At 41.8% G+C, this 262,581-nt stretch overlaps 5 protein-coding genes and 1 long non-coding RNA gene across 11 annotated transcripts; 2 read left to right on the forward strand and 4 right to left on the reverse strand.

Moving 5' to 3' along the window:
* Positions 1 to 6,411: 6,411 nt before the first annotated feature.
* Positions 6,412 to 9,562, forward strand: LOC139570668 (pterin-4-alpha-carbinolamine dehydratase-like). Its single transcript, XM_071392742.1, has 4 exons — positions 6,412 to 6,575; positions 8,228 to 8,359; positions 8,673 to 8,753; positions 8,981 to 9,562. Exons 1-4 carry the CDS (start codon positions 6,573 to 6,575, stop codon positions 9,071 to 9,073), a joined length of 309 nt encoding a protein of 102 aa, XP_071248843.1. The 5' UTR covers positions 6,412 to 6,572; the 3' UTR covers positions 9,074 to 9,562.
* A 2,895-nt stretch (positions 9,563 to 12,457) lies between these two features.
* On the reverse strand, positions 12,458 to 29,906 carry LOC139570667 (sphingosine-1-phosphate lyase 1-like). 2 transcript variants are annotated; one of them, XM_071392740.1, is made up of 14 exons: positions 29,765 to 29,906; positions 24,260 to 24,425; positions 22,940 to 23,007; positions 20,474 to 20,621; positions 19,379 to 19,458; positions 19,063 to 19,191; positions 18,841 to 18,929; positions 18,543 to 18,651; positions 18,048 to 18,146; positions 17,311 to 17,457; positions 16,923 to 17,161; positions 16,293 to 16,439; positions 15,973 to 16,093; positions 12,458 to 15,849 (listed from the first exon to the last, which is right to left on the reverse strand). In XM_071392740.1, exons 1-14 carry the CDS (start codon positions 29,774 to 29,776, stop codon positions 15,697 to 15,699), a joined length of 1,707 nt encoding a protein of 568 aa, XP_071248841.1. In that variant the 5' UTR covers positions 29,777 to 29,906; the 3' UTR covers positions 12,458 to 15,696. The 2 variants fall into 2 exon arrangements, with proteins under 2 accessions (XP_071248841.1, XP_071248842.1); XM_071392741.1 differs by lacking the exons at positions 22,940 to 23,007; positions 29,765 to 29,906 and having other exon boundaries at positions 24,260 to 24,396.
* Positions 29,907 to 70,116: 40,210 nt separating this feature from the next.
* LOC139570658 (PDZ and LIM domain protein 1-like) lies at positions 70,117 to 87,993 on the reverse strand. The gene is made up of 7 exons (XM_071392722.1): positions 87,633 to 87,993; positions 84,609 to 84,760; positions 79,596 to 79,680; positions 78,506 to 78,693; positions 77,757 to 77,893; positions 76,289 to 76,403; positions 70,117 to 71,143 (listed from the first exon to the last, which is right to left on the reverse strand). Exons 1-7 carry the CDS (start codon positions 87,723 to 87,725, stop codon positions 70,957 to 70,959), a joined length of 957 nt encoding a protein of 318 aa, XP_071248823.1. The 5' UTR covers positions 87,726 to 87,993; the 3' UTR covers positions 70,117 to 70,956.
* A 14,548-nt stretch (positions 87,994 to 102,541) lies between these two features.
* On the reverse strand, positions 102,542 to 188,884 carry LOC139570669 (sorbin and SH3 domain-containing protein 1-like). 3 transcript variants are annotated; one of them, XM_071392745.1, is made up of 29 exons: positions 188,753 to 188,884; positions 167,487 to 167,604; positions 146,671 to 146,713; positions 145,130 to 145,225; positions 144,293 to 144,409; positions 143,128 to 143,237; positions 142,653 to 142,797; positions 141,797 to 141,951; positions 141,320 to 141,365; positions 140,626 to 140,640; positions 140,395 to 140,472; positions 138,706 to 138,741; positions 138,381 to 138,477; positions 136,961 to 137,075; positions 135,306 to 135,389; positions 126,202 to 126,251; positions 122,829 to 123,004; positions 117,387 to 118,847; positions 115,946 to 116,022; positions 115,486 to 115,659; positions 113,308 to 113,354; positions 112,841 to 112,955; positions 112,258 to 112,383; positions 111,779 to 111,973; positions 110,982 to 111,539; positions 110,078 to 110,176; positions 109,254 to 109,450; positions 108,815 to 108,921; positions 102,542 to 107,463 (listed from the first exon to the last, which is right to left on the reverse strand). In XM_071392745.1, the coding sequence occupies exons 4-29, from the start codon at positions 145,161 to 145,163 to the stop codon at positions 107,396 to 107,398; spliced, it is 4,482 nt and encodes a 1,493-aa protein (XP_071248846.1). In that variant the 5' UTR covers positions 145,164 to 145,225; positions 146,671 to 146,713; positions 167,487 to 167,604; positions 188,753 to 188,884; the 3' UTR covers positions 102,542 to 107,395. The 3 variants fall into 3 exon arrangements, with proteins under 3 accessions (XP_071248846.1, XP_071248845.1, XP_071248844.1); XM_071392744.1 differs by lacking the exons at positions 135,306 to 135,389; positions 141,320 to 141,365; positions 141,797 to 141,951; ... (5 more) ...; positions 167,487 to 167,604; positions 188,753 to 188,884 and having other exon boundaries at positions 140,395 to 141,315; XM_071392743.1 differs by lacking the exons at positions 135,306 to 135,389; positions 136,961 to 137,075; positions 138,381 to 138,477; ... (10 more) ...; positions 167,487 to 167,604; positions 188,753 to 188,884 and having other exon boundaries at positions 109,254 to 109,306; positions 126,202 to 128,544.
* LOC139570670 (uncharacterized) lies at positions 160,583 to 173,093 on the forward strand. The gene is made up of 2 exons (XR_011674138.1): positions 160,583 to 161,213; positions 172,823 to 173,093. It is a non-coding gene; the product is annotated as an uncharacterized lncRNA (long non-coding RNA).
* Positions 188,885 to 191,428: 2,544 nt separating the features above from the next.
* Positions 191,429 to 225,730, reverse strand: LOC139570659 (phosphoinositide 3-kinase adapter protein 1-like). Of its 3 annotated transcripts, none has more exons than XM_071392723.1 (17): positions 225,555 to 225,730; positions 224,262 to 224,687; positions 223,542 to 223,771; positions 211,081 to 211,225; positions 210,716 to 210,858; positions 209,748 to 209,880; positions 206,556 to 206,752; positions 206,174 to 206,360; positions 206,011 to 206,082; positions 203,649 to 203,897; positions 203,479 to 203,541; positions 203,165 to 203,364; positions 202,944 to 203,016; positions 200,884 to 201,051; positions 200,334 to 200,404; positions 198,349 to 198,449; positions 191,429 to 192,478 (listed from the first exon to the last, which is right to left on the reverse strand). In XM_071392723.1, the coding sequence occupies exons 1-17, from the start codon at positions 225,607 to 225,609 to the stop codon at positions 192,364 to 192,366; spliced, it is 2,628 nt and encodes an 875-aa protein (XP_071248824.1). In that variant the 5' UTR covers positions 225,610 to 225,730; the 3' UTR covers positions 191,429 to 192,363. The 3 variants fall into 3 exon arrangements, with proteins under 3 accessions (XP_071248824.1, XP_071248825.1, XP_071248826.1); XM_071392724.1 differs by having other exon boundaries at positions 224,262 to 224,424; positions 225,555 to 225,728; XM_071392725.1 differs by lacking the exon at positions 224,262 to 224,687 and having other exon boundaries at positions 225,555 to 225,728.
* Positions 225,731 to 262,581: the final 36,851 nt, after the last annotated feature.

A 262,581-nucleotide genomic window follows, 5' to 3' on the forward strand; every position in this document is an offset into this window, starting at 1 on the left:
TTAATACTTAATACTTCACAAACCACTCTGGAAGCATTGTTGCTTACATTAACCAGGCAGGTGACTTGTGGTCTGAGGTACTGTATGTGCAACACAAGTCTCCTAGCAACCAATTCCATGAGCTCCTCCTTAAATGTCAATGTTTTGTTAAATTATTTGAGTATATGTGAACAGTTTATTTTAGTGTATTGTTGTGTTCTGCACATCTAGAGGAATCGGAAGATACTTTTATTTTGTGGAAACAGTTTGGAGAGACGTTGAGAGATTGATCGACTTGGTTCTTGCAAGGCTCGTCTACTGAATCATCAGGCAACACAAGGAAGGATTGGGATTGGGGGACTGTAAACCCAACAAGGACAACAAGAAGAATTAGGACATAGATAACCAACAGAGGGAGAAAGAAGGATTTCTGGGGTATTTCTGGAAGATAGTTCAGGCCTTGATAGTGAAACAAGCATTCAGACAAACAAACAAACAAGCAAAAGAGCACTTGGAAAGGAGGTGGGAACATTCTGAACATTGAGAGAGTATCTTATGTGTAATGTGTTGTTTAATTGAAAAACACATTTAATATATTTATTTTGTATTATTCCTAAAAATGTGCATTTATCTATAGGCACATTATTTAAATAAGTGCTTTCATCAGTAGGCACATGCACATCATTCTATAGCAGAGTGCATTGTTTAAATAGGTCACCATGGAGATGGAGATGGATGTATTATCTAAGCATTTTTTTCAGAGACTTTGCCATCACATATCCTGAAAATGTTACAAGTGAGTCAGGAAAAAAGAAATTCAAAAAGAAATTTCTAATAGAATCCCCAGAGACTCTGAGGGCAGACTTCATCCTAAAACAGCTCTCCACAAGACCAACAACTTAAAATGTCAGAAAACAGATCAATGAGGCAACTGTACATTGATAGCACCTCCAAAATGTAACATTAATACTTATAATAACGGCACTGTGATGGTTCAAGGTTCGGGGGCCAGTCTGGATAAATGTTTCCACTACTTTGACCAAATAAAACCTATTGTTGCTGAACTTAAAACCTCTCCATTGTCCACTACCTACAACATCCTCCACTCCCTCCGTGCCCCAGTATGTAGTCCCCAATGTCCCACTCCCTCCCTTGCCTGTAGCAGACACAGTCCTGGGCATGTGTCTCTCACATGTGACACCTGCAGTACCACAGCATCTTATAGCCACCAGCCAGATGGAGGACCTGCAGATGGAGCTACATGAGCTAAGGCAGGAATTTCTCCGTCACCCCCATCCACTCTACAAAGAGTCCCCCCAAAAAACAGGACCAAGCCAACAGCTGAATCAGAACACACCAACCAACCCAACCAACGCGCCAACCCAACCTCCTCCATCCCCATCTCACGGCCTGTAATTCCTCCCATCACTCCACAGACCTGACGAGAAACCAGACATTATATCAATGACGGACTGCAATGGATTAGAATAAACGTTTCTCTAATTAAAAGGTGGCAAAGTTATGGTGCCCCACAACAGAGAGTGCTATGGAGCTCTTGACTGTAGCCCAGCTTGTGTCCCTCAGCCATATCATAATTCACACGGGGACCAATGACCTGCATGCCCTACAGGAGAGGGTGGCCACATCACTAAGGGGACTGATAGAGAGGGCCTCCACCATCATTCCTCTTGCTAAGATTGTAATATCTACCCGTCTCCAGAGATTTCCACCCTGCCACCATCCAGAGGGTAAATGCCAGCCTCTCTCGGGACTGTGTGCTATGGCCCAACGTACACCTGGCCTTTCTGCTTGCATTGTATTCATATTTTGATGTGTATTTTCTGTAATTTATGTAAATCAGGGCTCATGTAAAAGAGATGTTGGTCTCAGTATGACTTCCTGATTAAAAAAAGTTAAATAATAAATTAAATAAATACAGGTAAAATACAGTACTAATAACATTAGAGAGTGGACTTGCATGTTCACTGTAATATTCATGGATTTTATAGATTTTATAGCCCAGGACAGTGTCTATAATACTCTAATATGCTCATTAACTCCAAACTAATTTCCCACTGAGCAAACCATTTCTGTACACAGCATTCATAGAAATTAATTTATATTATGTTTTTGCTTCCTCCGGACCATTTTTGATTTATTGACATTTGTCGAATGCAACTGTTCCTGTCAAATTGTTTTGTGTTCTACTTGTAGCCCTGGTTGTCCTGAAATAAAATAGTAAAACACTTGATTGCGAGGCTAAATATAAGGGCTGGACATGCAGATAAATGAAAGTCAGATAAATGAAAATACAATTTTTGCTGGGGTCTCGAGACTGATAGGGTTAAAGTTAACTTTTAAATTGCAAATGCTAACTCTAACCTGCTCCTGTGCATTTAGCTTCTGCTGATGACCAGCCCATTACTTAAAGCTGTGAGAGCCCTATGGGGCCTGACTATAATCACCAGACAGTGAAGCTAATGGAAGCTCATAATACTGTGAGGGGTGCTGTCACACTGGCCATATATCTGCCAGATAATGGCTACTTGGCCTTAAAAGTCTGATCTACAACATAATCTGAAATATTGTTAAGTAGAGTGTACATTATGGAGAGACGCTTTCAAAATCCCATTACGGCTTAATCCCTCCACGCTCCCTAATGTATAACCCATAATCCCTTTCCTGTGCAGAGTACCATCCAAAACAAACAGAAAAGCTTTTCTTTTATCCGCTTCAAGAAAGACTGTCTTATCTAATCGATACACATCTTGTCCCGTGAGAGGAGAGAGAATTACTTCTCAATAGGAGTGTACAACACGGCTCCTCTTTGCTGACTCAATTAGGAACTGTGAGGATCAAAGTCTCAGGCTTAGCCTTACTCCTAGAAGGATTCACAAGTACTTCAGTACTGTCTACTTTCACTTTTGTTGGCATTTGCCATTATAAAGAGTAATCATCCACTGTGCTAAATGATTGTGATGTCACAAAAAGTACATAAAACGTACATAAAAGTCCATATCTTAAATCATCTTGTCCAGTTGATTGGACATTGTCAGTAAAATGATTTATCTATAGTTATATAAGTATCCAAAGTTTTTTTTAAAGGATGCTGTTCTAAATATTTTGTTTTCAAAATGACAGGAAATTGTTTTTGTTTACACACGCAAATTAGTGTTACTTGGACTGACATGCACAGTATGGTAGCAGGTGACATTGATGGGAGACTACGCCTGTACCAACAACAATGCACGCAATAGTGGGAAGACACAAAGGCAACGAGCGACCAGCTCATCATTACGTTTTTTTCAGTGATCATCAAAAAGCATGCATTTGATTGTCCTTTACATCTGTCACACATTCCCTCGACATTGCTGCAGTACACATTAGTATGAATTTCCCTTAGTGGTAAATGGTCCTTTCTACACCATTCCTCACAGGAATCAGTGTAGCTCGTGGGGGACACCTAGTGTCCATAAGCCAGTAGTGCAGCCTTCAGCTGTATCCTATGTGTCTCCAGTTTCACCCCCCCCCCCAAAAAAAGATGTGCATTACAAGCTCCTATTGATCGACTGGGGGATGACATACTAGCTATCACTTGGAGTGTTTTTTTTAAGGGGAAAGGAAATCGATAGTGGCTCACTCTGGTTAGGGACCTCAGCATTGATCTATAGGAAGTCCAAGACTAGACCTCAACTGAAGAGGAGAAGATAAACCTGCCTTGTCCTGTGAAACCAGATCCCTTGGAGCACGTTTAAGGGTGACCCCCAAATGTCAATGCTCTACCCTGATGTCTTGTAACGCTCTGATTGTTTATAAATACGACCACTGCCGTAACATGCCTTCTGAGGTTTCCACCGGTATCTTCGCAGGCTTAATGGCTCTTTCCATCATTATTGGAGTGTCAGCTCCTATTAACCCCAAAAAGGGCCTCTGATCAATACGTGGCGAGGTGGTTTCAGCAGAAGCATCAGTCAGGCTCAGAAAGCAGGTCAGGATTACACTCCCACCCCAGTAAATAATCTCATGGATTGCAAATGCAATCATCAGAATGCCAAAGCAGTATATTCTGCTCTGTGTCAAGATGTGGGAAGGTTACAGACCTGCAGCCAATCCTTTGAGAGAAGACTTTAATTATCAAAAACACAAGGAACTAGAATGTGTAGTGATTTACTTACAAATCATGATGTTATCTGGAATGTTCAGTGTACTAATTCAAGTCTATGTATATCATGCTTTAAGTCATGCATGTTGCTCATTGATGGCACAATGCCTACGGCAGTTGATATGTTTTGTTTGTGTAGATGTTATGCCAGTCTTATGTTTAATTATGTGCTCAATATCTGTGAATACATTACCTGCAGAGAGTTGTGTCTCCCCCCATTGGTTGTAACAGCAAAGCTGTGACAAACACTGACCAATGGCTGGTACAGACCCTGCATGGAAGAGAAAACAGGTGAAGTAGATTCTAAAAACGCACTGGTTTGTGATGTTTGGGCATGATGTCACCGTTAAACACTGTATGTATGACGTTCTTTGTTTTATACAAATATGCAAGCATGTGCACTCAGAAACAGATTTACTGAGCATTGTTACACCGGTGAACGAAGCTAAAATATGAAACTGTCTTTTTGCATTTTTATCTAACAACATTGTTTACCTCTCTGTAAATCTCTAGTTGACATTTTTACCCTTTTCAACCTTGTAGAGTTTATAGACAGACACTGTACCTTGTAACAGGAATCAGAGATGTCGAGGACATCAACTTTGGTTGGTAGAAGGTTATGGAGCGTAAGCCATGCCTGGTCCATTTACAATGCAGACAGTCCTAAAAACAATGGATTCATAAAAATGTAAATACAGTCATTTACAATTCCATTAAAAAGCTTTATCTGAATCATAAAGATAAAGCAGGTTTAAAACACTGTAAATAGCACGCCTATATAATGAAGGTGATCATGCAGTAAATTAAGTGAAATTAGTCATAACTGACAACAAATGACAGTTTTCAAATTCTCTTTCCTCATTTTAAACTATATTCAATGTAAAATCTACGCATTTCATTGTACTTCAAGATATGGCAAAGCTGTGACAAATTTAAAAAGTTGGTTAAAAAGTGGTACAGTAAATACAGAAAAGTACACTGACACGTCGTTTTATGCTGCCTTGAAAAAAATTATCTAATATGTAAAAACCTCATTTTGGTACCAGTTGATAGAGTGAAGCCACGCTACTGTATATACAGTCACGTGGGTTGAATTTGCCGTTCTACTATGCATACGCAGTCTTATACATTCTCTGTTGGACATCAGAATAAGACCACCTCTAGCGCCCTTACCCCTGAATGAGAACACTCACCTGAATACGACTTTGCATTATGCTTTCATTCGTTTAGCTTGGTTGTAAAGAAGGAGCAAAAATGTGTGTCTGTGGTTAGAATTTTTCTGGGCTCCATTTCCTACTACAAAACAATTCCACTGCCACTCATCTTTATGACAGCCAGATACAAATAGTGTTTAAAGGGCAGTATGCATGTGTGTAGAGTAGTTCCTCTCGTTTGGCTTGGAGTGTCTTTGGGTTCGGATTGAGAAGATAAGACAACATAAACAGTCACATCAGGAGTTATATGTGTGCTTATAATGTATTGTGAAGGGGTTATTCACAGTACATGTTACCTAAAGGTTTTACCCACACATTTGAAACCCATGCAATATGAACATGAATGTGTGCATGGATATTTTGGTATTGCGATTCTATTGGTGTACCATCCCAGGGTCTGTCTTACACCAAAGGATATACAGATGAGAGGGAGCCACATTCTAAGGTGATATCATTTGGGGGAAAGAAGAGAGCTCAAACAACCCCCATTACTCATCTACCTCAAGTTCTAGCCACTCAGTGTATGCACATTAACACATCCTTCGCAGTGCAAATCAAACCAAACCACTGAAGCAGCACACTCATTCAGCCATTTAACATTATCACTTGTCACATCCTCTCCCCCTCGGTTCATTTCATTAACTAGTTAATTTCCCTGAGCGCTCCCTGTGAGGGCTGAGTTCACAGGGGTCATCTCACAGTAGGGCAACTCATTAAACTTTGACCTGCATTGGACCATGACAGTGGAACAAAGGTAACCGTCGACTCGCTCGGACATATGGGTCTTCATTTAGATGAGTCTACGTCTCATCACAGTAACCCATTGAACATTATTATCCAACACTCATGTGAATGACATCAATCAGTGATTTTCGTTTACAGCGAGTGCTGTTGTATATGAGAACATAATGTGTGATCATCCTTTCACAAAGAAAACATAATCCGACATGGATGCCCTTTTCAATTTTCCCTCATAAAGACTGGTTAGAGAAATGGTGTTGTTATGGGCAACGGCAGAGGATTTATTATGATTGCCATGCTGAAGACAAGCTGGGCAGTATAACCAGAAGAGGGCATTTCTCTTCAGGCTTCTGCATGGACAGCTAAAACAGGACCCCCGCTTGCATTCCAGCTGCTAACTGCAATAGCAGATTGACTCACTGCAAGTGAAGCAGCAGAAGCCGAGCCCTCTGTCTCTCTGAGAACAGACAAAAACCATGGTGAGTGAATTGCTTCAATATTATCAGAGGGCGCTGCTTATAGCCAAGTGCCAACTGTATTCTGGCTGACACACTGTATTGTTATGTTGCTGTGTTGTCTTCAATAGATACTGAAGATGAAGCAATAAGATTATTTTTACTGTTGATTGATAATTTGATCGTGCCAAATAGAATATTTGACGAACAGAATACTAACTCAATATTATAACATGAGATGGCACATAAAGTGTATACGTTGTTTTGCAAAGTGGTCCCGTGTGGCTCAGTTGGTAGAGCATGGCGCTTGCAACGCCAGGGTTGTGGGTTCATTCCCCACGGGGGGACCAGGATGAATATGTATGAACTTCCCAATTTGTAAGTCGCTCTGGATAAGAGCGTCTGCTAAATGACTTAAATGTAAATGCAATAAAACATATTATTGTCCTGACAGGAACAGTCTCTATGCAGCCAATCATTGAATGAGATGAGGTTGAAGCCTCAGGTTATTGTATGCCTATGCTCAATGTGCTGTCCCCAAAATCTGTCAGCGTTTCTCAGATAGAACAGATTAGCCTGTTGCTAAGATACCTGTTGACTTCGTTCCACTTTATCAGCAGTATCGACTACTTCATTGTGACATGTTTGCTTTGTGTCCATGTTGGCTCAACACCGTTACGTTCATTTGGGGGCATTGACAAATCCTCTAAAAATATCCCCCTTCATTCATTCAGTTGCATGCCTTTTAATCTATAACACAAATTAGTTGAAGATGAGTGATTTGCTTATTATTGCACTCCATAGTCTGTGCCTTTTCCGCTCACAACTGCAGCTGACATAAGCCTCCTTTTTGATTTACCTGTCAGAATTAACTGAGTTTAAAGCTCATGTGATACCACGTCATGTGTAAAGCGCTGTGGAATTCCCATAGACTTAGACATTGCATCATTATATCTGTCCCATTATGGTGTCTGAGAGCACGGGCAGCGCCTTGATGAAATCTCCATTTTGAAGTAGCCCATTTTCTTCTTCTACTACTTCCTATGAGTTGGCAAACAAACTGAAAGCGTGCACACTGCCAGCTAGAGTGTGTTGTTTGAACAGGTATAAAGACAAGGTTGGCGATTTACTGCCATCTGCAGTTATGGAATGTTTCATCACAAGTATAATTAATTGGCTGATCCCTCCTGGTGACCTGGATGGAATTGTGTGATCCTTCCTTAAACCTTAGGAAGTCCCACCCAGTTGACTACTTCAAAACGTTGAAAGTCCTCGACCCATGCTAAAACGGGCTTTTGGGCACATGAGTCCTCTATCTATCTCTATGGGAATTCTATTGAAGCGATATGGAGAAAGCAATGAAGCCTCCCCCGTTTTGAAAACCAGGGTGTTTGCCGTTAGGGTGAAAGGTTCAGAATGTTGCAGAGATAAATTGTATTAATAAAGCTGACACAATTCCCAATTCTACATAACAGGTAATTGTACATGTCTTGTTCTACAAAACACATTTCTATCTGAACGTTCTGTAACATTGCACCCTTATGAACAGGCCTTGGGAATGCTATGCAACACTCTATTGATTCCAGATGGGCTTCTTTGTAACCAATCACAGTTTGCATTTGTGCAACTGCCCCCTTTACATTGGAATCCGGTGAATGTTTGCTTTGCTCTTCCAGGCCAGTAAAATCCAGGGTTTGAGTGAGGAGGAGAGGGACCACTTACTACCCCTGCTACGGAACGCCCAATGGGTGGAGGTTGTGGGAAGGGACGCCATCTACAAAGAGTTCATCTTCAAAGACTTTAACCAGGTCAGAAAGGCTTGGACAATATACTCAAACTAGGGCTCAGGGCCCATATTCATAAAGTGTCAGTTTTTATCTAAGATCAGGTCCTCTCTGTCCATGCTATCTTATTCATTATGTTCTAAAAGTCTAAACTGATCCTAGATCAGCACTCCTACTCTGAGATACTTTTTGAATACAGGCACAGATTATTTTCTGACAATGTGACATCACCATACAAAATAAGAAACGTGCTAATAAATGGCTGTAGGCAATACAATGCATATTACTTGACTGTGACCATAAGGACTTGGAAGTATAATCTGCTACTTTATCACAGGCCTTTGGCTTCATGTCCAGGGTGGCACTACAAGCTGAGAAGATGGACCATCACCCCGAGTGGTTTAATGTGTACAACAAGGTATTTCAATAAGCCCCTGCCCAAGGCCCACTGCCTGGGGTAAAATATAGACAAACCTATTAGCATCACTAGTTGTAAAAGGTATGTTGTGACTTGACATTTTTTTAATTTAAATGTCCCTCTGTATGTCTCATTCTCACCCATTCCTGTCATTCTGGTTTCCATTTACCATGTCTTTCCTGCTGTCTCTCATCCTTATCCTCACTCCATCTTCTCCTTTCCCCCAGGTCCAAATCACACTCAGCACACATGACTGTGGGGGCCTCTCTCAGAGAGACATCACTTTGGCTACCTTCGTTGACCAAGCATCGGTCCTCTAAACAACTCGTGGCCTGCTGCCATTTCAGTTTATCATTTCAATGGTTGAACCCAGAGCAGAGCCTGCCTATTAATCGGTCTCCATACATTCATTCAGATGACTAACCTTTAACAGGAACAGGAAATTATCAAACAGGAAATTACATCACAGAATCCCAATTAATGTTTACAGGTCACTTTTAATTCCCAAACATTTTGCTGGTGTGGTGTTTGTTGCTAGACTGATGAAGCCAAATATACCTTTAAAAAATTGCTTTGGTGGAAAGTGGATTTATTAGCAAACAGTGATTAGCCAGTAAAAATACCATAGATACTGTATATCAAACATTCCTCTGTCCCCAACTGAGCGGAATCAGGTAATGTAAAATCAAGTGTCTAAAGTACATATTACTCTAGCTTGTACTCTAAACTTTTGAAATCTGGGGAAAATCAGTTTGTTCATTCCAACATATTTGCTATATAAAACACTGACTTTGTTGTCGGTCTGTCTAGTCTGTGTCTGAAATGGTTTTCCTCTGTGTAATGTTTTGTAAGTGACAAATAGTTGTTTGAATAACCAGTAAGTGTCTGTTTATTCATTTGTCCAAAGTGTAGCCTACAGACAAATAGGGTCAGCCTCAAAATATTTCACCCCTCCTAGAAATCATATTATAAACAAGGTTATCACATTGCATGAATTTCTCTAAAAACAACAAATGGAAGAGGTTTATTGAAAATGTTATGGTGCTCAGCTTCCTGCGTACTGAAAGTATTTTGGAATCAATTGTTGTGCTGAAAGGAGTGTAACCATGGCCAACAAATGCTTTCCAAAGGGGTTTTCTCTGGAATAATGAAGGGTAGCAAGAAACTACACAATAGTACAAATAGCTACAAATTCATGCTACTATATTTTTTGATTTTCAAAAACATTTAATGATATTAAAATTAACATTTACATGTACAGTATAAATTAACTTGAACTTACTGAACTTGATGTTGCGAAGCCAAATCCCTAAGGCTGATCGATACATATAAATAGAATCTACATTTTGAGATTCTATACATTGGCATTACCCAACAGCCCTCATTAATCTGGCCTCTGAAGGCATACAGGTGAATGTGATTTATTGCTGTGAAGATTATGCCCTTAGACAATAACATAAGGCATGATCTTTACCCTACCTCCTTGAGGGCAAGGTGCTTTAAGATTTACACTGTACATCTGTAAATTTTACAGATTCTTACTGTACAGTTTAGACTATGGCGGGGTAAGCACTAAGCAGCAATTTCTCAGGTACTAACACAATTTACATTCATGTTTCTATTGCATTTGAATATAATCCTGGCTATAATGTCAACATATTAGTGGTTATTTCCCCATTGATGGCTTCACCTAAAAAAATAGAAACTACCCATTGTCAGATCTTTGACAATTTTGTTCAGTGGTACTGTATGGGTTCCACTAACTACTATATTTACTGTATATTTTCAGGTAATCCAGCGTGTGTCCTCAACTCGTCTGAGGGCCACCCTGTCTATTGGTTTTCATAGTTGCTATATAATCAAGCATTGATTTTGAACTAGAAAACCATTCAAAGAACAAACTAGACACCGCAGCCTTCGAGGACCAGGATTGACCCACAAATTAGTATTTATCCAAAAACACAACCGTTGCAGATAAAAGTCACAGTGATTAATAAGAATAAAAACACAGTGGTCACACAGACAATGCTTAAGAATTATACAACAGGACTGGGATAAAAGTCAATGGTATGATTTAAAAGCCACCGCATCATCATAACATTGTCAGATTATTTCCCTTATGACTCTAGAAGGTAAAACATATACGACATAACTCACAAAACTGGATGGAAACGTGGTTTAAGTAAAAGTTTTTTTTTTTTAAACTGGACGTTTCGGTACAATTTTATAAATACGACAGATCATTTGTTCGTTCGGCATGGTGTGATCTTTTTGTGTCTGTAAAATGTATAATGAGAATTGGCGATGGAAACGCCTTTACGCGCCAAATAGATATATAATAACCATCATATCGAAATAACTTGGAGTCACTCGATGATAGTGTGTGGTCCTCCCACTACGACTTGGAAAACCATACCGTTTATTAAATTAGATTAAATAAATGGTGATGAACATCACAGCGTGGTGAAAGTGCACGGTGATCATAATGCTCCTTTCCATTAAATATCGATGGTCATAGTCTGGTAACATGATAATCGATGCTTGACAAATAAAACATTCATATGCATAATATCGTCATGTAGACTAACCTACCCGCACTTTATCTGTGAGCGGTTGGCCATAGCGGAAGTGCCAAAACCAGAGCCGGCACATTTGCTAATTAACGCAACAGTTTGTGACAAAACTATCAGTAGAGTTGAAAATTGCAATGGAAACACACTGAACTTTAGTTTTTTTTTCTTTCCGGTACATAAACTTCAGCGAAAATGTAAATGTTTTGTGCCCTACGTCATCACGCAATGAGTTTTATCCGCAACAGGTCTGTTTGGTGGAAACATCACTGGTGGGAAAGTGAGCATGCAGTATTTTCTTTGTTAATTGTTTTAATATTCGCATGGAAATCTTGTCAATTGGATAGAAACCTAGCTACAAACATGGAAAGAAAAGTGGATATGCACTTTTGACTGCAAACACATGTGAAAGCACATGGAACATTTTGATGGAAAGATCATTTGAACTGTGTTTTGGGGGGCCTACCAAGTGTACATCCAGTAGTTTATTTTTTATTTTTTTTGCAAACAGTTTTATACCAGTATTGCTTTTATGAGAACACTGCTATTTATCAAATTCCATAAAAGTTTAAATGTTACATATGCAAAACTGAGGCAGGCCTTTCCGGTATTCTTTAGACCTATAATGACTGTAAACAAGCAACACAATTGCATTGAACAGAAACTGAGGTAGATAAAATTAGAAGCCAAATCAATTAATTAGCTACAAGAACACATAACTTAACTGAGATGGAGACTTTACAACTTATAAAGATATTATTTCAGTATGTATTCTGTTCTTTGAGATCAATTCAGGGCTAAACCGTTCAATTAAGGGCTAAACCAGTCTCAAAGAATAGAGGGGGTAATGAATATATGTTGTCAAATCAGAGGATTGCAGTCTCAGATTCTTAACATAGTGGCGGTGTACAGTATACTAGGTAATGTGTTACAGCAACCAGGGTTTCTTGCAGTCTAAATTATTACTGAAAGATGCAATTAGCCACAAACTGACCACAATTAGACATACATGTATATATGCAATATAGTACAAGAGCCTAGGAAGGTAATGTTAAATTCAAAATGGGCTCAAGTCTTAAATGATTCAAGTAAGTTGTCCTTACAAATACATGCAGAGATCATTGCTCCTTCCTGTTCATTGGGTAATTATTTATTTCACTAGGACATTAGTGCTTTTCAGTTAAAACCATTATTTGTTGTAGATGAATCAGAGACTGACAAACACTGTTGTACCTGGAACACTGAGTATTAAAGATGTTCTCTGGCGATTGTTTAAAAAATTGTTTTTAAAAAACTTTTACTGTTAAAGCGATATCCCAAAGTACACACACTAAAGGGTAAAAAAAAGTCATCAGCCTCTCCCTTGCTTGAGGAAAAGTAGAGCAACAATAGAGAAAAATAGGAAAGCCCCCCTTTAGCTATGTCATGATTTACCTGAACCACCTATTGAGGTGTGCTTTTTGTTAAGTAAATCAGGTGTTAAACAAGGCAACAGTGAACATGTCATCCCCCACGAATGATGCAGTGCAGTTGTGTCTGAGATATCGCATGTGACTAATGTACTTACAGTTGATTATTTTAGTGCCTCCCTTGGGCCAATGAGTAATTTTGTAAATGCTAGATCTCTAGGGCAAGACATTTTGATAAAGAGGGAGGTGGCTTTAGCACAGACCTATAGGAAGCCGACGGAACAGGAATTCCCTGTTACGCAGAGATAGCTTTCACCCTACACCCTTAAGAGCCTCCCTATCAGCCAATACAGTGCCTTGCAAAAGTGTTCATCCCCCTTGGCGTTTTTCCTATTTTGTTGCATTACAACCTGTAATTTAAGTGGATTTTTTTTATTTGGATTTCATATAATGGACATGTACAAAATAGTCAAAATTGGTGAAGTGAAATGAAAAAGTTATGCCTTGAAGAATGGGGAAAAATCCCAGCAGCTAGATGTGCCAAGCTAATAGAGATACCCCAAGAGACTTGCAGCTGTAATTGCTGCAAAAGGTGGCTCTACTATTGACTTTGGGGGGGGGTGAATAGTTATGCACGCTAAAGATTTCAGTTTGTCTTATTTCTTGTTTGTTTCACAAGAATTTTTTTTTTGCATCTTCAAAATGGTAGGCATGTTGTTTAAATCAAATTATACAAACACCCCCCCCACCAAAAAAATATATTTTAATTCCAGGTTGTAAGGCAACAAATAGGAAAAATGCCACGGGGGGTGAATACTTTCGCACGCCTGTACAGTCGCACACACAGGATCTGTAGTACACAGAGTGATTATGACAAACAAGCACACGGTCTGGATGAGCACTTCAGACAGCAAGGTAACCCAGAGGAATGGCTGCATGCTGCATGGGACGGTTACAAAAATATGACCCAGGATGACACTCACTCTCAAATCATCCCGCCCCCGACTAACGAGTCCAATTCTTCCTTCAATACTCCCCACTTGACAAACAGTTCAACAATATATATTTTTTTAAATTAAAAAATCCACATCTTGAGCACTGACCCACAACTGGAAAAGAACCCTCCCGGGTAGTCTTCAGACGCGCCTCCAAAAATCAGCCAAATGGTGGTGAGGTCTGATCTTCCACCGTGTGTCACGTAGTACTTTCCTAGACAATGTGCTGGATGGTAATTAAATGTGTCCGATGTATCCAGTGTAATTTCACTAACAAATGCACAATTTTCAATCACCCCATTAAGATTAAGGGTATCATTACCTGTTCTACTAATGTGGTATACCTGATTAAGTGTATTTGTGGTCTATGCTATGTAGGAAAAACGAAACGTTCTCTGAAAACAAGGATAGCAGAACACAGGAGTAATATTAGGTCTCTTGATCAGAGAAACCCTGTGGCTGTGCATTTCATGAAGGCTCGTCACAACATCAGATCTCTGAGATACATTGGTATCGAACATGTTAAGGCTACTAGGAGCGGGGGAGATACTGATAATCTACTACTGAGAAGAGAATTGTATTGGATTCACCGTTTGTCCACCATGTCTCCTAAAGGTTTGAACCAAGAGTTTGATAGCAGACCATTTCTTACATGAATATGTTACGTTCAATGTCTTGCCATCCAGGTCTCCACTTGGTCATTTTGTACATATGTATACATTTGATTTTCTGTAACTACTACATGTGACCATCTCAATGATATCAAATTATTAGAGGTAGGCAAGTTGTTTTTGAAATAGGTCATTGTAATTATATCTACGGCCACCGCACGACCTGCGCGTAATGGTCATATGGTTGGGTATTCCAACAGTTTCCAAAGTAATCTTTTCACTGTTGCCTACGTTTTAATTTGTATGCATGTAATCCTTTATGACTATGAGTACCTCTGGGATTAATTATATGATTGACTATGCGCAAAAGTGAATTGAATTGTTTCCACACCCACCATGCGTCATGTGTGTAATGGTCATGGGAGGTGAAATGTGTATATTTTGCGATGTGAGTGAGCACTCAGTCTGTTTGACTGGATGAAGATCTGTTTTGGATCGAAACCTTGTCAATAAAGCTGCGAATTGGGAGCTTTAACAGTGTGCAGGCTTTCCTGTCTTTTACACGTATTATTTATTAGCCCAGCACCTACGTTTTTAAGGATGTGCGTATGACCACAAACTTTTCTAAAAGACATAATTCCCCCAAGTTTCATCAAAATATTGTGTGGGTTAGCTAGACTCAATAGTGACCATGTTTCAGGTACAAGTCTGTAAAATATTGCGCTGAGAGACCTTTGTTCATAGATGCCACATATTAAGTTTCATGCAGATCGCTCATTCGGTGTCAGAAGAGTAGCAGTAAGTGTTTTTTATCACGGCAGACGCATCATTCACACAAGTTTCGTCAAAATCGGGCCAGTGCTGTCTGAGATATCGCGTGTGACTAATGTATGAATGTACTAATGGACAGAGACAGATCAATAGTCCCATCCCTGATTTCATCGTGGGGGACAATTCATACAACCAGACCAAAACCCCTCAATGGTTTGAGCAACTATTCTATATATTTTTTTACAATAGGTGCTTTCACTTTCTACATATTTGAAGAATTCTCCTCATGATAGCTAAAAACAATGGCTTGTGCTTCAGAACATATCTGAAAAAAGGTGAGTAGATAGATAAAAGGTGGGCAGGATAAGGCAAATGTTGAGTGATGTAGTGGGTGGACCAGAGGTGAGGCAGGCTGGTAACCAGGGCATTGTTCATTAGTCACTGACCTGAAGAAAATGGACTTGAGCTTATCCAGTAAACGCTCCTTTTCATTTTCCGTTGCAAAACGTTTTACAACGCTTACCATTATGTTCCCTAATGAACATGACCCAGGTGTGTGTCCAGGCCACAGCCAGCCTACTCCTGACTCAGTGGGCCTTGCCGTTGCCATTCATATGGGTCTTCTGAGGCTGAGACGACTTGGGCTCCTCTGTGCTGTAGAGGCAGTCCAAGAAGCCTCGGGAGATCTCGGTCACCATGGATCTGTCAGGGATGGACTGGGCCATGCCATAGATTGCTCCCTAGAACATGAACAAATGAATGTAGAGCCATTTATCCAATTTATATGACGTAAAATGAATGGAATAATATGGTGCACTGCTGTGTAGTGTATTCCGGGTAACGGAGTCAGCATTAACAATCACCATTCCAGTGGTCTTCTCATTGGGGTTTTTCAAAATGAGAGCCACCTGCTCTTTGATGTCACTGATGAACTGTTTGGCCACACCTTCATGTGTGTGCAGTACAGTACAACAGATATGGATGCTATGATGGGACAGAGAATTTTGTTTAAAAACACAAAAGTACTTTAAAAAAAATTCTACATGGTGATATCATGCCTGGGGGTCTTTGCTTGCTGGTATTACTTCAAAATAAAGTCCATAGTCAATATTCTATGAAATGTATACATTATCACTAAGTATGACTGAATTTCAAAGATGAGAAAAAGGTGAGGAAAACATACCTGGATGGATATTGTAGCGTGTTGAGATTCCAACCCTTTGAAGTCAGTGCGTTGGATAAACGAAAAATGTCGAAGACGTCAGAGCCTATTGCCACCACGGACACTTCAGGGTCTCCAAACACAAACACCCCATTTATCTTACGGATTCTGTCCGGAAATAAACAAACACAAAATATGTTTATTTCATCCAAAAAATAGTGAGATCACAATGTGCTTGCCAAGAGCTCTTATAAACAGTCAAATTTAACAACATTTTATATATAGGTTGACAGATGGTTTAGAAATCAACAGAAAGAGAATCATTACAGGTAGCCTAGCAGTTAAGAGGGTTGGGCCAGCAACTGAAAGGTCCCTAGTTCGAATCCCTGCCCGACTAAGTGGGGGGGGGGGAAATCTGTCAATGTGCCCTTGTGCAAGGCAATTAACCCTAATTGCTCCTGTAAATCACTCTGAATTAGAGCGTCTGCTAAATTACTAAAATGTTAATATCTTGATGAGAAAAACTACAATAATGTTTCGGATTATACCTATAATAGTCTCGCTTTACCATACATCCAAGTCTTGTTCAGTGAGAAAGCCAGAAATCAAGGTTCTGCCGATAAAGACTACAGTAAAAGATGGGTCTCTTACTCTGTCTTGATGGTACGTGCAGTGTCAATTATCTTCTTGGTGGCCTTTATGTAGCCATCCTCTCCCATGTGCATCATGGTAGCCCAGCACGCTGCGATGATACCGCCTGGCCGAGATCCTGCCACTGATGGGGAAGCATAGATGCCCCCTTGCCAGTCTGGAGCCACAAAGTACTGGTAGTGCCTGTACTTCTTGTCACTATACAGGATCACTGATGAACCTTTGGGGGCGTAGCCATACTGGAGAGTAGAGGTAAATCAAAAAACAATTCTTAGTCAACACCATAACTGGTTAAACGACAAGTCTATGGAACAATGAGCATCTCATGATCGAAAATCAAGAGGGAGAAAATGTTTGGTAAGACAGCCTGGGATCCACACCCTCTTACCTTGTGTGTGTCTGCAGATATACTGGTCACACCCTTTACCCTGAAGTCAAAGGGAGCCAGTGGGTAATTGGCTTTGGCCATGAACACGATGAGAAACCCTCCCAAACAAGCATCCACATGCAGAGGGAGGTTGTACTTTAAAGCCAGCTGAAAAACACCATGTGGGATGGATTAGGTAATATTATGTAAAAGTACTATGCTACAACAATGTTGTTGTGACGGTAGTAATTACAGTGTTACTACAGTACACAGGTATACAAGCAACTTCATGTTAAAGATTCAATGCAGACATTTTTGGTTCAATATCAAATAATTTCTGTGATTGTTTTCAACAACAAAAAAATCTAAAATATATTTATATTTTTTAGCAAAGAGTAATTTCTCAAGCAATAATTTTGCTACAACTATGTGGGAGTAGTCTGAGTGGAAAGTGGAAAACTGAAAATTTGCTGTTATTGCAGAGAGGTTGGGAACTCTAACTAATTTACCATATGGGGATGTCGCCATGGAAGGCCACAAAACTCCATCCCACAAAAATAGGCTGAAATTTCAGGCAGCCCTTTTCACTAAAAAGCCCTTGTCATTATTTTCACAATTTCACAGTATTATTCCAACCTCCTAGTGTGAAAATATATATAAAAACACAGGACACTGGGCCTTAAAGTATTACCACAACAAAAAAAAACTTATTTACTATGACTTTCCTTTTACAAGTACATAACAATGAGACAATTTACCTTTCCTACTTCCTCAATAGGATCAATGATTCCATGCGGGAACTGGGGTGCGGAACATACAAGCATGGCTGTGTTCTTGCTGATAGCTCTCCTCATCGCCTACACAAAACAAGTTGGAGTTATAAGGAGTTGAAGGTGTCACAATATTGCTTTAAGACAAATTATTATGGTGATGATAAGTCTCATCTACACTCACTGAGAACGAGTAATTCTAGTTGTTGCCACCATGTTTTTTGTAACTACTGTGGTCATGTCTGAAATGTTAATCTTGAACAGTCCAAACTGAGGATGTGATCCCCAGTCAGTAACAGAAGTGCCATACATCACACCATATTCTCATTACCTATAGTAAGCTGGGGTCTAGGCTACAGTTCAATTGGGAATTTGTACACCAACAAACGTATATTTACTCTGACCTTTTCAGTGCATGTTGAGCACTGACTGAATTTATTCTTTAGAATAACCATTTGTACAGGAAGTAATAAATATTCACACCTTAACATCCACTTTCATTGTATTTTTGTCCAGGGGGATGTGAACAAGCTTCATTCCAAAGTAGTTTGCTGCTTTGTCAAAGGCTGCATGGACACTGACTGGTGCAATGCTGCAAAATTAGGGGAGGAAATAAAACACAAATTATTCCCAGTACTATATAAAATGTATTTCACAGGTGATATTACCATTTATGAGACAGACAACATCACAACAATGCAAATCAAGCTTGTCCTGAGAGCATCTGGTGTGCCAGTTTAAAGAAAAATAATCTGAGGCTACATTTTCACAGTGAACTTACATTTCAGGATGTTTCACACCACGCTCATAGGCCATGTCTCTGTAGGCCTTGCATGCCATCAATATGCTTTCAGTTCCTCCAGAGGTGACCTGAACAAAGCAGAAACGGGAACAATCAGTGTTCAGAATGTGCCAGTGCATAGGTTTTGATTATTCTCTCAAGTAGAACATTTCCCAAGCCCTGGGTCAGTGAGTCTTGTGGGAGTACTGAAGGTAAACTCACTGTGCCACAAGTGTTGGGCCCACCTTGGAAGAGGGTACACGTCATTCTTACAACCTCTGCCTCCATCTTCCTCACACCAGGAAAGATGTCTGGGTGAAGTGGGTTGCTCCATGCAAAGTCTCCATACACCTAGCGACAAAAGGAAGAATATCAAAGGGAATCAGTAAGATATGGGATTTGTCATACAAACAACAAGGCATATTCTGACTGTAGTATGAGCTCTAAATTCCACGTATTTCGGGAAAACGTATTACTCAGAATACTACGCACAGAAGTTTAACAAGACAAAAACGGTTGATTTGTGGACTAGACATACCTTCACCAAAAGTTTGGTAAGTGTCTCATCTCCCCAGTACACTGCACCTGACACTCGTCCTTTCTCCCAATCCACTTCATCTATGAAGAGCAGACAACAGCAATGCCTCAGCAAACAACTATATACTGTAACTCCAAATCAACTACAAATTTAAAAAATGCTAAAAACACCCTGGCACACATTTGTCACATATTCTAGGATAAAAATAGTCAATACAAAAAAGGCACTGTAGGTTATTGGCTCCATAATATTGTCATTAAATTGCATTATGGCTCCACAGAAGAAGAAGAAAAAGCAGTCTAGAACTTGCCAAAGCAACTTATTAATTAACCAGATTTCCATCCAACCTTTTTATGCGAGTAAAGTACATGTTCTATAAAAAAAATATATGTAATGACAGGCCTGAAAAATGTTGACAAAACAAAATACGCTATAGACAAGGTGGGATCTTTTTGTGTCTGTAAAATGCATTATGCGAAAAAATTTAGGGGAAAATGCTTTTATGCACATATATTGATATAATAACCATCATATCGAAGAAAACTTGGATTCACATTATGACATGTTGTGTAGTCCTCCCACTACCACTCGTTGGGAAAGCATGCAGTTTATTAGGCTACAGACATAATAATGCGATCATTTAGGCTATATGTGCGCTCTAGCTAACAGCGTGAGCACACGTGCCAATACCAGAATGGGCACACTTGCTATATTACGCAACAATTGTGAGAAAACCATCAGTAGAGTTGAAAATGCAATGGACACCCATTTAACTTCAATTTTTAAAAATTGATTTGGTACATGGAAATTTAACCGCAAAAGGTATTTTTAAGTGCACTATGTCATCACGCACAGCCTTTTATCTGCAAACAGGGAATTTGATGGAAACACATCTCTGGTGGGAAAAGATTTTTCAATTATTGTATGAAAATCTGTCACCAATTGGATGGAAACATAGATTATGTTTCATTTTCTAGGATCTAGTCAATACAAAACATATTAGGGCAGTAGGGCACTGTAGGTCATCGGCCCCATTTAGCTACAAAGAAACAAAGCACTCCAGAACATGCCCTGGGACAACTCTCACCCACTTACTCAGTGTTTCGTACTCGCTGATCCTGTCTAGAACTTCAGCTTGTGTTAGCCCTTGTTCAGGCAGCTGTTTGGTGTAGTTCATGCCCTCCTTCAGTGCGCAAAGACTGACAGACATGTCATCCAGGGCCTTGTTCAGCTGGGTCTGGATCTGTCACAAAGACACACTGAGTCAGTCCCATTACACACATCACTGCTCAGACAACACAAACCATTTCCTAGAAGCAGTGACCCATTATGGCGTTGAGAATGTCTAGGCTACAACACTCTGGCGTTGACAACTTATCTAAAATATAGAAAAATCAATGAAAGCAATCAAAACTGGCTAGTTGATTTTGTGAAAGTAGAGGTGATAGCAGTGTTGTGTTCGAAACCACCTAAAGCAAGACCAGTTCCAGACCAAGATCGGTGTAAATCAAGTCTGAGTCAAGACCAAGACCGGAGGGGTAGGCGAGACAGAGTCAAGACCGGGAGGGGGGCAAGGGGTCCGAGACCAGAAAAATGTCAAAATCAAGACCATGATTGTAATTGTCAAATCACCGCCAATAAGAGTCTAAAATGTCCAATATTTCTGTGTTCAAAACTCAGAAGAACATAAGGATTCTTAAGACATTCAGACTGGTGAAAAAAATATACGTTGAAGGACAAGGACATCCCTGTGTTTTTTTATTGGAGCTCGCTTGCAGTTAGCCATATCTTTGAAAATAACTTGTGTGAAACATTGTTGCATTTAAACTTTAGGTCACTGTGTGCTAAACATGAAACATTTTTTTGCAATGCGAAGTAATAGTTGCACATTTAGATTAGGAAACGCTTAGCCTAATGGTTGTGTTTTTGTATTCTTATGATTGGGACCTACTGGCTTATTATGTCCGAGTGAATGGCCAGCTTATCATTGAACATCATGCTGTGTGTGACTGCTGTCTTTCCATCGGCCCTATGCAGTGGTGTAGTGGTGCCTGGAGAAGTGGGTATACTCAAATTGTACACAAAAAAATCCCAAACGCACTGCCAGCGAAGGAACGGCACCCTGTGTGTTTTCCAGTTTTCTTACAAATTAGTTTTCCTATATTTCTTTCCGAGTTGCACTCTCAAAATCCCACCTTTTTTTATGTGACGTCCACAACAATTCTTAAACCACATCAGGAGACTATTTTTCGAGGACTGGGAAAATAATAAATGTATTCTTTTTTTTTGCTCAAGCCTACACCCCTGATGCAAACAGGTCATGATGACTGAATTGCGCAACACAAATAGCCCACTAACCAAGACTTCTGACCAAACTTTTTCAATACCTGGTTTGCATACCCATTGTTGCCTTAGTTAACATTTACTGGTAGATATCATAAATTGAAACGTTTTTCCTACCTACCCTACCGGCTACCTTTATCATTCTTCTGTGAGCTGCTCCATGCCAAAACCAGTTGAGAGCTGTGCGCTCTGCCTGCCTACATATTATATTCTGCTGAAACAAGGCTGCGTGCGGCACACATGTGAATATATTTCACTTGCTGTGCGATTGTGTAGGCTACTTTGTACATGATTTCTCTATTGTACTACATAATTGATAAGTCATATACCTCCACTACACCACTTTGATACGTATCAGTGGGGATTAAAGGAGTATACGCAATGCCCATAAAAAAAGTGGGTATACGGCGTATACCTGCATACCCTCCACTACGCCAATGGCCCTTTGTGTGCACTCACCTACAGGAGTGCGCTGGTATTACCATTGCTGTCCTTTCAGCATCACAAACCTTTCACACACTGAAGGTCTAGGTACAATAGGTTCGCCACTGAGCAAACATGTCTATAATAGATATAAAGACTGCAGGTATTAATGTTTCAAGAAAGGAGTGAATACATTTGACCTGGCAAAGCAGTTTTTCTTTATTATTATTTTTCTTTAACTTTTATTTAACTAGGCAAGTCAGTTAAGAACAAATTCTTATTTACAATGACAGACTACACGCATTTATGCGCTTACTGAATGGAATCTGATAATTATGAGTTTTTTTACTCCGCTGGTCTTGGGAAGAAATAGTCCTCACTGCCCGAGACAGAGTCAAGACCTAGTACAAATGTATCCGACACAAGACCCGAGTACTACAACACTGGGTGATAGCATACCAGGAAGATCTGGGCTAGTATTTGTGGCAAGAGAGCATTTAAAATAAGCTATGCAAAATGAGTTATGTAAATATACCCATCTGATTAAAGTGTAGCCTATTCACACTCTTCAGTTGAATCCAAATACAGTTTAGTCATTCCGTTAGGTTAGACAGTAATGACCAACAGTAACCCAACATTATCACAAGTCCATGATGTAAACTGTGTCAAAGGTCTCACCCCCCTCGCACTCATGCCGACACTCAGTCATTAGTGAGTGACTCATCCCACACTAGACAAGGAAGAGTATGAGCACATCTGTAGAATAGAGGAACAAAATAACCGCTTGAAACTTACTGCCGCGCCAACAAAGGGTATTTTTCTGATGAGTCGAAAGCACTGCTTCTTGATTCGGGATGTCAGGGCTATTAAGCAACAAAGAAAGAGACGATTGTGTTGAAAGAATGCTAGATGAGCACGGGAGAAAACCACAAGCTGAATTCAATGGGGACTTTTTGATTAATAAAACAGCTGATTGGAGATGGCAGACACATCAAAAAGGCCAACAGCTGGCCCACAAGCTAATACTGGAACACCATTTCTTGCCAACAATCCTGCCAAATGAGATTATGTGTACAGCCAGTTAATGCCATCAACAACAAAAAAACAAATCGTAATTTCCCCTGATTTGGAATATGAATATCACTAATCTGTGGAATTCTAGAAAACGCACAAAACATCAGTGGGAACACTAACATGTCTGACATGGCTGTCACTTGTAATAGCTGTAAAACACATGTACTGTACAAAGAGAGCCAAACTGAAGTATGGAGCAAGAAGGAAAATAGCAACTAAAGTTCAAATGTATTTAAAATTGCTGGCCAGCACACGTCTGATTAAACCAAAACCCACTCTCCATAAAGTGATTTAACTAATCACAGAGATTGTTTTGTCAGCTGATCTATGCTCACAATTGTATCAGAAATAAGTATTCGAGGCCATACAGGGATTGACATTAAGGGTTGCTCTATTGCCCTGGACAAGTGATAAGTGCAGTTGTGCAAGTTGAGCCTGCTCTGAGGTTGGGGATTGACATTAAGGGTTGCTCTATTGCCCTGGACAAGTAATCTGAGCAGTTGTACAAGTTGAGCCTGCTCCCATTGAGCAGTGGATTTTTACTGATAACAACCAAAAAGGAAAGAATTCTCAAAGTCTGGTTTTTCTTATTCCTCCCCTGTGTGTACTTCAAACAAGTAGCCATAATCTTCAGGCAACCCCAAAATACTCCTGTGCCTTTCAGACCTTAATGTCAATCCCGGCCATACTTCAATTCCAACTCTGGGTGTTTTAATGCTGACACCTTTCCCCGCGTCTAAATTCTCTACGTTTCTACCAGCCTACACTTTGAGCACTTCACCCAACACATTTTCAAGCATTGGATTGACGTAAGCATGAGCTAGAGAGAGTTTATACCATATTATTACACCAGTCCTTTTAAAATCATGAGAGGAAGTGAACAAGTGCACACTTACTCAGACTGGTAAAGAATCATGAAGCAGCATGTCTGATTAAACCAAAAAACACTCTCCATAATGTAGAACACAAAAACACCCACTCATCACTTTTTATCCATGCATATAATAAACACATGCCTCATTACTGAATCTGAAAACATACTTTCTTGCTGAAACAGGAAGCCTTTGACCCAGACTGCTCCTAAGGTAGATATGAGAGTGGCTCCAATGATCTGCCATGGTTCCAGCGCCTCACAGTTGGTGTTCACAAGCCGCCTGCCTTCCTCCAGGTAGAGCAACAGCATCTCCTTGTACACCTCCAAGGCACTCTAGAAACAAAGAGAGATTACATTGCAAATTAACAAAGGCCTAACAATTGTAGATCCATCCGCACTGCTATGCAACGTGTAAGGATTTTATGGATGATTCCAAGGACTATACATGCATATAGAGAAAACTGCTGAGAAAAATAAAATATGGTCATGGCTAAAAATAGACTTTGATCGTACAAAAAGATCATACAAAAGTAAAGCTTTCATCCTACAGTGTCTTGCTTTGGGTTAAATATTTTCCCCTTATATGATCAAAATAGTACTAGACAGAAACATGTCCCAACATGGACATCAGAGACACTGACTGTCCCCGCACATCATAGTCAATTATTCACATGAGTACTCATAGCAGCTTCACATCCCATGCACAAACTTTTTATGGAAAAGTCACAAAACACAAGATACAATGCAATTTGCCTACCTTGTCATCAATTGACATGTTCATCACACTTTCCATCATATACAGTTCCACACACCATCTGTCAACTAAATATTTTTTTGAAAGTGGGAATACAATGCCCAACAAGCAATAACAAGTCTACTTATGGTTAGATTTCAATTGCTATGTGGAATCGTGACACAATTGCAGTTGTGAAACTTGGTCAGAGAGAGAGAGAACGTGACTAGGACTGACAGATAGCTAATTTGCCTGAACCAGGACCAGGTGAGATGGAGGAATAGGAGTCAGCGGACTAAACTCTGCCCCTATCAACCATTAGACATAACATCTGTAGCCAATGGATAGGAGAAACCTTTCCTCTCCAAACAAATTATAGTACAGAGAAAGTGCAATAACATGCGACTGCAAAAGTTCGTTATCAATTGACTCAAAAGCTCATCGCTATCTGTGAACATTGATAGAAGTGTCACTAATGTATTCCAAATACAAAGTACAGTATGTAAAAGAAACACACTGTTTTAGGTGTGGACTATTGACTAACTGCTCATATCATATTTGCATTTGACAAATGAAGCCTATTTTTAAACCGGAAATAGGCTTAATGTCACTCATTTTATGAAGCAGTAAAAATGAGCCCATCGATTCTCTCTTCACTATTATCCCTAAGATCGCTGGTTTTCACAACACTATGCTTGTCTGCTTGATAACAATAAAGGATTGTATCCATAAAGGTTCACGTAATCATCTAGAGAAAAGCTTAAGGTCCATAGGACCGTGAACTTACATAACCACTATTCATAACCACTGAAACTAACATCACATAATGCTTTGGTGGGGATATATAAGGTACTGGTGATGCATTCCCATGACGTCATGCAAACTAACCATGCTAAACTCTGAGTATTTGTTTGCAATGCAAACACTGAGTTACTTTGTTTGAAACGTAGGCTTTTAATTGACTGAATGACTAATTGCTTAAGTGGAAGCACATCATTCCAGGTCTAGTAAAATCACAGCAAACAAAATAGCAACAGTATGACATAAACAAAAGGTTTACGCAATAAAGAGTACTGACATTTTACAGACGGAGCCTTTGTGTCTTTGCATAAGGATGACAATGACAATACACCCCCTGACGACAGTTGCTCCGTCTACTTGTCTGTGTAACATGTTCTACGACAGGTTTGCCAAGGTTAGACAGAGTCGGGAGAAACGAAAGAACCATACCATGTGACCAGCCACGTTTCAGATGGTCACCTTATCTGAATGCCTTGTCATAAGATTAGGCTTCACTGTCCATCTTAAATAGTGTAGAAAAAAACATTTTGTCAGGACTCAGGACTCTGAAATATGTATGCAAAAGCTGTAGTGCCCTTTGAGTTCAGTGCTTCTGTAGCACAAACAACAGAGCTGAGCATCCAGTGCCAAATCTCAGTTTTCATCTTCCCTAAACTGGAGAGATTACATTTTGTCATCATGCGTCAGGGCAAAAGGCAAGTCCTGATGCAACAGGTACATGAACCATTCGCCACATATACTGAGTGTACGAAACATTAGGAAAACCTGCTCTTTCCTTGACATAGACTTGTGAATACAGGTGAAAGCTATGATCCCTGACTGATGTCACTTGTTTTTTTTTTTTTTTTTTTAAATTTTATCCCCTTTTCTCCCCAATTTTCGTGGTATCCAATCGCTAGTAATTACTATCTTGTCTCATCGCTACAACTCCCGTACGGGCTCGGGAGAGACGAAGGTCGAAAGTCATGCGTCCTCCGAAGCACAACCCAACCAAGCCGCACTGCTTCTTAACACAGCGCGCCTCCAACCCGGAAGCCAGCCGCACCAATGTGTCGGAGGAAACACCGTGCACCCGCCCCCCTCGGTTAGCGCGCACTGCGCCCGGCCCGCCACAGGAGTCGCTGGAGCGCGATGAGACAAGGATATCCCTACCGGCCAAACCCTCCCTAACCCGGACGACGCTAAGCCAATTGTGCGTCGCCCCACGGACCTCCCGGTCGCGGCCGGCTGCGACAGAGCCTGGGCGCGAACCCAGACTCTGGTGGCGCAGCATAGCACTGCGATGCAGTGCTCTAGACCACTGCGCCACCCGGGAGGCCCTGATGTCACTTGTTAAATCCACTTCTATCAGTGTAGATGAAGGGGAGACAGGTTAAAGAAGGACTTTTAAGCCTTGAGACAATTGAGATATGGATTGGAGTATGTGTGCCATTCAGAGGGTGAATGGGCAAGACAAAAGATTTAAGTGCCTTTGAACGGGGTATGGTAATAGGTGTCAGGGTTTTTCATGCTCAACAGTTTCCGATCTGAATCAAGAATGGTCCACCACCCACAGGACATCCAGCCAACTTGACACAACTGTGGGAAGCATTGGAGTCAACATGGGTCAGCATCCCAGTGGAACGCTTGACACCATTTAGATTCCATGCCCCGATGAATTTAGGCTTTTCTGAGGGCAAAAGGGGGTGCAACTCAATATTAGGAAGGCGTTCCTAATGTTTTGTACACTCAGTGTACATGCTCCAAGTTATCCAACACATTTCTTTCTGACATTTTTCAAATAACCTACTTTGCCTGTTACAAAACATTTGTTCCGGCCATCTTTGTATTAGGAGAGCAATGCAATGCTGTAGCCCGGCCTTCACGCCTATTTTGTTCTCCCTATTATTGCGTAAACGCCCATGCCCCTGGTTTCCCAGGCCAGCAGTATTCTGTAAGGAGACCTTTGTTGTCTCCAAGGGGAGGTCATATTTCTCCTGGGAATGTGCTGGGTGTGAGGAGGAGGCTACGGCTATGGAAGACATCAAGGGGAAAATGGTGTGATAACACACACTCAAGAGTTTTTTCTGGATCAAAAAGAGGCTTAGGTGGTGGGCGCGGAAATGTCTGCGGTTGGCCCGTAAGCACAGCTGAACTTAAGAGATATTTTTAGAGGCCCCCATCTTGGCGGTGTAGACATTTTTAAGCCAATTTCCTGCAAATCAATGCATTTTGTCAAGGCTAATGCTGTTCATCAAGGACAACAACCACACCAGCCACTGCTTGTTCACCCCGCTATCATCCAGAAGGCGAGGTCAGTACAGGTGCATCAAAGCAGGGACCGAGAGACTGAAAAACAGCTTCTATCTCAAGGCCATCAGACTGTTAAACAGCCACCACTAACATTTAGCGGCCGCTGCCAACATACTGACTCAACTCCAGCCACTTTAAAAATGGGAATTGATGGAAATTATGTAAAAATGTACCACTAGCCACTTTAAACAATGCCACTTAATATAATGTTTACATACCCTACATTACCCATCTCATATGTATATACTGTACTCTATATCATCTACTGCATCTTGCCATCTTTATGTAATACATGTACCACTAGCCACTTTAAACTATGCCACTTTATGTTTACATACCCTACAGTACTCATCTCATATGTATATACCGTACTCTATACCATCTACTGCATCTGCCATGCCGTTCTGTACCACCACTCATTCATATATCTTTATGTACATATTCTTTATCCCTTTACACTTGTGTGTGTGTGTAAGGTAGTAGTTGTGGAATTGTTAGGTTAGATTACTTGTTGGTTATTACTGCATTGTCGGAACTAGAAGCACAAGCATTTCGCTACACTCGCATTAACATCTGCTAACCATGTGTATGTGACTAATAAAATTTGATTTGATTTGATTTGATTTGTGCTTTTTTGCTCAAACATAATAAAATCAATACTCCTAAATTAATTGTTTTTGGAATGGTTTTCTTCTCCACGACTGTCTAGCTTTTATTTGGTGATTGTTAGTTCTCAAAAATTATATTATAAAAACATATAGATGCCCATTATCTTTTCTACATACTTTTTATTTGGTTTTAGTCGTTTAAGTTTACACTGGAAGCGTTTTTGGACTTATGCGGTCCACCCAATGATTTTAATGACATAAGTATCAACACTGGTTTGGCAAACACATTCTATGAATTCTTAGGTCTGTATCTTATGGAAATTAGACCATATACAAATAATAATGTCAAATACCAACATCTGAGCATGTGCAATACTTAAGCAAATATCCTTTATAAATCAGTAACTTGCATAACATTCCACATTGTACTATGAATTTGATTATGCAGAATCAAAACCTGTCAAGCTACAGCATTAGTGATGGCTATACTCCATAATAAGAACACAGAATTTTCTGACAATTTTGCCCCATTTCTAATGTATTTGGCCAATTATTCACTTGAAAAAAATGTAATAACACCCTACATTATACTGCAAACGCAGGGGTTATAAAATCAAATCCAACCTACAACTAGAAGGCTATGCCTACAAGCATGAATGGTTGTTGAGGCAGTTAAGACAAAATGTTGTTCACAAGAATCAACACCTCTGGAAGAAATCTGCATGGGGGAAAAAATTATGTATTTGATGATGCTTGATGTTTCAATATCAGATTCATTTATATTTGCTGTTATGACACATTATTCTCTCTGAATATATACAAAATAAAACCCTACCCTAAAGAAAATGATCTTCACACTTGAAAAAGGTTCGACCTCAAAATAATGATAAATGCCGGGGGTGTTATTCAACTAGTAAGTCAATAAAAACGTGCTATAGTCACTGTAACAATGCGCGAGCAATGGCAACATTGTAGCGCTCCAGGGCAAGCAATATGATTGTGTAGACAAACTTCTCTCACTCCACGGTTCTAGACACTTTACTAGGCTATAGGTTGCAGCAATACTGTAAACATAATGATTATAATGTAAATAATTTGTCAGGTAGACCTACTGCTCGTATTCTTTTTGACACACGGAGGTAGCAACATGGCTCAAGCTAAAGTTAATTGTACATTTATTCAATACCATGTAGGCTACTTAGAGAAAGAAAATGCATCTGGGTGTATTATTTACTTACCCAATAGTCCATAGTTAGTGTCAAGGCAAGCCTTCAGCAATTGGTTGTCTTCACTTTTTAGTGGTAGCGAAAGTCACTGCAATATCTTTGTATAGTGTGCTTTGTGGTCGAGGAGCTGATTAACATGGCACTATATCACAGACAATCGTAACCTAAATGCAGGAAGCGACAAGCAAGCAAGCAACCGTGTCCCGTCTTAAAGGGGAAGTTCACCAATTGGTATATGTAGGCTCATTTTCACTCCTTCTGTGATTGTAGTTGATCACTAAAACCGTTTTTTAAAACATTTTGTTTCATTACAGAGAAAATTGGCAGACACATTTTGCTGAGTTATCACTTGCCGTTGACTACAATGCATTATGAAAATATGTCTACCAATGTGTTTACCTCTACATAGCGCTTGATCATAACCCAGTTCCATTTTATTTTTCTATTAAACATTTATTTTTAATTATTTAACCGTTATTTAACTAGGCAAGTCAGTTAAGAACAAATTCTTATTTACAATGATGGCCTACCCAGGCCAAACCCGGACGACGCTGGGCCAATTGTGCGCCACCCTTTGGGTGTGCCACCCTACGAACCAGGGACTGCAGTGACGCTTCTTGCACTGAGATGCAGTGCCTTAGACTGCTGCACCTCTCAGGAACCCATTACACATAACATGCTGACCACACCGTGCGCGAGCGTTGCAAAATAAATGTACACATACATGTTATTCAATCATTGCATCCACACAGCTCCCGCGTATGCGTAGCCAGGCACTAAAATAGAACTTGGTTCTATTTGTGAAGCTTGTCCCGCCTCTCCCAGCTCGTCAACAGTTTTTAGGAGCATATACCCACGTGGGTGATTGAAAGATGAACTGAGGTCCAGTCGAGTTGGTGGTGGTAATGCACCTTAAAGTTGGTTGCCAACCACCATATAAAGTCCAAAGAAGAAGAAGAAGCCATCTGGTCATAAAGAGTATAGCATTGAATGTAAGGGAAGCCAGCGATCATTTGGCCTCCCTTGATAAACATTTTTTTTTTTATAATAGCAAATCAGCATTGAGATTGGCCCTTTCCTAAATTAGCCATGGATGAAGATAGGGATTTGGACTTTGGGTTTTACTTAATTTTCCTTACTGACCAATGATTATAATGGCGATTCTGATCCTACCATAAATTCATACATTGTGCCCCTTGCCTGAGAGAGAGGAAGTTCAACATGTAGCTAGATATAATAGGCTAATGTAAACTAGCTGGCCTGGTGCATCGTTCCATGAAAGAAAGAGGAAGTTATGCTAGTGAGCAAGCATTTTAGCCAGGTAGCCTAGGACAACAAAAACTTAAAACGTGTACTGTATGACAGAGTCATAAACCGTTTAGGCAACATGAAAGAGGATGGCATTGGCGATTCTCCACAAATAGGGTGAGTCAACATGTTTTTTCTACTTGCAAGCACGCACACAAGTGCATACACACACATACAGAAATCAGTACCATGGACACCCACATCATATTTAGCTGACATTTATTGGACTAAATCGTTTTTGGCATTTTGTAGTTGTCATTGTATCAGACTAAGCATAGGTGGTTAGATTATGTTAACATTTTGAAGTTGAAATGATGCTGGATTAGTGTTGGCAGCTCTTGTTTTCTTTGCGACTTGTGGTAACTCTCCATTGTTATAAATCAATAGTTGTTTAGTAGTCTAAAAATGTTGGAAACATTAACTTGCTTGACCATGCTGTAGGTCATGTAAGGGTTTATTACATGCAAAATGTTTTGTGGATTTCACCAGACAGATGTTGCTCTCCGGTTTTGTGATGAAACAAAGGTTGTGGTTGAATTTGTTCTGCCACTGTGTCTTCTTATTGTCTCAGCCTTAAGCCTATATATCATGGTGTCAAGGCATATCATTGAACTAACAGGTTATAGAGCAAACAATGCAATTATCACAACACATAGGTTGTAATATGGCTTTTCTCCCCCTGGAATGGCTTCCCCGGGGATTTTACCCACACACCGCTACGGAGTAAGTGCATACTTTGCATTTGTGAAATTATTTTGATGTGACATGAAAGTAAAGGGCTTTACGTTTCTAGAACCGTATCACAATTGAGAATCGATTCACACCAGTCTGCCTCTGAAAATACCACAGAAGTTCCTTGGACATTAAGGAGTAACAGTAGGCTCCTTAAGAGTACATCTTGGGCTAACCTCTACCTAACCCAATAATGGACTAAAGGAGCCTAACTTTAATAATTTTTATAGTAGAAGGATCGTACATGCTTGTCCTGCCTCTCCCATCTCCTCAACAGTTTTTAGGAGCAGATACCCACGTGGGTGATTGAAAGATGAACTGAGGTCCACACTCCAGTCGAGTTGGTGGTGGTAATGCACCTTAAAACCTCTTAAGGATCGGACCCTTTTTTAAAATTGTCCCCTTAAAATGACATACCCAAATCTAACCTCCTGTAGCTCAGGCCCTGAAGCAAGGGTATGCATATTCTTGGTACCATTTGAAAGGAAACACTTTGAAGTTTGTGGAAATGTGAAAGGAATGTAGGAGAATATAACACCTTAGATCTGGTAAAAGATAATACAAAGAAAAAGACAACCGTTCTTTTGTCTTTTGTATTTGGGAACTGCACCCGTTGATTTGGCCTCGTTTTTTGGCTTGCTCCTCAAGAAATGCTGGTGGCCATGACAGAAGCCAAAAGTGAGTTTGCTTGGAGGTGTGGTTTGTTGTGTGCATTTTCTTGGGTGTGTCCTTGCCACCACCAAGACACACCCACTCAATTACAACTAGCCACCTGCAGGTTGAGTTCAATAACAGTCAGGACTCCATCACATTATCTTGCAAGTATCCAAGAGCTGCAAACTTTGAAAGCTCATGCCCATCATCCTGTGTGATATAAAGTCATGAAGTTTGGTACATAGGTCCCTGTCCTCACAAGGAACACATTTGCCTCAAGAACTCATAAGGTCTGCCATGATGGATTTTCCGGCAATTTAGAGTTAGATTGCATCATCTTTGAAATGCAAGAGAAAGTCCCTAATGTATTGTTCCAGCCCAGGCACAATTTAGATTTTGGCGACTAGAGGGCAGCAGTGTATGTGCAACGTTTTAGACTGATCTAATGAACCATTGCATTTCTGTTCAAAATGTTGTATCAAGACTGCCCAAATGTGCCTAATTGGTTAATTAATACATTTTCAAGTTCATAACTGTGCACTCTCCTCAATCAATAACATGGTATTATTTCACTGCAATAGCTACTGTAAATTGGACAGTGCAGTTAGATTAACAATAATGTAAGCTTTTTGCCAATATCAGATATGTCTATGTCCTGGAAAATGTTCTTGTTACTTACAACCTCATGCTAACCGCATTAGCCTATGTTAGCTCAAACGTCCCGCGGGGGACCCACCGATCCTGTAGAGGTTTTAAATGACATCTCTGGAACCACTGGGCCAATCCGGATGAGCATTGACATATGGCATCTATGGTCCAAGGTCTCTCAATGCAATATCTTCCAGACTAGTATGTCAAACAACATAGCTGCCACTGACCAATAAACATTAATGTGGGCATGGTCTGGTACATTAATGCATATAAATCAGACACAGATATTTGTATTGTAACCAAACTTGGTACACATGTTCCAACACTGTCAAGGCTCAACATATGCAAGCATATTTCGAGAACATGTTTATATCTCTTGATCTGTATGACTCAGTGTGATTACATTTGTCTCACATGCTCAGGGATATGACTCTAGCTAATCTGTAAAATATGGTTAAGTTTGGCTGCATGGGGGCATTGTTGGACAGGAAAAATCATACCATTTGCATGGTGCGGCCATATTGCTTGAGCAAGAGTCTTGAAAATGTTGTATGTCCAGCGGTTCTGGAGAAGAAGATATTTAAAGCAGTCAACGTTATAATATGTTTTCCAAAATATGCATATTGCATGATCTGTTTAATTTTGATTTGGCAAACTTGGTAAGGACACATCCTAGGGCGATGTGTCCAATTTGTCCTGATGGTGGCACAGTGGGCCCACAGCTTGAACCCCAACATTGCTGCTGGCAGCTATATTTAATATTGTTCCTGTTCTTCAATCACGGAAAATTAACATGCAAATTCCTCTGAGATGGTAACGTTTAGGAGGGTGTAACTAGGCATGATGTTAAATACCCATAGTCCACACCCTCTCAGGCAATGCCATGCCAATTAGCCACATGGTGGTTCTATAACAAGAAATTGTAGATGCAAGATTTGAAAGCTCATGCCCCTCACCCTGCGTGACCTAGAGTCATGAAATTCGGTACATAGGTCCCTCTCCTCACATGAAAAATATTTGCCTAAAGGACTATAAAGTCTGCCATGATGGAGTTTCCACCATTTTTTATTTTGTGAAAAACACTTAAAACGCTACTCCTCTGGCACCGAATGACCGATCTGCAGGAAACTTGATATATAGCATCTATGGACAAAGGCAACATTTTCCAGGCTGACTTCTCCAACAATATGGCAGCTATTGACCAATAAACATATACATGGGTGTAGTCTGGCACATAAATGCATGTAAATCAGACACGGTTATTCGAATCATAACAAAACTTGAAGTACATGTTCAAAACACTGTACTACATAAAGCCATGACTACATGGAATCTATTCCACATCAAGTAACTCATGCAAGCAATAAATTGAGGTTTAAAAAATTGAGAAAAATACACCTTTAAGGAACAGCGGGGACTGTGAAGCAACACAAACATAGGCACAGACACATGCATACAAACACATGATAACATACGCAATATACACACACGTACACATGGTTTTGTGTTGTAGATATGTGGTAGTAGACTAGGGGCCTGAGGGCACACACCTAATGTGTTGTGAAATCTGTTGTGAATGTATTGTAATGTTGTCCCATCTTCTCCTGCTCCTCCCCTCCGGCGTACAACGTCGCTGGAATACTAACCACCGGTCCTGGGATTCATCATTACGCATAACTGGCACTCGTCATTATGTGCACCTGTTAATCATTATGATTCACACCTGGTCTTCGTTACCTTCATCATTTCCTCCCTTTATACAGTTGAAGTCGGAAGTTTACATACACCTTAGCCAAATACATTTAAACTCAGTTTTTCACCATTCATGACATTTAATCCTAGTAAAAATGCCCTGTCTTAGGTCAGTTAGGATCACCACTTTATTTTAAGAATGTGAAACGTCAGAAAACTAGTAGAGAATGATTTATTTCAGCTTTTATTTCTTTCATCACATTCCCAGTGGGTCAGAAGTTTACATACACTCAATTAGTATTTGGTAGCATTGCCTTTAAATTGTTTAACCTGGGTCAAACATTTCGGGTAGCCTTCCACAAGCTTCCCAAAATACATTGGGTGAATTTTGTCCCATTCCTCCTGACAGAGCTGGTGTAACTGAGTCAGGTTTGTAGGCCTCCTTGCTCACACATGCTTTTTCAGGTCTGCCCACAAATTTTCTATAGGTTTGAGGTCAGGGCTTTGTGATGGCCACTCCAATACCTTGACTTTGTTGTCCTCAAGTCATTTTGCCACAACTTTGGAAGTATGCTTGGGGTCATTGTCCATTTGGAAGACCCATTTGCGACCAAGCTTTAACTTCCCGACTGATGTCTTGAGATGTTGCTTCAATATATCCACTATAATTTTCCTTCCCCATAATGCCATCTATTTTGCGAAGTGCACCAGTCCCTCCTGCAGCAAAGCACCCCCACAACATGATGCTGCCACCCCCATGCTTCACAGTTGGAATGGTGTTCTTTGGCTTGCAAGCCTCCCCATTTTTCCCTCCAAACATAACGATGGTCATTATGGCCAAACAGTTATATTTTTGTTTCATCAGACCAGAGGACATTTCTCCAAAAAGTACAATCTTTGTCCCCATGTGCAGTTGCAAACCATAGTTGTCACGTTCGTTGATGGAAGAATTAGACCAAAGTGCAGCGTGGTAGGCGTACATTTTACTTTTATTTAAATGACACAAAAAAAATACAAAATACAAAAACGAACGTAAAGCTACATGCAATGCAGAAAGCAACTAACCACAAACAACATCCCACAAACTAAAAGTGGAAAAAAGGCTGCCTAAGTATGATCTCCAATCAGAGACAACGATAGACAGCTGCCTCTGATTGGGAACTATACCCGGCCAACAAAGAAATAGAAAAACTAGAATGCCCACCCAAATCACACCCTGACCTAACCAAATAGAGAAATCAAAAGGCTCTCTAAGGTCAGGGCGTGACAATAGTCTGTTTTTTTTATGGTGGTTTTGGAGCAGTGGCTTCTTCCTTGCTGAGCGGCCTTTCAGGTTATGTCGATATAGGACTCGTTTTACTGAGGATATAGATACTTTTGTACTTGTTTCCTCCAGCATCTTCACAATGTCCTTCGCAGTTGTTCTGGGATTCATTTGCACTTTTCGCACCAAAGTACGTTCATCTCTCCGCTTCCTGAGCGGTATGATGGCTGCATGGTCCCATGGTGGTTATACTTGCGTACTACTGTTTGTACAGATGAACGTGGTACCTTCAGGCATTTGGAAATTGCTCCCAAGGATGAACCAGACTTGTGGAGATCTACAATTCTTTTTCTGAGGTCTTGGCTGATTTCTTTTGATTTTCCCATGATGTCAAGCAAAGAGGCACTGAGTTTGAAGGTATGCCTTGAAATACATCCACAGGTACGCCTCCAATTGACTCAAATTATGTCAATTAGCCTATCAGAAGCTTCTAAAGCCACGACAATCATTTTCTGGAATTTTCCAAGCTGTTTAAAGGCACAGCCAACTTAGTGTATGTAAACTTCTGACCCACTGGAATTGACATACAGTGAATTATAAGTGAAATAATCTGTCTGTAAACAATTGTTGGAAAAATTATTTGTGTCATGCACAAAGTAGATGTCCTAACCGACTTGCCAAAACTATATTTTGTTTAACAAGAAATTTGTGGAGTGGTTAAAAAATTGTTTTAATGACTCCAACCTAAGTGTATGTAAACTTCTGACTTCAACTGTATGTCACTCTATTATGTTCACTCACCAGGTGGTATTATTTTTGTGTACCGGCGTGTAGCCACATGCAATTGTCTCAGTCCTGGTTTCATTAAACTTTTCACCTGCACCTGCTTCCAACTCACAGCTCCATTATTATAAATGTTTTAAAAATTGTATAACCGCCTTAATTTTAGATCGACCACATGGTGGCCCTATAATGGGCACATGTTTATATGGGTTGTGCTATAACGGGGACATGTTTATTTCTCTTGATTTGTTTGACTCAGAGTGATGAAATTTGGCACACATGCTCAGGGATGTTAGTCTAGCTAAGCTGTAGAGTTTGATTGTGTTTGACAGGAAAACCATTAATGCATGCTCATTTTCTGATGGCAGCCATATTGTTTGAGCTAGAGTCTTGGAAATAGATGCTATGTAACAAATTTGGTGTCAATCGGTCCAGCACTTCTGGAGAAGAAGACGTTTAAAGTAGTCAACATAATTGAAAACGGTCTAAAATACATCAAAAGCATATTGCATGATCTGTTTGATGTTGAGTTCTGATATCTGGTAAGGGTGGCAAGGACTACAGAAGTAACTAATCCAAATGCAATGTGTCCAAAGCTTGAACCCCGGCATGGCTGCTTGCAGCTATATTTCTGTTGTTGTAAACAGCTTAATTCAAATACGGGGGAAAAAACTAAAGTTTTGTTCAGAGACATCATTCAGCCTTTTAAATGCGTCAGACCAAGGCTCTGCATCTGTCCTCGTGCTCCTACACCTTAGTGCTGATTTTGACACCATCGATCACCACATTCTTTTGGAGAGATTGGAAACCCAAATTGGTCTACACGGACAAGTTCTGGCCTTGTTAAGATCCTATCTGTCGGAAAGATATCAGTTTGTCAACTGTAAGTTTTGGTGTTCCTCAAGATACCGTTTAGGACCACTATTGTTTTCACTTTATATTTTACCTCTTGGTGACATAATGTTAACTTTCACTGCTATGCGGACGATACACAGCTGTACATTTCAAAATTGCCCTACCCGTACACCCGTGTTTCAGACATAAGGAAATGGATGGCGGCAAATGTCTTACTTTTAAACTCGTACAAAACAGAGATGCTAGTTCTAGGTCCCAAGAAAAAAAGAGATCTTCTGTTGGATCTGACAATTAGTCTTGATGGTTGTACAAATAAAACTGTGAGGACCTCAGCGTTACTCTGGACCCCGATCCCTCTTTTGATGAACTTATCAAGACTATTTCAACCACAGCTTTTTTCCATCTTTGTAACATTGCAAAAATTTGAAACTTTCTGTCCAAAAAGAATGCAGAAAAGTTTATCCATGCTTTTGTCACTTCTAGATTAGACTACTGCAATGCTCTACTTTCCGGTTACCCGGATAAAGCACTAAATAAACTTCAGTTAGTGCTAAACATGGTTGCTAGAATCTTGACTAGAACCCAAAAAAATTGATCATATTACTCCAGTGCTAGCCTCTCTACACTGGCTTCCTGTTAAGGCTAGGGTGATTTCAAGGTTTTACTGCTAACCTACAAAGCATTACATGGGCATGCGCCTACCTATCTGTCAGATTTGGTCCTGTTGTACATACCTACACATACACTACGGTCACAAGACGCAGGCCTATTGTTATGCTGCAATAGTTTATGTCGGGGGGCTAGGGTCAGTCTGTTATATCTGGAGTATATCTCCTGTCTTATCTGGTGTGAATTTAAGTACTCTCTCTCTCTCTCTCTCTCTCTCTCTCTCTCTCTCTCTCTCTCTCTCTCTCTCTCTCTCTCTCTCTCTCTCTCTCTCTCTCTCTCTTATTTCTCCTGTCTTATCTGGTGTGAATTTAAGTACTCTCTCTCTCTCTCTCTCTCTCTCTCTCTCTCTCTCTCTCTCTCTCTCTCTCTCTCTCTCTCTCTCTCTCTCTCTCTCTCTCTCTCTCTCTCTCTCTCTCTCTCTCTCTCTCTCTCTCTCTCTCTATTTCTCCTGTCTTATCTGGTGTGAATTTAAGTACTCTCTCTCTCTCTCTCTCTCTCTCTCTCTCTCTCTCTCTCTCTCTCTCTCTCTCTCTCTCTCTCTCTCTCTCTCTCTCTCTCTCTCTCTTATTTCTCCTGTCTTATCTGGTGTGAATTTAAGTACTCTCTCTCTCTCTCTCTCTCTCTCTCTCTCTCTCTCTCTCTCTCTCTCTCTCTCTCTCTCTCTCTCTCTCTCTCTCTCTCTCTCTCTCTCTCTCTCTCTCTCTCTCTCTCTCTCTCTCTCTCTCTTTTTCTCTTTCTCTTTCTCTCGGAGGACCTGAGCCCTAGGACCATGCCTCAGGACTACCTGGCCTGATGACTCCTTGCTGTCCCCAGTCCACCTGGTCATGCTGCTGCTCCAGTTTCAACTATTCTGCCTGCGGCTATGGAACCCTGACCTGACATGCTACCTTGTCCCTGACCTGCTGTTTTCGACTCTCTCTCTCTACCACACCTGCTGTCTCTAACTCTGAATGATCGGCTATGAAAAGCCAACTGACATTTACTCCTGATGTGGTGACCTGTTGCATCCTCTACAACTACTGTGATTATTGTTATTTGACCCTGCTGGTCATCTATGAACGTTTGAACATCTTGGCCATGTACTGTTATAATCTCCACCCGGCACAACCAGAAGAGGACTGGCCACCCCCCAGAGCCTGGTTTCTCTCTAGGTTTCTTCCTAAGTTTCTACCTTTCTAGGAAGTTTATCCTAGCCCCCGTGCTTCTACGTCTGCATTGCTTGCTCTTTGGGGTTTTAGGCTGAGTTTCTGAATAGCACTTTGTGACATCGGCTGATATAAAAAAGGCTTTATAAATAAATTTGATAAATTTGAGATTCTGATGTAATATGAGTTAGTGTGGAGTGTTTTAGAGTGTTTTCTAATATACTTGAGAAATGTTTGCATATTACATCATAGTCAATGGAAAGTGACAACCTATTTTCTGACACTTTTGAATGTGGGTCAAAAGGGAAATGTAATTATTATCTGAATTTCCTTCACTCCTGCCTGCCCTCACCGTCTTTAAACGGTGCCTGACAGGCGGGGGCGAAGGACACTGTCTACTGGTCAACCCCGCCTCCCGTGTGCTAACTAGCTTGCTAGTTAGTGACACCTTGTGCTAGCTTGCTGTGCCCGACAGGCGGGGGCGAAGGACACTGTCTACCGGCCGTCCCTGCTTCCCGCTAGCACAGCAGGCAGAAGGCAGGCAGGGGCACTCCAATACAGTGGGTGGCTTCAATGCGCAATAAAGTTGGTTGCCAGGCGCCTATACCAAGTGTTAACCTAAAAGCTGTCTTGGGTTCAAACATCTTCTATTGTACCGAAAATCAATTGCTTAATCAATTGAGAGCGACAGAATTAGATTACTTCCCAACCAATTATTTTTTTTTTTGTCCCCTTGGACCTCGGCTATAGTTGGTTGTAGCTCTGCCTCTGAATGTCTAAGAAATGAAACAATGATATCCCCATATGCCTTGGAGTCATGTCTTTCCGGGTATTTTACAGCTTGTTTCTAGCATAAAGCATCGCGTACCAAAGCAATGTTATAGATCACTTAATATAATCAGATCAGTTTGATCTTTTTTTTCAAAATCTTAAACTAGCAAGGGGTAGGCCTGTGCTTTTGTCCATTTTCTTTAATAAAAGGTAGGCCTATTGCGTAACCTCACATACCCCCTCAATTCAAGTCCATGTTTTCTTAACTGACATGGAGGCAATCTACTATAAGAGCGCATGTTGAGTGGAGGGATATAGCCTACAAATCTATGGACTTCCTATACATGGCCATGGGAAGATGGGTTTTATATTTTATATTACAGTTTTTCTCAATTGCTAAAACCCTAAAACCCATTGGCTGAACAAAGTTCTCAGCTGCCTGGACTCATTTAGCTAATTATGCAGTCTGTTGTCAATACCTTAAACCATTTCACATGGTAAAACACAATTTGCAGGTCTCACTTAGACTTTTCAGCAAAACTCTAAACACATTCTCGTTCTCAAAACACATTCTGCACTCTAATGCACATGTCATCCATACTGGTAAACACAAGTGGCAACAATCAAATACAAATAGAGAACACATGTCATTGATTGAACACAACCACTAAAAATTTATTTAACCTGTTTCAAATGATGCGACACAACCAATATAAGCCAGTTCAGAGAGCAAACAGGTTGTTGAAGGTCAGAAGGAGAAAGTCTGAGAATGGATAGAAGAAACAATGTGAGAGGACGAGGACGAGTGCGTATGCGAGGTGGGCGACGAGGAGGAAGAGGAGGAGGAGGGCAAGAAAGAGGAAGAGGAGGACGGAGAGGAAGAGGAAGACAAAGAGTGGAAATATCTGATGAAATTCGAGCAACAGTTATAGACCATGTTCTTGTCCATGGACTGACAATGACGGAAGCAGGACTTAGAGTGCAACCCAATTTGAGCTGATTTTCTGTGTCCACCACAGTAAGGACATTCAGAGAAGAGAACAGGTACAGTATACTACTGTATTTTTGTAATTGCAAATTTACTGTACTACACTATATGCAGCTGTTTCAATAGACATTTGTAAAGTTAATCACTGTATGTATTGTACTGCATGAATATGTTTTGTAACTGCACAACTACCTTTTGTAGAATTGCAAGGCTGCCACATGCAGGTGGAAGGACAGCTATATTCACTCGGGAGCAAGAGGCCGTTATAGTTGGCATGGTCCTTCAAGATAATGCAATACGACTCAGAGAAATCCAGGAACGAGTGATACAAGACAACACACACTTCCAGGGAATCGACAGTGTGAGCATTTTCACAATTGACCGTGTCCTCCATCGTAACAGGATGCGAATGAAACAAGTATACAGAGTACCTTTTGAGCGCAACTCACCAAGGGTGAAAGAACTGCGAGCTCAGTATGTGCAAGTAAGTGTACATTCAGAAACATTTACTGTAATCCAGATTGTCTACAGTACTTACACATACTATGTGAATGACATTACTCTTCAGTACATACAATGTATGTGAATCAGAAGCCTAATTGTACTCTACAGTATAGCACTGTCTCTGTACGACTTACAAAATCCTACATACAGTATATTGTGTTTCTACACAGACAATATTTGACTTGGAATCCTTGGACAGACCCCATGAGTTCATCTTTGTCGATGAAGCAGGCTTCAATCTAACAAAGAGGAGAAGGAGAGGCCGAAACATGATTGGACAGTCCCTGGTCAACGAGGTGGCAATGTCACAATCTGTGCTGCTATCAGCAACCATGGTGTTCTACATCACCATGTTACACTCGGGCCATATAACACCCAGCACCTTCTAAGATTTATTGCCAATCTAAGAGATATTTTATTTGAGCAGCAGGTTCAAGAGCAGCAGGGTCGAGAGCTAAATGAGAATCCCATTCCCACCTATGTGATAGTGTGGGACAATGTCAGTTTCCACCGAGCTGCTCAGGTAAGGGAATGGTTTAACATCAATGGGCAGTTTATGAACTTGTACCTCCCTCCATACTCGCCTTTCCTGAATCCGATTGAGGAGTTTTTCTCCTCTTGGAGATGGAAAGTGTATGATAGACAACCCTACACCAGAGTAAATCTGCTGCAAGCCATGGATTTAGCCTGTGGTGATATAGGTGAGGAATCATGTCAGGGCTGGATACGGCACACAAGAGGCTTCTTCCCCCGTTGCCTCAGGAGGGACGATATTCCTTGTGATGTCGACGAAGTGCTCTGGCCTGACCCAGCCCAAAGACAAGAAGAAGCACATTGATCACATGTTTACTCCTTTGATTTTTGTCCCTTTTAATATTGTATACTGTAGTACAGTGCATTGTAGGCTGTATACTGTACAATGGACAAATTGTATGGCCCTGAACATTGTGCTTTCCATTTAGTAACAGTACTGACTGCTCAATAGATTTTGACTGGTTGCAGGTTCATATCAACAAAGAACAAGAATTACAGTATCACAGATACAAAGGACAAGTTTGTGAGATGCAGGGTACAGTACTGTAAAAATAGGGGTACAAGGAGGAGGAAGAACAAAAAACAAAATTGCAATGAGCAAAGCAGAGTAGTAATTTCGGATCAATTTTGAGCTACTATGATAGAACATGTTTTCGTTCATCAAAAGACAATGACAGAAAAATATGAATATTTTTTTAGATTTAAAAATTTACATCTCCCTGAGAATTGTATGTTTTGAACAATGTGTTTTCTATTTTTCGGTGTATTGTTTACTGACTGCTTGAGAGTGTATATCATTTTGATCACTTTGTTTATGATTTGAGAGCAGTGTTTGATTTTGAACACAGGTAAAACTGTTTTGAGGCGAATGTTTCATTTTGCGAGAGGAGTCAGAGGTTATGTAAATAGTGCTTGAAGATGAGGTTTTGTGTTTAATGTTTTCAGGAAATGGAGCAAGGTTTCAGAAATTGTGTTTTAGCAATTGATAAATTGATAAATTGTGATTTATCAGGGGGTGCTGCAGCACCCTCAGAAACCCTACTTCCCGTGGCTATTAGCCAATCACACGAGGTTGGTGGCACCTTAATTTGGGAGGATGGGCTCAAGTGGAATGAGTGGAATGGTATCAAACACATGGCTTCCTTGTGTTTTGTGCCGTTCCTTTTACTCAGTTCCAGCCATTATTACTGTATGGGCCGTCCTCCCCTCAGCAGCCTACTATGGAGCCTATAGCTTAAGTTTGTTTGTCAAACAGGTAGGCCTACCTCTTACTTCTTAAATAGGGAGAAATAAGCTCCAACACAAAGCTATCTTGTTGTTAGTCAAATATAATTAAAATGAAGACGTTGAAATGGATTATTCCTACTCGAAATTAATTACTTTCAGCACTATGAACTGTCCATTTCCAATTGATTGTGCCGCAGCTGCTGTTTCAAGTTTCAGGACCACAAAGTTACTCGAATCTGGTTTATTGTGAGGTCAATAACTCTGATAAATACATAATGGGTAAGATGAAGAAACATGCTGTTTTTATTCAAATCAATTATAGTAGTAGCGAGCTATCAAAGTTAACCTCATCTTTGCGCTCTCCTTCTCAAAGTGAACAGAACATAGGCTATAGGCTAGACCGCGCACAATTTTTGGAATAGGGCCTAATCCCCCCCCCAAAACAATTCGGAAGCTTTTGACTCTCCTCTTGAACAGGTTCTGTAGGCCTACACAGCACAGCATTGGATAGACAGCACACTAAAAAGGTTTTGATCAGCAAGGGCAGAGCAGGCCGGGGCTGAGGGTTGGAATATCCATTTGTTATGGATTTTATGAATAATGACTAAATGATGTATACATTTAACGTAGAACTATAACTAAAACTACCCTGTCATTTTATGATTGTATGAAATTTATTAGAATCATACCTCTATAAATCTGATGTGTGTAGTTTTAGTCAGAATTACGACAAGGACTTTTTGTTCCTTTTTAGTATGTAAGCAGGGTGCAAGTGTGAGACAATGTATGAGATAAGAGGAGCTATCGACAGACAAGCTCTACTACTGTGTTCCTTACAGGACATTCTGTCCCCACCCAGGGAGGGGAGAGACCTTGGTCGTGTTGTAGATTGTATAACAGGTGGCAGACAATGTATGACAGGAAGACTTGTGAACTATGTTGCCATTGCATCTGAGAGGAGGAGGGACATTTATGACAAAATGTGAGGTATATAGACCAATGTACAGGAAATGATAGGCAGCGCGCTCTCGTAAATAAATTATCTGAATATTGTGACTGGGCCTCCGTCTGATTCATTCCAACCAGTTTCCTACAAATTCTGGGTTTCAGGCTGAGTAATTCATTCAATTGGGTTTATTAACACGGAGAACATAATTCTCCTGACACCATTGCAGTGTGTACTGCATCCTAGATTTATTTACACCATCCCAGCAACTACCTTAAGAATCTAACTTTGATCTGTGCTTCTCCAAGCATGCTCTTTGTAGCCTATAGGCTGTGTAAGGGCCGACGCGGGGATGAGAAGCAGGTACGGGGAGTTGACATTTAATTATGAACAGACAAAGAGCAAGACAGCAACAGCGTCAGAACACAGATACACAATGACAAACAATGCAGCAGCGGGGAACAGAGCTGGGGAACTGACAAATATAGGGGAGGTAATAAACAGGTGATTGAGTGAATCCAGGTGAGTCCAATATCGATGAAGCGCGTGACGAGGGAAGGCAGGTGTGCGTAAAGGATGGTGGCAGGAGTGCGGAATGCAGGGCAGCTTGGCGCCTTCGAGCGCCAGGGGGGGAAGAACGGGAGCAGGCGTGACACTATGAATCATTTGATTGACACCACACTAAATAGCCTATAGTCACACTTGATATTGAGGAGAATCAGAGATGGAGCAAATAGCAACTGGTATACCTACAGACCCGCACGCCGCCCTCTGGCTGCCCGCTTACATTACACTCCCAGTATGATAACACAAGGACATAGTGTAACTAATAATTGATATTGTACACTATGAGAGAAACATCTATTTGAGCAAATAGCAAAGACTTTAAAAATTGTGCGTAAAATAATTGGCATACACTGGTAACATTCTAATTTGAGAAAAAGGATGAGTAATGTCCTATTCAATATTCAACGAAATCATTTCCACAACTATTAAGGCTTTCAAAAGTTCATGTTTTTAGAAGTCCAAAAGGATTCATGTAATGCATGGAATCTTTCAATTGTCCTGGGGCACAGTAATTCACTTCATTTACTGCCAATGTGCGGCTGCCTGCTGGAATAATGCAGTAGCCAATTGATTTTGTGGGAATGCTCACAGCACATCAATTGTTACTGCTGCTGGTGTTATGTTAAACTATGCTGGGTTTCATAACATGGGGAGTTATACTATTCCCAGAATAGTATTGGCCTGATAGGAGCATTTATATGACACCATAGAGGCCTACATGACCTTCCAATGTGTGCCATCCCAATGTAGGCTATCTGCCACTGCTCTCTGACGTTGACATCCTGTCTGACCCATGTTAAAGAGGAACAACAATAATGCCACCTACTGGCCTTACTAACACCATTACAGCAACTTGATAGTAAATAGTCTCCCATGACAGTAAACAACCATGCCCGGCCATATTGCTAGAGATGTAGAGAAGTACAGGCTATTGATTCCATAACAAATCATTAGCAATAAAAATATATTCAATTAAATGACATCTATTTGCGTTTTTTTCCTGGTTATTACAATTTGCAGGATTTGGTTACAAAAGCAACAAAAGTGTGGATTTTACAGTCATAATGATTAAGTCCTTTTCACAGTGGCACTTACTCCTAGTTTGATTTGGTAGGCCTACAGCTCAGTCAATTTCAAGGCATATCAAGCATAATCCATAAACATTCCAGATATACAGTACCAGTCAAAAGTTTGGACACCCCTACTCATTCCAGGGTTTTTCTTTATTTTTACTATTTTCTACATTGTAGATTAATAGTGAAGACATCAAAACAATGAAATAACATATTTGGAATCATGTAGTAACCAAAAAAGTGTATGGCAAGAACAGCTCAAATAAGCAAAGAGAAACAACAGTCAATCATTACTTAAGACATGAAGGTCAGTTAATCTGGAAAATGTCAAGAACTTTGAAAGGTTCTTCAAGTGCAGTCTCAAAAACCATCAAGCGCTATGATGAAACTGGCTCTCATGAGGACAGCCACAGGAAAGGAAGACCCAGAGTTACCTCTGCTGCAAAGGATACATTCATTAGAGTTACCAGCCTCAGAAATTGCAGCTCAAATAAATGCTTCTGTAACGACTCTCGTCGTTGGTTGAAGGAGAGGAGGACCAAAGCGCAGCGTGGTATGTATCCATATTTATTTGAATACTCTTAAATACTAACAAAACAATAAACAGAACGAAACCAACGACGCTACAGTCCTGAACTTGAGAACATATAAAACATGAACACACGAACAGGAACAATCACCCACAAACAAACAGTGAAAACAGCCTACCTTAATATGGTTCCCAATCAGAGACAATGACAAACACCTGCCTCTGATTGAGAACCATATTAGGCCAAACAATAAACCCAACATAGAAACACAAAACATAGAATGCCCACCCAGCTCACGTCCTGACCAACTAAACAAAGACTAAACAAAGGAAATAAGGTCAGGAACGTGACAGCTTCACAGAGTTCAAATAACAGACACATCTCAACATCAACTGTTCAGAGGAGACTGCGTGAATCAGGCCTTCATGGTCGAATTGCTGCAAAGAAAACACTACTGAAGGACACCAATAAGAACAAGAGACTTTCTTGGGTCAAGAAACACGAGCAATGGACATTAGACCGGTGGAAATCTGTCCTTTCGTCTGATGAGTCCAAATTTGAGGTTTTTGGTTCCAACTGCCGTGTCTTTGTGGGACGCAGAGTAGGTGAACGGATGTTCTCTGCATGTGTGGTTCCCACCGTGAAGCATGGAGGAAGAGGTGTGATGGTGTGGGGGTGCTTTGCTGGTGACACTGTCATTGATTTATTTAGAATTCAAGGCACACTTAGCCAGCATGGCTACCACAGCATTCTGCAGCGATACGCCATCCCATCTGGTTTGCGCTTAGTGTGACTATTTTTTGTTTTTCAACAGGACAATGACCTAGCACACCTCCAGGCCGTGTAAGGGCAACAGTATTTGATCAAGAAGGAGAGTGATGGAGTGGTGCATCAGATGACCTGGCCTCCACAATCACCTGACCTCAACGCAATTGAGATGGTTTGGGATGAGTTGGACCGCAGAGTGAAGGAAAAGCAGCCAACAAGTGCTCAGCATATGTGGGAACTCCTTCAAGACTGCTGGAAAAGCATTCCAGGTGAAGCTGATTGAGAGAATACCAAGAGTCTGCACAGCTGCCATTAAGGCACAGGGTGGCTACTTTGAAGAATCTAAAATACAAAATATATTTTGATTTGTTTAACACTTTTTTGGTTACTACATAATTCCACATGTGTTATTTCATAGTTTTGATGTCTTCACTATTATTCTACAATGTAGAAACTAGTCAAAATAAAGAAAAACACTTGAATGAGTAGGTGTGTCCAAACTTTTGACTGGTACTGTAAATAGAATAGAGAGACTATTATTACAGCGCAGTATTACAAAGAGTGTTATTAATTCCACTGTAGGACTCCAATACGGACAACAGGTAAGAATATTTTTTATAGGATAAAATATCAAATTTACTGTAATGGAACACTTTTGTTGTATGGAAAGTCTAACAAAATCGTTGTTGTTTTTTCACATTGTATGTTTTTGTCCATCGACTATGGACCAAACACATTGATAAAATCGTAAAGTTAGTTATAATAAAGATGGAAGAAACTTGCAGTTTGCTTGCGTGCTGAGCGAGATCGACCAGTTTTCGTCAAAACACTATTCCATTTAGATTTCAAACCGCAGGGCCTCAAACCTGTACAAGCAGGCAAAATAACTGTATTCATTTGACCCTGAAACCACAAAGAACATGTTCAAGCACGAGTCGGTTTGCTATTCCTCTATAATTGGTGTATTGTCATCAAAAGCTATAGGTATTGGAACACATTAAATAGCATGTTAAAATAAATCTCTAAAGCACATCAAAACCGAATTACTTCTTGCGATAAGTGTGCTCAGGGTCATTCTGGTCAAGATGCGCACAGCTCTCCAAAAGCGCACGCGTCTCCAATGGCGCACATACTACTTTCTAAAGGAGAGACATTGTTAGAATATACACAAAAAGGTGTACATATGGCCTCCGGGTTGTAATTCAATGTTTTTTTAAGTTGTTTTTCTTTCTTAGAAATGTTTCCCTTTTTTCTCTATATGCAGCCCTTTTTCGTGTCTGAACAAGAGGGGACAAATTCAATTGGTTCGCCGCGAGTTTGTACCAAATGGATGGCAACAATCTGGTCAGCGAGTTTTTAGACTTTGATTGCCCTCTCCAAAGGTCCTTCAAACAAAAGCTTAAGACGAAAATAAAGCCCCACCTGGTACTTCTGTTTGCTAAAATAATAATAAATAGATTTCGTTTAATAAATAATTACAACAGATGTAAAGTGAAGTAGTAGAAGTGTTAATCACGAGACTGGTGCAGGTATCACCTGCTCTCGAGCTAGCTTAGTTTATTGTTAAATATTGTTAAATCACTTTCGTACCAACTCTTTCCCGATATCTCCCATTTCCACAGCAACTGGGCTGTCTATGTTTGCCTATACTTTGCATAACAAGCAAGACACTACACAACACTGATAAAAATCAAGGGGGAAGACTGACAGCTCACACCTGTCCATTGTACCCGAATATGGATTTGGCATCAATGATTATTTGTAAAGCGGTAATATTTAGTTTACTTTGGACTTTTCGTGCCTTTTATAACAGCAAGGCAACATCTCCTATCTACTTGGCATATTTGTCCATTTTATTGAAAGCATATGGTTATCAGAGTGCTCCCAAAATACATATTTAGATAGAAAGTTAAGGTTTGCTTTTGTGTTCACTTGTAGGCAATCTAAAATGATAGCCTATACTGTTTGTCTTACAGGGCTACCAAACGCTTTCTCTATATCATTCACAGAATGGGGAACATATATCTTGATAATGAAGATACAATTTAAGTATGTTTTAATTTTAAAATATATTTTATTTTATAAAAATAGAATGCGCTCTTGATTTTCAGGTGATACTGTTTTTTTTGGAGATGTCAAAGCGCACAGAATCACTACCACGTCAAAGCATACACAAAGCTTTTATGGACTAGACAAAGAGATAGAACCTTTGTCTTGTTACCACAGACCAAACGTTTCACTCCTTCAATAATTGTTTGTGACGTGAGCCCCTGCGTAATGTCGCGCAGCACAACACCTTTCCAAGCGCAATCTCTTTCAAAATGTAAATATTCGAAAGCATATTTGTGGATTAATTCTTTGTGGGCACATATCATATAGATTATTGTGAATGTGCATTTTTTTGTAATTTTTGTAAGCGCCAAATTGTTCGAAAAAGAAATCATAACTGCTAGAGGAAAGCTGTTGTTTGTCACGGTTCAACTAAGTGCCAAATAGTTTGGCGCACGGCCCCTACAGTGTCTCCAAGCAAACCCAGTTATCAAGTGTGAAGTTTTAATGATGTTTGAGATTTTTGGGGAATTCTACAAGAAATGAAAGTGAAAATTTGAGAACGGTTGTGCTGTATATTAATGAAACAAATCATTATGAATAAATCACCATATATAGGCCTGTGTAGGCTACCCATCTGTGTCCAATTTATCCAAACTGAATGAAATGATACGGGGTGGTGGATGATATTTGAATAGCAATTATGTTCTGCACTCACAGATAAAAGCACGAAACTGTGCTGAAACTCGAAATGAACGATGGCATAGCAGAGGGAATACTCTTATTTTGCTTTGGTCGTGTGCGTATTGGGAGGAAAAACACATACCATCAGTTTGTATCCAAGTGGAGTAATGAAATATATATCACTTTATTGGTACATACATCATTTCAAATCAAATTGCATTGGTCTCACATACACATATTTAGCAGATGTTATTGCGGGTGTAGCGAAATGCTCGTGTTCCTAGCTCCAACAGTGCAGTACTATCTAACAGTATTTATTGGTTTTAGATTAAGAACCACCCGAAAACGTTGCTAAATAGCTGCTTAAACTCATTTCAGATGTATCATTAGGGAAATGCTTTATACATCTCCAAGCAATGCAAATTAGGCTACTTGGCAAACTTGGCAACTTAGGGTACTTGGAAAATTAGGCACTTGGCAGCTGCTGTTGATCCAGGCGCACTCTATACAGACAGATAAGATAAAGGGGACATAAAATGGCAGAGTTGCGCATCAACTCTCCATTGTCCGCAGCACTTATATAGCCTACAGAAGGTACAGAAGAACCCTGAGATGAGAGAACGGACGCCTGTCACAAATTAATACAGCCAGGCAGTGCATCAACAAAGTGAAGCCAAAAGACACGCGACTCCTTCCCACTCAACCCAAGCTGTATCTGTCATAGGTAAGTGATGTTGTACATCAGGGCACATATACATTTTTTCCTCCATGTATGTTTGTAAAGGGTATTTGGGATTTTGTTTAATGTAGGCCTAATCTCATTATTTTCATGATCTCGTTTCAATGCCATATCATGATTTTATTTTGCAGAATGTCACCCAAATTGCTGTGCGACTCTGTTAAGCGGTGCCTAACTAAAGAAGCAGTGAGGGCTGACGTAAGTTCTCCAGAGGACAAGCCAGAAGAAGAATTCACTGTGGTCAACATCAGTAATTACAGAAAGAAATTGACACATCATGGGGAAAAATGCAAAAATCGAATGAAATCAAAAACAGGGTTAAAACTTCCCAGACAGAGGGTAAATCGTAGGACGAAGGCAAACGACAGGGAAAGGCATCGCATGCACGGTCTCAACTCCGCATTGGATGTTCTGAGAAGCATCCTGCCTGCTCTGCCGGACGATGCCCAACTGACCAAGATTGAAACGTTGCGTCTTGCGCACAACTACATTTGGGCACTGACTGAGACTTTGCGCATGGCTGATCACTTCGGTGAAATTCCTGACTATCTTCACCACCACCATGACTCTTACTTACCCGTATCACAGGTTTGCATGGAACATATGGCGAGTCCAACAAGTGTGAGCTCACCTGAGTGCGATTCAACATCCCCATCGTCCACTTGGCATGGGAATTCAGCGGACACGTGGGTGGATTTCAACCATCGAGAACATAATAAACAATATTGGGATGAGTCAAACGGTTTTTACAAGGAGGAATCCAGCGCTTTTCCTTTTGCATTTTATTTCACAATCAATGATCGATGAAAGACAATGGCATCTTAATCAAACCAAAGCTTGATTTCATCTTTAATTTTAATATTTAAAGCTTGATTTAATTGTAATGATATATATTTGATTAGCACTTAAATTACCAATATTCTTGTACTTGTTAGTGTTAGTCTCTCTTGCACTTAGCAGAGGTAAATTGGTTGTAGCCTAGAAATGAATCTGGACATAAATATTTTATAATGCATGTAAGGCCTAACCTTGGTAAGTAAATACCTTACATAAGATCATTAAAAACCACTACAGGATTGGTGTCCCCCCCACGGGACTGATAAGCTAATGTAGGCTAATGTGATTAGCATGAGGTTGTAAGTAACATGAACATTTCTCAGGACAATTCTTGTTAATCTAACTGCACTGTCCAATTTACAGTAGCTATTACAGTGAAAGAATACCATGCTATTGTTTGAGGAGAGTGCACAATTATGAACTTGAAAATGTACTAATAAACCAATTAGGCACATTTGGGCAGTCTTGATAAATGCAATGGTTCATTGGATCAGTCTAACACAATGTACATACACTGCTGCTATTTAGTGGCCAAAATCTAAATTGGGCCTGGGCTGGAATAATACATTATAGCCTTTCTCTTGCATTTCAAAGATTATGGTATAAAAAACAAACAAAGAAACACATGTTTTTTTCTTTGTATGATCTTTTACCATATCTAATGTGTTATATTATCCAACATTAATTTCACATTTCCACAAACTTGTGTTTTCTTTCAAATGGTATCAAGAATATGCATATCCTTGCTTCTGGTCCTGAGCTACAGGCAGTTAGATTTGGGTATGTTATTTTATGCAAAAATTGGAAAAAAGGGACGGATCAAGGAACTTGTCTGTTGGCCCTGCATTAAAAAACAAAATTGGTTGAAGAAAATTGTGATAAATAAAAAATGTATACCAGTTTCATTTAAGGAACAAACATTTTACAGCTGTGCCATATAGAGTGCAAAATAGTTGGGAAGAGATTTTCGATGTACCGATTACATGGCACATGGTTTATGAACTGATACACAAAACAACGCCGGATTGAAAACTTAGAATTTTCAATTGAAATCATTACACAAAATTCTTGCAACCAATAGAATGTTATATATATGGGGGATACAACCATCCCAGCTCTGCAGATTTTGTTGTGAAGAGCCGGAACCATTAGATCATTTGTTTTGGTACTGTCCATATCAAGCTTGTTTTTGGTCTCAGGTCCAGGAATGGTTGAAGAAGTGCAACATTTACCTGGAGCTAACTCTGCAGATAGCACTACTGGGTGTTTTGAAAAGTCATAGTCAATCGATCAATAATACAATAACACTTTTAGCAAAAAAAAAATATCTTTAATTTACAATCTGTAGAAACTATGAGAATAGAAAGGATCAGAACTTTTGTGAACATCACAGCACAGTTGAAAAATACAGTATATGGCAAATAGAAAATGGATGGGATTAAAACCAACAAGATAACTAATGTAAAATATACCGTGTCAGTAAAATTTATATAGATTCAGAACTTTTGTGAAACAGCATAGTTAAAAATATTTGGAAAAATAGAAATCAAACTGGATGGTCTTCAGAGATAGAAGGGAGGGGTTGATGGTAGCTGAAGGGTGCGATTAAAAACAAACAAAAGATAACTATTGTAAAATACATTGTGTCCATAAACATGATATCGTATGTATAAGCTGGAAGTAGAATCCTAAATGTTGTTGTCCATTAGTTTACTCCAATTAGGGGAGGAGTGGTAGGGTTAGGGGAAAATAATAAAGATATGTATATATATTTAAATGTTGTACTTTTCTTAAATGTAGTTTTGTATCAAGATAATTACGTTTTAAAAAGGTAAAGTTTTTGCTGTGAGCCAATGAGGTAACCTAGGTAACCACATGTTTTTTCTGCACAGGCAGGCATAATGTACATCTAATACTAATGTTCTATCTAATACGGACTGGAACTTGGGGTGAAGCATAAACAAAATGCTCATCCTATTTTAAACATTGGGTGGTGGAAATGATGTAGAATTTATATTTGATTAGACACATTTTATTTGACCTTGTTTCAATGTTGAAAGTAAAATGGTATGTATATATCAACATCATGCCATCTACCTAAATAAAAAGGTAAATTGAAATAAAATGTGAAGCCACCACCTCCTACTGACATATTAGGGGTAATGCACTTCAGTGTAAACAAGTCCACCATCCAGATGCCTACCTCTATGTACCCTGCTTAGCTTTGGAAAAAAGCTGTGTTTGTTTCAGCTGAGCTGTCATGTCAACACTTGTAGATGGTGATCAGTTTTCATACTCATTTGCGTAGACAACCTAAATAACGTTAAACAGTTGAATGTAACTAACTTTTCTTACACAAGCTGTATGTGACAGTAAATTCAGAGTGAGGTTGGGTTTATGTAGGGGACATTAACATCTGATTTGCCCAAAGGACACCATCATTTCAATGTGAAGCTAGGTATACTATCATTCATCCATGTTTGATTGGTTCTTTTGGAAGTAGTTACCATTAGACCTATAAATAGGATGCCTAATTCATGATATTGATAATAAACTTTTATCTTTGGATATTGTCTTTTATATATGTTATTCATAATATACTATATATATATACACAGTGCATTCGGAAACTATTCAGACCGCTTGACTTTTTCTACATTTTGTTACGTTACAGCCTTATTCTAAAATGGATTAAATCATGTTTTTTCCCACAATCTACACACAATACCCCATAATGACAAAGCAAAAACAGTTTAAAAAAAATAAAAAACAGAAATACCTTATTTACATAAGTATTCAGACCTTTTCCTATGAGACTCGAAATTGAGATCAGGTGCATCCTGTTTCCATTGATCATCCTTGAGATGTTTCTACAACTTGATTGGAGTCCACCTGGGGTATATTCAATTGATTGGACATGATTTGGAAAGACACACACCTGCCTATATAAGGTCCCACAGGTGACAGTGCATGTCAGAGCAAAAACCAAGCCATGAGGTCAAAGGAATTGTCGTAGAGCTCCGAGACAGGATTGTGTTAAGGCACAGATCTGGAGAAAGGTACCAAAACATTTCTGCAGCATTGAAGGTCCCCAAGAACACAGTGGCCTCCATCATTCTTAAATGGAAGAAGTTTGGAACCACCAAGACTCTTCCTAGAGCTGGGCGCAGTCCAAACTGAGCAATCGGGGGAGAAGGCCCTTGGTCAGGGAGGTGACCACGAACCTGATGATCACTCTGACAGAGCTCCAGAGTGCCTCTGTGGAGATGGTGGAACCTTCCCGAAGGACAACCATGTCTGCAGCACTCCACCAATCAGGACTTTATGGTAGAGTGGCCAGACGGAAGCCACTCCTCAGTAAAAGGCACAGCCCGCTTGGAGTTTGCCAAAAGGCACCTAAAGGACACTCAGACCATGAGAAACAAGATTCTCTGGTCTGATGAAACCAAGATTGAACTCTTTGGCCTGAATGTCAAGCGTCACATCTGGAGGAAACCTAGCACCATCCCTACGGTGGAGCATGGTGGTGGCAGCATCATGCTGTGGGGATGTTTTTCAGCGGCAGGGACTTGGAGACTAGTCAGAATCGAGGGAAAGATGAACCGAGTGAAGTATAAAGAGATCCTTGATCAAAACCTTCTCCAGAGCGAACAGTACCTCAGACTTGGGTGAAGGGTCACCTTCCAACAGGACAACGACCCTAAGCACACAGCCAAGACAATGCAGGAGTGACTCCCGAGTGGCACAGCAGTCTAAGGCACTGCATCTCAGTGCTAGAGGTATCACTACAGACACCCTGGTTCAAATTCAGGCTGTATCACAACTGGCTGTGATTGGGAGTCTCGTAGGGCGGTGCACAATTGGCCCAGCGTCGTCTGGGTTTGGCCAGTGTAGGCTGTCATTGTAAATAAGAATTTGTTCTTAATGAACTGACTTGCCTAGTTAAATATATGTTCAATTAAAAAAATATATATACAGTGTTGTAACGGTGTGCAAATAGTTAAAGTATAAAATGGAAAATACATAAATAAATATGGGTTCTTGTGGCAACAGGTCACACAATTTTTTTTTTTGTTGTTTTACCCATTTCCCCCCCCCCCCCAATTTTGTGATATCCAATTGCTAGCTTGTCTCATCGCTGCAACTCCCCAATGGGCACAGGAGAGGCAAAGGTTGAGTCATGCATCCTCTGAAACATGACCCGCCAAACTGCGCTTTTTAACACCCACCCGCTTAGCCCGGTAGCCAGCTGCACAAGTGTCAGAGTTCAACAGAGTTCACTGTTCAACTGACGACCAAAGTCAGCCTGCAGGCGCCCGGCCTGCCACAAGGAGTTGCTAGAGGGCAAGGGCCAAGTAAAGCCCCCCCCCCGTCCAAACCCTCACTTAACAACGCTGGGGCAATTGTGCGCCGCCCCATGGGACTCCCAGTCACGGCCAGTTTTGACACAGCCTGGGATTGAACCCGGGTCTGTAGAGGCCTCAAGACCGCTCCACCACTCAGGAGAGGTCACACATCTTACTGCTGTGATGGCACACTGTGGTATTTCACCCAGTAGATATGAGAGTTTCTCAAAATTGGATTTGTTTTACATTTCTTTGTGGGTCTGTGTAATCTGAGGGAAATGTGTCTAATATGGTCATACATTTGGCAGGAGGTTAGGAAGTGCAGCTCAGTTTCCACCTCATTTTGTGGGCAGTGTGCACATAGTCTGTCTTCTGTTGAGAGCCAGGTCTGCTTACGTCAGCCTCTCTCATTAGCAAGGCTATGTTCACTGAGTCTATACATGGTCAAAGCTTTCTTTAATCTTGGGTCAGTCACGGTATTCTGCCACTGTGTACTCTCTGTTTAGGGTCAAATAGCATTCTAGTTTGCTCAGTTTTTTTGTTAATTATTTCCAATCTGTTAAGTAATTATCTTCTTATTTTCTCATGATTGGTTGGGTCTAATTGTGTTGCTGTCCTGGGGCTCTGTGGGGTCTGTTTGTGTTTGTGATCAGAGCCCCAGGACCAGCTTGCTTAGGGGACTCTTCTCCAGGTTCATCTCTCTGAAGGTGATGGCTTTGTTATGGAAGGTTTGGGAATCGCTTCCTTTTAGGTGGTTGTAGAATTTGGATTTTGATAATTAGCGGGTATAGGCCTAATTATACTCTGCATCCATTATTTGGTATTTTACGTTGTGCACAGAAGATATTTTTGCAGAATTCTGCTTGCAGAGTCTCAATTTGATGTTTGTTCCGTTTTGTGAATTCTTGGTTGGTGAGCAGATCCCAGACCTCACAACCATAAAAGGCAATGGGTTCAATAACTGATTTAAGTAATTTTTAGCCAGATCCTAATTGGTATGTCTATTTTGATATTCCTTTTGATGGTGTTAAAGGCCCTTTGTGCCTTGTCTTTCAGATCGTTCACAGCTTTGTGGATGTATAGTTTTTTGTGTGTGTTCTAGGGCAACGGTGTCTAGATGGAATTTGTATTTGTGGTCCTGGCAACTGGACCTTTTTTGGAAGACCATTATTTTTGTCTTACTGAGATTTACTGTCAGGGCCCAGGTTTGACAGAATATGTACAGAACATCTAGGTGCTGCTATAGGACCTCCTTGGTTGGGGACAGAAGCACCAGATCATCAGCAGTAGACATTCGACTTCAGATTGTAGTAAGATGAGGCCATGTGCTGTAGACTGTTCTAGTGCCAATTTGTTGATATATACAGTTGAAGTTGGAAGTTTACATACACTTAGGTTGGAGTCATTAAAACTCGTTTTTCAACCACTCCACAAATTTCTTGTTAACAAACTATAGCTTTGGAAAGTCGGTTAGGACATCTACTTTGTGCATGACACAAGTCATTTTTCCAACAATTGTTTACAGACAGATTATTTCACTGTATCACAATTCCAGTGGGTCAGAAGTTTACATACACTAAGTTGACTGTGCCTTTAAACAGCTTGGAAAATTACAGAAAATGATGTCATGGCTTTAGAAGCTTCTGATAGGCTAATTGACATAATTTGAGTCAATTGGAGGTGTACCTGTGGAACTATTTCAAGGCCTACCTTCAAACTCAGTGCCTCTTTGCTTGACATCATGGGAAAATCAAAAGAAATCAGCTAAGACCTCAGAAAAAAATTTGTAGACCTCCACAAGTCTGGTTCATCCTTGGGAGCAATTTCCAAATACCTGAAGGTACCACGTTCATCTATACAAACAACAGTACGCAAGTATAAACACCATGGGACCATGCAGCTGTCATACCACTCAGGAAGGAGACGCGTTCTGTCTCCTAGAGATGAACGTACTTTGATGCGAAAAGTGCAAATCAATCCCAGAACAACAGCAAAGAACCTTGTGAAGATGCTGGAGGAAACAGGTACAAAAGTATCTATATTCACAGTAAAACGAACCCTATATCGACATAACCTGAAAGGCCGCTCAGCAAGGAAGAAGCCACTGCTCCAAAACTGCCATAAAAAGCCACACGACGGTTTGCAACTGCACATGGGGACAAAGAGCGTACTTTTTGGAGAAATGTCCACTGGTCTGATGAAACAGAAATAGAACTGTTTGGCAATAATGATCATTGTTATGTTTGGAGGGAAAAGCTTGCAAGCCGAAGAACAACATCCCAACCGTGAAGCACGGGGGTGGCAGCATCATGTTGTGGGGGTGCTTTGCTGCAGGAGGGACTGGTGCACTTCACAAAATAGATGGCATCATGAGGAGGAAAATTATGTGGATATAGTGAAGCAACATCTCAAGACATCAATCAGGAAGTTAAAGCTTGGTCACAAATGGGTCTTCCAAATGGACAATGACCCCAAGCATACTTCCAAAGTTGTGGCAAAATGGCTTGAGGACAACAAAGTCAAGGTATTGGAGTGGCCATTACAAAGCCCTGACCTCAATCCTATAGAACATTTGTGGGCAGAACTGAAAAAGCATGTGCGAGCAAGGAGGCCTTACAAACCTGACTCAGTTACACCAGCTCTGTCAGGAGGAATGGGCCAAAATTCAACCAGCTTGTGGAAGGCTACCCGAAACGTTTGGCCCAAGTTAAACAATTTAAAGGCAATGCTACCAAATACTAATTGAGTGTATGTAAACTTCTGACCCACTGGGAATGTGATGAAAGAAATAAAATCTGAAATAAATCATTCTCTCTACTATTATTCTGACATTTCACATTCTTAAAATAAGAGGTGATCCTAACTGACCGAAGACAGGGGATTTTTACTAGGATTAAATGTCTTGAATTGTGAAAAACTTAGTTTAAATGTATTTGGCTAAGGTGTATGTACATTTCCGACTTCAACTGTATGCTGAAGGGGGGAGGGGGGGATCATGCTGCATCCCTGTCTCAACCCATGGCCCTGTGGAAAGAAATGTGTGTCTTTTTTGCCAATTTTAACCGCACACTTGTTGTTTGTGTACATGGATTTAATAATGTTGAATGTTTTTCCCCCAACACCACCTTCCATCAATTTGTGTAGCAGACCCTAATGCCAAATTGAGTCAATTGAAATCAACAAAGCATGAGAAGACTTTGCCTTTGTTTTGGTTTGTTTGTTTGTCAATTAGGGTGTGCAGGGTGAATACGTGGTCTGTCATACAGTCATTTGGTAAAAAGCCAATTTGACATTTGCTAAGTACATTGTTTTCACTGAGGAAATGTACAAGTCTGCTGATAATGATAGTGCAGAGGATTTTCTCAAGGTTGCTGTTGACGCATATCCCATGGTAGTTATTGGGGTCAAATTTGTCTCCACTTTTGTGGATTGGGGTGATCAGTCCTTGGTTCCAAATATTGGGGCAATGCCAGAGCTGAGGATGATGCTAAAGAGTTTAAGAATAGCCAATTGGAATTTGTGATCTGTATATTTTATCATTTCATTTAGGATACCATCAACACCACAGGCCTTTTTGGGTTGGAGGGTTTGTATTTTGTCCTGTAGTTCATTCAATGTAATTAGAGAATCCAGTGGGTTCTAGTCATCTGTAATAGTTGATTCTTAGATTTACATTTGATCATGTATATGTTTTTGCTGTTTGTTCTTTGTTATAGAACCAAAACGATTGGAGAAGTGGTTTATCCATACGTCTCTGTTTTGGATAGATAACTCTTCATGTTGTTTGTTTAGTGTGTTCCAATTTTCCCAGAAGTGGTTAGATTCTATGAATTCTTCAATTACACTGAGCTTATTTCTGATGTGCTGTTCCTTCTTTTTTTTGTAGTGTATTTCTGTATTGTTTTAGAGATTCAACATAGTGAAGACGTAGGCTTAGGTTTTCTGGGTCTCTGTGTTTTTGGTTGAATAGGTTTCCCAATTTCTTTATCAGGTTTTTGCATTCTCCATCAAACCATTTGTCATTGCTGCAAATTTTCTTAGGTTGTCTGCTTGAAGTTGTTTGATTTTATATGAAAGCTGAGAGGTCAAATATACTGTTTAGGTTTTCTACTGCCAATTTAAACCTTCACTATTACAGTGAAACGTTTTGTCCAGGAAGATGTCTAAAAGGGATTGAATTTGTTGTTGCCTAATTGTTCTTTGGTAGGTTTCTACACTACTTTCCTTCCATCTATAGCATTTCTTAATATTAGGCAGTTCCTTTGGATTTGATGCCTCATGATTGAGTATTGCTCTGTTCAAATAGACTGTGATTTTGCTGTGATCTGATAGGGGTGTCAGTGGGCTGACTGTGAACGCTCTGAGAGACTCTGGGTTGAGGTCAGTGATAAAGTAATCTACAGTACTACTGCCAAGGGATGTACTGTAGGTGTACCTACCATAAGAGTCCCCTCAAAGCCTACCATTGACGATGTACAGACCCAGCGTGCGACAGAGCTGCAGGAGTTGTGACCCGTTTTTGTTGGTTGTTTTATCATAGTTGTGTCTAGGGGGGCATATTTGGGAGGGAATGCTGTCACCTCCAGGTAGGTGTTTGTCCCCCTGTGTGCTGAGAGTGTCAGGTTCTTGTCCAGTTCTGGCATTTAGGTCGCCACAGACTAGTACATGTCCCTGGGCCTGGAAATGGTTGATCTCCCCCTCCAGGATGGAGAAGCTGTCATCGTTAAAGTATGAGGATTCTATTGGGGGGGATATAGGTAACACATGAGGACATTTTTCTCTGTTGAGATCATTTCCTTATTCATTTCTAACATTCTAACATGTAAAATGTTCCGGTTTTGACATGTTCCTTTCTATCCAGATGTAAAATGTTCCTGTTTTGACTAATTTAATATAGTGGGTTAGGTCTGCTCTATGCTAAATTAGCATACCCCCTGAGTCTCCTCCCTGTCATATTGAGGTGTCTAGCTATAAGTTAAACCTGATCAATCAAATGGATAGGTGTAAGCAATTATGGTAATTCAAAATGCCCTTAACGAGGTGTCTTCGCTAGACAGACACAAGGGGGGGTATTGATGAAGAGGAGAAGGAGGCCGTGCTGACCGAAATGCATGCTGGCCATTTCGAAGCGCATGATTGCCAAAATGAACCTATGCTTCTTCTGACGGGGAGTTGTCAAGGAGGTAGACAGCTGGACAAGTGAAATTACCTTTTGTTTATCAATCACATTCTATTATATCTGAAATTATTATGATTTCAATTAATGTCATGTCAGAGAGCACACAATGTTTCAATTTGTAAGTTTTTGCTTAAAGGTCAGTACCCTGTCTAGCCTGCCAGAAGTTTGAGATGGCGAAGACTGTGGAGACGGAGTTGAAGCCCATCAAAGTTGTTTCACCATGGCACTTGATCGGTAAGTGTCCCAATTCAAATTTTGCCCTGATAAGTTGTTTTGTAATGGTTTCTTTATTTGACCACAGCAGAGTTCAATATTATAGAATGTGTGTGTGTGTCAGTATCCTTACAAATATGAAAATATGCATACTGTATGACACAGATACGTGTAAGAATAAAGTAATCGTCTCTAACACTTTAAATGTTAGGGGTAGACCTCCTCGGACCCTTCACGAAATCCAGGAACGGCAACAGCTGGTGTCTGACGGCGACCGATCACTTTACCAAGTGGGTGGAGGCAATACCCATTAAGGTCAGTAAAGAAAGAGTATGTGCTTAACTCTCAATTCCCTTCTGAAACCCATTAAAAAGGGTGCTTGGAACCAAAAATAGATTTTCGTTTTGTATGATACCCATCAAGGACGAGACTAGAGAGGCCACCTCCAAGGCGATGGTGGACATCTTCAACACCCACGGTTCTCCTTGAGTGACAGAGGTCAAGGTACGGATGTTATAGGTTATATTCTGCCACCAATGGTTTGTTTTATTTATTTTTTGCAATTATACATTTTTTCTTCCATGGTACATAATCAGACATATTTCAATATCTTACATTGTCAATAGATATCGGTTTCCTACCCCCGAGTACGGACGGGAGCCGCAGCTGTTGACTGAGGTAAACAATGCTATTGTATATACAATTATTGCATACACTGTAGTCTTTCAAATTTGTGATTGACTTAGTGTTGTTTGTCTATTGCTATTTTTGTATGACGTACTTTCAGATCACTGAAACCCCACCTGATGTGGTGAAAGTTGTCGAACCAGATCAGAACGTCTTGGAGTACTACCTTCAGGCATGGACTGAGAAGGATGTGGAGGTTTTTAAAAATGATTGTCCGCTGTTCATTTATTTTCTGGCCCGCCAAGAGATATGTAAGAAATTTATTTGTAATATGAAATATAATTGCATGTATTCCTGTCATCAATCAAGGTGAGACTGAACATGGACAGAGCGCAGGAGAAACAGAAGGAGAGCTACCGGAGCAGAATCAAGAAGGGGATCAAGTGCATCTGACATCTGGGAAAATAACTTGGTTTGGAAGAAGGACAAAAGGAAGGAAACCTCGCTGCTCTTTCGCTCCTAGCTGGGGTCACCATATGTTAAAGTGAATATAAAAAATCTCAGGTAATAACTATTTGCATTTGCGCACAAAATAACCTGAAGCTAGTTTAAGTTTCCCTAACACTGATATTTTTCTCTTTGTCTTCCTAGGGTTACCTCGGTGGAAGCCAACAATCTTCTCCAGTTGGAGCAGTTGGACAGTCGACCACTGGAAGCACTGATGCCTTACACTTCAGTGAAGCCCAATAGACAAAGTATGTTAAGCTTTGGTTGACATTTGAGAAAGCAAGAAATGGGAGTTACCCTAAGGTTATAAAAATGTACCTCTTCAATTTTCCTCTCAAAATGACTTTTGAACCATCGACTGTTCGAGCCCCGCAGGAGGTATCCCGTTCACCAGAACCAGTGAGTTCTGATCAGTCTGATTCTCTGTGCTCTGAGTCGGAGGGGGACCAGCTTGAGGTAGGCTATACCATCCAAAAGGGTTGAAAAGTACATATCTCCCATTTATAACACTGCACTAATCCATCAAATTTTCTCACAGTAAAGTGTGTTTGCTTGTTTACGTCTCTGTCTCCAACCCTGTTCTCTTTAACTCTGCTCCTGTTCTTCAGGACCTAGGGGTTCTGCCCAACACCCAGACGTGGATCCACCTGATGTCCTCCACTCCAAACCATCCTCCAACTTTTCATGACATCATCTACAGCTACTGTTGTTGTCATTGTCTGTTCAGAAAGCTTTCTTGCTCGATCATACTGGGCACATAATATGTGAGACACACAGATGAACTAAAAACACCAGCATTGCAAACCCTCAGAACAAAGAGAGCAGCAGTGCCTGGACTTTGCAGTCTCCTCTTCAAGTCCCCCTTCTGAGACTGGCTGTCTGTTAAGAACAAGTGACAGCCAGAACCTCCCACTCACACAGCAACCACCTCCTCTATATTCCTCACACCATAATTCAGCATTTTAGTCTATGATTGCCATGTGAGTGTACAAAAAATCTATGAAAATAAATTAATGACACAACTGTACCAAAACCTATCAAAGTTTATGTATTAAAATCTTAAATATTGCCAGGTTGGCTTTCACAGCTGTTTCATAAGGTGTTCATTATTGTAAGTTGTAAGGTATCCTTTGAAGGTATTTATTTGTTCCACATTATTCCTTGTTGTATCCTAAGACCTAGAATGGATCCATATATATTCAACCACAAGGGTGTACCAATGAACTCTGCGAGAGAGATTTAAAAAATAATAATAGAGTACTACTGAAATTACAGTATTTCTGTGTAGATAAGGGTTAAAATAAAACATGACAGCCAGACAAGCCAGTGTATGAATCAAACGGATTTGCATATAAATGGAGTGGAAATTAGCTGACTTCCTGATCTGTAAGGTAAGTAACTTTAATGTGTCAAGCAGATAACACATTTTCTTTACCATTTCCCGAAACGTAGCAATGTTTAAGACATGGATTTCATGTTGTAATGTTAACAAGGTACCCAAAAGTAGTTCAAATGAATGTTTTCATTTTATTAGTGAAACAAAAATAGTTTAAACAGCAAAATTGTCGCAGAAATCAGCCTTGTTTGCATAGCGATGATGAAAAGAACGTCATTTAGGCTGTAATAGTTTATCGAATCCGATTGCGATGTGGAGGGGGACATTATTTGGCATGACAGGTCCTGTGCTGTCTGTCCTATTGTGGTATTAAGGTTGTGGTCCGGGTCTGAGGTGGGCTGTTCTGCTGGCTTCTCTGAGGGAGTGTCATGCTTTCTGTCACACCTTAGCTTTCTCACCTCATCCTTCAGCGCTGTTATCTGTGCCATGTGTTCCTCTCCCTCCTACTTCAGTGCTGTTAGCTGGGCTGGGTGTTCCTCTCTCACCTCCTTCAGTGCTGTTAGCTGGGCTGTGTGTTCCTCTCTCTCTTGCTTGATCTCTCTCACCTCAGTCTGGTGTGCAGCCAGCTCTCTCAGACAGCGGTCTATCTCCACCTTCAGCCCTCTGGGTCTTGGTGGGTGGGTGTTGTTGTGCGTGGAATAGTTCTCTGAGCTCCACCATCTCTCTCTCCAGCTCTATGAATTTATCTTTCTCAATAATGGAGGAGCAGTGCAGTTGTGGGACCTGGGTCTGTTCAGTGCTGGGGGGGGGGGTGTGACTCTCCTCTTGGTGCTACCCGTCTGCTGAGCAGTTTGAGGATGAGGTGTTATCAGGATGGGGGGGGGGTCGTCACCAAGAGAAAGCTTTTCCTGCTGAGCTCTCTGCATGAGGATGCCCTGCACGATTACTGTCCCAGACTTGTACACGTTGACAGAGGTTGTTTCAACTTCTAGTGTCTAGTATTCTGAGTTTCCACACTGGGCCAATACCCTCTCTCTTGACATAGGGGTAGTGTGCTCTTATAGTACTGTGCCATGCCAGGGGATGGTCTGTGTGGAAAATTAACTTGCTTACATTCCCCTCTTTGTAGCAGTCAGCAAAAAGTGTCTCTGGATTGTTCTTGAGGAGCATCTTTTTTTACTTATTGCATGCAGTGTTATTTTTTACACTACCGGTCAAAAGTTTTAGAACACTCATTCAAGGGTTTTTATTTATTTTTGCTATTATCTACATAGTAGAATAATAGTGAACACATCAAAACTATGAAATAACACATATGGAATCATGTAGTAACCAAAACAGTGTTAAAACTAAATATATTTTATATTTGAGATTCTTCAAATAGCCACCCTTTGCCTTGATGACGACCGTGACAGACTGTGCGTTTAATAATGTTCTAAATGACACCATTAGAGACAGACTAGTACAGTTGAAGTCAGAAGTTTACATACACCTTAGCCAAATACATTTAAACTCAGTTTTTCCCAATTCCTGACATTTAATCCCAGTAAAGATTCCCTGTCTTCGTCAATTAGGATCAACTCTTTATTTTAAGAATGTGAAATGTCAGAATAATAGTAGAGAGAATGATTTATTTCAGCTTTTATTTCTTTCATCACATTCCCAGTGGGTCAGAAGTTTACATACACTCAATTGGTATTTGGTAGCATTGCCTTTAAATGGTTTAACTTGGGTCAAACGTTTCAGGTAGCCTTCCACAAGCTTCCCACAATAAGTTGAGTGAATTTTGGCCCATTCCTCCTGACAGATCTGGTGTAACTGAGTTAGGTTTGTAGGCCTCCTTGCTCGCACACGCTTTTTCAGTTCTGCCCACAAATGTTCTATAGGATTGAGGTCAGGGCTTTGTGTTGCCCACTCCAATACCTTGACTTTGTTGTCCTTAAGCCATTTTGCCACAACTTTGGAAGTATGCTTGGGGTCATTGTCCATTTGGAAGACCCATTTGCGACCAAGCTTTAACTTCCTGACTGATGTCTTGAGATGCTGCTTCAATATATCCACATAATTTTCCTCCTCATGGTGCCATCTATTTTGTGAAGTGCACCAGTCCCTCCTGCAGCAAAGCACCCTCACAACATGATGCTGCCACCCCTGTGCTTCACGGTTGGGATGGTGTTCTTCGGCTTGCAAGCCTCCCCCTTTTTCCTCCAAACATAATGATGGTCATTATGGCCAAACAGTTCTATTTTTGTTTCATCAGACCAGAGGACATTTCTCCAAAAAGTATGATCTGAAAATCAGAGACAGGGAAATCAAGACATATGCTTCTGCTATGGCAAAGCGGGACACCAGGGTAAGCTGGTGTAAGGACATGGATAGCTTTCACTTCGAAGAAATTGAACAAAGCAGAAAGGAAATACGCACAGATAGAACGAGAAGCCCCAGGCATACTTTTTGTAGTACGTAAGTTTCACAAGTATCTGTATGGGAGGAAGTTCACCCTTCTTACAGATCACCTTCTGCTGACAAGGATCTTTGGATCGTGTACTGGGATTCCGTCACTTTCTGCAAACAGAATGCAAAGGTGAGCTTTGTTGTCAGCACACACCTATGACATCAAGTACTCAAGAACTGCACTGCAACACAGATGGAGTTACCACTACCTGTGGTCAAACCAGAGTCACTCCAAATAGAAAACGCACCAGTCACTTCAAAACAAGTGCGGAGAAACACCAGAAATGACCCAGTGTTATGTGAAGTGATGGACATCATCGTCAAAGGTAGAGCAGAGCTGCAGGGGATGCTCTGGAACTGAAACCTTACCTTTCAAGTATAACTGAGCTGTCAGTACAGTCCAGTTGTCTGCTGTGGGGGAAGAGAGTAATCATTCCGCCTGTTCCTCGTGTCAGAAGATTCGCAACGTACCTCAACGTACCTTTATCTGTGAGATTGGACCGTGAGTGAGTGATCCAGAACTGTTGATGGGTGACACCATGACCCAGTAGTTGTCACCTAGGGGCTCACAGTCCCCTTCTCAGGACTGTTGTTCATAACGAGTACAATTTAAAGGATCCCCCCCTGAAGAAGTTGCCGCCACTATTTCTACGTAATTTCCTGTCCTAGAGATGAAATGCACATTTAGGTTCCACCTCAGAAAAATGACGAAGGCTGCTTATACATATTCACGAATTGGGTGTGGGAATTTCCACGACAAGTTGATAAACATCAACAAATAGGGCACTGACAGCTGTCAGTGTAGCTAGCATGCTAACCTAATCTAACTAGCTATCTTGCTAACCTTATCTAGCTAGCTAATGCTATCTGTTGTTGCTGTTTTTTTTTTTTAACTACACCATATTGAAAAGATTAGCCGGCTGGCTCTATAGCTGGTTCTGGAGATACATAGAGGACTCATCTTTGTATCTGTACCATGGGCAGCGCCATTAAGGCTATCTCCATTTTAAAGTAGTCCATTTTCTTTTTCTTTATTGGCTGATTGCTCCCAACTCATAGGAATCCCCACCCAGTTGGCTACTTTAAAATGGTGGAAGCCCTCAATGGCAACTTTATTGTAAATAAGAATAAAATGTTTCTAAACACTTCTACATTAATGTGGATACCACCATGATTACAGATAATCCTGAATGAATCGTGAATAATGATGAGTGAGAAAGTTAGACGCACAAATATCACACTCCAAAAAAATGCTAACCACTACTGTTATTGTAATGGCGAGAGGTTAGCATGTCTTGGGGGTATGATATTTGTGGATTAATAAACAATACCATGCTGAGGGGTGGTAACATTCAAATAAAATCCAGTCCTGAAACTAAATCTGGGTTGAAAATGTATACATAAAAAAAAAATTGTATATCATAGGAAAAGACACCACATTCACACGGATTTACAGTGGGGAGAACAAGTATTTGATACACTGCCGAATTTGCCGATTTTCCTACTTACAAAGCATGTAGAGGTCTGTAATTTTTATCATAGGTACACTTCAACTGTGAGAGACGGAATCTAAAACAAAAATCCCAAAAATCACATTGTATGATTTTTAAGTAATTAATTAGCATTTTATTGCATGACATAAGTATTTGATACATCAGAAAAGCAGAACTTAATATTTGGTACAGAATCCTTTGTTTGCAATTACAGAGATCATACGTTTCCTGTAGTTCTTGACCAGGTTTGCACACACTGCAGCAGGGATTTTGGCCCACTCCTCCATACAGACCTTCTCCAGATCCTTCAGGTTTCGGGGCTGTCGCTGGGCAATACGGACTTTCAGCTCCCTCCAAAGATTTTCTATTGGGTTCAGGTCTGGAGACTGGCTAGGCCACTCCAGGACCTTGAGATACTTCTTACGGAGCCACTCCTTAGTTGCCCTGACTGTGTGTTTCGGGTCGTTGTCATGCTGGAAGACCCAGCCACGACCCATCATCAATGCTCTTACTGAGGGAAGGAGGTTGTTGGCTAAGATCTCGCAATACATGGCCCCATCCATCCTCCCCTCAATACGGTGCAGTCGTCCTGTCCCCTTTGCAGAAAAGCATCCCCAAAGAATGATGTTTCCACCTCCATGCTTCACGGTTGGGATGGTGTTCTTGGGGTTGTACTCATCCTTCTTTTTCCTCCAAACACGGCGAGTGGAGTTTAGACCAAAAAGCTCTATTTTTGAATCATCAGACCACATGACCTTCTCCCATTCCTCCTCTGGATCATCCAGATGGTCATTGGCAAACTTCAGACGGGCCTGGACATGTGCCTGCTTGAGCAGGGGGACCTTGTGTGCGCTGCAGGATTTTAATCCATGACGGCGTAGTGTGTTACTAATGGTTTTCTTTGAGACTGTGGTCCCAGCTCTCTTCAGGTCATTGACCAGGTCCTGCCGTGTAGTTCTGGGCTGATCCCTCACCTTCCTCATGATCATTGATGCCCCACGAGGTGAAATCTTGCATTGAGCCCCAGACCGAGGGTGATTGACCATCATCTTGAACTTCTTCTATTTTCTTCTATTTTCTAATAATTGCGCCAACAGTTGTTGCCTTCTCACCAAGCTGCTTGCCTATTGTCCTGTAGCCCATCCCAGCCTTGTGCAGGTCTACAATTGTATCCCTGATGTCCTTACACAGCTCTCTGGTCTTGGCCATTGTGGAGAGGTTGGAGTCTGTTTGATTGAGTGTGTGGACAGGTGTCTTTTATACAGGTAACGAGTTCAAACAGGTGCAGTTAATACAGGTAATGAGTGGAGAACAGGAGGGCTTCTTAAAGAAAAACTAACAGGTCTGTGAGAGCCGGAATTCTTACTGGTTGGTAGGTGATCAAATACTTATGTCATGCAATAAAATGCAAATGAATTACTTAAAAATCATACAATGTGATTTTCTGGATTTTTGTTTTAGATTCCGTCTCTCACAGTTGAAGTGTACCTATGATAAAAATGACAGACCTCTACATGCTTTGTAAGTAGGAAAACCTGCAAAATCGGCAGTGTATCAAATACTTGTTCTCCCCACTGTACATGAAGTGGGCAGTTCAGATGTCCCTTCAAGTCCAAATATATCATACTTTGTTTTAGTCAATGACTTGACTTAAATCGTTGTGCAACATCATGGGTAAGCTCTGGCCATCGTCTTTCAAGTCTAAAAAGTGGATATCTACTGGTGTGGGTGTAGGATGGGATATGTGGTGTATTGAGGTTGTGCCGCAGAGCATCATGGGGGTTGTAGGTGTTGAGATGAGCGCGCTCAGATAAATGGTTGAACTAATTCCTGTATCCCATCCATCATTATTGGATTGTTATAAAACCCACGAGACACAAAGGCACAAGCCTGTTGTGACTGTATCACCATGCTTACATCATAGAATGAATGTCCTGTAGCCTGATGTTATAAGTGACTTAACCAATGGGCCAACCGGTTACTGTTATCAATGCAATGTGTGTTTTCATAATAAAAGTCATCAAGTTTTAGGAAATGCAATAAAAACAGAAGTAGTTCTAGCTTATTTTTTTTAGGTTTTATAAATAAATTGTCCCCAAAATATTGTTGGCAAATTGAAATTAAGAGGAACCAGTGTACATATCAAATAAGCTAATATTTGACCAATAATGAAGTCAGCTCTGAAGAACATTGTCCTAAAAACCCAACATTTATGCACACATGATGAACTAAACAAATGTTCACGGTTTGAGAAAAAATATTTATTCAGTCATAAAAATTACATTGATAGGTGCAAAGTAATTTGGAAGACCAATGCAGCATTTTCACTATGAAAAGATGGCGCTCAGCAAAACATTGAGTTTTGTTTATAATTCAGAAAATCCACCCAGAAGCAGGGCTACCAGAAGCCTGGATCCAACCACTATGAATGAGTCAAATCCAAGTACAGTCAGTAGCTACTGTATGTTCCTTGAAATATCCTTGGTCACAGCCTGCTTGAGAAAACAAACCCAAAACATTAGCCTACTGATTAAAATGCAAATGTTTTGGATTCCTTGAATTCAGACAAAACAATGCATGCCACACCAATTCATAGCATGTTTTGGTTCCTAAATGTATACACATGTGCAAATTATTATTTGACGAATAGCAAACCTCGTTAACATTGCATGCCTGGAAGTAACAGTATCCAGGTATAATACAATATAGCATTTTACAGTCTAGATTATAAACTAGGTGGTTTGAGCCATGAATGCTGATTGGCTGACAGCCGTGGTATATCAGACGGTATACCACGGATATGACAAAACATAATTTTTACTGTTCTAATTACATTGGTAACCAGTTTATAATAGCAATAAGGCACGAGGGTATGTGGTATATGTCCAATATGGCCACGTTGCGTCGTGCCCTAGAACAGCTCTTAGCCATGGTATATTGGCCATATACCACACCCCCTCGTGCTTTATTGCTTAAATGCGCCATCTTTAAATGCTGGAATGTCTTAGAATGGTTTTCATGGCATCTTGGAGACACTAATAGGTCATGTGCAGTTTGAGGCAGTGTTCAATGAGCAGCTCTACTTGGGAAAGACAGTGACCACATCATAGCCTTCGGGTGGCGTCACTCGCTCACGTGCGTGTTTCTCACAGTAGATCTGGTCCTCCACGAAAAAGTGTCCCTTCTGTTTCAGGTTGAGGTTGCAATCTGAGCAGGTGTAGCACTCGGGGTGACGGAACTTGTCCCGTAACTTGACTACCATCCCCCTGTGTATGGGAAAGAAGAGATCACATACTAAATGGTTAAGTCAAATAAATCTAAAAAAAAAAATCAGTAAAATTTATGAAAATCCTCTTCATAATAATTCATAATTTACGCAGTTATGCTTCATGAGCATGCTCTATAAAAGTATGACGTAGGCGCTCCTAAATATCTAACATTCATAAAGCATTATGAGAAGGCAGCATAATACCCCATGTAACAAAGTCTTAAAATTAAGCAATAAGGCACAAGAGGGTGTGGTATATACCCAGTATACTATACCACAGCTAAGGGCAGTTCTTAAGCAAGACGCAACGTGGAGTGCCTGTATACAGCCCTTAGTTGTGGTATATTGGCCATATAGCACAAACTGCTGAGGTGCCTTATTGCTATTATAAACTGGTTACCAAGGTAATTAGAGCAGTAAAAAACAATGTTTTCATACCCGTGGTATACGGTCTGATATACCACGGCTGTCAGCCAATCAGCATTCAGGGCTCGAACCACCCAGTTTTAATGCAGTTAAAGCCCATGAAGGTCATTAGCATAGCGAATAAGGAGGTATACATTATGAAGAGGGTTTGAAGTGTTACAGGCTGACTACACCGCTCGCGTCGCGTGTGTGAGTGTTGTAAAATAAATTTAGAAATCTATATTATTCAATTATTGCACCCACACTGCTCGTGCGCGCCAACGAGCGTCTGCGTTGTCAAGGGCTAAAATAGAAGTCAGTTCTATTTGTGATGCAGAACGCGCTGCAAGTCCTGCCTCTTCCATCTCCTGACTGGTTTATAGAAGCAGGCACCCACGTGCCATCTCCTCATTGGTTATACCCACGTGGGTGACTGAAGGACGAACGAGGTCAGTGGCGGTAATGCACCTAATTTATGAAAGTTGCCAATCGCAATATAAAGTCAAGAGAAGAAAAAGCCTAGGAGGAGAGATGACTAGAAACGATTCGGTTGACCGTTTTATGTGTGGATGAATTGTCGGAGTAGAGGCCCTTGTGCATTTCAGGTAAAATAACAACTCAATGTTTATATTCCAGGACAAATGAGCTAGCAACAGCAAGCTAGCTAAATAGGACAAATTAGCTAGCAAGTGCAAGCTAGCTAGCTAGCCTTTTACGGCTAGGGGGTTCCGCTAGCGGAACATTTCGACAACATCCGGTGAAAGCACGAAATTCAAAATAAATTATTCGAAATATTTCATAAAATCACAAGTGCAATACACCAAAATACAGCTTAACTTCTTGTTAATCCAGCCCCCATGTAAGATTTCAAAAAGGCTTTACGGCGAAAGCAAACCATGCTATTATGTGAGGACAACACCCCATCAAACAAACACATGACAATCATATTTCAACCCACCAGGCGCGACACAAAATTCATAAATAACGATATAATTCATGCCTTACCTTTGAAGATCTTCTCCTGTTGGCACTCCAATATGTCCCATAAACATTACAAATGGTCCTTTTGTTCGATTAATTCCGTCGTTATATCCCCAAAATGTCCAATTATTTGGAGCGTTTGATTCAGAAAAACACCGGTTCCAACTCGCCCAACATGAGTACACATTATCTAATAAGTTACCTGTAATCTTGGTCCAAACATTTCAAACAACTTTCCTAATACAACTTTAGGTATTTTAAAACATAAATAATCAATAAAATTTAAGACGGAATAAACCGTGTTCAATAGCGGATAAAATGAAAGTGGAGCGAGCGCTAGGTCGTGCGACCCAAACACAACTGTACACTAGACTCGACACTCATTCTGAACAGCCATACTTCTTCATTACTCAAAAGAAAAACATCAACTAATTTCTAAAGACTGTTGACATCTAGTGGAAGCCCTAGGAACTGCAACCAGATGCCTCCGAAATATAGATTCCCATAGAAAGGCAATTGAAAACTTAGTCACCTCAAAAATAATAATTCCTGGATGGTTTGTCCTCGGGGTTTCGCCTGCCAAATAAGTTCTGTTATACACAGACATAATTTTAACAGTTTTAGAAACTTTAGAGTGTTTTCTATCCAAATCCAATTATATGCATATCCTAGCTTCTGGGCCTGAGTAGCAGGCAGTTTACTTTGGGCACGCTTTTCATCCGGACGTGAAAATACCACCCCCTATCCCAAACAGGCTAGCTAAATTGACTCAATGTGTAATGCTTTTTGACCTGTCCCCAAATTAAAGTAATTGGTTCAGAGTTTGTTTTGATATTTTAACCTGCGTGTCGTGATCGCGTTTGGTGTGGGGGGGACAAAATAAATGTATGCACATTGGCCCACGCGCACAGCCAGTTTGGGTTCGGTGTTATATCTAAATGTAAGACACACAAATGGTCTAAAATACATTAACATGTTCATAGAAGCATGTCCTTTTTTAGCTCAAAATAGTAAGACAAATTGAAACAGAGATGGAGTTTTTCCCTACCACACAGTGACTAACACCATTCCACCTTCTTGGATCATGATAGACAAAACACCTAATCTTGTCACCCAATCCACCTTGAAGGTCACACAGAAGGCATGTCCTAGCACCCTTTAAGCGTCTCTTAAATTAACACTTCATAACCAAGAGTTAACAACCCCTCAAGTGCACAGCTGTTGGCAGCATGCTCACATCATGGCTCTATATCAGCCAATTGAATTTACATATGACAAAACACTTCTGAAGGGACATTCTAGAAGAAACCACAAGGAGGAGACAATTACCAGTAGGGAAAAAGTAAAACGATAAGACTAAGATATTTCATTTTAGGGGGCTGTCATACGTTTCAACCAATCACATTCGTATGTATTCCTCCGAGATCCTAGAACGTAACCCAACTTCACTATATCATTATGGGTGTAGTATATCCTATAGGACACCAAATTTGGTCAGAGAGCGTAGCCTTCATGGCACGCCGATGACACGGGCAGTCTTCACTTGATTGACTAACTTTGTCAAATAAGCAACAATCGGGGTCAAACAAAGCTAACTAGATAGCCAATGAGCTGGGCTTTACGGGAGTATCGGGAAACCCCGTATCTGTTGCAAAATGTAGCTGCTAACCTTGTGCAACAGCAAGCCTTTTCCTTTTAGACAAACATTAGTTATGAACTTATGAAAACTGGTTGTTTTGCAAATGTTGAACTTATAATATGGCCACTAATACTGAAAAAGCTAAATCAAAGTCCAAGTACACAGATTTGACGATATTCTTGCAGAAAAACGTAATATGGAGAAAAATGTCTCCTTCACAATTTGCCCAAATATACCTGGGTGACTTCACACTAAATGTCATATAGTTCGCTCATTCTTCAAGTTATCCGTCTGAAACTTTGCACATACACTGATGCCATCTTGTGGACACAATCCGAATTACAACCAGAGTGATGGCTGGAAGTTGGACATTTCTGTTGCATTTCAAAGATGGTGGTAGAACGTTTTTTTTCTTTGTATTTTCTTCTACCAGATCTACTGTGTTATATTCTCCTACATTCAATTCACATTTCCACAAACTTCAAAGTGTTTCCTTTCAAATGTCACCAAGAATATGCATATCCTTGCTTCTGGGCCTGAGCTACAGGCAGTTAGATTTGGGTATGTCATTTTAGGCAAAAATTTAAAAAAGGGGGTATCCCTATTAACGGCAGGTCATGTGCAAAAAAGCCACTTCAGAGCAACAACAAAAGAAATCAGATCTGAGCATTCAGATTGAGGTAGCATATGAAACGTTGGAATTGCATCAGGATTGAGAACCACATATGAATGTGGAATAAATCAGAACTCAAAAGATCAGATTCCATGTGGTTTTTGCTGTTTACACGTTTGGGGGGGGAAAAATATCAGACATGCCAATAAATCGGAATTGGGCTGCCTGTGTAAACGCAGCCTATGAGACAGGGGGCTCTATTTTAACAAACCTAACAATGGTAAATCTAAGCACTGTCGGTCTAAGTACTGGTGGTAGAGCTATAGGTCCGGGGGTGTGTCAGAAATATTTTAGCTATTTTCACAGCCGGTTTTAGAAGCGCAATAGCTGGCGGTAGAGTGAAAGTGCTGGGTTTTGATGAATAAACAAGTTGTAGGTGTGACAAGGGCTTGGCCACCCACTGGCCAATCAAGGCACTCCATGGCTTAATACTGCATGCGTTCGTCTCAAGTTCTGTAGGTTATTGACAGCCTTTGCACTGTCATCAACTCCAATTCTGCTGGGAGCATGGAATATTCTTGTCCTAGTCCACTGTGGATGATACTACAGTTCATTAAATAGCATAGGCTACATTAACGAGTGATAGCAACAGTAAAAAAAAAAAAAAATCATCCAGTGTTTGTTTGGTGTTGACAGTCAACATTGAAATTGGCTTGAATCAGCCTTCATTAAAGTAGCGTAAGTGTAGCCTACCATCCTTACCTACAGGAAAATAACTTAAATGTTTCTAAATTCGAGTGTCACCAGGGATGTCCACTCACTGTTTTGCTGCTGCCAAACTTGAGCTTTTAATAAAGCGTTGATGATTAAGATTGATTTCAAAGCGGTCTCACAAGCCAAACCCATTATCAACCGTCTTGGTGAATGCATTGGGCAACAGCACTTCTTGAGAAGAGAGGAGGCTTTGCTTGTTTTTTAATCCAATGAAATGGGGACTAAACAGTCATGTTTCTAAATACGAGGTTTACGGGCACTAAATCTCTCTTGTTCCATGTGCATTATGCATCGCTGCTGGATAGGCCGCGCTTCCTCTGTCAAAATCCATGCAATAACCAATTGCGTTACCGCTAAGATCAGCTTTCAGTTGGTCTTAAATATCCCACCAGTGCATACTGAAATTGGCACTTTGGCACACGTTTTTAAGGACACACCTCAGATATGCCCACCACAGCGCAAGTATGTAACACAGGTAAATTACCAATCCTGGCGCTAGCGTTTGTAACTAGAAGAGCGCCGGCTTTAACAGGACAAAATTGCAAAGGAGCCTGTGTTTGACAATTGTGCTGGCTTAACGCCAGCCGAAAATAGAGCCCAGGGCCTGTGTTCATAAAGCATCTTAGAGTGCTGATCTTTGATCTCCTTGTCAAATCACTGTTAGCAAAATGAACAGTTTACAACATTATCATGAGATCACGATTGTTTGACTAATCATATGCTGTACTTACACAATCCCTGATCCACATTTGTCACAGATTGGTAACTTGTCTGCATTTCTCACTGTTGAGCCAATTTTTGTGGCAGGTGCTTTCACACTCTTAAAACCAGAGCTCTTATCAGGATCTGCAATCAAGAGGAGACACACGTTATCATGTTTTGTTAAGCCACAACACTGCCATTAAATATTTGGAAAACCCTGTTTAATATGACAAATGCTCGTTAAGAAAAAATATTCTCTGGTCGGATGAAACCAAGATTGAACTCTTTGGCCTGAATGCCAAGCATCAGATCTGGAGGAAACCAGGCACCGCTCATCACCTGGCCAATACTATCCCTACGGTGCAGCATGGTGGTGGTGGCAGCATCATGCTATGGGGATGAACAGAGCAAAGTAATGACAGATCCTTGAAAACCTGCTCCAAAGTGCTCAGGACCTCAGATTGGGGCAAGGTTCACATTCCAACAGGACAACAACCCTAAGCACACAGCCAAGACAATGCAGGAGTGGCTTCAGAACAAGTCTCTGAATGTCCTTGAGTGGCCCAGCCAGAGCCTGGACTTGAACCAGATCAAACGTCTCTGGAGAGACCTGAAAATAGCTGTGTAGCGACGCTCCCCATCCAACCTGACAGAGCTTGAGAGGATCTGCAGAGAAAATGGGAGATACTCTCCAAATACAGGTGTGACAAGCTTGTAGCGTTATACCCAAGAAGACTTGAGGCTGTATTCGCTGCCGAAGGTGCTTCAACAAACTCCTGAGTAAAGGGTCTGAATACTTATGTGACTTAAGTTTTTTTAGTCATTATGGGGTATTGTGCAATGATTGATTAGGGGGGGGACTTTTTAATCCATTTTAGAATAAGGCTGTAACGTAACCAAATGTGGAATAAGTCAAGGGGTCTGAATACTTTCCAAATGCACAGTATACACTGAGTATACAAAACATTAAGGACACCTTAATATTCATTTGCACCTCCCCCCTTTTCCCTCAGAACAACCTCAACTTGTTTGGGTATGGACTCGACAAGGCATCGAAAGCGTTCCACTGGGATGCCGGACCATGTTGACTCCAATGCTTCCCACAGTTGTGTCAAGTTGGCTGGATGTCCTGTGGGTGGTGGACCATGCTTGATACACACAGGAAACTGTTGAGTGAAAAATCCACCAGCGTTGCAATTCTTGGTGCAAAATGGTGCGCCTGGCACCTACTACCATACCTTGTTTAAAGGCACTTAAATATTTTGTCTTGCCCATTAACCCTCTCTGAATGGCACACAAACTATCCAATGTTTCAAGGCTTAAAAATCCTTCTTTAACCTGTCTTCTCCCCTTCATCTACACTGATTGGTGGATTTAAGTGACATCAATAAGGGATCATAGGATTCACCTGGTCAGTCTGTCATGGAAAGAGCAGGTGTCCTTAATGTTTTGTACACTCAGTGTAAATATCAGCTGCATATGTGTGTGAATAAGTACCGGACTCCAGAATATCCTGCAGCACTTTGAATGAAGCTGACTGTCGAGGAGGCTCATCAGCCTCATGGTTTTCCTGCAGCATTTTGTAGACCTCAGAGTCTGCAACTATTGGTGGCAGAATACCGGAGGGATCTGGGCTGAAAAACAAATAACCACAATCAATACTAGTTTACATACAATGAGTCCAATAGTACACAGGCGTAGTCAAATCAAGGACAAACAAATGATGGTGATGGGGCCTCACACATCGCTATGTTTCCTTGAGCCACAGCTGAAGTTGAGTTTGACTTACTGTAACACATACTGTAAGTACTTAACAAGTGAAAATGCAGTACATTCTGCTACAGTAAGACACATCGTGACTTGAAAAACAATACCCAGCGGGTAAAACCAATAGCTCCCCGAAATATCTGCATTGACCCTTTTCGCACTAATCTCTTTTGACTCATCACATACGTTGCTGTTACGGTTTATTATCTATCCCGTTGCCTAGTCACTTTATCCCTACCTACATATCTACCTCAACTACCTCGTACCCCTGCACATTGACTCTGTAATGGTACCCCGTGTATATAGCCAAGTTATCTTTACTCATTGTGTATTCATTGCTGGTGTTCTCTTTTTTTTCTTCTCTGCATTGTTGGAAGAGCCCATACGTAAGCATTTCACTGTGAGTCTACACCAGTTGTTTACGAAGCATGCGACAAATACAATTGACGTTATTACAACCAGCTGGGATAGATCCTTACATGGTGCTGGGTTCGTTAGCAGCAGTGCTGATGGTTTTCACGTCATCCACGGTCGCGTTGAAGTCCTTGATATTCTCTGAGGAGTACAGACCGGCAGGGTTGTTGTACTGATTGGTTACCACCTTGGGGCCGAACCCAGCGAATGGCAGGGCGCTCCTGTTGTGGGCGGAACCTATGCATTTCACCTCCTGCAAGTTGTAGCCAGGGATACAGAAAACAATTATTATATTCTAAATATAACTTTCAATGCCATATAACACACATGCCTTGATAGAAATAGTATGACAGTTACTTGACTAATTTGTGGATATTAGAGGTAAAGAATAGCATTGTCAAAAGGTTATTTGGGTGCCCCTCATTATCATAATAGCGGTAAACAAGGGGCCGTCCGAGACAAAATACGGTGACATGCAAGCACACCATTACTGTACGCAAAATAGCTTCAAATCTAGCTCATGCTCCATGCATATTTTCACAAAGACATAACAAAAAATGGCAATTTGGCACACACAACAAATAAATGCATCACACTGCTTATCCAATGAAATTATTTAGAGAGGCGAGTTACCCGAAAGCTTTGTAGCACACTAGTGCTTTATTTGCCATGTTTTGCTAATTCACTCACACATCATTACTCTCGCACATCTCAGGGGTGTGTGGCTGGGTTGTCAATAAAGAGAGAAATAAAGTGGCCCATTAGCTTTCTGGAAACTCACCCCAGGTCATTTGTTGAATTCATTAAGTAACAAAAATAACCAAGTGAAACAACATCTAAAACAGCTTGTATGCGTAAAACATTTTCCTATGTATTCTGTGACCAAAACACACTAGGTTTGTGACATCCCTGAAAGCTGTGGAGGACTGACAAAGCACATGCTTCCTACATTAATTCACACTTTGGTCTCAATTTTCCATTCAGTAAGCAGGAACTGAGTCTTGCATCAGAACTTGGCTGATAAAACTATGGTCTCCTAGGAAATAATCTGTTGAGAAGTAAACAATGACAGGGACATACCCATAAGTCAACTTAATGCCTAATTTCCTAATGCTATCTTTGGTCAGAGTGAAGTAGGATGTAAGGCAGACATACCTGCGGCTCAGATGCAAGATTCATCTTGTAAGAGTTGGTCTTTCCTTCCTCAGAAGAGAGCGGTGACCACATTTTCGATTCGGATCTAAAAAGACAGTCAAACACAGTATTCAGACTTGCAATAAACAATATTCAGACATACAACACTAACAATACACTAACAATACTCAGACTTGCAATGAATAGAGATATCCAAAATATAATAAAAATGAGTACGGAGCAGTCCTCAAACGTGTTGATGGGACAACAACCATCTAAATAACCTATTTTAAGAAAGCACCACTGCACAACAGAGTTATGCCATGTTATAAAACTAAGTTTCGTTGATAGCCGTTGGTTATTCACCATAATTAACTCCAAATGCAATGATACCATAATTATATTTCAAGTATCAACTCCCCCAGAAAAAAAAGCATCTTGACATTATTTCCCCATGTTTCTTGCCTAGTATTTTGTTTGGTACAGCGGGGGTTACTATAATCCTCGCTGTGTGCCTATCCAACATGTTTCAGGTTTTATTTGCAATCTCCATGCACATGAACGTGACGAGACTGGCAGCTTCTCTGATCCTGGCAAATGTATTTCTCGGGATCATTATAATGGAAATGAAGGTAAGAAGAAAATGAAACGCACATACTTTGCTATCATTTCAGCTGCTTAATGCGATTGTGTTAGCTTTAGTTGGCTGGCTAGCAAGCAAAGGAGAAGTAATGTTAGTTTAGCTATCCTCCATAAATATTTTATTGATCAGCTGGTTGTTGCCCATTTATAATTAAAGATTTAATAAATCATTTAAGTTCTTGTCTGCCATCATTGAACCTCTACTAGCTAGCTACATGCCAATGATTTGTTTAGCATAGCAATGTGGAATTAATAGAATGAACAACTGGTGGAAGGGAAAATAAAACAAATGTACTCATTCAAATAATGCTAATGAAAACATGTTTTTTTATTATGTTGGCAACCGTTTTAGAAAAGCAATAGATGGGTTAGCTGACAAGTCATGAAAACGATGTGTGCGTTTCCATGGGGCAGATGTCAGCATGTTGTGATTCTGGATGGCCAGATTGCAAGCAAAAATGCCAAGAAACTGATGTGGGGAATCGCCAGTGGCTCATTTCAGCACGTTTCATCTTGTTCTTTATAGCCTGTCTTGTTTTGAGGTGTTTTGACTAATTTCATGTCAATGCTAATATGGCCAAAAAAAGTATTTTATTTGCTAGTTAGCTAACCAACAACTGTAATGATGTATTTGAGAGACGATGCTCATTGTGCAAATGTATATGTTTTCAATAAACATTGGAGACGAAATATAACTAACATGTTGTCAACAATCTAAGCCAACCCAGTCTGTTTTGCCCCATAGTAGCGCACACATCAGTTTTGTTGCTAAACAACCAACCCATCTATAAAGGCATGATAACGTGGGAATTATCGTGTGACTCCCTCCAGGAAGATAGCGCAGACGGAGATGGCAGCATCACAACTATCATTTAGGAATCTTTGCAGTATTTTGTTTTTTTATGTACTATATTTCACATTATTATCTCAGGAAATGTTTTGTGTCATTACATACAGCCGGGAAGAACTATTGGATATTAGAGCAACGGTAACTCACCAGAACTACCAGCATTACTACAAGGAATATGACTTCCCTGGAGAAGATACTTTGTTCACTCTCCCCAGAGAAATGTAACTTATTCCAGAGGCCAACCCCCCCCAAAAAATAGCCAGCGGAGGAGAGGCACTTGAGGTGGCCTGCTGGTTCAGCGCACACCACCCACCGCTTCCAAGTAGATTCCTTGCTAATGTTCAGTCTTTGGATAACAAAGTTGATGAGCTTAGAGCAAGAATATAATTCCAGAGAGACATCGGGGCCTGTAAGATACTTTGTTTCACGGAAACATGGCTCTCTCGGGATACTCTGTCGGAGTCGGTAAAGCCAGCAGGATTCTCGGTACATCTCGCAGACAGGAATAAATATCTCTCCGGGAAGCAGAAGGGCATGTTTCATAATTAACGACTCATGGTGTAATTCTAGGAACATACAGGAACTCAAGTCCTTTTGTTCACCCAACCTAGAACACCTCACAATCAAATGCTGACCATATTATCGCCCAAGAGAATTCTCCTCTGTCATTGCCACGGCCGTTTACATCCCCCCCTCAAGCCGATACCACGACAGCCCTCAAAGAACTTCAGTGGACTTTATGCAAACTGGAAACCACATATCAGGAGGCTGCATTTATTGTAGCTGGGGATTTTAACTAAGCAAATTTGAGGACTAGGCTGCCGAAGTTCTACCAACAGATCGACTGTACTACTCGTGCTGCTAAGACTCGTGACCATTGCTATTCAAACTTCCCAAATGCTTACAAGGCCCTCCCTCGCCCTCCTTTCGGCAAATTTGACCACAACTCCATCTTGCTCATCCCTTCCTATTAGGCCGAAACTCAAACAGGAAGTACCCGTGCTAAGAACTATTCAATACTGGTCGGACCTATCGGAATCCACACTTCAGGATTGTTTTGATCACGTGGACTGGGATATGTTCCAGGGTAATCTAGACGCATACACGGATACAGTGACTGACGTTATAAGGAAGTGTATAGGAGATTTAGTACCCACTGTGACTATTAAAACCTACCCTAACCAGAAACCGTGGATAGATGGTAGCATTCGCGCAAAACTGAAAGCGCGAAACACCGCATTTAACCATGGCAAGGTGACTGGGAATATGGAAGAATATAAACAGTGTAGTTATTCATGCAATCAAACAAACTAAACGTCAGTACAGAGATAAAGTGAAGTCGCAATTCAACAGCTCAGACGCACGACGTATGTGGCAGGGAGTACAGACAATCACCGACTACAAAAGGAAAACCAGCCACGACGCCAAGCCCGACGTCTTGCTTCCGGACAGGCTAAACACATTCTTCGCCCACTTTGAGGATAACACAGTGCCACCAACACAGCCCGCTACCAAGGACTGGGGGCTCTCCTTCTCCGTAGCCGACGTGAGTAAAACATTTATACGCGATAACCCTCGCAGGGCTGCCGGCCCAGACGGCATCCCTATCCGCGTCCTCAGAGCATGCGCAGACCAGCTGGCTGGTGTGTTTACGGGCATATTCAATCTCTCCCTATCCCAGTCTGCTGTCCCCACATGCTTCAAGATGGCCACCATTGTTCCTGTACCCAAGAAGGCAAAGGTAACTGAATTTAATGACTACTGCCCCCGTAGCACTCACCACTGTCATCATGAAATGCTTTGAGACTAGTCAAGGATCTACCTTACCTGCCACCCTAGACCTACTTCAATTTGCTTACCTCAATAGATCCACAGACACCATCACTCTGCCCTAACCCATCTGGACAAGAGGAATACCTATGTAAGAATGCTATTTATTGACTAGAACTCCGCATTCAACACCATAGAACCCTCCAAGCTCATCATTAAGCTCGAGGCCTGGGTCTGAACCCCACCCTGTGTAACTCGGTCCTGGACTTCCTGACGGGCCGCCACCAGGTGGTGAAGGTAGGAAACATCACCTCCACTCCGCTGATCCTCAACACTGGGGCCCCAACAAGGCTGCATGCTCAGCCCCCTCCTGTACTCCCTGTTCACCCATGACTGCGTGGCCAAGCATGCCTCCAACTCAATCAAGTTTGCAGATGACAACAGTAGTAGTGTTGATTACAAACGATGAGACAGCCTACGGGGATGAGGTGAGGGCTCTGGGAGTGTGGTGCCTGGAAAACAACCTCTCACTCAACGTCAACAAAACAAAAGGAGATGATTGTGGACTTCAGGAAACAGAGGGTGCACCCCCCTATCTACATAAACAAAACCATAGTGGAGAAGGTGGAAAGCTTTAAGTTCCTCGGCGTACACATCACTGACAAACTGAAATGGACCACCCACACAGACAGTGTGGTGAAGAAGGCGCAACAGAGCCTCTTCAACCTCAGGAGGCTAAAGAAATTTTGCTTGTCAACCAAAACGCTCAAACTTTTACAGATGCACAATTGAAAGCATCCTGTCGGGCTGTATCGCCGCCTGGTACGGCAACTGCACCGCCCGCAACCACAAGGCTCTCCAGAGGATGGTACGGTCTGCCCAACGCATTACCGGGGGCAAACTACCCGCCCTCCAGGACACCTACAGCACCCGATGTCACAGGAAGGCCAAAAAGATTATCAAGGACATCAACCAGCCGAGCCACTGCCTGTTCAACCCGCTATCATCCAGAATGTGACGTCAGTACAGGTGCATCAAAGCTCGGCCCAATTGACTGAAAAACAACTTCTATCTCAAGGCCATCACTAGCACATTAGAGGCTGCTGCATATAGGCATAGACTAGAAATCACTGGCCACTTTAAGGATTGGAACACTAGTCACTTTAATAATGTTCACATATCTGGCATTACTCATCTCATATGTATATACTGTATTCTATACTATTCTACTGTATCTTAGTCCGTTCCGCTCTGACATCGCTCGTCCATATCTGTATATAGTCTTAAATCATTCCTACTTAGATGTGTGTATTGGGTATATGTTGTGTAATTTGTTAGATTCATTACTTGTTAGATATTACTGCACTGTCGGAGCTAGAAGCCCAAGCATTTCGCTACACCAGAAATAACATCTGCATGTGACCAATAAAATGTGATTTGATTTCCTAACGGCTGTTTCCCGCTTTCGCCTCGGGCTTAAGAACAGCCCTTAGGTGTTAGTTATCACGCGATAATCCCCGGGTTCTCATGCCTTATTGCTTAAACACATACATGAATTTGGTACATCAACATTTAATCTCAGACCTAAACAAATCCAAGATGGACCCTCCTTCCCCCTTTAACAATTTGAACCACACAAATCTGTATCCCTTACATATAACCACATCAGGTGTAAAAGATTCTGTACTTTTGCTGAGTTGGTCCATGACTCAGTGCTTTTTAAACTCATCTGAGTCTATGGAAAACTGCAACACGTCCATGCAACTCCCTACCTGTCAATAGAAAGAACCATTTCCTCTAAGCAGCCCTTGATCTTGTTCTGTGCCTGCAGGTGAGTCATTTTCTCAGTGGGCTCTCCATCTATGGCCAGGATCTGATCCCCGATACACAGATTGGCCTGTGCAGCCCTACTGCCATGAGTGACCTGAAACATACAGTACATCATAATCATCAGCATCAACATACTTAGCAAATTTGGAAATTGAGTAATCTGGGATTAATCTATGACATTTCAGGAGGACAAGGATCCTTTGGCAAAACTTGTGTGTCCCGTGGCAGGTTGTTATGTGGTAAACATGGGTGCAGTCTCAGTTGTTGTCAGAAAGAATTTGTAACACATGATAAGTATGATGGTGACTAAGAATTCAAAAGGATGTCTTTGAGAAATTTAAGAAATAGCAAGAATCTGTTTCACAAACACACCCATGGTTGAGTAGGTTAGGTTATTTTCTAAATGTAATCCGTTACTAGTTTCCTGTCCAAAATAGTACTTTCAGTTACATTTGCATTACTTTTCCTATAAGAGGCATTTGAAGACGACAAAAAGAATCCATCAAACGTGTTTGGTTTTGGCGTTTTTCGTCATGAATCTTGTTCTGGAGGCAGCTCTGCAGTGGTCACTAGCTGGAACAGCCACAAAGTCATAAAATCTGCTTTTAAACCTAACCCCACTGCTAACCCTAACGCATAACCTTAGAATGATACCAAAAAGCTTTTTTTATTTAGCCAATTTTGACTTTCCAACTGACCTATCTGGTGGAAATCGCCCAGTTCTGTCTCAAGAACAAGACTCATCCCAATAAACGTCAACCTGTGCGTCATCATAGTGGACTGATTTGTGGCCAGACTTGCTTGCTCAGGTAGAACAAAAATTACATTTGGGCTATTTTTTCAATACTGAATTGAATGTCATTGAGAAAACAGAAAGGTGTCATAGTGTGAAAACAATGATGACATCTAAATCACAATGACACTGCCTATCTAATTTCTATGTGCAGTGTTCTTAATATCTCTGATAGAGGTGTTCTCCTAGATATTATCTTCAACCTTCTCAACAAAAACTTCCTGCATCAAATTATGGTATTCCACCCATCCGTAACTAACTCATCAACCATGTCCCTAACCTGTTACCTAATCCTGACTCACTAACTTGGCTTTAGCTCGGTCTCCAAGGAGAAGACTGGACAGCAGCCGGTTTCCAGCAGCATCCTGCTGTGTGTGTAAACATGACCGTTTATTGAGAGGCTGATAGTTAACTGTGAATCGGCAGTATTACGTTAGTACCTTCAGTCTAACTGTTTTCAGTCTAACTATTTTTCTGCAAAATTCTTTCAGAATTCAAAAATAATCCAATAAATCAAAAATGTTCAGAAGTATCAATAATCTGATTACAATATGTTTTGCTGGTAAATTAACGATTAAATCATACTTTTTTTGTAATCAGTTACTCCCCAAACCTGAACACACCTAAACATATTGTTTGTGGTCGAAGATAAGAGTTTGCATAGCTGTCGTTCATTTGGTTACATCTACAACACTTCAATGGGTTCATGTCCTTTATACTTAAGCCCTCAATACACCTTGCCAGTGTTTCCTCAATATGTACTTCTGAGACAACCATGTGTGCTAAGCGTTGAGGACAAATATTGACATTTTAGTCATTTATCAGAGAGTGATTTACATGATCAATTATGATTAAGTACCTTGCTCAATGGCACAGTGGCAGATGTATCACCTCGTCTGCCCAGGGATTCGAACCAGCAACCTTAACTGCTAGACTACCTGCCACCCAAATATTATTTAGGTTGGGGAAGACAGAGCAGTTCAGTGCTATGAAAATCTAGGAGAAACACTGCAGTCTCAAGGGGTGTGATGTCTTGCTCTTTGTTGTTCAGAACAACCACAGTTGTTGTGTGGGTGTCAGAGTAGACAATCCATAGGTTAAGGCTGTACATTGCAATATGAATGTCAATATGCACAATAGGCTGGACAGTGAGGTAATTTCCCACAGTCAAAGTATGAGCTACAACGCTAATATTTGTGTAAAACCCATTAAAGTTATGTTCTGTGGGTGTCACTGAGTAGAGTGATACCACATTTCATTCATCCACAATCCATAGGTAAGGGTGTACAGTGAAATAAAGTGTTCCAGAAATGAAATTCTGCAGTCTAATACATCCGCAGTGCAATTTCAAGTAACTAATTAGTATTGTATTATTTATTTAACATTCCAACCTTATTTAGCGTTATCTAGTCCAAATTTGGTATGATTTCATATATGTGCATTACGTTCAGTAACCAGGTTTCCATCCAACCTTTTTATGTTGGATAAAAACATGTCATGACAGGCCCGATGGAAACAGAACATTTTTCGATGAACTTTCCAAATATCAACAAAACAAAATGGACAAGGTGGTATCTTTTTGTGTTGGTAAAATTATTATGACAGAGATGTCGGTGGAAATGTTTTTATGTGCAAATTTTGATATAATAACCATCATATTGAAGTACATTTTCAATCACGGGATGACATGTGGTCCTCCCACTACGACTCTTCGGGAAAGCATGGAGTATATTAAGCTACAGACTAAATAAATGATTAACTTCACAGGGTGGTGAGCTTGATGCTCCTTTCCAATAAATATTGAGGGTCTTATTCTGGTTACATGATAATCAATGCTTAGCTGCCGTTTGACAAATAACATTAATCTCGCTCTTTAGCCCATAATAATACTCTCATTATGTATGTAGGCTATTCGTGCTCTCTAACCAACAGTTTGCAGATAGCACTGTTGTCTAGAGCGCACTTGGCAAAAAACTCGCTATATGATTCAATAACAAAAACATGTGGAGAAAAAAAAACATCAGTAGAGTTAAATGTGATGGAAACACCTTCAAATTATATATATTTTTCGGTACATGAGAATTTAACCGCAAAATGTATGTTTATGCGCCACCGGACAAGGCCAGATGCAGTTACATTGTAACAAAAGTGACAGATTCTCTGAAACACTTACCCGAGAGATAGTCAAGGGTTGTTCAAAATCCTTCCCACCAACTAGACGGAATCCCCAAGGTCCAGGACCTTGCACGACAACTCGTAGAGGCATAGTTTACTTCCAAACTGGCCGAAACCGACTTAAAAAATAACAATTCTTAGACAGCCTGTCCTGCCAGATATGACATTTATTATCAAAATTAACAAACTTCGAGGAGGCTACTTTGTAGCTAGAGGGAAAGGGGCGGTTACTGTGGCAAAGCTGAGCGAATAGTTTTGGATGTTTCCACGCTGATAAGTGCAGATCTCAGTTTGTTCAAGGATGCACCATAACGTCGTCACACTATGCAAGTTTACCATTTATGGTTGAGCCATTTCACAGGATGTGGAATGTGCCACTCCCAAAACTTGAATTCCTGCCATTCGCTCCACTTAGTAGACTACTGCCGACAAACTGAAACATGTCCCCGTGAGTGTAGGCCTATTCTAGACTTTTGCATTGTAAGTCATCAACAATGTGAGAACATCATTATATAGTCTAGGCAATACCTGCCAAATTTAAGGTGATATGTTAACTTTTTTATAAAAGCATGGAACTTGGTACACGTGCTGCTTTTTGACTTTAGTGTTACACTGGAACACTTATATTAGGGATATTTGAGGATTGCTCGAACGGAGAAAATGGAATGGCATCAAACACATAGAAACCGTAGATGTGTTCGAATACTCACACTAACCGCGCCAAAAATACTGTAATGAAACAGCAGGGAGCAGGTCTCGAACCCTCGACCTTCTAGCCCGAGGTCCGGCGCGCTATCGACTATGCCGCAAAAGCATGCTCGTGCGGCAGAGTCGATTTCCGCGCTTATACACCCAGGGTCGTTACAGTACTATTTGTGACATGAATTGAGTATATAGTATGCTTATTGGTCATAGTATGAATATAGTTGGTATGCCAAAACTTCCCGGATGGCGTACTAAATTCACCAAAATACGAAGTATACATGCAGTAGACACTATTTCTGTGCAGTGATGCCAACTTAGCAATTTTGTTGCTAGATTTAGCAACTTTTCAGACTACACTGGCAACTTTTTTTTCAAACAGCACCTAGCAACAAATTTAGCTACTTTTGAAAAGTGACTCAAACGCTAAAATGCACGCAATTTCCCTCTAAATGACACAAAAACGATGTTCTCTGTTCCACACTCAGTCACAACACACGTGCCTGGCTGCAAAAGTGCATTGTGAGTCAGGCCAGCAGCAATTTCAGAAAATTGCAACTCATTGTTGGCTGACTGCAGCAGTTGTAGTACGGGTTCGACGAGCCAAACCCAATGAATATAGTTGCTCACGAATGTTTGATCTTGAACAGAACTTACAACATCAATCAACATGTCTCAATCAAAATTGTACAGAAAAGAGGGGGAGTCTGTACCTGAACAAATGTGAAATCATTTTGTTTGACTAGCTGGCCAGTCAATTTGAGTAACGTTATTGTGTATTCCACGTAATGGCGCAGTTTTACGTTATCACGCAATGACATCACAACGTAATTTAGCAACTTTTAGCAACAAATCAACCTGCCTCTAGCAATTTACCCTGAAAATTAGTTGGCAACACTGTTTCTGTGCTTTTAGGGCCCAAAATGCAATTTTTCAGAAAGTGGGCGTGGCTTCATAACTTTTCCGATATGAAGAAAATGGCGGAAAATATGCAGCCGAAGTCCGACGGGATACAAATTCATTGCTTTAACTAATTATGACAAATGTTAATATATATTTTTTAAATGTAATAAAGTAATGCCTTTTCAAATAAGATTGTTATGTTATCCTTACGAACCGCATAGCATTACAGCAGTATAAACCGGTACGTTAGCCAGTTACCTAACGTTAGTTGGCCACTGATACATCGAACTTGCCAGGCAGTATATTATAAAATAAAAACGTATTTCACTAGGCAAGTACATTGACAGCCTACCCCGGCCAAACCCTTAACCCGGATGACGCTGGGCCAATTGTGCGCCACCCTATGGGACTCCCAATCACGACTGGAATCAAACCAGGGTGTTGGTAGTGATGCCCCTGGCACTGAGATGCAGTGCCGTAGACTGCTGCGCCACTAGGGAGCCCATATTAACTATCTGCTATCTAACTAAATGCCCAATGTTTATTGACTTGATTATTTACATAATTCTTAGCTAAGTGGTAAAGTCATGTGATTCAATGGCTATCTACTCCGATTTAAGAACACTCGCGTGCAGAATAACTCATGAATTTATGAATGCTCAACATCTGTTGAATATGGCCGGTGTCAGTAAACATCGCCAAAGAAAAGCGTAATTAAATTGTTGCCAGCAGCACAGTTACAGTCATCAATGCTCTGGATAACATGAAAACAGCCTAACCAGTTTTGCTAGGGCGAGTAAAATGGTCAGTGTGAGGTGTTCTCTCATTTGTGTCTGGAAGTAGCTTGCCAACGTTAGCCAGTTAGCTTGGGTGCTTGACTGCCGTTGAACGCTCAGATCAACCCTACTCCTCAGCCAGAAACGCTCTGAATTTACTAACGAACAATCTGACAATGCTCTGGATTTACGAACGCCCAGAGCTCACTCTAGCACTCCAGATTGAATTTACGAACACACCCGAAATCGTAAAATGTTAAGCTAGTCATTTGTTTTGCTAAGCTAGCAAGAGGTTGCATAGCAACAGCATCAACTTCCAGTAGACAGGCGAAGCTCTAGTACACTCAACTGAAACGATACCGTTCTTTTACAGTATACTAAAATGAGCTAGTGTGTAGTATATAATGTGTAGTATATACTCATTAACTACAGTTGAAGTCGGAAGTTTACATATACATTAGCTAAATACATTTAAACTTCATTTTTAACAATTCCTGACATTTAATCCTAGTAAAATTTCCCTGTCGAAGGTCAGTTGGGATCACCACTTTATTTTAAGAATGTAAAATGTCAGAATAATAGTAGAGAGAATGATTTATTTCAGCTTTTATTTCTTTCATTACATTCCCAGTGGTTCAGAAGTTTACATACACTCAATTTGTATTTGGTAGCATTGCCTTTAAATTGTTTAACTTGGGTCAAACGTTTCGGGTAGCCTTCCACAAGCTACCCACAATAAGTTGGGTGAATTTTGACCCATTCTTCCCGACAGAGCTGGTGTAACTGAGTCAGGTTTGTAGGCCTGCTTGCTCGCACACGCTTTTTCAGTTCTGCCCACAAATTTTCTATAAGATTGAGGTCAGGGCTATTGTGATGGCCACTCCAATACCTTGACTTTGTTGTCCTTAACCCATTTTGCCACAACTTTGGAAGTATGCTTGGGGTCATTGTCCATTTGGAAGACCCATTTGCGACCAAGCTTTAACTTCCTGACTGATGTCTTGAGATGTTGCTTCAATATATTCACATCCTTTTCATTCCTCATGGTGCCATCTATTTTGTGAAGTGCACCAGTCCCTTCTGCAGCAAAGCACCCCCACAACATGATGCTGCCACCCCTGTGCTTCACGGTTGGGATGGTGTTCTTCGGCTTGCAAGCCTCCCCCTTTTTCCTCCAAACATAATGATGGTCATTATGGCCAAACAGTTCTATTTTTGTTTCATCAGACCAGAGGACATTTCTCCAAAAAGTACGATCTTTGTCCCCATGTGCAGTTGCAAACCGTATTCTGGCTTTTTTATGCCGGATTGGGGCAGAGGCTTCTTCCTTGCTGAGCGACCTTTCAGGCTATGTCGGTATAGGACTTGTTTTACTGTGGCTATAGATACTTTTGTACCTGTTTCCTCCATTATCTTCACAAGGTCCTTTGCTGTTGTTCTGGGACTGATTTGCACTTTTCGCACCAAAGTACGATCATCTCTAGGAGACAGAACGCGTCTCCTTCCTGAGTGGTATGACGGCTGGATGCTGTTTATACTTGCGTACTACTGTTTCAGGCATTTGGAAATTGCTCCCAAGGATGAACCAGACTTGTGGAGTTCTACAAATATTTTCTGAGGTCTTGGCTGATTTCTTTTGATTTTCCCATGATGTCAAGCAAAGAGGCACTGAGTTTGAATGTAGGCCTTGAAATACATCCACAGGTACACCTCCAATTGACTCAAATGATGTAATTTAGCCTATCAGAAGCTTCTAAAGCCATGACATCATTTTCTGGAATTTTCCAAGCTGTTTAAAGGCACAGTCAACTTAGTGTATGTAAACTTCTGACCCATTGGAATTGTGATACAGTGAATTATAAGTGAAACAATTGTAAACAATAGTTTGTTAGCATGAAATTTGTGGAGTGGTTGAAAAACGAGTTTTAATGACTCCAACTTAAGTGTATGTAAACTTCCGACTTCAACTGTATGTAGTATACAGTGTGTTAGTATGGATATTCAAACACAGCACATTTGATGTATTGGATACCATTCCATCCATTCCCGCTCCAGCCATTACCACGAGCCCCTTCTCCACAATTAAGGTGCCACCAATGTGTGGTTTCCATAGGGGTAGATGGGAGGCCAAATGTAAGATCAGAGCCAGAGATCAGAGTCCTGGACTTCCTGATGAGCCACCCCCAGGTGATGAAGGTATGAAACAACACCTCCACTTCACTGATCCTCAACACAGGGGCCCCACAAGGCTGCGTACTCAGCCCCCTCCTGTACTCCCTGTTCACCCATGACTGCGTGGCCACACACGCCTCCAACTCAATCATCAAGTTTGCAGATGACACAGCCATAGTAGGACTGATTACCAACAATGATGAGAGGAGAGAGGAGGTGAGGGCCCTGACGGAGTGGTGCCAGGAAAATAACCTCTCCCTCAATGTCAACAAAACAAAGGTGCTGATTGTGGACTTCAGGAAAAAGCAGAGGGAGCACACCCCTATCCACATTGATGGGACCGCAGTGGACAAGGTGAAAAGCTCCAAGTTCCTCGGCGTACACATCACTGACGATCTGAAATGGTCCACCCACACCTCTTCAAACTCAGGAGGCTGAAGAAATTTGGCTTGGCCCCTAAGACCCTCACAAACTTTTACAGCTGCACAATTGAAAGCATCCTGTCGGGCTGTATCCCAGCCTGGTACGGCAACTGCACCGCCTACAACCGCAGGACTCTTCAGAGGGTGGTGCGGTCTGCCTTCCAGGACACCTACAGCACCCGATGTCACAGGAAGCCCCAAAAAATCATCAAGGACTCAACCACTGAGCCACGGCCTGTTTACCCCGGTATCATCCAGAAGGTGAGGTCAGTAGAGATGCATCAAAGCTGGGACAAAGAGACTGAAAAACAGCTTCTATCTCAAGGCCATTAAACTGTTAAATAGCCATCACTAGCCGGCTACCACCCGGTTAGTCAACCCTGCACCTTAGAGGCTGCTGCGCTATATACAGTGGGGAGAACAAGTATTTGATACACTGCCGATTTTGCAGGTTTTCCTACTTACAAAGCATGTAGAGGTCTGTAATTTTTATCATAGGTACACTTCAACTGTGAGAGACGGAATCTAAAACAAAAATCCAGAAAATCACATTGTATGATTTTTAACTAATTAATTTGCATTTTATTGCATGACATAAGTATTTGATCACCTACCAACCAGTAAGAATTCCGTCTCTCACAGACCTGTTAGTTTTTCTTTAAGAAGCCCTCCTGTTCTCCACTCATTACCTGTATTAACTGCACCTGTTTGAACTCGTTACCTGTATAAAAGACACCTGTCCACACACTCAATCAAACAGATTCCAACCTCTCCACAATGGCCAAGACCAGAGAGCTGTGTAAGGACATCAGGGATAAAATTGTAGACCTGCACAAGGCTGGGATGGGCTACAGGACAATAGGCAAGCAGCTTGGGGAGAAGGCAACAACTGTTGGCGCAATTATTAGAAAATGGAAGAAGTTGAAGATGACGGTCAATCACCCTCGGTCTGGGGCTCCATGCAAGATCTCACCTCGTGGGGCATCAATGATCATGAGGAAGGTGAGGGATCAGCCCAGAACTACCCGGCAGGACCTGGTCAATGACCTGAAGAGAGCTGGGACCACAGTCTCAAAGAAAACCATTAGTAACACACTACGCCGTCATGGATTAAAATCCTGCAGCGTACACAAGGTCCCCCTGCTCAAGCCAGCGCATGTCCAGGCCCGTCTGAAGTTTGCCAATGACCATCTGGATGATCCAGAGGAGGAATGGGAGAAGTTCATGTGGTCTGATGAGACAAAAATAGAGCTTTTTGGTCTAAACTCCACTCGCCGTGTTTGGAAGAAGAAGAAGGATGAGTACAACCTCAAGAACACCATCCCAACCATGAAGCATGGAAGTGGAAACATCATTCTTTGGGGATGCTTTTCTGCAAAGGGGACAGGACGACTGCACCGTATTGAGGGGAGGATGGATGGGGCCATGTATCGCGAGATCTTGGCCAACAACCTCCTTCCCTCAGTAAGAGCATTGAAGATGGGTCGTAGCTGGGTCTTCCAGCATGACAACGACCCGAAACACACAGCCAGGGCAACTAAGGAGTGGCTCCGTAAGAAGCATTTCAAGGTCCTGGAGTGGCCTAGCCAGTCTCCAGATCTGAACCCAATAGAAAATCTTTGGAGGGAGCTGAAAGTCCGTATTGCCCAGCGACAGCCCCGAAACCTGAAGGATCTGGAGAAGGTCTGTATGGAGGAGTGGGCCAAAATCCCTGCTGCAGTGTGTGCAAACCTGGTCAAGAACTACAGGAAACGTATGATCTCTGTAATTGCAAACAAAGGTTTCTGTACCAAATATTAAGTTCTGCTTTTCTGATGTATCAAATACTTATGTCATGGAATAAAATGCAAATTAATTACTTAAAAATCATACAATGTGATTTTCTGGATTTTTGTTTTAGATTCCGTCTCTCACAGTTGAAGTGTACCTATGATCAAAATTACAGACCTCTACATGCTTTGTAAGTAGGAAAACCTGCAAAATCGACAGTGTATCAAATACTTGTTCTCCCCACTGTACATAGACATGGAATCACTAGTCACTTTAAAAATGGAACACTAGTAACTTTAATAATGTTTACATACTGCTTTACTCATTTAATATGTATACTGTATTCGACTCTACTGTATTTTAGTCAATGCCACTCCGATATTACTCGTCCTAATATTTATATATTAAAATAAAATAAATTAAAATAAAATGTTATTTGTCATATGCGCCGAATACAACAGGTGTAGACCTTACAGTGAAATGCTTACTTACAAGCCCTTAATCAACAATGCAGTTTTAAGAAAAATACAAAAAATAAGAAATAAAGTAACAAATAATTAAAGAGCAGCAGTAAAATAACAATAGCGAGGCTATATACAGGGGGTACCGGTACAGAGTAGGAAAAGGCACCGGTTAGTCGAGGTAATTGAGGTAATATATACATGTGGGTAGAGTTATTAAAGGGACTTAAGCATAGATAATAACAGAGAGTAGCAGCAGCGTAAAAGGGGGGGGGCAATACAAGTAGTCTGGGTAGCCATTTGATTAGATGAGGGGGGGTAGAAGCTGTTTAGAAGCCTCTTGGACCTAGACTTGTCGCTCTGGTACGACTTGCCATGCTGTAGCAGAGAGAACAGTCTATGACTAGGGTGCTCGAGTCTTTGACAATTTTTAGGCACTTCCTATTACACCGCCTGGTATAGAGGTCCTGGATGGCAGGAAGCTTGGCCCCAGTGATGTACTGGGCCGTACGCACTACCCTCTGTTGTGCCTTGCGGGGGCCGAGCAGTTGCCATACCGGGCAGTGATGCAACCAGTCAGGATGCTCTCGATGGTTTAGATGTAGAACCTTTTGAGGATCTGAGGACCCATGCCAAATCTTTTCAGTCTCCTGAGGGGGAATAGGTTTTGTCGTGACCTCTTCACGACTATCTTGGTGTGCTTGGACCATGTTAGTTTGTTGTTGTTGATGTGGATACCAAGGAACTTGAAGCTCTCAACCTGCTCCACTATAGCCCCGTCGATGAGAATGGGGGCTTGCTCGGTCCTCCTTTTCCTGTAGTCCACAATCATCTCCTTTGTCTTGATCACGTTGAAGGAGAGGTTGTTGTCCTGGCACCACACGGCCAGGTCTCTGACCTCTTCCCTATATGCTGTCTTGTCGTTTTTGGTAATCAGGCCTACAACTGTTGTGTCATCGGCAAACTTAATGATGGTGTGGGAGTCGTGCCTGGCCGTGCAGTCAGGAGTGAACAGGGTAGGTATAGAGGTCCTGGAGGGGACTGAGCACGAAACCCTGAGGGGCCCCCATGTTAAGGTTCAGCGTGGCGGATGTCTTGTTACCTACCCTTACCACCTGGGGCGGCCTGTCAGGAAGTCTAGGAACCAGTTGCAGAGGGAGGTGTTTAGTCCCAGGGTCCTTAGCTTAGTGATGAGCTTTGAGGGCACTATGGTGTTCAACGCTGAGCTGTAGTCAATGAATAGCATTCTCACATAGGTGTTCCTTTTGTCCAGATGTGAAAGGGCAGTTTGGAGTGCAATAGAGATTGCATCATCTGTGGATCTGTTGGGGCAGTATGCAAATTGGAGCGGGTCTATGGTTTCTGGGATAATGGTGATGATGTGAGCCATGACCAGCCTTTCAAAGTACTTCATGGCTACAGACATGAGTGCTACAGGTCGGTCGTCATTTAGGCAGGTTACCTTAGTGTTCTTGGGCACAGGGACTATGAGGGTCTGTTTGAAACTTGGTATTACAGACTCAGACAGGGAGAGGTTGAAAATGTTTTGCTTTGCCTGTTTGATGGTTTGTCGGAGGGCATAGCGGGATTTCTTATAAGATTCCGGGTTAGAGTCCCGCTCCTTGAAAGCGGCAGCTCTACCCTTTAGCTCAGTGCGGATGTTGCCTGTAATCCATGGCTTCTGGTTGGGGTATGTACGTACAGTCACTGTGGGGACGACGTCATCGATGCACTTATTGATGAAGCCAGTGACTGATGTGGTGCACTCCTCAATGCCATCGGAAGAATACCGGAACATATTCCAGTCTGTGCTAGCAAAACAGTCCTGTAGCTTAGCATCTGCTTCATCTGACCACTTTCTTATTGATCACTGGTGCTTCCGGCTTTAGTTTTTGCTTGTGAGCAGGAATCAGGAGGATAGAATTATGGTCAGATTTGCCAAATGGAGGTCGAGGGAGAGCTTTGTATGCATCTATGTGTGTGGAGTAAAGGTGGTCTCGAGTTTTTTCCCCTCTGGTTGCACATTTAACATGCTGATAGAAATTAGGTAAAACGGATTTAAGTTACCCTGCATTAAAGTCCTCGGCCACTAGGAGCGCCGCCTCTGGATGAGCATTTTCCTGTTTGCTTATGGCGGTATACAGCTCATTGAGTGCGGTCTTAGTGCCAGCATCGGTCTGTGGTGGTATGTAGACAGCTACGAAAAATACAGATGAAAACTCTCTAGGTAAATAGTGTGGTCTACAGCTTATCATGAAATACTCTACCTCAGGCAAACAAAACCTCAAGACTTCCTTGCTGTTCTATCCTGCCGATGCAGTGTATAACCCGCCAGTGTCACGCCCTGACCGTAGAGAGCTTTATATATCTCTATTTTGGTTTGGTCAGGGTGTGATTTGGGTGGGCATTCTGTTCCTTTTTCTATGATTTGTATTTCTGTGTGTTTGGCCGGGTGTGGTTCTCAATCAGAGGCAGCTGTCTATCGTTGTCTCTGATTGAGAACCATACTTAGGTTGCCTTTTCCCACCTGTATTTGTGGGTAGTTGTTTTGTGTTTCTGCACCTGACAGAACTGTTCGTTGTCGTTTTGCTCTTTGTTATTTTGATCAAGTGTTTTTTTGAAAATAAATCATGAACACTTACAACGCTGCGCTTTGGTCCACACCTTCTTCAACAGATGTCCGGTACAGCCAGCTGTATGTTATTCATGTCGTCGTTCAGCCACGGCTCTGTGAAACATAAGATATTACAGTTTTTTATGCCCCGTTGGTGTGATATACATGCTTTTAGCTCATCCAATTTATTTCCCAGCGATTGCACGTTGACCAGTAGTACGGATGGCAAGGGCAGATTAACCACTCGTCGGTGGATCCTCACAAGGCACCCCGATTTCTTTCCGTGATATCTTTTCCATCTCTTCTCCTGCGAATGACGGGGATGAGGACCTGTTCAGGTGTCTGGAGTAAATCCCTCTTGCCCGACTCATTAAAGACAAATTCTCCGTCCAGTTCAAGGTGAGTAATTGCTGTTCTGATTTTCAGATGCTCTTTTCAGTCATAAGAGACAGTAGCAGCAATATTATGTACAAAACAAGTTACAAAAAATACGAAAAAACAAACAAAATAGCACGGTTGGTTAAGAGCTCATGAAACGGCAGCCCTCCTCTCTGACGACATCTTTTTAATTCCATTATTTTCCATTATGTTGGGGTACAGAGATGGGGTAATCATTTAAAAATCATGTCAAACATTATTATTGCACACAGAGTGAGTCCATGCAACTTATGTGACTTGTTAAGCACAGTTTAACTCCTACAATTATTGAATACTTATTGACTAAAGACATTTTAGCTTTTCATTTTTTATTAATTTGTAAACATTTCTAAAAACATAATTACACTTTAACATTATGGGGTATTGTGTGTAGATCAGTGACAAAAAATAATACATTTTAAATTCAGGCTCTAACACAACAAAATGTGGAAAAGGTCAAGGGGTTTGAATTCTTTCTGAAGGCACTGTATGTACCTCAAGTGCTTGTCGGTACCTAATGCCACCCACCACTCCTCAAATTATGTTTCAGAAGACAACATTTCCATTTTGGAGTACTTCACAATTCTCCTATATGCACACACAACATCAGAAACGTCTCCAGGTGGCCATTTTGCTATTACGCCATAATCGGACAATGTATTTTGTGTAATATTGTCACGACTTCCACCGAAGTCGGTCCCTCTCCTTGTTCGGGCGGCGTTTGGCGGTCGACGTCGCCGGCCTGGGAGGGGTACGGTCCGGAGGAGAGATGCTGGGTGCCGGTGGAGGACGTTTTGGACCCTTCATTGCTGCGGGAGTTCCACCGTCTCCATCCGGATCGCCCTGCGCCTCGTCCTCCGGGTTGTCCCCGAGGTCGGTGTCGACGCGTTGCTGGAGCCGCGCGTCAGGGGGGGGATACTGTCACGACTTCCGCCGAAGTCGGTCCCTCTCCTTGTTCGGGCGGCGTTCGGCGGTCAACGTCGCCGGCCTTCTAGCCATCGCCGATCCACTTTTCATTTTCCATTTGTTTTGTCTTTGTTTTACACACCTGGTTTCAATTCCCCAATTCATGTTTATTATTTAACCCTCTGTTTTCCCCATGGTTTTTGTGCGTGTTTGTTTTATGTATTTTGGTCCTTTTGTGTGGGCTTGGTATTCTACATGTTTTTGGTAATTTTGAGTAAAGTTACTTTTATTACTGATCTCTGCAGTCCTGCACCTGACTCCTCTGCACCAGCTACACCCAGACTTTTTACAAATATCTGCTGAACCAAACATGATAACACAGAAAAGATGTCTACCCCCATGTTTTGATGGTCCATTATTAAAAAGGTACCACGTACAACACCAAAAGCAGTTCAGATTTTTATATAATGGTGGACTGCCAAGGTAAACAATGCGAAGAAATCCAATGAAATCACAGTTTCTGACAACGTACGCAAAATAATTGGATCACAAAATAAATGTTTAAAATATGTATTCAGTATAGAAAATAAAAATACAATAACGTGTGTGTTATTAGTTTAAGCACACTATGTTTGTCTATTGTTGTGACTTAGATGAAAATCAGATCAAATTTGATGACCAATTTATGCAGAAATCCAGGTAATTCCAAAGGGTTCACATACGTTTTCTTGTCACTGTATTCTCCCCAGCTGTAAAATCTCTAGACAACGCCATTGTGCATTTTCCCAACACCTCCTACTTGGAGGTCTGAGCAGAACAGCATCAAAACAAATATCCACCTATAACACAACAGCAATGTCAAATCTGTTCTCTTGTATGATTTGGAGTGTTGCTGGGTTGTCTAGAATGACATGAGAGGGATGGAGTCTTTCAGCAATGGATGTCTCAACAGAATCTGCTGCATCTTCTGACCGAATAAAATACCCTACAGTAAGCTATACAAGAAGACAGGTTGCCAAAATGTCACATGGCACATCAAATCAAAGTTTATTTGTCACGTGCATTGAATACAACAGGTGTAGGTAGACCTTACAGTGAAATGCTTACTTACAGGCTCTAACCAATAGTGCAAAAAAGGTGTTAGGTGACCATAGGTAGGTAAAGAAATAAAACAACAGTAAAAAGACAGGCTATATACAGTAGCGAGGCTATAAAAGTAGCGAGGCTACATACAGACACCGGTTAGTCAGGCTGGTTTAGGTAGTATGTACATGTAGATTTGTTTAAAGTGACTATGCATATATGATGAACAGAGAGTAGCAGTAGCGTAAAAGAGGGGTTGGCGGGTGGTGGGTGGGACACAATGCAGATAGCCTGGTTAGCCAATGTGCGGGAGCACTGGTTGGTCGGCCCAATTGAGGTAGTATGTACATGAATGTATAGTTAAAGTGACTATGCATATATGATAAACAGAGAGTAGCAGCAGCGTAAAAAGAGGGGTTGGGGGGGAGCACACAATGCAAATAGTCCGGGTAGCCATTTGATTACCTGTTCAGGAGTCTTATGGCTTGGGGGTAAATACTGTTGAGAAGCCTTTTTGTCCTAGACTTGGCACTCCGGGACCGCTTGCCATGCGGTAGCAGAGAGAACAGTCTATGACTGGGGTGGCTGGGGTTTTTGACCATTTTTAGGGCCTTCCTCTGACACCGCCTGGTGTAGAGGTCCTGGATGGCAGGCAGCTTATCCCCAGTGATGTACTGGGCCGTACGCACTACCCTCTGTAGTGCCTTGCGGTCAGAGGCCGAGCAATTGCCGTACCAGGCAGTGATGGAACCAGTCAGGATGCTCTCGATGTTGCAGCTGTAGAACTTTTTGAGGATCTCAGGACCCATGCCCATCAAGAGACTCCGATGGCTTAGCCACGTCACACAGAAGGCCCAGATATAGACTCATTATGGACTTATGTCCCAATGTGGATGAAGTCGATCTTTGTCGGCATATGTGGACTCTCTGGCTAGAGGGTCTTGTACACTCTCATCTACTATGACCCTGTTGGTCATCCATGCCTTGAATCTTGGTCACGTACTGTATACTAGACCAAACTATTTTGCCTAAATTGACCATTTGTCTGGCCTAGATGGTCATATGCACTCCAACCTTCTACTCGGTACAGCTAAAGGAGGTTCCGTCCATCTTTTCTTTGTTTCTCCTTTGTTGCTGCTTGCTCTTTGGGGGTTTAAGCTGGGTTGTTGTTAACGACTCCATGACAATCGTTGTGAAAAGGGCTATATAAATAACATTTGTATTCATTGATTTTGATGTGCTGCACCAATGCATCATTTGTGGAAGGATTTTCTCCTTGTCTGTTCCTTTCTTCATGATCTCAAAATGAGCTTGATTGATGTTATCTAGACTGTTACTACAATCATAAATGAGAATTGTGAATTGCTCCAAAATGGAAATGTTCTCTTCTGAAATATAATTTGAGGATTGGTGAGTGGCATTTGGCACCCACAAGCTTGAGGTACACTGTACATGCCCATGAAATCACCAAGTCCCTGGGTCCAGACAATTTCAAAGGCCTTTCTGTGTTCCATGAATTTACAGTGTCATGTCACGCAGTATCTACATTCACAGCCAGGGGAAAGACGACAGCAGTAGACAGTTAACTGTATGGCACAGAAATACTATTCTGTTGCGTACGTTTCCCACGGCAGTTCACCATTATATAATCATTGGAACTGTTTATGATGTTGTACATGGCACTGTTGTAATCATTGACCATCAAAATGTAGACATGACATTTTCTATGTTATAATGTTTGGTTCAGGAGATATGATGCAAAATACATTATTTGGTTATGGTGGAAAATGTTTTTGTTTTTTTTGCGATGGCTCCATATTTGAAAATAATCAGGGCCCCAAACTGTGCAAGTGTAACAAGTTTCATGATTTTATGAAAAAGTTTACATTTTCACATATTGGACTATATAGGAGTAAGATAGGAGACAAGCAAATTAATGTAGGCCCTACACAGAAACTGTCCTACTAGGCCTACTGTATTAGGGCCTCTCAGTGCATGATCGAGTAGGCCTAACAAAGCAATATAAATCGTTTGAACTGTATTGATCACTTTCAAATCAGAGGTTCAGTTGGGATGTTGTTGGTGGTGTCGGCCTCACTGTAGCCAAAATGGTTTACTTTTCCATGATCATTTATGTGAAACATACGGCCCACAGATCGGATCCGGCCCACTAAGGGGTCCAATATATTCAATATACTTTATTAGAATGACTAAAACTAAACTGTGTAGGAATGATAATGGACCTACATTTAAACAGTTTCTTGAACGTGTCCAGCTCACTCAAAATAAATATAGACAGTCAGGGAGTATTGAAAATTCCAAAAAAGATGGATAGAGCACTAGTTTCCAAATTTTGACAGCGAGGAAATATAAAAACATTTAAGTGCGGCCCTTCGGACCTTGTGGAAGACCGAATGCAGGCCCCGTGGCAAAATGAGTGTGTGCTGTCTCCTATCTTACACTGATTATATAATCACCGTTATCCATGACATCTCAGGTTCTCTGAAGTATACCTGCGTCTGTGAGTCTGTTCTGTGTACAGTATGGGTTTTTCAGAAAATTATTAGAATAAGCTTAGTCAAACAACATTAAATACAAATAACTGTAAAACAGTTTTTTTTAACCCTTCAGTTGTTTCAAAGTTAGACCCAGTACATGACATTAGACACATGGTACTTCAGGATGCTTTATATAGTTTATTAAATATTGCATAATACCAAAATCACAGCAGTAAATAGTGTTGTCTTCATTTTAATATTGACACTGAAACAGCACCGCAAAAAAAAAAGCTAACAAACAAAACCTGTTGCAGGTTGTGCATCTTGGCAAACTAAAGAACAAAATATATATAGTATTGTCACACACCGGATAGGTGCAGTGAAATGTGTTGTTTTACAGGGTCAACCATAGTAGTACGGCACCGCTGGAGCAAATGAGGGTTAAGTGCCTTGATTTTTTAATAATTTATTTGAAGCAGTGTCACACTTTAGTCAAGGTACTGGTACAGTAGTGGTACTTAGTACATGTATTCTCCCATCAAGGACTAAATCTAATGGTAAAAACAATAGTAATATCCTTAAATATGACATATGGATACATTTCTGTGATAATCAATAAAAGCAAATGAAAATTAGGCACAATTTGTATCTGAAATAAGGCATTACGATCCTCGCAAAATGGCAGCGTAATGTTACTTCATATGCATCAAACTGTCTGTGCTAAATAACTCTTCACTCTGTGCTTTGCCCAAAAAAATCATTCAGGTAAATAAGCCAACTGATAGAGCTTTATGTGACTTTTTCCCATCACTTGGATTCCATACTTCTTTATTATACATATTTACAATCCTTATTGTGCCAGGCTGTTTAATGGTTTACATGTTAATTCAAGCTGAAAGCACTGATCCTTTTTACATTATGTGTGTATACAGTACTCCACAATCATACATTCATACATCCTGTGATGTTTCATGGAGCACTTTATCACATCAACATTCTACACTGACTTGTAAAGGCTATCATACGATACCACAAGAGTGATTGCTTGTTGCCAAACGTCTATCATACAGCCAGTTTGATATGGAACAGACCTTTCCTTATTAAATTGTCCCTGGATCTCATAAGTTTTGTTTTAACTTCGGATGTCTGTGTTGGAGAAGGGTCATATCTATAGTGCAAGTGCTAGCATGGGGGAACCACATCATTAAATAGAACACATTGTGTTACACTGTATCTCTATGTGGTAAACAGCTCACAGCTGAGTCATAATACAACCGCCACTCAGGTTATCCTTCAGAAACATACGTTGTGGCAGTTATGTGCAGCAGACCAAGGGGAAATGTAAATGTAAGAAACGCTACTTACAAACACATGAATGGCCATACAGTCGAACCACATGAGGCTGCTGAGGGGAGGTCGGCTCATAATAATGGTTGGAATGGAGTAAATGGAATGGCGTTAAACACATGAAAAGCACGTGTTTGATGTGTTCGATACGATTCCATTGATTCCGTTCCAGCCGTTACTAGAGCCCGACCTTCCCAATTAAGTTTTCACCGGCCGCCTGTGAGTAGAACACCTCATCTAGGCTCCACTGTTGCCGCAAAATACTTTGTGATAGTCATATGAATGATTTAGAGACAAACTCAGCACAACGTAACTGGTTCGGTAAAAACAACCGTCACACAAGACTATTCTCATCGATGTTGGCTATAAAAAAGCTAGGGATAAACGATGATGAATGTTTTGAGTGTTGTATTGTCTCACGTCAATGACAAACGTTGTAACAGCTTGACAGAATTAAGCTTTCTATTCCTTTCAAGTACAACAGACAAATGAGTAAACAGGGCGAGCTGTACTTCATTGTAGAATAAATATCTCACAAAGGTAACACGATAGGGGGTAGCCACTTAAATAACTCCAAACCATGTCCCAATCTGGTCAATGCTAATCATCACTGCACTACTGTAGCTAACTTCATCAAGTGGATAAATAAAGATATGTAACATATAAATACTCTTAATCGGTATCACTCCAGGAACTAGATTAGTATTACTACTGTAAAAAGGTAATAATACGAGTTAGATGTTGATAGTCTTACTGATATACTCTAATTTCAATTACACTGCCTAGTGTACCTAGACTGTCACTCATGACATTTAGGATTCCGCGGAAGAACACATAGCAGTTAGTCATAAAGAGGAAGAATTTGATATGACCAAGTTAAGAGAGAAGAACGTAGAGCTGCCACAACATAAGGCATCCTTTTTTCAATCTACCAAGTTTTCAGAATATACAGTATTCTGACATGGTGCATGCCTTTTACCAGTTTACAAATCTGATGAAGCGTTCAAATTGGGGACCTCTGTCCTCACAGGAAGACTGCTTCAATACGTTGATATCTGAATTCAAAGCAATCTTCCTTGAGGGAGTAGTCCAGCTCAAAGATAATTAGTCATGTTTTTCTTGTTGTGCCTAGACCTCAAAATAATGATGGCACTAACCTTTTCATGCGAAGAAAGTTACAAGTCGGATAAAATAAAAAATAATTTGTCGCTAAACTTTCCAAAGGTTTTTTTTTGTCTGTCAAATTAATTATGCGAGAAATGGCGGTGGAAATACCTTTAATAAGAAAATATTGATATAATATCATATCAAGTTAACTTAGAGTCATGTGGTCGTCCCACTACAACTCGGGAAAGCATGCAGTTTATTAAGCTATAGATTAAATAAATTATGATGAACTTCACAGGGTGGTGAAAGTGCATGGAGATGAGCTTAATGCTCCATTCCAATAAATATTCTAGTGACATGATAATTGATGCTTGGCTGTTTGACAATTCAAATAATCACATAATGTAGGCTAGCCTACCCGCACTCTATCTGCGAACTTGGGGCTAAAAACGCACGTGCCAAGACCAGAGTGGGCATATTCTCTATATAACACAACATTCTTGTGACAAAACCTTCAGTAGCGTTGAAAATGCGATGGAAACACATTTCACTTTTTGGGGCATGGGAATTTAACTGCAAAAGTTATATTTATGTGCACTACGTCATCCCGTCATCCACAACAAGTCAATTTGATTCAAACACATCTCTGGTGGGAAAATGTGCATATTGTTTTTATGCGGATTGTCGAATATTCACATTCAAATCTATCGCCAATTGGATGGGAACCTAGCTATTGATACAGTTAAGTGCTTTAAAAAAGTGGCATACCATGCCTGTCCTGTGGTTCCACTGGAGCCAGTCTAGTTTAGGCAGCTGTCTGCCACCAGCTACCTCACAGGAATCACAGAAGATCACGCACACTCACTCACTCATTAGCTCATACACACACAAGCTATCTTCATCAGGTACATACATAGCAGAGCCAGTCTTCCTGATTGCATTCATTACTTCATCTGACAGAAAGCTTAGCTAATATGTTTGATCATTGGGATTTCTATCATGCAGATGAACATGCTCGAATTATAGTACAGACCTTGAATAGAAACCAGAGGCAATACTAAAATGGCATTGGAAGCTTTTGGACTACACTGAGGTAAGAGTGTTCTGCTATTTTTTATAAAGACTACAAGCCTACATTGTCACAAACATAGCTTTCTAACTTTTAGTGCATTGTGAGCTAACAAAATCAAGCCATTCCACGATGATACACAATATAGCAGGCCTATAAATTTGTTTCTTTAAGTTCGCTGTCAGGTCAATGGGTTTTTGAAATTTAAACCAAGGAATATGGTCTGTTGGACACTGTCCAAGTAGGTACCATCACATACAGGCTGGTACCTTCATGGTATGTCCAAACAAACACTACATGGGTTTTCCTAGGGGGAAAAAATTGTCTTCTAGACGGCTTAGCAAGTCATGTCAACCTTCAAATATATCTGCATTCAAAGTTAAATAAAACGACTTTTCCCAACATAGGTCCTGAAAGGTAGCTGATGAATAACAGCTCCTATTTCTCTAGTGCATCAACTACACATTTGAGCCCTCCTGATCCATCATGGAGGTTATAAGAACCGCTCTCTTGATCCATAAACTGCTCTGCTACTGCTCCCTCATATAGATAGACATTCATGTGCTTCAAAAATACTTTGTATAGTAGTTAACAAATCACAAGAACACACCGCAAGTACTATACCTACTGTATAAGAATATACAGTGTACAAAACATTAGGAAAACCTGTTCTTTCCATGACAGACTGACCAGGTGAATCCAGGTAAAACCTATGATCCCTTATGACACTTGTTGAATACACTTTAAATCAGTGTAGATGAAGGGGATGAGACAGGTTAAAGAAATATTTTTAAGCCATGAGACAGTTGAGATATGAATTGTGTATGTGTGCTATTACGAGGGCAAGACAAAAGATTTAAGTGCCTTTGAACGGGGTATGGTAGTAGGTGCCAGTCGCACTGGTTTGAGTGTGTCAAGAACTGCAACAATAGTGGGTTTTTCACGCTCAACAGTTTCCCTTGTGTATCAAGAATAGTCCACCACCCAATAGACATCCAGCCAACTGGACACAATTGTGGGAAGCATTGGAGTCAACATGGGCCAGCATTCCTGTGGAATGCTTTTGACACCTCGAGTCCATGCCCCGATGAATTGAGGCTGTTTTGAGGGTAAAGGGGGGTGCAGCTCAATATTAGGAAGGTGTTCCTAAATGTTTTGTACACTCAGTGTATACCGCAGTGTGTGACATTTAATTGTTTTACTAAAAATTCCATTGTCAGAATATCATATGATAAATTCAGCCATGTACTGTGCAGGACGTGGTTAAGGTATGTGTACACCACACTGACGATTGGGCAGAGTGTCAACAGCTAGCTTTCTCCTATTGCCACCTCATGCACATTAACATACCTCAGACCAAACTGATCACTTACATTAGACAAACGTCTTCACTTGACTAAATGACTGTCCTAATTTAAACAGTCAAGAGTAAAAGTAATTATTTCCCAACACTCAACAGGCAACCAAGGGTTAGAGCTAGGTTCTCCTCACACTATACAATGTTTGTTGACAGGTTATAAGTTGACCTCTTTTACGTAATTTCCTGGAAACGTGCCAAACTGTTTTGTCCTCTTCGAGGTACCTGAAAACGAAACAACAACAACATTTGTTAGTCTTTGCAATCAAATGTGCCTACTTATGTGATATAATAGCAAGCACTACCATTGAGTACATAAACACATACGTTTTGAACTCTACGGGCTCTATCTTTGAGCCAAACGCACGCTCTTTGGCAATTCCGAGTTGTTAAAAACCAGCGCTTTGCTATGGCGCCAGGGTTGGTAATTGACCTATCTTATATCAGCTCGCTTGCGCTGAGGTGGAAGGGGTGGAAATATTTGATGTGTGTCATTAAAAACATGTGCTAATTTCAAGTAGCGCTACTGGTGATATTTAAGACTCACTAAAAGCTGGTTTAGCAGTAATCCAATTGGTTATGGCATCGATTTTGTCAGCGGAGGCGCATAGTAGCCTAATCAGTAGCCTATAACCAATGTTTTATTAAACAATATTGAATGTATAGGACAAACATCCATGCCTCCTGCCGAAGAGCCCTTATGCCTACGTGTGCACCAGTGGAGGCTGCTCTGGGGAGGATGGCTCATAATAATGGCTGGAACTGAGCGAATTTAATGGCATCAAACACGTGGAAACATGTAATTGAAGAATTTGATACCGTTCCACCTTTTCCGCTCCGGCCATTACCATGAACCCGTCCTCCCCAATTAAGATGCCTCCTATGGTTGGTTGGTTTGCTTTATGTTCATGGAACATTATACACTGTTTTTTTAGGCCTCATCAATAGCCTAGTGCATTTAATCTTGCTTATTGACTATGTTTGGCATGTCCATGTCCAATTTACAGTAGGCCTAGCCCCTACAGCCCCTACAAAACAATGTATTTCCGTATTGAAGCAATGCAATTAGAACAATGTGGACTGCAAACATATTCAACATATTTAGCAAATACGGGGGAGGCTATTTAACGAACTAGTTGAGTTGATGACAACGCAATACATAAAAGATCGTAAATACACAACTTAAAGTGACCACATATTTAGCCATTGAGCACGTTCTGATTGGCCAGTGAGGTGTCAAGCCGCGACGCATCCACAACTTGTTTATTCATCAAGACCCAGCTACTGCCTGCTACTGCGCCAATAATTCCGGTTGTGAAAATAGCTAAAATATTTTTGACACACCCCAAAACCTATAGCGCTACTGCCAGCGCTAAGATTGACCATTGTGTTAGGTTTGTGAAAATAGAGCCTGATGTGTTTGAACCTCCTCCATATGCGAATTTCCAAGAAACTACCCACATGGCAGTTTTACACTCTGCTGTCACTCTGCTGTCACTCTGCTGTAACCCTATATGGATGAATGTGACTATGACCATATCTTTGGGGAATCCATCCTGAGCCCCCAGGCACATACCAACAAACCAGCCATCATCGCACTTCTCCATGACACTGACAAGATCTCCCTCCTGCAGCTCCAGCTCATCTTCATTCTGTGGCACGTAACTGTACAAAGCCTGGAAACTGTAGGATAACATTACATGAAGTCAGAACTACAACCACAAAAGGACTTGAGAGACATAGAATCAAAAACAAAATATGAGATGTATTTACAAGACCAGGGTAGTGTTCAATAGGCACTAAATGGATTAAAACCAACTGAAACAGGGAGCGACTACTGGGACTCATTTTAGTTTTCTATTGCAAAGCATTTTAAAATATTTTCCGTGGCATGCCCTAATGAACATGACTCGGTTGAACTGGGGCCTTAAGTCAGAGTACAACAGTAAAACAGAAACCAGAGTATCCAGAGCTCAGACTAGATGTAGGGACAGACGTCAGACGGCCATACTCACATTCCACAGCTGAGACGGCTTGGCTCCGGGCTGCTGCTGTGGGACTGGGGTTGCTGGGAAATGATGAGAGATTGTTTACTGGGGTGAAGGGGGGGCAGGAGTCTGTGGAGGACAGAGTCATTGGGGTGGGGGGAGAGGGTGCTGCAGTACCTCACCGAGGTCTCGGCTATATTCATGATCTCATTACACACCGCCTCCTAGTGACAGTGGTCAGGTCAGAGGTCAGAGAGAGAATTCCCAGTCAGCCCAGAAGGAGAGATGAAGGAGTTGGGTAGAGGGGCAGGGAGTTAGAGGGTGCACAGGAAGAAGGAAGGTAGGAGGTCCAGTGAGTAGCAAGGCAGAAAGGGAGGGATCCGTTAGAAACCAGGAAAAACCAGGAAAGTCGTGAAACACCAGAAGAGATGGTGGTGGAGTCCGGCCGAGGGGTAAGCATGGAAGAGCAAGACACTAGAGTGAGTGGCATATAGAATGAACACAGTCACAACGAACTATTAGTTCACGTCTGATACTATTCAAAAGATGATATGCACAATTAGTGGGGAGGAAAAGATGACAGCAAGGTCATGCAATAATGCTGTCATATTAATCTTATTGACTTGTTCTTCACAGAAACTCAAAGTAACAGTCTAAAGCTGAGATGGGGTTTAGGATAAACGATTAGTTAAGTGATGAAGTTCAGTTAAATTAACAGTGACGAGTTAAAGCAAGCGATCATCATAGATCATGATAAATAAATCCCCACCACATATTGCTTGTCCAGAAATACCAGACATATCAATTTTCAAACATTATCGTCGCCCACAAAAGGCAAATCGGCACCTTACCGTGAATGAGTTAGCATTCATGTTGTTGTCCTGGATGTCAAACAACATGACAGGGCTTCTGGAGGTTCTTCCATGGTAGTCGCTATCATTCTTCACCAGCTGTAAGAGGGAACACACACATTAGACTCGATGGTTCACAAATAGGAGTTCCCCACTGGGCACAGATGTCAATTCAACGTCTATTCTACGTTGGTTCCATGTCATTTCATTGAAATGACATGGAAACAACGTTGATTCAACCAGTGTGTACCCAGTGGGTGATGTCTGGAAGGTGCAATTCATTTCCAACAGCGTGCTGTAAACACAATCGTAGTGGAAGTCAATTTACACTGTTTGTTAGAAAAATCCATAGACATATCTCTCAAACAAAAGTTATTTTCTGTAAAAACATTCATACATTTGTTTCAGACTGTTCGCGAACCAGTCTTAATCCTCAAATAGTAATCAAATTGGCTTCTCTATGAGATTATTTTCTAATATGATGGTGTAATTGTGGGGGTCAAGAATCTGCAACCCCTGTGAATCATTCAACACATAAAAAAAATACAAATCATGCACGGTCACATGGTTTTCATTCCAAACACCTGAGATAAATCTTCATATGAAAACCCAATTTAACACTCAAACATGTGCATGTTAGTGGCGCACACACACACACACAAAAAACATGCAGTCCAAAATATGACACAGGAGTCGTGTAAGCTCTGCTGACTGCATTGGAGGAAGGTCAACCTTAGGTCAACATTACAGTTAGTTGTCATTCACTATCTATTGCACAATTATCTATCTAGAGGCAGCAACAACGGAAACATCCTATTATTGTGGCTCATGGAGGGAAGAACTCCAGTTCTAACCACAGTGAACCCGAGATGCAACACTGCACACCATGCAGTTGATCAGATACCTCTGCAGGGCTATTTCGCCAGCTGCCCAGGGCTTCGCGGCCAGTGCCCCTGTCTCCCTCTGCCCCCTCCCCCTCCATCAACTCCCTCTCCAGGATGCTCAAGGGGCTGGCCCCTGTCAACCAGCTCTCCAGGCCCGCCCCTCCACAGGGGCTCAGGCTGCGGGACAGACGAGGAGAGGGAGGGGAGAGGAGGAAGTCCTCCCCCTGGGGCGGGGTGAAGGTGAGGAAAGGGGTGGCCGAGCCAGGGCGGGGCGGGTAGGGTGGGGGCAGGGGGGAGGCGGAGGGGGAGGCCATGGGTGAGATGCAATAGGGGCTGCCGCAGATGGGAGGCACGGGGCTGGCAGACTTGGAGGGGGGCAGGTACTCGCCCCAGCGGTAAGACACGGAGGGGAGAGGGGGTAGAGGAGGGGTGGGGGCAGTGGGGGGGCTGGCACCCCCTATGGTCAGGGAGATCCACTCAGAGGAGATGGCATGGACCTCGGGGGACACAGAGCGGCGGGGGGAGCGGGGGAGGGGCAGGGGGGATGTGGTGAGCCGGTTGTTACGGACACGGTTCAGCTTATAGACCAAAATGACCATCCAGAGAGAGGGGAGGACGAGGGACAGAAACGGGAAGATTAAACATTAGACATGAGTATGAATAAACAAAACACAAATAATAAAGTTAAAATAAATAGCAATACTAGGCCACCAAAGTAAACAAAAAAAACTGAGGCAAACTTGGAGTGTATAGGATTGTTGTATTCCTGGACAGACAGCTATACAAGAGAGTGTGTGTGTGTGGAGCGTGTCATTACCTGAGGGGAAGCATTGAGGCTGCGGTGAGGTGATTGGCCAATGGGGGGGTCTGGGTAATCCAATCCATTCTTTACTCTGGGTCGTTTGTGCACCTCTATGTAGGTGACTGGGAATATACCCTGGCGATTGGTGCCAGAGACTTTGCCCTCGTACCAGTTCTCATCGACCCTGCGAATCAGGATGATCCTCTCTCCCTGTAGACACACATTGGCATCCCGTTAGCTCATACTGTATGATCGCACATTTATATGCATGATATAACAAACCATTATATTAGATAACATAGTATAACATTAAAGCAAGCACAAACTAAACACCATCAGCACACACAAGATTTCTGATAAGCATATTGTATTTCCTGTATCCTGAAACTATGATGGAACTAGGTTGCAATACTTTGTGATTTCCGTCTGTATTACGTAAAAAGAGGAACAAACTGCGCCGAACCTCAATACCCTTAAAACCAAGTTATTTTTACCTTTCTGAAAGACATCTCCACCACCGTGTCCCCTGTAAAGTTGAAGCGTGCAATGGCCTCTCCATACTCCAGCACCTGCACTGGTGCACTCTTCTTTGGCTGGGCCTTCTCCGTGGGGGGAAGGAGCTGGAGAAAACATACACACAAAGGCCAAAATACAAATCGGTCAATGTCAATGCTAGGATCTAGTGTCAAGTTCAGGAGGCAATCAGTCAAAGTCAATGGTAGGTACTGTAACAGTGTCACATTCAAGAGGGCACACTGTAGTAGAACATTTTGCAATAGGAAACAAATATCTGCGTTTTTCCACGGACAAGGTGGTGGTGGCACCTCCCTGTTTCAAAACAGTTTCTTCTTACTGAACACGACTCCAGTGAATATCAATACTCAACAGGGCCTCTTCCACTGTTGAACTTTTCAACTGACTGGTGTCATAACCCTGAAGAATTGACTTGTGTCATAATAACAATAAGGCAATAACTGGTCAATTTGGCACATCAGTCTGTACCGTACTGTAGTGAGTTCCATTAGTAGCAAAAAGGTCAGAGTTAATTTTCAGTTACAATATTGGAACTGTTTGTACCTCAACATAACTCCGTGGGAAGATTCCGACTCTGCCGTGATGCTCCCCTTCAAACCAATTATTATCCACCTGTCGAATGATGTACACAATGTCTCCCTTTTGAAATGGCAACTCCCTGAAAAAGAGAGCAACAACAAACATATAGGTTAGCTATTGGATTCAACAATATGCCAAATTTAAAAAATATGAGCATTATGTCAAAAAGGCATATGGGCAATATGACAAAGGGAGAAATATGACCACATATCAACTACATGGAACATTTCACTATGAGACTCAGAATGAGGTCTGCCCACGTGTAAATTGCTATGTGAGAGTGGAGATGAATATAAACCACCACCAGTCAGTCGGTCACACTAATGCCTATATGGTACAATCACATGATGATTACAACACACCAAGGGTTATATATTTTGTGCATGTTCTTGAAATCACTCATGATATGTGCGTCAATGACTTTTACCCACTTTAGAGTCTCCGCTCTGAAGTCAAACCGAGCCAGGGCTGGAGTTCTCTGTAAAACAAACAAAGCAGGGACTGTTAGAAAATCAGGATGGATAAAGGAGCCTGGACTCCCATGCTCTGTGGCATGTACTGAACATTGGTTATTCCGTTCAGGCTGGCCTTGCATGCCAGGTTGCCACAAAACTATCTTCTAATTTATGTTCACGTGAATTACTGCTGGTGGTTACAGTATATCTTTATACCCTGTAGTAAGACATAATTTATTCATAAAAGTTGAGGCACATGAAAAAAATGTCAGGCTGCAATAAACATTTGTTTTCTTCTCTAAAGCATATAAAGCACTGCAAATTAACAATAATATAATAACATAATATGATTCCACAATGTATAAAAACATTAACATATAATCCAGAGTAACAATTTGTACTGGTCACATACAACAGTAATTAGTTAAAATGCTTAAATGTTTTTGAGTGCTAAATGTAACTTCTGAGCTCATCTGCTTGTTGGTTGTGCCCTTTCAGTGTCCCTGATCCACTGAGAATATTCTAGCAATGACAGGAATGAAACGACTCATGTGACTGTTTCTGTACGGTGGTGGTAAATACTGAGCTACTGTGGGCTGCAGTCAAACAGATGCCAAAAGAGCAGGCAGGCCGATTAAAATGTAGTAAATGTGTGTGTCAGGGAAAACAGAGTGAAAGGCAGATTTATCATGATGATATACAGTATTTTTGGCAGATTTATTTAGCTGGTCCCTGAAAATAGAGTAGAGTAGAGAGCATACTCTTTGTCGTCTGGGTTTGGCCGGAGTAGGCCGCCATTATAAATAAGAATTTGTTCTCAACTGACGTGCCTAGTTAAATAAAACGTTAACAAAAAGAATTAGAAGTGTATGATATTGTAAAAAGGTATGTTGAAACGGTAAATCATAAACATAATGGGTGAACAAAACTGTAGAACCTATATTGTGCTAACCTGTACAAAGCGTTATGTTGAACCTTGGAATGTGTTTATAGCTACAACTACTATCACAATAGCTTCATTCATCCATATTCAGGCAAGCAAGGTCAAATCATGATATATTTAAATATATGTACATATATTATATATGTATATATGTAAATATATTTAAATCGTTGTAGTCAGAGGAGTCATGCCCATAGGGGGCACAGGGGACCCTCAGATTTGTACTGTTTAAAAAAAATTAACTACCCAAAAATATATTGGGTTGTTGTTATTTTTCTGTAATACTACTAGTCACCTAGCAATTTTATGAAGTTGGCTTTAGCTAGCCCAGATAGGTTCCCAATTTCCCAACCTCATAACTACAGAGCCTTCATAAAGTATTCACACCCCTTGACTTTTCCCACATTTTGTAGTTACAGTGGGATTAAAATGGATTAGTCTTTTTTTTTTGTCAACAATCTACACAAAATACTATGTAATGTTAAAGTTGAAGACAAATTCTAACATAGATTAGGGCCTAATTAATTTATTTCAAATGACTGATTTCCTTATATGAACTGTAACTCAGTAAAAACGTTGAAATTGTTGTATGTTGCGTTTACATTTTTGTTCATTATAGCTTGTCTAATTATCTTAGCTGGCATGCCTGCTAGCAAGGCTGGTAGACTTTAAAAAATGACCACCAGTCAGGAGGATACAGACAGCTCATGATGTATGTTTAGATATGCAGAAAAATTTACTTATTTTTTACATAGAATTAAGCATAACTATTATGACTCTAGATTGCAGGAAAAAGCTGTTTCAGGTGTTTGAAAAATATTTTTGGGGTGCACCCTGGTTATAGTCATCAGTGGGTGTTGACCCATGTTGAACGTAATAAGCAGTAAAATGGCAGAACAATGATTCAAGCCAGAGTTACTAATGCCCTAATCACCGTAACACCTGACTCAAATGTACAGCGTTTGCTTCAACCCTTTGAAGTCTGGTCACAGCTGACAAAACCATCTGTGAAAGCAGGAACCCGACTGTCTCTCCTCCCCTCACACACAGTACAGTACAGTACACACACAAGTACAGTACACCCACACACAGACATACACTGGCGGAAGGTGGGGTTCCCCAGGGAGCCATACAAGCTAGATCCGCCCCTGCACACACACACCAAAATAGCTGTCATTTTTCACAATGAGAGGGATGGTACTGTATTGTACCTCTGATCCGGATTTCCTCTTGTCTGCGTCATTGATGTTGATGTTGAGCAGGTCTCCGAAACGTTCGTTAGTGATGAACTGATGGTGGGTGGGAACAATTCCCGTGTGTCGCCTCGATGCCGTGTCGGCCTCCTCCTGCTCCCTCTTCAGCCGCCGTTGCTCTTCCAAAATTTTCTGTCAGGGAAACATACCATTATCTGTCATTTATTTTGCATTTTACTTGTTTTTGCATGCCACATTAATAGTTCTAAGGACCACAGACACTCCAAAATGGAGGATGGAAATGATCAGTAAAGCAATTTGTATATTGTGGAAATATTTCACAGTTTTAGTATACGCTGAACAGTTTTTAGTCATATTTATTGTTCAAAAGGAGAGTGAAGCCCTATCAGATTTTGTTGAGAGAGGACTACAAAAGAAATGTTGCAGAAACAATAAACAAACAATAAAGAAACATTACCTCTTTATCTCCATGGCGTCTCCTGACTACCTCATCCAGGCCGTCACCAAGGTCTCCTTGAGTCAAGGAGTCTGAATCTAATACAAAAAATGTATAAATTATGTCCTGAAATTCTCCAAAGGCATTCAACATTTCCCCATAACAGAGTTCATCAATAGTGCTGCTTTCAATATCTATAATATTTCAATAAAAAAAAGAAATAGCTCTAACCCTATTGCAATACCACAATTCCAATAGATCTATAAAACTTATTTTGACAATGCAAGGGAACACTGTAAAACATAGAACTAGACATGCTCTGAAGAAAAGGTGTCCGTTGCAGTATGATAAAGGAGAGATACACACACTGAAGAAAAAAAACATATTCCCACATGCACAAAACAATAAACACAGTAACACAGTATGACCCTGTTTTTATGAAAAAATACTAGAGGTTGATGGCTATAGAGGAAACAAAACACTGTACAAAAACATTCAGATAAAAACAATTGTGACTTATGATATGGTTGATGTACAATGTAAATGCATATCACCCATCACCAATGAGTCATCTGATTTCCACACTGACATGTTTAATTACTTCATCCCAGTTATCCCTAACTGTATTACAATACTAATTTTGCTTCCCACACAGCCATTAGCAATAGACATTTCACCATTCCTCAAACCAAACACCATAAGAAAACCCCTATAATTACCAACCTCTGAGACATAAATCCGTGTATTATTACACAGAATATATACAGGAAGTACCAATACCAGCTATAAAGAAATAAGAGGGAAGCACATAGTCTCTCTACTTGAAATTCCAGTCTTGTCAGAATGATAAAAATGGAGGATGACAGATGAAAACAGACCCCTGACACAGCACATTTGCTTACGCCAAAGCTGACAAAAACCCGGAAGCACATAGCCTTATAAAAGATATGGTAACGCATTACTTGAGGGTGTATACTGTATGCCATATGCATTGCCATAACAATAGCCTACACCAACATTACATGGCATTTTACATGAAGATCAATACATTTTTATCTAAATGAATCCCTTTTAGCCAATCTACTTTAACACAATTCAGAGAAGTGTCATGTAGGCCTCTGACATTTTTATGTAGCTATGTATAACTCCTTAAGACGTGTCACTGAATAAATACATTACCAAAAGTTGTCAGAATGCACTAAAGTTACAAAAGTGTTTTGTGATGGGTTTATGGAAAAGAATGTTTGTCAGGCAAGAAAATGTAACCAAACACTGCATTGTTACTGTGACACACCACACAGACAAAAAATATGGAAGGTGGTAGCATCACGTTGTGAAAAATACAGATAGAATGCAAAGGAGAAAAGCTTGGAGAAAAAAACACAATGAGTGGCCAGAGAGATCGGCACGGGTGTGTGGGAGAAGGGACACTCAGGTGAAAATATGGAGAGGAGATAGCCACCTCTGCGGTGAGCTGCTAGCGGCTGCAGAAGATTCCCATTGGCGTCCAAGACTCCCCTATTAGTCAGGTTGTTGTCACTGTCGGACGGCGCACCTTCCCCGTTGCCCAGCTTCTCCAGCACCTCCAAGGAAGAGAGGCGCAGTGGAATGAGGGGCCTGGGATCATAGAAATTTGTCTGTGACGTTTGACCTGCCATCACCTTAGTGGCTGAGAGAGTCTTTTTGGCCTGGTGAGACCGGAGAGGCCTCTTCACCCTGAACGGTGCAGGGCCCATGAGGAAGAGGTTCGAGGGGAGAGAGTTCTTTATTTTCTCCTGGGTAGACAGTTTGTCCTGCTGGGCCGTGGCCTGCTGCTGCCTCTCGTGCCGCCGGATAGTGGTGAAGCGGGTATAGGAGGCTGGGCAGGAGCCTTTGCACTTGCTGCTGGGTTTATGGTGGTGGTGGTTGTGGAGGTGGTGGTTGTGTGGGGAAGCGGACGGGATGACTGGTGCTGGGGGACTGTTTGAGGTTCTGGAGATAGTGACCTTTGGGGGTTTCTCTGTTGGTACTGGGGCTTTATCTGTGGGGCCGTGCTGCTCTGTCTCTGACTCAGTCCCAGAGAGGGACTCGGCTCTCAGTGTGTCACTGTACTCAGAGGATCCCACCATCTCGCTGTCTGACAGAAACGCCTTGTCTCGGGCTGCCTTGCCTTCCGTGTCCTCGAGAGGGCAGCCCTCTGTCTGCCCAGTGTGCCCTGGGACAGTGAGCAGCAGCGACTCAGCCGAGACAGCGGACGCCATGAAGAGGTCGGCGGGGCTGTGGTTGTGGGTGAGGCTCTGGCCGGTGGGTAGTGTTGGCATGGAGGAGGAGCGTGTGGGAGACGGGCTGGAGTGCTGGATGATCAGCTCAAACTCTGACACCCGCGACGACACGGCGTCCCGCCCGGGCATGTTCTCCCCTGCCTCATCCCCCTCCCCATCAGTTCCATTGACCCCCACCTTCTCGAACAGGGAGGTCAGGCTACGGACACTCCCGTGGGGGCTGGAGCCCACTGAGCAGGAAGGCCTCTGGATGCTGTGCATGTTCCGGTACAGGGTGGAGAACTCAGATGTGCTCCTTCTAGTCGCAGGGCTGCCATTATTTAAACCAGCCTCAGAGTCAAGGGGGAGACCATTAGAGTTTTTGTTTGAGTTTAGTCCACTCTCCTGGGCCTCTGCGCCTGTGCTCCCTGTGTATATATCCTCACAGCTGTGTGCCTTTGGGTGCCTGGCAGGCGCAGTCCTCCTGTCCTGGCTGTCAACACTAGGGGGTATCAGCTTAGGTTTGAACTTAGAGGGGAGGATTTGGGGTATGCAGGCTTTGGCAGCAGATAAGGGCTTCTTATTCTTACACTGGTAACCTAGGGCATTACTGGCAAGAACTGATCGACTATTTACAGAAGAGCATGGTGAAATTATATAGCCATTCCCACCTTGATAATCCACTGGCAAGCATGCAGGACAACAGAATAAACAGCATATTAGGTTAATGGTCACAAATTCACACACACTGAAAATAACACAGGGTCAACACATTTCTAAAGTAAAGACAATGTCCATCAAAAGTTGATGAGGGAGAAAAGAACGTGATGCATTTCACATCAAGTAACAAATTACTTTGTTACGCTATTAGTAATGCCACTTGTTAAATGCTTTGTTTTAAGTGGAGAAGTGAACATGTTGATTCTGAATAGCGCTAGAAATGCATGTTAAGTGTCGTAATTTTCGTAATTTTCACCGGAGCTGATATGTTGATTCAATCACAATTATTCATAATTAAATGATTAGTGATCGTAAGCAGTAACATAAAAGAAGTGAAACAACAGAAAGGGCAGAGAGCAGGGCAGTATGTCATGCATGAAATGCTATGTGATGCAATGTTGGTACGCTTGCTGTTCGAACATCAAATTAAATAACAGATTACATGTTCAAATATTTCAATAAACATCAGAACAGAATCCACAGTAGCTTTGATATCAGTATAAACTAAAATGATGCAATAAACAGCTCATAAGTTCATAAGAAATACAAACTACACTATAAGCCACCATTACCCATCTACGCACTACTTACGAACTAGGCCTCAGCATTGAGGAATTGGAATGCCCTTAACTTTTTTGCAGCTAACCCAGAAAGCCCTTCCAACTCCAGGGTCCATCACAGGACACAGTCTCAAATAGAACTGTCAAAACAGCAAGGTCATACTGTGAGCGACTACCACATAATATTCTGGGAAGACACACCTGTTGGGATGAGTAGTCATGGTTGACTCTCACCTCTGAGTAAGAGATGTGCTAGTAATGCCACATACTATAATGTGCTAGTCCTACCACAGTAAAGAATGACACAACCCAGTAGGGAATGATGACACACAACCGCCACCAGCTGTTGCGATAACTCTACAGGGATGTTGCCTACAGCAGTAAATGCTCATTTGCATTATGCTAATGAGGCTGTATTTTTGGCTCAGTCATATCTACCCTCAGTATCCTGTTAAAGCAACTCCTCACTGTATAAGTTGAATACTAATGTTATTTCCATGAATAGGACATTATACAGTGGATTGCGAAAGTATTCACCCCCCTTGGCATTTTTCCTATTTTGTTGCCTTACAACCTGGAAATAAAATAGATTTGTGGACCGGTTGTATCATTTGATTTACACAACATGCCTACCAATTTGACGATGCAAAATATTTTTTATTGTGAAACAAACAAGAAATAAGACAAAAAAACAGAAAACTTCAGCGTGCATAACTAACTTTTGCAGCAATTTCAGATGCAAGTCTCTTGGGGTATGTCTCTATAAGCTTGGCACATCTAGCCACTGGGAGTTTTGCCCATTATTCAAGGCAAAACTGCTCCAGCTCCTTCAAGTTGGATGTGTTCCACTGGTGTACAGCAATCTTTAAGTCATACCACAGATGCTCAATTGGATTGAGGTCTGGGCTTTGACTAGGCCATTCCAAGACATTTAAATGTTTCCCCTTAAACCACTCGAGTATTGCTCAGTCCCAGTCTCAAATCTCTTGAAGACTGAAACATGTTTCCCTCAAGAATTTCCCTGTATTTAGCACCATCATTCCTTCAATTCCCACCAGTTTCCCAGTCCCTGTTGATGAAAAACATACCCACAGCATGATTCTGACACCACCATGCGTCACTGTGGGGATGGTGTTCTTGGGGTGATGAGAAGTGTTGGGTTTGTGCCAGATATAGCATTTTTCCTTGATGGCCAAAAAGCTCAATTTTAGTCTCATCTAACCAGAGCACCTTCTTCCATATGTTTGGAAGAAGTCTCCCACATACCTTTTGGCGAACACCAAGCGTGTTTGTTTATTTTCTTTCTTTCAGCAATGTCTTTTTTCTGGCCACTCTTCTGTAAAGCCCAGCTCTGTGGAGTGTACGGCTTAAAGTGGTCCTATGGACAGATACTCCAATCTCTGCTGTGGAGCTTTGCAGCTCCTTCAGGGTTATCTTTGGTCTCTTTGTTGCCTCTGATTAATGCCCTCCTTGCCTGGTCCGTGAGTTTTGGTGGGCGGCCCTCTCTTGGCAGGTTTGTTGTGGTGCCATATTCATTCCATTTTTTAATAATGGATTTAATGGTGCTCCGTGGGATGTTCAAAGTTTCGGGTATTTTTTATAATCCAGCCCTGATTTGTACTTCTCCACAACTTTGTCCCTGACCTGTTTGGAGAGCTCCTTGGTCTTCATGGTGCCGCTTGCTTGGTGGTGCCCCTTGCTTAGTGGTGTTGCAGACTCTGGGACCTTTCAGAACAGGTGTATATATACTGAGATCATGTGACAGATCATGTGACACTTAGATTGAACACAGGTGGACTTTATTTAACAAATGATGTGACTTATGAAGGTAATTGGTTGCACCAGATCTTATTTAGGTGCTTCATCGCAAAGGGGGTGAAAACATACGCACGCACCACTTTTCCTTTTTTTAAATTTAAAACAGGTATTTTTTAACATTTCACTTCACCAATTTGGACTATTTTGTGTATGTCCATTACATGGAATCCAAATAAAAATCAATTTAAATTATAGGTTGTAATGCAACAAAATAGGAAAAATGCCAAGGGAGGCAAATAGTTTTGCAAGGCACTGTAAGGGGACGTTATAATTATAGCCACTAGAAAGGCCTGCAGGAAGCAAAGTTCTGTGACAACAAAGTGTGCCATTATTGTTTTAAAGAGCATGAAGCAGGACCACATGATGAAGCTCTCTCTGCACTTTATCTTGCTCTGTTGTATGTACTGTAACGGAGTGTCCACAGAGCTGAGGTGGTGTGTCTCTGGCAGGCCATAATGAGAGAGCGTGCTAGTCAGTTGACTTTGGCTCAAGATGACTCTGGGCGGAATTCCCTTTATAGCAGTTTCCACATTTTATGGAAAAGTGACTTCAGTCAAGACTTTTATAGGATAGGGACTTGAACTTCAGTCAAGTTATCTGGTATCTTAGTTTCACGATACAGTACTGACAATCTAAAACAATTCTGTAGAGAACAAATATGTATTACTAATTGAGGAGCGCAGACAGCTTACATAAACTAATAATACCTCTACAAAGAATACATTTGTGCATCTGGCAAAAACAAAAACAAACTCTAAACGGACTGGCGCAAAGGTTAATTCTCTTACTTTTAGACTTCAGGACTAGGCCTTGCTTGGCCAGTTGGAATTCTGGTTATGTATTGGGGCAACATTGCCACGCGGTTCCCGATCTGTCCCTTCCTTTCTCCTCCCCTTCCCTCCTTTCCTCTCCCCCCCTCGCATTTCTCTCCCCTGGTCATGTGCGCAGGAATTCCATCCTCTGACCTCCCTTTGACAGCTGACTTCCTCATGCCTAACCACCCTGCTGTGTCCCTCTTGTTTACCTCGCCCCTGTCTGGCCCAGCCTAGAAAACCAGAGCCCTGTTTATCCCCCCCTTTCCTCCCCATTAGTCCCCTCGCCTGGACCTTTGCTCCCTGGCTTTAGAACACTCTGGAGCCCTGCCCCTAAGCCTCTCCAACGAATGCCTGGTCTGCAGAGGCAGATAACTGTAGGATGAGGGCACAACCCAAGGTTAGCTTGATAGCCTCCATTGATTTAGCAGGAAAAGCTTCGACAGCCTAACTCTCGATGGATTTCCAAGCGGATATGGACAGTTTGGTGAAACATCCATGATATCAATGATTTAGAAAATAAACGGCTGAGAAAATATTTATGCTGAAAGATGATTGGCCTCTGGTGTGATAACCTGAAGCAAAAACACATGTGGATTTCAACACAAAGTTAAAAGGAAACACATGTATCCCTAACAGATACTTTCATGATCCAACATCCCCATAAGTCATTTGGTTCCACCTGAGTGGTAAAAACCCCTTTCAGAGTCCCACTGTGAAGCCAGTTCGGTATAGATGTGGAGTGGAATCCTACCTTTGGAGGAGGTGCTGGCATGGCGCTTGTTGATGGCCCGCAGACCTTGCAGGGGAATGTCGCCGCCCTCCAGGACACTCTTGTAAACATGGCGGTCACATTCTGGAGCCGCTGGTTCGCTGCTGGATGATCCTTCGTCCTTCTCCACCTCGCTGTGTCCGGCCTTACACCCGGAGCTAGAGCAAAACATGGAGAAAATATTAACCCTAAAAAGCAGCTTGACTCAGAAAGCCTGATTAGGACAAGACTATATGTTCACACAGCCAGCTAGCTAGAAGAAAGCATGCTGTAATACATGCCAGTGTTGGTAATTAAGTGCAGTTTAATTGAGTAAAACAATTTGAGTAACATGAGATTTATGAAAAGATAAAGCATTTTTATTTTCATTGGCGCAATTTTGTGAGTTGCCATATGGTTAGACTTATCTTACACATTCTGTGGTTGATTACTTGTTGATTCAGCCTTTTTGTTCATTTTATTAGGGGAACATGAGGAGTGTAAAGATTTGGACCTAGACGTAAAATAAAACAGCACTCTACTTGTGCTCACTGCCCTTAACTTTGCATTCCACGGAGGCCAATGGGAGAGATTTCAAATATTATTGTCTGAACATGTTACTCTGCTATGCATCTGTACTTTTTTTAGGGTTACTCTACTTCAAATGCCACTGTCTCAGGAGAGAGTTTGATGCTTCCCTGTCTTTCTATTTATGCTGCCATGCATGAGTGGAGGCCATTAAACTAACAACAATTTCCAGTAACGTAGTAAATCACGTGGGAAAATGTAACAAAGCCTGAAAACAAAGTTTTTGAGCGGAGTAAATTCAGCACAGTGAATTACTCCACCCACCCACAGTATCTCTACAGGGTAACACAACAGTAGTCTGTTTCCCATTGCAGGATATTCCACTTTCCTGTGCTGTAAATTAACAATAAAAAAAACATTTGGAGACACAATAGGCATCTTTGAGACCAGAAGTGGAGTACAGCGAGGCGTGAGGAGAGCAGCAGGTTTTCCCCAAATGAGTTTGGCCCTCTGACATAATGCCTGGTTTAATGACCAGAAGCACCCTCTAGTGGCCTCATGGGTGAAATGTTATTCATATTTTTCATAATTAATCAACATTATATATATTATTTTACAAAATCCAGTGTTTCTATATCAAATGGTTGTTATATTGGGATGCAAACTCAAAATTGAATACATTTCAGCTCTATACTGACATGGTACAGGTGTCTTATTTAAAAAATAAAAAAACAAACATTTACCCATAACCATGTTAAAACTACCATGTTTAAGACCAAGAAACACTCTGTGTGACCCTGATTTAGCCCACTGCAGTAAAACGTTAAGAGGAAGAGCCATGCCTCCTTTTTTGTTTATTTAACCCCCTCAACAAGAACCTTTTTATAGTTCTCAGAATAACCAGCCATTTGGGCTACTGCATTCATACTCAATAAAAACCTGTACTTTATAGGGTACATGCAAGTATTCAAATAAGGTACCCCTTACCAGGCTACAGGGGCTGTATAACGCCTTGGAACCATCTCAGATGGTTTCCTGGGAAGAGTCTATGTGAGGTCATAAGACATCCCATTGCCTGAGAGGGAGCCCGTGGCCCCACAAGTAGGCTATGGAGCAGTTACATAACTTCAGTTATCTGAAGATGTTCTTACCCAATTGCATCTAACCAGCAGGCATCAATGTGATACAAATGTATTGGGGAAGAGAGTTTGATCATTAATGATGGATAATATTGCAAGGTTAAGAATAGTTTGATAGTAGCCTACCCTGTTTGTAAATGGCAATATTGGAAATATAAGCCTACTCCTGATAGACTATTGACATTTGATTGAGATGCTAACAATTGAATACTGTCTGTACACATGTCTGTTGCTAACCTATCTTGAACTCAGCCAAAAATATCTATTTTGGTCCCTTGTTTATACACGTCTGTATACAGTAAGCAATGTGGTGTACAACAATGAGGTAAATGTGTACTAGAAAGTTCTTGAATATAGGCTAGGCCTTTAATTTCAAAGAAACCCCAGTAAACTCTCACCCCCTAAACATGTGTCTCGTAACCCTTTGAGGAAAGCCTGTGGGACTTATGGCTTCATCTCAGGAGTTTACAATTTTAAACAAATTTCTTAAACAGATGACAGGGTTTGTACATAAACTGCTGTGATGCAATACTTGCATCATAAACATTAATAAACATTATCAAATCAAAGCCAGTTTGGTCCAATGAAGCAGTCAGATTTTTTTGTAGAAAAAACATTAAAGTAATGTGCAAATGTGATTGGCTGTTAACCAGAAACAGTTTTAGCATATTTTAAATGCCCATAACAACTTGGTGGCAGATGATGCGACAAGTTACTAAACATATTTCTTAGACTTTTACAAATAAATGTATAAAAAGAAAAGGGAAAAAAGGCTTTAGACTGATTTAATGCTTTCAGAAATCCATCTAGAAATAAGTTAAAAAATGCAGCATTCATAAAAATTATGACATAATATAATAAGTGCACAGACAGATGTATCTGTTAATTAACTCATTCCAATACAGTGCATGGCATTATCAATAACCTGTGTTACTTAATATCCAATGAGCTGGCGACAATGAACGACGTCAAAGATCCTTGAGAAAAATAAACTATTCAAAAGAGTTAGGGAATATCATGCTGTGAAATCCAAATAGAAGTTTCGGGAGAGATGGAAAGTTCCAAACAGAAATGGTGGGAGAACTTTCTGCCATTGGCTAGGGCTAGAATTCCTTAAGTTTAATTCCAGAAACAAAATGAGCGCAAATAAATCTCTGCTGACAAAACAACAAAGAGATCAAAGTCGTAACGCTGCTGGTTTGCTTATTGATTGAACACCCACTTTCATATCAATGTTATTCTCGTTATAAGATACAGGCTGGCTTCACACACCCACTCTGGGGAGATAACGAATAAAATTACGTAGCTGTAGGGTGGAATAGAGCGGAGTTCCCTGTCTCTCTCCACTCACAAATGTCATCCAGGTTTGACTCGGGGGCTGTTTGCTTTCAGCTTTAAATAAATCGCCATATAGTAGCCATGTCCCCAACACCGCTACCTCCCAAAACCTCTCCAGACAGAGGACACACTGTACTGGCAGCTTTTACACTCGTTAATAGGAACCTCTCTCTTTCGCTGTCCCCCCCTCTCAGGAAGCAGCAGGAGTCTCCCCCCTTCCCTAAATGGGGAAATCTCCACAGGGTGTTAAAATGCTTAAAATCCCCTGCTGACAGCACTCCTAAAAACGTGACCTAAACACAGACAAACACACATTTTGGAATGGATAAGCATAAGACAGAAGCATAGAGGTAAGAGAAGCATGGACTTACTACTGCTGTAGTTCGGCGGGTGTTTCCAGGGGGCTAAAAGAGGGGGCACTCTGCAACAGACCAAACAAAGAAGTCATTGATAAATCCACAGGAAGGTCTCTTCCAACTAGAATAGAAGCAGGAGCATTAGCTGTGGTGACTGGCTCTCTTTTCTCTTTCTCGTGTGTCTGTCTGAAGTGTCTCCAAAGCCTGGGATTGTTAGCTCTGCTGAACGAAGCTTTTACATGGAGGAGCAAGCGTGTGTTTTGGCACGCTTGCAAGTTGGAGAAAACAAGCGGCAGTGAGGAGGGGGGTGGGCGTGCATCGGTCAGGGGCGCCCATGCGGGGAGGAGGCTGTCACTAGGCTCAGCCAATGAGCTGGTGAGAGAGGGCCTCTCTTTTGTCTGGTATTGAGTCACTATCATTACCACTGGACCAGACCAGGGGACAGTTAACCAGCTGGTGGTGCAAGCAGGCCAAATTACACACACACACACACACACACAAATATCATCACAGTGTGATGCTGATAACAACAATCCCAAAACACAATAAAAGCCTTGAGAAACACAGTCAGAGGCATTACAATAACACACAAATAAAGTAAAACTGACACAATGCCATGAAGCATAAGCACAGGCCAACATACACAAACAAACAAGGAAAGGGTGAGTGAATACGTTTGTTTATAGGACTTTGCCGTGCGAGCTGACAAAACACATAGTTATCTTATTTGATGTTATTCTGGGGCGGTTACTAAAAGTCAAAAGAGCCATTCGCTGGTGGGGTAGCACCCGCTAGCGCTTTGAATGGTTTAGAGCTGGCTAATTTTAGACCACTGTTTCTGTTGCTTTTCTCCATGCGGACATCACAGAGTGTAAAAATAACAGACATGACAGGCGGGATATGAATAATAGCATAAGTGTTGTTTGCAAATAAGATTACACAATCCCAAGCGCCAGCCTGGCCCTTCTAAAAGCACCTCTCCCCCAACCATACATGTCCACCCCTGCCCCATCCCAAACAGATGACCATACCAGACCAGTAGCATACTGCACAAGCTCATTTCCCACAACATGCCTTCCTTGTGGTTGCTAGGGGAGGAGGATCATTAATAACCTTTCAAAATGAATGCCTATCTTTATAAGATCAGAATTCAGCCTGGCAGGTATATAGACTAATCTATTTATAAAGCCAAATGTTCCACAGGCGCCTTAGCCCTTCTTCGAGAACATGCCACCGCCACTGAATTATCTGTGTCTTTTCACTCTCTTGTCTTCCTATCCCTCTCTGTCGGACAGAACTGGGTTCAAACACTTTTGGAAATCATTTCAAATACTTTAGCTGGGCTCGATTGAGCTTGCCTGGCGCAATGGAGCCAATATAATAGTTGCAAATCTGCAAACCCCACACATCTGGCACTACAAGAAGGCTAAAGTAAACACTAAAAGTATTTGAAAGACTATAAATAATATTTGAACCCAGGTCTGCTGACTGATCTCCCAGTCCCTCTCAACAGGGGATGAAATGGATGGTGTCCCCTGGTACTTGTGAGTAATTGAGCTGACACTACACTGCTCTGATGGAAAATAATCATGAAATAGGAGTGAGAGACTTATGTGAACTAAAGGAAGGGGATCTCATTCTGATTATTTACAAGAGATTTACAAGCCTGGGGATTCCCAGCGATCTTCATTACGTGTATGGATATGTGTTTAGTGTATGGCAGGTGAAATAACAATTACAAGCTGAAAATATGTAATGCAAAGGTTTTTGGGTAGAAAATATGATTTAACCTTCCATGTGAAACATTCCATATAAAGTGGAGTACAAAATAATATTACTAACGATGGAAAGTTCATATGCATGAACAATTGTCACGATCATGCCAAGATCCCCGAAGTCAAACAAGGACTTTAGACAGATATTGCCGAGATCTGATGTCTCTTTGTGTGTAATGTGTGGTTTCACTGGAAATGAAGGGACACAAAAAATATTTAAAGCTGTTTACGAATCTAGGCGGATGAAGGTACTGTGAATTCCTTTCTCTGGACCCGTCAGTGGAACACTGCGTTAACAATGTTTGCACATTTTCCAAACAGGTGTCTGTGATGACTTTGCTGCCAGGTGATATATATAGGCCAACATTGCAGGTTGGGGATCTGGGTACTTTGTTTATTCACATTCCAAAAATAGGAATCATGAGTGTAATGGGAGCCTTTCCTTCCAAAAGTAAATGTTTCGACAAGTTCTTATTAAAAAAATCAGCTCCCCTAGCATGTTGTTACTGTTATAGCTAGAGATAAAGGTTAAGTCTATAACTGAGGTTAAATATGAAAACAATGAGCTGAGGGGATTATGGGTTACGTCCGGTCGAACATTAAAGTCGCGGAGAGGTTCATAATGGGCGCGTCCCAAATGGCACCCTAGTCCCTATATAGCGCACTACTTTTGACCAGGGACCATCGGGCTCTGGCCAAAAGCAGTGCACTATATAGGGACTAGGGTGCCATTTGGGATGCCCAGCCATTCAGTGTATGAATCCGTACAGAGACTGTGGTCAGAGTCCGACACTGTATTAATGACCCCACATGCAGCTGCCCTCTCAGTGACAGCTTACACCAGACAGACTAGTCACTGACGCAGTCACTCAGTCGGGACACAGAAGGCCAAAACTTTCTTCCTAACCATAGATATGTATGGTATTTTGCTTCCGTTTCACCTTGTATGTCCATGGAGCTGTGATTGAATGTGACTGTAATCATATGAATGCCGAGGCCTTTGACTGTGAGCTCATGCATAAGTCGTGACCTTTGTGAGGTATTAATGGTTGATGTGATCAAACCAGAATGTCAGTGCATCGATCTGGTTATGACCATGATTTTGGAGCGACAAGGATTGTGATCATAAGACAATGCACTACAAGTATAACAGGTCAGAAAACCACTTTATCTATTGTTAGATCGATACGCTGTCAAGAAACCATTAAGCTCCTGGGCATAGGCAAAAATAATAATAATAAAAAATAAATATATATATATATATATATATATATATATATACACACACACACACACACACACACACACACACACACACACACACACACACACACACACACACACACACACACACACACACACACACACACACACAGAACCAATCAAAAGTTTGTACACACCTACTCATTCAAGGGTTTTTCTTTATTTGTACAATTCTCTACATTGTAAAATAATAGTGAAGACATCGAAACTATGAAATAACTCATGTGGAATCATGTAGTAACCAAAAAAGTGTTAAACAAATCAAAATATATGTTATATTTGAGATTCTTCAAAGTAGCCACCCGTTGCCTTGATGACAGCTTTGCACACTCTTGGCATTATCTCTAACAGCTTCACCTGGAATGCTTTTCCAACAGTCTTGAAGGAGTTCCCACATATGCTGAGCACTTGTTGGCTGCTTGTCCTTCACTCTGCGGTCCAACTCATCCCAAACCATCTCAATTGGGTTGAGGTCGGGTGATTGTGGAGACCAGGTCATCTGATGCAGCACTCCATCCCTCACCTTCTTGGTCAAATAGCCCTTACACAGGATGTGTGTTGGGCCATTGTCCTGTTGAAAACAAAAGATAGCACATTTGGACTCATAAGACCAAATGACAGATTTCTACCAGTCTAATGTCCGTTGTTCGTGTTTCTTGACCCAAGCAAGTCTCTTCTTATTATTGTTGTCCTTTAGTAGTGGTTTCTTTGCGGCAATTTACCATGAAGGGCTGATTCACGCAGTCTCCTCTGAACAGTTGATTTTGAGATGTGTCTGTTACTTGAATTCTGTGATGCACTTATTTGGGCTGCAATTTCTGAGGCTGGTAACTCTAATGAACTTATCCTCTGCAGCAGAGGTAACTCGGGGTCTTCCTTTCCTGTGACGGTCCTCATGAGAGCCAGTTTGATGGCTTTTGCGACAGCACTTGAAGAAACTTTCAAAGTTCTTGACATTTTCCGTATTGACTGACCTTCATGTCTTAAAGTAATGACAGACTGTCATTTCTCTTTGCTTATTTGAGCTGTTCTTGCCTAAATATGGACTTGGTCTTTTACCAAACAGGGCTGTCTGCTGTATACCACCCCTACCTTGTCACAACACAACTGATTGGCTCAAACGCATTAAGAAGGAAAGAAATTCCACAAGTTAACTTTTAACAAGGCACATCTGTTAATTGAAATGCATTCCAGGTGACTACCTAATGAAGCTGGTTGAGAGAATGCCAAGAGTGTGCAAAGCTGTCATCATGGCAAAGGGTGGCTACTTTGAAGAATCTCAAATATAAAATATATTTTGATTTGTTGAACACTTTTTTGGTTACAACATGATTCCATATGTGTTATTTCATAGTTTTGATGTCATCACTATTATTCTACAATGTATTAAATAGTAAAAATGAAGAAAAGCCTTTGAATGAGTAGGTGTGTACAAACTTTTTGACTGGTACTGTATATATTGTGAAAGAATACTCAGGTTTCCTCCACAGGTTGATTGTCATGTGTTAAATGGACATACATGGAGTCTAGAGTCACTAGACCTTCTAAGAAGGAGTCATCATCCCATGAGCACTCTGAGAACTCATAGAGGTTACAAGCAGCCTGTAGAGTCACCATAACCAAGAAGAGATATGCCAATCAAACCCCAATGTGCCGGCATGTCTAGCCCACCCCTTGAGGGTCAAATACTACACATACCAGGTGTAGCAGGAGCTTTGAGTTAGTCAGACATCAAATTGAGCTCATCTGGAAACCATCCTACTTGGAGGCCAAGTTTTTAGTACTACCCCCTCCTAATCCTAATATAACCAACCAGGAGTTGCAGGACAGGAGTGGCTGGAGTCTGAGTCAGACAATACTTTCCATGGATAACACTGACTTAAAGACAAGGTTGGGAAGATGAGAGATTCTTAAGCCTGCCCTGTGTTCAGCTGACGTGAGAATATGATCTCATGTAGTCAGTGGCTCCGCATCATACGATCCAGGGTGTGGTTTCCAGGCAGACTCCGCTGTGGAGGTTGGTCCTGACTGACTTACAAAGCAGAAGGCAAGGAGACAGAACATCTGTTTGTGGGCAGCCAGTGAGTCTGAATACTTGTCTGGTGTCAACTGGAGCCCAAGGCACGTAGCCTACCGGTATTTGTCAAGCTGCCTACTGTATATCAAACTTATGATTCAACTTTGACAACATGCCCTCACTTGGAAAAGATACTATAGTAAATACAGTGCCTTCAGAAAGTATTGAGACCCCTTGACCTTTTCCACATTTTGTTACGTTACAGCTTTATTATAAAATGTATTAAATTAAATGTTTTCCTCATCAATCTACACACAATACCCCATAATGACAAAGTGAAAACAGGCTTTTAGACATTTTTGCAAATGTATAAAAAAACCCCCACAGAAATACCTTATTTCCATAAGTATTCAGACGCTTTGCTATGAGACTCTAAATTGAGCTCAGGTGCATCCTGTTTACATTGATCATCCTCGAGATGTTTCTACAACTTGATTGGAGTCCACTTGTGGTAAATTCAATTGATTGGACATGAAAGGCACACACCTGTCTATATAAGGTCTCACAGTTGACAGTGCATGTCAGAGCAAAAACCAAGCCATGAGGTCAAATGAATTGTCCGTAGAGCTCAGAGACAGGTGGGGTAGGGTACCAAGAAGGGTACCAAAAAATGAATCAAAGAACACAGCGGCCTCCATCATTCTTAAATGGAAGAAGTTCGTAACCACCAAGACTCTTCCTAGAGCTGGCCGCCCAGCCAAACTGAGCAATCGGGGAGAAGGGCCTTGGTCAGGGAGGTAACCAAGAACCCGCTGGTCACTCTGACAGAGCTCCAGAGAAGCATGGTGGTGGCAGCATCATGCTGTGGGGATGTTTTTCAGCGGCAGGGACTGGGAGACCAGTTAGGATTGAGATGAATGAACGGTGCAAAGTACAGGGATATCCTTGATGAAAACCTGCTCTAGAGCGCTCAGGACCTCAGACTGGGGTGAAGGTTCACCTTCCAACAGGACAATGACCCTAAGCACACAGCCAACACAATGCAGGAGTGGCTTCGGGACAAGTCTCTGAATGTCCTCGAGTAGCCAAGCCAGAGCCCAGACATGAACCCGATCGAACATCCCTGGAGAGACCTGAAAATAGCTGTGCAGCGACGCTCCCCATCCAACCTGACAGAGCTTGAGAGGATCTGCAGAGAAGGAATGGGTGTGCCAAGCTTGTAGCGTCATACCCAAGAATAGTTTTTTAGAATAAGGCTGTAACGTAACAAAATGGGGAAAAGGTCAAGAGGTCTGAATACTTTCCGAATGCACTGTAAACCAGACTAGACAGCACTCCTTGATTCAATAAGGCCTGACATGTAATGATTGTGTGGGCACTGTAATACTCTTTTCACACTCCCGGGTTGAGCCAAGCAGAGCCAAGCTGTATTGTGCTGGCCTGGTTTTATCTACCATAGTTGTCAGAGACTCTACTGGAAAGGACCACGTGATAGGAAAATATCTGAGCCAGCACAATACGGTTCGTGTCAGCATGATTGTGTGAAAAGGGTATAACAGTCTTGAACTAAAGTATTACCCACAGTTGAATCACCTTGCCCAGTCCTCTGGGGTATGCTATGTGTCCTCATTTGCAGGGTGCACATAAATGCAACAAAAAAAAGAGTTCCACATGGGTGCTGAGTTAATGACATGGCACAGGCGGCATGGTGCCAGTGTTGGCATAGCCTTGAGGATCCTGTTGTAAGGGACAAAATACAAAGATGGCCAACTGCACCGACAGCTGTAGCGTTCATCAATTATTCTTTATCATCATATACAGTAGCAGTAGGACACCTAACCCGAATTGGGTATATAATTAGCCTAACATATGGACAATGTTCAAAAATGTAAATCGCCTAATGACCGGACAGGAGACACTTCTGCTGTAGGTCGTCATACAATGCTCAGCTGCCAGCATAGTTGATGTAGCTAAGTTACAATCCAAGCACAGCAAGCCTCACAGATGAAGAGCAGTCACCAAGATATACAGCACGGAAGGGGATTTTTTCTTTATATAAGACAGCACACTTCCAGGGGTTATTGAAGTGGAAAGACACAATTATAGCATAACAAAACAATTATCTGCATTTCTTTGCCACAGACCCACTTCCGACTGATAGTAGAAAGAAAAACATAACAATGTGTTGTATATACTGTACAATGATAGAGCTACAGTGGGGAGAACAAGTATTTGATACACTGCCGATTTTGCAGGTTTTCCTACTTACAAAGCATGTAGAGGTCTGTCATTTTTATCATAGGTACACTTCAACTGTGAGAGACGGAATCTAAAACAAAAATCCAGAAAATCACATTGTATGATTTTTAAGTAATTAATTTGCATTTTATTGCATGACATAAGTATTTGAAAACCTACCAACCAGTAAGAATTCCGGCTCTCACAGACCTGTTAGTTTTTCTTTAAGAAGCCCTCCTGTTCTCCACTCATTACCTGTATTAACTGCACCTGTTTGAACTCGTTACCTGTATAAAAGACACCTGTCCACACACTCAATCAAACAGACTCCAACCTCTCCACAATGGCCAAGACCAGAGAGCTGTGTAAGGACATCAGGGATAAATTGTAGACCTGTACAAGGCTGGGATGGGCTACAGGACAATAGCCAAGCAGCTTGGTGAGAAGGCAACAACTGTTGGCACAATTATTAGAAAATGGAAGAAGTTCAAGATGACGGTCAATCACCCTCGGTCTGGGGCTCCATGCAAGATCTCACCTCGTGGGGCATCAATGATCATGAGGAATGTGAGGGATCAGCCCAGAACTACACGGCAGGACCTGGTCAATGACCTGAAGAGAGCTGGGACCACAGTCTCAAAGAAAACCATTAGTAACACACTACGCCGTCATGGATTAAAATCCTGCAGCGCACGCAAGGTCCCCCTGCTCAAGCCAGCGCATGTCCAGGCCCGTCTGAAGTTTGCCAATGACCATCTGGATGATCCAGAGGAGGAATGGGAGAAGGTCATGTGGTCTGATGAGACAAAAATAGAGCTTTTTGCTCTAAACTCCACTCGCCGTGTTTGGAGGAATAGAAGGATGAGTACAACCCCAAGAACACCATCCCAACCGTGAAGCATGGAGGTGGAAACATCATTCTTTGGGGATGCTTTTCTGCAAAGGGGACAGGACGACTGCACCGTATTGAAGGGAGGATGGATGGGGCCATGTATCGCGAGATCTTGACCAACAACCTCCTTCCCTCAGTAAGAGCATTGAAGATGGGTCGTGGCTGGGTCTTCCAGCATGACAACGACCCGAAACACACAGCCAGGGCAACTAAGGAGTGGCTCCGTAAGAAGCATCTCAAGGTCCTGGAGTGGCCTATCCAGTCTCCAGACCTGAACCCAATAGAAAATCTTTGGAGGGAGCCGAAAGTCCGTATTGCCCAGCGACAGCCCCGAAACCTGAAGGATCTGGAGAAGGTCTGTATGGAGGAGTGGGCCAAAATCCCTGCTGTAGTGTGTGCAAACCTGGTCAAGAACTACAGGAAACGTATGATCTCTGTAATTGCAAACTAAGGTTTCTGTACCAAATATTCAGTTCTGCTTTTCTGATGTATCAAATACTTATGTCATGCAATAAAATGCAAATTAATTAATTAAAAATCATACAATGTAATTTTCTGGATTTTTGTTTTAGATTCCTTCTCTCACAGTTGAAGTGTACCTATGATAAAAATTACAGACCTCTACATGCTTTGTAAGTAGGAAAACCTGCAAAATTGTCAGTGTATCAAATACTTGTTCTCCCCACTGTATATCTAGAGTTGATTGACTACCTAGAGCTGGGAAAAGTGATAGCAGGCAATAACTCAAGGTAAGGCCCCACTACGCGAGTTTTAGGAGGGGATAACGTTTTTGGTTAATGTTGAGTAAAGGTTTGCAAAAGTTGTTGGAGTTGTCGTTACGGACAGACATAGTTTGTTTAGGCATTTAAACATGGATGTTATTATCACATGCATTGTTTAAATACACCGTCACTTTAAGACTGTGACCACTTACCGCTTTATCAAAATCCATCTCTGAAAAGAATCTATACCAAGGCTCATTCTCTAAATGTACATCTTCTGGACTTATGTCCTGAGTCTACAGGGCCATGGCAACAAGGAAAAGAGGAGAAAGACAAAGAGAAGACAGTTCAGACAGCACATCATTTACAGACACAGGCAATGAGGCTATGACACATTCTTGATGTGATCCAGACAACATTCCCGACATAATGAATTTCTAAACAAGAGTTCACAATCAGAAATAATTCCTAAAGATTTGTCTTTATGTGCCGGTGAATTATCCCAGGTGAAAAAAAGAAGGACATTTTGGAATTAGGATCTTATACTGATTTGTTCTCAAATGTATAAAGACATAGAATGCACATAACATGTGACTTCAACAAATAATATGAAGCAGTCATCTGAATCGTACTCAACTGTAGTGTGCGGTGTGTGCATACGTGTAAGAGAAGATAAGCAAGTGTAATACTACATGTTTTCATGGGTCCCATCTGCTTTTGTGTTCTTATTTGTGAAATATTCTTATTGTACTTATTCTAAATGTTAATATAAATAGTTTACTAGCATGTCAATTTGATTTGATTTGTTTATATCAATCATTGAGCCACAATGGCAATGAGAAAGACAAGAATCGACAGAACTACAGCTACAGTATAATAGGCTAAATGAAAGTAAGAGACCGTATAGTCCACCGCTAATGCTGCCAGGAACCTGACACAGAACCACTGACCGTGGTCTGTAATTACAGAGACTGTCACGTCACATGCAGTGTCTGTCTGACAATGATGGACAGCATGAACAAGGCCCTGTTCTCTACTGTTCAGTATGTGGTGCCACTGGGATTGGTCCAAAACCGCATCATAACCCTTAATAGCTTACCATAAAAGACAAACAATGATTGCATTATGATATAATCAAATAACTATTCTACTGTAGAGGAGATGCAACTCTATTCTATTATGTATGAGCCACACAAAGAGGCTGCTAGCTAAACCAACTGTCAGCTTAAACATTTATGCAGCATTTATTTAAAGGCCTACTCCTTAATGACTCTCACGAGGCATTTATAAGTGATACTCTTTAAGAATCAATGGGTGCATGCCATTAAAAATGACTGTAAATATCACAGTGGGCCTTTAATTCCTCTTTGATGGAGTTGATTCTATCATTTCAATTGAAACCTGGTAGTGCACACTGTATTGGGACAATGATCTACCTACCGGTATTCATACTGTCAAAGGTAATGAAAAAAGACACCCCACAAGGACATTGCCTGATGTCACAATATCCATTGCATTATTTATTTTTTACAGGCATTTGTCCAACTCCTTTCCCAACAAATTCAAGCCAATTCAAGCCAATTCAAGCCGTTGGTTGAAACACTGCAAGACAATGGCCATGGCTTGTAAGTGATACCTACACACCGCCAGATAGGTCATCTGTCATTGTAATAGGATCCCCCTTTAGGAATGTTGTACACATGGAAATTCAGTCTATACATACGTTGCCTACTAGAGCTGCCCTAGTTAGTGAAGCAGCCACCCTAAGCTCTTAGAGGGAAACAGCTTACAGAACATGCGTAGTATAGAGACTGCAGAGGCAAACACAGAAACACACACGTGGCACTGGATGCATGGCTGTCGTTACCTTTCTCTCCAGTTTCAGCACCGATGATTTTCCCGGCTCGTACTCGAAGATGCTTTTGGGCTCGGCACGGTACTTCCTGGTGTCTACCTTTTTGTCAGGGGGCTCCCACTCGTTTCTGCAGGAGGGAGGGGAGAGCAAATCCCTATCAAGTCAAGCAGTCTCCATGGCAACCGGCTGGGGCTAGTTCTTTTGGTGACAGCTCTATTATCAACAGCGTTTTCCCATACAGGAAAGCTCGTGCCACCTCCCACTCTCCATCTCTTTTTCCATGTCGTTCTCTCTCTCGCTCTCTCCATCAGAGCTGTCTTATAATTTTTTTTATAAATAATAAAATATACAGTCATGTCAAGGCATGAATCGAGCCATGCTAGCTAAGTAAACTGAACCAAAGACCCTAGCTGCATTTCCTGCATTTCAATGTGATCTGCTTCAGGATATAGAATTCCACTATGGTTCCTTTGGTTCCACCTTGGTTCCACTATGATTCCACTGGGAATAAGCAAAGACTAAAACAATTGTGCCTAGTGTTGCATTGAATATTTTTTACGTAAGTTCGAAACAAATGCTTTCTATTACACCCGTTAGTTACGGATCAAACAGCTTATTGTAGTGGGAAAATCCAGGTATTTCATCAAATGTTACTTGTAAAAACACAAAAGTAATTGTCAAAGAGAAGAGAATAATCCACAAGCGGTCAACAAACACAAATGCGGCCTCAGAAGGTTCAAACGCTAGAGGTACAGTAACTAGAAGAAACATATATACACCAAGGAAGGCGCTAGAGCCAACCAGGCACGCCATCCTCAGCTTCCGTGCGCAACAGTTTATCCTCTATCACCTGTCTTCCTTCATTAATGAATCACTCATTCCTCCCCACGCCTAGGAGAGTGGATGTTCTTTGTCAGCACTAACATTAAGGGGAGAGGTGAGGAGGCTGTTTAGTCACATCTAGCATGACAACAAGCACCTGAGGTAGTAGAGGTCAGGGAGGACCTAACTGGAGGTTACCACGGTTACCGCAATTCAACATCAGAGGTGAGGAACAGATGTACTGCTCTTTGCTCGTCTACTTCTAATTCCTAAAAAAACAAACATCTAATATAAACACAACATTTGAATCCTTAAATCTTTGACAAGCATGTGTTCAAGTGTGCCGGTTACATGTTACGTGGTGTATGTACACTGTACCTCATTAAACATTCACTATCACACCAAACATGAATATAATCGTATACCTCTTACTGCATCTCATTACAGTCCCTCGGGTAAAATTGCTACCAAAAATGCATCGACCTTGTGAACTGCTCTGCAGAGGCAGTGAATGTATTATGAAGAGTGAGTTCAATGGGTTAAGAGGTCTTCGCGGATATACTATACTACTATCCATGTTAAAGGGAAGCGGCAATAGAAAAGGACTTACCTTTTGGAAGGGAAGAGGGAAGAGGACCGGGTTGGCACAGGCATAGACGACCTATGGTCAACTTCAGCTGCACTTTTTGACCGTGGGACCCCTTTCACTGAACATAAACACACAAGAACAACAGACACTGCTGTGAAAGCGGCCTGTAATGTTTAGCTTAAACTGAAATAAACTGACATCTCTTCCCAGTGATGAAAGTGTCTACTGTACAATTTGATTGTACAGTAAAATGTAAACAAAATCCAAAGATCATGCTATTTGAGATCACAATATGGATATCATGTTAATTTCTCAATCTATGAGAATGACAATTGCCAAAACTCACCATCTTCCACACAACCGTAGGGGGAGGGACCATCATCTGAAAGAGAGAGAAAAAACGTTAGTATCTATTGACTATAAACATGTACTTACTAACATACACAAGGTTGATCCACTGGCAGTTCCACTTGTATAGGGTCTAAGCTATGCAATGTTAATCAAGGGTGACCCAATCTATTGTCATTTAAATTAGCTTGTTAAAGTGGTGCTACATTTGTAGACACTCTAACCAGTAGAGGTCACTTTGGTAGCAGCAGTGCCACACTATAATGACTGTACTCTGTGAACTGCTTATTATAGGACCGAGATTGGGAAATCCTGCCTTAACGCATGTTCGAAGTTATATAGAACAGAAGCGTGATTAAGAATAAAAAATTGTATAAAAATAAAAAAAATATTGGGGGGGGATTACAGACCAAAAAGGCACGTTATAGCAATAACATGCATCTGCAACAATAGCTTTCCTGGAGGGGCCATATTTATTATTATAAACATCTAATCACGATTAAAATTAATTCTCAAATTCAAATACATTATGCTGATATATACAGTATGTATTTCAGGTATTTCTGCTGTAACGCAGGGTATAGCCAGAACCTTATATCACATTTAAGGCTATAAGACCCGGTACAGCTCTTCAAAGGGCACAGTAAGCGTCTCCTCCTCTTCTGTAATTGCCCAGTACAGTATGTCCTTTATTCCATTAGTTCAGACGTTATATTTCTTCAAACACACTGTAAATAGAGTGCTATTCATAGGTTGTGTCAGTCAAAACCCTTTGGAAGAAGCATTACTTCTCTAAAGATGGATCCAATCGATTAACATCCTTATGAATAAGTAATGCTGTTCTTGGAAATCTCGGAATAGTCTACACATTTCGTACAAACCTTCTTCGATCAACTGTTTGATTTATTGATCAATTGATTGATCGATTCAGTGAATAACTAGACATATCAGCTTGCCTGGAAGCAGACGTGAGCAGAAACAAAGGGAAAGGAAGTAGATCTATACACAGTACATACTGTACAAAACGGCATGCAATGGCATTTATGATTTAAAAACAACTGTCAACTGTTAGATGGGTAGTACAAATAGTAAACTGTTAGATAGTACAAACAGCTAAAGAACTATTATTTCAGTGGGTCAATACAGAATAACTGAATACACATACACACACAAATACAGCGTTTTTACACCGACTAGACCGATTTAAACTAGTCTAGTGTAAAAAGGCTAACATTATACTGTAGATGGAACACAGGCCGTGTGGTCTACTACTGCCTGGACAGTACATACAAAGCCTCTCTGTCGTGCTTGGTTGTTGTAATCCATGCACTTGAGCATCATCTAGTGGCTCAAATCTAGCTATGTCTGTACATAAATATATATACATTTTAAAACATGAGCAGAGCTTCCAATCCATTGTGTATGGATTAGTTAATGCGAAATGTTATGTTTTGCATTCATGTTAAATATCAAACAGTTCAAGTGAATTCGCAGTGTAGTTTTCTATTAGTCTCACTCTTAGTTTCGCTAAGCAATCAAGTGCTCAATTTACTGACCCATTTTCAATTCTATCAAGGCAATGGTAAGTAACAAAAGGAGAGTCAATGCAGTAATAAGGTCATTATAAAGAAGGAATTATACATGATTAGTAAAGTCAGGAAGTGGAGCCATGATTGCAATTGGGTACCTGTGGTTTTCATCTGTCTAGGATCATAGAATTCAGGGAATATGTAGGTGGGGCGGTATGGGTTTTCCTCAACAGGTTCTGAGCGAGGTGACGGAGACACAAAACACACACAGCGTGACAGCAGTGAACACACTCACAGACTCACAAAGACAACGGCTTGACAGAAACAACTGATATCAAGTCAAACACACACGAGGACAGTGAGTTTGATGTTCATGATGATCCCCTTACCTGGAATTCTGTGTACAGTAATCCCTCGTTTATCGCGGGGGTTACGTTCCGAAAATGACCCGCGATAAGTGAAATCCGCGAAATAGAAAACTTCTTTTTTTTTTACAATTAGCAACTATTACATGTATACAAATACAGTGACTCACGTGTAGGCCGTTTCACTGCTCTTCAGACTGGGCCGCTGCATCCTGACTGCGCTCTGCAGTGTTCTCTTCTTCTGAAGCCCGCGGTGCAGGTGTGTTTGTTCGGGAGAAGAGCATAGTGATAGGCAGCTGTTGTCGCTCTTTTTTCTTCTTTGCAAAAAGATCCTTGTACACCGACATGCCACCATCGATTACGTTGGAGAACTGTAATGAACGGCTCATCAAAGGGTCCCATTCCTCAGCTACTCGCTTAAGTTCAGTGGCCATTCGCACCATGGTTGCTAAGCGACCAAGCGTTAGTCCTTCCTTCCTTCCTGGCCAACTTAATGTAAATTTGCCAAGCTGTTTTATGTACGTACACATAACTGCACGAGACGACAAAATGATAGCACAATTCGTAGCATGTTTTGATACAAGAAGCGGGAGTGAGTTTTTAGCGAATCAGAATGCAGAGCACAATGCACCAAAAAAAAATAAAAAATGCATTATGAAAATCCGCGAAATAGCGAATCCGCGATAAGTGAACCGCGAAGTGGCGAGGGATCACTGTATTTGTTTGAACATGTTCTTGTACCAGTCCTTGGACTTCTCTGTGTTCTGAAAAGAACATAGTCCTGGTTTTTGCCATATCTAAAAATAAACAGGGGTTCTGACAAATATATGGGTAAGAGTGGATTGGCGATTGGCAGTGAGGCATATAGATTTTCAACACTGTACTCCAATAGCTGCAGGAAGTAGGGGTGCTGATAAATCAGAATATATATATATATATTTTTAAATATCACAAAAGTACTATACTGGGCCTTTATTACTCCTGTATGAGCGGACCAAAATAGCTATCAGCAGCATGGGTAGAACCCCCAGCCCTAAACATCTTCCTGTAGCCATGTGTACTCCTCAGCATCAAATAAAAAATGCCCTGTGAAGATTATTTTAAAAAGGCACAAAGTAGATGACAATGTTTTCGGGCCTCATACAATTATGCACGACTCATAACATCTGGACTGTACATAGGTTTGTGTTCTTACCCGTACTGGCAGGTTGGGCTGGTTCAGTGGGCCCAAGACAGGGGATTGTGAGAACCTCATCCTCTTGCCGTCCATATCTGGGTGTTGGCTCTGTTCTCTCTCTGCCCCAACTACAGGTCCTGGATCAGACAATTTGTCCCTCTCTGGGGTGGGATCTGAAAAAGCCAACATTGCTGTGTCAAAGGGAAGAGAAGCCCGACAGTGGGTTCTACTAGTCAAAATGTGTTTCCCTTGATGAGTAGATGACCTGTACTATAGGTCTACATAAATGGTGGGCAACCAATTTACCCCGTATAATCCACAAGCATACTATGCAAATGACATACAGTAATTTCAATGGTGAAACATGATTATGAACAGACAAAAACCACGGCAATGAACATACTTAGCTTGAGATACCAAATGATATGTAAAAGTCATTTATCAATCAGATATCATTGAGTACTCTCCATCCGTGAGATTTAAAAAAATCCAATATCTCAGAGCAGGAGCATGAAAACTTGGCGCATTGGGCCGACATGAGGCTGACGGCAAACATATTCAGCATGCTGTGTCAACTGAAAAACGCATCCCGGACACATGAATGCACAAAAAACAATGCAGCAATATCTGACGACGAAACAGATATTGATAACAAAACTGCTATTGGCACACAAAGTGAAGGACACTGGAGCATTGTTGTACCTGATTGATCTGATGTTCCATACTTTTGATTTACTTAAAAAAAGCTTTCAGTGTCGGAACTTTCCATTTAAACAAATCAATGGAGTCCATACTTCACAGTGTGGTCAACTGTTTGCATGGCAATTTCACCCACAACCCACATACAGTACTACCCAGAATCAGAGGTGCTTACCTCTGTTGTGTTGTAGCAGAACTATGGTTGGGTTGACAGTTTTGGTGGTGGACGGGTAGGCAGAGGGAGCCTTTGTCGATGTAATATGGCTCTGAATGTCAAAGGCAAGAAACTGGTGTTCTTCGGTGCTCACAGGAGAACTTCCCTGGTAATAAGTGAATAAAACTCGTGATGCTGTTTATCTTTATTAATGAAATTGTAAGTGATGCTGTTCCTCTCTTATAGAAGTTTTGGATAATAAAAATAAACTAAGTAAAAGGCCAAGAAGTTGCATATTAATACATTCTGGTTTTGCAAAGAAATAATCACTTCAATTGACTCGCAACAGCAAAAATACACCAAATATAGCTATTTCTATCACAATTAAATCTGGTTTTAATCACATTAAACAAGCATAGCATTATCCAATTTACAGTATTATCCCATAAATAGGGGAAATTCACAAAAGCTTATTCACTGATTAGATAATACATACCTGGGGTTGAGTTCTGTTGACTGTAGGTAAATCAGCTGTGATGTCGTGGAAGCATCCCTCAGCCAATCCTGTTAGAGAGCTGTCTCCATTGATCTGGCCGATCCAACTACCTGAAATGATCCCAAAACAATCTCATTTTGGCCAGCGAATAGCAGTGCAAGACGATCCTCTCAGAAACCTAACAATACTGAAAGATACACAAACTACTGTACTCTTGGCAATGTTTGCCTTTTGGCGATGAACCTGTTTCAGAGATTAACACCAAACTACAAACAGGAAACAATTAATCCTCAATTAAATAAATCACTGGATAATCCTGCAGGGACAAAAAGCTTCCCATAGTGCTTTTCCCGTACATAGATGCTAATATCCCCATGGAGAAATAAAATAATGATTCTCCCGCAATCTGTGAACTTTGTTATCAGAACAAGGCGCCTATTCAGTGGTCTGTAAAGGCTGTTTGTTCCAATGGCCTTTATATTCAGGCTCGCAAATAAAGCATCTCCCCAAAAGCCTTGGCCAGTCTCCAGCTCAGTTCTAACATGCTGAAGGCAACAAACAAGTCCACAGTCAAGGCCCTGGTTCCAAAGTGCAGTGTGGGCCGGTCCGAACAAAAGAGGTCTTTGATGAAACACATGGAAATATGAGCAATCATGGTCAATGATTCTGTGTTGTGCTGGGCAACCAAATATAAATACACTTTGAAATGTGTCAAGTTCTCACTTTAATATCAAAACATACTGAAATATGTGTATAAGTGAGCCCAGCTGAACTTTTGTAGTATATAAAACATTTTAAGACCTCTAAGAACAGAAAAGCTTGTGAATTACGGTGAATTCTTCTCCATATCCATCAAGATCACTATGGAAAACAAATGACTAAATGGTCATTAAAGTTAGTGATTCATACTATGACATAATCAATATATTACAATATCCTATTTTGTTAACGGGAACATTTCCTTCCACTTTGAAATAGTTTGTCTCATCAGCTATTACTCCAGCTAGACATCAGCTCTCTAACCTGACCACTTTCACAGAGCGATGCTAGCGTATCACTCGACTCTGTAATAGAAAGAAAACTCAACATAATATCAGAGATATTAGATATAATGCACATAGATATCTAAGTCTTGAGAGCAGCTGTAGCAATCTGGTTGACTTACCTGGTGCTGTTTCGACGTTGGATTCTTTACTGACGCAGTCCTCGTCGTCTATGTGTACCAGAGTGGCCCTCAGAGTCACGACCCCCTTCCCTTTACACACCCTTGTAGGGTCCAGCTCTATAGACAGATAGACAGGTACATGCAAGGATGTTACCACTAGATTGACTTACATCGGATGCCCCATAGTCACTCATTCTTCAATGCCAAAATGTGTGAGACAACCTCACAATTCTACACTCTGTTTGAATCTATTCTCAGTAAGCTTCAAATCACCACAGCTCTATTGGCTCAGGTCCTGAGGGAATCCATGTTACCTCAATCCCCAAATTATAAAAATAGAATGAAAATGTCCAATCCAGACCAACACTAATAGTCCCCACATCCATATCATTAATTATATGCTAACACCATCAGTCTGTCATTATATCCAATTAGTACAACGGTGGCGCAGCGGTCTAAGGCACTGCATCTCAGTGCTAGAGGCGTCACTACAGACACCCTGGTTCGATTCCAGGCTGTATCACAACCGGCCGTGATTGGGAGTCCCATAGGGCGACGCACAATTGGCACAGCGTCGTCCGGGTTTGGCCGGTGTGGGCCGTCATTGTAAATAAGAATTTGTTCTTAACTGACTTGCCTATTTAAATAAAGGTAAAAAAGAGACACTACAGTAGCTTACTGTTGTTTAAAGTGAATGCACATCGTTAGCAAGTGAGTATTGAAAGGATCCTCCTCGGCATATCCAGTGTGTCAGAGGTGTCCTAGAGCACAGGCTGATGAAAGATAAATGAGACGGAGGATTGGAGGAGTGGAGGAGGAGTTAATGAGTGTGTTCACCTGCAGCCGGAATTAGGTCAGGAGAGCCTTTCATGCTTGTCAGAGGGGTGATTCTGACTGCAGACAAACAGCAAGGACCTGAGGAGACCGGAGGAACTACCAAAACAACAGACAGTGTACAGGTGTAAGCTGGGGACAAATTGTGAAAAGTGAACAGGGGGAATAGTATACAGTTGCATTGGCAGGGAAGGTGTGTTAAGTGTATTAATTGTCAAGATCAAGGTAGCCCTTTCCTGCAGTCAATGACCAAAAGCGCCCTCTTTGGCCTCATGGGTGGAATGTTATTAATATTTTTCATAATTCCATAATTAAAAAATATTATTTCAAAAAACCTAATGAAAATCCGGTGTCTCTGTGTCAAACAGTTTTGTTATATTTCAATTCAATCTTTTGTGATGTATATAAAGTGTAATATTGGGAACTCAAAATATAATACACTTCAACTCGATATCTGACATTGTACTGTACAGGTGTCTTCTGTTTTAAAGCCCATAACCAAATACGTGAGGTGTATACTTTGTTTCAAAGTAGATTTGTTCAAGACTACCAAGAATCACTCTGTGTGACCCTGATTTAGCCCACTGCAGTAAAAGGTTAACAAGAGAGATGCACTATGTATTTTTTGTTAACAAGAGAGATACCATCCCCTCTCATACCCCCTCCATTCGATCCCTGGGTGTAAACAAATGTATTTACCTGAACCTCACCAAGAATGGGGTAAGCCAAATAGTATACCCCTGTCTTTCTGTATTATACAACAGATTTGGGGGAATTTGGGGCTGATGACCACTGCAATACTTAACATTGTAGACATTGTAGACAGTTATTACATACAGAACATCCTCATGAAAGAAAAAAACACACATATTTTGAGACAAATAACATCGAGGTGAAGTGGAGCTGGAAGACATATTGCAGAAAGGAGCTGATAGTGGCAGATCGCTATAACAATGACCTTTGGAAACATAAAGGACAGTGGACCACTGTACTTTTGACTACAGAGAACAGAGCTACAAGTGTACAGTAACAGATGTTACGGACAATTGCTGTTTAACTATTTAAAATGATGTGTATGCTACATCACATACGGAACGGTGATGACATCTTGCATCTTACCATGTGATATTCCCTCTGATGAGTAGACAGCATTTGTGTGTCCCCTTCCCCTAAACTGTCAATGCCTCAAATGCATGCCATCTCTAACTCTGCCCACTCTAACATGTAGCCTACTGTATGTTAGCCCTCCCTCATAAAATAACACTTTTGTTGTTGTTCATTGCTTTTGCTTGTTTCTCAATGCTTAGTTGATTGACTCGAATTTATGGTTAGTGGTGTAACATACGATAGGCATATTTCTGGTGTGATTATGCTGCTTCAATTATCAAAATGAACTTGATCATTTTACACTCTACCAAATGAACAGGCATTGTGATCAAACATAGGATTGAAGACCCTAAACATCACTAAAGCCTTCTGGGACCACAGAACTGAGCTATGCAGTATAATGAGAGACATGAGAAAAATAAGGGGATGAAACTTACTGTAGGATTGTTCAAATCTCACACTGCCCTCTGTTGGTCAGCCCTGGAACAAAAGAAAGTCAGAGGGAGAGTTATTGTAGAGGAAAGCAGATTTGAGCAAAATGCATTAATTTACAGCATAGTAGTTAGTTTCTTTATGGGCCATCATGGGGAGACCAGTAAGTTTGAGCAGCAGTTTGTTTCTAGGCAGGAATAGGCTGGGATATAGTCGAAACTGACAGTAATCAGGGATGTTGGAAAATATTTGTTTTGAGAGGGGGTGTGAGACCACCTATTTGCGCATGCACAATTTATTTATGAGCATAATAGTAAAGGCATGTCAATTAGCTGTAAATGTATTACCTTTTAATATGGTGTGAACACAGCCAGGCATGATGTTTTCATCTGATTGTCAAACAAATCACTTAAAAAAATAGGCTACCTGTGCACGTTTTATCCACTCTATGGTCATGTTACCTTGCTCAGAAGTTGCAAGCATCTGACAGATCGCTAAAACATACTGTATGATGTGGTTAACTGATACGTAAAAATACCTATCCAGGCGTTGTAAGTATCTTGGCATGCGTCAGAGGAAAGGGCAGAGGAAAGCACATTATAATTGACTCGTCCACTGATGTCCGCATGCGTCACGGTCCTGGCCAGTCATCTTTGCCTACTCAGGCTACTGTTACCTCTATTTCTGATATTTTTCTGCATATAATTTCCAACATTTGGTAGGCTATTTGTTAGCCACCTTGTCTATAATTAGATAGGCCTACATGCATCTTCTCTTCTGTCATTACCTGCAGACTTAGTAATTTGGAGGCCACAGGCAGAGGCCAGTCTTCAAAAAAATAGGTTACCTTTGCACGTTCATCCAAAATAATTCCAGCATTCGAACAGCGCACTGTGCACCCGCCAACTTTCCTTCAATTCACAAGTGGCTGAAACTACCTCAACAGAGAAAGCATCCAAGCGGCGAAACAGCGCCCCTCTGTTTTACTAAATGTAGCCCATGTATCTGATGCTGTCTGGAAAAAAAGAGTATGACATGCCACTCTTTTAGGACAGACAGCATCAGATACATGGGCTACACATACACCGCATTCGGAAAGTATTCATACCACTTCACTTTTTCCACATTTTGTTACATTACAGCCTTATTCTAAAATGTATGAAATTAAATGTTTTCCTCATCAATCTACACACAATACCCCGTAATGACAAAGCGAAAACAGTTTTTTAGAAATGTTTACAAAAGTATTTAAAACAGAAATATCACATTTACATAAGTATTCAGACCCTTTCCTCAGTACTTTGTTGAAGCACCTTTGGCAGCGATTACAGCCTCAATTCTTCTTGGGTATGACGCTACAAGCTTGGCACACCTATATTTGGAGAGTTTCTCCAATTTTTCTCTGAAGATCCTCTCAAGCTGTCAGGTTGGATGGGGAGCATCGCTGCACAGCTACTTTCAGGTCTCTCCAGAGATGTTCGATCGGGTTCAAGTCTGGGCTCTGGCTCGGCCATTCAAAGACATTCAGAGACTTGTCCCAAAGCCACTCTTGGCTGTGTGCTTAGAGTCATTGTCCTGTTGAAAGGTGACCCTTCGCCCTAGTCTGAGGTCCTGAGCGCTCTGGAGCAGGTTTTCATCAAGGACCTCTCTGTACTTTGCCCCATTCATCTTTCCCTTGATCCTGACTAGTTTCCTAGTATCTGCCACTGAAAAACATCCCCACAGCATGATGCTACCACCACCATGCTTCAACATAGGGATGGCGCCAGGTGTCCTCCAGACGTGATGCTTGGCATTCAGGCCAAAAAGTTCAACCTTGGTTTCATCAGACTAGAGAATCTTGTTTCTCATGGTCTGAGAGTCCTTTAGGTGCGAGCTGTCATGTGTATTTTACAGAGGAGTGGCTTCCGTCTGGCCACTCTACCATAAAGGCCTGATTGGTGAAGTGCTGCAGAGATGGTTGTCCTTCTGGAAGATTCTCCCATTTCCACAGAGGAACTCTGGAGCTCTGTTAGAGTGACAATCGGGTTCTTGGCCACATCCCTGACCAAGGCCATTCTCCCCTGATTGCTCAGTTTGGCCAGGTGGCCAGTTCTAGGAAAAGTCCTGGTGGTTCCAAACTTCTTCCATTTAAGAATGATGGAGGCCACTGTGTTCTTGGGGACCTTCAATGCTGCAGACATTTTTTGGTACGCTTCCCCAGATCTGTGCCTCGACACAATCCTGTCTCGGAGCTCTACGGACAATTCCTTCAACCTCATGGCTTGGTTTTTGCTCTGACATGCACTGTCAACTGTGAGACCTTATATAGACAGGCGTGTGCCTTTCCAAAACATGTCCAATCAATTGAATCTACCACAAGTGGACTCCAATCAAGTTGTAGAAACATCTCAAGCATCATCAATGGAAACAGGATGCACCTGAGCTCAATTTCGAGTCTCATAGGAAAAGGTCTGAATACTTACGTAAATAAGGTATTTCTGTTTTATTTTTTAAATAAATTTGCAAACATTTCCAAAAAACAGTTTTTTATATATATTTCCAAATGACATACGTTTGAAGGTTTTCAAGGAAATGAAAAGCTGTGAAAACGCTCCAACATGAATCTGAGAAGATTTGGATGCATATTTTATGTGGTAGAAATATATGGTTGAAATACCCTACCGTCAGCTTTTATGTCGCTGACAAAGACAGCACTTTTGCACGGCCCCTAAACATGCATTTGCATTCTCTCAAGATGCCGAATGAAAGAAATCATATTTCTCCACTCCTATTCCTGAGACAAAATTAACATTATTTTACTGCAAGTAATAATATTATATTAGGCTACATGTGAGAGTTATAGGCCTACAGTCAGTGTCTATATTTCAGTTACTACAGTAGGCTAAATCTTGAGTGTCCAAATATGTATTTTTACTTCCGCCGTCTTTGACAGTAATGCACTTGAACATGAAAAAGATGACATTGTATAGGCCTACATGGATGGATCAAGTAATCATATTTGAACTAACATTTTCATGAATCACTTTAACACACTGAACTGTAGTCCTATCTGTGCTGCTGTCACTGATGCATAACATAGCTGCATCCAGCTTATGAAAGAAAGGCCACACCTATGGCTGTGTTACATGCTGAAACAGGATCTAAGACGTCCAGAGTTACTTTAAGTGGAACAAGAGAGACCCAGAACACATCAACTCAAACACATTAACAGAACAAATGAGCAGCCTAGGAAGGTATGTAAGGGTATTCACCTCATTAGTCATTAGTGGTATGATTATGTACACAAACAATACCAGTGTCATGACTCTCGAGATAAATTACTCCCGCTCTCACTCGAGACCCTATTCAGGGCCAGCTCAATGGGCCAGCTCGATCAAGAAACAAGGCCTCAAGCTTTGTCTATAGACTCTGATACAAATGTTGCAAAGCAAAATGCCAAAAACATCGCAATAGCCAATTCCACTCAGACCCCGAATAGTCGATATGACACATCGCGTAGTTGCGAACAACCACTCCACTTTGTGGGGAATATGACCATAAAACGCAACTCAAACAGCCCATACTGTACGAGGCCGCCAGAACAGGAAACAAATCTAGTTGTAAACTTCCCCATGAGAACAAAGAGGAGAGGACAGGCCCCTCAACGTGGATAACCTTAGAATTCATCTGAGATATCACTGAGGTGTACCACACTGGTTGTAAAAGAAGTCCAGTGGACTTTCCACCTCCAAAACAAATGGCAACAATAATCATTACTTGAAATATGTAGTCTCAACTACAATGCAACTAGTAAAATGCTCTAATCATGTATTCCAGTAGGATAACATTTCCCTTTGGGTACCAGTACCAATGCCAGCAACAGTCAGTCCAGCCAAACTCAGTAAGAAGGTTAGAGACCTAACAAGTCAAATTGCCCTTGATAACAGTGACAGAGGAGATAGTAGTCACTCAGGTTGCAACATGTGGAAGGGAATCTCCAGAACACTCTTCTGATGGTTAACACACACGCCACTAATAAATAGAACCCTCCATTCAGGAGAAGTCATGAACCATGATCACACCGGGTACGACTGGTTCAGTGCTTATAGAGTACTTCCGTTGTGAGGTTAGCTCCTCTGTGGATAACATAGCTATGAAATAGACTCCATACCTATCGCCACTGCAATGGTGTAAGACACAGTAACTTGCAGTAAAACATCTACAGGTCCCCTTTGCATATGGTTTGAGGTCGACAACGATTCTTACTGACCTCCAGGCACTAACATGAAAATTATCGGACGATGTCAGACTCATTCTGAACAGGTTGCAGCCTACCAGGATACTTGGTTTTCTTTCCCTTGGAATGTGCGCTTGTGTAAGCATAAACACACTGTACAACGGAACATTTAATGAGGATTTATGCTATGATCACTTAAGGGTCCGAGCAAAATACCAGCCTTGGTAAAGTTGAAAATGTACTCTGAGGCCTTTGACTCTACAGCTACCGTACTCACCAGTTTCTACCCAGAGGCCCATAGGTCATCCCTGTAGATTGTCTGAAGCTGGTGCCTTACAGCTGTAGACTTATCATGTAGTTATCAACTAAGGATAGTGCCCTAAGCAACACACCGCTAAGTAGGAACGCCCTAGATATGACATTAGACACAATGCCATGACAGGGTCATTTAGCCAAGACCATGGACGTATATAGAATACAGTCCAATTAGATGATTAAGGTGTGGTAACTATATTTTGTATATCTTTTGTTTATGCTCTTATTCATTTTTGTTTCATTTTCTTTGACACTTAGGAAGTGATAGAGCCATAAACAAGTTCCCCATACAACCATCAGTTAGTGCCACAACGCCGCTCATTTGGGGAAGAAATGTAATTGTGTTTTTCGTAAGTGTGCATTGTTAACATCTGCTTAAGTTACTTCCTAGATCTACCAGCCTGGACAACCAGATGACGGGACCGCAACGCCGATCCCCAACCAGGACATCCGCAGGCCATTCTTGTGGTGGTATGCAGCTTGCAGAAATCCTACCAAGGTTGAACCCACCAGAGGGGGACTGTTATGACTCTCCTGACAGTGGATCAAAGGACCCATCAGCTAGGCAAATGCTTGAAGATAGCCAGACCCCCTCACTCCCACAGAAGAGGGGAAGGGGGTCCGAGCCGGTCTTAACACCTTAACACTGGGTTGTAAATTTAGAAATAACTTTCTCTTCCTTGCCCTGCAGTATTGAAAGACTGAAACTCCTTTGTTACAGAGACTTTTTCCGCCAAAACCTTTTCTCTCCAAGAGAATGAACTTTAGAACAATATTCCTAAAATAGGAATGTTAAGAATGGGCCGGTGGAGGCGGTCTAAAGAATAATCCTGTCACATTGTTTATTATTTTGTGATGTCATTAAGGATGGTATAACAAAGTAACTGTAAGTTAGGAAGGAAACACATCCTATCTGTCAAGTTTACAGCTAAATGTTGTATAAAATAAATGATTAAGTATGAGAGTATTTTTGAAAAGATAGAAATGTGATTTTAGTTTTCTAATGAGATAATTGTTTTTCATATAAGCTATGCACAGTCAGTAGCCACGCCCAAGTGAGCTCAGAATTTGTGTCAGCATGACGGAACGCCCCTTTGGCCAGAGTGCTTAAAAGGACTCGCTAAGAATTAACATATAGATCAGCCAGACGGCCAGCGTGAGCTGAACATTACGAAATGGTTAAAACTAAAAGACCAAAAAGACGTGAGGCTGTGGTCCACACGTTGAAATGGTTAGAAACTTTGTATTGAGACCAGACAGCGTGGAGCGGTGGCTACACGGCTGAAATGGTTTAAACTCTACAGACCAGCCTGACTTACAGCGTGAGGTGAACGTTATGAAATGGTTTAAACTCCCCAGACCAGAAAACATGGGACGGTAGTCCATACATTTGAAATGGTGAAACTCTGAAACTCTCAATCTCTACAGAAGAAGATAACCTACCTAGGAGACAAGAAACATTCACAGTCTGCAGCTGTGGATGTAAAAAGTGGTCCTAGAACTTTGACTCGGAAGTATCTATTCTAACGAACACTCCAAGACCAGAGAAGCTCTACAACTAAGGACATTGTGACCAGAGCCTTACATCGAGCCAATACCCATAGACGGATCGATTGGTTTCAACAGAAAGACGACAAAGAAAGACAGCTACGCGTAAATATATATTGCATTTCTAATCCGAATGAGCGGTGGTTAGGGTGCTAAGTATTCTGGTATCTGTGAGCGTAGTTTCCAAATGTATGTACGATACGTTGACTCTCTTTGTCACTCCCTCTCTTTATTTTCCCCCAACCCCTTTCCATTGTGTAACAAGCTGTCATATCGTGTCAGTGCACTAGGGACTTTTATCTCATGTTAGTGTATATGTGTATTCTGTGTTATTTTTTAGTTAGTTAGTAAATAAATAATTAAGCCAATTTGTGTATTGCTGATTCATCAATAATGGCTAGGGTTCTTGCGGATCCAAGGATTATGCAACATTCAGAATGAGACTGATGAGGTAATAATTATTAATAAGTGACTGTTATTGATTTAAGAGATATCTATATATCTTTAGAGTTTAAGTCGGGAGATAGTAACTCGTTAAACAACTCTTCCCGTGGTGCCCCAAATTCCTAATGAGTTAATTGATACATGATTGATTTAATCGAGTAACAATTAAACATAGTTTGATTTGATAAATAACAGTCATCAGATTAATGATAATCACATCACGACACCAGAGTGATGCGTATTACTGCTCAATACAGTGCTGCTATTGCTATTCAATGCACAAAGAGTAAGGGAATACATCAGACAGAGTCCTTGTGTGACAGCTAAAAGTGTCCTCCAGGAATGGGACACAGTACACTAAGAAAAGATAGTTCATCAAGGGTTATTTGGGAAGGGTGAAGGTTCTATGTGGAGCCATAATAACTCAAAGAACCCTTTGAGCCCTTCAATAGTTCTTTGCGTTTCAGAAAAGGGTTCTTTCCTCTTTTAGTGAGAATTCAAATGTAGGGGCGGGCTACATTATAATATTTTGGGGCCTGGTTTGCTAACAGCTCTTTTTGTGCAACCGTGAGTGAGAGTGTCATTCAAGTTTATCTGTTATGTTTTGTCATTACATTTTATATAGTTAAATAAATTAAAAATGAAAAAATAATAATATATGACTATGGCTAGTAACAGTGTCTTGTGAAAGACATGTCAGGCCATGTGTCAATTGAGAATGGTTGATTAAATAAGTGGTTCTCAATTCTCTCCTCAGGGACCCCCAGCTGTTCCAGAGCTTTTTCTCTCCTGGAAAAAAGGTGTTACATGTCACTTCTGTCACACTTCTGCGTCGTTGCTGTGCTGTTTGCTGCTACTTAGCTACCTGACTGTCACGATCGTGTGGAGGAGAGACGGACCAAAACGCAGCATGAGGAAAATAAGCCATCTTCTTTTAATTAAACGAACGAAGATGAACATGAAACGAAAACACTATTACAAACAAACAAAACAACAAATGATCGTGAAGCTAAATAACGCAAGTGCCCAGACGAGCAACAAACGTTAAACAAGACAACTACCCACAAAAGCCTACTGCCTATGGCTACCTTAAATATGGCTCCCAATCAGAGACAAATGAATGACAGCTGTCTCTGATTGAGACCCAATCTAGGCAGCCATAGACATAACTAGACAACCTAACAATACTCTATCCCATACACATACAACACCCATAGACTAACCAAAACACACACAACATACAATGCCCACCCCAACTCACGCCCTGACCAACTAAACATAATCAAAATAACATAAAAATAGGTCAGGAACGTGACACTGACAAACTTCGCTTTTTACTTTTAATAACTGTTTAATCGAACTCTGTACTTGATACATTTACCAACGTCTTAGATTTGTTTTCACTCAACTTTTTTCATTCCATTTTTCACCCCCGGACACTTTATCTGGACATGGATCTGCAGGACCTCCAACAGCCGAAAAAACGAAGTAACATTATGGCTTCTAATTTCAGTTGCTATACTCATCATATGCAGGTGAACTATCGCCTTTTGGTGAGGATAGCCGAGTTGCAAGCCCAGCTTCAGACGCAATCGTGAGGCAAGGGCAATTTACGTTTAGGAAAGAATGAAACAGCGTCTGTGCCACCAGTAAGTACAGGTAGTAGTGTTAATCCCCCCGCACAGCCGGATCATTTTCTCACGGCTTCTGGAAAGAAATGCTGTCTGCATGCTCAACCGGTGTCGCTCATTCAGCTGCTAGAAACTTTCAACCAGTTTTACCCACTAAGCAAGGAGTCTGATTCAGAGCTCAACCATTCTTAGGTCTCCCACCATTAGCTCTGACAAATTGAAAACCCTAGTCATTGGCGACTCCATTCCCCGCAATATTAGACTTAAAAATAATCATCCAGCGATCATACATTGTTTACCAGGGGGCAGGGCTAATGACGTAAAGGCAAATCTGAGGATGGTGCTGGCTGAGGCTGTAATTGGACAGTGTAGAGAGTATAGCGATACTGTTAACCATGTCGGCAACAACAATGTTAGGATGAAACAGTTAGAGGTCAGCAAGCACAACATAGCTTCAGCGTGTAAGTTAGCCAGAAAGATGTGTCGGGATATCAAGTAATTGTCTCTGGCCCCCTCCCAGTTAGGGGGAGTGATGAGCTCTACAGCAGACTAGCACAACTCAATCGGTGATTGAATATAGCCCCTCCCAAAATATTGAATTTGGAGATAATTGGCCCTCTTTCTGGGACTCACCCACAAACAAGACCAAGTCTGGCCTGCTGAGGAGTGACAGACTCCATCCTAGCTGGAGGGGTGCTCTCATCTTATCTATCAACATAGACAGGGCTCTAACTCCTCTAGCTCCACAATGAGATAGGGTGCAGGCCAGGCAACAGGCTGTTAGCCAGTATGCCATCTTAGTGGAGTCTGCCCCTAGCACAGACAGTGCAGTCAGCAGAGTAAAACATGGTGGTGTTTGCCTTAGCAATATCACTGGAATAAATACCTCCTCCATTCCTGTCATTTTTTAAAGAGGTTGTGATAATACTTCACATCTCAAAAGAGTACTACTTAATGTTAAATACCTCACTTCCAAGGCAGTCATAGTCAATGTACTAATCACTGATCATAAACTTGATGTGATTGGCCTGACTGAAACATGGTTTAAGCCTGATGAATTTACTGCGTTAAATACGGCCTCTCCTCCTGGCTACACTAGTGACCATATCCCCTGCGCATTCCGCAAAAGGCAGAGGTGTTGCTAACATTTACGATGGCAAATTTCAATTGATGAGTTTTTGTCTTTTGAGGTTCTAGTCATAAAATCTTTGCATCCTACTCAATCACTTTTTATAGTTACTGTTTACAGGCCTCCGGCAAATAATATTTGAATTTTTGGTGACTTCGATATCCACAAGTCCACAGACCCACATTTTAAAAAGGCTTTCGGAGCCATCATCAACCCAGTGGTTTTTGTCCAACATGTCTCTGGACCTAAGCATTGCCACAATCATACCCAGGAATAGATATTGTTGATCTAAATGTTTTTCCTCATAATCCTGGACCATCGGACCACCATCTTATTACCTTAGCAATCGCAACAAATAATTCACTAAGACCCCAACCAATGAACCCAAAGAGTCCTAGATGCCCTTCCAGACTCCCTTCACCTACCCAAGAACATCGGAGTACAAAAATCACCTCACCGAGGGCCTAAACATAACTTTGTGTAATTTTTGCACAGCAAAAAAATTAAATAAATTAAATGGTCACAAGAAACGAGCTCTCAGTAAACAGAAAATACCCGAGCCCTGAAGCAAGCTTCCACAAAATTTGAACAGAATTGGGGCTCCACCAAATTTGAAGTCTTCCGACTACCGTGCAATATCGAAAATCCCTAACTGCTGCTCGATCAGCCTACTTTTCCAACTTGATTGAGAATTAAAACAATCCAAAATGTATTTTTGATACTGTCACAAAGCTAACTAAAAAGCAGCATTCCCCAAGTGAGGATGGCCTTCACATGAGCAGTGATGAATTCATGAACTTCTTAGATGAAAGATAATTTTCACAAATAACGAATTACGGACTCCTCTTTGAACATACATGTATTTCTCCAAAACTTAGTCCTGAGTCTGCACAAAACTGTCAGGACCTCGGATCAATGGAGACACTTACGTTTTTTTAATCTTATATCTCTCGGCACATTCACAAAAATAGTCATGGCCTCTAAATCTTCCAGCTGTCTACTGGACCATATTCCAACTAAACTACGAAGAGCTACTTCCTGTGCTTGGCCCTCCTATGCTGTGGCAGTAATAGTGGCAGTAATAAAGCGGCAGTAATAAAGCCTCTCCTGAAAAAGCCAAACCTTGACACCACTTTTGTTTTCACTATACAGCGCCTTCGGAAAGTATTCATACTCCTTAACTTAATCCACATTTTGTTATGTTACAGCCTTATTCTAAAATCCTCAGCAATCTACACACAATACCCCATAATGACAAAGTGAAAAAAAATAATATTTACATTAGTATTCAGACCTTTTGCTATGAGACTTGAAATTGAGCTCAGGTGCATCCTGTTTCCATTGATCATCCTTGAGCTTTTTCTACAAGTTGATTGGAGTCTACCTGTGGTAAATTCAATTGATTGGACATCATTTGGAAAGGAACACATGTCCATATAAGGTCCCACAGTTGACAGTGCATGTCTGAGCAAAAGCCAAACCATGAAGTCGAAGGAATTGTCCGTAGAGCTCCGAGACAGGATTGTGTCGAGGCACTGATCTGGGGAAGGGTACCAAAACATTTCTGCAGCATTGAAGTTCCCAAGAACACAGTGGCCTCCATCATTCTTAAATGGAAAAAGTTTGGAACCACCAAGACTGTTCCTAGAGCTGTCCGCCCGGCCAAACTGAGCAATCAAGGGAGAAGGGCCTTGGTCAGGGAGGTGACCAAGAACCCAATGGTCACTCTGACAGAACTCTAGCATTCCTCTGTGGACATGGGAGAACCTTCCAAAAGGACAACCATCTCTGCAGCACTCCACCAATCAGGCCTTTATGGTAGAGTGGGCAGACGAAAGTCACTCCTCAGTAAAAGGCACATGACAGCCCGCTTGGAGTATTGAACTCTTTGGCCTGAATGCCAAGCATCACGTCTGTAGGAAACCTGGCAGTGAAGCATGGTGGTGGCAGCATTATGCTGTGGGGTTTGTTTTTCAGCGGCAGGGACTGGCAGGGACTGGGACTGGGAGACTAGTCAGGACTAGTCAGGACTAGCAAAGTTCTGAGAGATCCTTGATGAAAACCTGCTCCAGAGAGCTCAGGACCTCAGACTGGGGCGAAGGTTCCCCTTCCAACAGGACCCTAAGCAGACAGCCAAGACAACGCAGGAGTGGCTTTGGGACAAATCTCTGAATGTCCTTGAGTGGCCCAGCCAGAGCCCAGACTTGGACATGATCAAACATCTCTGGAGACCTGAAAATAGCTGTGCAGCAATGCTCCCCATCTAACCTGACAAAGCTTGAGAGGATCTTCAGAGAAGAATGGGAGAAACTCCCCAAATACAGGTGTGTCAAGCTTGTAGCGTCATAGCCAAGAAAACTCGATGATGTAATCGCTGCCAAAGGTGCTTCAACAAAGTACTGAGTAAAGGGTCTGAATAGTTATGTAAATGTGATAATTAAATTTTTTAAATTATAAATTAGCATTATAAAAAATATCCCATAATTGTCATTATGGGATATTTTGTGTAGATTCATGAGGAAATTAAACAATTTAATCAATTTTAGAATATGACTGTAACGTAATAAAATGTGGAAAAAGTCAAGGGGTCTGAAAACTTTCCGAAGGCACTGTACAGTCGTGGCCAAAGGTTTTGAGAATGACACAAATATTAATTTCCACAAAGTTTGCTGCTTCAGCGTCTTTAGATATTTTTGTCAGATGTTACTATGGAATACTGAAGTATAATTACAAGCATTTCATAAGTGTCAAAGGCTTTAATTGACAATTACATGAAGTTGATGCAAAGAGTCAATATTTGCAGTGTTGACCCTTCTTTTTCAAGAGCTCTGCAATCCGCCCTGGCATGCTGTCAATTATCTTCTGGGCCACATCCTGATTGATGGCAGCCCATTCTTGCATAATCAATGCTTGGAGTTTGTCAGAATTTGTGGGTTTTTGTTTGTCCACCCGCCTCTTGAGGATTGACCACAAGTTCTCAATGGGATTAAGGTCTGGGGAGTTTCCTGGCCATGGACCCAAAATATCGATGTTTTCTTCCCCGAGCCACTTAGTTATCACTTTTGCCTTATGGCAAGGTGCTCCATCATGCTGGAAAAGACATTGTTCATCACCAAACTGTTCCTGGATGGTTGGGAGAAGTTGCTCTCGGAGGATGTGTTGGTACCATTCTTTATTCATGTGTTCTTAGGCAAAATTGTGAGTGAGCCCACTCCCTTGGCTGAGAAGCAACCCCACACATGAATGGTCTCAGTATGCTTTACTGCTGGCATGACACCGGACTGATGGTAGCGCTCACCTTGTCTTCTCCGGACAAGCTTTTTTCCGGATTGGTCCCAGCTCTCTACAGGTCATTCACTAGGTCCCCCCGTGTGGTTCTGGGATTTTTGCTCACCGTTCTTGTGATCATTTTGACCCCACGGGGTGAGATCTTGCGTGGAGCCCCAGATCGAGGGAGATTATCAGTGGTCTTGTATGTCTTCCATTTCCTAATAATTGCTCCCACAGTTGATTTCTTCAAACCAAGCTGCTTACCTATTGCAGATTCAGTCTTCCCAGCCGGGTGCAGGTCTACAATTTTGTTTCTGGTGTCCTTTGACAGCTCTTTGGTCTTGGCCATAGTGGAGTTTGGAGTGTGACTGTTTGAGGTTGTGGACAGGTGTCTTTTATACTGATAACAAGTTCAAACAGGTGCCATTAATACAGGTAATGAGTGGAGGACAGAGGCGCCTCTTAAAGAAGAAGTTACAGGTCTGTGAGAGCCAGAAATCTTGCTTGTTTGTAGGTGACCAAATACTTATTTTCCACCATAATTTGCAAATAAATTCATAAAAAATCCTACAATGTGATTTTCTGGATTTTCTTTTCTCATTTTGTCTGTCATAGTTGAAGTGTACCTATGATGAAAATTACAGGCCTCTCTCATCTTTTTAAGTGGGAGAACTTGCACAATTGGTGGCTGACTAAATACTATTTTGCCCCACTGTATATATAAAAAAGTGTGTAGAAAGAGAGGAGAGGGAGAACAGGACATATGTTAATCTGAGCTGCATCAGTGGAGCATGCAGGAACACGGCCACATAAAAAGAGGCAGTGAAACACTTCCAGGTTGTCCTCCAATGTACATCGCCAAGAGGACTGATTTAAGAAGCACTCAGAACGCTCCCATTTATATTGTCCACTGCAGAAAAGGTTGGAATTGAGTTAAACATTTGCTCTCTTTCTCCCTCTCGCTTGCTCACATGCTTGCATGCGAACCCACGCGCACTGTACACAAACACACACAGACACACACACACAGTTGGGGTTCGATGACATACTCCTGAAATTAGGGTAAGTGTTTTAAAACACTGAATCATAAATCTCCCTTGCAGACAAAAGAGAAGACGTGAGGGCTAACAGTGTACACTACGCTAGGTAAACACATCAGTGCAGAGATCGCTTTAGTCCTTATTAGGAAGAGGGATGCCTCCGAACAGAGAACGTCAGTAGTCCGCTCAGAGAGAGAGAGAGAGAGAGAGAGAGAGAGAGAGCGAGAGAGATAGAGATAGGTATGATGGTAGGGAGAGAGAAAGAGAGTGACATAGCAAGAGAGAGAAATAGAGAAAGATTTGTAGGGAGAGAAACAGAGAGAGAGTGAGAGTAGAGTGAGAGTGTGAGAGAGAGAAATACAGAGACAGGTCGAAGCGCATCTGTGCAGGGACAGCCAGCAGTGCTCATGCCAAGATACACAGGAGACTGAGATAAGCTGTATTCAAGTAAACCTCCAGTACTGAGAATCTCTACTTAAATGTACATTCTCTCGATCTGGACAATTTGAAATGATTTTAGAGCCTATTTAACTTCAACAAATACAGGTACATTTGCCTCAGTGACATGCACACTGAAGAACAAATAGTATACTAAATTGAGTATACTAAATTGAGAAACTCAAAACCCAATTTCCACCCAAATTCATTTTGGCCGTGTGTTTAGATGATAAATGATAGTGCTCTGCTTTCAGATATCTAATGAGAAGTCTGATATAGGTCATTAGCTTAAGAGGCCATGAGGTGGCTTCCTGACAACTGTTTCCCGCCACTCTGTGACATCAGCAAGACCTCTGGACATTGGTCATTCATTAGCTAAACAGGGGGAGGGGGTTGAGTTGGGAGAAAGAGGCTGAAACCTGACAACAGACGAATTGACAAGAATGAATGACAGCGACAGTGCATGGATATTTCTGCTGAAGATATGATGAATCCACTGCCATTCTATAATGAGGTAACTTTCATTGCGGTATGTAATTCCCTGCACCAAAGGGACTTCATCACCAATTACTAACATTTTATTTTTTATTTTATCCAACTCCTACCGCCTCTTGCAGGTAGCCTAGCGGGTAGGAGCGTTGGGCCAGTAACCAAAAAGTTGCTAGATCAAATCCCCAAGCTGACAAGGTTAAAATCTATTGTTCTGCACCTGAGCAAGGCAGTTTAACCCACTGTTCCCCAGACTAGGTATCCCTCTTTCCCTTTCCTCTTGAGAGAGAATGAACACAGAGCTCTGTTTATTAAAAAAAAAACAATTTAGGAAGTCACTAAGTATGGGCAGATTTTTTTTAAATACAGTACCATTTACATTTACATTTAAGTCATTTAGCAGACGCTCTTATCCAGAGCGACTTACAAATTGGTGCATTCACCTTATGATATCCAGTGGAACAACCACTTTACAATAGTGCATCTAACTCTTTTAAGGGGGGGGGGGTTAGAAGGATTACTTTATCCTATCCTAGGTATTCCTTAAAGAGGTGGGGTTTCAGGTGTCTCCGGAAGGTGGTGATTGACTCCGCTGACCTGGCGTCGTGAGGGAGTTTGTTCCACCATTGGGGTGCCAGAGCAGCGAACAGTTTTGACTGGGCTGAGCGGGAACTGTACTTCCTCAGAGGTAGGGAGGCGAGCAGGCCAGAGGTGGATGAACGCAGTGCCCTTGTTTGGGTGTAGGGCCTGATCAGAGCCTGAAGGTACGGAGGTGCCGTTCCCCTCACAGCTCCGTAGGCAAGCACCATGGTCTTGTAGCGGATGCGAGCTTCAACTGGAAGCCAGTGGAGAGAGCGGAGGAGCGGGGTGACGTGAGAGAACTTGGGAAAGTTGAACACCAGACGGGCTGCGGCGTTCTGGATGAGTTGTAGGGGTTTAATGGCACAGGCAGGGAGCCCAGCCAACAGCGAGTTGCAGTAATCCAGACGGGAGATGACAAGTGCCTGGATTAGGACCTGCGCCGCTTCCTGCGTGAGGCAGGGTCGTACTCTGCGAATGTTGTAGAGCATGAACCTACAGGAACGGGTCACCGCCTTGATGTTAGTTGAGAACGACAGGGTGTTGTCCAGGATCACGCCAAGGTTCTTAGCACTCTGGGAGGAGGACACAATGGAGTTGTCAACCGTGATGGCGAGATCATGGAACGGGCAGTCCTTCCCCGGGAGGAAGAGCAGCTCCGTCTTGCCGAGGTTCAGCTTGAGGTGGTGATCCGTCATCCACACTGATATGTCTGCCAGACATGCAGAGATGCGATTCACCACCTGGTTATCAGAGGGGGGAAAGGAGAAGATTAATTGTGTGTCGTCTGCATAGCAATGATAGGAGAGACCATGTGAGGATATGACAGAGCCAAGTGACTTGGTGTATAGCGAGAATAGGAGAGGGCCTAGAACAGAGCCCTGGGGGACACCAGTGGTGAGAGCACGTGGTGCGGAGACAGATTCTCGCCACGCCACCTGGTAGGAGCGACCTGTCAGGTAGGACGCAATCCAAGCGTGGGCCGCGCCGGAGATGCCCAGCTCGGAGAGGGTGGAGAGGAGGATCTGATGGTTCACAGTATCAAAGGCAGCCGATAGGTCTAGAAGGATGAGAGCAGAGGAGAGAGAGTTAGCTTTAGCAGTGCGGAGCGCCTCCGTGACACAGAGAAGAGCAGTCTCAGTTGAATGACTAGTCTTGAAACCTGACTGATTTGGATCAAGAAGGTCATTCTGAGAGAGATAGCAGGAGAGCTGGCCAAGGACGGCACGTTCAAGAGTTTTGGAGAGAAAAGAAAGAAGGGATACTGGTCTGTAGTTGTTGACATCGGAGGGATCGAGTGTAGGTTTTTTCAGAAGGGGTGCAACTCTCGCTCTCTTGAAGACGGAAGGGACGTAGCCAGCGGTCAAGGATGAGTTGATGAGCGAGGTGAGGTAAGGGAGAAGGTCTCCGGAAATGGTCTGGAGAAGAGAGGAGGGGATAGGGTCAAGCGGGCAGGTTGTTGGGTGGCCGGCCATCACAAGACGCGAGATTTCATCTGGAGAGAGAGGGGAGAAAGAGGTCAAAGCACAGGGTAGGGCAGTGTGAGCAGAACCAGCGGTGTCGTTTGACTTAGCAAACGAGGATCGGATGTCGTCGACCTTCTTTTCAAAATGGTTGACGAAGTCATCAGCAGAGAGGGAGGAGGGGGGAGGAGGGGGAGGAGGATTCAGGAGGGAGGAGAAGGTGGCAAAGAGCTTCCTAGGGTTAGAGGCAGATGCTTGGAATTTAGAGTGGTAGAAATTGGCTTTAGCAGCAGAGACAGAAGAGGAGAATGTAGAGAGGAGGGAGTGAAAGGATGCCAGGTCCGCAGGGAGGCGAGTTTTCCTCCATTTCCGCTCGGCTGCCCGGAGCCCTGTTCTGTGAGCTCGCAATGAGTCGTCGAGCCACGGAGCAGGAGGGGAGGACCGAGCCGGCCTGGAGGATAGGGGACATAGAGAGTCAAAGGATGCAGAAAGGGAGGAGAGGAGGGTTGAGGAGGCAGAATCAGGAGATAGGTTGGAGAAGGTTTGAGCAGAGGGAAGAGATGATAGGATGGAAGAGGAGAGAGTAGCGGGGGAGAGAGAGCGAAGGTTGGGACGGCGCGATACCATCCGAGTAGGGGCAGTGTGGGAAGTGTTGGATGAGAGCGAGAGGGAAAAGGATACAAGGTAGTGGTCGGAGACTTGGAGGGGAGTTGCAATGAGATTAGTGGAAGAACAGCATCTAGTAAAGATGAGGTCAAGCGTATTGCCTGCCTTGTGAGTAGGGGGGGAAGGTGAGAGGGTGAGGTCAAAAGAGGAGAGGAGTGGAAAGAAGGAGGCAGAGAGGAATGAGTCAAAGGTAGACGTGGGGAGGTTAAAGTCATCCAGAACTGTGAGAGGTGAGCCATCCTCGGGAAAGGAACTTATCAGGGCGTCAAGCTCATTGATGAACTCTCCAAGGGAACCTGGAGGGCGATAAATGATAAGGATGTTAAGCTTGAAAGGGCTGGTAACTGTGACAGCATGGAATTCAAAGGAGGCGATAGACAGATGAGTCAGGGGAGAAAGAGAGAATGTCCACTTGGGAGAGATGAGGATCCCAGTGCCACCACCCCGCTGACCAGAAGCTCTCGGGGTGTGCGAGAACACGTGGGCAGACGAGGAGAGAGCAGTAGGAGTAGCAGTGTTATCAGTGGTAATCCATGTTTCCGTCAGTGCCAAGAAGTCGAGGGACTGGAGGGAAGCATAGGCTGAGATGAACTCTGCCTTGTTGGCCGCAGATCGGCAGTTCCAGAGGCTGCCTGAGACCTGGAACTCCACGTGGGTCGTGCGCGCTGGGACCACCAGGTTAGAGTAGCAGCGGCCACGCGGTGTGAAGCGTTTGTATGGTCTGTGCAGAGAGGAGAGAACAGGGATAGACAGACACATAGTTGACAGGCTACAGAAGAGGCTACGCTAATGCAAAGGAGATTGGAATGACAAGTGGACTACACGTCTCGAATGTTCAGAAAGTTAAGCTTACGTTGCAAAAAATCTTATTGACTAAAATGATATAGTACTGCTGGCTGGTGAAATAGGCTAGCTAGCAGTGGCTGCGTTGTTGACTTTGTTTGAAAGTGTAACTGGCTAGGTAACCTCTAACTGGCTAGGTAACCTCGACAATTACTCTAGACTACACAATTATCTTGGATACAAAGACGGCTATGTAGCCAGCTAAGATCAAACAAATCAAACTGTTGTACTGTAATGAAATGAAATGTAATACTACCTGTGGAGCAAAGCGGAATGCAACTACTCGCTCCAACCCGGAAGTGCGTATCATAGAGGGAGAGGCAATAGAAGTGTTGTTTCTTGTATTATTGTCTTTTGTGTCTTTAGAGGACTGCTTCACCTTAATGTCCCCTTTCCCTTTTCTTCTGTCCTTATTTTGTCCCACTTTGTCCCTTCTTTGTCCCTTCTTCTCTTCTACCAACTAGACACTCCTTGTTAGCTAGCTAGCTTCTTCCAGGAATGTCCCTAGCAACTGCCTAGCAACAGGTAAACAACTTAGCTAGCTAAGAAAACGGTATAATTTTATGAAAAATTGTTACTTTTCAAAAGCCTTTCTTCTTTGTTTGCTGCTTGTTTGGTCTCCTATTCAGTTTGCAGTTTTCTTTTGATTTTTTTTCGATGTACTTTACTCTAAAAAAAACATTTAAATTTCAATATTTGTAGGAGCTCATCTTTTCAGCTGCTGCTGCTTAATTTGGAACTCCGGAACTCCAGTCAAAAGTTTGGACACACCTACTCATTCAAGGGTTTTTCTTAGTTTTTAACAGTAAAGACATCACAATTATGAAATAACACATATGGAATCATGTAGTAACCAAAAAAAGTGTTACATTTGAGATTCTTCAAAGTTGCCACCCTTTGCCTTGATGACAGCGTTGCACACTCTTGGCATTCTCTCAACCAGCTTCACCTGGAATGCTTGAATGAGCCTTGAAGGACAGCCTTGAAGGAGTTCCCACATATGCTGAGCACTTGTTGGCTGCTTTTCCTTCACTCTGCAGTCCAATTCATCCCAAACCATCTCAATTGGGTTGAGGTCGGGTGATTGTGGAGGCCAGGTCATCTGATGCAACACAAACATCTGGGGCCGTCTTCACAAACTCTCAATGGCAGTGCAGTCCATAGAATCTTAGTCATTATTATTATTATTATTCATTATTATGCACTCCTTCTCTGAAACGCTTTGCTTTATAACATGCATTATGACATCGCATAAATCCATGGCAGCAGATTGACTGATTGCATTATGGGTAATGTAGTCATTATACTGTTTCCAAATTGGCCTACAAATGCATACATCATATGCATTGTGACAGCACTGTTAACTGTAGCAACAGGCATTCTACGGTATTTTTGCCTAAAATGAAGGAAATCGAAGCAAAATTGCAGGAGTAGACCCTATCACAAGTTTGTGGCTTATGGTATTATAATTTAGCAGTGCTGTAAAGTACTTAAGTACTACTTAAGTAGTTTTTGGGGTATCTGTACTTTACTTTACAATTTATATTTTGGACAACTTTTACTTTTACTCCACTACATTCCTGAAGAAAATAATGTACTTTTTACTCTATACATTTTCCCTGACACCCAAAATTACTCGTTACATATTGAATGCTTAGCAGGACAGGAAAATGTTACAATTCACGCACTTATCAAGAGAACATCCCTGGTCATCCCTACTGCCTCTGATCTGGCGGACTCACTAAAATGCTTTGTTTGTAAATTATGTCTGAGTGTTGGAGGGTACCCCTGGCTATCCGTAACTTAAAAAAACAAGAACAATGTGTCATTTGGTTTGCTTAATATAAGGAATTTGAAATCATTTATACTTTTACTTTTGATACTTAAAGTATATTTTTGCAATTACATTTACTTTTGATATTTAAAGTGGAACTAACATTTTATCTACTTTGCAAATATGAAACAAACAGACAGTCATAATATCAGTAAAAAATGTCAAATTCCCAGTTTATGCTACAAAACCAACTTTGAGGTTTAAAAAATAGGTTATATTTGACTTAAAATTCCATGACGTACAGTAAGGCATTGTTGGCAGAAGAGATGGATGCAGTTCAATGCATGATTAATATAATTCACAAATTGTAACACTCTGAGTGTCGGGAGGTGCGAAGTCAGACGCAGGAACAGCAGAGCTTCAATATGTTGAGTCTTTTAATACTCAACTTGCAAACGCAATGTCCAACACGGACGTACTGGGTGTCACACACAACGGTCCAACGACACGATAAACAAACCCAGTCCACAATAATAACATCCACTCCCGAAATCCAAAAGCCACAATGAAACAATCCCGCACAAAGAAGCGTACGGGCTGGCTGACTAATAAAGCCACACTAATTAACAATTAACTGAACACAGGTGATACAAATAAACACATAAGGAGGGGGAGGAAAAAGAGTCAGTGGCAGCTAGTAGGCCAGTGACGACGACCGCCGAGCGCCACCCGAACGGGAAGGAGAGCCTGCCTCGGTTGAAGTCGTGACAGTACCCCCCCTCTGACGCGCGGCTCCCGCAGCGCGCCGACACCGGCCTCGAGGTCGACCCGGAGGACGAGGCGCGGGGCGATCCGGATGGAGGCGATGGAAATCCCTTAACATAGATGGATCCAAAATGTCCTCCACCGGTACCCAGCACCTCTCCTCCGGACCGTACCCCTCCCAGTCCACGAGGTACTGCAGGCCCCTCACCCGGCGTCTCGAGTCCAGAATGGCCCGTATTGTGTACGCCGGGGACCCCTCGATGTCCAGAGGGGGGGGAGGGACCTCCGGTACCTCACCGTCCTGCAGGGGACCAGCTACCACCGGCCTGAGGAGAGACACATGAAACGAGGGGTTAATACGATAATAGGAAGGGAGTTTTAATCGATAACACACCTCGTTTATTCTCCTCAGGACTTTGAAGGGCCCTACACACTGCGGCCTCAGCTTCCGGCAGGGCAAGCGGAGGGGTAGGTTTCGGGTCGAGAGCCAGACCCTTTCCCCCGGTACAAACACGGGAGCCTCACTGCGGTGGCGGTCAGCGCTCCTCTTCTGCCTCCTAGTAGCTTGTTGAAGGGACTCCTGGACGGCCCTCCAGGTCTCTTTGGAGCGCTGTACCCACTCCTCCACCGCAGGAGCCTCGGTCTGGCTCGGATGCCATGGTGCCAGGACCGGCTGGTACCCCAACACACACTGAAAGGGGGACACATTAGTAGAGGAGTGGCGTAGTGAGTTCTGGGCCATCTCGGCCCAGGGAATGTATCTCGCCCACTCCCCTGGCCGGTCCTGGCAATAGGACCGCAGAAACCTACCCACCTCCTGGTTCACTCTCTCCACCTGCCCATTACTCTCGGGGTGAAAACCGGAAGTCAAGCTGACCGTGACCCCCAGACGCTCCATGAACGCCCTCCATACTCGGGACGTGAACTGGGGGCCCCGATCAAAAACGATGTCCTCCGGCACCCCGTAGTGCCGGAAGACGTGAGTGAATAAGGCCTCCGCAGTCTGTAGGGCAGTAGGGATACCGGGCAACGGGAGGAGACGGCAGGACTTAGAAAACCGATCCACAATTACCAGAACCGTAGTGTTTCCCTGAGAAGGGGGAAGATCGGTCAGGAAGTCCACGGACAGATGAGACCATGGCCGTTGTGGAACGGGGAGGGGTTGCAACTTCCCTCTAGGAAGGTGCCTAGGAGCCTTACTCTGAGCGCATACCGAACAGGAGGAGACATAAACCCTAACGTCCCGAGCTAAGGTAGGCCACCAATACCTTCCCCGAAGGCTCCCCACTGTCCTCGTCACCCCAGGGTGACCCGAGGAGGGTAGGACATGAGCCCACCGAATCAGTCGGTCCCGAACACCAAGCGGTACGTACTTACGGCCCGCCGGGCACTGAGGAGGCGCGGGTTCCGCCCGTAACGCCCGCTCGATGTCCGAGTCCACCTCCCATACCACTGGCGCTATCAGCCTCGAGGCGGGGATGATGGGAGTGGGCTCGGTGGTCCTATCCTCCGTGTCGTAAAGGCGAGACAGTGCGTCAGCCTTTACGTTTTGGGAACCGGGTCTGTAGGACAACGTGAACCTAAACCGGGTGAAAAACATGGCCCACCTTGCCTGACGCGGGTTCAGTCTCCGAGCTGCCCGAATATACTCCAGATTCTGGTGGTCGGTCCAGATGAGAAAAGGGTGCTTAGCCCCCTCAAGCCAGTGTCTCCACACCTTCAGAGCCCTGACCACCGCTAACAACTCCCGATCCCCCACATCATAGTTACGCTCCGCTGCACTGAGCTTACTAGAGAAGAAAGCGCAGGGGCGGAGTTTTGGTGGCGTACCCGAGCGCTGTGATAGCACGGCACCCACCCCAGCCTCGGACGCGTCCACCTCCACTATGAATGCTAAAGAGGGATCCGGATGCGCCAACACGGGAGCATCCGTGAACAGAGCCTTCAACCGGTTGAAAGCTCCGTCCGCCGCCGCTGACCACCGCAACCGCACCGGGCCCCCCTTTAGCAGTGAGGTAATGGGAGCCGCTACCTGACCAAAACCCCGGATAAATCTCCGGTAGTAGTTGGCAAAACCCAAAAACCGCTGCACCTCTTTCACCGTGGTTGGAGTCGGCCAATTACGCACGGCCTTTATGCGGTCACTCTCCACCACCACCCCCGAGGTGGAAATGCGATAACCTGGAGATCTATCGCACAATCCCTACCCGGTCGATGTGGTGGTAATTTCGTCGCTTTCTTTTTACAGAAAGCGACTGCCAAATCGGCATACTCGGGGGGAATGCGCACCGTGGAACCCTGGTCTGGACTCTCCACCGACGTGGCACCAATGGAAACTCCCAGACACCTTCCAGAACACTCCTCTGACCACCCCTGGAGAAACCCCTGTCTCCACGAAATACTGGGATTGTGCCGGGCCAACCAGGGAATACCCAGCACCACTGGAAACGCAGGCGAATCAATAATAAAGAGACTGATACGTTCCCTATGATTCCCCTGCGTCACCATGTCCAGGGGAACTGTGGCCTCCCTGACCACCCCTGACCCTAATGGCCGGCTATCTAGGGAGTGCACGGGAAAGGGAGAATCTATCGGCACAAGCGGAACGCCCAACTCTCGGGCGAGTCCGCGATCCATAAAGTTCCCAGCTGCACCTGAATCGACTAGTGCCCTATGCTGGGAAGAGGGGAAAAAATCAAGGAAAAAAATTGAGACAAACATGTGACCGACAGGGGGTTCTGAGTGAGTTTGGTGCTGACTCACCTGGGGTGATCGAGAAGCGTTCCGCCTGACATCTCGACTCCCAGACAGACCCCCCCAGCACCGATCGGCCGTGTGTCCTCTCCGACCACAGCTGGTGCAGGGGAGGCCTCCTCCTCCGATACCCCTAGGCGCGGCCCCTCCCAACTCCATCGGGATGGGAGCCGGGGCGCTGGGTGGTGGAACGCACAGGACCCTCTCCGAACGCCCGCGGGCAGCCAGCAGATTGTCCAGTCGGATGGACATGTCGATAAGCTCATCCAAAGACAGAGCGATGTCCCGACACGCTAGCTCCCTGCGGACGTCCTCCCGGAGACTACACCGGTAGTGGTCAATAAGGGCCCTGTCGTTCCACCCTGATCCCGCGGCCAAGGTCCGGAACTCCAGCGCGAAATCCTGTGCGCTCCTCTTCTCCTGCCTGAGATGAAATAGTCTCTCACCCGCCGCTCGGCCTTCTGGGGGGTGGTCAAACACGGCACGAAAACGACGGGTAAACTCCGGGTAGTGCTCCTTCGCTGAGTCCGGGCCATTCCAGACTGCGTTGGCCCACTCCAGAGCACGACCCGTCAGGCAGGAGACGAGGACACTCACCCTCTCCGCTCCCGAGGGAGTGGGGCGAACAGTGGCCAGGTATAGCTCCAGCTGGAGTAAGAACCCCTGGCACCCTGCCGCCGCTCCATCATAATCCCTCGGGAGCGTAAGACGGAGCGCGCTGGAGCCGGGGGATGGAGAGTCCTGAGGAAGGGGAGCCGAAGGTGGAGAGAGGAGCCCACTCCTCTCCCATCGCTCCATTCTCTCCATCATCTGGTCCATGGCTGATCCGATCCGATGGAGGACGGTGGTGTGGTGGAGAACCCGTTCCTCCATCGATGGGAGAGGGTTGGCTGCTGCTCCTGCTGACTCCATTCAGGGTGCGGGATTCTGTAACGCTCTGAGTGTCGGGAGGTGCGAAGTCAGACGCAGGAACAGCAGAGCTTCAATATGTTGAGTCTTTTAATACTCAACTTGCAAACGCAATGTCCAACACGGACGTACTGGGTGTCACACACAACGGTCCAACGACACGATAAACAAACCCAGTCCACAATAATAACATCCACTCCCGAAATCCAAAAGCCACAATGAAACAATCCCGCACAAAGAAGCGTACGGGCTGGCTGACTAATAAAGCCACACTAATTAACAATTAACTGAACACAGGTGATACAAATAAACACATAAGGAGGGGGAGGAAAAAGAGTCAGTGGCAGCTAGTAGGCCGGTGACGACGACCGCCGAGCGCCACCCGAACGGGAAGGAGAGCCTGCCTCGGTTGAAGTCGTGACACAAATAGATTTCTTGGTAGTCCAAAAAATATTGCTATGAGGTTGTAAATCAACCTGGCCTGGTACATTGTTTGCTGCCTTCACCCATTCGGGATGCACTATTTCAGTTTCAATGACTCAATATTTTGGACAAACAGATGAATGTAACTAAGGCTGGGAATGTCAATAGAATCAATCTAGCAAGGACAATGATCCCAAGTCAGTCATAACGTGGCTAATAGGCTAGCATGTCTATTTCTGTAGCTCTTATTTAGAAAGCTAAAAACACAGAGCCTACCATTAGCTAGCTAGCTGCTGGGAGGATGTTATGTCATTAGAGGAGTGGGTGAGTGACCGACTTTTTCCCCTCATATAGTTTTTTTGTATGGCTACAGCTAGATGCAGGTGTCATTTGGTTACTAAGCAAAAAAATGGAATCGGTTTGCAAGCTAGCTGAACGACTGTTAACCAATTAGCATATCGCTTGCGTTTGTAAATTGACTCTGGCTATCTACTCTGATTTCAGAGCACTCTCATCTGAGTGTGCCAGAGCGCAGAATAACTGATGAATTTACTAACGTACAACACCCACCAAATATGACCGGTGTCAGAGAAAAAAAAGGAACAGTTAGTCACGAAAGCTCGAGAGAACAAGTAAACAGTTGCTACTGCCTGTAAACACACATTCTAGTTCAACGTGAATGATGGCAGGCCCATGTGGCAAATGGATTACTTGCATGAAGGCCTACTGTAGCTCTGATTGGCTATGGCGCACCGGTATGTCTAGACTCCGGTCCTGGACGAGAAAGATGTTCTTATTAGGTTTTATTTGCTGCAGTGTCTATTAATTGTCTATACGCACGGCCGCTTTCCCACTCTATAGTGCTATAGAATTTTCACAAATGCCTTACTATACGTCATTGACAAACATCCTAAGGATTTATGAAAACATGAAAATTACCATATCTAAGTGCTCGCATGTCAGAAAATGTACAAAAAAGTGTCATATTCTTCCTCAAGTAGTATTTTACTGGGTGACTTTCACTTTTACTTGAGAATTTCCTATTAAGATATCTTTACTTTTACTCAAGCAAGACAATTGGGTACTTTTTCCACCACTATCATTTTGATTACATATTTACATTACATTACTTGTGTTAAACAATTTCAGTCCCTACAGGAGTTTGCTGAAATTTGTTGTGATATTTGCGGCAATTCTGTCATTTTACATGGCAATATGCAGATGATTTTGTCCAATTTGTCCCGAAAATGTGCTGATGAGGGAAAAGGTTTGTTAAAGTATGGATTGATTGTGTCATGCACTGATCTGTTTCACCTGTCCTTGTGCTTGTCTCCATCCCCTCCAGATGTCGCTCATCATCCCCGGTGTATTTATCCCTGTGTTTTCTGTCTCTTTGTGCCAGTTCATCTTGTTTGCCAAGTCAACCAGCATTTATCTCCTAGCTTCTATTTTTCCCAGTCTCTGTTTTTCCTAGTCCTCCTGCTTTTGACCCTTGCCTGTCCTGACACCGAACCCGCCTGCCTGACCATTCTTCCTGCCCTGACCTCGAGCCTGCCTAACGCCTTGTACTGTTTGGACTCAGACCTGGTTACTGAACCCCTGCCTGTCCTGACCTCGAGACTGTCTAATGCCATGTACTGTTTGGACTCTGACCTGGTTTATGAACTCTCGCCTGTACCCGACCTGCCTTTTGCCTACCCCTTGTGTTATAATAAATATCGGAGCTCAACCATCTGCCTCCTGTGTCTGCATATGGGTCTCGCCTTGTGCCCTTATAGATTGAACCATATTATGCAGTAAATGTGTCGTGAAATTGTGAGCCATCTTTCTGTACGGCGGTGATGGGTCAGTTTTGTGCGATAATATCACAATGACTTGACTGTTTTATGAGGAAATAGTGCAGTGATTGGGTATAATTTGAAAGCTCTCACATAATATGTGGGAGATTGTTGATTTTTCAAAACATAATTGCAATCGCAGAATCGTGGAGGGACTGCAAATTGACATTTACATTCCATATGTTTATACAGTGGGGTCTGAAGTTATTTACACTCTTGATAAATATGTGGGAAAATGACTGTATAGAAAAAAATATTTTAAAGTATGTGGACACCCCTTCATATTAGTGGATTCGACTATTTCAGCAACACCCATTGCTGACAGGTGTATGACATCGAGCACACAGCCATGCAATCTCCATAGACAAACATTGCCTGTAGAATGGCCCGTACTGAAGAGCTCAGTGACTTTCAACGTGGCACAGTCATAGGATGCCACCTTTCCAACAAGTCAGTTTGTCAAATTTCTGCCCTGCTAGAGCTGCCCCGGGCAACTGTAAGTGCTGTTATTGTGAAGTAGAAACATCTAGAAGCAACAACGGCTCAGCAGTGAAGTGGAAGGCCACACAAGTTGGCATGCCAGCAACAAATGCTGACACTACACATCCAAGTATAGTAACAGGGGCACAAGAAATAAGAAAACCCATCAAATCGAAGGAGACAACAACATTGCACTCCAGAGTTTTTTTAAAGATAGATTACTCTCCATAAATTGTGATTCAGGACTAACAGAGAAAGTCATATTCATTATACAGTAAATATTATCAGCAGAGGTTCCACAGCACAGACAGCTACCCTTCAGCAGAACCTTTTTCAAAACCAAGAATCATCTCAAAGCCGGAGCAAGTTGTGTAGATAGATAAGATGCTTGGAAGATGTCATGTGACAAACTCATCCCTATTATAATATTTAAGGAGCCCAACACAACTGCTTGTGGGGTATTTCTCATTTAAGAGGAGAACATTGTTTGCCAAAGGAGTACATGCCACTGTGTATATATACTTATGGTTATAGAAAAGACATACAGGAAAAACACATCTTCTGCATCACTTCAATTTTTCCATCACTAGATATGTTCTAGGGTGTTTTCAACACTCACTTTAAGTACACACACTTTCCTTAAAACCCTCTCCTAAAAACAGGTATTTCCAAAAGACACAAAATTCTGCAAATACGTCACATTAAGATCACAGCTTACCAACAAGCTTCTTTGCAAACCAGATCAACCAGCCTTGAGTAGGAAGCTCTCTCAGACAGTCACAACAGCCTACAAGACTACAGACAGTCCCTCTTTAAGATCTCTCTCTCTCCTCAGTCTTCTGAGACTAACTGGGTGAGGTGATAGGGACCGGCCCCTGCACCCTCTGCTTTAGGTGCCCAGTTCTGACCTTGAACCAGACCAACAAGGGAGTCTGGGGGTCTGGTTGCTTTCAGCAGAAGGCGTACCCAGATGGACCTGTCATCGCATGCCACCTGGGAATGTGGCACCCACTCAACAGCTGCAACAGATAATTTCAAAACATTTGGCCCCACATCCAAATCAAGTCCATGCAACATAGACTGGACATTACAAGATGTTTGGAATTAGATACTGGACAACCCTTGGGCTTGACTCACAAGCTCCCTTACTGATACACTGGTCAGTCATACTGTGTCATTTCACTAAGTTCATTATCAACATGTGGTCAACATCAACAACTATGGTCTCATTAAACTGTAAAATTGTATGGTGATTAACAGTCGAGAGGAATGTAATACTGGTACAGTATGTACAGTGGCAGAGAAGAAGTACGTGAACCCTTTGGAATTACCTGGATTTCTGCATAAATTGGTCATAAAATTTGATCTGATCTTCATCTAAGTCACAACAATAGACAAACAGTCTGTTTAAACTAATAACACACAAACAATTATACGTTTTCATGTCTTTATCGAACACACCGTGTAAACATTCACAGTGCAGGGTGGGAAAAGTATGTGAACCCTTAGATTTAATAACTGGTTGTCCCTCCCTTGGCAGCAATAACCTCAACCAAACATTTTCTGTAGTTGCGGATCAGACCTGTACAACGGTCAGGAGGAATTTTGGACCATTCCTCTTTACCAAACTGTTTCAGTTCAGAAATATTCTTGGGATGTGAACCGCTCTCTTGAGGTCATGCCACAGCATCTCAATTGGGTTGAGGTCAGGACTCTGAATGGGCCACTCCAGAAGACGTATTTTCTTCTGTTGAATCCATTCTGTTGTTGATTTACTTCTGTGTTTTGGGTCGTTGTCCTGTTGCATCACCCAACTTCTGCTGAGCAATTGGCAGACAGCCTTACATTCGCAAAATGTCCGGTAAACTTGGGAATTCGTTTTTCCGTCGTTGATAGCAAGCTGTCTAGGTCCTGAGGCAGGAAAGCAGCCTTAAACCATGATGCTCCCTCACCATACTTTACAGTTGGGATAAGTTTTTCATGTTGGTGTGCTGTGCCCTTTTTTCTCCACACATAGCGTTGTGTGTTCCTTGCAAACAACTCAACTGTAGTTTCATCTGTCCACAGAATATTTTGCTAGTAGCACTGTAGAAATTCCAGGTGTACTTTTGCAAAAATGTTTTTTTTTGGACACCAGTGGCTTCTTCCATGAACACCATTCTTGTTTAGTGTTTTACGTATCGTAGACTCGTCAACAGAAACTTAACATGTTCCAGAGATTTCTGTAAGTCTTTAGTTGACACTCTAGGATTCTTCTTAACCTCATTGAGCATTCTGCGCTGTGCTCTTGCAGTCATCTTTGCAGGACGGACACTCCTAGGGAGAGTAGTAACAGTGCTGAACTTTCCCCATTTATAGACAATTTGTCTGACCGTGGACTGATGAACATAAAGGCTTTTAGAGATATTTTTGTAACCCTTTCCAACTTTATGCAAGTCAACAATTCTTAATCTTAGGTCTTCTGAGATCTCTTTTGTTCGAGGCATGGTTTACAACAGGCAATGCTTCTTGTGAATAGCAAACTCAAATGTTGTGAGTGTTTTTTATAGGGCAATGCAGCTCTAACCAACATCTCCAATCTTGTCTCATTAATTGGGCTCCAGGATAGCTGACTCCTGACTCCAATTAGCTTTTGGAGAAGTCACTAGCCTAGGGGTTCACATACTTTTTCCAACCTACACTGTGAATGTTTAAATTATGTATTCAATATAGACAAGAAAAAAACAATAATTTGTGTGTTATTAGTTTAAGCACACTGTGTTTGTCTGTTATTGTGACTTAGATGAAGATCAGATCAAATTGTATGACCAATTTATGCAGAAATCCAGGTAATTCCAAAGGGTTCACATACTTTTTCTTGACACTATATATTATTGCAGTAAAATGATCTAATGATCTAACTCCCTGTAAACTCAATGTCACTGCCAGTGACTGTGAACAGCTGTTGTGTGCTGTAGCAATCTTTTAGTCTCTACATGTTTGAGAACTGCTGTTTGCTTTTTAAAAAATAAACAAAAGGAGAGTGCTACCAAGTTGAACTATGATACACCTCACACAGCCCTGCATCCCTACTATATTTCTGAGTTTTCCTTAAATGTGATTAGTGTTCATTTCCAAAATCTCTCGCCACGAGGTCTGGTGTACTACATAGAGAAAGACAGAGAGCTGTTACATCATGTAGTTGACTTTTGCTTTGTCAACAAACGGCAGAGAGGAGAGAAGCTGTCCAGCGCTCAGTGTGGATCTCACCAAACAGCTCCAAACATGGACAGAAAGGCCCGCTCCAGAGCAGCTGCTTAGCCCTCTAATTGAGAGGTCCCCCTCTCTTCCATAAACAGCATCCACACAGGCTGTGAGCCGAGGCTTCTACAAATTCCACACCACAGCCATTGGATGTTCAAGGGCTAGTTTTAAACAACTGCAACCTAAAAGGAAATGTATGCAACTTGTACATATTCTAGTGTTTCTGGGTTTCTCGTTTTTTTAGGAAAGACACTGAGTAATTGTCGAGAGGGAAAATATGTCCAACACATACCTACCGGACTGGAGTATTCTTTTAATCCTACATAATATATTACACGAGAAAATATGGATAAAGTTAAACACAATAGCAATGAAAATAACTGAAATCCACGTAAGCACTGAAGGAGAATAAATATTTGAAAATGATAAGCATCCACTAAAATGTGTGTGATGAAGATGAATAGGGAAAAATAGGGCAGCTTTACAGTATGTTCGAGTGGTGGGGCTAGGTGTCACCCTTTTCGGAGAGGATAAACACCCACCCAGTGAGTTGGTCTGGCCAGTGAAAGGTTATGGCTTCTGAGGTAGGAGGGTAGTTGTTGCTGGTGCTGCGGCAAGCTAGCATGGCCGTGAAAAGGACTGACAGGGAAGGCACTGGCATACCACATGGACACAACGTCTCACATGGACATTTTTAGAGAGGGCACAACCTGACAGCTCAGTTTTTAGAGCCAGTGTAATAAGAATGTCACTAAACTGACAGTTTACCAAGGACGATACGGTTGTTTCACAAGGACTCTAGACTTTCCTCCAAGATCACTTGGTAGAGAATACACAGAGAAGCACAGAGAGAGAGAGGATAAACAATGAGACAATGTGAGGCACCTGGCAAAAAGTACAAAACAATACAAATATGTTTTTTTATATGGGATTATGGGATTTTTTATCTCTCAAAAATTTATTATCAATCTTAAACATAGAATACACTACAATGGAGTACATGATAATACAGATTAGATACCATTTGGCTGACACATAGAGTATTTAATTTGGTAATTCTGTAACTGGAAGACCTCATCTACACTATCACTGCCAGAGGACAAGTCTCACCTTAAGTGTAGGAGGTGGATTCCTATTGGCTTAAACATTGGGGAAACTTAACATGTTTATGGGACTGTTGATGACTGTTCAGGTTATTTCTTGAGAGAGTGTTGAAAATGTCACCTTGTTTCAGGGGGATGTTTTGACTTGGACATGGAATGCAAGCTTACTGTTCAGTGTGTTGCATATTATAACTCCCTGAGTGGCTGTGTGAACAGACTACTTGATTATTTTGTCAAAGGATACAGTAGCTACACATACCTAAAAAGACCAATGTCGTAATCCAGTCATTTCAAGTGCTTTGACAAGGTAGGCTCATATGAAAATAACATCTCTAAAAATGTATCAATATCTGCCTATTTTAAGGGTGCCACCCCCATGTCTGTCTATCCCTTTACCCTGACACAAGCACTAAAGGGCACTAATAGCCTATTAACTGGCAGCTCCAAGAATGATAACTTTATTTATTTGGATAAGCAGGCACTCAGCTTTATCACTACAGCACACTACATACACATGCTTGCCTTTAACATTTTTGTTGGGTATTCTACCATGCCTGGATGACGCTGAGTGGGGCACATAGCAAAACTGGATGCTTTTGTCAAAATGACAACCAACAATGCAGGTAGCCTAGTGGATAGAGCGTCGGGCCAGTAACCAAAACGTGTCTGGATCGAATCCCTGAGCTGACAAGGTCCAAATCTGTCGTTCTGAGCAAAGCAGTTAACCGACTATTCCCCGGGTGCCAAAGATGTGGATGTTGATTAAGGCAGCCCCTGCACCTCTCTGATTCAGATGGATTGGGTTAAATGTGGTAGACACATTCAGTTGACTAGGTATCCCCCTTTCCCAATGGTTTGTTTTCCTTGTTTTTCCATCACCACTTGCAGAGCCAGCGAGAGGGTGACTAGAAATCAATCGCCAAACAATAAATTGTCTATTCACTTTCTTGTTTACTCGCTTGCATTGGTGGGCTTCTCTTTGTGCACACCGACCTTGAAAAGCATAAAGCTTCAAGCAGCACGATCCACTTTGGCCAATGGGAGCAGATGGAGAAAAGGGGGAGGGAGAAGGTTGCTAAGCAACAAGCAGTCACGGGATGGAAACAGAAACCTTTCTGGTGTCTCTGGCAGAAACCGGCTTGCCCAAAGACACATCAGTTATTTAGAATAAACATAATGTTGTGAACTTTTGCTTAGACCATGGTGTTAAACCATTGGTCTAAATTGGTTAGCTGCTAGCTTTTCTCATAGGTAAACCTGGCCAAATTAGCCATGATGCTGAGGATGGCCAGCTGAGCAGGTAATTATATCCGGTAACAAAATAATGAATCACCTGTCAGAGACCTTAAACTGTAGAGCCACCATCCAATCACATTTGGTCAGCAGGTCAATTTGGCCACCAGATGTAGATTGTCAAACCAGCTCAGCGTTCAACACCATAGTGCCCACGAAGCTCATCACTAAGCTAAGTACTCTGGGACTAAACACCTCCCTCTGCAACTGGATCCTGGACTTCCTGACGGGACGCCCCTAGGTGGAAAGAGTAGGCAACAACACGTCTTCCACACTGATCCTCAACACTGGGGCCCCTCAGGGGTGTGTACTTAGTCCCCTCCTGTATTCCCTGTTCACCCATTCAAGACTCCAACACCATCATTAAGTTTGCTGACGACACAACAGTGGTAGGCCTGATCATTGACAACGATGAGACGGCCTATAGGGAGGAGGTCAGAGAACTGGCAGTGTGGTGCCAGGACAACAACCTCTCCCTCAATGTGAGCAAGACAAAGGAGCTGATCGTGGACTACAGGAAAAGGTGGTCCGAACAGGCCCTCATTAACATCGACGGGGCTGTAGTGGAGCGGGTCGAGAGTTTCAAGTTCCTTGGTGTCCACATCACCAACGAACTATCATGGTCCAAACATACCAAGACAGTTGTGAAGAGGGCACGACAAAACCTTTTCTCCCTCAGGAGACTGAAAAGATTTGGCATGGGTCCTGAGATCCTCAAAAGGTTCTACAGCTGCACCATCGAGAGCATCCTGACTGGTTGCATCACCGCCTGATCGTAAGGCGCTACAGAGGGTAGTGCGAACAGCCCAGTACATCACTGGGGCCAAGCTTCCTGCCATCCAGGACCTATATAATAGGCAGTGAGGAAAGCCCATAAAATTGTCAGAGACTCCAGTCACTCAAGTTATAGACTGTATTCTCTGCCATCGCACGGCAAGCGGTACCGGAGTGCCAAGTCTAGGACCAAAAGGCTCCTCGACAGCTTCTACCCCCAAGCCATTAGACTGCTGAACAATTCATAAAAATCGCCACCGGACAATTTACATTGACCCCCCCCCCCCCCCTCTCTTGTACACTGCTGCTACTCGCTGTTTGTTTGTTACCTATGCATAGTCACTTCGCCCCTACCTACATGTACAGATTACCTCAACTAGCCTGTACCCCTGCAAACTGACTCGGTACCAGTGCCCCCTGTATATAGCCTCGTAATTGTTATTCTTATTGTATTACTTTGTATTATTACTTTTTATTTTTGCCTACTTAAATAAATATTTTCTTCTTCTTGAACTGCACTGTTGGTTAAGGGCTTGTAAAGTAAGCATTTCACGGTAAAGTCTACCCTTGTTGTATTCGGCGCATGTGGCAAATAAAGTTTGATTTGATTTAAGATTTCAACTCAGGCTGTTGCTGAGTGAGTGAGTTGTGGGGAGCGCAGGAGGGGTGTGTGTGTTGAGAGAGAAGCATGCAGCTCAGTCCACTATTGGCTGAGTCATGTGAGTGAGCCGAGACAGAGCAGCATGCGCACGCTGTGGCAACTTTTTACCAGTTGTAGGTAGGCTAATTAACTTGTAATTATGCTGGAGTGAACATTTAAAATGGAAGTCGTGTGCTTCTGTTATGGGGAAAAGTCCTCAATGAAACTGACATTAAATGTGGAGAATGATACATTTGCATCTGTTGGCCATCAACTGTATATGCCATTCTAGGCTACAATAAATATGTTGAAATTACAATATCACTGGAGTCATTGAAAATACATTTGTGCCACTTGTGTAGCCTACCTGTAGCTGGCAAACAGATTAAATAAATAGCCTTTAGCCTATAGCCAGTGTATTGTTGTTTTAGCCTTGTGTTATTATGCCATTATTAATGGCCATGTTTAGTTATGTCACGCCCTGACCATAGTTTGCTTTGTATGTTTTATGTTTTGTTTGGTCAGGGTGTGATCTGAGTGGGCATTCTATGTTGTATGTCTGGTTTGTCTATTTCTATGTGTTTGGCCTGATATGGTTCTCAATCAGAGACAGGTGTTTTGCGTTGTCTATGATTGGGAACCATATTTAGGTAGCCTGTTTTGTGTTGTGGGTTATTGTCTATGTGTTAGTTGCTTGTGTCTGCACTATTATTTATAGCGTCACGTTCGTTTTGTTGTTTTGTATTAGTTTGGTTAGTGTTTCTTCTTAAATAAATAGAAGAATGTATTTCACTTCACGCTGCGCCTTGGTCCTCCTCTCTTCCACATTACGACGAACGTGACAAGTTATTTAAATTGCCGATCAGTTGCACGGAGGCAGCGAAAGCCGAGAGGAGGCGGTATGAGGAAGCAGCACGAAAGCGCGGATGGAAGCCCGAGAGGCAGCCCCAAAAATTTCTTGGGTGGGGGCACACGGGGAGTGTGGCTGAGCCAGGTAGGAGACCTGAGCCAACTCCCCGTGCTTACCGTGAGGAGTCGAGGATGGAACCAGAGCCAGTCGGGGTGGAATTGGAGGTGAGCAAGGGGAGTGAAACAGAGACAGTGAAGGAATTAATGGGGAGATTGGAGGAGAGAGAAATTAGGGATTTGCTGTGTTGGTGCATGAGGCATGACATCCGCCCGACGGAGCGTGTTCGGGATTTGATGTTACCTGAGTCAGCTCTCCATACTCGTCCTGAGGTGCGTGCTAACCATCTGGTAATGACAGTGCCAGTCCCACGCACCAGGCCTCCTGTGCGCCTCCCTAGTCCTGCACCTCCTGTGGCAGCCCCACGTACTAGCTCTCCTGTGGCAGCCCCACGCACCAGCTCTCCTGTGGCAGCCCCTCGCACCAGTCCTCCGGTGCCGGTGCCACAAACCAGGCCTCCAGTTCCAGCACCCCGCACTCGCCTTGAGGTACGTGTCCCCAGCCCAGTATCACCAGTGCCAACACCACGCACCAGGCTTCCTGTGCGTCTCCAGAGCCCTGTACGCCCTGTTTCTCCTCCCCGCACTCGCCCTGAGGTGCGTGTCCTCAGCCCGGTACCACCAGTGTCGGTACCACGCACCAGGTATCCAGTGCGTCTCCAGGGTCCAGTACTCCCTGTCCCTGCTCCTCGCACTCGCCCTGAGGTGCGTGTCCCCAGCCCGGTACCACCAGTTCCGGCACCACGCACCAGACTTATAGTGCGCCTCCAGGGTCCAGTATGCCCTGTTCCTGCTCCCGTCTGTACAGCGCCGCCTGAGCTGCCTGTCTGTCCAGCGCCGCCTGAGCTGCCCGTCTGTCCAGCGCCGCCTGAGCTGCCCGTCTGTCCAGGGCCGCATGAACTGTTCGTCTGTCCAGCGCCGCCTGAGCTGCCCGTCCGTCCAGCGCCGCCTGAGCTGCCCGTCCGTCCAGCGCCGCCTGAGCTGCCCGTCCGTCCAACGCCGCCTGAGCCGCCCGTCTGTCCAACGCCGCCTGAGCCGCCCGTCTGTCCTGAGCCGCTAGAACCGTCCGTCAGTCAGGAGCCGCCAGAGCCGCCCGCCAGTCTGGAGCTGCCAGAGCCGCCCGCCAGTCAGGAGCTGCCAGAGCCGCCCGCCAGTCAGGAGCTGCCAGAGCCGTCCGCCAGTCAGGAGCTGCCAGAGCCGCCCGCCAGTCAGGAGCTGCCAGAGCCGCCCGCCAGTCCGGAGCTGCCTTTCAGTCCGGAGCTTCCCCTCAGTCCTGAGTTACCCCTCAGTCCGGAGCTGCCCTTCAGTCCGGAGCTGCCCCTCAGTCCTGAGCCACCCCTCAGTCCTGAGCTGCCCCTCAGTCCGGAGCTGCCCCTCAGTCCGGAGCTACCCCTCAGTCCGGAGCTGCCCCTCAGTCCTGAGCTACCCCTCAGTCCTGAGCTGCCCCTCAGTCCGGAGCTGCCCCTCAGTCCGGAGCTGCCCCTTAGTCCGGAGCTGCCCCTCCGTCCAGTGGCGCCCTCTACGATGGTCTTCAGTCCGGGACTCGCTGCAAGGGTCCCCGCTCCAGAGGCGCCACCAAAGCGGGTTATGACTATGGTGGAGTGGGGTCCACGTCCCGCGCCGGAGCCGCCACCGCGGACAGATGCCCACCCAGACCCTCCCCTAAAGGTTTAGGTTTGCGGCCGGAGTCCGCACCTTGATGGGGGGGTACTGTCACGCCCTGACCATAGTTTGCTTTGTATGTTTTGTTTGGTCAGGGTGTGATCTGAGTGGGCATTCTATGTTGTATGTCTGGTTTGTCTATTTCTATGTGTTTGGCCTGATATGGTTCTCAATCAGAGACAGGTGTTTTGCGTTGTCTCTGATTGGGAACCATATTTAGGTAGCCTGTTTTGTGTTGTGGGTTATTGTCTATGTGTTAGTTGCTTGTGTCTGCACTATTATTTATAGCGTCACGTTCGTTTTGTTGTTCTGTATTAGTTTGGTTAGTGTTTCTTCTTAAATAAATAGAAGAATGTATTTCACTTCACGCTGCGCCTTGGTCCTCCTCTCTTCCACATTACGACGAACGTGACAAGTTATTTAAATTGCCGATCAGTTGCACGCATTAGATTGACGGTAACAGTCAGTCAGATTAGGCTACAGGTATTTTTATTTTTTATAAACACTGGCTGTTGTTGACAAGAATATTCAGTTCATATACACATTACTAATGTTTAATTCAGTGATTGAAATTGCGACCCCATCCTCAGTAGCCTATTCCAGCAGGATATTTGAAAACACAGGCACTTCTTACCTCAAAATTGCTAAGCTATTCATGTTGAATAAATTTGTAAGTATATTTGAACTAAGCAAGCTGCTAAATCGTTCTGTTTACATCTTGCCTACATCTTTTTTATTTTTTATATATTTTTTTAATTTTATCCCCTTTTCTCCCCAATTTTCGTGGTATCCAATTGCTAGTAATTACTATCTTGTCTCATCGCTACAACTCCCGTACGGGCTCGGGAGAGACGAAGGTCGAAAGCCACGCGTCCTCCGAAGCACAACCCAACCAAGCCGCACTGCTTCTTAACACAGCGCGCCTCCAACCCGGAAGCCAGCCGCACCAATGTGTCGGAGGAAACACCGTGCACCTGGCCCCCCTTGGCTAGCGCGCACTGCGCCCGGCCCGCCACAGGAGTCGCTGGAGCGCGATGAGACAAGGATATCCCTACCGGCCAAACCCTCCCTAACCCGGACGACGCTAGCCCAATTGTGCGTCGCCCCACGGACCCCCCGGTCGCGGCCGGCTGCGACAGAGCCTGGGCGCGAACCCAGAGACTCTGGTGGCGCAGCTAGCACTGCGATGCAGTGCCCTAGACCACTGCGCCACCCGGGAGGCCCCCATCTTGCCTACATCTTGGCTAGGCTACTGTAGCCTATCTGAAATAAGATTTAGGCCTATCAGGGGCTATAGGCTACCTGCATCTACAGTAAAACTGTTTTCCCTTTGTCTTTATGGGGTATTGTGTGTAGATTGATGAGGATTTTTATTTATTTAATACATTTTAGAATAAGGCTGTAATGTAACAAAATGTGGAATATGCCAAGGGTTCTGAATACTTTCTGAATGCACTGTATCTAAGCAAGACATGGCAAAGTTGAATTACAATCATAAACCCAGATTTACTCTGTAGCCTATGCCTACTGAAATGACAAGTAAATCTTGCAAATGGTCTTAACATCTGGCACATAACAGCACAATTGCCAGAAAATAGCCTAGCATTCGTTTTTTTGTCCAAGTGTTTCTTGCGCAGAGATTTCAAGATCCTCTGTCCAACTTTCATCACTCAAAATCTCCTGGTGGATTTATCTATAGCTATGCACATGCGCAAAAGGGATTTATTTACAATTATAAACCGGGTTTGAGCCCTGAACGCTGATTGGCTGAAAGCAGTGGTATATCAGACCGTATACCATGGGTATGACAAAAAAATACTTTTTACTGTTCTAATTATGTTGGTAACCAGTTTATAATAGCAATAAGGCACCCCAGGGTTGGCACTCTGCATTGTGTAATGCTTAAAAACAGCCCTTAGGCTATATACCATATCCCCTCATGCCTTATTGCTTAATCATAGTAGTCAGACGAGTTAAATCAACATCCATTGAAAGAAAATGATCTGGCGAGTTTAATAAGGGCAAATTATATTTTCTCTTGCAACATATTCAAATGTGTTTATTACATCATGTCATAGTTCGCAATAATAATCATTTTGATGAAAACCGAACTTTGCTTCTAACGTCGTTAGCTTATTGTATACATTTGGCAACTCTTCTCTTGCTGTGGAAAAAAATGTGGGCATATTTTCAGGCCAGGTTTTGAGTGGTCATTATTATAGAAATTTTAGCTAGACCTGGCAACCCTGTTTATGTGGAAGTTTTTTTTTTAAACCTTTATTTTAGAAGGCATGTCAGTTAAGAACAAATTCTTATTTACAGTGACGGCCTACCAAAAGGCAAAAGGCCTCATGCGGGGACGGGGGCTTGGATTGAAAATACAATTTAAATATAGGACAAAACATACATGACAACAAGAGAGACAACACTACATAAAGAGAGACCTAAGACAACAACACATGACACCACAGCATGGTAGCAACACAACATGACAACAACATGGTAGCAACACAACATGGCAGCAGTACAACATGGTAGCAGCACAAAACATGGTACAAACATTATTGGGCACAAACAACAGCACAAAGGGCAAGAAGGTAGAGACAACAATACATCACGCAAAGCAGCCACAACTGTCAGTAAGTGTCCATGATTGAGTCTTTGAATGGAGAGATAAAACTGTCCATTTTGAGTGTTTGTTGCAGCTCGTTCCAGGTGCTAGCTGCAGCGAACTGAAAAGACGAGCGACCCAGGGATGTGTGTGCTTTGGGGACCTTTAACAGAATGTGACAGGCAGAACGGGTGTTGTATGTGGAGGATGAGGGCAGCAGTAGATATCTCAGATAGAGGGGTGTGAGGCCTAAGATGGTTTTATAAATAAGCATCAACCAGTGGGTCTTGCGACAGGTATACATACAGAGATGACCAGTTTACAGAGGAGTATAGAGTGCAGTGATGTGTCCTATAGGGCCATTTTTTTTTTCACCTTTATTTAACCAGGTAGGCCAGTTGAGAACAAGTTCTCATTTACAACTGCGACCTGACCAAGATAAAGCAAAGCAGTGCGACAAAAACAACAACACAGAGTTACACACGGGATAAACAAACGTACAATCAATAACACAATACAAAAATCTGTATACAGTGTGTGCAAATTAAGTAAGGAGGTAAGGCAATAAATAGGCCAATAGTTCAAAGTAATTACAATTGAGCAATTTACACTGGTGTGATATATGTGCAGATGAGGATGTGCAAGTAGAAATACAGGTGTGCAAAAGAGCAGAAAAACAAAAACAAATATGGGGATGAGGTAGGTAGTTGGTTGAATGGGCTATTTACAGATAGGCTACGTACAGCTGCAGCGATCGGTAAGCTGCTCTGACAGCTGATGCTTAAAGTTAGTGAGGGAGATTATAATTGTCCAACTTCAGTGATTTTTGCAATTCGTTACAGTCATTGGCAGCAGAGAACTGGAAGGAAAGGCAGCCAAAGGAGATGTTGGCTTTGGGGATGACCAGTGAAGTATACCTGCTGGAGCGCGTGCTATGGGTGGGTGTTGCTATAGTGACCAGTGAGCTGAGATAAGGCGGAGCTTTACCTAGCAAAGACTTATAGATGACCTTATGATATCGTTTAGGACCGTGAGCGTGGCTGAAGTGCACCTGTGACCAGCTTGGAAACCAGATTGCATAGCGGAGAAGGTACAGTGGGATTCTAAATGGTCGTTGATCTGTTTGTTCATTTGGCTTTCGAAGACTTGGTGGCGGATAATTTTAGGAAGAGAGGGTCCAGATTGTTTAGCCCAGCTGATTTGTAGGGATCCAGATTTTGCAGCTCTTTCAGAACGTCAGCTGTCTGGATTTGGGTGAAGGAGAAGCGGGGGGGGGGGCTTGGGCCAGTTGCTGCGGGGGGTGCAGAGCTGTTGGCCAGGGTTGGGGTAGCCAGATGGAAAGCATGGCCAGCCGTAGAGAAATGCTTATTGAAATTCTCAATTATCGTGGATTGGTGGCAAATCTGATGGCCGAATGGTAAAGAACATCTAGCCTCTCGAGAGCACCCTTACCTGCCAATCTATAAATTACATTCAGGTCACATGCACTTAATCAGGAAACCAGCCCTGAGGCCGATTTGTCAAACAACTGTCTGAACATGGAGGTAACCATTCAGTGTTTCATTACTATTGTACATTCAGTCCCTATGGATCATTCAGTTGCTTTCATGTCTATACGTGACATGAGGGTTTGTGCAGACAATCAATAACAGCATAATCCATAGCATTTGTCAAGAGGTTGTTTCTTATATAGCTCATACAGTGGGTTGGTTATGCAGTAATCATATTTGCTTCCAACTGCAGAGCACAGTACAGAAGGTTGAGACAGCAGTATCTTATTCATTGTGTCATTTTTACACATACAGACTAATTACTGAGAGTAGCGGGTAGGCATATAGTTTACAGGTAAATGCAATGTACTGGAATGGACATTGGGCACGCAAGAGATTAAAATAAGAATGGGAATTTCAGAGCTCGGACGCATTTTTTCCCTTCGCTCAGACAGCCTATTCACACTCACATTTTGAGATGAATGCTAGTTTGTAAATAGACAACTATCCATCCACCCACATGTCATTATACTGTACGGTACCTTTTGTACAGTAGCCACAAATCAAGTTAAATGGGGTTACCTATCAGTGCCGCATAATATGCATTGCATTATGCCCATACATACCACTGATGTTATTCATGTATTTACCTACATACTATGTTGCCATATGTTGTTTCTGCTCTAATGAAAACAGGTACAATATTCTGAACCAATTAAGAGTAAACTAAGAAAGAGTTCAAGTGATGTTGTTCAATGTGCAGCAGGCCAATAGTAGACTATTGTCTTTTGTAACCAGATAAAACATGCAAAGAGCGTTCCATGACAATAATAAACGTTAAATTATTTCGTTCCATGATTTGGGATACTTCATTTTACAAAGCTATAGACTAGTGTCTAGTCTAGTGCGACACAAGGATGAGCAGCGGTCGTGTGTATGGTTGCAGATATCAAATGGATGTGTCTTTACTGCAGTATAGCTTCAACACAACGACTGTACTGCCGTCTGAAGACTAAGTCCCAGGCCATGTTGGTCCCACTTGGAATACAATAAAAGCCCACCCATGTAGGTAATAGGCTAATTTTAGAATTACAATCAAACACTCGAGACATTACCGCAAGTCCCTCGGCGCACAGAATCAAACACAAATTTGTCAGGGCATTTGTTACCAAGGGGGCGAAATTATACAACATGAGCATGATGCAAATTGGCTTTTGTAGGCTATTTACAGTATCTGATGCGCAAATAAAGCATTTGAGATAGAGACAATAAAATGGCAAACGTTTACCTTTGTTGCAATCCAGTGTTGTTTATCAATATCGCTCCCGCACACGGCAAAGAGGTCTGTGCTACAATGTACAGTCAGGACAGTGAGCTACACAGCACCCACCAATCACCCCGACAACGCATTTTACCTCACTCCTTGCTCATAGGCTACATGCGTATTTCCCTCCTTGAGGACAGGCAAGGGAGGGAGGTGGTTTCAGGACTCATTGTCATATAATGGGATATCTTCAAAACTCTTACATTACAGGCTTCTTACACATTTATGATCCTTAGAATGTTGATGGATCATTTAATTAAATACATTATTGTCAAATATGAAATTCATGTAAGATTAAATTAATGCATTTGATTAATTGCAGCGTATGAGGTGATTGTACGTTTGGTGAAGTTAGTGTTTTTTTCAATTGTATTTCTGACCACTGTGCATAGTGACTCAGCAACAGGTGCAAATGTTAGAAATTAATACACCATAAGAGTAGCCTATTGGATCTGTCTTGGGCTTGTCAGTTAAGCTACATATGGTACTTGCAGTATGAAATACACTCAAATGTAAGCGAACAATAATGTGTTGTGCTGTGCAGGTTGACAATGACACCAAACATCAAAGCAACAGACAATAAACACATGATATTTCATTGTGTATATATTATAAAATATAGAAGTAAATAACTGTTTTGAAATAATGCCTAGCATGCCAAACATCACCGAACAAAACATTGTATCTCATGTACAGAGCGCCACCAAGTGGCTGATATTGTACCATACAGTATGTACAGTGTGCAGTGTAAAACGCTTGTCTAGGAAATGAATGTTCATGTCCATGTCTTGCAGTGCACACCAAACATTAACGCAACCAGTAGCGACCCGTCATGCTGGTTGCGTTTCTAGACAAAAATAATAATAATAAAGCCGCAAACAAACATGGTCTCTTTTTTGCTTTCTTGAGTAAGGCAGCTCCAAAATGCAGCTGTTACAGCCTAGCTCAGTGCTTTCTGTGGTGGTGGGGCAGCCATCGGAAAATATTAAGCGTAGCGGTTGGTAATGTTCTCTAGTTGCGTCTTGATTGGCTTAGTGTTCTGTCACTCATGAGGACACTACGTCACCGCCAAATCTAAGGGTAGAGCTCGAACATTCAAGCCCCTTGGATGCTGCCATAGAGTTACATTAGAAGTGCCTATCCAAGAAGGCTCAAGGTCATTGGCCACAGATAAAAGTAAGTCAAATTAAGTTATATCTACAGCAGCTTTGATTGGACTCATCATGTTAACGTCATATTTTCAAAATCTTTGCTAGCAAGCTAGCAGTCATCATCATGAATCACGTTGACAATCTACTGGAAAATCCTTTTTAATCTTTGTCATATGAAGATAAATAAAGAAGAGAAATTATAGATAAAACGTACCGGTGCTCATCGGCCATTGGACGTAAACATTACGCAACAACTTGGAAATTGCAAATTCAACAATGAGTGGTTTGGAAGGAATCAGTGGCTAACTGCAAGCATTGCAGGGCAATCACTAGCCTGCTATTCAGTGGAGTGGGTGTGTGGTCCAAAGTTTGGGTTTAATGGTCTCTTTTCCAAGCTTAAAAGGATAAACATTCAACATTGGCCATGGTGTCAATCCAGCATGACTTCTGCCGCGCTCAAAACAACTGGAAACTCAGAATTGGAAATCTGATTTCAGTGAGTTCAAGACAACTGGGAACTCTGAAAAAAAACTAGCTCCGATTGGGAAAACATGTTTTGAACGGTCATCCAAATCGGAATTGCAAGTTTGGAACCCAGGCCTCTTTCTAGAGCTCCGACCTGAAGATCCCTGAGGTCATCATGATTCAACCGAGTTCCCAGTTGTCTTGAAAGCACCATAAATCCAGAGAATGCCAGACTTTGATGACCAAGTTTGATGACAAAATCTGCCCACGAAGGACCGCAGCACCAGCTTCCTGTTCAAGTGAGCACAGCACAACAAGGTGAGTCCAAAAATGTATTGTATGCTGCTGCATAAATGATGTAATATGCCAGGGAGATATGTATACTGTAGCTAAGAAAGTAATACTATGTGTATGTTGTGTAATAAGCTGTTAGTAGCCCATGTGCCTCACCCTAACAATTAGGTCCTGTTTCCCCTCCTAATTTCGCCTACTGTTCTGACTTGATGGTGCACATGTAGCCTATAGCCTGTTTAAAAGAAATGTAATCATTGAATATTGTTAGAACTTTCATTGTCTGCTTATATGCCCATTTTATTGAACAAATAGTTATATTGACTACGTCCATCCTACCTCGCTCATTAAGGTCTTAATCGAAATTACGGATTGCCTCTTATCCACTCGTCGTTCCCTTATGCCATAGTTTGTACATCTCAATTGTCAGTAGAAACCACATTTGTTTAAGCAAGTCAGCCATACCGGCTATGTTTTTTTAAAAGGCAGTAAATGAGGCTGAAGGAACTGTTTCGCTGCCAGACAAGGCTCCGCTGATAGCCAGGTGTAGCAGTGGTAAGGTGTTGGGACTGCTGTTGAGACTCTGCTGTTGGGACAGCTTTATGTAGGCCCTAACAGTATGTGGGCACCGTTTGTCACCGTTATAGTGCAATTAATGTAGTTTTTAGTGTTGGGTTGTGGGTTTGCTGGCATGCATCTAAAAAAAAGACACACCAAGATTTACATGCTAAAATTGCCACTGAACTCAACATATTTATTTTTAAACAGATTACATGAATGTTTAAACTTTGCATTTGTAAAATCAAACTTCATTGTGTGATCGGTTGTATAATACAGTAGTACGCATGCACAAGCTTGATAAACAAACACAATCTTTATTTGATCACTTTGTTGAAAACCCTTTACAATTCTAACGCATGCAGTTATTACAAGATCCATGTACAGTATCAATGGGTCTATGGTAGGGTTGGGGTCAGTTAGAATTCAAGTCAGTCAATTCTGAAAATGATTGAAATCTAAAATTCTGAACAAATAAAAACTTTTGAAATGAATAGCTTATTTTAATTTTATTAAGAAGTCATTAAAAAATGGTTTCCCTTTTTTTATTACATTTCTACAGGCCCATCTCTCAGCGGTTCACCTAAAAAGTGACGGGGTGTGCTTTGTTGTTTGAATCCAAGATTGGCCATTTAAATTGGAATTTCAGTTTACTTCCTGAATTGACTGACTTGATGATCATGTTCTATGTGCTTCTGTTCTACACACTCAAACCTTGTATTACCATGTATTCTGATGTTCATATAAATCAGCGATCATCAACTAGATTTATTGAGCAGGGTGCCGGAACATAGTTACACATAATTTCTAGACTGCAAATTGACCACAAGAAGCCCAAACAGATATAATAATTGACTAAAACATAATCATTTCAAACCCTGCTTACATGTGTATACGATCACATACTGTATATCTCTCTATTATGCATGGGAATACTTTGGAACAGTGTTTCAAAATAAAAATCAACTGATTGCAAATGATTTGCTGGCGTTTTTACAGTCTTTTATGCCCCCCCCCCTAAAAACAAAACTAATAAATAATACTGCCTGATTAGACATTGATATACATTTTGGAGGGCAGACATTCAAAATGATACAGCAGAGATGTGCGTCACCGTGTTCTCCGGGGTATGGGAGGGGGAAAGGTGGTCCTCTGAGTTGGTCTTTTAGGAAGTGCTCGAGTGGGGCATGATGTGTAACGCTCCTGCAACAAACTCTCTGAAGCCCTAAAATGTATAACAGATAACAACATGGTTGTTACACTTGGCATGACAAATTAAACAGAGATTAAGCACTGCAGAGTGTATTCGTGTGAGTCACACAGTATTTTCAGTCATCTCAAATGAGTGTGTCTCTCAGGGGAATTATTAAAAGAGTCAAGGTGTTGTAGAGGTGTCATTCTGTAGAACGAAAACAGTCATAATGTCAGCTGCAGTAACTGGATATGTTTTTTGTTTTTTTTACATTTCAACATATAGCCTATAACCCAGTTAGACTTACATCTAGGCTAAAGACCCACGAGAGCAGTTTTTTGGCAATCATTAGGGTCGGGTTGGTTTTGTGGTTGGCAGTTTAAAATGCACATCAACTCGGATTACCCAAATTATTTAGTTTGAGATGCAAAATTCACAGAACTATCAACAGAAATATACCCGGACCAGTTTCATTACAAGTAAGAAGAATAAATGGTAACACTGCATATGAATACCCTCTTCATGATGCATATTTAACTCCTTATGAGAAATGCATTACAATGGAGAAATTGGGCGCTAATAACTGCTCATAGACATTCAAACTGCATTATGACTAAGGCCATTGTCTTACGTCAGATAGCGCTTCAATTCTGCCTGCACTGATTATGTCTCGTATATCGCAAAGGGTAATGGGATAGCTCGAAAGTAGTTCTGCTACTCCGAGTCGATATTCAGGTGATAATAAGGCATTCCACTAGACCACCATAGTCAGAGGCTGGCACTAAGATAGCATTGAATGAGCTGTATACCGCCATAAGCAAACTAGAAAACACTCACCCAGAGGCGGCGCTCCTAGTAGGCGGGGACTTTAATACAGGGAAACTTAAATCAGTTTTACCAAATTTCTATCAGCATGTTAAATTGCAACCAGATGGAAAATAACTCTGGACCACCTATACTCCACACACAGAGATGCATACAAAGCTCTCCCTCGCCCTCCATTTGGCAAATCTGACCATAATTCCATCCTCCTGATTCCTGCTTACAAGCAAAAACTAAAGCAGGAAGAACCAGTGACTAGATCAATAAAAAAGTGGTCAGATGAAGCAGATGCTAAGCTACAGGACTGTTTCGCTAGCACAGACTGGAATATGTTCCGGGATTCCTCCAATGGCGTTGAGGAGTACACCACATGTGTCATTGGCTTCATCAATAAGTACATCGATGACGTCCCCCCCACAGTGACCGTACGTAAGGCAGGGAGGAAGAGGAGTTAGAGATGATTGGAGGGATAGAGATGTGGAGTGGGAGAGAGGAAAAGGAGAGTGAAGAGGACAGAGAGGAGAGTGGAGGGAGAGGGGACTGGAGGTAGAGAGAAAGAGGAGAGTGAAGAGGGAGAGGAGGACGGAGAGGAAGAAGCAGAGGGAGATTAGGAAGCAGAGAGAGCGGAGGGGAAGAGGGAGAGCACACCCGAGAGGGGCGCCTACGTCCCACCATTCATCCTTGTACCACACAGCCTGGGCCTAAAGTGACAGTGGCAGGGGTTTTGGAGTTGTTTTTAAAAGTGGTAGGAACTTACAGTTGAAGTCGGAAGTTTACATACACTTAGGTTGGAGTCATTAAAACTTGTTTTTCAACTACTCCACAAATGTGTTGTTAAAAACTATAGTTTTGGCAAGTCGGTTAGGACATCTACTTTGTGTATGACACAAGTCATTTTTCCAAAAATGGTTTACAGACAGATTATTTCACTTATAATTCACTGTATCACAATTCCAGTGGGCCAGAAGTTTACATACACTAAGTTGACTGCATTTAAACAGCTTGGAAAATTCAAAGAAATTATGTCATGGCTTAAGAAGCTTCTGACATAATTTGAGTCAATTGGAGGTGTACCTGTGGATGTATTTCAAGGCCTACCTTCAAACTCAGTGCCTCTTTGCTTGACATCATGGGAAAATCAAAAGAAATCAGCCAAGACATCAGAAAAAAATGTAGACCTCTACAAGTCTGGTTCATCCTTGGGAGCAATTTCCAAACGCCTGAAGGTACTACATTCATCTGTACAAACAATAGTACACAAGTATAAACACCATGGGACCATGCAGCAGTCATACTGCTCAAGAAGGAGACAAGTTCTGTCTCCTAGAGATGAACGTACTTTGGTGTGAAAAGTGCAAATCAATCCCAGAACAACAGCAAAGGACCTTGTGAAGATGCTGCAGGAAACAGGCACAAAAGTATCTATATCCACAGTAAAACGCGTCCTATATCGACATAACCTGAAAGGCCGCTCAGCAAGGAAGAAGCCACTGCTCCAAAACCGCCATAAAAAAGCCAGACTACGGTTTGCATCTGCACATGGGGACAAAGATTGTACTATTTGGAGAAATGTCCACTGGTCTGATGAAACAAAAATAGAACTGTTTGGCCATAATCACCATTGTTATGTTTGGAGGAAAAAGGGGGAGGCCTGCAAGCCGAAGAATACCATCCCAACCGTGAAGCACGGGGGTGGCAGCATCCTATTGTGGGGGTGCTTTGCTGCAGGAGGGACTGGTGCACTTCACTAAATAGATGGCGTCACGAGGAAGGAAAATTATGTGGATATATTGAAGCAACATCTCAAGACATCAGTCAGGAAGTTAAAGCTTGGTCGCAAATGGGTCTTCCAAATGAACAATGACCCCAAGCATACTTCCAAAGTTGTGGCAAAATGGCTTAAGGACAACAAAGTCAAGGTATTGGAGTGGCCATCACAAAGCCCTGACCTCAATCCCATAGAAAATTTGTCGGCAGAACTGAAAAAGTGTGTGCGAGGAAGGAGACCTACAAACCTGTCTCAGTTACACCAGCTCTGTCAGGAGGAATGGGCCAAAATTCATCCAACTTATTGTGGGAAGCTTGTGGAAGGTTACCCGAAACGTTTGACCCAAGTTAAACAATTTAAAGGCAATGCTACCAAATACTAATTGAGTGTCTATAAACTTCTGACCCACTGGGAATGTGATGAAAGAAATAAGAGCTGAAATAAATCATTCTCTCTACTATTATTCTGACATTTCACATTCTTAAAATAAAGATGTGATCCTAACTGACCTAAGACAGGGAATTTTTACTAGGATTAAATGTCAGGAATTGTGAAAAACTGAGTTTAAATATATTTGGCTAAGGTGTATGTAAACCTCCGACTTCAACTGTATGTCTGTTCCAGAGCTTGAGGAGCTATTGAGCTATTACAATGTTGGGTGCACAATGGTGGAAGTATGTGTTTGGGGGATGCTCAACATTTCCATCATAAATGCGTACATTGTGTGGTGGACCCTGCAAAGGCCCCTTCCCAGAAACCGCAGGCGCTGGTCCATGAAGGCGTTAAAAATGCAGCTTGGGCATTCACTTTGGGATATGGCTACAGTGGCAGGAAGAGGGGAGCTAAGAGTGTGGCACCAGGGCATGTGGACCGAGTTGTCACTCATTTGAAAGCAGGTGAAGTTTGAAGGTTGCAAGAGAGGTTGTGTGTTGTGCATCCCAAATGGATGCAGGGCAAGGAGTGGGAGATGTTTAGAAACCTTCTTTGGGTGCTCTACGTGTTCTGTGCCACTTTTCAGGATGGGGCCATGCTTCCAGAAGTTCCATGACATGTTGTAGGCTAAATGCAAACACTAAAGTGACAGTGTGAAATATGAATTTGTCCTACGCATCTTTTATTGCCTTTGAACAGTTATGTTTTGTATCTTCTCTCTTTATCTGTCTCTATCTATTACTTGTTGCATCCACTGAATTGTTGTCAAAGTAGGCTACTCTTTCTACATTTTGTGTCAGGCCTGTTCTGTACCTAATCTTATTGAGAGTTTACCTACATTTTGAAATAGTCTCTGAATAGTTGTTTACATTTTTACATTGTTACAGAAGTAAGAATCGTTGTCAATCAAATAGCCTATTTGTGTGGGTTTTGAACTATTTTCTGAATATTGTCCTCTGGTCACATTTTGGATAATTGTTTTATTTATATGTAAATAATATTTATAAGTATAGCATATTATACTTGGAACATTTTCAGTGAGTCATTTTGTCACATTTACTTCAATTTAAATACTCTAGGATTATTATTAGTTATTCTGCCTATTTCATGGAGAGTCATATGAGGGCGCAGTGATATTGTTACATTTTGTACTGTTTTCATTTTTTGAATGGCGGTTTGAATTTGAGTTCCATGTCCTACAAGACAGATCGGCTGAGGGACGAGCTTTACGGAGGAGTGACGGAATCTGACGTGAGACCATGGACCAAGGCCTTATGAAGCAAATGTTCATATGAATACAGGGAACATAAAACTAGGCAATAAAAGCTTTCTATGAGTAGCCTAATATACAGCAAGTTGTGGTAAAAGCCTTTTGATGTTAAACTCTAACTCAATATACACTGAGTGTACGAAACATCTGCTCTTTCCATTATATAGACTGACCAGGTGAAAGTTATGATCCCTTATTGTTGTCTCTTATTAAATCCACTTCAAATCAATGTAGATATTAAATCCACTTCAAATCAATGTAGATGAAGGGAAGGAGACAGGTTAAACAATGATTTTTAAGCCTTGAGACAGTTGAGACATGGATTATGTATGTGTGCCATTCAGAGGGTGAATGGGCAAGACAAAACATAGAAGTGCCTTTGAACAGGGTATGGTAGTAGGTGCCAGGCCCACCGGTTTACGTCAACAACTGCAATGCTGCTGGATTTTTCATGCTCAACCGTTTCCTGTGTGTACCAAGAATGGTCCACCACCCAAAGGATGTGGACCTAATATCAGGAAGGTATTCCTCGTGTTTGGTATACTCAGTGTATATCCACCTCTCTACCTTGTGACAAGTTCTCATTTTAGATAATAAAGAAAAAGTTGACATGAATATAGCCTATCTTCAAACTTCAGGTTTCCTCTCTGACAGTGCAGTCATCAGTCAGCGAGTATATCCTCTTTATCATATCGTCATCTCACTTTTACCACTGTGTATAATGCGCACTGATGTGTTTATCAAGTTGGCTTGTCTTTTCAATGTGTAATATCCTCAAATAAACTACTGGTTTTCATATGACTCTTTATTGAGCTGCTATCTAGACTACAGCATTAATAAATCACCTTGTAATATTGTAACATTGGTTGTTATACTGCAATATTAGACCATTTGTGATTCTATACTGTCATAATACTCACATTGCTGTGGTACTATGATGGTGAATTTCCGTCTAACCCAGTGTTTTACTCCGGCTCAGGCTGCTCTAACTTGGAGCCAAGGCAAGGCCTTGGGTACTTTTCAGCTGGTATTTACATAACAATGGCTAGCTGTGAACTTTAACACCTTCTCACAACAGTCTTGAATGTCACACTAGATGGAAACACAATAACACTAAAGCTTACATGAACATAAAACACTGTCAGCCCACTGGTGTGGGGGAAAGTCTAATCGGAAAAGCATCATAAGTTGACATACATTTAAGTTACATTTTGTTGTTGATTTCTGTGAGCCAGAAGGCAAGTCTGCTGTTTGTGATGACGGTGTGGCAGGTAGCCTAGTGGTTAGAGTGTTGGGCCAGTAACCGAAAGGTTACTAGATCAAATCCCTGAGCTGACAAGATACAAATCTGTCGTTCTGCTCCTGAACAAGGCAGTTAACCCACTTTTCCTAGGCTGTCATTGTAAATAAGAATTTGTTCTTAATTGACTTGTCTAGTTAAATAAAGGTAAAATATTACAGATTCTATTTTTAACTCCTGCAATGTTGCCTTTCTGTAATTCCATGTTGCATTACATGCAATTACATTCTGTAATAAAGTTACATCAAGTTTCTGTGATCCTGACACAGGAACGTATGAAAGGGCCTCTCTTATCCAGAGACTGGGCTTACCGGTCTGGGAGTCGTGGAGGGATTCTGGGGGGAGGAAGTAGAGGTGTGGACTCAGCGATCCTTGGGGGTCGTGGAGGAAGAGGGAGGAGGTCAACTGTGTCCTTTCCATGGATCAAATCAATATACAGCATAATTAATAATCAGGTTATCGACAAAAGCGCCATAAGCGCCATTGACAGAGAACATTGTAAATACATTGACAAGAGTACTTTGTAAATAACTACAGTCGTGGCCAAAAGTTTTGAGAATGACACAAATATAAATTTTCACAAAGTTTGCTGCTTCAGTGTCTTTAGATATTTTGGTCAGATGTTACTATGGAATACTGAAGTATAATTACAAGCATTTCATAAGTGTCAAAGGCTTTTATTGACAATTACATGAAGTTGATGCAAAGAGTCAATATTTGCAGTGTTGACCCTTCTTTTTCAAGATCTCTGCAATCTGCCATGGCATGCTGTCAATTAACTTCTGGGCCACATCCTGACTGATGGCAGCCCATTCGTGCATAATCAATGCTTGGAGTTTGTCAGAATTTGTGTGTTTTTGTTTGTCCACCCACCTCTTGAGGATTGACCACAAATTCTCAATGGGATTAAGGTCTGGGGAGTTTCCTGGCCATGGACCCAAAATAACGATGTTTTCTTCCCTGAGCCACTTAGTTATCACTTTTGTCTTATGGCAAGGTGCTCCATCATGCTGGAAAAGGCATTGTACGTAACCAAACTGTTCCTGGATGGTTGGGAGAAGTTGCTCTCGGAGGATGTGTAGGTACCATTCTATATTCATGGCTGTGTTCTTAGGCAAAATTGTGAGTGAGCCCACTCCCTTGACTGAGAAGCAACACCACATATGAATGGTCTCAGGATGCTTTACTGTTGGCATGACACAGGACTGATGTTAGCACTCACCTTGTCTTCTCCGGACAAGCTTTTTTCTGGATGCCCCAAACAATCGGAAAGGGGATTCATCAGAGAAAATGACTTTACCCCAGTCCTCAGCAGTCCAATCCCTGTACCTTTTGCAGAATATCAGTCTGTCCCTGATGTTTTTTCTGGAGAGAAGTGGCTTCTTTACTGGCCTTCTTGACACCAGGCCATCCTCAAAAAGTCTTCGCCTCACTGTGTGTGCAGATGCAATCACACCTGCCTGCTGCCATTCCTGAGCAAGCTCTGTACTGGTGGTGCCCCAATCCCGCAGCTGAATCAACTTTAGGAGACGGTCCTGGTGCTTGCTGGACTTTCTTGGGCGCCCTGAAACCTTCTTCACAACAATTGAACCACTCTCCTTGAAGTTCTTGATGATCCGATAAATGGTTGATTTAGATACTGGCAGCAATATCCTTGCCTGTGAAGCCCTTTTTGTGTAAATCAATGATGATGGCACGTGTGTCCTTGCAGGTAACCATGGTTGACAGAGGAAGAACAATGATTTCAAGCACCACCCTCCTTTTGAAGCTTCCAGTCTGTTATTTGAACTCAATCAGCATGACAGAGTGATCTCTCTCACTGATATGATGTCAGCTGGTCCTTTTAGGGCAGGGCTGAAATGCAGTGGAAATGTTTTTTGGGGATTCAGTTCATTTGCATGGCAAAGAGGGACTTTGCAATTAATTGCAATTCATCTGATCACTCTTCATAACATTCTGGAGTATATGCAAATTGCCATCATACAAACTGAGGCAGTAGACTTTGTGAAAATGTATATTTGTGTAATTCTCAAAACTTTTGTCCATGACTGTACATGGTGCTTTCCTAAGTATGATTTATACAAATCAAGATGCTTTAGATCAATTACAAAGGTGTTTATAATGTAATGCTTTTTGCGGTGATTTGACTCAATTGGATTTAATGTCTCTCAGCAACTACATGTAGGAATAAGGATAAGCTATTTAGCTTTGTTGACTAAGCCATGTATTCACAAAGACAGAAATATACCAAAAGCGTGTTGGGTGATCTGGGCTTTGAAGAACAATTTGGCCTTACCTCAAACTCAGGCTCAGTTCCACTGCTGTAGCTAATGTTACTATGTGTGCTGAGTCTGTTACTGCCACTACCTGAGAAAGTAAAAGTAAAAACTATACGCTCAGGAAAGAAACACGACAAGTAAATGTGAAACAATTTCTTGAAGAGTTAAGAGCCTGTAGTAAGATGTGATGAACTCCCCTCTTCAGACAGTAGGCTTGAGTACACATTATAGCTATAGATGATTGCGACTCAGAGAGAGCAGCTGAGTAAAGCAACAATAATGGGGAGAGAAATGTAGCTACCGGTCTAATCTTTTAGACATAATGACATAGATGATATGGAAATAATCAGAGTTGATCAGCACAACAAATGACCACGTGTTGCAGATTTCATCACCTCTGCGAAGAAAAGTATATTCTATAAGAACTAAAACAGATTTTTGATCAAGACAATCCACACTAACATCATCTTGTAATATATCCAACATCAGAATTACACCAGCTGTCATTTTTGACTGCCATCCTGACATAAGGATCATAGTGACATGAAAATGACAGATAAGACTCACTGGATGTGCTGGAGGTACTGCCAGTCTTCCAAGTGCTTCTCTGGATTGGCCGGGCCACAGGAGGGGTTTCGGCCATGACCTGTGGGGCAGGTTCGTACACAGAACAATCCAAAGCCATGTTGGAGCCCCAGTGAAGGTTCCTCTGTAAAGGGGCGCTTATCTCCAGACCTCACAGGGAAGAGGCCAGATCAACAATAAGCATCAATCATCAACAATAAGCTAAATGTCATATATACAGTACATATATGTTCCAAAGTATTTCCATTTAAGTGTTTTACTGTAACATTATCATGATTTTATACTGGACAAAAGTATATACGCAACATGTAAAGTTTTATTTCAGTCCCATGTTTCATGAGCTGAAATAAAAGATCCCATATGCACGAAAAGCTTATTTCTCAAAAAAATGTTGCACAAATTAGTTTACATCCCTGTTAGTGAGCATTTTTCATTTGCCAAGGTAATCCATCCACCTGACAGGTGTGGTATATCAATAAGCTGATTAAACAGCATGATCATTACACAGGAGCACATTGTGCTGGGGACAATAAAAGGCTACTTTAACTTCTTCTTTGTATTTTTTTGTACCATCATATTTGAAATGCAAGAGAAAGGCTATAATGTATTACTCCAGCCCAGGTTCAATTTAGATTTTGGCCACTAGATGGCATCAGTGTATATGCACAATTTTAGACTGATCCAATGAACCATTGCATTTCTGTTCAATCAAGACTGCCCAAATGTGCCTAATTTGTTTATTAATAACTTTTCATGTTCAAAATTGTGCACTCTCCTCAAACAATAGCATGGTATTCTTTCACTGTAATAGCTACTGGAAATTGGACAGTGCAGTTAGATTAACAAGAATTTAAGCTTTCTGCCAATATCAGATATATCTATGTCCTGGGAAATGTTCTTGTTACTTACAACCTCATGCTAATTGCATTAGCCTACATTAGCTCAACCGTCCCATGAAAGGGACACCGATCCCAAAGAAGTTTAAAATGTGCAGTTTTGTCACACAACACAATGCCGCAGATGTTTCAAGTTTTGAGGGAGCGTGCAATTGGCATTCTGACTGTAGGAATGTTCACCATACTTGAGTAAAAGTAAAGATACCTTAATTGTAAATGACTCAAGTAAAGTGAAAGTCACCCAGTAAAATACTACTTGAGTAAAAGTTTAAAAGTATTTGGTTTGAAATATACTTAAGTATCAAAAGTAAATGTAATCGCTAAAATGTACTTAAGTATCAAAAGTAAAAGTATAAATAATTTCATAGTCCTTATATTAAGCAAACTAGACGGCACCGTTTTTTTGTTTTTTGTATATACGAATAACCAGGTGCACACTCCAACACTCAGACATCATTTACAAACAAAGCATTTGTGTTTAGTAAGTGTGCCATATCAGAGGCAGTAGGTATGACCAGGGAAGTTCTCTTGATAAATGTGTGAATTGGACAAATTTTCTGTCCTGCTAAGCATTCAAAATCTAAAGAGTACTTTTGGGTCTTAGGGAAAATATATGGAGTAAAAAGTACCTAATTTTCTTCAGGAATGTAGTGAAGTAAAAGTAAAGTACAGAAAAAATGACTTCAGTAGTACTTTGAAATATTTTTACTTAAGTACTTTACACAACTGATCAAATGTGACCACTAATGCTGTCTTATGGACTGACATAATTGTAGGCATAGTCAAAGAGGAAAGGCCAATAAAATACAACATTTACACTTCAGTAGCCTGATAAATGAAATGTGCAAAGTTGTCATCAAGGCAAAGGGTGGCTACTTTGAAGAATTTCAAATATAAAATATATTTGGATTTGTTTAACACTTTTTTGGTTACCACATTATTCCATGTGTTATTTCATAGTTTTGATGTCTTCACTATTATTCTACAATGTAGAAAATAGTAAAAAATTAAGAAAAACCCTGGAACGAGTAGGTGTGTCCAAACTTTTGACTGATACTGTAATTGCAGTTGAAGTGACCTATAAAATACAGTATGCTCTTGTCACATGTAGAGGCAAAGTATAGAAGAATCTCCAAATATGCCTACCAATCTCCTTCCCAAGCTTCTCCCTCTCTTTATGGCGTCTGGAAATGCTGTCTCGTAGTCTTTTCAGATTTTCCTGTGACAAAAAAATATTTTCTGAATTCATGGAGGTAGTATTTCAGATAATCATTGTACCCCCAAAAGCTAGGCCCGGGCCACAGAAAATATCTGTTTCTTGTGTTCTGCCAAGAGATATGAGTATTAACTATAATCTACTACTGTACCTGTTGATAGCGCAGAGACTGAGATCTCCTTTCCTGGTCAAACTGCCAGGTCTTGAATTCCTGCACAGCATCATCCACACTCAGGACCCCCACCTTCACTTTCTCCTGCAAGGCTATGAGCTGCCTCTGGCCTGGGGTCTTCATTCCAGCATAGGGGTCGTTGGAAGAGGAGGTGGCGGCTCTGTCACTCACAGGCCTCACTGGAGGTTTGGAGTCACATACATTGTTTACGAATTAGTGGAGAAGCTGTGATTCAGGGCAATGTGCAATACATAGAAAATAACATCTCAAGTGATGTTCAATTTGATATGTACCTGTGTTTGACGGGATTTCTCTGAGGTTCCTCTGTGGATTTGATTCTTCATTTCCCGAAAACACTGTGAAAAGCATAGTCATTCACCTGGACCTTAAATACACCACTGGTTTGGCGACTTATGCACTAGCTAATAGCTTTGGAGAACACTTGTGCTGTTCAGTCATGTACCTCTTGAGATGTAGGTCTTGGACTCCTCAGGCTCTGAAAACGTCACAGGTCTCGGGATTGGAGCTGGTGGACGGTTTAAAATGTCTGGGATATAGGTCGCATTCTCGTCCACCGTGTCATAGATTTCATCTTGAACACACATGTTGTAAGGGTCTTCCTCCTCAAACCCCTCTGGTTCTTCCACCTGGTCTCCCACCTCTTCATTCGCTGTATGCTCACCAACTTGGGCCACACCTGCATCAGGTTTCCCTTAAAAAGCCACATCATTTGTAAAAAAAAGAGTACATCCACAAGTCCAATTACAGTACAATGCAGTACAGTATTTTGTAGTGAAGTTTAGACAACTGTTGATTGCCCCTTGAGCCAGATGTGAATGCTCTGGGGACATAAACTTACCCAACCAGTTTAAATACAATGAGAACCCCATCAACCATTGAGGGCCCATAAGCAGACAATTATAGTGCATTCAGATAATATTCAGACACCATCATCAATCTACACTCAATACCCCGTAATGACAAACACAAACAGGTTTTAGAGATTTTTGCAAAGTTAATAAAAATCAAAAACGGATATATCACATTTACATTTAAGTATTCAGACCCTTAACTCAGTACTTTGCTGAAGCACCTTTGGCAGCGATTACAGCGTGGAGTCTTCTTGGGTATGATGCTACAAGCTTGGCACACCTGTATTTGGTGAGTTTCTCTCATTCTTCTCTGCAGATCCTCTCAAGCTCTAGGAGGTTGGATGGGGAGCATCGCTGCACAGCTATTTTCAGGTCTCTCCAGAGATGTTCTATTGGGTTCCATTCTGAGCTTTGGCTGGGCCCCTCAAGGACATAAAGAGACTTGTCCTGAAGCCACTCCTGCATTGTCTTGGCTGTGTGCTTAGGGTCGTTGTCCTGTTGGAAGGTGAACCTTCGCCCCAGTCTGGGGTCCTGAGTGCTCTAGAGCAGGTTTTCATCAAGGATCTGTCTGAACTTTACTCCGTTCATCTCTCCCTCGATCCTGACTAGTCTCCCAGTCCCTGCTGCTAAAAAACATCCCCACAGCATGATGCTGCCAACACCATGCTTGACCGTAGCGATGGTGCCAGGTTTCCTCCAGATGTGGTGCTTCCCATTCAGGCCAAAGAATTCAATCTTGGTTTCAACAGACCAGAGAATCTTGTTGCTCCATGGTATGAGTCTTTGTGCCTTTTGGCAAACTCCAAGCAGGCTGTCACGTGCCTTTTACTGAGGAGTGGCTTCCGTCTGGCCACTTTACCATAAAGGCCTGATTGGTGGAGTGCTGCAGAGATGGTTGTCCTTCTGAAAGGTTAGGACAACTCTGGAGCTCTGACAGAGTGACCATCGGGTTCTTGGTCACATCCCTGACCAAGGCCCTTCTCCCCGATTGCTCAGTTTGGCCAGGCGGCCAGCTCTAGGAAGAATCTTAGTGGTTCCAAATTTCTTAGATGAGATAACCTTTCAGAAGGACAACCATCTCTGCAGCTCTCCACCCATCAGGCCTTTATGGTAGAGGGGCCAGACGGAAGCCACTCCTCAGTAAGAGGCACATGACAGCCCGCTTGAAGTTTGCCGAAAGGCACCTAAAGGACTCTCAGACCATGAGAAACAAGATTCTCTGATCTGATGAAACCAAGATTGAACTCTTTGGCCTGAATTCCAAGCGTCACGTCTGGAGGAAACCTGGCACCATCCCTACGGTGAAGCATGGTGGTGGCAGCATCATTCTGTGGGGATGTTTTTCAGCGGTAGGTATTGGGAGACTAGTCAGGATCGAGGGAAAGATGAACGGAGCGAAGTACAGAGAGATCCTTGATGAAAACCTGCTCAGGACCTCAGACTGGGGCGAAGGTTCACCTTCCAACAGGACAACAACTCTAAGCACACAGCCAAGACAACGCAGAACTGGCTTCGGGACAAGTCTTTGAATGTCCTTGAGTGGCCTAGCCAGAGCCCGGACTTGAACCTGATTGATACAGGTGTGCAAAGCTTGTCATACCCAAGAAGACTCACGGTTGTAATCTCTGTCAAAAGTGCTTCAACAAAGTACAGAGTAAATCTGAATACCTACGTAAAGTCTGAATACCTACGTAAATGTGATATTTCAGTTTTTTATATGCAAAAATGTATAAAAACCTATTTTTACTTTGTCATTATAGGGCATTGTGTATAGATTGATGAGAGAAAAAAACATTGAATCAATTTTAGAATAAGGCTGTAACGTAACATAATGTGGGAAAAGTCAAGGATTCGGAATACTTTTCGAATGCACTGTTTATTGATATCAAACGATATCAATATCATATTGAATAATCGATATTGGTTCCCACCATTAGTGTTTTGTCAATTTACCTTGAAAAAAATTTCTAAGTATGATTTCTTCTGGGTTATGCGACTCTCCTAATGCCTTCTCCATGTCCTCATCTGAGGGGAATAAATATTCAAAGATAGTAGTAATCCATCATCATCGTCATCATCATCAAAGGGAAATGGTACTTCATGTAATTAATCATACATAGGTCTTCCATGTAGTCTGGGCTTAACCCCATCATGGACTCATAGATGTCTTCTTGGCACCCGGGGTTTAGGGAATACTTCATGATGATATCTCGAGAGGAGTTGGACGTGGACTCGTACACATCCTCATCTTCTTCAGCCGCGATGGACTCTTTGATATGAGACTTCAGCATGTCAGCCGTCTCCTACATACGAGATATCGTGCACATAGTCTTAGTCTTCACTAAAGATATGATTTCACAAAGTTACTACAATAAGAGCCGGTGGCTGTTATTTGAAATCATTGTTGTGCGATCCAGAGCATTTTCCCAAATTGAGATCACACTAGAGAGATACAAGATAAACACATCACTGAATGAATATACTAACAATGGACTTACCACAAAGTCGTCCATGAACTGTCTCAGGTCAGAGAAGCCGCTACTCTCTGCCAGTGTATTTGGGTAGTCTCCATTCTTATTCATCACGCTGTAGGCCTGCAAGGCACCTGGACACTGTAGCAGGACTGTGGTAAGCTTCTTCAGGCCATACTTTGCAGCAAAATGAAGCAGAGTGGGAAGCTCCTGCTTTCGCTGATCTGAGTGACAAAAGCAGACAACTGTGATCTATTCCACTTGTTATGAACGTTCTTGAAGACTCAAAACCTTCAGGATATAAGTTGAACTTGATAAAAAAAGAAATGTTCCCAAAAAAGAAATGTTCCCAATTCACCTAGAACACAGAATGTATTGACCTTTTGGACCTTGGCTCATATCTCTGGATGTCAACAAAACTCAATGGGGATAAGATTCTTGGACTCTTAGATAAAAAAATGTGGACATCATTTGATGGCATTTTTGAATATCCAGATAACATTTTTGGGTGACCAGTGGCCATGTCCCACATCACATTTTTGGATGTGCCAGATAAAAAAATTGGATGATTACAGCAGGTGAATGGTAGTTCATCGGTCATATGAAAAAAATCACATTTTGGCAACTTATTTTTCTTGAAGTGTCCCATTTATCCAATTTCGTAACCATAACTGTCTGCTTTAGGATGGATTTATATACGTTTGACTATGAACTAAGATGACTGTCAGAGTAAATTTAACGTCACAATCTGTAATTAATTTAAGGCATAATCTGTAAAAGTTCCTGTAATTAAATGACAATGCTAAAGAATTAAATAAGAAAATAACTTAAACATGGCTTTTGGGCTTGCTTACTACAACTGTACTACACTGTCATAACCCAAATTGCAAGATTGTTTTTCTTCATTCTTTATGTTTTAGTGTCTTTTGATTCTCAATATAAAGGGAATTTCAATCAACCCCCTATTTTTAAATGGAATTGACCCCAACTCTGCTTAGAGCCACTGTCTGTATTTTTTCCCCATAAAAAAAAGCAAAAACAGTTGCACCTTTCTGAAATAATTCCCTATTTCTTCTAAAATAAGTTGAAATTAAAATAATAAAATGTCTCCACTCATTGTTATTGGATTTCAACATTGCAGAGCAAATTACATTGTTGTTAACTTAAGTTATTAAAACAACTAGCATGAACAAAAGGACTAGCCAAGATAACTGCCAACAAATGCTTCTTGTGAGCTTGATGCATCTTTCTACTGGAAACATATCTAATTATTCAATGTTTGAGGGGTGCCCTCCACCAACTGTTGTTTTCAGCTCTCGCCATAGGTTATGTATGTGATTCAGATCTAGACTCTTTGCTGACCACTCCAGAACAGTCCAGCGTTTCGTTTTTTAACAATTCCAGCATGCGTTTGATGTGTTTTTGGGTTTGTTATCCTGCTGGAAGACCCACAACCTTCAACAGAGACAGTTTGCAGACATGGATTGAACATTGCACTCCAAAACAATTTTTTACGCTGCTGCTACTCTCTGTTTATCATATATGCATAGTCATTTTAACTATACATTCATGTACATACTACTTCAATTGGGCCGACCAACCAGTGCTCCCGCACATTGGCAAACCGGGCTATCTGCATTGTGTCCCGCCACCCACCACCCGCCAACCCCTCTTTTTACCCTACTGCTACTCTCTGCTCATCATATATGCATAGTCACTTTAACCATATCTACATGTACATACTACCTCAATCAGCCTGACTAACCGGTGTCTGTATGTAGCCTCGCTACTTTTATAGCCTCGCTACTGTATATAGCCTATCTTTTAACTGTTGTTTTATTTCTTTACTTACCTATTGTTCACCTAATACCTTTTTTGCACTATTGGTTAGAGCCTGTAAGTAAGCATTTCCCTGTAAGGTCTACTACACCTGTTGTATTCGGCGCACGTGACAAATAAACTTTGATTTGATTTGATAATCTGATGATTTCATGATGTCTTGCACACATTCAAGACTTCCAGTACCAGAGGCAGCAAAGCAACGCCACAGCATTATCGAACTTCCCCCATGTTTGATTGTAGGGTAGGTCTTCTTTTCTTTGAATGCTTCATTTTGCTGTTGATATACAAATCATAGAGACTCCACTGCTGAAGGAGACACAAGAAAGCCTGATTGAATTTCTCAAAAACCCACCTAAACAAGCCTAAATCCTGGGGAACATGTTCTGTGGACCAATGAAATTAGAGCTCTTTGGCAATACAGATCAGTGCTGTGTTTACTGACAAACAAATGAAGCATTCAAAGAAAATAACAACCTCCCTGCAGTCAAATATGGGGAGGTTTGATAATGCTTTGCTGGGTTGCTTTGCTGCCTCTGGTACTGGGAGCCTTGAATGCGTGCAAGACATCATGAAATCATCAGATTATCAGGTGTTTTGGAGTCCAATGTTCAACCCGGTGTCCAAAAACTGGGTCCTCATTGAAGGTTATGGGTCTTCCAGCAGGAAAACGACCCCAAACACACATCAGAAAGCACCCAGGAATGATTCAGTAAGAGATGCTGGACTGTTTTGGAGTGTCCAGCGAAGAGTCCAGATCGGAATCACATCCAAAACTTATGGCGAGATCTGAAAACAGCAGTTGGTGGAGGGCACCCTTTAAACATTGAAGAATTAGAGCAGTTTGTTGCTAAAAAGTGGGCCAAATTGCCAGTGGAAAGCTGCAGTAAACAAGAAGCATTTGTCTGTATTTATCTTGGCCAAAGGCTGTGCTAGCTCCTGGGTGGCAATAATTTTGGCAATGCCATTTATCTTTATTTTCTCAATTAAAATAGTAAACTTAAGTAAAAAAAAAAATGTAATGTTGAAAATCCAATTACAAGGTCTGATGGCCAAATGTTTAAATGTCAAATTATTTTATAAGAAATAGGGGAAAGTGCAATGGTGCCAATATATTTGGCCGCAACTGTATCACTTGATTTGAAATAATATGATTTAAAAAATGCCTAACTGAGATTAGTTGAATTGTTTGAGGAACTCCCTTTACTCTCTTGTGAAAAATCTACAACAATGTAGTGTAAGTATTCACTAGAAACTAGCTAGCACATTGTTTTTCCTTACAACAAAAACACGCATAGCAGTTTCAATAGAACTGTTAGTGTGTAGACAAGCAAATGTATCATTCCATTATATTTTCTGGTCAAAATGTAAAGCACTTACATGCAGCCATATTGTCTTTCTCGATCTGTCTGATTCCAAACACATGAAGTCCACTTGCAGGAATCCTGCCTTTTAACGAGTCTGTCAGCATATTGTCAAGTGACTCTGTGGCATTGGATGTGATATTGAATGCCTAGAAACATAGAAATGAACAACACACTATTGAAGGAAATATGTTCTAAAAAATTTAAATATACATGTTTTTTAGGTTTCCTTGAAGCTTTAGTCTGTGTGAAATGCAATGTAGCCTCCAATGAAAATGTAAACATTTGACATAACTGCAGGCAACAGGAGATGGCCTCTTAAGCCCTTTTAATGACAGTGTATTCGCCATATGTTAGCTTTCAGTCAAACTGCACAAAAATGAAACCGAAACTTAAGTTTAGGCAGTAATTCCAACTGGTTAAGGTTAGGGTTAAGGTTTGGGATAGGGTTAAAACAGAAAAAACTAAAATAGCAAAACGAGTGCTTATCACTGGGATGGAACCCCCGATGCTTGGAGCCGTAGCTTGCATTTTAAGCCCATCCCCAGCACCTTAGCTTGTTGCAAGCCTAGTAAATGGTAACAGGGACTCGCATTTGTGGCACAAATCCCATTCAAGTCATGGTACCGATATTAGCCTTTTTCATACATCATGTTCAAATCATCTAAAAGTGATTTTGTTGAGCTTCACAATGAATTTGAGATACTTTCGGATGATTTGGACAAAATTCTAATATCGGTACCAGGACTTGGATTTGGCACAAATTATAAAATGTTTGCATTTGGAAACAGTGCTATGGAAACTTAAACAAAGCATGGATTGCTGTCAAACCTTGTCCATAGACTGCTTACAGGGTTAAGAAACCAATATGTAATTTTGTATTTTGGGTGAATTATCCCTTTCAAAATCAATTATTTAGAGGTGTTGAAAACAGAGTTGTCAGTCTTCAGTATTCTGTTTTTACCCCATACTGAGCACTCTCACCTGACACATAAAATCCATGGGAGCAGCTGCAAGTTCAAGGTAACGACTGACTTCTCCCATGGCTGTGTAGTATGTTACAGGCCTCAAACAGACTGGTGAGTCGTTGCCATGCAGAGTGAGTGACATCTCTCCTGCTGGCATATCTGGTAAAGATAGCATTTACCTGGGTTAGCATTCTTTATCTACTGTACAGAATAGTGTCTGGCAAATCACTTCAAGTTATTCACATTGGTCAAAGAAATGTCCACAATAAGAATGTAATAGTGAAATAGAATAATAAGTGAAAGTGAAACAGAAGAATGGGTAAGTGGTCTAAATGTTCCTCTATAGCTTTGCTATAAAGTCTCTAAAGGTAGCCTACTTACCAGGCGCATTAACACTGATGGTGTATTCATTCTCCAAAATCCCTACAACCCGTTTTGCAGCTAAATCTTTAGAGGAAAACTCCACCTCCATTTTCAATTGGTTGTCCAGTTTATTTGAAAAGATTATGAAAATAGTTGCATGGTCCTGTAAAACATGTACAGTCATCATGGAGACATCAGATACTGGAAGAAATTGTATTCTAGGCTTAGGAGTTGGCAACAAAAAAAACTGTAATTGCAAATAAAGTTGTCCTGAGCTGATTATAATTTGAGTGTAATTTAAGGGTGTGCCTCGATATGAATCAAGAAATAATCAGACAAATTCACACACCAAAAATGATAGTAACAAAGAGGCATGGTTGTCCAATACCATACACTCCAACAACTGTTACAATTATGACAGTATCATGTACATTGCCTTCAGAAAGTATTCTTCCCCCTTGACTTACTTTGTTGTGTTGCATCCGGAATTAAAAATGTATTAAATATATATTTTTCTCGCCCATCTACACACAATACCCAATCATGACAAATTGAAAACATGTTTTTAGAAATGTTTTCAAATTTATTGAAAATGAAATATAGAAACATCTCATTTACATAAGTATTCACAACCTCGAGACGATTACAGCTGTGAGTCTTTCTAGGTAAGCCTCTAAGAGCATTGCACACCTGGATTGTACTATATTCTAAAAAAAATCTTCAAGCTCTGTCAAGTTGCTCGTTGATCGTTGCTAGACAGACATTTTCGAGTCTTGCCATAGATTCTTATATTTAGCCTTGTGTTTTAGGTTATTGTCCTGCTGAAAGGTGAATTTAAACTCCCAGTGTCTGTTGGAAAGCAGACTGAACCAGGTTTTCCTCTAGGATTTTGCCTGTGCTTAGTTCTATTCAGTTTCTTTTTATCCTAAAAACTCCCTAGTCTTTCCCGATGACAAACATATCCATAACATGATGCAGCCACCACAATGCTTGAAAATATGGCGAGTGGTACTCAGTGATGTGTTGGTTTTGCCCCAAACATAACGCTTTGTATTTAGGACATAGCCAATTTCTTTGCCACATTTTTTGCAGTTTTACTTTAGTGCGTAATTGCAAACAGGATGCATGTTTTGGAGAATTTTTTTTTCTTCTGTACAGGCTTCCTTCTTTCCACTCTGTCATTTAGGTTAGTATTGTGGACAGTGGCAACCCGTCATTCAGGGCAGGTGGAGCTGTAAGGCTCTGCCCCACCTGTTTAGCAAATAAATAAATAAACAAATGTTTTATTAAATACAGTCCCAGTCAAAAGTTTGGACACACCTAGTCATTCCAGGGTTTTTCTTTATTTTTTACTATTTTCTACATTGTAGAATAATAGTGAAGACATCACAACTATGAAACAACACATATGGAATCATGTAGTAACCAAGTGTTCAACAAATCAAAATATATGTTATATTTGAGATTCTTCAGTAGCCACCCATGGCCTTGATGACATCTTTGCACACGCTTGAATGAGTAGGTGTGTCCAAACTTTTGGTACTGTATGTACAGTGGGGAGAACAAGTATTTGATACACTGACAATTTTGCAGGTTTTCCTACTTACAAAGCATGTAGAGGTCTGTAATTTTTATCATAGGTACACTTCAACTGTGAGAGAAGGAATCTAAAACAAAAATCCAGAAAATCACATTGTATGATTTTTAAGTAATTAATTTGCATTTTATTGCATGACATAAGTATTTGATACATCAGAAAAGCAGAACTGAATATTTGGTACAGAAACCTTAGTTTGCAATTACAGAGATCATACGTTTCCTGTAGTTCTTGACCAGGTTTGCACACACTGCAGCAGGGATTTTGGCCCACTCCTCCATACAGACCTTCTCCAGATCCTTCAGGTTTCGGGGCTGTCGCTGGGCAATACGGACTTTCGGCTCCCTCCAAAGATTTTCTATTGGGTTCAGGTCTGGAGACTGGCTAGGCCACTCCAGGACCTTGAGATGCTTCTTACGGAGCCACTCCTTAGTTGCCCTGGCTGTGTGTTTTGGGTCGTTGTCATGCTGGAAGACCCAGCCACGACCCATCTTCAATGCTCTTACTGAGGGAAGGAGGTTGTTGGTCAAGATCTCGCAATACATGGCCCCATCCATCCTCCCCTCAATACGGTGCAGTCGTCCTGTCCCCTTTGCAGAAAAGCATCCCCAAAGAATGATGTTTCCACCTCCATGCTTCACGGTTGGGATGGTGTTCTTGGGGTTGTACTCATCCTTCTATTCCTCCAAACACGGCGAGTGGAGTTTAGAGCAAAAAGCTCTATTTTTGTCTCATCAGACCACATGACCTTCTCCCATTCCTCCTCTGGATCATCCAGATGGTCATTGGCAAACTTCAGACGGGCCTGGACATGCGCTGGCTTGAGCAGGGGGACCTTGCGTGCGCTGCAGGATTTTAATCCATGACGGCGTAGTGTGTTACTAATGGTTTTCTTTGAGACTGTGGTCCCAGCTCTCTTCAGGTCATTGACCAGGTCCTGCCGTGTAGTTCTGGGCTGATCCCTCACATTCCTCATGATCATTGATGCCCCACGAGGTGAGATCTTGCATGGAGCCCCAGACCGAGGGTGATTGACCGTCATCTTGAACTTCTTCCATTTTCTAATAATTGTGCCAACAGTTGTTGCCTTCTCACCAAGCTGCTTGGCTATTGTCCTGTAGCCCATCCCAGCCTTGTACAGGTCTACAATTTATCCCTGATGTCCTTACACAGCTCTCTGGTCTTGGCCATTGTGGAGAGGTTGGAGTCTGTTTGATTGAGTGTGTGGACAGGTGTCTTTTATACAGGTAACGAGTTCAAACAGGTGCAGTTAATACAGGTAATGAGTGGAGAACAGGAGGGCTTCTTAAAGAAAAACTAACAGGTCTGTGAGAGCCGGAATTCTTACTGGTTGGTAGGTGATCAAATACTTATGTCATGCAATAAAATGCAAATTAATTACTTAAAAATCATACAATGTGATTTTCTGGATTTTTGTTTTAGATTCCGTCTCTCACAGTTGAAGTGTACCTATGATAAAAATTACAGACCTCTACATGCTTTGTAAGTAGGAAAACCTGCAAAATTGGCAGTGTATCAAATACTTGTTCTCCCCACTGTATATATATTGTTGTTGCATGTTATTTTGGCATCTATTTGTGTCACATATCAGTTTGCAAACAATGTAAAAAAACAACTATGTTTTCCTTGAGTTAATAAAGCTGCATACAAACATGGTCTCTTTCTTGCGTAAGGCCGCTCCAAAATGCAGGTGTTTCAGCCTAGCTCAGTACTTCCTGTGGTGGAGGGGGCTGCCAGCGAAAGTACAGAGCATAGGCGTTGGTAATCTTCTCTAGTTGCGCAGTGATTGGCTCAGTGTTCTGTCACTCATGGGGACACTACGTCACCGCCGAATCCACAGGAAGAGCTAAGCAGTTCAAGCCCCATTGGGTGCTGTCATAGATTTACATTAGAAGTGCCCGTCCAAGAAGTCTCAAGGTCATTAGCTACAGATAAAATGACGTTAAATCACATTATATTAACCGTAGCTTTGATTAGACTGATGTCAACATCATACTTTCACAATATTAGCTAGCAAGCTAGACAAGCAGTCTGGGTCTGGGTTTAAGGATTTATAACATCCGTCTGAAAGGGTCTTATTTCCAAGCTTAAAAGGATAAACATTCACACGCAACACCATGGGCCAGAAAAGGTTAAATACATTGACCATGCTGTCAATCCATCATAACTTCTGCCGCATTCAAATCAACTGGAAACTCGGAACTGGGAAATCTCAGACTTCAATGCGTTCAAGACTACTGGGAACTCGGGGGACAAAACTAGCTTGGACTGGGAAACTACATTTTGAACGGTCATCCAACTCGGAATTCCAAGTAGGGAACGCAGGCCTCTTTCTAGAGCTACAACCTGAAGATCAGTGATGTCATGATTCAACCTTGTTTTTTTCATAGTTCCCTGTTGTCTTGAAAGCACCACAAATCCAGAGAATGTAGTAAGCTGTTAGTAGCCCATCACCCTAAGAATTTGGTCTCTCTCCCCCACAGAAGTTAGCCTAATGTTCTGACTTGGTGGTGCACATGTAGTCTATAGCCTGTTTTAGAGAAATGTCATAATCAAATATTGTAAGCTCTTTCATTGTCTGCTTATATGCCCTTGTGATTTATCCTACAGTTCTGACTTGGTGCACAGGGAGACATTTCTAAGAATGGCCCATGTTCTGAATTCTGTCACTGTACATTTCAAAAATTGCTGAACAAATAGTTTTATTAACTACTAGCTCATTAATGTCTTAATCGAAATTAGGGCTTGCCTCTTATCCGCTCATCGTTTCCCTTATGCCATGGTTTGTACATCTCAATTGTTATATTCCTTACAGTATATACTGTAGGCCTATCTCATTAGTATCTTATTCATCATTTTAGATAATGTTGGAATGATTTCATTGCTTTGCTTACTGTGTGTATTATAATTAGCTCATGTTCATTTCTTCACGAGAAGGGGATATTATATAATGTTGTTGGGTCTGTAACCATGTTTGCCAGTGACAGTCTTTTCCCATTCAAAACGTTCAGTAATAGACCCATGTAATTCCAGTTGATATTGCTAGGGTTGTTTTGTTTGCACAATACACTGTCAGTGCATCGGTATATTGTCTATAAAAGTGGATCCTCGTGATTGTATTTTCCTTCCTTTTTAGACCACATAGGCATAATAAAATGTTATGTAGTTGCTTTGCTGGCATTTTTATTAATAAAAAAAAAAAGTAACCTTTATTTAACTAGGCAAGCCAGTTAAGAACAAATTCGGATTTACAATGACGGCCTACTGGGGAACAGCGGGTTAACTGCTTTGTTCAGAACAGATTTTTACCTTGTCAGCACGGGGATTCGATCCAGCAACCTTTCGGTTACTGGCCCAACGCTTTTTAAAAAACTGGTTGAGTTGGCCTCACCAAGATTTACATGCTATATTCACCACTGATTGTGGAGTAACTACAATGTTGTTGATCCATCCTCAGTTTTCTGCTATCACAGCCATTAAACTCTTTAACTGATTGTAAAGTCACCATTGGCCTCTAGTGAAATCGCTGAGCGGTTCCCTTTCCTCTCCGGCAACTGAGTTAGGAAGGATGTCTGTATTTTTGTAGTGACTGGGTGTATTGATACACCATCCAAAGTGTAATTATTAACTTCACCATGCTCAAAGGGATATTCAATGTCTGTTTTTGTTTTATTTTTACCCATCTACCAATAGGTGCCCTTCTTTGCGAGGCATTGGAAAACCTCCCTTTTCTTTGTGGTTGAATCTGTGTTTGAAATTCACTGCTCGGCTAAGGGACATTTAACGATAATTGTATGTGTGGGGTACAGACATGAGGTAGTCATTAAAAAACGTTTTATATGACTTAAGAAAATTGTTGCTCCGGAACTTATTTAGGCTTGCCATAACAAAGGGGTTGAATACTTATTGACTGAAGACATTTCAGATATTCATTTGTAAACATTTCTAAAAACATAATTCCACTTTGACATTATGAGGTGTGTGTGTGTGTGTGTGTATGTGTGTGTGTAACGTTTTCTTCCAGGGGTGAAGGAGAGGACCAAAGTGCAGCGCGGCTAGTGTTAAACATGTTTAATAAAGAACAAGTGAAACACTACAAACAACAATACAAAATAACAAATGTGCAAAAACCGAGACAGACCTATCTGGTGCAGACAATCACAGAGACAGGAAACAAACACCCACAAAATCCCAACACAAAACAAGCCTCCTATATATGATTCTCAATCAGGGACAACGATTACCATCTGCCTCTGATTGAGAACCATATTAGGCTGGACATAGAAACAGACAAACTAGACACACAACATAGAATTCCCACCCAGCTCACGTCCTGACCAACACTAAACAAGCAAAACACATAATAACTCTGGTCAGGACGTTACAGTACCCCCCTCCTGAGGTGCGGACTCCGAACGCACCCCTACAACTCAAGAGGAGGGTCTGGGTGGGCATCTGTCCGCGGTGGCGGCTCCGGCGGTGGACGAGGACACCACTCCACCACTGTCTTTGTCCCCCTCCTTAGCGTCCTTTGAGTGGCGACCCTCGCCCACGACCTTGGCCTAAGAATCCTCCCCAAGGCCCCCACATGATTTTGGAGGTAGCTCAGGACAGAGAGGTAGCTCAGGACAGAGAGGTAGCTCAGGACAGAGGGGCAACTCCGGACAGAGGGGCAACTCCGGACAGAGGGGCAACTCCGGACAGAGTGGCAGCTCCGGACTGAGTGGCAGCTCCGGACTGAGTGGCAGCTCCGGACTGAGTGGCAGCTCCGGACTGAGTGGCAGCTCCGGACTGAGTGGCAGCTCCGGACTGAGTGGCAGCTCATGACTGAGTGGCAGCTCATGACTGAGTGGCAGCTCATGACTGTAGGGCAGCTCATGACTGTAGGGCAGCTCATGACTGTAGGGCAGCTCATGACTGTAGGGCAGCTCATGACTGTAGGGCAACTCATGACTGTAGGGCAACTCATGACTGTAGGGCAACTCATGACTGTAGGGCAACTCATGACTGTAGGGCAACTCATGACTGTAGGGCAACTCATGACTGTAGGGCAACTCATGACTGTAGGGCAACTCATGACTGTAGGGCAACTCATGACTGTAGGGCAACTCATGACCGTAGGGCAACTCATGACCGTAGGGCAACTCATGACCGTAGGGCAACTCATGACCGTAGGGCAACTCATGACCGTAGGGCAACTCATGACCGTAGGGCAGCTCATGACCGTAGGGCAGCTCATGACCGTAGGGCAGCTCATGACCGTAGGGCAGCTCATGACTGGCTGACGGCTCTGGACGCTCATGGCTGACTGACGGCTCCGGCAGATCCTGTCTGGTTGGCGGCTCTGGCAGATCCTGTCTGGTTGGCGGCTCTGGCAGATCCTGTCTGGTTGGCGGCTCTGGCAGATCCTGTCTGGTTGGCGGCCCTGGCAGATCCTGACTAACGAATGGCTCTAGCGGCTCCTGACTGACGAACGGCTCTAGCAGCTCGGGACAGACGGGCGGCTCTAACGGCTCGGGACAGACGGGCGGCTCTAACGGCGCTGGGGAGACGGATGGCTCAGATGGCGCTGGGGAGACGGATGGCTCCGATGGCGCTTGGCAGACGGATGGCTCCGATGGCGCTTGGCAGACGGCCAGCTCAGACGGCGTTGGGCAGACGGACAGTTCAGACGGCGTTGGGCAGACGGACAGTTCAGACGGCGCTGGGCAGACGGGCAGTTCAGACGGCGCTGGGCAGACGGAAGACTCTGGCCGGCTGAGACGCACTATAGGCCTGATGCGTGGTGCCGGAACTGGAGGTACCGGGCTGAGGGCACGCACCTCAGGGCGAGTGCGGGGAGGAGGAACAGGGCTCTGGAGATGCACTGGAAGCCTGGTGCGTGGTGTAGGCACTGGTGGTACTGGGCTGGGGCGGGAAGGTGGCGCCGGATATACCGGACCGTGAAGGAGGGCACGCGCTCTTGAGCACCGAGCCTCTCCATCCTTACCAGGTTGAATGGTCCCCGTAGCCCTGCCAGTGCGGCGAGGTGGAATAGCCCGCACTGGGCTATGCAGGCGAACCGGGGACACCACCTGTAAGGCTGGTGCCATGTACGCCGGCCCGAGGAGACGTACTGGAGGCCAGATATGTTGGGCCGGCTTCATGGCACCCGGCTCGATGCCCAACCTAGCCCTACCAGTGCGGCAAGGTGGAATAGCCCGCACTGGGCTAAGCACGCGTACTGGGGACACCGTGCGCTCCACCGCATAACACGGTGTCTGACCAGTACAACGCCCTCTCACTCCACGGTAAGCCCGGGGAGTTGGCTCAGGTATCCAACCCGGCTTCGCCACACTCCCCTTTATCCCCCCCCCAAGACATTTTTGGGTGAGCCTCTCGGGCTTCCGTGCTAGTCGCGTACCCTCATACCTCCGGTTCCTCTCTCCGGTTGCCTCTGCTCTCCTCGCTGCCTCCAGCTGTTCCCATGGGAGGCGATCCTTTCCAGCCAGGATCTCCTCCCATGTGTAGCAACCCTTGCCGTTTAAGACATCTTCCCATGTCCATTCCTCTGTCTGTCTCTGCTGCTGTCCGTTGCCACGCTGCTTGGTCCGGGTTTGGTGGGTGTTTCTGTAACGGTTTTCTTCCAGGGGTGAAGGAGAGGACCAAAGTGCAGCGCGGCTAGTGTTAAACATGTTTAATAAAGAACAAGTGAAACACTACAAACAACAATACAAAACAACAAATGTGCAAAAACCGAGACAGACCTATCTGGTGCAGACAATCACAGAGACAGGAAACAAACACCCACAAAATCCCAACACAAAACAAGCCTCCTATATATGATTCTCAATCAGGGACAACGATTACCATCTGCCTCTGATTGAGAACCATATTAGGCTGGACATAGAAACAGACAAACTAGACACACAACATAGAATTCCCACCCAGCTCACGTCCTGACCAACACTAAACAAGCAAAACACATAATAACTCTGGTCAGGACGTTACAGTGTGTGTGTGTGTGTGTGTGTGTGTGTGTGTGTGTGTGTGTGTGTGTGTGTGTGTGTGTGTGTGTGTGTGTGTGTGTGTGTGTGTGTGTGTGTGTGTGTGTGTGTGTGTGTAGGCCAGTGACCAAAAAATCTCAATGTAATCCATTAGAACCCATCTCTAAGTACATTGATTACTTTATTAAGCCTTTTCTGCCGTCACTCCCAGCCTATCTTCAAGATACCACAGATGTGTTGAACAAAATTAAGGAATTTAACAATATAGGTACAGCTTCCTTTTTAGTCACCATGGATGTGGAGTCTCTATACACCACCATTGAACATGAACAAGGATTGGCAGCTATGCACCATTTCTTGAGTACCCGGCCTGCGACTGAGATGCCTCCTACAGAATTCATTGTCTCACTGACTCAATGGACTCTTAATAATAACATCTTTGTCTTTCAGGACCGTATTACTAAACAGGTCAAAGGATGTGCCATGGGAGCTTGCTACAGCCCTTCCTACGCGGTTTGTACTTGGGGAAATAGGGAAATGATTTCAGTTTGGATCATTCTAATAACTAGTTCTTTGACCGGATTATATGGTGGGGACGCTATATTGATGATGTTTGCCTGTTTTGGTCCGGCTCAGAAGATGAACTTATTTCATTCCACCAATACCTTAACAGCATTAACCCTAACATCAAACTAACTATGGAGTACAGCAAGGAAAACATTCATTTTTTGGACCTTGACATCAGTAAAAATGACAAAGGTTGTTTGCACACATCAATCTTTAGGAAGCCTAAAGACGGGAATACCATTCTGAGGGCAGACAGCTTTCACCCCAAAAGGCTAAAAGAGAACATTCCATATGGCCAATTCCAAAGAGTCCGCAGAAGTTGTGATCAGGAAACAGACTACAGTGTCAAATCTGCTGAATTGGAGAACCGCTTCTTGAATCGGAGCTACAGCGCTCAGGTCCTGAAAGATGCAGGTATAAGGGCCGGATGACTTGACAGAGAGAACTTGTTGCGAAGGGGAGTGCCTCGTGATACATCAGAGAGAGTGTATTTTGTTACAAAATACAGCACTGAAGCAGAGAACATTAAAAGTATAATTAAAAATAATTGGGGAATCGTCCAAAATGATACGCTACTACGCCAAGTCTTCCCAGAGCCACCAATAATAAGCTTTAAGAGATGTCCTACCCTAAATGACAAATTAGTCCACAGCTATCTTCCTGGTGATGCTCAAAAAACTTGGTTAGACCACAAACCCAAGGGCTCTTTTAAATGCAGCCAGTGCAACCATCGCAGAAATATTGCACAGGAAAAGTATTTTGTTGACACAGCTTCTAAAATGGAGTATCACGTCAAGCATTTCATTAACTGCAAAACCACTCATGTCATCTACAGATTGGAATGTCCACAGTGCAAGATGTTCTACATAGGACGGACAATGAGAAGACCTCAAGACCGCTTAGCGGAACACAAGTATGCCATACGGGTAGGCAACGAAGACTACCCCATGGCAAGGCACTACAAGTCCTTACACCATGGCAACCCTGCCTCCCTACAAGCTATGGGTATTGATCATGTTCCGGCCTCAATTAGAAAAGGGGACTGTCTTAAACGGCTAACCCAAAGGGAAAGTTTTTGGATTTACAAATTACAGACCCTGGTTAAATTAAGATATGGATTTTTCACCTTTTCTGTAGGGTCGTGATAGGTCCATTTGCTGTCATCTGGTGGACATTTTGCTCTATTGCCCTCAGCTAAACTCAGCAAAAAAAGAAACGTCCCTTTTTCAGGACCCTGTCTTTCAAAGATAATTAATAAAAATCCAAATAACTTCACAGATCTTCATTGTAAAGGGTTTAAACACTGTTCCCCATGCTTGTTCAATGAATCGTAAACAATTCATGAACATGCACCTGTGGAACGGTCGTTAAGACACTAACAGCTTACAGACAGTAGGCAATTAAGGCCACAGTTATGAAAACTTAGGACACTAAAGAGGCCTTTCTACTGACTCTGAAAAACACCAAAAGAAAGATGCCCAGGGTCCCTGCTCATCTGCGTGAACTACAAGGCAAGCTACAAGGAGGCATGAGGACTGCAGATGTGGCCAGGGCAATAAATTGCAATGTCCGTACTGTGAGACGCCTAAGACAGCGCTACAGGGAGACAGGACGGACAGCTGATCGTCCTCGCAGTGGCAGACCACGTGTAACAACACTTGTACAGGATCAGTACATCTGAACATCACACCTGCGGGACAGGTACAGGATGGCAACAACAACTGCCCGAGTTACACCGGGAATGCATAATCCCTCCATTAGTGCTCAGACTGTCCGCAATAAGCTGAGAGTGGCTGGACTGAGGGCTTGTAGGCCTGTTGTAAGGCAGGTCCTCACCAGACATCAGACAACAACGTCGCCTATGGGCACAAACCCACCGTTGCTGGACCAGACAGGACTGGCAAAAAGTGCTCTTCACTGACGAGTCGTGGTTTTGTCTCACCAGAGGTGATGGTCGGATTCGCGTTTATCGTCGAAGGAATGAGCGTTACACCGCGGCCTGTACCCTGGAGCGGGATTGATTTGGAGGTGGAGGGTCCGTCATGGTCTGGGGTGGTGTGTCACAGCATCATCGGACTAAGCTTGTTGTCATTGCAGGCAATCTCAACGCTGTGCGTTACAGGGAAAACAGCCTCCTGCCTCATGTGGTACCCTTCCTGCAGGCTCATCCTGACATGACCCTCCAGCATGACAATGCCACCAGCCATACTGCTCGTTCTGTGCATGATTTCTTGCAAGACAGGAATGTCAGTGTTCTGCCATGGCCAGCGAAGCGTCCGGATCTCAATCCCATTGAGCACTTCTGGGATCGGAGGGCGAGGGCTAGGGCCATTCCCCCCAGAAATGTCCCGGAACTTGCAGGTGCCTTGGTGGAAGAGTAGGGTAACATCTTACAGCAAGAACTGGCAAATCTGGTGCAGTCCATGAGGAGATGCACTGCAGTACTTAATGCAGCTGGTGGCCACACCAGACACTGACTGTTACTTTTGATTTTGACCCCCCCTTTGTTCAGGGACACATTATTCAATTTCTGTTAGTCACATGTCTGTGAAACTTGTTCAGTTTGTGTCTCATTTGTTGGATCTTGTTATGTTCATAAAAATTAGACTGTTGTTGTCCATGTTTGCTGTGTACTATGGAATAGATTACTTTCCTTTTCTTGGCACTTTGCCCAGTCATATTTAAGGTTAGAAATACCTTTCTAGGCATTCTGATGCTTCTAGCTTGGAGTAAACAATGTTGATAAGATATCTACAGTATTACACTTTTTAATGTGTATAGTATTGCTTACTAGGTGTTGTCCAATCAATGTTGTAACCACTCACTCTTCTAATTAGGGCTGATTGGAAAAAGCTGTTTAAAAGAGGACATTGCATTATCATTTCTTTGTACTCCCTGATGAAGGCCATGCAGATTTTTAAAACTTTGTTTCTATTGAACATGCCATACAAATAATGTCATTTTAGTTAATTATATGAAGAGTGCCTTGGTCCTCTGTTCTTTTTGATGACCAATTAACCCCTTTTACCAAAGAGCACCTTCTGTCTACCAAAATCTACTATTGTGTACCTCAGCAGCGCTTCCCTTCCTCCCTTCCTTCCTCCTTCCTTCTTCTACAAGTTAATCAATTTTAAATTCAGTCTGCAAAACAACAAATGTGGGAAAAATCAAGAGGTCTGAACACTTTCTGAAGGCACTGTACAATGTACCATTACTCTTTCCTTAAGCTGTGCTGTCCAGAATCAATCTTTGAACGTTGTTCAGTGCCATTACAGCGTTGTCTATAAAGTATGTTAAGCAATTCTTACCCCACATAGAACTCTGTTTGGTTGTACAGTGAGGCAGGCGGGATGTGTGGGGCTCGTTGCCTGGTTTGGGTGGACCTCTGTTCTCACGTTGTCACTGTCATCCTGGACACACTCTGGTTCTGTCACTGACTCGTCCTCTGTCCCCTCAGCTTTGCGGTTCTTGACCACAGGGATTTTTGCTTCTGTTGTTGCCATAGCTTCCACATCATGTTCAGCCTCTTCTGTATTACCTTTTGAATACAAAGTCAAAATAAAAACCTATCGGTAGGTATAGGTTGAAAATTGTGGAATGGGTGAGTTTAGTGAACTGAAAGTTTAGCCTGTAAGTTCACAACTAGATGGTATGTAATTCTCTGAGTATAATTCAATAATGGTTACATGCACTTTAAACAGAGAAACAAAAACCCAAGCAGAAACTTATGTCTGAATGTTATGAGAATCTGGCTATATCTGGCTCCCGAGTGCAGCAGCGGTCTAAGGCACTGCAGCTCAGCGCTAGAGGTGTCACTACGGACACCCTAGTTCGAATACAGGCTGTTTCACAACCGGCTGTGATTGGGAGTCCCATAGGGCAGTGCATAATTGTCCCAGCGTTGTCTGGCGTCATTGTAAATAATAATTTGTTCTCAACTGACTTGCCTTGTTAAATATAGGTTAAAAAAATATATAAAATGTAATATACTTTCCCCAAACTTTATAAGGGTATTATAGTGAACATACTGTCAGCAATGGATTGTAGAATGGTGGAGATGTAGAGAGCAGGCTCATCTTCAGGATAAAGTTTTCTCCAGCTCTGCCAGTCCTCAAACCATTCAGTCGATATGTCATCCTCTGACATTCCACACAACAGCGCCACCACTCTGTGTGGAGGGTGTAGGAGTCTCTGAAAAGTACCCAGGACTTCAGGGTCATCTAGAATGTCTAGGAATGCGGCTGTCAGTAGCAGCACAATGCATTTACTATTATGGAAAATGTTGAAGTCACATCCATGTAGCTGATCAGCACAGTCAACTGCATACAATACGATAGACCTCTTAGGGAACTTCCGTGAAGACTTCAAGATTTTTTGCAGATACGTTGCCCATTCCTGAGCCTCGCTAGAATGGACAATCAACAGCTCGCACGTGAAGTGGAATCCAGACATTGCTGGAAGACAAATCATGGGATCTATTTGATCAATTAATTATTAAAAGATCTATAACTTTTATAAACATAACTGTACTTAATATGCCTACATTTATATCAAATTGTCTTTATAGTTATTTTTTTCTCTTGAGAAAAAGAAAAGTCAGGGTATTAAAGCTGGGGTTATGCTAAACGTTGCACTAAAACTGTAGACAATGCCAAGTTTCCAAAACAGCCTGAGCTATGAGATTTCAAGGTTAATGTGGTTAGAAGAATCTGTTTGAGATGAGTACAGTCAATAGGGAGCTGAACAAACATTGATCCGAGTATCAAGCCAAGTTCATCCCTGTAAACCTAAAAGTTAAAGAAACAGCATATAGTATAGCTTCTTTATTGTCAGAAACCACTACATTCGTAGAATTGAGAAACACGCGTCATTTGTCTGAACCAACATTATTATCTACAATCATAAATGTGCTTCAATCATAATGTACAGAAATTATTTTGCAAAACTTTTGCTGAGATGACATGCAAAAACATGTCACCAATGCTAACTACCTACAGGAAGAGTAAAACACTAACTTCCTTATTTTGAAAGCAAATCTGTAAATGGTTTTTACATTCAGTCAATCTACAAAAAAAGCCATTTTAACAGATTCTTGAAACATTTTTAGGTATATGTCATATTTAAGTTTCTCAATGAAAACATTCATTAAAACCAAACCCTTTCTTTCTTCCCCGCTGAATTGTTGATTGGCCAACAATAGGTTCTACAGTGTGCAGTGAGTGCTTATAGTATTGGTTTGTACAATTAGAAACATTTGTATATTGTTGTCAGGCTAACATCGGACAAAAAAGAAAGACATTTAAGACAAGTTCACTTCTTACCCGTTTCTGAAGACGAGACAACTCTATCCATTGTGAAGTTTGAGAACAGTTGCATCAACTCACCCCGCAGCACAAAACATCTGTCCTTGTCAATGGCTGTCCTTACTTTTTGGAGTTAAGCCCTTCTTTCTTCCCTGCTGAATTTAGGCTCTTCGCGTGAACAACTTTCACAAACTAACACCCCTGCGCTGTCATATTAATAGAAACAGTTTCCTGATGTTGAGTGGCACGGCGTCACTTCCTAAAACAGTTACAGCAGTGAGACATTCCCCTGAGAGGAGTGTGAAAGAAATGCAGACGGTATCCTTTAGTAATTTGTGTAGATATGAACTAGTGCTTGCGACATGAGTCGTCTCTTCTCACAAAGTTTGGTTTGTACCAACAAAAACTAAAACAAGCCTCAGGTCAAAACAATAACGATAGAGCAAACATACGAAGACCACAAAACAGTCATTGTATTTGACACCACCAATAACACACACACACACACACACACACACACACACACACACACACACACACACACACACACACACACACACACACACACACACACACACACACACACACACACACCTGATAGTTGTCTCATGTTCCTTTTTTCACTTCCTCACAGATTAAAATGAGTGCTTTTTAATGTCAACCTGAAAATACAACAAAAAGCATGTCAGAGACTGAGGGCTCATGCAAGTTGACGGTATAGGCATGTCTTGTGGTTCCACATCATTTACATATTAGACCAAAAGATGGCCTCATCAAACAGCCTATTCAGTAAGCATTTATAAAAAATTACAAAAGTTTGTATTTCTATAGTTATGTGACTATATCGTCATGCATAAAGTATTCACGGCAAAACCACATCACAACACTCATAAGCACCTCTAAGAGGAACCTCTCCCTCAACGTAATCAAGACAAAGGAGATTGTGGACTACAGGAAAAGGAAGACCGAGCACGCCCCCATTCTTATCGATGGGGTTGTAGTGGAGCAGGTTGAGAGCTTCAAGATCCTTGGCGTCCACATCACCAACAAACTAACATGGTCCAAGCACACCAAGACAGTCGTGAAGAGGGCACTACAAAACCTATCCCCCCTCAGGAGACTGAAAAGATTTGGCATGGGTCTTCAGATCCTCAAAAGGTTCTACAGTTGCACCATCGAAGAGCATATTGACGGGTTGCATCACTGCCTGGTATGGCAACTGCTCGGCCTCTGACCGCAAGGCACTACAGAGGGTAGTGTGTACTGCCCAGTACATCACTGGGTCCAAGCTTCCTGCCATCCAGGACCTCTGTACCAGGCGGTGTCAGAGAAAGCCCCTACAAATTGTCAGACTCCAGCCACCTTAGTCATAGACTGTTCTCTCTGCTACCCCACAGCAAGCGGTACCGGAGCGCTAAGTCTAGGTCCAAGAGGCTTTTAACAGCTTCTACCCCAAGCCATAAGACTCCTGAACATCTAATCAAATGGCTACGCAGACTATACAGACTACACTGCTGCTACTCTCTGTTATTATCTATGCATAGTCACTTTAATAACTCCACCTACAAGTACATATTACCTCGACTAACCAGTGCCCCCGCATATTGACTCTGTACCGGTACCCCCTGTTTATAGCCTCGCTATTGTTATTTTACTGCTGCTCTTTAATTATTTTTTACTTTTATTTCTTATTTAAGGTATTTTCCTTAAAATTGCATTGTTGGTTAAGGGCTTGTAAGTAAGCATTTCACTGTAAGGTCTACACCTGTTGTAATCGGCGCATGTGACAAATAAAATTTGAATTGATTTTGATTTGATTTCCAGAACCCTTATAGTGTATACATTGACACATGCCCAGAATAGGGCTAGTGATGCCACCAGAGGGCAGCACGTCATTACTGAATACAAACACTAACTCCAACTCCAACTCCACACACACTCATACCTATCATTGATCAAAATCCAATTTGAGAGTTATATGAGACTGATACTTCCACTAGTTTTTGCACTTATCTAAAAATGAAATCAGTTGGTGCTCCAGCCATGAAATCATACTGCACTTCTCTTTTCTGTTTAATAACAGATTGTGTGTGTGTGTGTGTGTGTGTGTGTGTGTGTGTGTGTGTGTGTGTGTGTGTGTGTGTGTGTGTGTGTGTATACAGTACCAGTTAAAAGTTTGGACACACCTACTCATTCAAGGGTTTTTCTTTATTTTGACTATTTTCAACATTGTAGAATAATAGTGAAGACATCAAAACTATGAAATAACACATATGGAATCATGTAGTAATAAAAAAATGGTTAAACAAATCAAAATATATTTTACATTTGAGATTCTTAAAAGTAGCCACCTTTTGCACATTCTTGGCATTCTCTCAACTAGCTTCATGAGGAATGCTTTTGCTGAATGCTGAAGGAGTTCCCACATATGCTGAGCACTTGTTGGCTGCTTTTCCTTCATTCTGCGGTCCAACTCATCCCAAACCATCTCAATTGGGTTGAGGTCTGGTGATTGTGGAGGACAGGTCATCTGATGCAGCACTCCATCACTCCATCATAGTTGTGATGTCGTCTCTATTATTCTACAATGTAGAAAATAGTAAAAATAAAGAAAAACACTTGAATGAGTGGGTGTGTCCAAGCTTTTGACTGGGACTGTATATATAATATTTTTTCATCTCCTTCCCTGAAAGTATGTTGTCTTTCTAATAGTTCTAATAAACGCTCACTTCTGAAACTGCCTCTGAAGAGTCTGGTGATCCATGACCTGTCTCTAAGTACAATTTCCTGTGGAAAAAGTCCCCTAATTTCTTTTAACTCGGCCATTAGCTACCATAAGCATGACCGTACCTTTACCTTTTGTTTGGATTCCCTCAAAACTACTGTCTATTAAGTGGCTCAAGTCAAATCCCAGCAGCCTAAGTTTAATAAGAGTATATTTTGCTCCTATATTTTAACCTTGTTATCCAATATCCTGTCTTTTATTCCTCAGTGAGTGTTCAGCACATGGGTTTGACCTTACCAGAGAGCCAGACTCCGTTCAGAGCAGGAGGCTGGGCCTACACTGCAGTATGTCAAAACAAAAGTTCATTGTTTTTTAAATCTAGACCTTTTTTTAAAGTATACTTCTGGACCATTGTTCTGTCAAGAAAACAAAAAAACGACCAAAATTCTAAATCTCTACAGATGCATTTCAACAAGCTCAGAATTCGTGCATTCTCTGATTTGAACCCAATTGTCAAGTGCATGATGAATCTGTGTGAAGTGTCAGTAAATAGTATCCTTGACTATGTACACCTCTGCATGTACTGTGTAACAGTCAATGAAACAATACCAGCCATTGTCAATACTTCCCATTTGTCTTTTCCCTTCCACACTGTTAGCTTCCACTGTATTGACCTCAACCCTGTAGTACATGATATCTAGTAAGTTGACCTTGCAGTGTCACATTTCTATTGAGAGAAGAAATAATTTAAAGGTGGAATATTTGAGAGTTGGGAATCATGCCTAGTCTACTATAGGGAAATCTGTTGTTCAGCTCAGTTGAATGCTTGGATATGGCATAATTTATAATTTGACAAAATTATAGAAAAAGTGTGACCCATATAATTATAACCCTGGCCACTGTCATTCTCAACAAAAGTTACACTTGTGCATGTTCATAAACAGTGGAAATATTCAACCGCCATGAATATAGGGCAGCTTCTCTGTCTGAAAATCTTACCATCATTTCCCTGGGATATGTTTAACCTCTCATCTCAAAGATATGATTGGGATTTGAAGTGATATCTTGAAATGTTCTTAAATGAATTAACTTTATCAGAAATGGGACATAATGTGTTGGGGATTTCAGTCAGAAAAACACTTCTTAGAGTAGAGTGAGGTATCATTTCAAAAAGGTGGAGTATGATTTTACCTATTCATTTGACTCACACCAGGACAAAAGAGAACAATATTGCAATGCACGGCATGGACGGAGCCACAAGAGCACAATGGGCCAGACCAGAACTGTACTGTGTACATCTCACATTACAGGAAGACGCTCATGTAACCTGCTCACTTACTGTACTTCCTCATCCTAGGAGACATATCTGGATCCACCCACATATCTGCATTAGTAATAAGGGAGTTTTTGGGGAGTTTTAAGTGGAGAGAAACCAGAAATAAGTTGCACTTACAACCTAAGGATGTGGAGCGAAATCTTGAAATGGAAAACTGAAATAGGGGGTGGTAGCTGAAATGTTATTTGGATGATAGCCTGCATAAAAAAGGGACTATGAATCAGCAGCAGGGCTCATTGTGATAAGGAAATAGGTCTAACGTTACCTGATCTGGTATAATGTGGACCAATTACCACTCCATTGCACTTCATTACAGGACTGTAATAGGGCCGGGTTCAGCTCTCCAGTTGGAGTGGCCGAAGCGAAATTGAGTCCTCATTGATAATATGATAACAAGTGATAGTGAGAGGCCCCTCCAACAAATTATTGAAATGTATAGTTGGTAGGGGAAACACTATAACCTCATTTGGTAAACAGCTGGCCAGCAGTTGTGGCAAGATGTCCCTCAGACAGAATGAGATGCTTATGGAAGGAAATCTAAAACAGTTTGAGAATAGTTTTAGACCCTGCACATGGAGTCTTGTACCTAATGAAAATATATTCAGGTGATTTTATTTCCACACTCACATTAGGCCACACAAATACATCTTCGGGAAATGTACTTCTGTGCTTGAGCTCTGTTTTGCCCTCAGAGGTTACTGTACAAAATATGAGAACATATTTGCAATTATTTTAATTGGTACTTACATTTGGATCATCACACTGCATGTTTTTGTGCCCATTAATAATACACTCTTCAACAAGTTTTTTTAAAGTTTGAGCATCAGTACTGCACTTGGGATTTCCCAATATGGTCTCATTAGAACATTTCAAAGTTGTGACATTTTATCATTGTAACCTACATGTATATGTCACCAAAACTTACACATTAGCAATATGTCATATGCAGCGACATATTACTTATATACTGTATTGTCTGGATTTCCAGAAATCATTAGATACAACACAGTGGCACAAATGACAAAACAAGTATAAGTACTGTATGTCACTCCAATATTCCCCCAGTGTTTTCATACTTTGAGGTAGAATATATCGTATGTTGTGCCTGAGTACCTGAGCAATGTTTGTTTCCCTTGATAAAACTGCTCCATTTGTAGCTCAGAAATAAATCAAATAAACCTATGTCAGACATACATTTTCCAATCCATCAAGGTAATCAGATTCTGCTTACCTGAATTGGAACTATTCTAAAATGTTATTAACAACTTAAATGGAGTTCAGGTCGAGAAAGCCCACACAAGGGAAATGATGAGCAAACAGCAGGATAAGATTCCAATTATCATTTAAACAAGCATTGCATTGACTAGCAAGGAGGAAAATAGGATTGACATTTCCCTCAACAAGGACGTTCTATGCAGGCTTACTCAGAAGAGACAACAACAAATCCTATTCATGGGTTTTTAGATATTAGGTTGAGGTCGTCATTGGCAGAACAATACAAAGATAAGTGTGCCATTGAAGGGTCCTATTTCAATTGGCCATTGTCAAATTATACGGGGGTGGTTCCTAAACTGCTATCGTTTGACTGTTGTTGTAATCTTACGTTTTAGACAAGCCACTTTGCAATGTTATAATTAGCTAGATTTGATGTCATAAAGGGATAGTTCACGCTTTAGCTTATCCGTGCATTACCTAGCCTGTTGAAAACCAGTTTGTAGGAAATGACAACACCCCTATGAAAATAAACTAAAACCTAAAGAAAAAGTGAACCATCCCTTTAAGTAGTCCTTCTAAAAATGACCTGTTTTACTAGAAAGAATGAGTGGTGCCATTGACAGTAAGTAATCTTGTCCGATCCAGAACAGCCCAGGAGCCTGTCTCCTGTTTCTGTAGTGTGAGACAGTTTGATATACAAGTACACCCACTGAACAGGATACTAGTTAATCGCAGAGCCTTACTCCCAATCCATTTCCTTAATGCTGAGTGCCAAGCAGAGAGGCATCGGGCCCCTTTTTAGTCTTTGGTATGACTTGACTGGGGATTGAAACCCCCATCCTTCAAATCTGAGGGCGGACACTAACAAGGGCACTGAGATGGTCTGTTAATGCCAGTAGCCAAGCTTATGACAGATTGTTACTTCTTATATTGTATATTTTAGTTTTATAAACAGCAGAAAAATAATGAAAACCAATATGTCTACATTCTTTAAAAATAAATGTTGCTTTCTTTTGCAGTTTCCTCCACTTTCTACAGGTTAGAACTGCTACAAGCTGCAAGTCAGTAACATTGATAATACAATGACGTTTTAAAGAGATTATCGCTGAGGAAATATACTGAACAAAAATATAAACGCAACATGTAATAATTAAAAATATTTTACTGAGTTACAGTTCATATAAGGAAATCAGTCAACTGAAATACATTTGTTAGGCCCTAGTCTATGGATTTCACATGACTGGGAATAAAGATATGCATCTGTTGGTCACACTCACAGATACCTGAAAAAAAAGGTAGCGACGTGGATCAGAAAACCAGTCAGTATCTGGTGGGAACACCATTTTCATAACGCAGCGCGACACATCTCTTTCGCATAGAGTTGATTAGGCTGCTGATTGTGGTCTAGGGAATGTTGTCCCACTCCTCTTCAATGGCTGTGCAAAGTTGCTGGATAGTGGCGGGAACTGGAACACGCTATCATACACGTCGATCCAGAGCATCCCAAAATATGCTCAATAGGTGACATGTCTGGTGAGTATGCAGGACATGGAAGAACTGGGACATTTTCAGCTTACAGGAATTGTGTACAGATCCTTGCAATATGGGGCTGTGCATTATCATGCTGAAACATGAGGTGATGGCAGTGGAAGAATGGTATGACGATGGGCCTCAGGATCTAATCATGGTATCTCTATGCATTCAAATTGCCATCGATAAAATGCTATTGTGTTTGTTGTCCATAGCTTATGCCTGCCCATACCATAACCCCACCGCCACCATGGGTCACTCTGTTCACAATGTCGACATCAGCAAACCACTCGGCCACACGACGCCATACACGTTGTGAGGCCGGTTGGACGTACTGCCAAATTTTCTAAAACGACATTGGTAGAGAAATTAACATTAAATTCTCTGGAAACAAATTCCTGTAGTTAGCATGCCAGTTGCATGCTCCCTCAAAACTTGAGATATTTGTTGCGTTGTGTTGTGTGACAAAACTGCACATTTTCAAGTGGCCTTTTATTGCCCCCCAGCACAAGGTGCACCTGTGCAATGATCTTGCTGTTTAATCACCTTCTTTATATGTCATGCCTGTCAGGTGGATGGATTATCTTGCCAAAGGAGAAATGCTCACTAACAAGGATTTTTTTTAAAGTTGAGAAAGATGTTTTTTTGTGCCTATGGAACATTTCAGGGATCTTTTATTTCAGCTCGTGAAATATGGGACCAACACTTATATTTTTGTTCAGTGTATAATTCATGAAACATTTAAAGGACCAGTTAGACTAATCTGGATTATCTAAATAGGCAATATTGATGATATTGATCACCATCTTAAAATACTATTTAAAGATAATTTTGCTGTCATCTACCATTTCTGCTCTGCTGGAATCACTTGGACATGATAAGACATTCCATTTGGATGTCAGCTTTGGCCTACAGTAATCATGCTGTCCAGCAGATCATTCTTGCTTCATTTACTTATATTGGGCCGCGTGCATGTCTAGTTAGAGATGTCTAGATGTTTTATTTTGAATAGAACGTTTGCAGAGTGGCCTCATCGTCAATGTAAGAGCGTTTATATTGTTCTTAGAGCACATCTAAATATAGAAAGTTGTCAGTGTACTATGTACAGATCCCCAAAAGGTACTAAGTTCACGGCAACACAAATTAGTGCTATATTCCGTATACATACTGACATTTTGTGCAATCCTTGACAATGTGGTATATCGGAGGTACAGTATATTTTTATTAATAAGGTAAATAGTGAAGAGGTTTAGCAAGGTGCCACCCGTGGCAGGAGTATGGTTCAATGTATTACTCTGCTCATTCTTAAGGAGTTTGTACTCGTGGCCATGAAGATGAACTATACTTGGCCTTATTTTTTGCTTAATCCAGTATCTAATTCAATGATGTCAAGGAGTAATAGATTGACAAGTGACTATGTATAACTAGCCAACTGCACCACAGAGGTGAGATATTAAAACCGGCTAGGGCATGCAGTATACTTTTCAATCATTGATTATCACCATACAGAATATACTGTAGTTGTCTGCAACATGTAATGGTTTTTGAATAATGGTATTGTGTGTAGTCCTACTGTAGAGCTCTCATGAAACAGAATCTCAGCTCTCAATGCTGGATTATAAATAGAAAATGTTACATTTTACATTTTACATACATTTGATCAAATATGACCAAACAGCAAACTCAAACAGGAAACTCATACTGTCCAATTGCACATAATATTAAGTCCAAAAGTGACTTCAATGTTTTACATGGGTAGTGGGTTAAACATGCATTAAATAATCTTGCCAAGTAGAGTGAAATGTAGTCTATCATACTTTGCATTCACAGAAACTCTATATACAGAAAAATGTGCCTACATTTGGATTATTTTCAGTGGCAAAGATGATTCATAATTTGTTCTGCATTTCTCGATTAAGTAGCATACTAGTCACTAGTGCACTACCTGGATGGTTCACAAGAGGTCAGAGCTCCACTGCAAATACATTTGCAGTTGCTCTCAATCTCATCTATGCAAGACATATGTGTATACCCGTATGCAGCTCTGCTGCGATTCAAGGCCAATGTATATTGAAATAGGTTAGCATAAAACGTCATTACAAATCCAAGTCATGATGTGATTAATCGAGATGAGCCTTGTGACAATACTGTAGGTTTAGTTTTATTTGAATAATGTCAGTATGACTGACACAGGTTACCAGGCAACAATCTGCCTTGATATTAAAGCGATGTCTAAATGGAGACATTTTAATTGATAACCACCTCCAAAAGCTTTATTGCAGACCGTCATTGCACAAATTATTTGAACGCATTCCACTACCTAGGTTTGGAAATGATCAAATAATTACTAAATAAAAAAACGGCATTATTTGTCTTTACATATTAAACTGTTATGAAAGGTATATAGTAGTAAGACTAATACTCTGGCCTGTATGGTGTAACACTTGTGCGTCTGTTTGTACGTAATGTGCCCCTTTCCTGCATGGCGAAGTACAGGGACAGTAGTTCCCTTTAGTTGATATTCTATGCAGCATATGACTTTTGCAATTCTGCTTTGTGTATGGTAAATAGCACACCTGAGGTGAGAAGAGACGAACAAATCAAATATAAATGCGGCTTCCAAGCCTGGGTCGTGGTTTGAGTCCCCCAACAGTCAGTGTGTCATTCAAACCAAGTAAGTGAAAAACAAATTACTTCATTTTAGTCTTTATTTTCTGTTGATAAATCTGTCGGATTTGATCAGTCAACCCATTGATTCCTTCACTCCTACATCACTGACAACATTGAGATACGGAGGATTAAGAGGTAAATCAATAAACACAAGCTCTGTAAGGGAAGGTGTATCAGTCAGCTGATACCTACACTCTGGACTCTCTGATACCTGCACACAGGGGCCTCTCTAAAGCTGTGTTGTAGTTGCAGCTCAATACTCTTGGTCTGACTGATAGGCGCTCTCTGTATACAGTCTATGTTTCTAGTGAAACATATGGATCATTACCAACTAGACCATGGGAGGTCACCTCTTTGTATGATAACATTGGTTAATCTAGGACCAACCATTATGGTGTGTTGTAGCTCAGGCTGTAAGTGACTGATTTCGACCAATACACTCCAACAGTAGGTTGCTAACGACATTCAAAACAAACGGAGAATAGTGTCTGATCATGTGTCCATCGTCTTTCCTCTTTCCCCATCATTTGTCTCTGTACTCTGTATGGCATCATTTAGATCCACATAAGACACAGATAATGCTATTATGTTGGAAATGAATGTTTTAGATATTCAGATATTGCCTTCACTTACCCTTTAGTACAACTACTACTTTCCATTTTGGTCAGAAAGTAGATGTAACTTTCAGAAAATGACAATGAACAAGAGGAGGTGAGACTGCACAGCAGACAGACGAAGAGCGTTCCAGTCTCGAGCTCTTAACAAGCATAGTAATACATCAGTCGAAAGCAATAATTTTGCAATTAATGAAATTCCAATTTGCCTTCAGTGCATTTTACGTTGACATTTTCCACATGGAAACAGTGCTTTGATAACGTTTTTAAAATGCAAAAACGCATCTAAGAGGCTAAAGACCAGCCTGGGTGTCAACGTGCCTGGCAGAGGACTATGGTACTTAATTTTTATCGCCATGTGCCCGGGGTAATGGAAGCCTGAATGTTAACATTGGCTCCATTTTCATTATCACCATATGATTATGGATTTTACTGCATTTAGCTGATAAAACAACTAGCTCACCTTAAAATAAGTTGCTGGAAGGTTTCATTTCTGCCCAAATGAAATTTTCATTTGACAAACAAGTGTAATTACGCTGTACTTCTTGTTCAGCGCCAGTCTGTTTTCTGATTGAACTTAGACCAATTTGCTGCCACTAAATGAGTTTGAATCATTTCCATTCGGGAATGTCTCGAGGACATTAGCTTAGGGAGAGCTAAGTGGCAGCATGCTTTTTGAAGTTGCTGATTATTTGATGCCATCCCCTCTCTACCTATATGCGTTTTTGAGCTACTTCAAAGTTAACTAGCAAAAAAACCTACATAACTGGGAGTACAATGGAAACTTAAAAGTGTTTTGGCCAATTCTGGGAGGCAGAGAGAAAATGACTTTAATATGTGTGTAATGCACTTCGTTAGCTTCAATGCTCTTTGCTTTTTCACTTTATTTCTTTCATGCAACCAGTTTTATTGTGTTGAATGAGTGGATTTGTTTCTGTTGAAACTGTACTCTTAAAAACTATTAAAACAGTATCAGTTTCAATTAAGTAGTATTACCTGCTAATTACAAATTAATAAGTTGTGAACCCGTGCATCACAAGAACTGCCGCAAATTCAGAGCCTTTTATTTAGAAAGTAGTGCTTGTAAATGATCATAATTCAGCCATGACAAATAAATAACCTAGAAAAAATGGTAACACTTTGAATGGTAGCCTACATAAGGACTTCATAATACATCCATAACACATTCATAAGCAGCAGCTCATAATTGTAGCTAGTTGATAAGGGCCATTACTGTGACATAACCAATATATTAGTTGTTGAGATAAGAATGATCCACTGCTTGGGAATGTGTTATGAATGAGTTATGAAGTCTTAATGTAGGCACCCCTCATCATATTCAGTATGCAGGGAGACAATTTCTAGAATCCAATCCTAAACTAAGGACATTTTCACAAACGTTTCTATCCCTTATCTGCTTATTTCAAATTATTATTTAAAATGTAAAATGGGAATAAATCCATAAATACCCCATTCTGTCCTATTGACCTCATCTGTTATTGATCTATGGTCAACCATTTTCAAGAACACATGCGATTAGGTCATAATATCACATGCTTTCTACATTTACTCATTAGGTACCCATAATTAGCATAAGATAATAGCCTCTCCTCCCAAGAAAAAGTTATAAGTTAATTAAAGCATTCTAGCATGCTTTTGATGAAAAGGTTGAGACACATTATTGTGCAGTCACAAAACTAAGCCTTTTACTAGAATCCAGAATGTGAGGAATCGCATCACAGTATGTTTCCGCCATGACCCATCGCTTCCCCTTCCATTTGACATCTGTTTGTTGTCAGTCCTCTAGGTAATCATTCAACAACACTCCAGCTCTCACTCGCATAGGGTGCTTATTTTAGTCTAATACAATAATGTAAATATATTAGGGAAGAAATAGTGTTACAGATTACCTCCCAACAATGGGGGCACTAAGCTCTTGGCTCAGCTCCACATGATGAGGAACTGTTGAAAAACAGGTCACCGTGGATGGGAGAGAAAAGTGGGGTTACTTGTATGTTTTTTTCTAAATGGATTTGCTGTTGACCTCAAATCATAGTTACAGCTATTTCAGTAAGAGTAATCCATTCATTCCCTCAGAATTGAAACACCAACGCAAGGGAAACCGAGAGAGTGAACAGGGGAGAGAGCGAGAAGGAGGGATCACAAATACAGCAGCAGGGTGTGGGATGGATGAAAGGCACAGAGGATTTTACAATGTGATTACTAAGTAATGGGCTCAAAATTCTACTGAAGCATACTGGTACTGTAGAATAACAGTAATTCAATGTAATAAATGTACTCAGAAAAGGTCAACTAGACCCACTTTAAACAAACAACTTATAAGGCTTAGACTTCACATAACAATCGTATCGTAAGTACATTTTCCCTCCACAAAGTATTTTTCAGCAAAGTCAGTGCTTGTAGTTATTTATTTAAAATGTTTGGTGGTGGGGGGTGGGGCAGAGTTACAGTATTTAAGATACTGTAACCTACCTCTTTGAACAGTTTTGGACGTTTTGAAAAATGGGCAGGGAGTGACTCCGCTCTCCAGGCTTTAGGGGAAGCTTGTACAGCCATTGGGGTGCCAGGACAGAGAAGAGCTTTGACTGGGTTGAGTGGGAGCTGCCCTCCCGTAAGGGTAGGAGGGCCAAAAGACCAGAGATGGCGGAAAGGAGTGCTCGGGTTGGGATGTCGGGTTCGAACATAGCCTGAAGCTAAGGAAGGGCAGTTCCCTTTTCTGCTCCGTAGGCAAGCACTAGGGTCTTGAAGATGATGCGAGCTTCGACTGGAAGCCAGTGGAGTGTGCGGAGGAGCGGGGTGACATGGGAAACTTAGGAAGGTTGAACTCCAGGACGTCTGCAGCATTCTGGATAAGTTGCAGGGGTTAGATGGCACAAGCGGGGAGCCCAGCCAACAGAGAGTTGCAGTAGTCTAGACGGGAGCTGACAAGTGCCTGGATTAGGACCTGCGCCGCTTCCTGTGTGAGGAAAGGTCGTACTCTACGCCTGTTTTAGAGCATGAACCTGCAGGGTCGAGTCACTGCTTTGATGTTTGCAGAGAAAGACAGGGGTGTTGTCCAAGATCACGTCAAGGTTCTTTACACTCTGGAGGGGGACACCGTGTGTTGTGATTATGATGTCTGCCAGGCACGCAATGAGACATAAACACCATGTATCACATTTAATTCTCAGAAAATGAATGGCAATATTTATATGTATTGCAGCCTACTTTTGTCATGGGTGCATTCAAGGTTACCCTTATGAAATATGCCTAGGGTACAAACTGGTAAGAAATAAACACCAATTTATTTACAAAGTTGCCTTTTCTCTGTTCAATAAAGGTATAAGCGGAGAAGCGCAAAAAAACAACAGAGAATTCACAAACGCACCTGTTTGTGCCCTAGGACTTCGAGGCCATGAGGAACTACATTTACTTTGAAAGCAAAGAAGGACCTTATGCTGGGAAATTAACAGCTCATGGGGATGGATATAAAAACAAACAACTCTACCCAGCAGGATATTCAGTTAGGCTATAACAGCTCTGTTAGTCTGAGTTCAAAGCAAGAGATGTTGCAAAGTTCCAAACAGTGAAATATATAATATATACTAGGGCGATTTGCTGTTATGTCTGAAACGACAATGAATGGATGGCATATCACAATTTTCAGTCCAGTCCACACAAGTTTTAAAACAAATTAATGCAAGTTAGATATCCTTGGTAGGCTCCCTTGGTAGGGATCTCAAAATATAAAATATCTGCTAAGCCATTCAACAAACAAAAGCTAAGTAATAAATCCAATATCTGATTTTGGGTATCTACAGTCCACAGTGTATGCATCCCCATCCAAAACAGAGCTGCTTTGTGCTGGCAGCGACCACACTTCATACATTGCTCAACTTGTAATGGTTTCCAAAGCTGTAGAAATCTCTACTCCGGGCCATTATAGTGCAAAATACAAGGTCCAATGCAAGGTCCAACCCAATGCAGGGTCCAACCCCCTGGAGTTGATGTCCACACCCACGTGGAGTTAGCATAATTAATCACTGTTTTATTCATCAAAATCCGTCAGTTAAACCTAGAGACTTCCAATGTTTGCATTGGCTGCGTCTCAATCCACTGCATCCGCCGGTGTCGGCTGTTCGGCTGTGCGGTGGAATGTGGCAGAGGGACAATGCTGTTTGGGAGACCAGGACACATCCCGGAAACAGTTGTTCTCATGAAAATGTATGTAATGTCCAAACTGCTAGAAACTATTTGGACCCCGTTCTAAAAAGCTGAGACTCTCACGAACGCGTCGTCCGTCCTGCTCTAAGATGCCCACAATTTTCACTGGACTAGTCTGATATTGGTTCCCTCGTCGTGTGACCTTTTTTTTGGAATAAATTTCTGTACAGTCTGAATGGTTTGAGCAAGCTTCACAAAACTCCTCAGAACTTAACCTGGTACCGGGCGGTACAAATGTATGAAAGTTAATAGGCTTTTCTGGAACCAGGGTTACGCATTTAACCTTTATTTTTGTCCTTGATGCTTTCCTATATCTCTTAGATGCATTTCAGACAACTTAAACCATACTCCTCAATTCCACCATCAGTCAAATTAAGTAGGCACTAAACGATCAAAAATACAATTTTACCATTTAAAGAGAGATCATAATAACCTTTTGTTGCTGAAGGACATGGGAATGAAGCTTTATGATGGTCATACCAGAAATATACCACAACTAAAATATCTATAGGTCAACCAATGATATCTTATAGTTCAACCCCTCCTTGCACCCGTGACCGTATGCTAGTAAGTGATTGACAGGTGCCACACGCCAAGGCACCTTGCTGCTTAGAGAGAGTGTTTGTTGATATCACTATGTTTTCGTTCTTTGAGCAACTTATCTGTAAGGTACACATAAAGGCCCTCCTTCAGCAACGTACACAGAACACTTCTATTGGAGTACATAAAAAATGTCCCCCTGCAACATTAAACAGCACAGAGGGGGAGGAGGGGGAATTTGGGAGAGTGGGGATGGGGACAAGGGGTGGGGGGACTCAAACAAACACTGGAGAGTGGCAAGTTTGCATCGCCCATACCAACAAGCTCCTATCTCATTAACAAACCGCTGAAATAAAAGAGTGCTTTTTTGGCTCACAGCTATAAAAAAAATTATCATAGTGATGATGTTCCTCAGCCGTCAACAGAGCTGCGATAACGTTGTTTGATGATGACTTTCCCATGAATGTTAAGCAGCCGCCGCCGCGGCAGAGGAAAAGAGCTTATCAGTGCCTAATGCCCATCTCTAATTCCTGCCCTTCTTGAACCAGCCATTTTCTAACAGCGTTAACTGTCAAATTTACATCCCGTCTTAATGCCACTAAAGAGTACGGGGGATGAAGAGTAAATGACAGCAGTGTAATGAGGAAGGAAAGGCATTCCTCTGACTCTCTCGCTCTTACTCTAAAGGCAGGAGATTTTCCACAATCTGGGCAGGGGGGGTTCTCTCTCCCTGAGCTATGGTGGAGTTTACCTGAGCACTTTGCTGCAGATGAGCAAAATTAACAGAGGGAACTTTTAAACAAAAATAAAATAAAATCCGTCAAAGAATCAAAAGCAAACCTCAGGCTCAAGAAAACTAAACACCTAATAAGAAAATGATGATGCTGGTTCTGAGGTTCTGTCTCCATTCAAACGACAACAAGGGATCTAACTAACAGCTACTATACGAATCCCCAGTTGAGAAAGAATGAATGTTATGCTGAACAAAGGATGTCGCTGACAATGCTGGGGATCCCTGAAAGATAAAGATATGCAGTACATTGTATCCACATCATAAAAAATTCAATGTCGTGATTTTGAATCAACATGGAAACTGATTGGATTTGCAAAAGTCATCAATGTAAAGGAATTTGTATTTTTTTCACCCAACTTAAAACCTAAACCAATGACATTGCTGAACTGTTTGTGAATTTCACATTCAATTCATGTAAGTTGACAACTCAATAACATCTAAATCCAAACTAGACGTTGAACTGACGTCTTCGGCGAGTGGGACAATACTTTTGGGCATCAATACACTGTAGCAGGTTTTGTCATTTCAAGATGGACACCTGAGTGACATTCCTGTTGCTAACCCCGTTACAGTGATTTCCTAGTTGAATGAATGTTCAGAAACATTGTTGCCATAGGTGTTTTTTCTATCAATAACGCATTTTAATGACAACATTTTCAATGACCAAAATTAAAGAGATGATATCAGTCAGCCGAACATGTTTTATTTCCAATTTAAATTGACATTCCCTCAATTTAGCCAATTAAAATGACTGTAGGGAGTAATTTTCTGACAATGTAATCTCTCACATAAAAAATTGAATGAAAATGGAACAAGTTGTTGCGCTAATAATTTTATTGGGAAAATAAATGAGGTTTTAAAGGTGAAGCCTTTGATGTATTATTTTGTGTAAACTTTGCATGGGTTATTTCATTACAACACTAATGCTATTTAGTAGAACACTGTAAATGTGTTAACTGAAAACAAGGAAGTTATTAGTAATCTATTGCAGGAATACAAATTTTGTGCAGTGTGCTTTACATTGGGATTTGGTGACCTAGTATGACAATCCCTATCAAGACTGGTACCAACTTGTAGTCTTTTCACACAATCAAGCTGTGCCATAGTTAAATGGTTTGACTCGATTGTTTGAAAAGATTTTAGCCATACTAGCCATATTATATTTTGCTATTATTACCTTAGGGCCCAATTTATCCTGCGTATATGTCTGAAACACTGTCCAAACACAATAACGCAACTCTTTGTACACTGGTATGCTTTTATGAAGTCTATTATTTTTTTTAAATGTGATTTGTTGCGCATACTGTATAAACCACTTTTGAAAGGAGTATTTTCACCTGCCAGAGGTCACACAGCAAAAGAGGTGACGAACAGAACCATTTATGATGATTGGCACACAATGATGCACTCCTTGTGATACAGTATGTGGACCAGTGCCACAGCTGGGTGCTAATGAGCAATCGCTTAATTGTTGGCAGTACATTTAAGTATGACCAAACAATAGAGAGGGATACAGTCTGTCATGGAGAAAAAAAGATTGTGGATAATGTTTTCTGCTCACTAATTATGTGATTTATAATTTATTAAAAATATTTCATCAATTAGCCTTCTCTGGGATTGTGCCGGCCTCTCTGAGAAGCAAGGCTACACTCAGTGCTCCTCTTATGCAAATGAGACAAGTTGAAAGTTTTCCCAATGCCTGCATGTAATTTAAGATGGCATTTAAGCTACTTACCCTAGATGCTATCGCGTAAATTAATTCATCAGGTATTATTTCCCATTATTCAAAGGCATTATTTTATGTCAGGCAAGGTAATGGAATGATTACAAGGCCATGCACACAAATTAGCAGCAAAACGCAACGTTCTCTCTGCTGTAAATGATACATTAAGCAGCTGGAAATGAATGAATAGGACTGTTTTATGCATTTAACACATCTGAGAAGAGTAAACTAACCGAAGATCAGATGCTTTGTTCATATCCAGCCCAGCATCATATTTCTCCTCCATGTGAGATGGGTTCTCCTCCCATTTGTTCCCATACTTCCAGACTCAATCAATGAGGGCCAATATCCATCTTCATTTTCACAGGAAATAGAAAAATGTATACATTTCTCCGCTGTTATAATCAACCATGTAAGTGAACCTATGAATATGTAGTCCATTTCATCAGAGGGGACTCATTCCGGTAGGGTAGGCAGCTGATGATTAAATCTCAGCTCATCTGATTGGAACATGTAAAGATTCAAACTGAGCTTAATTTCATGCTGATCTGGCAACATCCAGTGAAACTATCCAAAAGGCAAAGGCTATAATGATTTGGAAAGAAATGAGACAACAGATAAATGGTGAAATAAAGTTAAAGGGCCGCCCTTACGGTACCTCAGAGGATAAATATTTCAATTTAAATGTATCATTTTATCAGGGTATGATATACTGGTCCAGCTGTGCAGCTTGGAGATTAAACTAATTAAAGATGAACTGTGTGAAAGTTTTTGCAAATCGACATGTGTTTTACTGTAAATGGCTTGCATTTTTAAGCCAGTTGGGGGTGGCGGAGGATGTAACGTATTGCAATCTGCAAGTGGCAGCAGTTTGAATCCAATTGGGTTTTTGTTTTGACGTGGTTTAACCTCGAAACCTAACCCTTACCCCTCTCTAGCATGCCTAAACGTAACCTTAACCCTAACCACTTGCTAGTACGCATGCCTAACCTATCGCACTTGAATGTCATAAGTGTAGGTAATGTATTTGGTACAGCGCATTCAGAAAGTATTCAGAACCTTCACCTTTTCCACACTGTGTTACGCTACAGCCTTATTCTAAAATGTATTAAATCATTTCCCCCCTCATCAATCTACATACAGACCCTTACATACAATACCCCATAATAACAAAGCAAAAATTGTTTTTTTAGAAACATTTGCAAATTTATAACAAGTTAAAAACTGAACTATCACATTTACATAAGTATTCAGACCCTTTATTATTCAGTACTATGTTGAGGCACCTTTGGCAGTGATTACAGCCTCCAGTCTTGGGTATGACCCTACAAGTTTGGCACACTTGTATTTGAGGAGTTTCTCCCATTATTCTCTGAAGATCCTCTCAAGCTCTGTCAGATTGGATGGGGAGCGTCGCTGCACAGCTATTTTCAGGTCTCTCCAGAGATGTTCAATCGGGTTCAAGTCCGGGCTCTGGCTGGGCCACTTAAGGACATTCAGAGACTTCTCCCGAAGCCACGACCGTGTTGTCTTGGCTGTGTGCTTAGGGTCGTTATCCTGTTGGAAGGTGAACCTTCAACCCAGTCTGAGGACCTGAGCACTCTGGAACAGGTTTTCATCAACGATCTCCCTGTACTTTTCTCCGTTCATCTGTCCCTCAATCCTGACTAGTTTCCCAGTCGCTGCCACTGAAAAACATCCCCACATCATGAAGCTGCCACCACCATGCTTCACTGTAGGGATGGTGCCAGGTTTCTTCCAACGTGACGCTTGGCATTCAGGCCAAAGAGTTCAATATTGGTTTCATCAGACCAGAGAATCTTGTTTCTCATGGTTCGAGAGTCCTTTAGGTGCCTTTTGGCAAACTCCAAGCGGGCTGTCATGTGCCTTTTACTGAGGAGTGGCTTCCGTCTGCCCACTCTACCATAAAGGCCTGATTGGTGGAGTGCTGCAGAGATGCTTTCCTTCTGGAAGTTTCTCCCATCTCCACAGAGGAACTCTGGAACTCTGTCAGAGTGACCATCGGGTTCTTGGTCACCTCCCTGACCAAGCCCCTTCTCCCCCGATTGCTCAGTTTGGCAGGGCGGCCAGCTCTAGGAAGAGTTTTGGTGTTTCCAAACTTATTCCATTTAAGAATGATGGAGGTCACTGTGTTCTTGGGGACCTTCAATGCTGCAGAATTGTTTTAGTTCCCTTCCCTAGATCTGTGCTTTGACACAATCCTGTCTCGGAGCTCTTTGGTCAACTCCTTCGACCTCATGGCTTGGTTTTTGCTCTGACATGCACTCTCAACTGTGGGACCGTATATAGAATTTACCACAGGTGGACTCCAATTAAGTTGTAGAAACATCTCAAGGATGATCAATGGAAACAGGATGCACTTCAATTTAGAGTCTCATAGAAAAGGGTCTGAATACTTATGTAAATAAGATATTTGTTTTTTATTTTGAAGAAATGCGCAATTCAGGAACATGTTTTATTGAAACCATTTTAGAAAACGCTGTAGCATAACAAAATGTGGAAAAAGTCAAGGGGTCTGAATACTTTCCGAATGAACTGTAAGTAAAGATACTGCATAAACATCACTATTCCTAGTTTCGTTTGAATTGGAACCAGCCCTTGTCTCAGACTAAGTATTTAGATCTGCTAAAAGATTGCTTTTCATTGCTTTGTAATTTAACCAGACTTTAGTCTCAGCAGGTAATATTCCTGTGACAATTGTAACTTCACATGCATTTGAAGGAATGTCTAGACTAGCTTATGATGTCTTTATTCAGAAAGGCTGTCAATTGAAGACCAAATATCTTAGGCCTATCTTTACTTATGATTTCAGTTTCTCCCCCTTGCCTTCTGCAGAATTGATGGCGGCTTGCCTGTGTGTTGAGGAGAGCCCTGTATCTGCAGTTGGCTGAGATTTGCCTGTGGGCATTATGGATTTGACACTAGAGTGTTGATGAATCTCATCTGTTTAATATGTTTATGCTGGCTAAGCCCTCAAAGCTTATTGCTGTTCAATGGAGTGCTGCAAAGTTACCTCATCTCCCCGTTGTCCTCTCTCACTCCTCTCCCTCTCTTGGCAAGCCAAGTTCCCTGCTTAAACAGACATTAACTGCAACCTGTGGGGAGAAAACACAGATCGATTGGTTAAGTCTGAATGACTTTTGTACATAACAGAATACACTTTGACTGACAGACATACGGACAGACATACAGTACCAGTCAAAAGTTTGGACACACCTAATCAATTGAATTTACCACAGGTGGACTCCAATCAAGTTGTAGAAACATCTTAAGGATGATCAATGGAAACAGGATGCACCTGAGCTCAATTTCGAGATTGAATACTTAGGGTCTGAATACTTATGTAAATAAGCTATTTAAAAAAATATACAGTACCAGTGAAAAGTTTGGACACACCTACTTTTCTTTATTTTTACTATTTTCTACATTGTAGAATAATAGTGAAGACATCACAACTGTGAAATAACACATGGAATCATGTAGTAACCAAAAAAGTCTTAAACAAATCCAAATGTATTTTTTATTTTAGATTCTTCAAAGTAGCCACCTTTTGCCTTGATGACAGCTTTGCACACTCTTGGCAAACTTTTGATTGGTACTGTATTTTGCTATTTTTTACACCTTAAATACAGTTCATCATTGGTTCTTTCACATCCGCATTATCCCCTTTTACTAGTTGTTCACACTAAGTGCTTTATTCTGATTTCCTTTGCTCCCCTCATCTCCCTCATATGCAAACCAAAGGCATTGCCTACGATAGCTAACACCCGGTATTACTTAAAATGTCATGCCTCCAAATCAATATTCTAAAACAGTTCAAACACAACTCAACATAACTCCTGTGATAAGTGCTTTTGGGTGACAGGCGAGTTGAAAGAAAGAAGTATAGGAGAATGGCATGATGGAATAATCCAGAGAGTACATGTTTTATGACCCCCTATGTGTTACTTCATCTCTCACAATTGCAAATTATTCACACTGCCATGTACTCTGCTGTGCTCAACTGACATATCCGTAACAGGCCAGGGAGCTCAGTGCAAGAAACGTTTAGCTTCACTTATTTAACTGCTGTCTGTGTGTAACATTGACTAGACACTTATTTGGAAAGGTGGCTGTCGGAGCGGAATAGATCAGAGTCCTTAAAATTGGATTTACCCATTTAGTCATGTGTGTTTATACATGTGTTATTTGTGTCAGTGCAAAGGCTACAGTAGTACGCCGCCTTCTCCTGGGTTTATGACATTAGACATTTTTACCTCTAAACCATGAGAATTAAAAAACACACGGCACCAATAGTTCCCATATGCCAAGGTCAACCCTCACCATGTCAGTGTTTCTCCTGTCCTTCCGCCTCTGGCTCAAGGAAATGCACCACCATTTTGTATGAAACAGGTGGAGGTCATTGAGATAGTTAGAGGATTCAACTTTAATATAACCCGTTTTAGCATGGACAATGTCGACTGGGTAAAGTTGTCAAATGGGTAGGGATTCCTATTGGGAGCAATCAGCCGCTGATCAGAGCATTGTCTTCTTCAAATTGGGTGCTATGGTTTGTAAATAGCTTTAAGCTATGTCACCGCCATCTAGTGGCCACAATAAATGAATGACACACAAGATTTGGTTCAGGACTCCAGCACTGCAGGTGGCAGTAAATCTCAAATATTAGCTTTACACTTTTGTCAAATACAAAAGAAGATGAAAATGTACTACATTAAAATGGAGATAGCCTTAATCAATCATTCAAATATATTTTTAAAACCCTTTTTACATCAGCAGTTATACAGAAGTCGAGCCTAAAACCCAAGAGAGCAAGCAATGCAGATGTAGAAGCACGAGGCTAGGAAAAAACTTCCTAGAAAAGCAGGAACCTAGGAAGAAACCTGGATAGGAAACAGGCTCTGAGGGGTGGCCAGTCCTCTTCTGACTGTGGCGAGTGGAGATTATAAGAGTACATTGCCATTAAGGCTAGATCGTTCTTCAAGATGTTCAAACGTTCATAGCAGGGTCTTCTAGTAAATCAGGGTCAAATAGCCAGCATACCTAAGACCACACAGGAGAATTACACCAGATTTGACAGACTGACCTTAGCTCCTCGGCACATAGACTATTGCGGCATAAATGCTGGAGACTGAGACAGGGGGTTTGGGAGACATTGTGGCCCGTCCAACTTTGCCCCCAAACCGGGCCAACCGGGCAGGATATAACCACAACTACTTTGCCAAAGCTCAGCCCCCACACCACTAAAGGGATATCAATAGACCACTAACTTACTACCCTGAGTATAGCCCATGAAGAATTCCCCCACCGCACGAGTGCCGAGGACAGGAAGGATGGGAGAGTGCGACCAAGCCAGTGACTCAGCCCCCATAATAGGGTCGGACGCAGAGAATCCCAGTGGAGAGAGGGGAGCCGGCCAGGCAGAGACAGCAAGGGTGGTTCATCACTCCAGTGCCCTGCCATTCACCTTCGCACCCCTAGGCCAGACTACACTCAATTTTAGGAACTACTGAAGTCTTCAGTCAAGACTTAATTAAAGGTTGAGACCGAGTCTGCATCTCTCACATGGATTGGCAGATCATTCCATAAAAATTGAGCTCTCTAGGAGAAAAGCAGCAAACAAGTGCTCAGCATATATGGGAACGCCTTCAAGACTGTTGGAAAAGCATTCCAGGTGAAGTTGGTTGAGAGAATGCCAAGAGTGTGCAAAGCTGTCATCAAGGCAAAGGGTGGCTATTTGAAGAATCTCAAATATAAAATACATTTTGATTTGTTTAAAACTTTTTTGGTTACTGCATGATTCCATATGTGTTATTTCATAGTTATTATGTCTTCACTATTATTCTACAATATAGAAAATAGTGAAAATAAAGAAAAACCCTTGAATGAGTAGGAGTGTCTAAACTTTTGACCGGTAGTGTATGTTCGACTATATCCTTGTTAATGATAGTCAGGGGAGTTTGCTAATCTGAGACCAGGCTACAGTAACAGAAAACCATAACAATTATATTTTCTGTGGATGACATTAGATTGCGCTTAGTTTTTATCAACAGATTTTCAAAAACGTGATCCATTTACATGTTTATATATTTTAACAATTCCAATGCCAGAAACCTAATAAGATTAATTCACCACTTGGCGAGATTTTACTTGACTCATAAAAACAAAATTGTTCAAAAGCTATGCTTGGGATATGGATAGAATGTGACAAATTCCGTCAGAGTAAATATGGTTTAATAAATGAATTAGCTTCATAAATAATGGCTGTAATGACATTTTAGGGGACAATAAGCCTGAGCGTTGTCAGGAAATAGTTGAGTTTCATGCCTCAGCGGTTCCTCAAAATGAATAGGCTTGGGAAGATAGCTGGGGCCTGCAACCAGCCTATTTCCTAGAATTATCTACTTGTTGTCAATTTGCACAGTGGAATTACACATGCAAATTGAACTGCCTGCACAAACACCACTTGGAGATGATAAAAACAAATTAACAAAGGCTATAGAAGGAGGATTTATTTCACTGGCTAACCCAGGTCAAGCAATACATGTATTTGAGGATTGTGTGTACCCAATTTTGGTGTAATTATATCAGCAAATTATTCTTTGTAATCATATTATTTCCCCCCAACCTTCTCCTTACACATATAATTAGCTTCCTCTGTATCCTTGCGGAAAACAAATATTCTTGCTACCCTGTCAGGTAACACTGCATAATCTGATTTGGACTTCATATTTTCCCCTTCCTTGCAGTCTTTTTAGATACAACCCAAAGTGGCTGACTGCAATGGATGGAGGGTCAATGGTTCGGTGATAACGTATAACGGACTGGCTAACAGCACACACATCCATATAGTTAAAATATATATAATCGCCTGTTAACGTCATCCCTCATCTTCGGCAGGAAATTAAGAATCCCTGGACCTCCACGTTTGCTATTAGATATCTAATTTACTTTGTACACACAGTGCTAATCTGCACTAATGAATTCTGCCACCCCAAGCTAGATCGAGATGACTTAAAATTATTACCACTTCCACAGATATGCCTTTCCTCATTTGAGGCTCAATTTGGCGAGCTCGCAAAAACAGTCTGTCACACTAAGATACTAATAACTAGGGGTTTAAGATGATTAGTTTATCTCTCTGCACTTACAGTACTGCTGCCTCTTATCCACCATGGCCAAAACTTAATAAGAGGCTCCAAGTTTTAAACAGCCAACTCCAAATTACCAAGAAATGACAGAAATAATGGACTGGAGCACATGCCAATGAGAGAGAGAGAGCTCAGAGAGACAATAATTCAACTGTGAAATAGAACACAAAGTCTGGTAATCAATAAAAAAAATTATGCAAGCTTCTAATGCCACCGTATTGTTAAATGCGTATTCACCCTGACGTTGTGGGTCACTCATTTACCTTCAAAGTTCACCCTGTTTCTTTCTCCATCAAGTTGTCACGTAAGTAATTAAAATGGAATCATTCTGAGTGATAGCAGCTAATGGTAGCACATTTCAGGGGATAAGATAGAGATTTCACATTTTGGGGAATGACATATTCATATACAAGTCTAGCATAAGCCCTGTCACCCAGGTTTAATATGCATATTACATTTCTCATTAAAGTAGAGAACATTTCCCACAAAGGGCGCAGGGGGGGGTCAAGAAGAGTACTGGGTCATTTACCTTTGTTTTGATTGAGGGTCACCTTTAAGGAAGATCTGGGTCATTAGTTGTGACTTTCACCCTGTGCATATTTTGGACATCGGTAAATAGTAATGTTTGCTGTCTTCCAATCAGTATAGTCCGGAGAGAACATGCACACATTTACTGTTGTCGGTCACATCCTGCCATACAGAAATAAATAGGAATATAGGCAGTATATACCCGTATAGACATAATTCATGTAGATTATTGGTTTGGCAATCAAATGCAACTAAAAAATACTGATTTACTGAATGAGCAATTTAAGGGGAGAGGTTCCTTTGCCAATGCCAAGGGCTATACAAGATTTGCATGCTAATCATTCTAATGATAATGTAATGCCCTTAGCTGTTTGAATAAATGGTGAACCATTGGTCACAAAATAGAATGCTTATCTTCCTGAGAACATGGCATAAATAGCATTGACAGATATTTTTCATCATTGACTTGCCAGTTGTAACAAACCACTTCTCTACAATTACTAACACTGGAAAACTTCCTTGGCTTTACTTTTGACTGAATCTAAATGAGTTTTGCCTGAATTTCTAGATCGGGGAAAGCCAAATAGTTAATAGGGATAGTTTGAAATGTACTACTCAGAATCAACTCAAAATAATGTTTACGACCACATATAACAAGATCTGTAGTGACCCTGTGTTTATAAACGTGGATATTGACTTTGTCACTTCAGCATGCTCTTGTGGCACAGTCGATTCCACACAGGGCTACGGGCCAGAAGGTTGAGGATTCGCTGACCACCATTGACGAGCTAACTCTCTCGGCCTGTTTCATTACACTACGGCTGCAGATAATGATCAGCTAGGTAGAAATCAGATTTTCATATTTATATTTATGAATTTATCAAATATATGCAACACATTTTTGATCAACAGGTTTCTGTGACAATACAACACACAATCAATAAGCAAAGCATACAGACTTCGGGCGCTTCAACATCATGGTTTGCGTTTGATACACCTCAATCAGATAGACTATGTCAATCTCAACAAACTGAAAATAGGCCTATCCCACTGGGCACAGATGTCAGTTCAATGTCTGGTTTGAATTTGCATTTGGAGGAGTTGTCAGCTAATGTGAAATCAATAAAAGAATTCACCATGCTATTGTATTTAGGTTAAAAGTTGGGTGAAAAAAATACAAAATGCCCTTATGTTGATGACTTTTTGCAAATTCAATCAGTTTCCCATGTTGATTCCACATCAGAACATATTTCTTGGGTTGAAATGACGGTGAAACAACATTGATTCAACCAGATTTTGCCCAGTGGGACATCCCTCCCTACCTTGTAGGCCTAATCAGTATCGAAGGCTTGGCAATTAAATGGCCTTTGCACAGTTTGGATGCTGGAATTATAATTTGGACAAACGTGCTCAGGTAGCCTACATGAGACTTTTGAAGCAACAAAATCTACTAAAACATTGTGACCGATTGTCACAAGGAATAGTCACGAGGAATAGCCGTGCATGAGGAATAGCCGCTCGGATCGGAGAGAAGGCACACCACGTAATTTATACATGGAAATTTGGGTAATATTTGGTTGAGACGATGATCAATGACATTTCAACCTTTATTCACCCACTCAAAAAGACAGCCAGAAGTTTGTTGAATTCCTAATGTGTTATCACTATGCATTCAACCATCTAAAAGCACAACCAAATTACAATGGAAAAACAATGTCTGATTATTGGTTCAGTTGTCATCTAAATGTGTTAACACGGCGCTTTCAATCATTTAAAAGCACAACAAAGGTCAAATGGGAATGCAATGTCAGATATTTAGTATTTATACAACAACTTAATGTGTTATCACGGTGCTTCATCTACACTGAACTCAAATGTAAAAGCAACATGTAAAGTTACATAAGCTGAAATAAAAGATCGCACGCATTTTCTATATGCACAAAAAGCTTATTTCTCTCAAATGTTGTGTACAAATTTGTTAACATCCCTGTTAGTGAGCATTTCTGTCTGTAATAAAGCCCTTTTGTGGGGAACAACTCATTCTGATTGGCTGGGTCTGGTTCCCCAGTGGGTGGGCCTATGCCATCCCCGGCCCACCCATGGCTGCGCCCATAGATTACGGCCTAATGAATTTATTTCAATTGACTGATTTCCTTATATGTACTCTAACTCAGCAAAATCTTTGAAATTGTTGCATGTTGCGTTTATATTTTTGTTCAGTATAATAGCACAACCAAAAGACCTGGATTGAAGTTGTGATTACATTGAAAGTACATAGTGCAAGTGATCAATGCTGTTCGAGATTCCGTGCAGATTATAATAGCAATTGTGAAGATCTCCACACTGCCCTACCAAGCCAAAGAGCAGTAACTGCTCATAGAGTGAAACTGAAAAAAGTTTTTTTAATGTCCAGCCAAATGAATTGTAGGCAGATCATTGGAAATGTGGTTATCTGTTGTATTCCTATGAGGTTATTTTTTATTCATATTGACCCTGACCTCTGACCTTTGACCCTAGATGGCAGTTTCTGCCTTCTTGCTTGGAAAACCCCCTGGAATGTTTCCATGATGATTTTATTTTAATACAATCTTGTGTTAGTATATTTATTGGCATGTGGCTGTCAGTGTCATATAGTTTGATACTTGTATCAGCAAAGAACAATAAATAATACCAAGGTTTACCGTAGACACTGCAGCCCAAAGCTCAGTGAAACCAAGGTAAAAGGCAGTAACTGACGTAAGTGATGGCAGTTACTGCCTTTTTCCTTGCATTCACGTTAACTTTTTTCAGTTACTGCAAATATGATCCCCAATTTTCTCCATAATATAACACAATTGAGGCGGGATATGTGTCCACATAATAAAGCATGTATTTAATGTATAAAAAATGTGAATAACACATTTTTGACCAAATGTGCAGTTACTGCTCTTTTGCTTGGTAGGGCAGCACAGACCTGCGACCTGCATGCTGTCTTGAACATGCACACGTTCTATGCTTACGTAACAATGGTCCTATGTGGCTCAGTTGGTAGAGCATGGTGCTTCCAATGCTAGGGTTATGAGCTTGTTTCCCACGGGAGACCAGTATGAAACTGTATGCACAGCCGTGTATATCCCTCCCCAAGCAGATACCTCGACGGCCCTGAAAGAACTTAATTGGACTTTATGTAAACTGGAAACCACATATCCTGAGGCTGCCTTTATTGTAGCTGGGGATTTTAAGAAGGCTAATCTGAAAACAAGGCTCACAAAATGTTATCAGCATATCGAATGCGCGACCTAGGCTGGCAAAATTCTGGATCATTGCTACTCTAACTTCCGCGACGCATACAAAGCCCTCCCTCTCCCTCCTTTCGGCAAATCTGACCACGACTCCATGTTGTTGCTCCCAGTCTATAGACAGAAACTAAAACATGAAACACCCGTGCTCAAGTCTGTTCAATGCTGGTCCAACCAATCTGATTCCACGCTTCAAGATTGTTTCGATCACGTGGACTGGGATATGTTCCGGATAGCATCGGACAACAACATTGATGTATACGCTGATTCGGTGAGCGAGTTTATTAGCAAGTGCATCGGTGATGTTGTACCCACTGTGACATTTAAAACCTTCCCCAACCAGAAACCGTGGATTGATGGCAGCATTCGCGCAAAACTGAAAGCGCGAACCACTGCTTTTAATCATGGCAAGGCGACCGGAAACATGACTGAATACAAACAGTGTAGCTATTCCCTGCGCAAGGCAATCAAACAAGCTAAGCGTCAGTATAGAGACAAAGTAGAGTTTCAATTCAACGGCTCAGACACGAGACGTATGTGGCAGGGTCTACAGACAATCACGGATTACAAAAAGAAAACCAGCCCCGTCGCAGACACCGATGTCTTGTTCCCAGAGAAACTATACAACTTTCTCACTTCCGTCATCATGAAGTGCTTTGAGAGACTTGTCAAGGATCATATCACCTCCACCCTACCTGACACCCTAGACCCACTCCAATTTGCTTACCACCCCAATAGGTCCACAGACGACGCAATCACAATCACACTGCACACTGCCCTAACCCATCTGGACAAGAGGAATACATATGTAAGAATGCTGTTCATCGATTACAGCTCAGCATTTAACACCATAGTACCCTCCAAACTCGTCATTAAGCCCTTTGTCTCGACCCCACCCTGGGCATCTGGGTCCTGGACTTTCTGACGGGCCGCCCCCAGGTGGTGAGGGTAGGAAGCAACATCTCCACCCCACTGATCCTCAACACTGGGGCCCCACAAGGGTGCGTTCTCAGCCCTCTCCTGTACTCCCTGTTCACCCATGACTGCGTGGCCATGCACGACTCCAACTCAATCATCAAGTTTGCAGACGACACAACAGTGGTAAGTTTGATTACCAACAACGACAAGACGGCCTACAGGGAGGAGGTGAGGGCTCTCGGAGTGTGGTGTCAGGAAAATAAGCTCACACTCAACGTCAACAAAACAAAGGAGATGATCGTGGACTTCAGGAAACAGCAGAGGAAGCCCCCCCCCCCCCCCCCTATCCACATCGACGGGACAGTAGTGTAGAAGGTGGAAAGTTTTAAGTTCCTCGGCGTACACATCACGGACAAACTGAAATGGTCCACCCACACAGACAGCGTGGTGAAGAAGGCGCAACAGCGCCTCTTCAACCTCAGGAGGCTGAAGAAGTTTGGCTTGTCACCAAAAAACACTCACAAACTTTTACAGATGCACAATCGAGAGCATGCTGTCGGACTGTATCACCGCCTGGTACGGCAACTGCTCCGCCCACAACCGTAAGGCTCTCCAAAGGGTAGTGAGGTCTGCACAACGCATCACCGGGGGGAAACTACCCGTACTCCAGGACACCGACAAAACCCGATGTCACAGGAAGGCCAAAAAGATCATCAAGGACAACAACCACCTGAGCCACTGCCTGTTCATCCCGCTATCATCCAGAAGGCGAGGTCAGTACAGGTGCATCAAAGCTGGGACCGAGAGTCTGAAAAACAGCTTCTATCTCAAGGCCATCAGACTTTTAAACAGCCATCACTAACATTGAGTGGCTGCTGCCAACATACTGACTCAAATCTCTAGCCACATTAATATTTCAAAATTGGATGTAATAAATGTATCACTAGTCACTTTAGACAATGCCACTTTATATAATGTTTACATACCCTACATTACTCATCTCATATGTATATACTGTACTCTATACCATCTACTGCATCTTGCCTATGCTGTTCGGCCATCGCTCATCCATATATTTATATGTACATATTCTTATTCATTCCTTTACACTTGTGTGTATAAGGTAGTTGTTGTGAAATTGTTAGATTACTTGTTAGATATTACTGCACGGTCGGAACTAGAAGCACAAGCATTTCACTACACTCACATTAACATCTGCTAACCATGTGTATGTGACCAATCAAATTTGATTTGATTTGAAATTTGATTTGACTCAAATGTAAAGACAAGAAGATATTCATACAGTTGAAGTCGGAAGTTTACATACACCTTAGCCAAATACATTTCAACTCAGTTTTCAACTCACAATTCCTGACATTTACTTCGAGTAAAAATTCCCTGTCTTAGGTCAGTTAGGATCACCACTTTATTTTAAGAATGTGAAATGTCAGAATAATAGTAGAGAGAATGATTTATTTCAGCTTTTATTTCATTCATCACATTCCCAGTGGGTCAAAAGTTCACATACACTCAATTAGTATTTGGTAGCATTGCCTTTTAATTGTTTAACTTCGGTCAAACATTTCGGGTAGCCTTCCACAAGCTTCCCACAATAAATTGGGTGAATTTTGGCCCATACCTCCTGACAGAGCTGGTGTAACTGAGTCAGGTTTGTAGGCCTCCTTGCTCGCACACACTTTTTCAGTTCTGCCCACAAATTTTCTATAGGATTGAGGTCAGGGCTTTGTGATGGCCACTCCAATACCTTCACTTTGTTGTCCTTAAGCCATTTTGCCACAACTTTGGAAGTATGCTTGGGGTCATTGTCCATTTCGTAGACCCATTTAACTTTAACCAAGCTTTAACTTCCTGACTGATGTCTTGAGATGTTGCTTCAATATATCCACATAATTTTCCTCCTCATGATGCCATCTATTTTGTGAAGTGCACCAGTCCCTCCTGCAGCAAAGCACCCCCACAACATGATGCTGCCACCCCCATGCCTCATGGTTGGGATGGTGTTCTTCGGCTTGCAAGCCTCCCCCTTTTTCCTCCAAAAATAACAATGGTGATTATGGCCAAACAGTTCTATTTTTGTTTCATCAGACCAGAGGACATTTCTCCAAAAAGTATGGTCTTTGTCCCCATGTGCAGATGCAAACCGTAGTCTGGCTTTTTTAGGACGGTTTTGGAGCAGTGGCTTCTTCCTTGCTGAGCGGCCTTTCAGGTTATATCGATATAGGACTCGTTTTACTGTGGATATAGATACCTTGTGTCTGTTTCCTCCAGCATCTTCACAAGGTCCTTTGCTGTTGTTCTGGGATTGATTCGCACTTTTCACACCAAAGTATGTTCATCTCTAGGAGACAGAACGCATCTCCTTCCTGAGCGGTGTGACGGCTGCGTGGTCCCATGGTGTTTATACTTGCGTACTATTGTTTGTACAGATGAAAATGGTAGCTTCAGGCGTTTGGAAATTGCTCCCAAGGATGAACCAGACTTGTGGAGTTCTACAATTTTTTTTCTGAGGTCTTGGCTGATTTCTTTTGATTTTCCCATGATGTCAAGCAAAGAGGCATTGAGTTTGAAGGTAGGCCTTGAAATACATCCACAGATACACCTCCAATTGACTCAAATGATGTCAATTAGCCTTTCAGAAGCCTCTAAAGCCATGACATAATTTTCTGGAATTTTCCAAGCTGTTTAAATGCACAGTCAACTTAGTGTATGTAAACTTCTGAGCCACTGGAATTGTGATACTGTGAATTATAAGTGAAATAATCTGTATATAAACAATGGTGACTTGTGTCATGCACAAAGTAGATGTCCTAACCGACTTGCCAAAACTATAGTTTGTTAACAACAATTTTGTGCAGTGGTTTAAAACCTAAGTGTATGTAAACTTCCGACTTCAACTGTAGTTACAGTAATCTCAGAATGTGGCCATGGATGTGTTACTCATTTTAAGGTTGAATAAATACAGTATATTAGTTTGTAAGATATTGATAAGATAAGATATTGTAAGGCGATTTACTGTATTGCAAAAGTTGTATTATTGAACCAACTAAAAATATCAACATTTGAAGGTGATGTATCTTTTGTGTCACTTAATTAGTTGTCTTTTATTCCAATTTGCCTACAAATTAATAATGAATATGTTAGATTCACATCTCCATCTGAACCAAAAATCTAAATTACAGAATAGGACTAAGTTAAATCAAACATTAAATGCACTTTAAATAGTGCATTTAAGTTTGTGTTGATTTAGTTCTATTATTTCACTTAGGTTTTTGGTTGAGATGGAGACGTGAATCCAACATATTCATTATTAATTTGTAGACAAAGTGGAATTAAAGATGATTTAGTCAGTGGCACAGATGGAACTATCCAAGCAGAAGATACATCTCCTTCAAATGTTGACATTCGGTTGCGTTGACAATCAAACACAATTCAATATTCAGTTTGTCTACAAATTAATAATTGATATGTTGGATTCACGTCTCCATCTCAACCAAACATCTAAGTTGAAGAATATAATTGAATCAAATCAAACTTTAAATGTATATTCCAGATGGCTATTTTGCACCCCCCCAATATTTTCACAGGAGCTCTGCGATTTTGTTTATTCCAAATTCAATGGCTACGGTTCTGTCACTGGCCCACTACTGTACATCTCATGTCTATGTCTGCTATGTTAGACAACAAGAAAGTCAGAGCAGAGTGAGGAGGACGAAAGGGCAGGTAGGGAAGTTGGTGAGGTGAGTGTGATACTCCCTAATGTCAGGAGTGTACAGAGTGCAGCTTAATTAAACTCAGATTCAACTTTGGTGCACACATGTATCAAATCAGAATCAAATCGTATTGGTCACATATACATATTTAGCAGATGTTAGTGCGGGTGTAGCGAAATGCTTGGGTTCCTAGCTCCAACAGTACAGTTGTATCTAACAGTTCACAACAATACACACTAATCTAAAAGTAAAAGAATGGTATTAAGAAATATACAAATATTAGATTGAGCAATGTCGGAGTATATACAGATGAGATGAGTAAAGCAGTATGTAAACATTATTTTAAACATTATTAAAGTGACTAGTGTTCCATTATTAAAGTGGTCAGTGATTCCATGTCTATGTTTATAGGGCATCAACCTCTAAGGAGCAGGGTTACGTAACCGGCTGGAAGCCGGCTATTGATGGCTATTTAACAGTCTGATGGCCTTGAGATAGAAGCTGTTTTTCAGTTTCTCGGTCCCAGCTTTGATGCACCTGTACTGACCTCACCTTCTGGATGATAGCGGGGTGAACAGGCTGTGGCTTGGGTGGTTGATGGCTTCATGGCTCTATAGGTATTATGTGTGAATAAAGCATTTGTCATATATTGTGAATTCTCTGATTACCTGTCATGTTTACAAACATACCATTGCGACAATGTCTGCATGATGAGCTCATTGCAGCCTTTATCTGTGGGACACATTAACACCTTCTACCTGACTATAAATAATAACTCTGGTCAACATAGTATTAGTCAATACACAATCTGTGACAAAGTATTGGTGATGTCATATCACTATATTACTGTAGCCTTGGTAAACTACACTTCTTCCTAAATGTAATCTGTCACTGGCTTCCTCAGGCATACCTGTGCAAGAGGGTGAGAGCACAAAGAGAGAGACAAAGCACAAAGCAGCAGGAGGAGATACAGTGCAGTTTCAGATTCAGACAGGAAGATGTACAGGTGAGTTTGAAACAGGCTGCTGTCTCAGGACATGTAAAGTGCAGCTTCATAAAACAAAGGCACACTTGATGATAGCAGCATGGCTCTGGAACTGTCACGAAAGATATACTGTACACTACCCCACCTAAAAGCCTGCATCAATGACTACTGTTCTCACTGGCCCACTACGGTACATCTCATATCTGTGTCTGCTATGTTAGGCAATACGAGAGTCAGAGGAGAGTGAGGAGGATGAAAGAGGCCAATGATCGGATTGTCTCATGGGAGATCAACCACCTGGCACATTTTCTAAATCTGTGGGCGGCAACTCAATAAAAATGTATTATTTAATTTTGAACCAAAAAATTATTGGTTAGTGTTTATGGCTTTGAGTCTGAAATTTAATAGGTAAACATTGTATTTACTATATTGCCCTTAAAACACCACTCAAATGTATCTTTCCTCTCTTACTACGTTTTCTACACACCTTCCAGAAGCCATGAGTAATGTTAAACCTTGTTGAAGGCCAAGTGCCGTAAGAATTCTGTTTCCTGTGTTTGTATCATATCGTGCAACAGCTGATGAAATTAACACTGTAAAAGTGTGAAAAAAATGTGATCGGTGTTATTTCCTGATAATTTGTGGCTGAAAATACAATCTACACACAGTAGTGGTGTGTGGGTAAAATCACTGGGGAATGATATGGCTGTCCATGGTTCTGATTTCTGTGTGAATGCGTGCGCGTTCGTGCAAGTAGAAAAACATGTTGACTCACACTACTTGTAGAGGAATGCCAATGCCATCCTCCTCTCTTTCATGTTGACGAAACGGTCTATCACTCTGTCATACAGTACACACTTTTATTTTTGTTGTCCTACGCTACCTGGCTAAAGTGCTTGCTCACTAGCCTAACTTCCATTCATGGGCAACATTAGCTAGTTAACATTAGCATTATACATCTAGCTACATATTGAACATCCATCCTCTCAGGCCAGGGGCACAACAATGTATGAATTAATGGTTGGATCAGAATCGCTGTTATAATCATTGGCCAGTACGGACAATTAAGTAAAACCACAAGTCCAAATCCCTATCTCCATCCATGGCTAATTTAGGAAAGGGACAATTTTAGCTAGCTGGCTAGCTAGCCACTGGAGGACAACAACACAACAAGATGCAACAATTCAAGTTTTTCTGGCAATTACATAATGCTTTCATTTGGATTGGATAGGAGTGACACCAAATCCAAGCTGGCTTCCCGTGAAACTTTTTTTGGTGCGCCAGGACCATTCACAGTTGAGCTCGCTCAGTTTAGCTCAAAGCTGATTGGCTAATTTTGTATACTTTGTTTGTCAACAGAGGCTAGATGCTCACTGGCTTCCCTTGCCTTCAAAGCTATGGGCGTCAACAATGGCATACTCGTTTGGACAGACAGCATCTCTACACGTAGAGAGACAGAGGGTTGCTGTTTCGCTCGCTCGGATGCTTTCTCCTGTGAGATACATTTAGCCTCTTCCGAATTTAAGGAAAATTATGAAAAACAGAGAGACAAAATATCAATTTTTCTTAATTATTTTTTACTTTTACTTTTTCCTAATTTTGGGGGGGGAAGCCTGGCTTCTCTTGGCATCCATGAATACATGCCACTTTCTACACAGGAACTTCTAATCAGCAGGTTTTGCATGAGTGGAGTTTTGGCTTGCCTGGTGACATCACCAGGTGATATAAGTTAATAGACCAATAACAAATAGAGTTCCACCTCTCTGACAATAATAGCTAGTTTTCAGGCTACATATTGCTCCTATTAGGCCCCTCCGCTCGAGTGGATTGATACACACCAGAAAGGAACGGGCGAAGCGAGAGGGATAACTGGGCCCAAAATCTGTCTTCTCCAGCAGGTGGCGATTTTTAGTTTTTTTGTTCACCAAGCGAGGAGTTTGAGAGGTCATTGAGAGTGTCGAATTTTGTAAACAAAAAATGTAATGGCGTATTTGCTACATATGGCTGATTTGATCGAATAGAAGTTTCGTAATGATTAGGTTGTTACGAGTGTACTGATATAAGTAGGACACGTGACATACCGGCAACTTTGAGAGAAAAAACACTTTATATCAGAGTTGTGCCTGGTCGTCACTCGTTACCACAAACACAAAGTCATAAAACCCGCCTACAATTTATCTTCTAAATATGTGATTTTAAACCTTGCTTGAGAAATGTATTTTTGTTAAAAAGCAATTTTTTACAATTTTAGTGGAAAACAATTACAGTAAGGTACTTAATTGTTACCAAGAGAATTTGGTATTGAGATTTTTTTTTTTAATACACAAATACAGCTCCATATGTTCTTTAAAATGTAGGAAAAATACGGCTAAGCCCGTAGACAGTTAAACTGGCAGACTATATTGTCTTGTGGTGTAGTTAGCGCTCGGGAAAACGTAGTACACAAGGAAAGTACCAAAACAGCTTGATTTAAAGTGCATTCTGAAAGTATTCAGACCCCTTGACTTCTTCTGCATTGTTCTACGTTACAGCCTTATTCTAAAATTGATTAAATAAAAACATGTCCTCATCAATCTACACACAATATCCCATAACGACAAAGCGAAAACAGGTTTCTAGAAATGTTGGCAGATATGTATATATATAGAGTACCAGTCAAAAGTTTGGACACACCTACTCATTCAAGGGTTTTTCTTTATGTTTACTATTTTCCACATTGTAGAATAATAGTGAAGACATCAAAACTGTGAAATAGCACATATGAAATCATGTAGTAACCAAAAAAGTGTCAACATATATTTTATATTTGAGATTCTTCGAAGTAGCCACCCTTTTCCTTGAAACATATTTGCACACTCTTGGCATTCAAAAAGCACTGTTATCAAATTTAGAATAAGGCTGTAACGTAATAAAATTTGGAAAAAGTCAATGGGTCTGAATACTTTCCGAATCCACTGTAGGGAAGGGGCATGCAAGCAGATGAGGAAATTTGGCTAGAATGGAAGAGATTATAGTGAACACCTGCATAAGGGCGAAGGTAAACCAAGGAGAAGACGCACTACACTC

This window comes from Salvelinus alpinus, chromosome 3 (genome assembly GCF_045679555.1).
Source record: "Salvelinus alpinus chromosome 3, SLU_Salpinus.1, whole genome shotgun sequence".
In the NCBI taxonomy this organism is placed as follows: domain Eukaryota; kingdom Metazoa; phylum Chordata; class Actinopteri; order Salmoniformes; family Salmonidae; genus Salvelinus; species Salvelinus alpinus.

What these genes read in the sequence shown, in the direction of transcription:
- LOC139570668 (XM_071392742.1), top strand. An exon ending in TCTTCAAAGACTTTAACCAG is followed by an intron (nt 8,360 to 8,672) that starts GTCAGAAAGGCT and finishes ACTTTATCACAG; the next exon opens with GCCTTTGGCTTCATGTCCAG. An exon ending in GGTTTAATGTGTACAACAAG is followed by an intron (nt 8,754 to 8,980) that starts GTATTTCAATAA and finishes CCTTTCCCCCAG; the next exon opens with GTCCAAATCACACTCAGCAC.
- LOC139570667 (XM_071392740.1), bottom strand. An exon ending in TTACCAAACTTTTGGTGAAG is followed by an intron (nt 19,192 to 19,378) that starts GTATGTCTAGTC and finishes TTTTGTCGCTAG; the next exon opens with GTGTATGGAGACTTTGCATG. An exon ending in GCACGTACCATCAAGACAGA is followed by an intron (nt 16,440 to 16,922) that starts GTAAGAGACCCA and finishes ATTTCCGGACAG; the next exon opens with AATCCGTAAGATAAATGGGG.
- LOC139570658 (XM_071392722.1), bottom strand. Translation starts at nt 87,725, where the DNA reads ATGCCTCTACGAGTTGTCGTGCAAGGTCCTGGACCTTGGGGATTCCGT. An exon ending in AACCCTTGACTATCTCTCGG is followed by an intron (nt 84,761 to 87,632) that starts GTAAGTGTTTCA and finishes TGTATGTTTCAG; the next exon opens with GTCACTCATGGCAGTAGGGC. An exon ending in GCTAACGAACCCAGCACCAT is followed by an intron (nt 77,894 to 78,505) that starts GTAAGGATCTAT and finishes TTTGTTTTTCAG; the next exon opens with CCCAGATCCCTCCGGTATTC.
- LOC139570669 (XM_071392745.1), bottom strand. Translation starts at nt 145,163, where the DNA reads ATGAAAGGCTCTCCTGACCTAATTCCGGCTGCAG. An exon ending in AGATGGATTTTGATAAAGCG is followed by an intron (nt 126,252 to 135,305) that starts GTAAGTGGTCAC and finishes GGTCTGTTGCAG; the next exon opens with AGTGCCCCCTCTTTTAGCCC. An exon ending in TTCAGAGCGGAGACTCTAAA is followed by an intron (nt 112,956 to 113,307) that starts GTGGGTAAAAGT and finishes TCTCTTTTTCAG; the next exon opens with GGAGTTGCCATTTCAAAAGG.
- LOC139570659 (XM_071392723.1), bottom strand. Translation starts at nt 225,609, where the DNA reads ATGCAACTGTTCTCAAACTTCACAATGGATAGAGTTGTCTCGTCTTCA. An exon ending in CAAACAGAGTTCTATGTGGG is followed by an intron (nt 211,226 to 223,541) that starts GTAAGAATTGCT and finishes CATGTTTTACAG; the next exon opens with GACCATGCAACTATTTTCAT. An exon ending in CATCAGTGTTAATGCGCCTG is followed by an intron (nt 210,859 to 211,080) that starts GTAAGTAGGCTA and finishes TATCTTTACCAG; the next exon opens with ATATGCCAGCAGGAGAGATG.